We start from the raw sequence: 288,358 nt of genomic DNA on the forward strand, positions 1-288,358 counted from the left end.
TGGTGACCTATGAGGATTCGACCATATGACTCATAAAAAGGGAAAATCATGTGTATTTGTTATGGCTTTTCAGCATCAGTACTGTTCAGAAAGCTACATGAATGAAGGGTACACACTTTGATTCAGCTACAGACACACATTCCAGGACCTGTGGCATCTGGAAAGCATCCTGATCAGATGCCTGGAGGATCTTTACTCTTTTCAAAGTAAAGCAACAGCTGGCGGGTTTTGAACTCTGAACTCATTTTGCGTTTGCTTGTAGCTCCAACTTCATTCTCTTTAACAGTAACCTAATGGAAGCGGCAATTGTGTGAAGACAAAAAGTGAAACCAAAGGTAACAACAAATATAAAATATCACACCCAATGTGTTTCCTTTCCCCTCTTATACAGCCCTTCACTCGGCTCCTTTCACTGCTACAAAATGGACTCCCATCAAATCAAAGAGTTACATTTGAAATTGCAGACATTACTTCAAAGCTACAAATCAGTCTGTCTCCTGTCCTGTCTTTCAGTCTCCCCTCTACTCTCTCATTTCAGCCCATTTCTCTCTCTTTGTGCTCTGATTGGAGCGCATGTGTGTGTTTCTGTGATGTACCTAATGGGGGTAGGAGGTGATTTGAAGCGTGTGTGTTAAGGCGTGATTTCACACCGGGCAGTCTTATGATGCTCTCATCAGCCACCACATTGGCCAAAGGGCTGCGGGTGAGTTGAGGAGTCTAGTGTGTGTGTCAGCGTGCAGTACAGCACTCACGTTAGTGCTTGTGAGGCGCTTGCTTGAATGCATGTATATGTGAGTATTTCTGCGTATCTGTGTGCGTTGTTCCTTGCGCCCTCATTTGCATGTTCAAACAGGATTAAGTGTATTGTGATAATCAGCAATAAACAGTTCTTTGACAGGAGACAAATAATGGCAGATTAGCATTGCAGATCAGATAACGCCAAGAAGGGAGGCTCACCCTCCTCCTGTTAATGTCTTTGTTGTGTGTGGTCGTTTGTGTGTGTGTGTGTGCCTGTGTGCGTGACTGACCAAAGTAAAGCCATGCCTCTAATGATGTTAGCTGAAGTTTTGACCTACATGCCCACATCAGAAATGTAGCTGTGATTTGGATCTCTGTCTAAAAGATCTCTCAGGTAGTGTATTATGAGTTTTATAGAAGCAAATTTTTTTTGTGACACTTTGATAGAGACTGAACCAAACAGAAGAAGTTATGAGCCTGAAAGCTAAACAATGAGCTGAGTCAAGTAAGTAAGTCATAACTCTACTAGCAGCGATCCCTTACTTATTGTATTGCTGTTTTCACGCTGGCATTTGTTATGTTGTATGCTCAGATGTGTCAGACTAAACCTAAATCCATGTGTAATACCAGTCAAATATATAGAAAGTAATGTGTGTGGAGTTCTGCGGATAGACAATCCTGTGCAAACTAAGATTTCTAATTAGTCAGAGCTGTGCATTGGGCATCTGGCAAATGAAATGTGACAGGTAGTGAAACTGTGTGTACTGTATCCTCCAACACATAACTGCAGAGTTTGAGTACTTACAGTTGTTTACCAGTTTGTATCGCTGTGACCACACCTTTTATTGTCTCCTCTTTTATATACTCAGCTCCACAATCTCCAAGAAATACACTTCAGCACTGAATAATGATGATATACTTTACTGACCCTCATGAGGATTTTGTTGTTGGGCAGCTGCTACACAGGGTTTCAGTATGTTTTCCAAGGACACCTCGACATGTAATATATCTTACTAAATATTTATTATACAACAAACATTCTACGTTCTAGGACTTTCTGGATAAGTAAGTCATCACAAGTACCAGGCAGGGCAAACAGAAACGATTTTAGCAGGTAGTGCACAGCTCATGTTTCACAGGTTATGGAGCATATCATAAGGTTGTACAGGAGAAAATCCAGCTTTAAACTCATGAATCACTGCCTCACTGCACCCTCTTCTTCACCTCAGCCAAAACTGCCGTCTTCATTGCCCTGAGCCATCATTTTACCCTCAGTCGCCCTCTTCTCCCTCCTCCACCTCGCCACTGTACTCTGTCATCCACCCCACTCCCCCATCATCATGGTAATGCAACTAGCCACCACAGAGTCCAATAAGAATCTCAAGTTGACGCCACAGGAGTGTGTGGCTGCAGGGGAGTGGGTGCGACGATCCATAGGTTCCAGACCACTGCACGCAGTGAGGGAACCCTGGGTGGAGCCACATGCTCAATAGGCCCCCCTTACTAAGCAAAACCACACACACTCATACATGCATGAATACACTGCATGGCGTGGTAAATATAGCACCATATGGCTAGCACTCGATCTGAGGAGGTATCTCGGTGACCCTAAAGAAACCTAAGTGGGAGGTTGTATTGGACCTACAGCAGTGTCACTAGATAAAAAAAAGTGTAAGCATCACCCATAGCTTAAAAATGTGGTTATATTTATAATTATGTCACTTGAGCCCCTGAAAATAGAGGAACTTGGCAGCATTTTTAAATGGTAAATGCCATGTGTTGGTGAAAGCTCTTAAAAAAAAGCTGAAAGGCTACGATTCGATTACATCTTCATAGTTGGTGTAAGGCAAAATCATGAAAACTCTGCCCACATATTGGACCTGTTTGAGCACTATCTTACTCTATGTCGTTGTGCTTCCCTTTAGACAACACTAATACACAGGCTACATGATCTCAGAGAAGGTACAGTACATCTGTGTGGTGCCTCATTTGTCGTTCCCAGGATAAAACGTCACAAACTGCAGGGCCCATGTTTATCAAGGTTGCAATGTGGGATGTGGGTTGTCAACAGCTGTCTCAACCATTTTTGCCTTCAAATTGGCATCTGAGATACAGATGGCAAGTATGCATCTTATAGAGATCACCTGTGCTGTATAGTAGGCATGTTCTGTCCATTAACAACTGGAGATATCACAACATCTGTGTCATAGATGGTAAATGGGTCTTTGGAGGTTTAATATACTGTCAATTTGGACCAGAAATACTGCGCCGTGGTTGCAACTACACAACGGGCTTGTGAAGGTGTCACGGATGTAACACTACAACCTGATGTAGAGGAGTTTGTCATTCTGAACCCAGTCACTCAGGTGTTAATCTGTCATAATGCTTAAGGGAAATGTCACGATCAAATTGTTTATGTGGGAAAGAAAGAGCTAAAATAGGAAAAACTGAAGAAAACACTTAAAAAGGAAGATTTCCTGTTTATCTGAAGTAATCAGAGAGCTAAAGAGGAAAACATTGATTACAGCAAGCTGTGCTGAGATGCTAGAGACCTTCTAACAATGGAGTGTCCTAAGAGACACTCACCAGAATGGAGGAAGAGAAAAAGGCTCGAGTGTCAGAGAAACTGAATTCATTTAATTTTACATGGCGAATCCAATGCCTAGACCTTGCTTGGCAAATCACTAAAGCATCTTTTCATGGTCCATTCTCGTGTGGAGGACAGAAAACCATAGGTAAAATAAATCTCGTGTGTTTTTTGATGGTTGAAACCGCCATTTGCAAGCATGAAGAATATGTTGCTGGATAATTACTCCGAGGGAGCGGCGGTTGGGTCTCTTTTGCTGGAGGTAGAAAAAATATATAACAAGCTGATAACCAAAAGCTCACAGCCACGCTGGTACTGGGCTTTTCTGCAGTGCTCGCCATTATTAGGCTACTACACATTAACCTTAACAAAGAAAACTAAATAGAAACCGCACATAACCAAAAGGTTACACTTGAGCACAGGAGCTCAGCGCCTCACTCAGCCAGCTAAAAAAAAAAACAACACGAAATGCAGTCTGATGGTGCAGCTGGACTCGCATCTATAATAAAGGTACATTTCACTGTTTAGTACACATATAGTACACACAGATATACCAAAAGATGCATATTTTTGTGTGTGTGTTTTTTTTTTATTAGTATCCTCTTAAACTCAAGATGACACACAAAAGACAGTCATCCCTAAGTGTATTATAAGTGTGTGTATATTCTCTGGTTGGATCCATCCATCCAACCAGAGAAGGCTGATCATTTGCAACCACAAAGCACTGGCCTGCGATGTTTGACAAATAATTTCAGTCCACACAATGACTGGAATGGGTTTCTAGGTTAGATATCAGCTAACAGCAAAAAAAAAAAAAAAAAAAGCCAATAAATGCTAGAGCTCTGTTGAGACACACACACAGCAGTCATCATTGGGTAATTCCCACTTCCCAGTTTAAGTGGAACGCATCGTTAAATCGCCAAACAACAAAGTACATTGGATCAGACTTGCCATTAGCAAGTAATCAATCTTAAAGTGTACTGCTTGGAACCAGGCCAAAACATGGGTCATTTCTTCTTCTTCTTCTTCTTCTTATACTACAGAATTATGGTACATCCAGGATTTTGTTGACCCACTGACCCCGGTTCCAACAGCAACCCAAACGGATGGACGACATGGCAAAAACAGGTAGAGGTGGGCTGCCTCATTGTATGACAGCACTCCTAATGTGCTGCAGGTTCATTAAGGACCTATAACATGAAAAGTGCTCAGCGTCAGCTTGACTCGCTTAATGCAATTATAGGATTGGTTCATTAAACACATGCACAGATGTGCGCACATGCATGGACCTGCAAGTATTGACTTAGGAACACATCATTATACACTATATGTGCAACTGGGTGTTTTACATTTATACGCACACATTATATGCAATGTATTTGTACTGCCAGTGATAAGAACACGTGTGTGTTTGTACTGTGGTGTACTATGTAATAGTGCACATTTTCATCCTGGCACACTTAATTAGCCTTTTCCCAGTTAACATTCAAAGCTAGTTGTTGACCTGCTAAAAGGCTAGACCTGTCAGGACACACCTACCTGGATTCAAGTCCAAAAAATCAAGTGTGTTTATGTCAAGATTAATAAATGACTGAAATAAAAAGTGAGTGATTGTATTGACATTGCTTCTGTTCCATGGCACCATCTATTAGATAAAAATAATTTGAGTTTGGGAATCCATTTAGAGGTTATGAGCTGTGCTGCATTGATTTTTTTCATCTTTTATTAATTTCTTTGCTAGCCCACACAAACAATACTTTCACTGAGAGATTAGCTGAATATGAATCCCTGACACACACATACACATTCATTGCTAGAACATAATCACACGCTTCCAGTTTTTGACTGTGTTTTATTACTCTTCATCCCGTGATTCTCTTCTTTCTAATCCCTCTGCATTATAAAGTGTGTAGGTGTCGGACAAATACGCGCGTGGATCCTTGCTGAGATGTGGAAATTTGCGGTGTGTAAAAGTTTGTGTGCTTGTGCGTGTTTGTCTGTATTTGGCATTTATTAAGGAGACGTTTGTTTGTGTCTATCAGTGTGCGTAAGTGTGTTTTCCTGTGCTGCGTTTCTATATATTAGAATGAAATGAAGTGTGAAATAAGCTCCTCTGTCTGAGTGTAGCTGTGGGAAATCCCCCCCCTGAACACATTACACATGCCATCGATGACGACATCTACACACCCTCCCACCTTGCCCATTAGGCCTTCCACTAAGGCTGACATTTGATAGTGACAAGGTGGGCATACCATGATGAATATACTGGTCAATGAGGAGAACGTGGGGGTATTAGACATTACACATCCCTCTTGGTTTTAGTAATAATGTAATTGTAAGATAAAAGTAGATACTGAGGCGCCAACGTATATACAGTAGGTAAGGTGCATGTTTACTAGGAGCTTAATGATTCTTCAAATTCATGGTTAAATTCCTATCTCGGTTTTTGTTTTGTTTTTATGTGGTTGGGGGGGTTGCGAAACATGGATAACCTGAAGTGTCACTCAAAACTGTATCAGACCCGTCCCTGAATGCAGCACATGCAGAACGTGGACGTTTGTGTAACTGTTTCAGTGTCGGCCCCATAACTGTTAAACCTCTAATGTGAACCCAAAAGAAAGAAAAAAGTGTGAATGAGAACTACTACTACTACTGGAAAACAACTGACCACTGGTTACAGTTTGAGTCACAACTGCATGGAAGAAGGCAACAGAAGTAATGATACGGATTCTAATAAGACTTGTACAAGCCTTGTAAAGCGTGTGCTAAGTCTGATCCCCACCAAATAACACAGTTAGCAGTTATGTGCTGAACGTTTGGTGCATTTAGAATTTAGCATCTAAAGAGCCAGGTATTTGTTTGAGAATATTAAAGAAGTCCAATTTGCAAAAAGGTCTGCCATCAACAAGTAAAAAATATCTGAATATAGCAGAAAAAGTAGAGTGTACTTGCACCCCACATAGCAATTTACAATGGTGTGCAGTGGATTACATTTTTAATCCCCAACTGAGCTCCTAAGGGCTGGTCCTCCAACCCAACAGTGGATCTCCATTAGTTGAAACCTCCAGAGGAACAACGTGGCCTCTCCTTGCCCCAAGGCTCTGCTCCAGTTTTCATTTATCGGCAGAGGACAAAGACACTTGTCAGCATCCACATTCACCCAAGCACTCACACACACACACACACACACACACACACATTCAAAACATGGTCCCATTCAACACACACACACACATACATACATAGCCTCAAAAGTGGTTGGGTGGGAGTGCTGTGTGTTTTTTAAAAATCCTGAAACAAAAAAAGCGCTGCCTCTCTCTTCATAATCTCTGTTTTTTTCAAAAATAATAATAATATCATTGATGCTTCAGGGAAAATGTTACCTGCCAACAAACCCACGCCTGGCACATTTTTGCTCAAGCAACTGGAACACACTCCTGATCAGAATAGGGATGCACGCTAATGAACACAGTGTGCAGATGGGAGGTGACAGGAAAATTATTAATTTCCACTCTGATGCACAATATCTAAAGTCAGTCTGCTGATAAATTTATCAGCATCAGACACAACAAATTTAAGATCCCAGTGACTCACACTCTTCTCCCATGTCTTTGTTTCCTCTCTTCCTTTGGATTCTGCCCCTCTCGCCTCTCCTCCTCCTCCCCAGCTGTTAAACCAATTAAATGCTCACAGAGGGTAGACTGCCCACTCTCCTGCTGAGAAAAATACATGCAATAAAAGCCTTCTCTGCGCAGAGCCATTGTGCGATGGCAAGGCCGCCATCTTTAATTATGGCCTACGCCCCCAGCCTTCTTCTTGGTGAATAGAAGTGGGCTGTAGGTACCGACAGCCACTGGCGCTGGATCAGGTTGTTGCATTTGTGTTGAGCGAGCAGTTAAAAGGAGGTGAGGTGGCATTTGGTGCCGATTCTGGACCAGCTCAGGTGGTCATGTTGCATCACTGAGTGATTTGAATAACTGATCTCAGGTTGAAAACTTAGGAAAGAGAAAACGTTGAAACAGGGTCAAAGAGAAGAGGAGAAGAAAGTATAATTATGTAGGCATAATACATAGGTATAGGTTTGATACGTATACACTCCTATCATACCAATTCAACCGATTAAACTGAGAAGAAAAGAAGATTTCAGGAAAAGAGGATAGATGGGGTGTGTGTGGGAGTGAAAGACAGAGAATGGATATAAGAGATTGAGAGAGGAGAGACAACGTTCCTGTCAGTTTTTATGGCCGGGCTGAAAAAGAAAGAAAGAAAGCGACAGAAAGGGTATCAGTAAAAGATTAGAAGCCTTCCAAAAAAAAAAAAGGACAATGTGTTGTTGGTGGTGGTGTAGGGGGCGTCAAAAAGTGATAATATCAGAAAGAGAAAGGGAAATGGGGCGTAGAGAAGCCAGTGCCCCTCCCAGTGCCCTGTGCCTTCAGGGGGGACTCAGGGCAGGTCTGGGGAATGCGAGGCATGATGGCCGGAACAAAGCCGACTACTGTCCCCCAGAGAGAGGCCTTGTTCTGGGCCAGGGGGGTACGAGAAGTTAGCTGTTCCGTGTATGAATGAATGGATGGATGGCTGTCCGGCTGTCTGGATGAATGCTAGTTCCCTGGCAGGCTGGCCGAACTGCTTGCCCACAGAGCAGGCATGTAAGGGAACTGGGGCAGGTCTGGGGAATGCGAGGCATGATATGGGAACAAAGCTGACCACTGTGTCCCAGCGAGAGGCCTTGTCCAGGGCTATAGGGCACAAGCAATCAGCCTCTCTGGATGTATGGACAGAAGGATAAATAGATGATTGACTGGCTTGCTGGCTGGCAGGAAAGTTCACTCTCAGAGCATTCGTGAGAATAATTAACTTATTATTATTATCTCAGCAACATGTACCTATTGTTTCAGGTGGAGCAGTTGTCTACGAACTCCAAGGTCAGTGGTTCTACTCTCTGTTCCTCCTGGCCACATGTGGAAGTGTCCTCAGACAAGACATAGAATCTCTGTAATAAGATGGTGTCTTCTTGGTTTCCTACTTATCAACCATTTCCACTACTTATCTGCATTTCAGTCAACATTCCTTCCACTTTCCCTGTTGCATAACATCCTAATAATTAGAATCAATCAAAATAAATCATATGCCTTTTACAGTCATTAAGCACAGCAGTATGGTACAGAACACTGTGTTGGCAGTAGGGGTAGAAGTGTTTCCAGAATAAAGGGGTGTACTGTCAAGATGGTTGCACAACTGTGCTATTCAGTCCCACATCCATTTCTTCATAATTCAACTTTACATTGAGATGTTCAGTACATTCACTCAGGCTGCATTCACCCAGTCGTGCAGCATAGTCATTAATCTATGCACTCTCAGTCCTGCATTCAGTCTGTCAGAGAGATGAGAAGTTGCAGCAGTAAACGTTGCTGGAACTCGAACACAGAGAATAAACTGTCTATGTCAATGCTGTTGTATTTGTGGACTCAACACTCAACAACACCACTTGTGCTCCTGAGTAGTTTGATGAGAGCATAATAACACCAGCACCTGCTGTGCTGACCATTGTTTATCTCTCATATATATTATATAATTTAATAAATTGATCCAAACTTAGTGTTCACATAATTTGCCTGTAATGGTCAAAAGAAAAGAAAAACAGTTGTTGCAGGTTAAGGCTTTTGGGATTCCTATCTGCCCTGCACAGTTTATACCAATACAAGCTTCAAAGTAACAGCTTACAGTCCTGAGACCCAAGGTCAGGAACAGCATTACTACAACATCCACAAACGTCACATGATGCACCATGACCATAAGGGCATTTTTTCCATTGGGAGTCATTACAAAATGAGCAGTTATAAAACAGTTGTTTTGTTTTACCTTCATTCATGTGTGCAGGGAGCCAGTAGATGTGACTGGGTGCTTGGGTGTGTGTTCTAGAAACATGGTCTGAAAACATAGTCCACATTCATATAGGTCATTTTTATAGCTGGAATCTGGAGGAATGAACTTTTCTGTTTTTTTTACATTACTTGCCACTTTATAAAACTTGGAATAATCGAATCTACATATGTATCATCTATCATGACTAAAGAATCATGAAGAAATTAACAGTGAAATGTCTTAATGCTGCAGTTTGAATAAAGTTTACTTTGACGTAACCAAACTGAACCATTGGCAAAGTTTGCAGATGGGAAAGTTGGAAAACTAAATGATTAATCCTGATTCCTGATAGAAGAATCCCAATTTGCAATGAAAGCATAGTGAGGGAGAAGCAGACTGTATCGACAGACTGGAAATGCACACAGTTAATACTATATTGAGCTCCCTCCCTCCATGTAGATGGACCAACCACCTTTCACTTCAAGCAAATTGCCAGTGTTACCATGGTTATTACAGGTAATTCCAGGTTATTAATGCCTAACGTGTCAGTCACATTGTGGTACGTCACCCCTTCATTATCCTGCCCAGGGTATTTTCGCCCTCTTGCTGTTTCCAGTTTTTATTATTACCTCAATCCCTCACTCATCCCAACTGAATCATTTCCCTTTTCGTCTATCTATCTCTTTTTTCATTGCATTCTCTAAAGTACAGCGATTTGAGCTGCCATGATTGAAATCGGAGCTGGAGAAAGATTTCGATGATAGCAAATGGAAAATTGGGTTTTTCTCCTCCTTGATGAAATAAAAAAGAAAAATACGAACATTTCTGGGGGTGGGTGATTTCATATAGTCAGTTTAAGTCAACTAGTCACGAAGGTAACTTCTACTAACAGAGAATGTGATCAAACATGTTGCAGATCAGTGTCATATAATTGGCAAAATGAACAGAAACTGTGAACACAGGTTGCATGTCGTGGCATGGTAAAAGTCGTCATAGCTCACTTTTACAGGAACATTATGTAAGCCATAACTGCAAACATTGAGTCAGATTAATCAGTATCATCTCTCTTTTGTTTGATTTGAGATTTTCACACAAGTATGTGACCCCCTTTTTGCAGCCATTCCAAAACTTTAAGTTCTTCCCCTTTAATCATTCTTTTGGCATGATCTACTTTTGAATTTCAGTTCACAAATAGATATCTTAACATTTACCTATAGAATTTGCTTGTACTTCTTAGAATTGTTAACTCAGCAGGCAGCAAAGAAGACCCAAATCATGATACCATCACGTTACAGTGTTTGGTTGTCTCCACACTTCATTGGAGACATTCGTCATTGCAGCCAAAAGGTTAAACCTTGATTTTTGTTTACAGAAGATTCTTCCAATAGTGTTCTGGTTCATCCACATGACCTTGCAATTGTCTTTTTGCAGAGTAGCTGCTTCCACCTTTCAGTTCTGCCATGCACACCTTAACTGTTCATTGTTTGCACCCGATGGTGGCCATGTCTCACAGAAATCTGTAAGGTTGGATCCATTTCCACAATAAATAAATAGATATGTATGCTTTTGCCTTATTTTATTAAATTATCTTAGGTTCCCTTCTCTAGTTTAGAGGCTTGCATGAAAATCCTAGGGTTAAGAAGACTTGGAGAAAAGTCTATAGGGTTCACAAAATGTCAAGCACCCCTATATGATTGATTCCTTTACACTTGCATTTTATTTTGTGGGCTCTTTCGCTGTATGTGGCTAGTTGATCATTTTGTAATTATCACAGGCTTCACAATGGATTTATTAAAATGTGAGCTGGGTCTACCAACGCATGTACAAAACCCAGATTTAAATGCTCTACACCACTGCATGTGAGACAGGCAGTGGTCATTTGTTAAAACCACTCAAAAAGAGATGTGATGTTTTACAGGAAGTTGAGGTGACTGGCTGTACTCACAGCTCTAACCATGACCTTTCACTAACAGAATATTTGTAGTTGCCTAAAGTCAACTGTACAATACTTTAACCACATCAACTGCAGAACAGGAAGTGCTTACATAGGCAATTTTTTGCAATGCTGTCACTTGCAAACAGCATTGACTTAGACTAGTTTAATGGTCGTGTTAGTTTCCCATCTCTTTGTACTTGCACAACTGCTCCAGTACTCATTGCATTTCTCTAAAGTACTGTAGAAAGTACATAAGGTCATCCATTATATACTACCTGAAGTATTTTCAGGAGAATACAAATTCATGTTGTGGTTTGGATCCAAGTGTGCTTGAAGGTTGAAATCACAAAAAGAGAGAGAGAGACACAACATGGAGATGTTAACAAGCCATTTTCTCTCCACTTCTGGTTTCCCTGACAGAGACCAATCAGAAAGAGGCAGAATGGCCAATCAGAAATAGTAGCCTTGGAAATAGCCAATTAGGCTTGTTTGTCTGCAAGGACAAAGGAAGTGATATTGCAGAGTGATTGCACCAGCGCTGAGCTACACAAACACGCTCAAATGACACCTTGCTTGTTGCCTTCCAACCTAATTTTCCAGGAGTGTGAGATCTTGATTGCATCGGCGCAGCGAAGAGGACGTCTCATTATTACACCAAAACAATCGCCACCTCAGAGGCAAAAAACAGAGATTTTGTTTTCATTAGGGAGACATTGAGTCACTGGCTCTCAAGTCAAGGCCGGCACACATGCACATGTGCTGAGGCTGTAGTCTGGCAATTGTATTCAAGAGATTTGTACCTTACTCCAGTCCACTTAATGAAGCTGTAAATTTAGAGGCATGAGAGCCCTTACAGGGCTCCTCTGAGAGCTGCTACAATAATCCTGGGACTGAGCTGGTTAATTAACTGATTGTTTGCTTGGCTGGAAGCCACAAAGAAATAGTGGAGATTTGGAGATAGACAAGAAGAAGAGCAAAAGAGAGGAGATGAGGGAAGAGGACAGGAGAGGATGGGAGTAGAAGCAAAAAAGGGAGAATAGAAGAGGAAGGGGGGAGAGAAAATCCAAGAAAATACAACAACAATAAAGGGGAGAGAATAATAGGAAAGGAGAATATGGAAGTATAGAAAAGAAAAAGAGAACATGAGTGAGAATAGACAAGGGAAACACATCCTTGCCACTAAGACGTACTGGACATGTATCAGCTAAAATGCTGATGTGCTTTCAAGAAATTTCTTTTTGTGGGAAACAAGGGTCCAAAAGTTAATTAACTTTATAGCTAACTTCAGATCTTTTGACTTGCATTGAATAAACAAGTTGCGTGAATTGAGTTCACGCAATCCTAAACTGATGTGGTTAAAGCACTGATATGATCATTTAAAACAGCTTCACCAACAGTATCTTTACCGCTGTTTAAAACAATATCAGACATACCCACCGTGCACCACACACAGTGTGCGCTCCGGTGCACGGAATCTCTGAGTGCAAGTGTTCGTGTAACAATCAAGCAGAGTTTACATTCATTTAACGTGTGATGATGTGCTTTATCTGTGGGGCAGACATAGGCACAAGCTTTTGAAGGAGAAGCTGCATGCACAACATTTGTGTTTAGCATTTTAAAAGACCTGGTCCTTCACAGAAATTAAAGCTACACTCCCCTCCAAAAGAATTGGAACAGTGAATCCTTCATTTTTGCTTGGCTGACTGAAACATTTGGGTTTGACATCATAAGATGAATATGAGACAAAGGATCAACACTTTTATTTCCAAATGTTTACATCAGGATCTGATACACAACTTAGAAACACTTTTCCGTGGTTACTCCCTTCAGTCCCCTCTTTATCAAGTTAAATACATTCTCTATAGGCTTTAACACTAAGACTGACTTGGTCAGTCTAAAACCTTCCACTTCTTGCCCCTGATTAACTCCTTTCTGGGTTTGGCAGTGTGTGTTTTGGGCTTGGTAAAGAATCTCCCAGTCAGTTTGGTTGCATCTTTCTTTAAATGGAAAGATGTTTAAGTTCATATGGCTGCTGCTATCATGTGTTACATCATCAATAAAGATAACTGAACTTGTCTCAGAAGAAGCCATGCAGCCCAAGCCATGACATTCCCTCCACTGTGTTTCACTGATTGTCCGTTTCAGGTCATGATCAGATCCTTTCTTTCTTTTTCCATCACTTTGGACAAAGATTAATCTTTGTCCTATCAGTCTATAACACATGTCCACATTTTTTTAGCCTAATTTCTGTACTTTTTGGTAAATTCCAGGCTGGCCTCACTATCCTTCTCGCTAAAGAGTGGTTTGCATATTCTGGTGTAGCCTCTGTGTTGTGATACCTTCACTCTTGCCCACTACAGGTTGTTGCTGATGCCACTAATAGTTTTTTAGGGTCTTTCTTTGCAGCTCTCACAATATTTCTGTCATCAACTGCCTTTTCAGGACTTTCCAAATGGTTGAACTGGCAACAATGACTCTAATTGATTTTGATCTCAGTTTCACATTGGATCCAGATGTAAACACCTGGAAATATAAGCTGAAATGTTGATTTTCATCTTTTGATTTTAAAGCAAAATGTTTTTACTCTACAGCAAAAATAAAGGAACTGTCCAATATTTGAGTGTACATGATAGGAGTGGAGAAGTTTGGGGGCGTTTAACTTAGCTTAGCATAAAGACTGGAAACAGGACCAGTGTTAGATTACAACACATTTAAATCTGAACAATTATTTATTGTTTCTCTACCTTTTAACCTTACACGAGCAAAACAGGAACATTTTGGGGGGAGTAAATTTGATGAAGCTAGGATAAGCCAGTAGCCTTCTACCTGATGATCTGATGATCACAAAGGTGTTGGTAGTAGTCTTACAGTATGTATTGTTGTCGCCACTCCCTGCAAGGCTGGAAACAAACACTCCCTTTAATTTGTGACACTGGTCAAATGCCTTTTTATAATGCTTGCATGCACCCTGATTCTTTTCTCTTACATTTTATGTATTTCTTAATTTCTAAACATCACACCATAAAAATGTGGTAATCCAATAAGGTAAACATAGACACACACTGTAGCACATACAGACACAAACACAGGATCACGGTAATTTCAAAATCTTAGTTTATTGAATGCAGTTGCTGTAGTTCTGGGTTACAGAGAGAAGTTAGAGCTTCTTGCTGGTCCTCTTCAGGACGACAGAACCAGCTTTGGAGATCTATAGAGAGACAGAAAAAGAATGACATTATTGAAGTAAGAACTATGCTATTCCATTACCTTGTTGTGCTTCAATATGAATCATCAAAAGAGATTATTGTGCTCCTAGCTCATATCTTTCTTCCCTCATTTCCCCGGAATTTATATGAATTTCCAAAAAGTAGAAATTGGACGAAAACACTGCAAATAACCAAGGTTTAGTGACATTTATAAAATTATGTCTCATCAATTCAGATTTTAAAGGCTCAGTTGTTTGTCAAGATGCACTCTCATGCACTACTTCAGGCTTGCGACAGTTTTTCTCAGACTGCAGAAATATAATATTAATGAGTCTTATGATCCCTGTGGGGTGCTGGATATAATAACTGCTGTCATCAAGCTGGGTCCTCAGCACTAAAAGCCTAAGTGAATGTGTTTACCTCGATGAGCTTGCCTCCGCTGATCTCAGAGGTGTGGTGGTAGTTGGGGAAGGTCACGCTCAGCTTTCCTCCCTCCATGGACACTGTGGCCTGAAAACACAAGTTTTAATCAGTCAGCGAACATTCATCCTCCCCTCCCTTTTTTCTGCTTGTCCTGAACAAACCAGGTCTGGATTATTTCCTCGCACCTTGAATTTCTTTCCACCGATTGTCTCCATATCGCACTCCTTGCCAATGGTGAACTTGTTGGTGACCTTGGCATTTGTGGGGTAGACCTGGGTCCAAGAGAAGTCATTGCCATTCTGGGTAACTTCTGTGATCAGCTTGTAGTCGCGGCCCTTCTCAATAATGTCGTCAGGGATACCTTAAAAATGGTGTCATTATAATAAGTTCAGACAGAGAGAAAGAGGACAGATATGCAAGTAAAATGAATGTGATTCTTTCTCTCACCGAGCAGCTTGCAGAACTCATCGTATCCTTCCTGGGACTCAGTTTCCCATTTTCCAGCAAAGGCCATTTTAGTGGAGTTAGTGGGTGGAGGTGTAAAAGCAGAGATGTTGAGAGAAGTTGAAGGAGGCGCAAGGTACTGAGACCAAGACTGGTCGCTATTTATCTACTGTAAACCTCTTGTCCCCTCCTTCCCCGATGACACTACAATTACGACTGAAGATGATGATGACTACAATAGGCTACGCATGTTTATGGAGCCCAGGCAGTGAGTAAAATGCTGACAGGTAATCAGGGTGAGCTGGTAGCTCACCTCCAGGTCACTGAACTCTCTTCCAATTACTTTATGGCCCCAACCTATGTTTTTACTGCTGCGGATTCTAAAACCAAATAAAGAGCTTTGTATGAAATTTGAATTTAAGACGGTTTGTTATCTTCACATTGTCAATTGTGTGATATGTGTAAAGATCACCATGCACCCATCCAAGGTCTTTATTCATAAACTGACATTAAAAAAGCTCCATGATACAAGCCATTTAACAAGTACTTTATAACTTAAACGTTGTGTATAACAAATGAATAATTACTTTGTTAGCATGGTCATGTCGCTGTGCCCAGGCTGTTCCTACAGAATATATAATTCCTTAAAATGAGAGCACAAATGTACTTTACAACTGTACACTGTAGTCTTTGGTAGACATTATTAATAAAACAGTAATTGTGTATTTTTTCACTGAGGATTTGATGCAGTCACTCAGGTTCATACAAGGTGCAATAACCCTGTTTGTGGAATCGAGTCAAAATAAGCTAGATTGATGTTCATCATAGTGAATTACATATCAGACAGAGCCAAAGCGTTGACATGTACAATAGCGCACGTTACATACTGCACTATGGGTCAGGTCATTATAAGTTTTAGCCTTTTTGTGTGATTTGTGAAGTATGAACTAACAGACAAAGACGCTGGGGCCAGGTGATATTGTTGCATCATACAGTAGGTGCACTGGTTGGTTTCTGAGTCGTAATGAATGTGCTATCTATAGTCCATGCTCTGGGAACATGGAGTTGTTACACACTGTACACAATGCACAGTGGGAAGGAGAGTATGTGTATGTGTTCAATGAGAGGTTATTACATCAAGAAACTGAAGCGAATGGAAATTTGAGGTTAGATCTGGACACTGCGCTGGTGGTGGTTTTACTTTATAATACCTGCACAGAACACCTGCATGAAAATGATTCAACTGTACTAGTCAGCGTGTGGCCAAGCAGCTGTTGAAGTGGCCTCAAATTTTGAGGCATGATTGAAGCAGCTCATGCCAATTAAATTCAGTACTAATGTTGTGTTCAGTTTTTGTAAGTGTTTTCAGGTTGATGGAGATTTTTAAATATTTGCGTATTAAGTGAATAAAGTGTATATGTATGTTTTTTTTATTAATTAATAAACACTAATAATACAAACTTTTATTACGATTCACAATTACAGTTTTTTCCAAGTTAGTTTGCACTTACACTGAATCTGTCTGGAGGTGAATAATTAGTTCTACAAAAGAAAAATGATTCTGTACAGATCATTGAAAGATCTCTGGCAGTAAATGTGTGACAGGAAATCTAATGAAAAAAGAGACGTGGCGACAAAAACAAGCCCTCCTTTAATATCCCTTAAAGAAAAACACAGTGCAAGTTAACAGAATTACAGTTTAATGTTGCTTGTACACACCGGTGGCTGAAAATTGTCCATTAGGGTGACTACATGACTAAAGCACCTTGGGCTTTCAATTCTGACAAACTGTGAGTAGGTAAAAGCTTTCGATGCTGCACTTAATTTCGATCTCACACAATACAGCCATTTTCACAGAGCACTGATAGTGTTTCTAAACCATGAAAAGTCAACTTGGCCTTGGAGCTCTTTATAGACACATAAAACATCATATTGGCCAATATCCTATAAAAGACACCTACGAGCTCTCTCGTTTTGTATCGTCTCTCTCTGTCCTCCTCGCTCTTACACACACACACACACACTCGCACAAGAAGTCAGTGTGCTGAAGTGCACAAATTCAATTTTAAAAACCCACTTCTCATCAGATTTCACACGTGCAGTGTCTTCTTTTTCACCAGCTGTGTGGGTAGTGCTGTACAGCGTGATGTGACCTTTAACTGTCAACTTGCATTTGACCTTCCCGGCATACCGGATGATGCAGCATTTTCTGCATTATGTTCAAGCTGCTCTATGACTGTTATATATTCATGTGGTCTCCAAAGGTTTTGCTCTATTTCAGGGTGCTGCATCTGTCTTGTGTTTTTCTCCTATGTGGTATATTTTGTTCTAAATTCAAGAAGAAGCATTTTAATCACATTTCTGCCTCTGAAGTTGGTCCAGCTCTGGCCTTAAATAGAATCACTCATCTTACATAGTCTCCCTCTAAACAGCAGCGTCTGATGTTGAGTTTAATAAAAGTAATAAAAGTAAATGTTTGTTGTGTAGTGACTGCTCATTCTATTCACATGTACCTACTACTTAAATAAGCAAAAGTCCCTTTGTGCTGTAAAGCAGTCAATTTAAACATTATCCCAAATCAGCTTTATTGGAACTGCACCAAAAAATTATACTTTTTACATTTGACAAGTAAAATAATTTGCACATATAAATATTATTTACAAAATATAAAGGCTCTTGCTTAAAGTTCATTTCACAGCTACAGCATCAAAAGACTGCATTCATGATTCAGAGGAATTTATTAGCGGATGTACTGTTGATAAATATGATGTCATTAGTGTGGCATCACCTGAAAATGCCAACTGTTCATTAGCTCAGATTGAACGGAACAACAGCTCGATTTTTTGATCTAGGGAGCAGCTTTCAAAGTGGCTGCCTTGTTGCACCACCATGTTTCTACAGTAGCCAAGAACGGACAAACCAAACTTTTTGCCTGAAATTGGTGACACTGTCACCAATGCATAAAGTGTGCATAAAAGTCTAACCATGCTATTGTATTCTGTTCCTTAGGAAGTGGTAAACAACCTGGATTGACTTGTAATTTTGTTTTAGGGCAATTAAGAGTGTGCTGTGTACTTTCTGGGAGTCCCCTGTGACGTGATTGGATATGTCAGTATTTGTAAAGGTAGATTACATTATGTGTTGTTTTGTGGATCTACAAATGGACATTATGTGCTCATAAAGTTTGGTTGTGTGTACATAGCTCTGTTGTGCATTTCCATTTTTATATTTTATTTTCTTAAAGCAGCATCTATACTATTTAATTCTGAAAGGGGCTTCTCAGCAAACGGAGTACTTAACAGAGAACTGGGGCAGCCTGAATTTGACTTTATGCACAGTGATTTTGAGAATTAAAAAAAAAAATAGCATAGCATTCTCGGTTAGTTTTTCTAGATGTCAAGGTCAAACCAGGTCTAGCCATTCATAGGAGCAAAGAATGAACAAAGGTCAGCTCCGAGTTTACTGTTGCTGTTGTAAACTTAGTAGTTACACCTTGATTGCAGGTTGTAATTTCAACTTTCGCTGAAACATTTAGTTTTTTTCTGATCTCTTAATTCCCTAAGTGCAAATCCTTCTGGATAATACGTACCTAGAATGACTGGCCATTACATAATGTCCAATCACATGCTGATGAAGTCATGCTTTACTTCTGTCTCCCCTCTTGTTTTACGATAAGCATCTTTCCATATACATAACGAAGCAGAGAAACCCGATGATGACCAAGACCTGACGGTGAATACGAAAAACAAGAAAAGAATAACAAGAACTTGAACAAATGAACAAGGAGAAGAACAAGAGAGGAGATGGGGGGAAGGAAGAATAGATTCTAAAGAAAGATACATATAGATAGATTCCTTTTATCTACAGTTATAAAGAGGGGATTTGCGATGGAGGAATTAAAGGAGGGGAAGCCTTGATATGCAAATGAAGCTGCTGCTAATCAAAGCAATCAGATTAGCCTTCCAAATTGAGATGAAGAAAGGCTCCATTATCTGGGCCGAGTGTCATGTTTAATAACGCGGAACGGCATCGTAATTCACTAGTGATGCAACTGTAGCCCGTGTGGGTGTGGAGATGTGTTTGTGTGTGTGTGTGTGTGTGTGAGAGAAAACGTGCGTCTCCCTTTGTGTGTGCGAAAAACGAAGGGAGAAAAAGCATCTATAGACAGAATTAAACATGTGAAAGGCAAACTGTGACCTTGTTTGTATGTGTGCATGGATGTCAACCAATGCACATGTGTGTGTCTGGGTGTGGGAGAGTGAGAGAGAATGAAAGAGCTGGTCCCCACGAGAAATAAGTGTTGTGTGTGTGTGTGTGTGTGTGTGCTTTGATGCACAAGTTTCATCCTGTGTTGTATATAGAGAAGACCACATGGGTAATGGTATGGAAAATGCAGCTTTGGACAAACACTAGTGAAGGCTCACACAGCTAACACTGCCTCACCTGGTTTGATTAGGCACATTGCAGTTCAAATTAATCAGTAAAAGACTGAGACAGAGGTGGACAGGTGTAACCAAATCAGCTGAAGAAGACGACACCAAGAGCACTGACACACATAAATACATTTTACCACCAAACAGGTCTTTGCTCAAGTCAAAGCAATAGCTTATTTTCTGCTTCTTGAGTAAAATCTCTTTCTCTCTGCTGATACCCTCAGCAAGAGGGCAACACTCAGCAAGGAAAATGTATTCTCTGTGCCAAAGATGGAAAAGACCACCTAGGCTATTAGCGAAAGGTCTAAAAGCCAGCATCTGTAATGGAGCCCACATCGTGAGACTTGTATATGTGGGAAGGTCATTGTTGTGGAGGCGCATATTGAGATTTCAAGGCTCCATCTTTTCCCAGGAAGCCAGTGGATATTTCAGCCACTTCTCTTAGGATTCAGTGGAGTCAAAAACATACTAAAAATGAGAGTAGGTAATAAACTGCTTAAGCGTCAAAAATAAAAGTACTCCATATCCATAATAAACATCTTATCTTATCTTGTGCAGAATGGTGTGTAAGAGTGACGCCTTATTATTTACACCAGAAGTGAAACTACTTCATGTACTAATAGTTTTCTGGTGGTTTGAACTATAACAATAAATCACATTTCATAAACTGACTGTAGAAAGAAAGAGAGCTTTATTCTCATCTCTCATCTAGAGCATCATAAAATGTATCACAAAAGCAGATGCTCATAAAGTAGAAGTAAATCTTAACATCAAAACACACCTTCAAATATTTTTTTCCTTCTTAGATCAAAAGAGAAAACAGACGGTGCAACGGGAGAAGAGGGAGTAAGACATAAGACTAGCAATACCCCTGTTGTGCTGGAGAGGCTACCAGTTGTTTATGGTAATTATGCCAGTCTATCACAACTAATTTGACCATGACTATTGATGGTTGGAAATGCTGCACCTAGCACCTTTAATTCTGAAAAGCCTGTCAGTGAGAGAGCTGCCTCAGTAACTCGGGCAATGAGCCAATCTCACCATTAAACACCGAGACAGAAATAGGCCACGGTAGCCGCCAACAGTAAGCATTCTGTTGTTGTTATCTTTACTGTTTCTCAATCCATCCTGACAGCCTTACCATCCTTTGGGGAAGGAAACGGCAGTCACTGGTGATTATAAAGCCCCCACCACCCCCACCTCCGCCCCTCATCCAGGGATCTCAATTATGCCTGCATTAATATTTCATATTACACAAGACTTGCAGCGAAACCACATGTGTACTCAGCCCTTTGTCTTCATGTCAAATGAAATGTGCTCAGCAATCATCAGAGGGTGAACCAAGGTGGTGAGAGGAGGGGCGATGGCAGGAGGGGAGGATAAGAAAGGCAGCGGTGGAGGGAGATATGGAGAAAGGATGGCAGGAAGGAGATAAGGGAGGAAGAGGAGGCCAGGAAGTGTGAAGCCATGCAAGTAGTGGGGAAAGAAAAGGAGAGACCAGGTGGGATGAACACAAGGACGCAGAAGAAAGAAAAAACGGATGATGGGAGAGATGCTGTAAAAGGAGGAGAGGAGTAAGGAGATATAAAAGATGAGGAGAGTCGAATCAGGAGAATAGATGAAAGCCAAGTAGAGCAAAGAAAAGGTGAAGGAAAAGAAGTGAAGGGAGAAGAAGTATGGGGGAGTAGAGAAATGCCTTTAAATAATGGAAATAAATGAAGGCGTGCGCAGGGCTGAGCAAAGGACAAAGAGCTTTGTAATACTTTTACATGTTTAAAAGAGAAGGAGGTGAATGGAAGTTGTCAGTTTTTTTGGTTAGCTTTTAATTACCTGCTGCTCTTGGTGTTCCATTTTCAAGAGACGGGGCGATTGCGGTAAAGTAGAAACATATAGTTCAAAACGGTATACGTGCCTTTGACATCGTTTTGCTTAATATTTCCTGTGTGAACATCAATATTGGTGCAAAAAGAGGCCAAGGGTGTGTCTGAATCCGTTTATTACTGACTGGAAGTAGCACCTGGGTTCTGTTCAGAGTCACAAAGTGTCCAAGCATCAACACCGAACAACAAGGACAGCACTTAGAGTTTCTGCTTTCAGTCTCACAAAAAAACCCACCCACAAAATCGGAAAGAAAGAGCGAAGGAAACCCTGTCGTAGCTTCAGAAATAAAAAATTAAAGCAATTGCTAATGAGAATACCCACAAGTTAATTGAACAGAGGCTGCCTAGCAGGAATGACTCTGATGTGTTACCCAACTCTGTGTATCGGACAATGTCCTATTTCGCATACATCTTAATAGGTGTTAATACATCAAGCATGTATTAATACAGCAAAGTATTTATCAGAGATGATGATGAATCAGTGAGTTGTTATTAATAATTCACCAGATCATCATCTGCTAATGCAGCAGTAAGTAGCATATCAAGTTTTTACAGTATACTGTATCTGACTACTGCTACTTTATGGCCCAGACAAGGGCAGTATGAGGCAGTCAGTCTAATGGACGCCAAGTTCTTAAATGTAGGCTTGGTGTGTCACGGCCATAAAATATAGTCTTTCTCTTTTTCTGTTAAACACTCTGTCTTTCTCCTTCTTCTTGCATGTCATTTTAGGGAACCAGGATTGTTCCAGGAAACCTCTATGACTTGGATCTCAGTGTGACTCACCAACTTATAACACTGGATATATACTTAATTTTTGGCTTTACTGGTAAAATAGACCACTTAGTTTTCCTGTATTTGACCCTGGTTAATCTTTCTGTAGCCTTAAATAACTGTTTAAAATGTGGAGGATGAAATAGGACAGTCATCACGAACTTCTTAATTGTTTATATGAATAGAAATTGATAAGACAGGCACGGGTACAGTGATTTGTTTGGTGATTGGTTGAAAGCTTTCAGGCTTCTTGTAATATTGGGTTTATAGTGCCAAAGATAGCAGTTTTCATTTTGAAGTCAGTCATTTGACCTGCTATTTGCTGGAACTACACAGACACAGATAATGCTGGTAATACTACAAGAAACGTGGTTTTATATTTAGCCTACTGGCATCTTTGCAAAAAGTTTTGTTCTGGAACAGTGAAATCTCATTTCAGTGGTACATAAAGTAATCACAGTGCTGATGGGCAATTTGTTAGACTTTTAATGTAACAAGTTACCACAATGAGCCATGCATCATCAATGACAAGTTCTGGTTTCATTCAACATGCCTAACACTGGTATTAGGGTAGTCACTCAAAAGCAGGTTCCTTATTGGAATTCATTTGAACAGAACCCACATAACTTACCTCAACTACTTTGTGTGAATGACAGTGACAGTTCTGTTCATTTGCTTTGCTTCCAAAGACTCCCTTGATTGACAAGCTAGCATTATTGTAAGGCATTTAACAAAGTCAGCAAATAGCCCATTACCATTATCCATGATTATGGAGTGGAATCCAAAATGCTTCCTCACATAACTTCACAGTCACCTCATAACCATCTATTCAGCACGGCTCGCTAGCTTTCTCCATTTTGTGTTAACAATGAGAACAATAGCCTTTGACAGACAGAGGAAGACATACAATGGGTCAGAGGGACAGTGCATTTGCTGGAGCTCAAGGTACAGCCTGTTACCTTCTGGCCCAACACATCATTATACAGAATGTAACTGATCTTTTCTCATGTTCAAAGCTGAGAAAGCAGTTTGAATTTCAAATAAGAGGTGACAGCGCTACCAGAAATCAATTTGGTGCTAACGGGGCAATTTTACACAATCAGGTTCATGCAAATATGAATCAAATCATAGAATATCCCCTGGGCCCAAGCCCTGCTGAAACAAATCTCTGTACATGTGAGATTGTCTGACCCACAGCAAACAATAAAAGCCATAAATCAAGTTATCTGCCTGTCAAGATAAGTGGCACGTCCCTCATATAACTTTGATAACATAGATACAGGTGGCGTTGGGTTCATCCCATTGTCCATAAATGGGGACGGTGTCACCAACAGATGGGGTTTCTCTTGTCGAAAACAAAGACGCATACACGCGCAGAGACAAGTGATGACAAAGTGACTGATAGATGCCTTTTAATAGATGTGATTTATCCTTGAGGATCAAAAGGTGGCTTAGTGGGGAAAAAAAACCTTCTCCTTTTTTCTTGTCTTCACTAAGAGTCTGTATTAGTGATTACTTAGAGCTTTGTGCGTGTTAATTACTCACAAACCCACTTGACAGGGAGCTACTAGCTGGTTGGTTAGCTGATTAACAACTAGAGTGTCTGCGGCTGAGTGTGCTCCCATCATCCTAAGATAGCCGCAGCCTCTTGTTAACCCTAATTGTGTAAAGCAGCCCAGTGGCTCACCTTCAGACACTTATCAGCCTCCTATTCCCAAACCTCGATCACTATCAGCTATTATAAATGTGCGTGTGTCTGTGCCCTTGTGTGCGAGTGTATATCTGTGTCCCTCTCACTAGCTCCGACGTTAGCAGCAGCAGCTTTGAGAGCACTTCAATATCCTCTCCCTCTAACCTGATTATTAATTACAGTCTGCCTCCAGCTGACCGCAGCCCAAACACTGTCTGACACGGTTACCAAGGAGACCGACACAAAGTCATTCACAAAGATGGTTCAGGGAACACAGATGTTCACTACACAGCAGTTGCTCCGTTTTTTTTTTTTTTTTTTTTTTTTTTACTATATTTCAGTCTATATGAAGTGTTCTGTGAAGTGGCAGTAAATGTACCACTAAGTTTTATTCAATCATCTCATTTATGAACATGTTCATGCTTAGTTGACACCTGTAACTAGCTTGGCATCATCTCAGAAGCCCTGTTAACTCGTGGAATCCATCGTTAGGTTGAAACATAGCAAGTTGATTAGAGCGATTGTGTGCCAGAAAGTCAGTCACGTCTGAGGTGTACGGCACTCAGCAGCAATCAACCTCGAGCTGTGCCTGCAGTGAAGCTGAGGGGCATCAGTCGAATGGTTGTGTGTGTGCGTGTGTGTCTGTGTGCTCAAAACACACTTGTGTTGCGATGGAGAGCAGATTTAATACTTGCCAGCAGCAAAATACGGCTTATGATGCTTTACAAGTATGCCCAGTGTTGTTTTAGTTTTGGTCAGACACACACACACACACAGTCAGCTAAAATGCCAACTTTCTGATGTCACGAGGACATCAGAGCTGAGATCCTTCCTGGTATGAAAGCACAAAATCTAGATAAATATATTCAGTCATAATAAAAGTTATATCAGCTGTTTTTTTTACCAGTAACAAAATAAAAGGCACAGTTGGAAGTCAAAGTCAAAGGTCAACTTACAATAAGAGGATAGACAATATCCATGTCAGCTAGCATCCTTAGTTGACGGTGAAGGTATATGAAATAAAAATCCAGTGAGATGCCACCTTACTGTGTGTGTATTTGTGTTCAACATTTGTGTTTATCCTAAATGTCTTAAAACTAGTTTGAATATTTTAAAACCTGCACTATTTAAATCCATGTTTCCAAGCTTGTAGTCCTTTCTATTTTTGCCCACTGTTGAATGGTGTGAATCAGTCCGCAGGAATGACTTGCATGTGTAGCCTCAAACTTCTTAACATAAAGAAGACTTCTTCTTCTTTATGTTTCTCACTGACATGTTGAAAAAGACCAGTGTTTCAAGGTGAAAGGGGGTGCATTGCTGCTACCTGTGAGATGGTAAATTATGATCCAGAAAGTCCAACTTTTCAGACTTAGGCTTATCAGATGCCCAAACCCTGCACAGCACTTTATAATACTATGAGTCAGAATTTTATAACTTTATACTCTGTCACAGTGACAAATGTCATGGTCATTTTACCTGTTATCTTGCAATTACAAGGAAAAATACACTAGGCATACAGCTTTCATGTTCTAAATTCACCAGTAATACATGCATTCATTTAAGTGATGTGATTTTTATAATGGGGACTGTGTCTTGTTGCACATTGTAGTTGTCCAGCTGACTATGATCCTTCTAGTCTTGCTGTATTGATATGTGTCTCCAGTTTCTTGAAGAATCAAGAGGTTGGCTATCCTCTAGTGCTTTACGAAGTGATCCCATTTGCATTTTAAAATGCCCTTTCTTCCAAACACTGCTTTTCTTTTTAAGTTGTTTCATGTTGCTTTAAAAACTCACATGTGAAGGGGTGATTCTCTCAACTTTGTCAAGTTGCCACATTGTGCTGATTGGTATTAAAATGACTTGCCTGAGAAGCTGCCTTTGGGACTTTGATTTAGTCACTTCAAAGTACTTATTCATGTGGTGTTCTGTTATTTTGTCCACCCCCTGCTGAGTTTGGAACAGACGATGGTCAAAACCAATATGCTGCTGGAGATAAAAGTCCAGAAATAGATAGTGAACAGAATGGGAATAAGTGACAATGGCAAGGGAAATATAATCGAAGGGCAAAAGATACAACTACTTTAGAAACACACACTCAACAGTTCTTTCATTTCTGTCCACCAGGGGGAGTGAGGGGGACTCGGGCAATTATAGTTGTACATCACAACAGATGGGGAAGGGGGGTCGTATGGCAGACTGAGGTCTCCCTGTTGGTAGAGGGATTAATTGCCAGAAACTGAGGAGAGGGGGCCCGATCTAAAAATAGGGGGCTGTAATAGATAGAGGGAGGGATACAGAGCTAATGGCAGCCATCATCTGATTGGCTGGGACTGTCAAAAAGGAATAAATTGACTCTAATGGTGATTAGAAAGGCTCATCTATTAGCAGATGGGGAGAGGGAGTAATGGAAGAAGGGTTAATGTGTGTAGAGTGCAATTGTGGACTTCTACTGGATGAAAGGAGGGAATGAATGAGTGTAGTAAGTGGAAGTGCCCTCATATAATATACTGTACTTACTGTATGTGGTAAACTTGTGCACGTGTGTGTGTGCATAAGGGTGTTCAAGGCAGAAATAAGTCAGTCATGCACATAATATAACATAACAAAAGAATAAATATGTCCAACCCCTGTTTGTGTAGATCCATACAGTGTGTGATATGTTTGTATAGCTTTTTACACACCTATTGTATACACTCCTGATTTCTTCCTCCATCTCATTATGTTGCCTTAGCATTCTTCTTGGCGACGTAGCTGTGGTAGTAGAACCTGCTGAAGAGAGCGATAACATTGACGGAGTAGACCAGTATAACCACGTCCACGGAGTCGGGGATGTCACCACCAGCACACAGGTTGTAGGTGGTGTGAAGGGTTACTGTGAAAAACTGGAGCTGGAAGGGCAAGAGACAGCCAGAAGGAATAAATGACAGTTGACATCATGACAAACTTGACAAAACCAATGAAAGCAGGATTTTCTATTTATGTCGAAGCTAAACCAACAACATGTACGACAACATAACCCTCACCTCGCAGTTCTTAGGGGTTCCTGAGAGTCCCTCAAAGCAAAGGGACATTTAATGCATCAACTTTTGTGCTAAAGCAACACATTTCCTAGGATCACAGTAAACACTATATAATACATTACTACACTCAATAACAAGCTAGTAAAACGTCTGTACATAGCATAACAACAGTGTATTTATTCATGAAAAGGAGCAGAGCCTTTAGCTTGAACACTAATCAACACGGCTAAACAGACACAGACAAAAGCACCTGTTGTATGGTCGCCATCGTTATATCGCCTGATCGATGTCCATATGTCTCCTGGAGTCGCTACAGTTTTCAGGCCCCAGGCATGAACTGTGTGTTTGAATGAACATAATGGACGCTGGAAAACGAACGATCCCCATCCCACACACCTAACAGCTACCTCTCAGCAACACTAAAGAACACGGGCAGTCGCCGATTAACTCAACCATCCCAGCTTCGGTTCACCAAGTTGTAAAGTCAAATGTAATGAAAGCTCGGGGGTCACCTCTAATTAGAGTAACACAATGACCTCTATATGCTGCAACCCAAAACGATATGCTACAGGGTGCACAGACAGTGCCATGACTAGAAAACAGATGGTCCAGTAGTTAACAGAGCATCAGCGCTGCTAATCCACCCAGTTTAATGAATACGTTATTTAGCTATAACAACAGCGAGCCTGAACAATAAAAAACACCTCCACGTATAGAGGCCCATGGAGAGTTTCAACTGCGTCATTGTGGAAACTGCGCAGTAGGTTCGCTAAAAAAGCCTGCTAAGCTAATGTTAGCCGTTCAGTTGTGTAGCTACATTTTCACAGCTGTGCATTGTAACATTTACAGTTCAGTGATTTATAACACATGGCAGTAGAAATATTCCTTAAATTTAATATGTATTGCTTAAAAATGACATTTTGTTTTGTTAACTCGATTTCAGTGAGATGCTAGAAACACTAGCAGCTAAGCTAATGGCTTCTAGGCATCATCCTGAAGTCAGTGTGAGCACGTGGCAGTTAAATATCGGCCTTGAACTTTAACTGAAATAAGTGACTTATAGTGAGGTATTGTTCTGATAAAGACAGTCGGGTCTGTGTTTTTTATTTTCAGAGGGATTAGCAGCCAGAGCTAATTTCCTGCCCGCTGCTCTGACGGGGTCAGGCATGCCTCATACTTCTTTTGAAACCCTTACCAGTAAGGTCATTTACAGACCACACTAAAGAAAACAAAAGCTAACCGATCAACAGAGAGGCTGCTTATAGTGGACTTTGGTTCATGACACCACATCCTGTCCCATTTCCAGTGGATGTATTTTAGTCAGTGTGGCTTCAAACTGAAAACTAAAGTTGGCTTTCTTTATGTTATGTGGTGAGACCGCATTATGCCGAATGAGAGCTGACCCCCTAAAGAAAACTAAAAAGTAGTTTGGCTTACGGACAATACAATCAGAATGTGGTCACTGAAAACATGCGAAAGTTGGAGAGGAAGCTAAATAAAAGAAAGGCCAACAAAGAGATTTTAACTATTTATCTCAGACACACACACACACACACTTACACTTACATACTGACCAGCTGTAGAGAAGTGAGATGGCGTCTCACTCACTCTCACGTCATGCTCGGTCCCAGAGCTGCCAGGCCACAGTACAGATACATCCCCACATGGACCAAAGAGTTGATCAGCCCAGTCAGAAAAGCTGTGGATGCACAGGACGAATATGAATTATTGTGGCCTTGAGCACATGTGTTGGTGTGTGTGTGTGTTATCCTCTAAATAAACACACAACTAGTTCTAATTTCGCAGCATTTTGTGAAACTGGACTCGAGCAGTGGTGTGTACTTACACTGGCCTCCAGCCACGTATTTAACGCCAGCCCACCCGGTGAAGATCATAGTGGCATGGTGGTCGGTATGAATGAAGGTCAGCTGGCTGTTTTTCTTTTTCAGGATGAAGAAGATCTGAACAACATAAAAATGCACAAATCTTACATTTATATATGGGATCAGCTCATGGATAGAAATACATCCACAGATAAGAATGTCTCAATCCCATGTCTGTGATTATGCCCCAGATCCTTTGAAGTGTCAATAATGAATAAAAATGTTTACTTTTTATTCACAGTGTCTATGAGATCTATAACTTTCGAGAAGTAGAACCACCAGCATACACACGCCATCTGACCAACAGGGTGAAAAAGATGTTCATAGTTAGTCTGCTTGTAGTATTAATAGGACATATTATAAGCTTGTTTCTAAACTTAAGTTTTTACTGCACATAATTTGTTTCATATTGGATCAGGAAGAATAAGCTCTACTTAAACTGTAACCCGAGGATACATATTTTATGACTTAAAGGTTGCATCAGATATTTTGGCCGTCCACGCCTCATCCACTAAAAGCGGTGTGAATGAACTCATAAAATAAAATCCAGAGTGAAGTGTTATCAAGGAAATGTTTCATAAAGTACAGTGTTGTAAAAAAAAAAAAACAAAAAAAAAAGTACCCTCATGGCCAGTGGGCTGACGCTGTAGTCGACTGGCTGGCACAGCAGACTATATCTGGCCAACCAGAAAGAGGCTGTGAACTGGAAAGACAAAAGCTCCTTTCATGTCTGCTTTGGTTTCTCTCAATCAGCACAAGGACCTTTCATCTCATTTTGTCACACAGAAATTGACTGTGAATGAGTGAAATTGCTTCCTGTTGAACTGACAACTCCCACAATGGACAGCACACAAAAACTGTGGGATCCCCTGAGATCTGTCTGACCTCACAGGAGGATTTTTGTCCTGTAAAAACTAGAAAAATTGATTTTTCTTTTTTTTTTTTTTTTTGGCCACTGTGGGCGTTAGAGACAAGCTGTACACACGTAGCCTGACACCTATTAGGTTGCTGGTGATCTTGTTGTAACAGCTGCCTATTTACACATCCAGCTTTAATTTTCATTGCAAATTAATTCTGTTTAGCTACCTCTTTAGCTGATGGGGTCTAGGCTATGTTCACTAGGTAGCTGCAGTGTGTTTTTAGAGCAGCTTGCTCAAAAAAAAAAAAAAAAAAATCAAAACAATTACCTGAGAGACTCACAGAGCTGATGGGACCTACACAGTCAAAAATAAAATATCAGAATTTTAATACTGGAGATCATTGTTCCCATATGTTACAGCTTGTCATACTTAAAGACCAGCTTACGTGTATTAGGTTTTCATGATCCAGTTTTTCCTTTTATTCTTGATGTTTGCATCTTATTCTTCTATATATTGTATTAGTAATACCTCATAGAACATGTAGGCTGAGAGACAGACCATGGCAAAGTTGTAAGGTATCAGGATGGGCTTCAGGTTGACCGGCTGCCTGTTTGCCATTATCTTTGGCCCTGCCCACATAATGATCAGGTAGCACATGAAGATACAGGTGATTGGCACAGGAGAGTAAACCAGCAGCCAGTGCTCTGTCCTCCTGTCTAGACAGAGAAACAGCAAGACAAAAGCAGAAATCAAGGCAAAGATTGTCCTTGTCTCTGATACAAATGTTTAACAATGTTTCAGGATTATGTGCGTGAATACCTTTCCAAAGTGAAGAACTTGCCTCCATTTTCCCGAATCCCTTGGTAGAATAATTGTAATTTCTGCCACATGGCGAGAGTTTGGAAACTCTGAGATAGATACACAAGAGCAATGAAAATACAGTATTTTATTATGTAGTAAGGGCAAAACAGAAGCACACACTGTGCTAAATGAAAGATAAATCTGGATGTTAAAGGCTTGTAGGATATGTAGGTATGAAGTAAATATTTATAATTTGAACTCTCCTTAAACAAATGAAGGTCTTCCATAAAGAAACACACCCCGCAGTTTTGATTAAGCCACCCAGAGATGATCGGGGTTATAATTCAAGGATTACGTCCACTAATCCAGGCGTATCTCTTGATAATGGATGATAACTAATAATCCTCTTGATGAATGACTGGCTAATGTGGATGACAGGGTGATGAATTTCCAACAGTCGTTCGTGTGTGGCGGTGCTGCCACCTAAAGTTCACAGAGAGAAGCTCAGCACACAACAAGTCACTTCTGCTCTCCTTTATCTTCCTTTAGATTTTCTGTTGCACGTATTTTGGTGCCTTTTCAAGATTCAAAGATTCAAGATTCAAAAAACTTTATTAATCCCAGAGGGAAATTGTGTTGCCTCATTACCATTGTTCTCAAAACAGACAGAAAGAAAAGGAACCACAACCAGGAAAGATCCAACACCAACATAAATACACAAACATAAATACACAATAACATCAATACCGAAAAACTCAATATATATACAGAATATGTTTGGCAATCACAGAGGTCAGCCATTTCTTGTAGTTGGCCACAAGGTTTGCACACATCTCTGGGGGGATTTTGTCCCACTCCTCTTTGCAGATCCTCTCCAATGTTTGGCAACTCGAACCTTCAGCTCCCTCCACAGATTTTCTATGGGATTAAGGTCTGGAGACTGACTAGGCCACTCCATGACCTTAATATGCTTCTTCTTGAGCCAGTGATTTGTTGCCTTAGCCGTGTGTTTTGGATCATTGTCATGCTGGAGTACCCAACCACGACCCTTTTCAATGCCCTGACTGAGGGAAGGAGGTTCTCACCCAACATTTGACGGTACATGGCCCCATCCATCCTCCCTTTGATGCGGTGCAATTGTCCTGTCCCCTTGGCAGAAAAACACCCCCAAAGCATAATGTTTCCACCTCCATATTTGACAGTGGGGATGGTGTTTTTGGAGTCATAGGCAGCCTTCCTCCTCCTCCAAACACAGCGAGTTGAGTTGATGCCAAAGAGCTCGATTTTGGTCTTATCTGACCACAACACTTTCACCCAGTCTTCCTCTGAATCAGTCAGATGTTCAGTGGCAAACTTCAAACGGGCCTGTAGATGGGCTTTCTTGAGCAGGGGGACCTTGCGGGCACAGCAGGATTTCAGTCCTTCACGCCGTAGTGTGTTACCAACTGTTTTTTTGGTGACTATGGTCCCAGCTGCCTTGAGATCATTGACAAGTTCCTCCCGAGTGGTTCTTGGCTGATTCCTCACCGTTCTCATTATCATTGAAACTCCACGAGGTGAGATCTTGCATGGAGCTCCAGACCAAGGGAGATTGGCAGTTAATTTATGTTTCTTCCATTTGCGAATAATTGCACCAACTGTTGTCACCTTCTCACCCAGCTGCTTGGCAATGGTCTTGTAGCCCATTCCAGCCTTGTGTAGGTCCACAATCTTGTCCCTGACATCCTTGGAAAGCTCTTTGGTCTTGGCCATGGTGACGAGTTTGGAATCTGGATTGATTGATTGCTTCTGTGGACAGGTCTCTTTTATACAGGTAACGAGCTGAGAGGGCTGCCAATGTCAGCTCGTTACCTGTATAAGATCCACCTGGGAGCTAGAGATCTTGCTGACGGATAGGGGATCAAATACTTATTTCCTTCATGGAAATGCGAATTAATTTATAACTCTTTTTGAAACGCATTTTTCTGGATTTTTTTTGTCATTGTTGTGTCTCACTGTTCAAATAAACCTACCATTGAAATTATAGCCTGATCATTTCTTTGTTAGTGGGCAAACTTACAAAATCAGCTGGGGTTCAAATAATTTTTTCCCTCACTGTATATACAGAATATGTAAAATAGATAAATGAAATTGGGTCAATATATTCACAGCAAGTATATGACCGTTTCACCTCCCCCACCCCTTACAGAGGGGGGAGGAATTGTACAGATTGATGGACACAGGTAGAAAGGATCTCCTGTGGCGCTCTGTGGAGCATTTAATGTTAATAAGTCTTCGACTGAATGTGCTCCTCTGTCCAGCCAACACACTGTGCAGTGGGTGGGAGGGATTGTCCAAGATTGAGAGGAGTTTGGACAGCATCCTCCTCTCAGCTACAACATGTAGAGGGTCCAGCTCCACCCCCAGAACAGAGCCAGCCCTCCTAATCAGCTTGTTTAGTCTGTTAGTGTCTGCCACCTTCATGTTGCTGCCCCAGCAGACCACAGCATAGAAGATGACACTGGCCACCACAGACTCATCAAACATTGAAGGACCTGAGTCTCCTCAGGAAGTACATCCGGCTCTGAGCCTTTCTGTACAATGCTGATGAGTTTTTGGTCCAGTCCAGTTTTTTGTCCAAGTACACTCCCAGGTATTTGTACTCGGACACAACCTCCACCTCCTCCCCCTGTATAGAGATAGGGCATCACCAGCTCCTTTGTTTTGTTGATGTTGAGTTGCAGATGGTTGAGTCCACACCAGTCAACAAAACTGTCCACCACTCTACGGTACTCTGTAATCAGAGAACTTCTGAAGATGACAGGACTCCGAGTTGTACCTGAAGTCTGAGGTGTACAGTGTGAAGAGGAATGGAGACAGAACTGTCCCCTGTGGAGCACCTGTGCTACTGACCACAGTGTCAGACACACAGTTCTGCAGGAGGACATACTGTGGGCAGTTAGTGAGGTAGTCCATGATCCAGGAAAACAGGGGAGTGTTTTTTCCAGGACTTGAGCTCCACCTTGTGGTTTTGCTTGATCAACCAACTTCCAGACTTTGATCTATACTTAGCAGCTAAAGGGTGATATTTCTCCACCAGAACTGATTGCTGGCAGCACGGAGAAAGATTTAAAACTGCATTCTGTAAAATACTGAACACATAATAAATAACAAGCTCATAAAATAGGCACTACCTCACTACCCAGTATAGTGTATAGCTAAAAGCTCCAGCTCCACCAACTACAACAGTAGAATTCAGTAATATGAAGGAGGAATATGACTGGCCTACTTTTACAGTTGATATTTTAAGTACACTGTACAATTTCAATGCACAGCTTACACCTGATATACCTTATACACAGCATTTGAGTGTTTACTGCAGCCTAAAGGATCTAAAAACTTCCTCCAGCACTCCTCCACACACTCTCCTCACAGTGTCACGGCATAATGTTGTTACCTAAGTTAGTTCCTTCTGGAGATAAGTCCGGTGCCAGCACCTTAATGCGTAACTGTAACCACCTCACTAAAACAAGTTTATCCTACAGCTCGTAGCCTCGATCGTTACTCTCATTCCGTGTTTCGTGCTTTAAAATGACACATGCATATCTATTCAAGCATTGTGTTTAATATTACCTCAGCAGTTTTAAGTGAGAGCACTAATGATCGTATAAGAAGAAGCAACTTCTGTGTGGACAGAACTGCTCTAAGTAGTTTAGTTCTGCTCTGTAGCTTCTTCACACAGATTTACAGAGGTAAATCCCCGACAGAGCCAGTACAACCTGCTGAGGTTTAACATGTAGCACATTACTGAATGGAAATGTAAAAGAAAATATTTTCCCAACTGGGAACATAAGAATATTTTAAAAGGTTACACCAACCTACTGTAAAGCTTTTTGGTTAAAACTACTTTTATACTTATAAAACCTGTATATAGATGATGTTGTACTGTTTAATTTAATTTAATTATCATCTGGTTATTAGATGCCCCCCTATGTAACCATCTGTGTAACATTTCATCTCTTACCTCTGTACCCTATGCAATATGTTGATTCAGTCAGAGAAAGAAAAAAAGATGCAGCTGCATATTTCATGTGAAATTCAACTATTAAGTTCATTTCATTATAACAGGTTTTGGACATGGCTGCTGCAGCGTTGAGGAAGTGACCTTACCTTCTTTCTCATGGTTGTGGTTTTTCTCCTCAGCTCACTCACCCACTGCTCAGCTCGTGCTGCATCTTAAGATGCACCGAGGTAATCCACCTGCTGTGTGTGTGTGTGTGTGTGTGTGTGTGTGCTTGGCTTGACACAGCTAAATCCTCTTTCACCTTCTAGTGTTAGAAATTTGAATTTTGTTGTACAATTCACTTGAATTATTACTTTTTAGCCCAAACAGTGGATGATTCATAATTTGAGGTGACTATTCAACTATTTCAGCAATTCTAAAATCAATGAACATGTTTACATATTAATATTATATCCCAAATTAATTATCATCAGACAAAATCATTTCTATCGATTTTATTCATTTCTAGACTTCTGGATTTAAAACACAACAACCTTATTGTTCATTACACACTCATGCAGTTCATGAGAATAAAAGAAAGTCCCATAAAAAAACACTGTGTGGATGTGTATCTTGTGCTGTTTCATAACTTATGACACTCAAGTTAACTTCACTTTCTTTGTTGGTCTATACACAATGAAAAACAAGTGAACATGGCATATCATGTGATATTTTACATTAAATGCTGAAATCTTTGAGTAATAAACATTATTGAATATTTAGACTAAATTAGTGTATTCGACTTTCCATCACTTTCCAGATTCCTTAAACGTATCTTCTAAAAAAGGATTAATGGAAGTAAAGTGAACTAGGAGAATCCACAATTGACAGTAACCTGACGGAGGTTTGCTCAGGAGTAGTTCACACCATCACCTGGCTCTGTGTGAATGACAGTAACAGTCTGTCCACCCCATCTCCTCACACACATCCATCTACAGGCTCCTGCAGGCAGGTTTTACACTGTTGACTTCATTAATGGGAGAAGATAGTGCAGGGCTGTTTGCTTTATCCACACAGAGGAGTGAGGCGTGGAAATACTAGCAGAGCAACCACAATCTGATTACTCAACTGCTCGTTACCTGCATACTCTAAATACAAAAATAAAAACATTAGTGGTGGTGATGCTGAGGATAGGTGTGGTGTTCATGATGACTGGCAGGAGGAGATTTCCGAGTTGTATCCGGATGAGGCTCAGACTCTTCCCTGTGACTGGTATCATGGTGATGGTGACGATGTTGATGAAGATTATGGATGTGGGAATGAGTTCCCGGTGCTATCTCTACCTCTTTAGTGTCCGGTTGAATCGTGGATGACGTAGTTGTTTGGTTAACGCTCTGCAGTGCTGTGCTGTTCTTGTCATATGATGAAGTCGAATTTGCCTGGGAAAGATGTGACGGCAGTTAGGACAAGTTGCTCTTGATTTAAAGCAGCAGTGATTGCGTTCATCTGGCCACTTGGGGGCAGCAAAATGAGCTTTTCCAAGACACAGCCGCCTCACCACAGTTTTTCCAGAAACTGCTTTGCCCAGTTCTCTGTTGATAAGCCTCTTTTGGTGTATGTTAAACACCTTTATCTGATCCCTTACTAATATAAACAGCTGTAATTGGAAGGGTTATGCCATTTTATTTAATCAATTGAAAATCATTTCTAAAGATGTATGTTACTATCCACAGAAACTTGTCCATGTGTGCAAGCATTTGCATTTGCGTGTGTGTGTGTGTGTGTGTGTGTGTTTATGTGCTACATGTGTGACTACTTACAGAGCAATTGCAGATGTTTTTCTGATAAGTAGCTCGGATTGCAGCTTCTACATAGGGCTGACTCAGATAGCTGTATGGTAGCACGATGTGGAAGGTCAGAAGACCACACCTAGACAAATAGAAATAAAAAAAGTTATGCTTTTTTAAATTTTTATAATACATTCATTTGCTTAAACTGGCCGTGGACATTGAAGATAAGTATTATTAATTTGGAGCAATTTCAAAAACCGTGACAATTGAGCCTAAAAAAACTGGGAACTCTATTTTATGCATTTCAACTGCTTAAAACGTTGCAGGGGTTATTTCTGGGATTCTTTTTTAGTGTTAAAAGTATCCAAATTTGATCTTACCTATCATAGACCAGGAAGTCATCTTTGTCACCATCCAGAACCTCCCACACATCCTTTTGAAAGATGGCCTGCTGGTACACAGGAACATCCGAGGGGGCCCTTTTCTTCAGCTCCCAGTACATTGCTCTGGAATGAGCCTCTCGCTCATTTACTATCATGAAAGCCACCTCTGTCATGTTACTGCGGTCCAGTCTGTCACGCAGGTCTTTCATGCTGCAGAGGGACAGACGCAGACAGAGAGAAACGAATCATTTTACCTCACTGCGGATGCACACAACTTGACAAGTCTCTGAAAAACAGCTCTTAAATGAAACTAGTGGACATGTAGTTCTTCAAAATAACGTTATCCACTCCACCAATTAACTTATGCATTGTGCAGTGTCAATCAGTTTGCCCAATGAAATGCTAAATGCCCAACAAGCTGCCATGTTGCAATCAATTTGTCGGTCTTAACAGTGGGTGCTACTAGAAGTTTTCACCAGAAAGTTCCTGGTACATTTTCTGTTATAGTTACTGTATATGTGCACAGGCCTTTAAAGTTCCTGAGCTGCCAAGATGTAATACTCCCTGATCAGGGACTTTTTAAGGAGGTAGAACTACAGCCCAGGAACTAGATTTAGACTCTGGCTCCTCTGGTGGAAATGGATCAGGAAAACTGCAGTGGAAACGACCCTAGCCTAAAACACAATATAGAAATATAAAACAATATGACGGATGGGTAAGAGAGAAAATGGATCTTTGATTTTCCTATCCAGATGTGCCAAAATGTCTTGTTTAAATGAGTGCTGTGACCAAATCTTTATAATGCCTCAGGATATTGTGTGATGTGTGTGCATCTAACTACTATATAGATACATGAAATCTTTTTACCTGGCAGCCTGCATGAGACAGAAATGTCAGCTGGCCTTCAGTAGGGCCACCACGACCACATTTCCCAGCACCTCGTTCATGGGTGCCCTTCCTCTGATCTCCCAGTGTGGGGCAGGTTTGCAGATCCTGGAGGCATCGTTGTCGCCCTCCACCAGCAGAGTTGTATGTGCGGCCCACAGCACACCTGGCAGGGCCGCACACAGATACAGCAACGAGAGAGAGCGCATTGTCCCTCCCTGGCTGCCTGGGGATACAGACGGGAGATGATGCTTGTTATGATCTGCAGCTTTTTGTAACCTTATTAAACAAAAAACACATATTAAGACCAACGCTATCCTTACTAAAGCCTCTCAATTGATTTCAATGCAGTCTGAAGGCTAAGGTGCACGTGCAGGCAGATCTAAAAGGACAGTGGGTTTTTGGCAGGTTTCTCCATCCCTGAACTAAATGGCCACTCAGTGTGATCCCAGAAAACAATTCAAAAAGTAAACAGCCTTTGTCTGGCTCATCACATGTGGAGATAATCGGCAAAGCAAGATCATTAGGAGGTAAACAGCGAACAGACAGAGACAGACAGGCTGGCAGGGAGACAGACAGGCTGAAAGACAAAGAGAGGCAGGGAAAGAAATATTAATAGCCACAAACAGTGCGGTCTTTGCGAACGCGGTCCACATCAGATTTAGTCTCTTAATTGTGTGCCTTTTATCAGCTCATTACAATTACTCAAAGTGTATTTGTTAAATTACAAGTTAGAATACATTTATTCTTAAACATCCAGCATACATGACAGAAACAGCATTCATGTATCTACTAACTAAGGATATCTACTAAATTCAGAAGTTCCTGAAAACAAACAAAGACAAAACTGATTGCGTTTTTAGAAACTAAGTTTCAGACAAACGCCACTGCTTATGTGTTGCCTAGCCGAATCATTCAGACAGAAAAATGATAAAATACAACAGTATATGATACAATTTACCCTTCAAAATAAAACACTGACAAATAATAAAAGTAAAACCAAATAGGAGCCCAGAGGAAAGACGAACCTCTTACCTGCCTCCTCTCTCTGTCCTGTGACCCACATAAAGAAGACACTAAACCCCTGTTGTTTTTAAAGCCTTTGGGGCTGACGGAGCACTTCCCCCAAATCAAACAGAGAGAGAGAGATAGAGAGGGAGGGCGCGAGGGGGACCCAGTCTCTCTCTTCTGTATTTGATGTTTGTACTGTACAGTCTGTACTGTACAGTCACTCATTTTAAATCTAGGTGAATTTAAAGTTGCTCAAATGAATGATGGCTGCATTCCATTTAGGTTTCCGATGACAGTGATGACTCACTTTTATTGCTTCCTTGAGTACAAGACTGTGATAACCCTCAAGGCTCTATAACGTTTGGCTTCAGTTCCTAACCTAGTGCTAATTTGCACATTTGTCCACGTTAACACACCCGACTAGGACGTCGAGCACGTTATCCCTGCTAAACATCAGCTTGTTTGCATGTTTGCTAAACACTGCTGTCCCTACAGCGGCACCGGCGTGACCCTGTGCTCCGTTTACTATCAAAAGGACTCTTGTATGTGACATTGATCTTGCCATCGAGCAATATTTGCGTTATTACTCGTGAGTCAGGCTTTGGACTGTGTGGAGGTGAATGCCACCAGGACAAACAAACCTATGGTTCCACTTTTTTACCCCAAAAGAAACCGGAATCAATGACTATCAGGCCAAAAAGGTCAAAGCGACAGGATTACGGCATAGAAATGGATGCACACTGTATACATGAACATGTACATGTACCAAACTTAAATACTCCACAAAGCTGGATCCAGCACTCCTGTATGCACAGCATTTATCTTTTAAACGTCATGCTGTCTTTAAATTCCAGTTCAACTGCAAAACAAATAGCTAATCTTTCACGTGAATGATTTGCTCAAAGTCCAAACTGGGCCAAGGTAAAATTCATCCTTTATTCAGGTTAAAGATAACTTTGACAGAAGTTACACACATCACCAGTGATTACGATGGTATTTGGAGAGACATGGGCTCAAGTTTTTTAAGACTAATGGAGCTGGAGGTTGTCAACTGTAATCCAACCAGTGAGCATGTCAATCTGACCGGTGCACTGACGGCAACAATGCTCTTTATCTGCTCCTGATACGCCCTGCACACAGCACTGCCACTGTAGCACAATGTCAGGTGAGCACTGCAGCCTGTCTTTCAGCACAGGCCACAGCTTGTGCTACAAGTTAGAGGAGGCTTTTTCAAGCGGAGCTGTTTGATTGATTGTGTTTGAATGCAAACATAATCCCACACACTTTACACACACACACACACCATCATTTGGCGCAATTTACTAAAAGTTAAAGCTTGCATAAAGTACAGGGAATCGTTGATATTATAACATGTTTACAACCCAGAGTAGTCCTCATAATAAGAGAATAATCAAACAAAAAATATGAGTTTATTTCTCTTATACATTTGAGTATACCAAATATAATCAGGGTTTTATTGAAGACGAAGAAGAAAACCTTTATTAGTCCCACAGTGGGGAAATTGTGCATGTAAACAGTGAAACACACAAAAGCAGCAAATTCAACAGGCTTTGTGCAACTTTTGTCTATACTTCACACACAGTCTCTTTACTCACAGACTCTCAGGGGTGGACTGCCTTGCCACAGACTACATTGTACATCTCATTCCATGTTCAACTCATACTGTAGCTCGACAATTCCCTAGCAACACACACCATAAGCACTAACCTACGCTAGCTGCATCTCACAAAGCAAAGCTGTGTCTTAGTGGTGCAGATCACGAGCACAACCACGACATTTCAAATCTGTGAACTTATGAACTCGGTCAAGAGAAGCTTATTTTGTACTGACACTTAAGTCTTTGAGAAAAGAGATAAGAAGCATAACGTGCCCATCTTTTCTGCATTAAAGATGTTTAATGCTGCAAATTCTGCACAGTCTTCCTTTAGTTGGAGTCAGTGGATGCAAACAGCCAGGATCATGACAAAACACCAATAAGTTCCTCCTCATCATTGTCCCCATCAACTTCTGTAGGACTGGCGCAGGTGGTCATGAGCCCCAGGCCCAGCTCCGCCAGCTCCTCACAACTCATATCAGTCGTCACCATGATCTTAGTCTCCACGCGATTACACAGAGTCCTGTAGGAGGGCAATGGGTATCCCAGTTCTCTCAAGTACTCATAACCTTTGGTGCCGACCGCACAGCGGATCTTGCGGGCCTTCAGGATGGTCTCTGGAGACCAGACGGCACGTCTGGAGCGCTTTGTGAGGGACAGGGCTCGGATCTGGTCCTCGTAAAGAAAGTTCTGGAGGCCCTTTTCAATTCGATCCAAGCGATACAGACGTTTCTTCATCTCCTCTGCCTGATGGAGACAAAAAGAAGACAGTTCAATAAGCCTATAACAGTTAAACATTATGGCTCATTTCAATTTATGACATGATTTATGATATTCATTCTTTGGTAATTTCCCAAAATTACACTTTTTCTACATCTGTGCCACCAAAGCTAACACAGTATTATATCCAATAATTAATTAAACCAGAAAATGAAAGATGTGCAGCCACTTTAAAGGAAAAAAAGTGAGAAAAACAAACAGCCATTTGTTAAAAAAAACAGCACCAGCATCTTGCCCACCTCCTTCTGTAGCCTTGCAGTATGCTGCATCTCCTGTTCCAGCTGTTTCTTGAGGAGCTGACACTGTGTGCAGGGCTGCTGGCTCTCAGCTGTCCTGTCTGCATCCTCCTCCTCCATGCCAGGCAGAGGCGTGCGCCTGGCATAGCCGTGGTCCCCAAAATTGAGTTCCTTCTCCACTACGGACGCAGAGCAAAGTCTAACTAGTACTGTATTACTGCTGCATTTTAAACTGATTCTGTTGTGTTAAATAAAAATTGGTTTAAAACATCCAGGATAATATTGCATGAATGAGGATGCACAATGCTAAAAGTAAGGTAAAAGAAAATATTCAGTTTTCAGTTACCTGGTTCGTGTTTCAGGGGCAGCAGGATGTACGAGGTGGTGACTGCAGGGTAAGGGGGGTCTCCAACATTGAACAGGGTTGGGATGGCATTGGGCTTCAGCTTCTTTCCCCCAGCTGGAGACCTGGCAATCTCCTCAAACTGGCTCTGCTCAAAGTGATCCTTGGGGAAAAGAAAAACAGGAAAGTCCACACTGACACCTTCAGCCCAAACACAAGAGCCCTCCTCATGCACAGAGCGAGTACAACACAAAGTAATAACTCAACCAAAAAGATAACGCACTGATCAACAGAAACACTACTCTTCACTGTATTAAAGGTGATCTCCAGGTGACCAGTGCTGCCTCTGTGGGACTAACCTGACACAGTCTGGAGTGGGGAGTTGGTTCAAAGTCCCGTCGGCAGTTCATCACCCATTTCTTCTTGCGAACTGGGTCTTTGGGGAATCGAAAGAGCTGTTTGCCTATGCTGGTTGAATTGGAGCAGTTCGGAGCGGAGCAGCCTCCCATTGCAGCAGTTAAACCAGACAGCAAGGTTAAATTTAGCAGATGTTAACTTAGCTTGGCAGCCAATGACTGGGGGGATTTAAATCATCACTCTCAGCTAACTACTTACGCAGCGTCAAAACAAGAAATTGTAATATTTGCATTAAATGTTAACTCGTGGAAACCAGAGTGCTGTCCCGCAGCCTATTACAAGGTATTTTATGGGTACAAGTTAAAATACTTTATCAGAGATTAAATGTTTCTGACTTTGTTTGAGCCAAAATGGCGGACTTCTCCTCGGTGGTTCAGATTGGTGACGTATTGTTTATGTGTGCCTATCGCAATCGCCTGTTTAAAAATCGTCCTTTAAAGGCAACCAATCAACCAGAGAATTTTCTTTTAACGCCTGGTACATAATGTCTGGTTAAATTTAGCATCATTCAAATGCAATTACAATGTTAACATTGAGAGAAAAAAATGTATTTGCGCTCTGGCAATAGTTAAACTACTACGACTTTTAGTGACAGGACCCGAAGAAGCCATGGAAGCACGTTGAAATGTTTACGGTTGAGAAGCTGGAAGCTGCCAGCGCTTAAAATGCAAATTATTAACATCTGCTAAAGTAAATACATAATTTATGAAGCCGATATAAGAGTTAGGCAACAAGCGCAAGGTATTCACATAGAATAGCTGATAATGGACAATTGTGCTAGGTCGTTATTTCTAAATATATCCAGTTAAGTTAGCAGTTGGTAGTTAGTTAACTGTCCAGCGAACCCATGAAAATAAGCAGTTACCTTTTTGTAGAGTAATTACGCTGAGACAAATATGGCATCTTCGTTTGTAGTCCCAATTATTGATGTCCAGAATGATAACTTCAAAGAGCTTTGGCCTGCTATGGTTGTCGCCATTAAAACGTCTTCTTTCGTTGCACTGGACACGGTAAGTTCTTGTGTCTCCTCTACCAGCGTACACCTGCCTTCAACTCACCTTTACATGTACGTGGAATTAACCCGAGTGTTTAACCTCATGTTTGTTAACACTTGTGACCACTGTTTGGGCAAAGTGACAGTCGGCCCACATGTATGAAGTTACAATAAAGGTTAATGAGAGACTCTAATGGTCCCTGTGTTGATTCAGGAGCTGAGTGGTCTTGGAAACAGGAAGTCCTTGTTGGCAGAGTGAGTACAAACTGTTATCATCCTGTTTTTGGTACCAGCTTCTCTCACCTACCAGAAATAGTATTGATAAGCTATAAATGATGCTATAAACAGGTTTCTGAGTTCGTGCCGTGCATTCTCCTTTATAGTGACTGACTGCATGTTTCTGTCCTGACTCTCACTGTGCTGTTTTGTTCAGATCTATAGAGGATAGATATAAAGCCATATGTCATGCGGCTCGCTCTCGCTCCATCCTCTCCCTGGGAATTGCCTGCTACAAGAAACAGGACTCCAAGGTACAACAAGATCCTGTGGCTGTTAGGCTGTCATACCAAACTGATAATTAGATATTTCAAATGGACGTATGCTTGTAGATCAATGCTGGTTTGGTAGCTCAGGCAGGTGATTTGTGTATTTTAGGGATGTCAAATAAGAGAATTTCCTGTTGCTCACATGTTGTGTCCTTCATCTTTTCTTTTTGACCCAGGCTGCAGACACATACCTGGTGCAGGTCTATAACCTGACGCTGCTGTGTTCAGAGGAGTACATCATCGAGCCCCAGTCAGTCCAGTTTCTGGTGCAACATGGATTCGACTTTAACCAGCAGTATGCCCGTGGAATCCCGTACTGCAAGGGCAATAATAAGGTGCTGATGCTTCACATGGTGCTGTTTGTTGTATTGTGTCTTCTGAGCCTTTCCCTGTTATGAAGATAACATAGAACAGGACTGAGGAAAGACTATTAGACTTCCTTCTGGGCTGCTGTTGGTTTTCAAGCTGTCCTTCTCTCTTGTTCTTCTGTGTAAGGGAGGAATAGATGGCCGGGGTGTCCACATCCGGGCGTTATTCACTGAACTGCTGCGCGCGAGGAAGCCTGTCGTGCTCCACAACGGTCTCATCGACATGGCTTTTCTTTACCAGGTACTAAATAGTGTCTATAGTTTTATTTAATTTAGTTAAACAATAAATAATGATTGAGGAAGTTTTACGTACAATTTGTTTGTATCCAACAATCAGCTTTCAAGCCTCATGTGGCTTAGAACGCACATGACTTATCTTCTTTCTTTGCAACCAGAGTTTCTATGCTCATCTGCCCGAGCGCCTGACCACCTTCACCGCCGACCTGTCTGAAATGTTTCCTGCTGGCATCTATGACACCAAGTATATCACTGAATTTGAGCTCCGGCTCACTGCCTCCTATCTGGAGTATGCCTATAAGAAATGGTGAGCATAGGTTCATGCTACAGTCTAGGCATTAATATACACTGTAGAAACACATCGTTGAATAGTTTCTCGCGTCTTGCTCATTCATTCATTCCCTCATATAATCTCCTCCGCTGTCCAGTAAGCTGGATAACAGTCGCAGTGTGACCTCCGGAGGGACTGGACCTCATGTGCATGTGGAGTTCTGTCAGTATGCCGGGCACATGTCCAGCTATGTGGACTTCAGAGTGTGTCCAGCTGTAGCCTCTGCTGACAGACAGAGTGATATCTGCCAGCGCTTCTCTGTGAGTTTCAACCTTTTATTCTTTTTACATTATTAGTGAGTTAGTGAGTGAATTGACAAATGTAGAAATAAATGTTTAGTGTCTAAACTGAGAACATATACAGTCTCTTCCCTTCTGTATCTGTGTAACTTTCTGTATTAACTGTGTGTGTTTTTGTGTGACAGGCATTTGGCTGGTGTCCGAATGGAGCTCAGTGTGCATTATCCCACGACACGGACCTTATCATCCTACAGGATGAGAAAGGTAAAGAAGACAAAAGAAAAAAGAGGAAGAGGCAAAGGGAGAAGAAGAAGAGTGGAGGAGAGGTAGCAGAAGGCTCCCATTTATTTGACGGTGCTCCTGAAAACAAAATGCCGCACATGGAGGTGGATCCTGAAGAAACACCAGGTGAGCAGCACACGGCCGAGCCGTGTCCTGACAGCGCCCAGCAGAACGAAGGAGGGAGCGTGCGAACAGGCAACGAGGGGAACGGTGTATGTGAAGACAACACAGACTCCACGGCAGCTGACGACACAAACATCAATAGAAACGATGGTGCAGAAAGTAGAACAGGAGGAAGCAGCGAAAACAGCAACCGTGCAACAAACACAGGCAGTCAGAAGAAAACAACTGACACTGGTACACACAGAGCGGGGTTTGATGCCTTTATGACTGGATTCATCTTTGCCTGCTCATACAGCATCGGACAGAAGGAAAAAGCTGGAGCAGCCACAGAGGAGAAGGAGCCAGAGGAGGACGAGCAGTTGTGGCTCCCCAGCTGCCTCAATAAGGTCTACCTCAGTGGCAAGGCAGCTCCTCTCAACGTGGTGAAAAGCACCTTCTCCAAGTCGTCCAAGGCCCACGTCCAGAAGATGGAGATGGTGTGGGGAGGAAGGGTGTAGTCTGATGACAGATGTAGCATTCATGGACCCCAGAGGATGAATCCTGCAGACTGTTGTGAGCCAATGATTCTTCCTTTAGCACCACAGTGACTGTTTTTGGTTTTCATTAAAATAAGAACTGGTAGAGACGTCACCAGGTCAAACTCCTGTTTCATTTGACCAAATTGCTTTGAAAGCTGATTATCTTAATTATCTTTAAAGTTAGTATGCTAACATGCTAAAATAAGATGGTGCTACATGCTAACCATATATTTTTTTTTAATAAAGATGCACATGAATTTACTACTTTCCATCTTAATTTGGTTTGGATGTTTTTCAGTTTTTGACTGTTGGACAGGAAAATATTAAAACAATTTAATGCGAAGTCAGTTGAAGCAGCTTGGTTTTTATTCAACAATTTTCAATTTTGTGTTTTTTTGCCTAAATCTATCATTAAAATGTGATCGGATCTTCAACTAAGTCACAAATATCAGCAAACACAATATTTCTAAACTAATAAAACACACTCGTGATCTTTATTATGTCTTTATTGAACAGATCCATTAAGAATACAGCATGATGGTGCAAAAAGTAAGTGAACCTTATGTCCAGGAGCAACGCTGAACCATTCTTCCTCACAAAATTGCATCAGCTCAAACATATTCTTCATTCCACAGCATCTCATTTGGATTGAGGTCTGAGCCCCGACTGGACTCTAGAGTTAGATTTATTGTGATGAGTGATGTCTGTCATTCTGTAGTAGATTTATCTTTTTGTTTAGGTTTGTTGTTCTGCTGCTTCACCCTGCCTCTACTGAGTGGTTATTAAAACACCTTTTCACCATTACTCTGTATGTTTAATGTGTGTGTTCAATAAAGACATGAACGATCATGACATCACAGTTATAAAACAGTCTTTAGTCATGTTGGCTGCTCCTTAAGCACTAATAATCCCTGAAGTATAGAAGAGTCTGCTGAGGTTTCTCACTGGACAAGGACAGGGAGTTGAGAAATCCTCTAATTCCACATAAACAGAAACATGGTGAACTCAGCTAACATTTCCTCTACTTTGGCGCCACCTTCAGACCAAACATCTGATTTTGTTTTGTTTTTTTTACAACCTGTTCTTCCGATGAGCAAAGTTTTGTCCATCTTATCCCTCTCTTTATCTATCCAACATGTTTGTGGTGTGTTACTGTTAGAGAAGAAAGAGTAACTGCATATTTCTTGATAGCCTGGTTATACTTTATAAGTTGGTCATCATTATGAGCCAGACGTTATGTTCGGTCTTACAAACCCAAAGTGATGCTTAAAAGTTTAATCCCAGCATTGAACCTTGGTTAAATATTGTCAATCTCTGTTTTCTGATCTGTGCGTATGTCAAATGCACTTCTTCAAATGAAAGCTTTGTATTAACCCAACATGACTAAAGAAAGAATCTCGCACAACAGATTATTTAAGAGGTAGACGCTTGTTTTTATTCCATTCAATGTCAAAGCTACTGCTTTACCAAATGCTGACAGTGGTTCAGTTGGCTTCTTCTCATGAACTGCAGGAAGAGTTCTGCACTGTGAGATCAGAAACATGTCGTGAACACCATCTCAGTGTTTTTATGTTATGTTAACTGTATTAATTGTGTTTTTATGATATGTTAATTGCTGAGCAGACAAAAAACAGAACAAATACTATAAATTAGTCTGATGAAACGGACACAACCACTGTTCTCCATCTTGTGGTCATCTCATCTTGTAAGGAATCAGGATATCATCTGCATGTACGCTGAAACGATATGTCTCTTTAAAAAGGTCAATTCAAATCAAAAAGAATGCAAAGACAAAGCTTCTTTGAATTAAGATAGGATAAAATAAGATAAACTTTAATAATCCCTAAAAGGAAACAGGTAGTCTTGTATATAAAAAGAAGTTAGTGATCATCTTCCATTAGCATTAGGGTGTTGTAGAACCTGATGGCTGTGGGGAAGAAGGAGCTCCTCTATCTTTCAGTTTTCAGTCTGCAGCTACTTCTCTGGTCCATCAGGATGTTGTGTAGGGGATGGTCCAGAGATTATTAGATTAGATATCTATTATAGATTAAGATATATCTAATATCTAAAGATTAGATATTAGATCTTACCTTTTCCAACATGATGTGAACAGCAGTAGCTCAGGTGGTCTTCTTATTTTGTCTCCAAATAAGAAGCTTGTACTGACCTTTTAGTTCACAGTGAACAGCAGCAGCTCAGGTGAAGAAACACAAGAACAGAGAACAACAAATCATTTAGTTAGTAAGTCAAATTATTTCTGTATTTGTTGAATCAGTTTGTAACTAGTTCACACAACAGCATACATTGATGTCTAATATAATCACACAAGCTCACACTTACCTTTTTCATCCTCAGTGAACAGCAGCAGCTCGGTTGTGCAGTAAGAGCAGGAACAGAGAAAGGGTTGAACAGGGTTAGGACTGGAGACAGCCATGTCACACAGCGTAGCCATCTCCCCTTTCCATCTGTCATCAATGAGCTTCACTGAGAGAATGTGACTTATGGGAGATTCGTGCCAGCCACCCCCCGGTTCCACTCCGACTGTACAGACTTCACAGACCAATCAGTAGGAGTCACTAGAGCTGTAGAGGAAGACGGTGTTAACAAGCACGTACGTGCTACAGTCACAGGGGTGTCGACAGGGTGTCGACAGCCTGCCAGACGCAAAAAAGTTTGTTATTGTGTACCGTCCTCCTGTCCCTTACTCTGAGTTTTTAACTGAATTCTCAGAGTTTCTATCTGATTTAGTTCTTAGTGCAGATAAAGTCATTATAGTGGGTGACTTTAATATCCATGTAGATGTTGATGATAACTGCCTCAACACTGCATTTAATTCACTATTAGACTCCATTGGTTTTACCCAAAATGTAAATAAACCCACTCACTGTTTTAATCACACCCTTGATCTTATTCTGACATACGGTGTGGAAGTTAATCAGTTAATAGTTTTTCCCCAAAACCCTCTTTTATCTGACCATTTCTTAATTACATTTGAATTTACAGTACCAGACTTTACTAAACCTACAGATAAGATTCAATACAGTAGATGTTTATGTGAAAATGCTGTTGACAAATTTAAGGAACTGATTCCATCTTTTATTTCAGAGCCATGTACCAACACAGAGGAAGGCAGTTATTTCAATGTTACTCCAGCACAATTGGACTATCTTGTTAATAGTACTGGTGCTTCACTTGGAACAATACTTGATACTGTTGCTCCTCTGAAAAAGAAACTAGTGAGTCAGAGGAAGTTAGTTCCTTGGTACAATTCACAAATCCGTAGCTTAAAGCAGAAATCACGTAAGCTGGAAAGGAGGTGGCGTTCCACCAATTTAGATGAATATTGCCTAGCCTGGAAAGATAGTTTAATAATATATAAAAAAGCCCTGCGTAAAGCTAGAACTTCATATTACTCCTCATTAATAGAGGCAAATAAGAACAACCCTAGGTTTCTTTTCAGCACTGTAGCCAGGCTGACAAAGAGTCATAGCTCGGTTGACCCTAGTATTCCCTCAACTCTCAGCAGCAATGACTTCATGAATTTCTTTACAAATAAAATCATAACTATTAGAGAAAAAATTGATCAGATCATCCCTGCATATAGCATGGATTGTACAACAACTCTAGATCCACGCTCGTACTTAGACTGCTTCCTCCCTGTAGATCATTCTGAATTAATTTCAGTAATTAATTCCTCTAAACCATCAACATGTGTCTTAGATCCCATCCCAACTAGACTCCTCAAGGATGTCTTACCTTTGATCAGCACGTCCATATTAGATCAGATCAATCTGTCTTTACAAATAGGCTACGTACCACAGGCTTTTAAGGTTGCTGTAGTCAAGCCCCTACTCAAAAAGCCTACTCTGGACTCAGGGGTCTTAGCGAATTATAGACCAATATCCAATCTGCCCTTTATCTCTAAAATCCTTGAAAAGATAGTTTCTAAGCAATTGTACGACCACCTACGTAGCAATAACTTGTATGAAGATTTCCAGTCAGGATTTAGAGTACATCATAGTACAGAAACAGCACTGGTAAAGGTCACTAATGATCTTCTATTAGCATCAGACAATGGACTACTCTCTATACTCGTCTTGTTAGATCGTAGTGCTGCATTCGACACTATAGATCACAACATTTTATTACACAGACTGGAACATGTCATTGGAATCAAAGGAACAGCACTAGAGTGGTTTAAATCGTATCTATCGGATAGATTTCAGTTTGTACACGTTAATGATGAGTCTTCCATGCACAGCAAAGTCAGCTATGGAGTTCCACAGGGATCTGTGCTTGGACCGATTCTTTTCACGTTATATATGTCCCCTTTAGGCAATATTATTAGGAAACACTCTATAAATTTCCATTGTTATGCAGATGATACCCAGCTATATTTATCTATGAAACCAGGAGAAACTAATCAATTAGTCAAACTTCAGGAATGCTTAAAAGACATAAAGGCCTGGATGACCTCCAATTTCCTTCTCTTAAATCCGGACAAGACAGAGGTTATACTGTTTGGGCCTAAAAATCTCAGCGACACTATGTCTAAACACATTCTCACCATTGATGACTTAGTTCTGGCCTCAAGTAATACTGTAAGAAACCTCGGAGTTATCTTTGATCAGGATATCTCCTTCACTTCATACATAAAAGAAATCTCTAGAACTGCCTTTTTTCACCTAAGAAACATTGCTAAAATTAGGAGCATCCTGTCCCAAAGTGATGCTGAAAAACTAGTCCATGCATTTGTTACTTCCAGACTGGACTATTGTAATTCATTATTAATAGGATGTCCCAATAACTCATTAAAGAGCCTCCAGTTAATCCAAAATGCTGCAGCCAGAGTTCTGACTGGAATTAGCAACAGAGATCATATTTCTCCAACGTTAGCTTCTCTCCATTGGCTCCCTGTTAAATCCAGAATTGAATTTAAAATTCTTCTCCTAACTTATAAATCCCTTAATAATCAGGCTCCATCTTATCTTAAAGACCTCATAGTTCCTTATCTTCCAAGCAGAACTCTCCGTTCTCAGACTGCAGGTTTACTTGTGGTTCCCAGAGTTTCCAAATGTAGAATGGGAGGCAGAGCCTTTAGCTACCAAGCCCCTCTCCTGTGGAACCAGCTCCCAGTTCAGGTTCGGGAGGCAGACACCGTCTCTACATTTAAGACTAGACTTAAAACTTTCATTTTTTATAAAGCTTATAGTTAGAGATGGATCAGGTGACTCTGAACCATCTCTTAGTTATGCTGATATAGGTTATTCTGCTGGGGGACCTCTACTGATAAACTGAGCTCCTCTTCTCTCTCCTTTCTCCTGTATCAATGCAAATGCCACAATTGCATGTCATTAACTTTGTGTCTTCTCTCTCTTTTAGTTGTGTTTCCTCCTCTCTGTCTCCCTCTCTCTGTACTTTTCTGCAGGTATCCTCGGCCTGGAGCTGTACATCTCCAGAATCCAGTTCATCTGCCCAATGTTCTTGATGCTTGTTGTTGTCTTTATTGCTTGTTGTTGTCTTTATTGCCTGCTGTTCTTTTCTCTCTTCTCTTTCCACTCACCCCAACCGGTCGAGGCAGATGGCCGCCCACTATGAGCCTGGTTCTGCTGGAGGTTTCTTCCTCTAAAGGGAGTTTTTCCTCTCCACTGTTGCCTAAAGCTTGCTCAAATGGGATTGTTGGGTTTTCTCTAATATTTTGTATAAATATTTTCTGTAAGGTCTTAAACCTTACACTGTAAAGTGCCTTGAGATAACTTCTGTTGTAAATTGGCGCTATACAAATAAAATTGAATTGAATTGAATTGAAAAACCAGGCTTCGGGATGAAAGAAACATCGATGCAGCCACCAGTGATGAAATATGAAAATAAAACAAACAAGTCCCAGTGCCAGACGCTACCTGGGATGTTGGTTACTATGTGAAGTACTGGTCCTGCCAGACGGAGAGGACAGTCAACAGAGACCATTATAAGGAATTTCTGCAATCATCCTGTGGGATCACTCCGAACTGCTCTCATCAGACCACCGTGGCCTCTTAGGAGCAGCCTCCTCATCGTCACTCTCCTCCCTGCTTCTTCTTCTGGACGAGCTGAGGACACAAGACGAGGGAAGTACCTGGTCTTCTTCCTGAGAGCTATCATCCAGACTAACAACATCAACTCGGGATCATCGTCAAGTTCTTCCTCAATTTCCTCTTCTCTCCTGCTGGTGGGACTGTCAAACCTGTAGTAACCGTCAGCATCTCCACCACCTCTCTCCACCACCACTTCATCCTCCAGTCCAAAGATGTCTAGCTCTTCATCCTCTTCCTGGTCGTCAGGAGGAAGTGGAGGATTGAGGACGATGTCTTCGGGCCTTGCAGCATCATCAGGGTCCTCAAAAGGGCGAAAGAAGCCAGCTAAAGGAAAATATAACAGAAAAAAAAGTCACATTCTGCACTTAAACCAACAGGAGGCAGGTAACCATGTAAACCGCTTTTATAAAAATCCTCTATTACAGGTATTAGGCCTGTTTTTGAAATGCTACTTTAATACAACTATAAAAACATAATTTAAAAAAGTATACAATTTAGCAGAGTAGTCTGACTTGACATTAGATACTATAGTAATATTACTTTGCATTGTATAAATTAACATGTGAAAAGTCTTTTATTGTTTGTTTTTATTTCAGAAACTTTACCTAATTTAATCTGCATTAATTTATCAGATTGTATATTCTGCATATAAATCATTATTATATAGCATCTCTACACTGTACTTGAATACAGTAATTACTTATTACCTAATTTAAGACTAATGTCCACTTCATGAGAAACACTAAAGCTTCAATTCAGTGTTGATCGACTAACAACAGAGCTTTTCCATCAGAACCACACAAACGTCTATGTCTTATCTGCACTAAACTGCTCGTTTAATGCTGGTTACTGAACTTCAACTAACTCCACTACCTCCACCGATCAACAAGTTTAGATTTTAGTTTTAGATTTTTCAAAAAAAGGCCCAGTCGCCATCTTTTTTTTTAACCAAATCGGCGACGATAAATTTGGAAAATTTGATGCTCTCAAACCAAAATAACACTGTTTTCAAATCACTCCACCATTGTTGACACACTCCACACCTGTCCCGGCAAAATCCCTCTATTCTTTTTTATTTTTATTTATTTTATACCGAGAAAACGTCAAGTATGTGTGTTTTTAAAGGTTTTGTTTAAACTCAACTATTCTCACCAATTTACTTTTTCTGTACTTAAAACATTTTAACACACGTCTGATTAATTAATGAGGTGGTGGAGGTTACATTAAAATGCAGGTGCTGCGCTGCTATAGGCTGTCCCCTCGGTGACGTCAGTGAATGACAGCTCGAAGATGCGGCGCAGTCCCGCTGCACATGTGTCTGTTTCTCACCTTTACACACTAAGACTAATGCAGCAGCAGCAGCTGGAAGCGTGCATGGAAAACATCAAGACACGTGTGCAGCTAAACTAACTGATTCGTTTCCATCTGCTCTGGACAAACAGTCGTAGCCTCAACGCTGTCAACTGCATCAGGTAGAAAGTGTGTCAAGTCCTAGTAAATACGTGTAGTGTCAGTAGGAACATGATGGATGTAGCTGCTGCAGCCTCCAGCTATTTTCATATGAGCTGTTTCACACAAATACCACATTTGTACTGTGAAATGATTTCGATTGAAGAAGATCTCCAATACTGCTTTACTGTCTGTCACAATAAACTGGTTGCTGAATGTTTTTTCTGGCTCACTACATGTTAGTATTTTTATTTTTTCAAATCTTATGTCCTTCACAGCCAGATGACATGTTTTATTCTGCCTTGCAAAAACTCTTACACATCTCTGTTGCTAAGGTAAAACCCCACCCGTCAGTGGTAAGATATGTAAAGTGTATAATTTCAAATAATGAATTCAAGGTCACAAACTGATGGACATTCTCCTGCAGGATTTTCTGGTAGAGCCGCAGAATTTATGGTTCTATCAACTGTATCAGTCATGGTCTAGGTCCTGAATCTGCAAAGCAGCCCCAGACCATCACACTACCAGCAAGTTTGACTGCTGCTATGACATCGTCTTCATAAAATGCTGCGTTATTTTCTCCAGGTGTAACAGGCCGCACACCCGACCCCCACAACTTCTGTCTCATCAGTCCACATAATATTTTCCCCATTGTCTTGAGGATAATCAAAATGTGTATTGGCAAACTTCAGACAAGCCTTTGTGGTTTTTTTAACCAGCAGTAGCTTTCACCTTGGATGATAATGGTAAAATCATGAACACTGACCTTAACTGAGGAAAGTGATGCCTGCGGTTCTTCAGATTTAGTTCTGGGTTATTTCATGACCTCCAGGATGAATCGTTGTTGGGCTCTTGGAGTAATTTTGGTAGGCTGACCACTCCTCGGAAGGTTCAAACTAGTCTGTTCACCTTGTTTCCATTGGTGAATAATGGCTCTTACTGTGGTTCACTGGCGCCACGAAGCCTTAGAAATGGCTTTGTAACCCTCTCCAGACTGATACATGTCAAGTGTAATTTGTTCTTGAAATTCTGTAGATTGTGTTAATAAAGGAAATCCTCGTAGATGATGGGTGAAGTCTGCTTTCTCATAAATGTATTTTCACTAACTTTAATATGAACAGTGTGAAAAATAATTATTTGATCCTCACTGATTTTGTAAGTTTGCCCACCTAAAAGCAAATTAAGGGTTTTCACAGGTTTATTCTGATAGATAGCAAATATCAACCAAAAATCCAGAAAAAGCGTGATACAAATGTTATTAATTTAGTTGCATTTTAGTGAGTAAAAGAAGGCAACTGTCCCAGAATCTTCCAGTCAAAACTCACCACCATGGGCAAGACCAAAGAGCTGTCAAAGGACATCCGGGACAAGATTGTAGACCTGCAAAAGGATGGAATGGGCTAAATGGAAGAAATATAAATTTCATCATCAATCGCACTCACTCTGGAGCTCCGTGCAAGATTGTGCATCATGGGGTGAAGATGATCATGAGAAAAGTGAGAGATCAGCCCAGAACCACACTAGAGGAGCTTGTGAATGATCTCAAGGCTGTGGGGACCACAGTCACCAAACAAACCACTGGTAACACAATACGCTGCCATGGATTGAAATCCTGCAGCGTCCACTAGGTCCCTCTCCGCAGAAAGCCACATCTACAGGTCATCTGAAGTTTGCCAATGAACATCTAAAGGATTCAGAGAAGGACTAGGAGAAAGTGCTGTGGTCAGAGAAGGTGGAAACATTATGCTGGGCTGTTTCCCTGCTAAAGGTACTGGCCGACTTTGCTGGGTTGAGGGGCTAATGGACGGGCCCATGTATTGTAAAATCTTGAGAATCTTGATGAGAACCTCCTTCTCTCAGCCAGAACACTGAAGATGGGTTGTGGATTGCTCTTTCAGCATGACAGTGACCCACAACATGCAGCTAAGGCAACAAAGGCGTGGCACAAGAAGAAGAATATTTAACTCACTGAAATGCAACTCAATTTATATAATTTGTATCGTAAAAAAATTCAAGACACTAAATTTCTTTGTAAGTGGCAAACCTACAAAATCCGTAGGGGATCAAAAAGATTTTTCCCCACTCCCCTTAACTCTAACCACTATTTTTATGCTGCATAACATCACACCAACCTTACTCCACCCCTAACCAGTTATGAAGGCCTACTCCCAAGCCTTGACCATTTCTGCTGTGGTCTAGTCTTAAAAGATCTGCTACATGCACTGCTGCGTGTGTACCTGTGAGTGTAGGTGTCGGTGTGGATATCTACAGAGCTTGACTCATTTGAAAAGACTATAAATAAGGCCTGATGCAAAGTTGACTATATATACAGGAAACAAATAGCCACTTTTCTGTAAATTGGAAAAAAATGTATTCATGGGTGGTCTCGATGAGGGGGAACCAGAGTTCAACTCAACAGGCCTGTGGGAGCACATCAGACAGGAAAGGTTGGAAACCACTGCCTTAAAGCATACATTAAAAGCAACAGGCTTCTCATTAGGCTTGGCATATTTCTAAAACATCAGTTACTGTGCAGAACTGCAATAATGGAAGAATGAAATTGATTAGCTCTGAACTGTTTCCTTGGCACACATGCGTTGGCAGAAATGAGGGGAACTGAAAAACAAGAAAGCCAAAAAGAGGGGAGGAGGGGGAGGTGTTACTGAGATTTACATTTACATCATTTAATTAATGTCAAATGTAGTTTACAAACAGGAAAGACATACCATTTCCAAGAATATACATGACACAAATTAGTTCTGACACAATCCTTTTGTGCAGTTTGCCTTCTTTGGGCCAGGTTCCAATCAACGCAAGCTCGGAGGAATCACAATGTGAACGCCACAGTGTAGCATTGCATCCTTTTTTTTCCCCTTCCCCTACCCAGTATTTACTTAAGCAGGATGTGCAACTACATGAAGACTGAAAACAAACAAACAAAAAAAAAGACAGGGTCATCAATACAGAAGTCTTCTATCGTTTCGGAACAAATCGCGCGCCCCGAGGATTATTTGTCTTGTTATAAATAAGGATCCCAGATCCGATTTCTTTCTCTGAAAACAAACTGTTGTGTGACTTGTTTCACAGTGGATGGAGATGATCCACTTCAGATGCAAAGACATCCCTCTGACAGCACAAACACTTGTCACGCTGAGATGACACACAAAGTCTACTGCAAAAAAAAAAAAAAAAAAAAAAAAAAAGTAGAGTGTGTCTTTTGCATCGAGGCCCTCTTCGTGAAGAAAGGAACCGTTTTCTAATTTCAGGCTGTGCGACCAGGACCACTCGTGGTATTTGAGAAGTTTTATTTTTTCTTTTTTTTTTGTTTTTTTTGTTTCAGCATTTCTTACAACAATACAGACGTCACAGAATACATAGTTTTACAAACACAAAGCACACCACCACCTTGGCTGCTGCTGCTGCTGCTGCTGTAGAGGGAAAAGGGGAAGTACTGAGGTTGCCATTTAAGCCTTGATCATCCTTCTTTGCCATTTTGGGACCTTTTTGCAGCATAGCAGTATGAGAATGGAAAAGAAAAAGCTTTCTTTTGACACATGTAGGGGCAAAACAAAGAGCGTCTAGACTATGATGTGAGCATGTTGTTACTCCAACTGAGAGGAAGCAGAAATGGGAGGTTAAAGGAAGAGGCTCAGTTGGACATTGTTGCAGCTAAAGAGCAGTTCCATCGTTCTGCTTGTTTGCAGGAAATCTTGGGCAATAGGAATCTCTCCAGTACTCTTCAGAAAAATGACACCACCTACATCCTGACCATCTAAGTCTTGAGTATTTATTATTACTTAAATTTTTTTTTATTCCTGTACAGTGAAATAAAACTCCAACAGCTCTTGAAAGGATCTTATTTTTTAAAAATACATTAGGCTTTTTTTTTTTTTTTATTCCAGCCATTTTTTTCCCCAAATGTCATTCCCACACCCTTCCAACTAAAAACAGGACTTTGATATTATATATTTCTGTACGTGTGTGTCTGCTAATGGTAAATGTGTGTGTGTTTGCTTCTGTGTTTGTGTATGTGTGCGTGTGAACTCTATGTCATTTACACCCAACACTGTAAACATACATAGACCTATATTACATGTGCTTGCACTGCATTTTGGAGGGTGGGGGGGGATTTGGTTTACTTCACTAGAACACCACAAAAGAGGGAGGAGGGGGAGGGCTTACAGGAGGGAGAAGAAGAGGTGGTGGAGGAGGAGGAGCAGTGTGAGGTTATTCTCAGTTTGGCTGAAAGCTCAGTTTTAGTGGCCCTTTTTAAAATTCTCTTAAGCAACAGTGCGTGTAGATAGTTTTCTCTCAGGGATAGTGAACAAAAAATAAAAACTAAACAAAAAAATAAACCCCAAAAAAACAAAGAACAAGAAGGAGCTTTCTGCCAAGTGTTCAGGGTAGAGCCTGTTGTCCAGAAGTGGGGGGAAAACAAGTATTTCTACTGTGTATTAAGAAGTTCCTTCAGATCAAACAAGGCCCCAGCAGTGTGAGGCTACCAGGTCTCAGCAGGGGGTGCCATACCGCACATTACATGTAGAAGGAGTCTGTGAGGCAGAGCAACCAAGCCTGTCGAGCAGTGGGACTGCAGGTCTCTGTGTTTTAAAGTTTCTGTTTTCTTTTTCTTGGTGGCCAGGCAGCCTCGCCTGAGAGTCAGTCAGTGCTCGTCCTCTTCCAAGAGTCTCACAGACAGCCGTCTAGTCTCTGTACGCTCGTAGGAAGGTTCGGCGCCTTGATCCGGGCCACGACAGACAGAGAGGGAGAGGGAGAACAAATGGCCATCCACGGGAATGGCGATGAAATCCAGGGGGGAAGGAGGAATGGACTGGGAGGATGAAGAGGCAGGGAGGAGGAGGAGGAGGGATGTGCTCTTTACAAGTAGACGCGCCTCAGGTCTCCGGGTGAGGTGATGGTGTTGCACTGGGGGCACAGTTTCTTGTTCCCCTGTGATGGATACAGAGAGTTTGGTTACGGTCAGATTAAGTAAACATGTACAGTAAGCCGCTCACAAATGTATTCATTCATCTACTCAGGATTACAGGGTTTAAATAATACATTTTGTAATTCACTTTTATTAACATTCCAGACATTTATAAGGCCAAACAGACTGCTTTCATCTCTACTGCCTGTTTGCGCCGAGTACCATCTCAGTCCAGCCCTGTTCCTCTCCCTCTGCACTGCTTTGATAGCCTGCCATCTGCAGTAAAGCAGCAGGTGATAATATGCAACACGGCACCGACAGCGTAACAACACTTCTCTCTGACTCTTTCCCACTGTCTGTACTAGTCATCTGGTTCCTTACGTTTTCGTGTGTTTAGGCTCCAGATAATATCAGAAAACTCTGGTATGTCAAGACCTCTCTTCACTCCACTGTGAACTATGTAAAAGGTGCGTCAAATGTCAAGTGTGAGTAAAAGCTGCGAGTGTGATATGTGACACAGGTGCAGCAGAATGCAGAGATGTCATCACTGGACGGCCTGCACCTCTCAAACCTTTGCTGGCCAGTACAAACGCACAGGCTCGTCTGACCCCTGAAGATTTATAGCCTTCTTTTCCTGTAAGCTGCTGAATTAACTCTTTGGGGCGGGAGGTGGGGGGGTGCACAGGCTAAAGTCATCTGAGGACTGAGGTGCTCAAAGAGTCTGAGCCATCTCACACGCTCCTGCTAAGAGGATTTGTGGCTCCAGAGTACTCAAAACAGTCTTTTCATGTCTCCTGAGAGAATGAAGAAGTAAGACGGGAAAGGGTGGAGGTGAAGAGAGGGAGGCAGATGGAGAAAAGGGGAGCATGTACCATGTCTACCACATGTGACTATGTGACGGATGTGAATATATGAATTCTAGTCGAAGAGACCTTTTCCACCTGCTCATCCCTAAAAGTCTCCAGACAGTTTATGAAGCCTGTGGACTGACACAGAGTGGTCCCTGTCATCTGTGGCAGTGGTTTTAACCCATGTACTGCGTGAAGGAGCGCTCCTCTCGTTTGTTTGCCTGCTTGTGAAGCTATGCGCTCCTATTTAGCGCGGGCGTATGTCTATGTGCGTCTTGTTTCAGCTGCCTCGCTCATTAAAGCGGTGAGGGGCTGGGCTGGCGTTAACTAGATTCTCAGGCATTTTCTTTGATCAGCCTCCTGTTTTTATAGCTGGTTCTAGGCCATGGGTTTAATGCCCCATACATTAGACCAGTCATGGCAGCACGCAAGCGTGAGCGAACACCCACTGCACACTGGTAAACTGGCAAATGGAAATAATAGATCCAATACAAGAAGGTGTTCTTATTGTCTCTGTTGAAAAACTGAAAACCTTACAAGAAAAATTACAAAACATGCACAGACTGCTGTCAGATCTTTGTGAATCAGGACTGACATTGCATTGGATCCATGATACATGAATCATTAGCTCATTAATCATTGTCTGAGCAACACTCAAGTATAAGAAGCAATCTTTAGGACCATGTTTTCTTAGTCCTGTTCTGTAACAGCACATGGGAATTCAAAAGATACTTTTCATTTGCTGGAGCGTATGTCAGTCAAATCAGATCAGAAGCCATCAGGCTCCTACAAAGTACTGAATCAAGGATACATTTTTTCATTTTGTCACTATGAACTTTCCACTTTATAAACAAATTATATGATTTCAATAAAATGTGTGAGGTCTGAATCCTTGTGACTAAGTGGGAATGACGTGAATGAGGCCTGCTGGTCACAGGCATTCATTCCAGTCATTTCAACCCTTGTCTTTGTGTTTGTTGCTGTAATTATGCTGAATGTATTGCATCAAATGTAGTTAATGGTGGAGAACTGCTGGTTGATAATTGTGTGTCAAAACTGTAGTTGGGAAGAATGGTAAGTAAGAAAAGTTCAATGAGGCAGGACAAGAAAACTGACAATATCGAAGCACGTTTGAGGGGGGTGGGGGGGGCAACAACAGCGAACACATTAGAGAAAGCCGATGAGGAGTCTGTTTATCCTCCCAGCAGCAGGAGCACCGTTTCCCTCTGCGCTCCATTTAGCACATTAGCACCAGCTAATTACACACTACTGAATATATTAGACTAACTAATAACCACCACCACTGTGGTGTGTGTATGTGTGTTGGCTTGAGGCACTGTGCAGAACTCATTGGAGTTAAGAGTTGACCGCTGTATTCCAACATTTTAACAAGCCTTTTGGGGAACATTTCTTCTAAGCTTTGGCCCCACTGAGAACCAGTGTGTTTGCTTTGCCTGGACTGTGTGAGTGTGTGAGTGTAGTGAGGGAACAGGTCATTTGGGGAATATATCATTTTAGTTCCTCCCTACGGGGCACAGATACAGAGAGAAACTCACTGACTATGAAATGAGGTTGCAATAACTGTGTGTCATGAAGAGCTGCCCTGCTTGGAGTAGTGTTTCTGTGTGTGTGTGTGTGTGAGTTTGTGCCTACCAGAGTCCTGAGCCAGCATTCTTCACAATGGACGTGCCAGCACTGGATGGAGGTGAGCGGCATCGTGTAGGAGTCCTAGCACAAAGAGAGAGACAAAGAAAACTTGACACCACGTCCTCATGACAAGCCAGTGAACAACAACTAGACCAACAAGTGTACATTCCCTGACCAACAACAGCGTCAAATCACTGCAGCCACAGAACGACACAGCCAGCAGCCACAGAACCACTGAGCAAGGCAGCACGTAGGGAAGTAGCGGGGCAATGAACCGGCAACCTGCAGGTCATACACACACAGACACGACACATCTAGACACGATATCGGGCAGGCAACGAGCAGAGATGGAGGGAAGTGGGCAGAGGGAGGAGAGGATGAGGGAGACAGTCGTGGGTGAATCCAAATCAATGGGCGCTCGTTTCCTTTCCTCTCGAAAAGAAAAGAGCGAAGAGGGAGGAGAGATGTGGGGGGGGGGGGAGAGGAGCAGAGGAGGGAGGGAGGGAGGGAGGGAGGGAGGGAGTGCCTTACCCTCCGTAGGGGCTGTGGGAGGAGCCTCTTTATGCCGCTGCCGTAGCCACCAATCACAAGGCCCCTGTACAGGCAGTACAGGCCGAGGGGGAGGGACTTAGCCTGCCTCTCTCCGACCTCATTGGCTAGTGGCCGGGGCCCTGGCCACGCCCCTAGACTCTTGATCTCCACACCTGACTGGAGAGCAGGCTTCCTCTGCGGAAGGAGTGGGGTGAAGGTGTGAGAGGAGAGGGAGGTGGGGCGAAAGGTGGCACTAATCACAGTGCTGGGCTTTTACTGAGAACGCGCTCGCACACAAACACGGCACAGTGCAACATGAACGTGAGAGCCACACACTGACCTACACACACTGTTGTAATGACGGCGAGAGAGCAAACTGACAGTGAATCTTGAGGAAGTCTGTCCGGCTCAGCTGCTCGTCAGGAGGAGACTTTAATCAGAGCTTTACGATAGGTTGAAGGGATGTCACCCCGTGTTGCATGTTGGGGGACGGGGGTGCCATATAGGGAGGTACGCAATCCGTTTCTGTCTGTGGCTGCTACTGTGGTTACCATGGGTTACCTGCATACTTTTTGTGAGTTTAAATCATTCAAATCTGCTGAGGGAGGGAAACGATGACGAAAGCGGAGGAAATAAACCCTGCTTACTTCAATCACGTAATGGTATTTAGATTCATATGAGCCTTATCTGAACTGAAGTACAAATCCTGCTGCTACTTCCAGCTGATTCCATCTTGTTTTGGAGCTGAGTGTATACACTTTACATGCTCATCAACAGTATCACAGTGGCTTTGATGTAGAACATTATTTTGTTCCAGCCACAAATCTGTCTGGCAAATGTTAACTTGTTCTATTACTAATTTTACCTTTCAAAATGATAGTGCTAAACTTGACTTGACTTTAATCTCACTTCTTTAAATGACCAGCAGGTGGGAGTAGAATTCCACTGATAGGACCAAAATGCACCATGAGATCCAGAGTCCAGAAAAGGTTAAAGAACAACTTGGCTGCAGGAGCAGAACACTTATTTTCCACTCACATATAGTACACCTACCTGAGCATGGAGAGGTAATGGGCCATAAACAAACGGACTTGACAACATTAAAGTTTCTCAATGTAATCTTGACACTAAGTCACACAGTAGAAATCTGAGTCCCTCTCAAATGCTTGCCAACTCCTAATTTGATGAGTTTTAGATCAGATGCAGGGGCAGGTTAAAGACAGACAGAGATAGATTAGATGTAAGGCTGCTCTGTGTGTACATATATTTGTGTTTCTCTGTATGCCTTTATGCCTGTGTGTGTGTGTGTGTGTGTGTGTGAGAGAGATGAGGGACAGTGACAGATGAGCAGAGAAGAGCTGTGTGTCCATGGGGCAGTGAGTGATTGATCGCTGTGCCTTGCACTCCGTGTCACCTCAGGCACCCAGCGACCTTTAGGAAGCGCAGGCGTCAGTAATTACCCGCTTTTCTCACACACACACACACACACACACACACACACACACACACACACACACACACACACACACACACACAAGCACAGGATGCCGATGCTGCACTGTCTACAAGCTTGAAGGATGACAAGATGGGTACTTGACACATAGTGGGGAGCACAAGCACTGATGGGGGGGGGGGGGCACAGGTAGAGTCACATCTCAAGCATCTGATGAATACGGTGTGGTACAGGAACCACATGTGGCATACGTTATTGATCTGCGAGCCCAATCAATAATCTATACAAGCTGGGAGCAGGAGCATCTTTTCACTTAACAAAGCATTAATTCTACTGCTTGGTGAGCCTCCAGTTTTGTGCAGATTGCTTCAAGTCCTGTCTTCCCGAAGCATTTGTGTTTAAACGGGAGGTAAAGCAAGACGATATTAACGCCACGGCAAAACAGACTGGCAGAGCCATGCAAAGCAGAAGCACAGCAGCAACACACCAGCAGCAGCAGCAGCAGCAGCAGCACTCAAACAGTGTCAGGGCTACTTTGGCATCCGGTTACTGAGGGGTTCAGGGACTTCACGAGAATCTAGCGACTTGACAGTAACTTTCCAAGTGGGATGTTCCAGTCCACACCACCATAGAACACCTTGCTCGTGACAGGTTTGAACTTGTTAGTTATGTCATTGTCGCTTCTCCTACAGCTCCTAACCCCTTACTTGTTTGTGGTGCGCCTCCTGACGGTGGCACAATATCTGCATTAAGGGCTGGCGTGCAGATAAACAGAACACTCATATCACTGTTATACTCACCATACAGATGAGACACTTGTATCGGTCTCCCCTCAGTATCTGCTTCTCCAGCTCCCTGATTCGAGCCTTCAGAGCCTCCATCGTGGTGGCTGTGGACTCCTCCTCCGTTACCCTGACAGAGGCAGAGAAACAGAAAATGAAAAGGGAGGTGTTAATGTTTGACATAATGCAAGGTGTTGGTGAGAGGGTCTAAATCTGGACAGACTTCCACTTCGTTGACCTTAATTCTGTCATATGTGGCACCTGATTATGGCCCTCTCTGTTGTGCAGACCCGCTCTGTCATTCAACACTTTTTCTGTCTCTGGGCAGCTCAATACACAGTCAAGTATCCTATCCTTTCTTTCTCTCTCTCTACATAGTGTGACATCTTTCTATTTAACCCAGCTCTGTTTTCAAATGCTTTGAAACTTTTACACCCTCACCCCCTTGCAATCCATTTCCTTCTTCTCATGTCCTCCTTTCATCTCTTTCTCCTCCAACTCCCTCCATCAACTCATCCACCATCCTCCCCTTCTTTCCTGCCTTCCAGCAGCCTCTGATTAATGTGTAGCATGATAACAGAAAATGTGCATTTAAAACTCTTCCACAGCATATGAAGCAGCCATAACTAAATCAATACAGTCGACGCACAGACCACAGCGCAGCTGCTGATGTGGCTTTGGCGCGGGGAGATGAGGCTGCACAAGCCAGGGCTTATTATGGACATCTACTCATTCTCTGCAAACTGCAATGCGTGTTAAAAGTAGTGTGTATGTTTATGATGATGTGGTCATTTTGCAGCCTGATAGCTTGCTGATCTATGGTATTGATCTGGATGGGGAAGGACAAGAGCACGGAGGGAAAGGAGAGTGAGAGCAAAAGACAACATTGTCTGTGTGCGTGTGTGTGTGTCGTAGCACATGGCTTCATTTGCTGCATCCCCAAACAGCAGAGGGGAAAAACGCAAGAACTGACTTTCCCAAGTTGCTCATGACCTGAGATGCGTTTCTCTAACTTAATCTTTTGCTCAGATTTGCATCATATTCCCTTGATTCTTCTCTTCGCACAAGCTCATTAAAATAAATTGAACATTTAAACTAAATTGAAGATTAAATTAAAATTAAACATTTCAGGTTTGCAGGGCTATCACCAGACTTCAGACCTCAAACAATGCAGTATTAAGCCTTGCTGTGCACATTTGTTTTGGCAGAACTTGTCCTTTATAGTGCTGCATATCTATGTTCTTCATTCTTCTCCAACTTTTAAATCCTCAACCACAAAATGTTCCCAGATCTGACAACAGCCACTGAGGAATCTCACTTTAGACTGGCTGGTGTCCGTTTATTTACCATATAAGACACCTTGGACTAGGCGGATTATGCAGGTTGACTTTGTTTCTCGTTGTGTGTGTATTAGTCAAATTTCTAAAACAATTTAAGCTTTGATTTAGGTGATTCTTTTCTGCTTCATTGATTACAACAGTGACATTTTGTTGAATAGTTTCCCTTGAACCATGAATTAAAGAGACACTGTAAAGATTATTTTAGAGAGACATGTTGATCCTCAGGCAAATCAGATGTCAGGATCAGCTACAAAGCAGCATCACTGGGGCTGGTTAGGACCAATCAGCAGGTCGACTGATTGTCACCATACAGTCTTCACGTCCTCTGGCTGAAGGACACTCTCTCTAACCAATGTGAGACTGAAGCTGGAGGTATTGCTTCCTCCTTGAGGTCTCAGTGTAGCTCGTCCTTGCGACCCCACCACCATTGCATGTCTATAAAGACCTACTTGGGACTCCCAGCCTGACTCGCCATTCCATGGCCTATAAACTGCTTTACCCTCTTCCTCTTATTAGTCCTGAGCTTGTAAAAAGCCATTTAGCCTTGATTAGCCTGCTAGCTTATAAAGAAGCAGTAGGCTCTGTGCAGGACGGGACTGAACGGGGTTGTCCCTCAAACAAGGCTCTCTTTCTTTTAAGAGTTCTAGTAAATTTGTCCACAAAACTCTGCCAAGGGGTTCTCCTTCCCTGTCCAAGAATGGAGATTAAGAATGGGATTTACTCTTTAAAAGATTCCCCTTTTCTATTGTCGCCTCTCATACACATCATCTTTTTGAATATTCATTCACCGTATTCATTATGCCTTTTCCCATTGCTATAAAAACATAGCTGTGGCCTTCTAAACAGGGGGACAAGGAGGTGAAGGGGAAAGAAAGAGGGAAGGGATGTGGTGCAGAAATTTAATGCGAGTTAAAATGGAGAACAGGATTATTTCACAGGGCTAAGGAACAGAAAGACAACTCTCAGGGGCTAAATGTGACACATACAGAGATAAACGGCCTCTCAAACAGCAACAGGCACAAGTAAAAATCCTTGAGTTTAAGGTCTTTACGTTTTTTTCGGTGAGAGTTGCTGATTTAAGGTGTCCCAGGGGTTTTCAACCTTTTCAGTTTTGAAGCTGAAAGAGGAGAAATTTATCTTACCCCGAGAAAGTGCTTAGTAAATACGTCATGCAGACTTTTAGAAACAAGCTTCCACTTGAATGTGGGTTACAACATGAAAATGTAAAGTATTCCTGTGTCAGTGACTTTCTGAGACTGTGGCTCAGGAGTCTAGCATCATCTAGGGTGCTTTAAAGCATATGTATGACACAGCGCTTCCATTGTGGCTCATCAAATTTAATCCTTTTGATTCTCACACAAGATAACAAAACCACTGTAGCCTAATTACTTATGTGTTTTTATCACATATTTGCTCCAAATACAGTTTGTCTTGGTTCACATCTATTAAACGTACATGTATCAAGTTAAAGGTGTTGATGCAGAAATTGACTAAGTTCTGATTCACTACAGATAACTCCCCACTATGGTGGTCTTACTAAACTGACAACCCAAGATAGAGTGTAGCTTCTTTTTTTAACAATCAACCACCGAGTACAGACACTGGCCAAAAGTAGTGAACCTGAGAAATCAAACCTGCTTTTTATATATATATATATATATATATATATATATGACGTTGTCGAGTGTTAGTGTTTGCAAGCACAGTGGGACACTGAGACTCTGCATGTGGTAATGGAAGCTGTGGCCATAATTCACAGGCCTGGCATCATAAAACTTGAGCTACCAATGCTGAAATTCAACTTCCATTCACACAAAACGCAACAACTCCACTGACTATCTTGTAGAGTATTTGGGTGGTGTGTCTCTGAGTGACTGAAAGTGAAATTACAGTGAATTCCATTGCTCGTCATCCCTATGGCAATAAAAGAAGTTAGAAAGCCAGACAGAGACAAATAGATGGCTCTGCCTCCCTTCTATTTAGCGCTCTGTCCCCAACGTGTGTGAGGCTATTTCTCATTTCATTAGTGTGTGTGTATGTGTGTGTTGTTGCTTGTAGCTGAGGACCTCTACCATCCATCTCAATCAGCCCTGTATCTTAATCTACTGTCTGTCTATATTTTGGCCTCACTTAGCTTCTCTCTCAACACAAGCAGCAACAAATGATAATTTTGCAAAACTATTAATTTTTAAAACTTTCAGCACCACATGCGGGCAAACACTTTATCCGGGAGGTAGGGAAATAAATCTCTCACATGTATGTGCTTTGTAAAATGGAGCGGTGAATCCCTTTAGAGAATCATTCTGTGCTGCACCCTGTTAACCAAGGCCTTAACTACACTGACACACCATGATAAAACATTTAAGTCGCTATTGATTTCCCCTGCCTCAGCCCTTTATGTGTGTGTGTGCATCTTCGTGTGTGTAAGCTAAAGGGGAGGGGGGCATCTTGTAAGTGCCAGCAAAAAAATTGAGACAGAAGATGGGAAGCAAAGGAAAAGAAAGAAGGAAAGAGAGAGAGAAATGCAGCATAGGGACTGAACAATAAAAAGAACAAGAGAGGGGGAGACAGAGGCTGGGCAGCGCATGCCTGTGTGGAGGTGGGTGGGTTCGGGAGGGTAGAAATCTAGCTTCATCACTTCCAAATTGAGGACAGATTCAATTATTTGCAGAAACCACATGGAAATCTTTCTGCATTGTTCCAGCTGGAGCACCAAATTTGGCAGCAATCGCATTGGCGGCATTGGAAGGGCCATTTATCTTGAGGGGAAAGAGCGTCTCAGGCATTGTGCGTGTATATGTATGTACGTCCGCGTGTGTGTGAGCTCATTTATCTTGCAGGGGAATGAGCAGGGGAACGAGGATGCCCCGGGAGGCGACCAGATCATTACCCATCTGGGATCAGAGCGAGAGAGAGAAAGAGGGAGATTTCACTAACGCTGCCCTGTGCAAAGACGCGCACACTCTAACGCGCACGCACGCACACACACAATGTATCAATCTAACGAAAGGAGACAAATCTCATTTTCATTTGGGGACAGAGGGGCATAGAAGCCTCACAAATACGTGCATTTATAGCAAGCGCGCAGGAGTGAGGCAGGGAATTGTTCCAGCCGGCAGGTGACTGCTTGTTCCAGTGCAATCATTCAGCATCTACTTGGCTCCCTTTAAATGGAAACTTAGATTAAGGCATGTTCTGCTTCAGGTGGCCACTAAGACCTGAGCTACAACACCACGTTGCCAAGCAAATACTTACATTTAGGCTATAACAAAGTCATAATACCTTGTCTGTGTTCTGTACAAAAATTCATAAAAGGTGTAGTTATTGAGAATCTTCAGGTGACATTTTGCAAAAAGATGTGCAAAAGATGCAACTTCCATATATTTTTGAAATGCATCTTATTCCATTTACCATTAATAGTCTGAACTGTAATGTGTATGGTCCATGACAGGGAAAAACACCAGAAAGTACCACAAACAATCTACTATTTAACACAGGGATTTAGGATTAAACATGTGCTTAATAGGCTGTATCAGTGTGGCTACTGAACAAGTGGACTGGATTGCTACATCCCTTTATAATTTATTTTGATCTATCCACTGGCCTTGAATCTTTGCTTCGAAAGCCTGATCCAGGATGCACGCAACTTGACAGCTATTTCTAATCAATACACTTGAAGCTGCTCTGTTTATTCGCCAGTTATCTGCTTTGCTGATATTTAATATGGGGAACATGCACACGATTGATTCATTTTAATTAAGCATTTATCACATGCAGCGGTCACTGAGGTGAAAGGGGATGTGTTATGTAAAGCTATAAACATGCAAGTTATGAGAACTGCGTACTGTATATACATTTTAAACCTCCCTTAAACAAAATATGTCATTAGTTTACTGCTCGGCAGACAATGTGGCCTTCAGCACAGGTGTTCAATGACAAAGGAAACACAGCTATGAAATGAACAAACATTTTTACTTTTCACAGGGACAGATGGATGAAGTGGGAAAGGTTAAACACATGCGATGAGAGGGGTATTCTGAAATGTACTCTGGGTAGACAAAGAAAATCACTTTAAGAAATAAGAGTTGGGGGGGTGCAAGGTCTCAAGCAGACAGCAGAATAGTGACCCCGGCTCTGTGTGTTTATGTGTGCGTGTCTAAGTAATCGCACGGGGCAAAGGACAGGAGAATATGGTTGACGTGCAGAAGCAACCAATCAACCAAATCCCTCTTTCTCTTTGCTCACTTGCCCGCTGACGTTTCTCTTACACAATCACAATGAGATGACCTCTATTACCAATGCTGGGGACAAGGTATGAGTGTGTGTGTGTGTGTGTGTGTGTGTGTGTGTGTGTGTGTTGAGCAGGCACCTGTGTAAGTATAAGATTGTTTACTTGTGACGGAATATGTATGAGGATATGGAAATGAGGGGTTTACTGAGCACTGGCCTTTCACACACAGGCTGTTCTAAAAGATAGGGCTGTGTAGCTATGTGTGTGTGTGTATGAAACACACCTAGATGCAGTCATATACGGGCCAGTATGACCTGGAATATGTATGTAAACAGTTCTTTGTATGCTCTTTGCTAGTGCTCATTAATGAGCAGATATGTGACGACACAACAGGGTCACAGGTTTAAACTTGTGCTTGATTCCATCTCTTGAAACTAGAATGTGGGTAAAGATTTAAACTGTAATGATGCGTTAGAATTGAAGAAATCACAGTTTATGATCATAATAGGTCAATAAGGAGTTTGTTCCAGTATCTGTAAAGTTTTGTGTTTTTTGACTGGACTCATATCATCATCATCAATACAAGATCTTGGTGGAAAATTAATGCAATTCTGGACGGGAAGAAATGTTGTGACATTGCAGAAGCTCATTGAAACGATGCCACAACTTAACGTATCCGACCTTAAGGCACCATTTAAGTTGAGGCAGCATGGGCACTGAGAACTATGATAGTTGAGGCCATCCAACGTCAACACCAGCTTTTCAGGATAGTTATGCTATAGATTTTACCATTACTTAATTCAAACATCTCTTTCAAGTGTCTTCTGCTATTAACTGAGACAAAACTAAGCTACAACTGTCAATATGGTTTACGATTCTGTGCAGTTTTGGACACGGTGACAGTAAGAATCTACTGGTAAAATTCAAACTGTAATCAAGTAGATAAAAAAAAATGCTTAGCACTATGTCTACTAGTCTACTAGTTGAAAACTATAATAAAACAGCTTATTATCATACACTATATATCAGTGTGTGAAGGCATATGTGTGAATACACCAGTGTAAACATAGATCTGAATCTGTCTTCACAGTGTTGTCTCGACACTACTGCAAGTGCCTAGTATCTGTTTGTGTCTGTGTCCCCATTAATGATTCTAAGGCAGCTCTGGGCTGTGAGAGAACACAACTGCAGAGAAAAAAATCAATACCTAGAGAGACCCTCCCTGTCACACACACGCGCACACACACACACTCTCCCACCAAAAACAGAATCCACTCAAAATGCATCATTTATGACCCTCCACACCAGTCGACTCAGTCGAAGTAGGAAAACTCATCAGAAAGTCATAGAATCACCATGAGTGTGTGATCTATCTGATGCTGCGATGGGACATATGTCCAGACTCATTTTCTGTCTCACCTTTTACAACTAGATCATGACACGTGTGCGTGTGTGTGCATATTTCTGTGTAACCTACTTTTCGATCTCGCTGTTTTTACAGGTGCGCGGGGCACAGGAGGAAGAGGAGGATGAAGGAGTGCTGGGATCTGTCTTGCTGCTCTCTCCATTGCTTGTTGAAGGCATTTCTGTAGACACACAAACCCAGGCAACATGGTTAGTGCTGGATGGTGACCTTTGCAACTATTTGTGTAAGAAGTGTAAGAAGCATTTGCACTCTTCAGTTACTAATCATTCAGAATTATTGTTCATGCTCTGGCAAAGTTAATCTTACAGATAAAACTCTAAAGGTTTTTAAAACTTTAGACCTTAATAACTCAGATGAGTCTTACCGTCACTGGCCCATTTGGAGAACTCAGGCGTTATTCTGTTAGAAGGCATTCCTCCGCTGCAACACAGACACCAATACTGATTTGAACAGGATCTTAGAGTTGTATCTGTACAGCGTAACAACACTATGGTTTAGTATAATGCTACATGGGCAGTTTTGCTTCATACTTGAGCACAGCTCCTCGTAGCGCCTCTCTTTCCCTGGCCTCTCCTTGGTCCTCTCCGGCTCCAGAGCAGGGGATGATGTCAGCCTCTGTGTACTGGGCTTTGCCATACTCCAAGGTGTCGTCTCCGTCCACATCAAGGTCAGCGTCGCTGTCTGCCGCACTTTCCTTGATACTGCACGTGGCAAAACCTGTTGCTGTGAAAACAATGAAGATAATTCTCAGCATTACAAAAAAACAGGACACTGAAGTTCGATTCATTCTAATGTGTTAAGTTTATAGAAAGTCTACACTACAGTCTGTGCTAGTGGCCTATGCCATTGTGAACATTTATCCTTGTGTGTCTGGTAGTCAGTGGTGCGATTTCTGGAGTTTTCTTCAATTCTTCTTCAAACTAAACCTGCAAATAGGAACCTTTAGAACAAAGTGATTTGATTGTTTTACCACATTTTTCTTCAATTTAGCTCTTTTAAAATGTTTCCCCAGCCCCAATTAAATGGTTTTTAGACAAGGTTTGGTCAGAGAAAGGAGGTGAGGAGAGAGACAGTGAAGCTGTGTCAGTCACATAAGGTGACTGACATATTACCCATCAGTCTTTGCATGAGATGGAGAGAGAGAGACAGAGAGGGCGAGTGGAAGTGCGTGGGTGAGTGGCACTTCTATAAACCCAGTGATGAGCGCTCAGACAAACCCTTACCACTGCCTTACTGCTCCCTTCAGTTCCACTTAGCCACAGAGCCAGCTGCGTGTGTGCGCGCACGTGTGTGTCCGTCACTTAGAGGCGAATCTTCGGTGTTTGCTTCAGACTGTCTGTCCCTCTGTCACTTAGGCCCCATCTCTCCAACCCCTTGAAGGTGGATGTGTGTGTGAGTCTGTCTACCTGTCACTTAGACCATGTCTATCTAGGTAGGTAGGTGTGTGTGCATGCAGGAGTGTGTGTGTGTGTGTGTGTGTGTGTGTGTGTGTGTTTTTTACTTAAGATGTGACTCAGAACCTGTCTGTGTATCTACTAGTGACAGGCCTGACAACCATCTTATTTACACCTATTCCAATTTCTACAAGCTCTCAGCTGGACTAGCAAGCACTGAGTGTGTGCATGTGTGAAGGGGACCAGGTACAAGCTAGACAGAGTTGACAGCCACCTTATTTAACCCTTTGTCCCTGTGTGTGTGTGAGTCTTAATACTAAACTTCCTATACCAGTTGGTCTCTGCAGTGTTTCACTGCACTGTGCTGTTTTGTCTGGGAAATGGGCCGCTAGGGCTCATCTCAGAGGTTCTTCTGGGATTCAAACATCTGCTGCTGCTTCTCGTCCTACCTAACATAGCAATTCACTGCAGTCCTACTGCAGAATAAACAGAAAAATGAGCAGGGAGGAGTGAGTGTGGAAGGACTGAAACTGCTGTGATAAAACGCGTCACCAATGCTAAGTCATTTTACAACAAGCCCATGGTTTTTAGTGATCAAATAAAAAGGAGCTTTTAACTTTTATTTGGTCTTGGCAGCAGAGGGGAACATATGGGAACAATGGAAGCATACGTGTAAATCTAGCAGGCTGCTGGCTCTGCTCAGCTACTGAGGCGACAGGTTTTCAGGGCATGTGATACAGGGCTTTACTTGAACACATCTATTTACCTTCACAGACTTCATTTACTGTATGTTTCTAGGCACATTTTTTGTTTCAGTCAAATGAGTTGGGGAAATGAAGAAAGGCAGGACTTCCTGCCTTGTCTTCCTATGAATGTAGGTATCCACAGTGTCTCAGGGTCAGCTAAGCTAGAGAAGGTAGATACTGAGCTCTCAATGTCACCAGTCTCCTCATCCATCAGCTTTGAATCAATGACCAAATGGATGAGAGGAAAACGGATAGCTTCAACTCTAAACCACTAATTCACTCACGTGTGAGCTTGTTTTAGAGTGTGGTGTTGTGGTGGTGGCAGCAGTGGCGGGCGCATAATCTAATCAACCCATCAAACTGTCAGTAGTTATGGACCACAACTATTGGCTACAAGAAATGGAACATAGACACGTGCGCTCAGAGGACTAGGTGGAGTCCTCTGAGGTGGAGATTTTCACATGCACAGTCTCAGACAGGCAACATGATGAGAAAGCTGAGATAGGCTCAACTTCATGCTAATGTGGTTCAGCTAAAGTCGGGAAGAACAGCTCAAGAATACGTATACACCCCACTTACTGTATACCAGCACATACCAAAGAGTTAGTCTGCTATCCAACATGAAGGAACTCTAAACTGAACAGAAGTAAAGCTCTTAAGCAGGGTTCTGAAAGAAATATCCTGGCAACCATTTTGTATGCATGTGTCTAAACTTGGTATTACCCTTTAGAGATGGATGATGCTCTGATGTGTTTTCTTTAATGAACTGGTACAAAAATACGGCCTTTTTCACAACTAGATTTCACAGGGTCCGATTTGCGCGTACAATCCACTGTACATGTCAATGGTGTGTTCACCATGAATCTATGTATGGCTGGCTTGAGTGAGTGTGTGTTCGCAGTGCTTCTATCTGTCCCTCTAAGCAGTCTTGGCAGGCCAATCTAATCTGGCCAGGGAAAGGTCAGCCCCACTCTAACTGCCTTTCACTCACATTATGCACCGATGCCCCCCTCCTCCCGTTTTTTCTCACCTCTCTTATTATCATTCCTTCTTTCCTATCCTTTTTGTATCATCACTTTTATTCTTCCACATTTCTCCCACCTATCCTCTTTCCACTCTTTTGACTATCACTCGCTTCTCTTGACAGTTTGTTCTTTACTCATCCTATCGCTCTATTTTTCTCTTGGTCTCCCTCTCCTGTGCAAGTCCCACTCAATGAACTGTTTCACCTCTTTTCCGCTAGATAGGACAAGATCAATACCCCCACATACCTCCTCTTACATGGCCCTCCTGGTCTGTCTCATTATCATAACCATCTCCTGAATAACGCTGACACTTAACACGCTAACTACACATTTTACTCTCTGAGCTACATGCTTCATGACAGCAACACTGGAGACACCCGATTTACATACATGTCACCACAACAACACTACAAGTACAGATCTAAGGAGGCAGGCAAGATCAAAGGGCTCATCAGACTAACTGACAGACCGGATCAACCAATCGACCGACCTCAGCAACATCCCGTTACCATAGCAATTATCGTGAACCCCTAAGAAGCAGGGAGGAGGGGAGTCAAAGGTCATCGTACTATCTTTCTGCCATTTACAGGTCAGAGAGAGGGGGAGAGATGGGGAGAGGGACACAAACACAAAGACGTTTGACGGCCATCTTTGAAGTCCATTTACAAAGCAGAGATTTCTCCTTGGCTCAATCCCTCTGGGCCATCTCAACCCGTAATAATCCCCCTCTTCTCCTCCTGGTTCTCTCAGGACTGCCTCATATCAAACCTCAGGATCTGTTTGTCTGGCTCTCTCTCTCTCTCTCTGGCTTTTCATTTGTCTATCTGTGGCTTCACTGACAGATTTCCTTTTAAACTTCAATTACAGATTGTCTTCTCATGTTTGGTGATGTTACTTTAAAACAAGTTAAAACCTAACTAAAGAAATACTTGAGCAAGAGGAACAGGAAGACAATACTCTAGGTCAAACTATCCCACGGATTTCTTTCCTGGATGCGTGTTAGTAAAGGTTTTTTACTTTTACTTTTTACTTTCCTAATACCTAATGAACTTTGAACAGCAGTTGTTTCATACAAAGGAATTTCAATTGTTGAGAGATTTGCTGGTTTCACCACTACCAGAAGCTGTGTGCTGCTTCCAGCATCAAAACCAAGTCAAAAGTCAAGCCTTTGTTAGACACAGTCTTTATCTGTGGATAAAGGAAGACTAGGAAGACGACCAGCAGAACTAAATCGTCTCGATTTAGACACTGTCTAATGGTGGACTAATAAATACCCCGATATTTTCAACATTAATCTGTAACCTTTTCTAGTTCTACACAAAAGCAATTCTTGATCTGAGTCTTCTGTCATCTTTTTTGTGAGGCACAATTCAATACTTTTAATACTTTTCCCAATGTAAACTATCAGTCAAGTTTGTGCACACCGAATTTGGAAGAATTGTTTGAAAGAAAAGCTGATTTTTTAACATCAAATTGATGAGAAATACAGTGTAGAAGTTGATGTTATAAATGACTATTTAAGGGTCCACCTCCCCAACGCATCTAAATATTTTTAACTACTGTTTTAGTTCCAATGCTAATAAGATTGGTCAAAATTGTTTTTTCTGTTACATTCTATTGAATGTATCCCACAAAGTTATGAAGTAAAATCTAGTAACTTTTTAGCTGATAAAACAGAGGCTTAGACAGACAGTCCACTAGACAGATAAAAAAAAGCTCTATGTCTGTGCTGTGTGGGTCCTTTCAACCAGCTAAGCCGGTGCGAGACACAGGGAAGTCTTCACTCACACCGAGTTGAATCATAAACTGATCTTGTTCGATTTTTTTCTCCCTTCCTCCCCCTTCCTTGAAAGGGCCCCATTCCCTCTGCCTTTCTTCCCTGTGGTCTCAAAGGAATGGAAGGATGGTGGCACTTCACAGAGGGATGGGCCCTCTCTTCATCTTGCCAGCTGAGGAGACCCCCCGCAACATCTCTATATCCGTCTGGCCGACCATTGGCTCTCAAGAGCTTGCAGGATTCACCAGCATGTGTCAGAACCACTGAGGAGCTTTCAAGACGAAATCCATCTTCTGAGTCTTCTGCCGAGTATGTGTGTGTTTCAAGTTGCTCTCCCCAGGCCAACCTAGTTATCTGTGTCACATCACAAGCTGCCCTATTACAGCGCTGCAGAAGGGTCCTGTGTCTGCTGGCTTAACGACGTGAAGGAGCGATGGACGGATGGAAGGAGCCACCTCCCACCCCCACAGGCATCGCTTTGGCTGCCTCTGGCTTGCAGAGAGAGCAAGTGAGAGGGGAACGTGGGAGGCAGGTGAGGCTCAGCATGTGTGTGTTCAACAATGGATCGAACCAGGAGAGAGGGAAGCAAGCTCAAAGGGGGGCAACATGAAAGCAGAGGCCGAGCCAAGAGAGTTTGAAACAGCCTCTTAAGGATGAACAACAACTCTTTACCTCCATCTGTGCACTTCTTTGTGGTTTATCAGATTGTTTATCAGATTGTTTCTTTCCTTCCATGTTTTACACACAACACAACTGAGGGAGTGTTGTTTTATTAAAAAACATGTTTTTGAGTTTAGGCGTATAAAGGTTTTGGTTCTTCTTTACTTTTTTCTGATTTCAAAAGCAGTGTTCTCTCTTTCCTTCTATTAATTTTCAACTACAACACACGAATTAGCTGATGGATTTTTTATAATTGACGAATTTAACTCGACATTATACTACTACTACATAATACTTTGGAGAGTGTGATGAAAGTTTGAAGAATGCGTGAGAAAAAAACAAAAAGGGATGGTGAAAGAAAGCTAAATGGGTGCATTGTAGGTGTTGAGGCACAGAGCAGCTGCTGTGCTCCCCAGTGGCCAGCTCTCCCATCCAGTTCTATAATTGCTTTTCTGGGCACACACATAACAGTGACCAGTGGGTCAATTGCCCAGCTAAATGTGTTTTCCTTACCCTTGCTAAAAGGGCTGTGTAGGGCCAAGCCAAGCTGAGCTTGGGTGACCCACAACCAACCCACGCTGCCACCAGACCACTGGCACCATTACAGCTCCGTTGTCACATTCAACAATCGTCTTAGAGAGCTGACACTGCTCACACTGAACAGGGACAGAGGGAATGATGGTTGTGAGCAGAGAAACAAAGACAGATGGAGGGAGAGAAAGGAAGGAGAGGAGAAACAGGGATCTGGGCTGACCCTGTCTACACACTGCCAACTAGTGTGACAGGTCAGTTGATCATCTAACAAGCAAATGACTAGAAACCATCACCATCGCACAGCAGTGACAACACTGCTGATCCAGAGAAGGACAGGACAGACAGTGAAGTCAACCTACATCAGAACAGGAACTTTCAAAATTGAACCATCATGTTGTGGTATGAAATGAGGTATGCGTGTGTGTGTTTGTACCTCTAAAACCTCCTTCCAGCAAAGCAGTGGCTCTGATTCTCTTCTGCCCAGCCCATTCGTACTCCTCAAAGCCCCGCCCATTTTCTCCATCCATGTCTGCGGAGTCGTCATCGCCCAAGGCACCCTCGCGCTGACACACAAACACACAGGTCCACATGTCAATAACATGTAATAATTGAATCAGTCATTTTTGAGGCTGAGGTGTTTCTGTTATAAGTTGATTTCACCAACTTACAGTGCACGATTTCACTGTTCTACACAGTGGTGCAGTCACATCACAGCACACATTACCTCTGCTGTACCAAACCATGTGAACCAGTGATCAGGATCAGTATTGCTGATGTATACATATAGTAAAACAACAATCTATCACGTTTGAAATTTGGGGTGTGCTAACACTGTCCTAAACACCTCAGTATCTTTAAAACCAAATCTGAGATGTAAAACCACCATCACAACTCACATGTGAGTAATTTAGATATTTTTATTTGTCCTGTTAGTTATTTTTCCTTAACTGTCTTAAGCTTAATTTCATTTTCTCAAAACATACACAGAGATTGGATTCACTCTTAAGCCTGTACAACTTCTGAAATGAAAAATGGATTTAGATGCTTATTGATAGCAACTGCAATCGTTCATAATGATTGCAATATGACTTTGTTGTTGTTCAGCCCTACAAAGGAAAAGTCGGAAACTCCATTACAAATGACACTGACCCTACCTTACAAAACAGAATCTTAAAATCTGTGTAGTAAAACAAAAGCACAGCTCACATGGCATGGTACAGCGCTGGAACAATAGCCAAGTGTTGCTAATAGAAAACAGATATCATTGTCTCTATAACTATTATAATGAACAGCAATCAGTGAAGTGAGGTACAGGAGGAGTGGTGTTGTGGTATTAGTGTTGATGCCATGTGGTAGCCGGTATCTACTCAACATCTACAAGAAAACGAACATCGATACAAAGAGAAGTGGTGGCAAACTCCAATAGGAAAGGCTGTCACTGACTGACAATTTAAAAAAAAATAGAAAGAAAGAGAGTGACTTCAGACTACATCTACTTTGAGAAAGGTCAAACAGACCCTAAACTACGGATATGATAGTTGGGCTCATATAGGAGCCAATGGATATGATGCAGTCATCTCATATGGGATAAACCACAGATGTTACCTGTGATGTGATTTGTGTATGTTAATGTTATCTACAGAGTGGTAAGCTGTACAAATTTAGTGTATGTAAGTGCAGCAAATTGAAACAGCTGTGACAACAAAGTAGACAACTGGTTATTTTCCTTGGACTCAATTTCATGTAGAGCTTTAGAACATCTAGTTTGCTGTCAAGCATGAACTCAACCCATTTGTGTGTCTTTAGTAGAAAATGAAAATCTTTTAGCAATATAACCTCAGGTATTTGTTTTATTTACAAATCATTCAAACAGTTACTCCCATATGATGTGAAAGTAGGACTGCTATCACAAAAACAGTGAGAAGTTGATATCTAGAGAAACTACAGTTGCTATTAGTTAAATATCTAGACTACAGCACAATGTGATTGGACAGCAACTACAGGAAGTAAAGAGGTGACTGGAAGTAAAGGGTTGATAGGCTGTCCGACTGGCGGTAGGCAGGATTCGGGGCCTTGATTGTACTACCTGGATCAGGCATTGTTCCACATGTCTACTCATCTCCTCCTCGCTCCCAGCCAATGGGGCACTGCACAGCGGACATACCTGCCCCCCCTCCTCCGGCTTCCTCCTCTTCATCTTGCCTATACGGGCTGGAAACAGGGGAGACATTCAAAAAGACAGACACATTTTTAATGTCAAACTAGTTGTGAATGATCATAGTCATTGATGTTTTCCCTAGACGACTGTCTAACTGAGAGAAAGAACTTCAAAAAGCCCTAAGTGATATTTATGTTAAATGAATGTTCACTGACTAAAGGTAATATGGTCTCTTCAGTCTCCTTATGAAATGTGGCAAGAAACAAATGACAAGAGCCAGATGTAATGATCTCAGTCTCCTTTTTCCATTTTCTACAGCCATGCCACACCTCTCCTTGTTTCTTCTTCCCCTCCTCCCATGCTTCTGTCACCGCCCCCCTTCCCTGCCCTACCCTACCCTACCCCACCCCACCACACCACACACACACACACACACACACACACACACACACACACACACACACACTTAATTAGAAATTTAACAGAGCAGAACAGCCGTCATTGCGCCCCCAAGTCTCTGTCGTTTTTTCTTAACTGCAAATGGCGCGCGGGGACATTAATTTTTAGCTGGCTGGGAAAGCAGCAGAGGCCAAGAGGGACCACTGTGCTGAGAGATGGAAGGAGAGGAAGAGGAGCAAGAGGAGCAAGAGGAGATAAGGTGATAGACCATAATTGCAAGGGAAGGAAGATGGAGGGAGTGAGAATCGGAGGTTTCAAACGACAAACAGCTCCTCGCCAGTTCTCCCCTGGCACTAATCGAGGGGAGCACTGTTTAATTGAGAAGGGAAAAAGCTACTAATTACGTCCGGCAGGGATCTCTGCCCCCTCCCTCTGCTGCTAAACCCCACATGAGAAAGATTCCTAGTTCAACATAAATGGCAAAGAGAAACTAAGTCTTTATTGGCTCTTGTCATAGGCTCACAATAAGAAACATTATTATTATTAACAATAGCCCTGTTTTATTAAAATGTTCCAGTAAGGTGTGACAGTAAGCCAGCATGTGCAGCATCAGTGCCCTGAAACCGAAGCAGCTAAATGGAGTTCAGCTGCCATTAAGTGTATCATTTACAGCTGCTCTTCTCCTAACGTGTCGTGTCATGTCAAAACTGAATGATGCATATGAACGTTTTAGGGGAGCAAGTTACTAAATACTATATTTTAAAACTTAAGGAAAAAAATGTATGCGTATACTGCAGCTTCAGGGAGACGGGAGAGTTTGCTGTCAATCGGAAACTGAGCATTGAATTTTGAAATTTTTGACAAAACCACTCTAAATGTATTTCCAGAATCCTTAAAGAGTGGATCTAGATTTTGAAAACTCTACTATTTTCAGCCTGTTTCCCACATTATGCCATTTCTCCCTAATGTAAACAACTGCAGGTGTAAATGATAAATAAATTGCCTATTTACAGTGAAAATAACACATTTATGTATAATGTATAATGTGCTTGTATTCTACAGAGGGACATAAGTACTTTCCACATACTGAGTGTGTACTTTTGTGCCATTCTATTGGCTGATCGTCACAAAAACCACAGGTGTCATACGACATCATCAATCCTGAATGAGAGGTCAACATAACTTGACCCCCAAACACACTGCAGTCATATTCTCTGACAAACACATTTTAACCCTTCACCATAAAACTGGTGACATCATATTGTAATCTATGATGATGAGGATTTATTTTGATAATTTATTACTGTATTTATGCCTAAATGCTGGAAATGTACTCCAACCTAAATTACAACTAACTTAACTTTATTACAACATATTTTTCAGTTCACTCTTTCTTCTCTGTACAGTGTTTTACCAGAAATCATCAAAAACTACAGAGATCAGCAACATTAACTACCGCATATAGGGCATTTAAATATAATCAGTTCCTGATGCATGTTAATAAGCAATATTAAATATCACTCAGGAGATGAGACGTTTTTTGTACATACCATTCAATCTTGTTTGCCTGTTTGCCCGAACTCGTAAAAATGTCTGCAGGCAGAGGGGAAAAAACAGGGAGGAAATGTACATTAGACACTAAAGAAACATTATTGAACAGTTACACGTACAAATATGACTTTTCACAATGAGATTGCTTTGGATGCTCAAAGCTTGTCTACTGTTCAGAAGGGGCACTGGGATCAACAAGACGTACTTCTCTCTTGTTTTCCACCTCCTCCATGACTGTCAGGTTTCTGCCACAGCTCCTTCTACGGCAGCTAAAACTAACTGCTGCAAACTGTCCGAGTATCTTTCCAGACACTGTTCATCACAGCAAACTAAAGCTTGGACCTAGAATTTATCAGTGATGGAAAAGGATTGAAAGTGGCGCTCGTATGAGCGAACACTACTTCTGCCCGACGCCATGTTGGCTTGTTGTGATCACGTGACGCGCTAGAGACGGAAATACGGAAACGTCACCTGTTGTTCCGGACAGGGGCCACTAGGGGGGAGCAGCGGGTCTCATTTTTATGAATGGTGTTTCCCATAGTGCCTACCAGATGTACAGGGGTTGTACAGCTCATGTAACTATTAGTTATTGTATTAGCAGGTCCATATACTAATACAAAAATGAGGAAATATGAAACTTATCTTTATAAACTAATGATAAGGATTTTAATAAGCTTGATAGACATTCTCTACTTTTATTTCTAAAGTGTTGTTTATGGTTTTCTAATGGTTTCTTCACATATTTATGAAAGGCTACATGTACATGCACTTTTTCCTGTGTGCAACAGATTATTTGCAGTTTTTAAGAAATTAAAAAAAACAAAACAAAAAAACCCAAATTTTTTATACAACCATATTCAGGCCTTCAGTACTTACTTAAAGAGCACTATAACAAAACATGTCACTGATAACTGGGTGTAAAACACTCACGAATGCTGATGTAGAATATTGCTACTGCAAATGGTTGAGGTGGACCTACTTTTAACTACATCATCAATGTTGCGCTTTTGATATACTTGTCTTACATCTGTCTTAAGTCCAGTGCTTGAGCCTCTTTGCGACTCTCACGACATTTGTGAAAATGTTGTATTTTGTTATATTTTGGACCTTCCTTTATTTCATGATCATAACTTCTGCCTTACCTAGATTTTACCTTCTTACAAGCTCACCATATGTTTTTAAGTAAGTACCTTTCAAAGTCCTAACACTTAAAGTAAAACGTTAAAGTTTTCTTCTACAAAGTAGTGTTGTTGAAGTCTAAAATAATAAAAAATGTAGAAAATGTAATACTACCACTGCACTGTACTTCTGCACAGTAAATGTGCAATAAATCTATTCATTTCAATATTTTTTACCACTGGCAACTGTGGATTGTGTGAATTTGGTAATTCAGCATGTCTTTGCTAAATTCACTGTATCATTAAAGTAATGGTCTTAAAATTCAAAGTATACTATTATCAAATAAATTAAGTGAGGTCATCTCCACTCAGAATGTACGCCTCAGGTCTACTGGGATTCAGTGTGCTGACTAAAGCATCCCCAGTTGCAGTTATAAATGCCCTGTCTTTGACACGGCAACAGTGAGTAGGCAGCGGTTCAGTCCTCTCACCATCCGCTCATCGTCCATCAGTGAGCACCAGCCCTCCTCCTTCTGTTCTACACTTCCAATCATCTTCTCACTCACCTTTCTCCTCCCTAGCAGCACTTGAGCTCTGATACACTCACTGAATGGCTGCAGGTAGGTCAGGTTTTTAAAAGCAGGGAAGAGGCAACGAGGAGAAGAGCACTGAGACTGACTGACAGGCAGAGAGGAGGTGGCAAAGTCTGTCATTATGCTACACTTCCCGGGTGGTAAAAAGAGTCACCATTGACTTAATCATTTGTATAATATAAGGTGATTTCAGCAGTTTCACTTAATGAGAAAATCTACTTTATTGCTATAAGGTCTTTATGAGCTGTGTCATCCGTAACGTATGGATGTAACGTCTGTATGGACTTAATAGTTCTTATTTTATGGTGTGAGGGGGTAAACCCACTTAACCCAGAGATACATCACGACCAGAAGAATTACCCGAACAAACTTTGATGAATATAAGACATAAAAGCAGTCAGGGAGGCTTTAAATACACCGGAGATTTAAGGAGATTGGTCTGTTGGGCAACTTAACTGCTGACATGATATAAAAACCTAAATCTAGCATCATACTCTGCTGTACTGCTTTCCATATGTCATAATTAAGGACATTCACAATTTGTCATATGCTGCGTTGTTAATACAGTTGTTATTACCTGCGTCAATATTGTTGCCAAAAGAGCAGTGCTGAGAATGTGCTTGCATTCATATTTATATTTATTTTGACATCTAACTTAATGGAAGTAGAATTTTAGGAGGAGAAGTTTGAAGTCTGCTTTACTATTTTTTGAGTAAGTTTTTTGGACTGTGACTTAGTCCTTGTGAATTGAATACCTGCAAAAAAATACCTCAATTTAAAGACTGAAAACATTCATTTGACTAGGGAATATGCAATGTCTATGTTTTTTATTTACCATTATACCATGGCCACTGAGAATTCTCACGTATGATTGACTGCACATAATGATACCTTACAAAGCGTGCATTTCATGATTATAATGATTGCAGTTCTTTTGGTCATCCCTCACATCACTGAATGGATACCGTGCTAAAGGCTATCATGCATAATATTCAGCCTTTGATATTATGTGACAGGATACATTTAATTAATTGTGAAATGACTAAGCAAAAAGATGGAGAATTAACAACAAGCTTTCTGTTTGTGTGTGTGTGTGTGTGTGTGTGTGTGTGTGTGTGTGTGTGTGTGTGCCCCTGTGTATGTGACCTGGTATCTGTCGGAGTGGTGGGCGTCTTCAGAGGACATGGGCGAGACCACAGGAGACTCTCCCTCACGCTTGATGTGCACCGACAATAGCATCGACTGGAAAGAGAGAGGGAGAGATAAATGAAATGTTGCCTCTATGCAGATGATAATGTTGTATTATCACCAAAGATTACACCTGCACCAGTCATTGTGTGACAGCTACATGAGAATAATCAATAAACAGGAAACAGGCAAGAGTAATGATGGTTAAAAAAACATTTTTGAAAGGAAACTCAGCAGTTTTCTCACTGCCGTTACGCCCCCAAAACTACCAAAACCCACAAATGTAGATGTTGATGATAACTGTCTCTATACTGCATTCAATTCACTGAGAACAATAGACTGAATTGGCTTTACTCAAAATGTGAAAAAAATAAGCGGCTGGTTAGTGTAGTGGTAACATCACCATCTCCCATGTGGGAGACCAGGGTTCAATCCCAGCACTGGCCTATCTCCAGTAGGGGTCCTTAGGCAAGACCTCCTCACGCTCACCCTGTCTACCATTGTACTGATATATGTAAGTTGCTTTAGATAAAAGCGTCTGCTAAATGACTGAAATGAAAATAAGATTTGAATTTACTGTACTAAACTTTACTTCACCTAAGAAAAAAGTTCCACTACAGTAGATGTTTTTCTGAAAACACTGTTGACAAACTTAAGGAACTGTTTCCATCTTTTGTTTCCTGTCTGGTTCTGCTGGAGGTTTCTACCTTTAAAGGGAGTTTTTCTCTCCAGTGCTATACAAAATAAAATTTAATTGAATAAAAAAAGAATTGAATGGAAAATTGCTGAATGCATGGTATGCCTTCACTTGGCTTGACAATAGTCACAATTATCATAGCCTCTTCTTTGGTTTTTAGGTTTTGCAAAAGTTCATTCATATACCAGCTAGAAAAACAATATTTTATTCAGATATATTTATTTCTGAAGAATGATTAATTTGTAGCTGAGGCTGAGACGGTTAATTGTGCATCAAGACAAGTGTAATAATATGAAGGTGTTTTTTTTTTGTTGTAGCTGTTGTTGTTCAAAGGTGAAGAAGATCTGAGACCTGCAGATGTTTGACATGAGCAATTGAAAGCAATTGTGACAGATAAAGAGAAAGACAAAGCAGAGGCTGGATTGTCATTGTCATTGTCTCAAAGAGAAGGAGATGAAAGCAGTAAAAGAGCAAAGGAAAAAACATGCATGATTAGACTGTAAAATGTTGGAAAACTGCAGCCACATGAAGTAATATAACTTTTTTTACACCTTGTTTTATATATATCAAATGAACAACTATCAAAAAGAGAAGCTTTCTAATATTTAAATTAAAACTTACAGCAGATCGTATTACAGCAGACCTTCTGTACAGAAAAAACAAAACCAAGGATGCGGAAATGTTACCCTTGGAGAGTAACAGCGTTTTTGCCACAGATGCTGAGAGCAACATGTCATTGATGATGACTGTAAAATGCCTGACTTTGTCTATAAAATCCCTTCCACTGATTAGAGTTAATGTTTATGAGATGTTAAGAGGAGTTAGGTAAGAACGAGAGAATGGAGAACAGAGAGGAAGGAGGAAGATGAGGAATAAAGCAGAGGAACAGTAAACATCTGAAAAGGAGGTAGAGTAACTGACATTATGGGACACTGCCTGTCCATAAATCTGTCTCACAACAATTTGCACACATGCTTTGCCTTTCTTAGACACACACACGCACATACAGTGGCAAGAAAAAGTGTGTGAACCTACGGTTTTCTGCATAAAAGTCAAGAGTATTAATTAGTATCAAACATAATGTGCCTAAAGTAATAACACAAAAAAATTCTGATCTTTCATGTCTTTATTGAGAACAACCACAAAAACCTCACAATAGAAAAAGTATGTGAACCTTTTGAATAAAGACCTCAAAAAAGCAAATGGGAGTCAGGTGTTAGCATAAGTTAAGAAAACAATTTTAAGGGTGTGGACTAGAGCTACTTTGACTGACAAAAAACACTCGAAATCTTTTAGCTTGCTCTGCACAAGTAGAATACATTTAGTGAGCCATGCCTCACCAAAAGAGGCTTTCGGAGGATCTACGATCAAGAATTGATGGTTTACATAAAGCTGGAAAGGGTTACAAACTGATTGTCAAAAAAGAATATTTATTAGTCACCAGTTAGGCAAACAATATACAAAGTGAGACACTGTGGGACTGTGACTACTCTACCAAGTGGGTGACCAACTCAACTCAAAATGACCCTAAGTAGTACAACGAACACTCATCAATGAGGTAAAGAAACACCCCAGAGTGACCGCCAAAGATTTAAAAGCATCATTGGAACTGGCTGTGTTCATGAGTCTACAGTTGGTAAAACATTGAACTAGCATGGTATCTAGGGCAGGACACCATGAAGGAAGCCACTGCTTACTAAAAAGAACATTGCTGCCAACCTGAAGTTTGCCAAAGGGCACATTGACACTCCACAGCAGTATTGTCAAAAGGTTTTGTAGACTGATGAAACACACAGCACTACACCTGTTGTAAAAAGGTCACTGCATATCATCATGAAAACATCATCCCAACTGTAAGGTATGGTGGAGGAAACATCATGATTTGGACCTGCATTGCAGTGATACGGGAAAGATGTGTTTTCCCAAGTGTTTCAAAAAAATCATTCAGGATAATGTGACAATGTCTGTACGTTAGCTGAAACTCTGTAGAAGTTGGGTGTTGCAACAGGACAATGACCCAAAACTTCGCCTTTTGGAGTGGCCAAATCAGAGCTCAGATCTCAACCCAAAAAAGAAATGCAATGGAACGACTTTAAGAGAGCCACACACATGAGACATCCAAAGAATATGGAGTTCTGCCAGAAGGAATGGGCTAAAATTCCTCCTGTGCAAGTCGCTCCACAACTACATGAACCGCCTGGTTGAGGTTATTGCTGCTAAGTGGGGTTACCAATAACTAATTCCAAGGGTTCACATACTTTTCCCACTAGCACTATGAAGTTTTTATAGTTGTTCTCAATAAAGACCTAAAAGATAAAAATTGTTTTGGTTTAATTACTTTACGCATATTATATTTGTCAATACTCTTGACTTAGATAAACATCAGACCACAGAAAACCATGAAATTCCAAAAGGTTCACATACTTTTTCTTGTGTATGTATAAAACAATATCATCTCCTAACCCACTCTGTGACAAAGACAGTCTAGGGAATTCTTCAATTGAACAAGAAGCAAGTAGAGAAAGATGTGAAATAGAAAGAAAGAGGAGTAATGAAAAGGCAATATCATTTTTTTCCAGGGTTTAGTCCTGATAGAGATCTAGCAGTCTGCGTGTGTGTGCTTATGTTTTTATGTGTGCATGTGCTGCTGCTCTTTTTTTACAAGGCAGCTATGAAATATTTGTATTTACAGTCGTCTCCTATTAATCAAGTGGAAAGGGGCAGAGCAGAGGCTTAAGTGCTCGACAGCAGTAATGTAATAATAATATGTGAGAAATGAGCAACCTCCAGTGCTGCCACAGTAAATTGGACATTATGCATGGTGCTTTTATGTGTGTGTGTGTGTGTGTGTGTGTGTGTGGTCTTTTTTTCCCCTCTTATATCCAGGTTTAAAAAGGTCAGGAATCATTTACCTGGGGCGTTCTGGGAATATGCTTAAGTTAAATCATTGGAATATGACATTTAACTGTATTCTACGCAGAGATTATAAATGAAGATCTTCTATTGAAATTTTGGTCTTTTAAACCAACCAGTTAAAGTTGGGCGAATCTTGAGATTGAAACATGATTGCAGAGAAATTTTAACTCTTAATTTGATGTCGAAGATGCTAAAATGTGTTTTGTATATCTGAATGTTGAACATGTTCAAATGTTTTTTTCCATACTTGCAAATCAATGGGAAGTACATGCAGAGAGGCGAAGAGGAAAAACGTGTTTGTCAAAGCCTTTTCACATGCGTGTGAAGTGGTGTGATATCCAACATGGATGTGTGTGTGTGTGTGTGTGTTTCCAAAAGTGTGTGGATCTGCAGATATCACGTTTTTCACCTTTCTCCAACTTATCCTCGCAAGTGGGCTGAACTCGTAAGAAGGTGCGTTGGGTTAATCTCTGTTCTACCAGGGGTGGGGGGTGCATACCGGATAGGAGACGACAACAACAGGCCCATGTGCTTCAAACTGGCCTTCTCCATTCTCCATGGCCTGCCGCTGAATACTAAACAACAGCGACGTGATGCGCAGTCACGGCCGCAGGGGAAGGCCTGTGTTCACCCCTCAACCCTGCTCTGCCTGCCTTTCTCAAGTACAAGCCCACCCACGGTGCTGTGAGTGCAGCTCTAAGCCCAGGTCGGCACCTATAGGTGTGCAGGAATGATCACCAGGATTATTCTGGTGCTCCATGTGCATATCAGATATATTTTTTTCTATGGAGGAGCATCTGAGTTTCACATGATCTTTAGTTAGAAAAACAACAAACATGGAAATGATGAAGCACCTGATTGCTTTAGGGTCCTTTCAGGAAACACCAATACAGAGCCGAGGTAGGTGCTAGTCAATTACATGTTTTTTCAGCCATGTTTAATAAAGTCACTTTATTAATATTGGTTAATACTGTAAATTACACAATCTAAAATCTTCATTAGCTCTTGACTGGGGAAGAATTCCAATGGTACTTCCCATTATAAAGAGTTTATAGCATGTGATAATGCAGAGGCAGCAAAGCTTAATCTTACTGTTTGTAAGATTATGCTTTTACAGTATCTAGGCTAGGTAGATTTAATTCATATTACTCACATGGCCAAAACCACAAATATGCATCAGAATCTACAAAAAAACCCATTAACAGGGAACCATGCAAGAAAATCAGTAGGAAATGGGGAAAAAAGCTGCAGAGAAAAGGAAGCCATCATGTTTTTGAGCAATGCAGGTCAGAGATTGATCATTAAAAAAAAAAACAAGGAAAACAATCACAAGATTTTAGATTATTTGAATTTCAGAAAATAAGAAATAACAAAGTCCTGTGGTTTGGAAGTAACCTGTGAAGTAGTTTTCTTTTAAACAAGTCGATTGTCATCACAAAACCATCACTGCCTCTGTGTCTTTCTTGATTTTATCAAGTCCATCTGCAGCCTCAACAGCGTATTCAAAGCCCTCTGAAATGAGACATGGACTTTTCTATTAAAGCTGCTATCTAGAGAACATGTTCAGGATGTGAAAAGGTCTCTTTCTCTTTTACTGTAAAAAAAATAAATCTCATTCTGGCAGCTGGGGATGGGTTCAGATGAGTTAGTGGAGGCAGATGCTGTAAGGGAGTGCTACTTGATGGAATGTTGAATCTGTCTTCCTACGTTTTGACTTTATCTGTCTTTTCTCTTGTCTTTTCTCTCCGTCTCCCTAATTGGAACAATCACAGTACAGTGCTTCTTGGCCCTGCTGCCTGTTGGGCGGCGAGAGACTGGTACTTCTGTGTGTGCATGTGTGTGTGCTTGTGTGTGTGTGTGTGTGTGTGTGCATGATGACAGAGACCTATAGTGTAGGGATTTCTTCTTAGTGCAGCAGAGAGGAACAGATACATCAGAATAGCAGCTCTGATATCAAGACAAGAAAAAATTCCACTTCAGAATGTCCTTTCTTTTTGTTTCGGCATTACTTTGCAGTGCTTCTTGATTAGCAGAATTTGATATTTCTGTGATTAAAGGTGCAATATGTCATTTTTTTTTATAGCAGTAATGGAATATGGTATTCGAATTATAGCGTTTTCAGTAGCTTGGACTGAGCCTTTTATAGCTGCCCAAGGAGCAGATCCACCATGTCTCTATGGTAGCCCAGAATGGACAAACCAAACACTGGCTGTATAGAGAAAATTTTGCATAACTTTCTGTGTTGTCTGTCCTGGTTTTAGACCTGCATCAGATCAAACAACTAGAGTAAAAGCCCTTTGCTATATTATCCATATTAGCTTGTATTAGCATGAAAAACAGCTAAAAAAGCTGGAATCTGCAAGATAACACTAAATCCTATGCAATGCACCTTCAGCAAAGAGCAAAAATTGAACATGAGTTGGAGACGAGGACAGAGGAAAAGAGCAAAAAGAAATAAAAAGAATTAGAAACTGAGGTTCTTCTCACCTTGGGGGTTCCTGGAGTGGCTGCTACATCCTTAGGTGAAGGGTTCTTACTGCAGGGAAATACAACAAAAGAGGGATTTAGTGTTACATGTCTGCTTTGAGTTCTCTGATATGATTATTTGAGAACTTTACACTAACATGTCATTCACCAGCCTTCCATTCTCTTTTAGCCTTTATCCACACCTTTTCTTCTTCTTCATTTAATGAAAACTGAGCAGTTAGGAGGTATTTCTTTTATTGAGGCAATCATTCTCCAGCTTTTTGTATCTCTCTCTCTCACACACACACACACACACACACACATACACAAGGATTTGCTGATTTTGCATTGATTTGATTTGTCAGTGCAGTCTGCCCTGCGGTCACTTTGACTCTGAAATATGTGGAGGACAATCAGCTGCCTTGTAAACATTATAGGGAAGAAGGGGTGGGGTGGGGTGGGGGGAACGGCGGGCACAGGCAGAAAGGAGGAGTGAGCGGTAAAATTTTAGAGAGATTCAAAGGCATCTTCCAGCACTCGCATGAATGCATTTGTGTAATATTTTACATTGGAGATGGAAATTAAAACTATGTTAAATACAAATGCCTTGTCCGACTGTTCTGCCAATACATAAAACACACTCAATTCACACTCTCAGATAATCTGTTGTTCCTCCATTTGTTGTTGCCCTCTTTTCCTTTTTCCCTCCTTCCTTTCTCTCCTCTTTCTCTCAGCCTCTCTCTGACTTTCACCCGAAACAGAGATACATTTCTCCAAGCCATTCAAAGTGTTGAGACAAGACTTGACGTTGACAATGCGAGACAGGGTTGTCATGTTGCTTTGAGACCCTGTTAGCACTCCAGACCCTGTTGGACACAGAGGCACGCGTGCACACACAAAAACACACACATTATACACACACACACACACACACACTGACAGACAGACAGAGGCAAACCAAGGAAAGACAGGTGCCTGAAACTGAATTGAGCGCAACCTCTAATCTGACAGCATGCCGTGGTAGACAAGGGATTTCCTTTTTCAATGGATGAATGGGTAGATAATAAAAATAAGAAACCTAATTTATAGGACACTTATCTGAGGAAGGACAAAGTGCTGCACAAGAAGGCACAAGAAGAGCAAATTAGGCAAAATACATGACCAGTGACATATGATGCCCAGCTGCAAAGAGATGGAGAGGGTTAGTGATGATAATCTATCTATCTATCTATCTATCTATCTATCTATCTATCTATCTATCTATCTATCTATCTATCTATCTATCTATCTATCTAATACTTTTTGAAAGTAGTCATTACTGCGTCTGTGCTCTGTGTGTATCTGTCGCTGTGCATAAGTATCTGTAGATTGTCTTGCTGCTGCTGTGTGTGTCTGCATGTGTGTGAGTGAGTGTGCTTGTTTAGTGTGAAACACGAACAGCAGGCCTCACCTCCACCAACAAAGAGAATAAACATGGGTGACACAGTCAAGCTGCCGTGTAATGCAGGGGAATCTGCCAACACCCCCCCCCCCCCCAACCCCATCCCCGGCTCCACACCTCTCTTACCCCTTTTCTATCTCTGTCTCTGTCATCTCTCTCGCCTCCTGCCTCTATCTCTCTTTTATTCATTACCTGGAACCTCTGCAGCGGCATCAACAACAACAGCCACCTCTACCTGCTTGTTGACAGTGTCAAACAGCGACAAGAGAAGGAGGGAGAGGGAGAGAATGAGAGGAAGAGAGAGCGGGAGAGGACAGCAGTCGCATGCCTGCCTCGATGGGAGAAAATTGCTACAATGACAGAATGGGTGATAGAGAGCTGAAAGGAGAGAGAGAAGGGGAGGGAGGGAGAAAAAAAGGTAGAAGATGAAATGTGAGGTGAGATGTGGAGAGGAAGGAAGAGAAGACAACATAAAGAGAGAGATCGGGCGAGGGAAAGATGAAAGAGGACAGAAAATGGGAGAAAGAAAGAAAGAGAGAGTTGGTGGGCCGCTGTCTCTTCTCACAGCTCAACGCGTCTGTTTGCCTGGTTCTATGAATTTTTGATGGCGTGGGTTATGGGGCTGGAAATTCCAGCGGCCTGCCATGTCAAAGCAAGGAGAAGAGTGTGGAAATGAGCAGCACAGCAAAGTGAAACAAACACGGAGGCAGACACGGGGGAAAAAAAAGGAAGGAAGGGAGGAATGAAAGCTATTTAAAATGTGTTGTGGTAATGAGGCATGTGTGTGAACACGGGGAGACAGTTGAGGGCATGTCGCTGCTTCAAACGGGTCTTCCACCACACTGTCCCACCGCATCACACACTATTCTCGTTGAATAGCTTAACCTAACGGACAGGCAAGAACCTGTGAGATCAGAAACTCAGAGTAGTCGTACAGGGGATCGGATGATAGGTCAAATGTGCCATTTTTGTTGGTGACCTCTATGCCACCTAACTCCACACCAAACACGCTTTGGCATTGGGATGGTGCAAACCTGAGGGTACTGATTGTTTTTTGCTTTTCTGTGTAGTCTGCTTCAAATGTAGGTCTTTCTCTAGAGGAGGCAAATTGAATATAGAGGAAGATGAGGGGGAGAAGGCGGGGGGCTATGGAGAGGAGGGGCGATGGGGTATGTAGATTACTTTGCACCCTTGAGCCACCTGATGTGTTCGGGCCATGATATATTTCCATTTGCTCAACTGTTTGTGTGTATGTGTGTCCATGTCCATATGACAAGCTGTGGCCTGTGAACAAGCAACAGGGCTCACAGTCATAAGAGAGGGCAGTTGACACACACACACACACACACACACACACACTAACACATACCCAGGTGTAGGGAGAACATGAGAAAGGAAAGGAGTCGAAGTAGAAAACAAAGTGAAACACAGGCAGAGAGATATTTATAGAGGAGACCAGGCAGATGTGGCGCACACACACTTCTCAGACACATACACTCGCACACACACACACACCTTCGTTTCCATACCCACAGCTCTTTCATTCAGCTGGCGCTGGTCATCATTAAAGGCAGATTTACTACAAATTGGACCAAATTCCCACTGTCACTTTCAATGATGGCTGCTTCCATGCAGAGACAGAGAGGAGATATAGTGTGTGTGTGTGTGAGTGTGTGTTTGTGTTATATCACAAAACCCAACACATTCTATTTCACACACACACACACACAGCGCTTCCTCTTATCTTCTGCACACATTCTGTCGACAACGCACAAACACACAAAGTCACATTGTGATGTTCTGTGTGCTGTGTGCATATAAAGGAACAGTTCTCTCAAAATTTCTTAAAAATGTATCACTGAGTCCACTGATTCTCTCTCTCCTTGCTCGACCTCCATTTATGATTTTTTTTTCTCGTGTGCATGTCGATGGTTTAATGGTGAGTAGCTAAATCAGCCAGCCGTGACGTTAGCCATCATCCCATCTCACCCGGGGATGACGTTATTTTTTTGAATAACCGTGTGTGTGTGTGTGTGGGGGGGCTTTTGCAGTCTCTCAGACCCTCAGAGGGAAGGGCAGACTACTTTATTATTGTATTACTATTACTATTATTATTGAAACGTACCATCTCACCATATCACTCAGTGATGTACGGCTGACAGTCACTGCTCTTTCTATTCTGTTCTATTCTATTCTATTCTATTCTATTCTATTCTATTCTATTCTATTCTATTTCATTAAGCTTTATGGATTATTATTAAAATTTTACTAAACAATGTAAAGAAAAAGTCATCAGTTCAATTCCCAGACTGACGTGATTACATTTGGGTAGACACGTAACTTCTCCTTTGGCTTTTTTGCCTTTATTTCTTTTTTCTTCCTTGAAGTTTTCCCCATTGTCAAAGATTCTTTCCAATAATTTTGAAGGTAAGTAAATCTATACAAATCTGTCTCTATGTTTCGACTGAACTTTCTCTGCAAACCTGCTTGCTGTTTCCATATACATCCCTTCCTCCTCACAAAGCCAGGAAGAATTACACATGTTGACTTACTGGCTGAGGACAATGGGTTTATCACAGGTCACTGCTTTAGCCTAAGGGATAAAGCTGATTTAAAAATCTTAGGTTAAAGCCTCTAGAACCAGAAAATTGGGTTTTGATGAAGCAGTAACAAAATCAGATTAGAAGAAAGAGTGAAAACAAAGTTTTGGGGAAAATGTAAAGCCGTAATGAGGAAAGAGAGTAGACAAAGAGACAGAGGGAGACTAGGAGGAAAAGGTAGGATGCAGAGATGAAGAAGAAGAACAGGAAAACAGTAAGATGACAGCACAAAGAAGGAGAGGATGACTGAGGAGGACTGGTGCATGGACACAGACATACAGCAGAAAGGCTATAGGAGGTGTAAACTGGGGTAAATGAAGTGTGATTTCCACGTGGGGTGACGCTATCTGCTGCCCTGTCCCTCCAGGTTAATGGGGACTATCATAAAGCTGGGCCGCTTAGGTGGACACCGGGTCAAACACAGACGCACCCACACACATACGTACACAAACACACACACACACAAAACACACACGTACACACGGCCAGGTGAAATATGGATCCTAATGGCTGTGTCCCATCGTTAAAAGGGCTCGGAGTTGATTTATCCACCGTAAAACAGCTCGTGCAACTGCCAGGAGGAGAAGAAGGGGCCGACAGTGAACTTGGGGTCACAGGTGTGTATCCTAATCCCCGTAGGAAACACTTAGCGTTATGTCGACAGCGTGCCTCTGCCTTCTATGCTTTTATGGCACCAAAATATCTGCTATGAAATAATATGGGTCAGTTAGCCTGACATAAAAAGTGAGTTAAAGCTCAGCCCTCACACTACTGACTCGTAAAAGTCTTGTTTACCTTTTGGGCTACATTAGCATTCAGACGACATTAAATTAATTTGTCTTTTATCTTTTTCAACATTCAGCTTTGAATGTCAATGTACATTTCTGGGAAATGCGCTTATTTGTTGTCATACATTTAGGCTTGGGAAATACACCACTGAGTTAAACTGAGTGTAAAATCTACTTAATGAAAATGACCTATTTTCCCAGTTTGGGAACAGTTTGGGATTTTTGAAGGATTTGGTCTTAATAGAATATATATATATAATATAATAAACAATCCTGAACCCCCTAAGTGTCCTCTTGCTCTCTGCTCTCACATACCTACAGCATCACTGGATACAGTTTAACCTTTGTTTGTGTGTCTGTGTGTGTGTGTGTGTGGAAGAGAGACAGTGAGAGAAACAGGCGTGACAAAAGTTTACCTGAGGCATATGGTAGCTAGCCTCTCAATCTCTGTCTCCATGTGTTCTTGTAGCTCTCCAGGCCTGAGCAGTACCTGGCAGATGGGACAGACTGGAGCCTGGCTGTCATACAGGGACATCTTCTTTTTACCTGGAGACAAAAAGAAAAAAAAAAACATCAGCGTGTGTGTGTGTGTTTGTGTGTGTGACTGTGACACCCACATACACAGGATGCAGCATCAAGCTGCAGCAGGACTTCTTGTCCAAGAAACTTTTTGTGTATTCTTGCAACCACTGTGGATTAAGCTGTAATTGTACTCAATCAAATTACACCCACAACCGCCTGAGTGTTATACGTCAGCTTTGCACAGACGCACACACACTAAAAGTAATATAGTGCTGTACAGTCTCCATTGTGCAGCATTCATCTGAGGTCAAAGCAGATTTAAAGAAGTGTCAGCCCTGGATGAGATAATGCTGTATAGAGTCTGCCAACACTAACTCACTTCATTGTCCTTGATCAGCAGGGCACAAGGTGGGGCCCACCTGTGTGCGAGTGTGTGTGTGTGTCTGTGTTTGTGCATGTGTATGTGTGTGTCATTTGGGTGCTATGCGTTGTGCAAAGTGTGCATTCTGTGAAGCAGCGTGCGTGTTTGTATGTATAGTACTACACATCCTACTTCTTCAAGTTTACCTTTGAGTCTGAGTGAGCTAAAAATATCATCTATTGAAAGTGTCTCAGTGCTTAATGCTGGAGGACACTTCCTGAATTTCCTGTATTTAGCCAATCAAATGGGCTTTTTTTTTTTTTTTTTAGCCCGGGAACAATCAGCCAGGATATCCCGTTTAGACTGCTTGTCACCACAGCAACAAGACGGCCGAGCGGACCGAGACCGAGAGGACTCCCTGTCTGTCTTGTTTTTGCTGTTTCTCCCCTTTACACACACACACGTATGAATACACGTGCACTCAAAGCCCTCCGAGGACACGTATCCTTGCTCACGTACTGGTCTGTCAGAACAGTTTCCTGCAAGAGGACTCATCAAGAGACAACCAGCGACACACACACACACACACACACACACACACACACACACACACACATACCTTATCTCTTCCCTCCCTCTCCCCCTGTCTCAGAGCGTGTGTGTGCATACCGGCCTCGCATTCTCCTGCACCGCTACTTAACAGAGCCCACAGCACTGGACACGTTAAGTGACTTTGAAAAATGGGTAATCGATTACTCTCTCTCCCTCTGTGTTCTCTCGCTCTCTGCCTCTCTCTCTCCCCCTTTCTTTTACCACACCATCCCTTTCACGCTCATTCTCTCCAGCCTCATCCATTTCTAATTTTCTGCTCCCTACCAACCATTTATTTGTTTCATTTCGTTCTCCTTCTCTTTCATCTATCTCCCATCTCCTCTTTCATTATTTCTTTCTTCATCTCTCTTTTTCCTTTCTTACACTTCCTACGCACCTTTATTTCTTCTCTTTTCCATTCTCCCTCCTTCTCCTCATCTCTGTTTAGCTATGTTTCTCTCACCCCTGTCTTTCCTTTTTCTTCTTCTTTTTCTTTACTGCCTTATTGTCTCCTCCACCTCCTCTCTCCCTTCTGTCATCCTCACCTTGTTTCACCATCTCAACCCCCCCCCCCCCCCCCCCCCCCACACACCCTTCTACCCTTTATTGCTTTGACAAGATAATTTGAGTCTCGCTGAAGCCGTCACCATCCGCCACAGCAAACAAAGAAAGATCCAATCCCTGTCAGCAGCTGATGCCGCTCTCTATTCTACAGGTAAACACACACTTGGGGGCGGAGACGTACGCACACACACATATAGACATTCACACAAACAAATATCTACTCTTGATTATTATTTTCAGGCTTTTGTTAGGCCAGAGTATGGGGAGTTTTTCTTGTTTGTTTTTTTACACTCCCTGTTTTCTTTTCTGCATTTGATTTTCTTTTGAATGTTTTTATTTTGGGGGATTTTCTGTGTATGAATGTGAATTTTTACTTGTCTTTGTAATATTAAAATTAATGTAAATACATGCAAACTGAAAACCAAATCTTCAAATCTCTCTTCTTTTTACCAACTGGTTTGCTGCTACTGCGTCTCATCCCTTCTTCAAATTCCCACCCTCTTTTAATTCTCTTTTCTTTTTCCCTTCTGCTTTTCTTTTGCTCTCTTTGTCAAACACTCCCGGAGGGAGGTGAGTGATGGGGAGAGGTGAGCGAACAGATAAATCCAGGGGAGAAGAAGAAGAAGACGAGAGGAGAGGAGGGGGAGAAGGGCGTAAGGAGGGGTTGTTGATGTGATGTCGCACACCAGGCTTGTCAGCGCCTTAAAGATGATTAATGTTGGGGTAACACACACACATCCATACACGCTCCCCACATGTCCTGCTTTGGACCCCGCAGACTGCCTGCAGCGCAAGATGGGCGCATTTAATCCCAGGGAGCAGAGGGAAGCCACCCAAGTCAGAGCAGGTGGGGGCAGAGGAGGGAGTGAAGAGAGGGGAGGGCCGGACAATAACAAGGAAATAGGCCTGACAGGACTTTTTAGTGTTGAGATTCTTCAGTGAAATACCTTCCGGCAGGGCGAACGAGGGGTGGATGGATGCATGGATGGAAGAGAGGAGAGACGTGGTGTACATCTCTCTGACAGCCATGATGGAGTGTAGGCCTGATCCCTTCTAATGTGCCAAGATGGATAGTCTCATCTCTCTTTCTCCGACTTCCTTTCCCTTCTCTCTCTGTCCCTCCCTCCCTTATTCTGTCTTACTACCTCACCCTATTCCTCACCCCCTGCATCTCCCCTAATCTTGATTTCACCCCTTTGTTCCTCTCACCTGATCCCTATCTCATTCCCTTTTTTCCACCTGATCCCTCCCTCCATCACTCTCTCCTCTTTCGCCAACCTTCCTCCTTTGCTTCTCTGTCACCAGATCCACTTAATGGTGCTCACTGGCTTTTGTTCACGTCACAAAGCACTATGTCTCCCAGCTGGCAGGGAGCATATCCAGTGACATTTTGTATCTGCTGTCTGATTTATTTACTGGCTGCTAGAGCACTGACACGTATAGTACTGTATAGTTTGGCTGGTCTATCTTCATCTGGAGCATCACTAAGTTCTCATTTAACTGTATGAATTTGTCAAATCATAAATTTTCCTATCATTCCTTTGACAGGTCGAGACCATAAGGGAAATAAAAAGTTAACTTCCTCATTATAATATTATTTTAGAGTATGTAAAGTATTTGACATCTGTAACACTGAATAAACACATATTATTATATATAAACACATTAATTACTATATATGAAAAGGTGTTTAAATCGTGAAAACACCACCATTTTCTAAATGTGTCTTTTACTTTATGCCACAGTCTGGCCTCCCTATAAAAAATGCTATGCATTTACAGTTCATCTTTGATCTCCGTAGTACTATAATTAAGGTTAAATGTGACATAATCTGGACCAAATACAGCTTAAAATATGCTTGAAATTGATCAAAAACAAAAAGCAAACAAAAGCACAAATAATTCACATTTCACATCTAATATGTCCTTGATTAGGCTTTAATACTCCTATATATTTTAATAATGACACACACACACACACACACACACAACTAGACAGGCAATTATAGACACCAGATGGTCAGGAGGAGAGAGCTAGATCATATGGAAGAGTAGAGAGCAAAGACGAGGACGCTTCTTTTTGCTTTCCATCATTTCTTTGCCTGATATTACTCTGTTTCACTTTCATCCTTTGTTCCATCCTATATTCTTATATTCTTCCTTTCCTTCTATCTATCTATCTATCTATCTATCTATCTATCTATCTATCTATCTATCTATCTATCTATCTATATTTGTGTGTGTGTGTGTGTGTGTGTGTGTGTGTGTATATTCAGGAGCTCCTCTTTCGGCAGTGGCTGATGGAATCCATCAAACACCATTCATCATGAACCAAATCCCTTTTAACACTTAAAGCACCATTCTTTTTAAACATTCTTCCTCCTCTGCTGCACACACACACACACACACACACACACACACACCTTCTGTCTCTCTGTCTCTCAGCGTCTCTCGCCCATCTCCCTCTGTTGCTTTGGTCCAGATGAAGTGGGAATCAATAGATGCTAGATAGCGCAGGCTCCCAGTCAGCGACTACAATGAGCTAAGGTAAAAGGCCACCTCCAGAGAGGACAGGGATTGTCAGCTCAGTACTCGCTCTCAATGGGACCAGAGATAAAAAACCATTTGGGGTGTCCTCATGGCTCAATGGGCTAAGAGGCAAAGCATGTACTCACAACACTGTGGGTCCAAATCCCATTTAATGACCTGTAGTGTGTGTCATCCCTCCGCTTTTATCATCTTTCCTCTCAGAACGCAGGAGATTGGTGTATGTTGAACTATAGTTGAAACCATTACAAAAATCCCTCCCTGCTGTAAAATAAGTGTTTACTGTGTTTTAGAAATCAGCAAATTTATCCAACTTTTTGCTTTGAATTTGTCCTCATGCAGTTCAACTGAAAGAAATGTTCGACTGGCTGCAAACTTTTTGTATTTTCTATCTTTTAAAATCTGCTGCGAGGGATTAAATGAACTTGTAAATTATACACACAATCAGCTAATGAGCGCTGAGCATGTAAACTGGATATAAGCACAACAGTAAGAGTCAGAAAAGAGGAGGGCTAGATTTATGAGCTGGCACGCGCACAATATGTTTGCTGCTGCCACCCACACACACACACATCTACTGCAACGTGCACACACTTGCAAAAAACACAAGCACATTTCCCAAATGGAATTACAAAGTGTCTACATGTAGAGGCTGTTTTTCTGTCCTTGAACAACTGTCTTCTCCTTGTGTGAGCATACACACACACACACACACACACACACACACACACACACACACACACACACACACACACACACACACACACACACATCCATTTCCTCTACCTTGTTGTTCCCCTAAATGAGTTTTCTGACATGCATCAAGTGTTTATGCCCGCTACCCCTCTTTTCCCATCTTCCCCTCCTACGCTTCCTCACTTTTTTACTCCCTCCCCTTTTGCCTCACGCCCGGCCAGTTAGCTATAACACCCGCCAACATTGGTAAACAAGGAAATCTCTCAGCCGCGGCTCGGCGTGTAGCCGCATTACCGCGCCCGATAACCTCTTCAAATAATGTGCGATAAGGGGAATTTGATTTGATTCACAGAAAGGGAAAGGGCCATTCCTGGCCCCCACCTCCACCTACCCTTTCCTTTTTATTTCTCTTTTCCTTTCCCTTTCCCTTTTCCCTTCACCCCATCATCCTCTCCACTTCTTCTTTTCACTTAGCCTGAGGGTCCGGGCCTCCTCCTCCTGTCTCATGCCCCCCTTATTCCCCCCCTCTCCAGAAAGACACCACCTCGCATCTACAATCAAATAAATCCCGCCGAGGTGTCAGCCTTCATTTCGACTCTCCCCTCTCTTCTCTCCGACCAGCGCAAGGTGAGGTGAGAGGCCCCCGTAAAGCCATCATCTCCATAATGGCAGATATGAGCCCTAAAGCCCAAAACTAGGGGCAGCATTAACACAAATGGGACTTGTGTGTGCATCTCCCAGTGAGGTGATATGGGTTTTTCTTAAGTGAGCTGTGATTTAAGCAGGCTAGACACTAGGCTGATCACTAGCTCTCTCTCTATGTGTGTGTGTGTGTAAAATAGATGAGGCTGTGTGGCTCATTCAGATTACATTTGATGAAATGGAACGGGGGTCAACTTCAGTTTGCCACCCAGGCTGTGTTGAGCTACTCTGTGCATGTGTGCATTTCCTGTGTCTGTTTTACCGCGTATATGTGTGTGCGCGTCTGTGCGTTCTCACTCCCTGACAGTGATGCATGGCGCTTTTAAATAGCACTCCTCCACGCCCTGCTCAAAACTCATCACCAGGCTCTTTCACTATCCCTCCCTCCCTCCCCTCACTCCCTGGGGTTGTCACTTTTAGAAAAGCAAATGAAATGTCGGCGCGGTGGAGAGGAGGGAAGAAGAGATGGCCGGATAGAGGAGTGGAGAGGGGAAAGGTGTGAGCGTGTGTGTAGATGCGTTTGCTGCCTGTTTAAGTCAAGTGACTCAAAATATTTGTGTGAGAATGAATCTATGTTGCACTGCGGGGAAGAAAGGCATGTAAATTGAAAGATGCATTTATTTTACATAAGCAGGACACTTCAGTCACACAAAAGCACTGTGACTGTTCCTACATGCACTAAATATTCTTCCATACTGTGACTGGGAAAAGATTGGAGCCTCTAAATTAAAAAGAAATGTGAATGGAATTTTTGAAGAATTTGTGAAAGTGAAAACAATCTACAAATAATAAATCACCAACTGCCTGGTTTTGAACATACACTGATAAATGGTCATCCGATGATCCCTCTATGTGTGTGTGACTGTGTGTCATCATGTGTAATGCGGCTTTTACTCTTGGGACCCAACCGCACGCGCATGTCTGTCTGAAAGACAGCAGTGTGATGCTAGTGAGGTTATCTCCAACTACTGACAGCTGTTTATTCAATCAATCACCCTGTCAGTGTGTGTGTGTGTGTGTGTGTGTGTGAGAGAGAGAAAGAAGTAAATAAATGGAGCATTAACCAAGCACTGATCCACAGAGTGGAGGCACAAGCAGCCACTTTATAGGACAAGTCACAATTCAAGACCCCTATCATGCACAAAAATGCACACACTTCAAGCTTCAGTCCCCGTTCTGCAGGAAAAAGTCAAAATGTATTCAAGCAAGTGGAAGTCTGTGATAGCCACCCATCACCTATGATAGAGTACAACTTTTCTATGTGTTAAAGGATGAGGAAGAGAATTCAAACATGAAATACAAAGTCAAACACCTCAAACATTAAGAACATGTAAGCATTCCTTGTTCCCCAATTATTTCTTAACTGAGTTCTTAACATAATCAACACTTTAAAGGGCAACTTCACTGATTTTCTACCTATCGGAGAGAAAGAAATAAACCTTTATGCTTTGCCATGCTTTTCTTGTCTTCCTGCTGACTGACTATTCAATTCCAAGGGGGAGGAAGAATACCTATCGCAGAGATGTAGGCGTGAGGCCTGTCGGCACTCATTCCCATCCATCCCAAAGGGCCTCACTGCAGCGGGAGCGTGCCGTGTCAGTGGGCAAACAGGGGCATCAGCAGGTCTGAAACAGACACCCTGACTCAGCCCTAATTACCACACAGACACGTTTGTGTGTGGTAAATACTGGTCATCTTCATACATGACACTACATGCTAACATTGATCAAATGTGGGATTAGTTTTGCTCGTTTCTCATCTACTCATCTCCCTTTTTTCTCTCATTCTTCCTTCTGTTATCTCTCTTTTCCCTTTTCCGTCCTCCTCTGATCCCATTTTCTCTCTGTCTGTCGCTCCCTCCCTCTCATTATCCCTCTTCCTGCTGCTTTCATATGGTCTAGCGGCTGAATTAATTACCAAAGCCAATTAATGCTAGATTGGCTGATGTTTTAACTAATTAGCTTTAATGAGGGTGCTGTGGCTGCCTGCACTGTGTTAATTGAATCCTAACAGTGGAGGAGGGATGAGAATGAGAGGGATAGATGGATAGATAGATGGATGGATGCGCACTTACATACACACACCAGTTATTGATCATTTTTAGAGCGCATCGCAGCAACACCCACCCTGTTGTTGCTACTAGTTTATTATTCGCATGGTTGGGCCTTCTTTGAACGCAAGCTATGTCTCACACACACTTACACACATATATAGGAAAAAGTTGGGGAAAAGTGATATGATTATGTCACTGTGTGCATTTCCTTCCTTCTATTTGCTGGGTAAAACTTTTTTTCTTATCAAATTAGGGTTTTGTTAACTGAACTCATATCCTTAGCATGTATCTCCTGGTTATACCTAGCCTAGCTGTATTTGTTATTGCAAAACGTGCCTTGCAAAGAGGAGCAGCAGATTAAAATCTTAGATCAATGTCACATTGTCCTCTCAGTGCTGGATTACCTGCGGCGTACCTGAACTTCATTTCCACTCGCATTATGAGAGCAGGATTGCCAAAGATTGCATGTGAAATGTATGCATAGATCTGAAAAGACCTGTGGATAAACCGAAATTCTACAATATGTCGTTTAGGAGCTGTGACATTTTTCATCCAGCACCATGACTAAAGTGTGTCTTTGATTTTGATGTTTGTTCATCACATTGCCGTGCTAGATGCAGCGTTTTTACATTTTCTATAAACCGGACATATGGGCAGACGTGTTTCAGAACATACAAGAACTGTAATACCTGCACTTCATTTAGGCTTTGCATTGCTAACTATGCAAACCTGACACTTGATGTTACCAGATTAGATTTTCTGTTAACAAAATAAGGATATGTTGATATTATTATTCAGGGCTTTAAGGGTTTTGTTTTTACTTTAAGTGTTGTAAACTGAACTCCAGACAAAGTCGTAATGTTGCCTCTGCCCTTCCTCTCTGTGTCTTCTCCCATCTTCCTGATCTCAAGACACGAACAAGCCTCAGACTGTCTGAGGTGGCTATAAAAATCTGCATGGCCGTGTAAAAGGCTTAATGATTTTAAAGTTACTAGAGAAAAGAGCCTGCAGTTTGTCTCATCCATCAAGTCTAGCACCAGCTCCTCCGCCAAATGGCCCTGCCACCTAACCCGGCGCTGAGCAATGCGGGGCCAAATAGGCTACACACTCTCTCCTCTCTGTCTCTGTTACACATCTTATCTTCGTCCCACTTAGGCGAGATTATTTTTTCCCCTTACTCTTTGAATCTCTTTCACCTTCTGTGTGTCACCTTCTATTTTTCATCAGTTTTCCTCTCTGCGTCTTTTTCTTTCGAAGCGTCCAATAGAGAAAACATTTTCTTTCCCACTTGAAACCTTAATGTGTAAACTTTACCTTGACACTAGTATCTCTTATCAGGCACATATTTCTATCTTATATCAGGTAATTCAGGAAATTAACCTGAGCAGTTTACAGCCTTTGCAAAACTGTGAGAGACTGTGTTATATCATCTTAAAACCCCCTGTAGAGCGCTGTAACTACTTCCCACTGCAGCACCCCCACACCTTGTAATAAGGTTCCTCTTCCACGTTAACCCTTTGGCCTTTTGTTGCTGTAATCAATAGTAACACTTAGAGCTCCTTCTGTTTTTCTTACACAATCAGAAATCGGTTTACAGAGAGGCATACACACCAAGGAAACAACAAACAGACAAAAGGATAGCAAAAATGTGGATTTATAGCTCTTGATAGCTAACAGAATGCTTCAATTTCTGATTTCTATTAGTGCGATTGACGTCACTCAAACACAAAAACAGTGACATCTGTATGTATAAACACACACAGATATACGTGGTGACAATAATGGCCAAATGTAAATCAGATAAATAGATGAAATTGAACAGACATTCAAACAGCCCCATTCATCTCTGAAACCTCGTGAGCCTTTTGTACAGCAGATGGTTTTGTAGGTGAGAGTGATTCTGTGTGTGTGTGTGTGTGTGTGTGTGTGTGTGTGTGTGTGTGTGTGTGTTGGCTTGTCAGCAAGTGAGAAGAACCTATTTCCTCTTGCTGAATCCCCAGCTCTAAATGATGGATTGATATCTCTCTCACTGTGGATTATATGTGAATATGTGTGTGTGTGTTTGTGTGTGTGTGTGTCAGTGGCCCTCTCAGCCTCTTCTCTCAGGCCCTTATCAGCTCTTGTCACAAACAGAGGATAGGGGATAATCCTTCATACAAGGGGAAGCAGTCTGGCCTTCCATCTATCTAGCTGTCTGTGTAGCTGTCTGCTATATTACCCCTCTCACCACCAGAGTGTCACTGGAATAGAAATCAAATGGACACAAAGCAAACTTCCTGCATTTTGATCATCTCCGTTAGCATAATTTAAATGGAAAGTTTGATGAGTGCAAAACTCGCTGTTTTTTTCTACTGAGTTTGGTTTATACAAACTTTGCTGCAAATACGATGTCATTATTTGCACTGAGGATAAATATAAATGCTAAAACTTTATTTATGGGAATTTTATGTTTTCCTTGGGTGTCATTTGTCCTCACTGGAATAAAGACAAACCACAGGCCCCTTTGGAAAAATGACTGCAACCCAGATAATGAAAACTTTCCTAAGTTCCTGGTCTGGCCTACGCCTTGGGGTGCTGTGTTGTGGTTTTGGTTGCTTGCCATGTCCTCATGACAGTGGGAGCTGTGTGTCACCCTGAGTTCCAAGAATCTGAGCGGTCCCTGGCATCAAACTGGATCAGACTACAAGGGTTAGCTTGTGAAAACACGACTTTCACAACATTTCAAACTGTCACAGAGGATCATTTCTATAGCACTCACATTATATCATTTATATGAGGCCTTTTGTTCTAAAATGAGATTTTAGAGAGCAATAAAAATAAAACAACATGAAAACATTAGAACAAATTGTTACCCACACTGACTTGTACCACTTGAGAAAAGACCCACTGCAGATGGAAAAATCATGTTGGCTTTTGACTTTGGTTTAGCCTAAAATACATGAATACTCTTATACCCACATTCTCTCTGTCTGTCGTTCTGTCTCTTCCACAGAAATGGGGAAAATATTTCTGAAAAAAATATGTATATATTACTATATATACATATATATATATATATATATATATATATATAGGGCTGGTAACACTTGACAGGAGCAGACCAAAGATGTCTATCTGCTGGAGTGGGCTATTGCACATGTCACACCTGAGGCTATTTTGTGTACATGTATGAGTGTGTGTGTGTGTGTGTGTCTGACAATCAGACAGAGTGTGATTGTATCACACAGCTGCAATTGGACATCATTGTGATCTTTATCAGTGTGTTATCTCTCTGCTCTACAGGACTGTACCGATCATCTCTTCCTCCACCCCTTCCTTCTCATTTCCTGTCCTGTCCTTTACTTCCTCTCCCCTCATTTTTTCCTTTTCACTTTCTGTCCTCTGCCTGGTGATATCAAAATGCCCAATAGAGGGTGATGTTTCACAACACTTTGAGACTGATCTGAGGCCTTCGGTATTTCTCTCAAAGGAAATGCTACTCTATAAAATGTCTGCTTTTACATATGTGCATCTATAAAAGTTGGATGTATGATAGAATTCATTAACAAAAGCATTCGGACCTGTTTCAGAATTGTAGAGGAAACATTGTGCAGGAAATATTAAATGTGTGCAATGTGTGCTTTAGGAACAAAAAGAGTAAATTAAATTGGACAAAAACTTAATGCAGTTTGTTATTGGTAACATTTAGAAACTTGTAGTGAGAACACAATTAGTTATTCCCTCAAAGGACAAATATATTTTTACGATGTGTATGTTCAGTATAGTAACAGCTTAGTGGCAAATCACACATACACAGAGAGCTGAGGGGACGGGTTTGCAGCTCAGATCAATTGAAAATTAAAGAGACTGAAATGGTTTCTGCTCACACGTTAACCTTCTCTCGTTCTTCTCCTTCGCCTTTCTTCTTCTCCTCTCTTTTCCATCCTCCCCATCCTCCATCCCCTTTCTCTCTTCCTCCCTTTCGCTTCGTGTCTCTCGCCCACCCCTAATAGCCAGTGCCACTGACGACAACAGAGTTTCAAACAACTTGAGTATAGGTTTTAGTGACAGGGAGAGAAGAGATGTGTTGTTTTGAGCCTGAGTTTTAAAAAAATGGTGAGAGAAGAGAGGTTGAGATGGTCAGATGAAGGGTAGGGTGGAAGGATGGGGGGCAGTAATAGCATAGAGACGACAGGGGCTTTGGATCCTCTTTCTCTGGACACACACGTATACAAGCACACACACACACACATACACCGTCTGGGGACTCAAATCTCAGAGCAATTTTCAGGCCGGCTGAGTGGCAGCTTGATGCGTATTCTTCCCTTACAACACCGGGCTGATAACTCCAGCTATCCCATTCCACGCCGCCATCCCTCCCTCTCTCTTCCATTCTCTCTTTCTCCAACTCTCACCGTCTTTTTTTTTTTCTTTTGGGTTGCCGTGACTCTCTCAACACCTCCATGCCCTGACACCCCCCACCCCCCGCTCCGCTCTCATCCCTCTTTCCATCCTTCTTTCCCCCCTTCTTTCTGTCTCTCTCTCTGGCCCTGTTGTGGGGCTATTACAATGACAGAGGCGATAAGGGACATTTATCACATGTGCGATGGGGTGAGCGAGAGAAAGCCCTCAACAGGTCTAGGGGGAGGAAAACACACACGTGCACATTCACACACATTTAGCATTCAGACATGCAGAAAAGCACACACACTGTATGCACGCACATGGGTGCATAGACACAGACAAACAGTAAACTATCAATGGTTGCACATATGTAAGCAACGGCATAAACTCACAGACCCATGCACATGCACGCACACACATACACACACACACACGCAGCAAAACAGTGAATCATCCTCCTTTTCCCCATTTTGTATTTTGCAGTTGACTGAGGCCAATTCCCCATAATTCAATACAGTTGAAAAATGAAACCCCGGTAAATCGCTACAGCGATTTTACAGATCCCAGCTTATCCTCATAATTCATTATTTCCAAACTGTAACAACATTACATTTCATTTGTAATGCTCCGCCTGCCTCAGCCATTTGCCAATTGTTATATCTTATTGTTTTCCCTCTCCAAGGGGCAGAAAAGTGAGTTATTGGGGTTGAAACGGCGGCTGGCTGGTTAGGGGGTCTTCCTCCTTAGCTGCCTATCTACCTGTCTGTCTCTGGGGCTGTGTATTTTTTGTCCCGGCTGTCTCCGGATCAGTTTGTTTTTCTCTCCATCTGTCTGTCCGACAGAATGCCTCACTAGCTGGCTGTGGTGAAAACGCACAGGAGGACGAGAACAGTATAAGTTGTTGTCTTCATTGTGGTCCACTAATAATAAAGCTATTGTTTACTGCCTTATGGACACAGAAGCATTCGTGCACACTGAGCGGACTATTGTTTTTCAGCACCGTGGTACAGTGAGAGCCACAGCTGGATTGGTGCAGGGCAGAGACTGGGACAAAGATAGGGTGGAGAGGAGAGGAGGTGGACAAGGAAAGAAATTAGGAGAGGAAGAGTGGAAGGATGAAGGAAAAAAGGGTGATAGGAAGTGAAGGCTTTATGAGAGGAATGGTGGAAGGAGAGATGGGAGCGACTGTAGGACTTTTATACCAAAAATACAAAGCAACTCTAATTACTACTTAGCTATGTACTTAGTTACTAGTGGTTAATTTCCACTTTGTGACATTTTCAGCAAAAATCATTTGTACATCAACACATAAAACCATGTCGATGCTGCTGAGAAATATTGTTTCACACCAGGTACTGCATTTGCAATATTTACAGGCTCAAAAAGAGATTCTTCAAATAGGAAAAGATAAAATCACTTGGATCAAATACTGCAATTACACCATCACCATTAATCTGGGAGCTAAAAACATGCTTTGATGTCTCTTTCTCTTTCCCACACACACTGAGCTGAAACATCGTCCTTCCTGCAATCAGCCATTTATCACAGCTGTAGCCTCTCTCCAGCCCTGCCCATGTTACTGTACCCTGTCACACTGCTGGCTAAACAAACTGCTCCTTGATGTATGAGAGCCTACACCGGCCATAAACTTATTCACTTTTAACTAGCATGCTACTGGCTTGGCACGACCGGACATCAGCTTTACTGTGCTTGTGTGTGTGTGTGTGTGTGTGTGGAGCGTATGAAAACTGCTTGTGAGAAATTAACCCCCTGGGTACTGCCTCATAACTCACTCCCCTCCTTCTCTCCTCTCTCCTTCTTCTCTCTCCCCTCCCTCTATATCCATCTTTATTCCTTAGCCCAGGCATTAGGCCTGTATCTATTACCCATTACAGTGTGTGTCTTTGACAATAGAGGAAATGGCTCTGAAGAAGAAGAAAAAGAAGAATTGCAGGGCTTATATGTCTTGCAGGACGACAAGTGGTTTCCTGTTAGTGAATGAATGGTGAGAGAAAGTGTGGACATTGCTCTTAACGATGTCTCTTCTCTTCTCTTCTCTTCTCTTCTCTTCTCTTCTCTTCTCTTCTCTTCTCTTCTCTTCTCTTCTCTTCTCTTCTCTCCTAATTGAGTACGCCCAGATAAGATAAGAGAGAGTAAAGCCGTATAACCAACATCAGGTTTATGGCTAAGCTTGTTATGTTGGCACTCTGGCACACGTGTCACACTCCGAAAACCCGTCACCTATCTCGCTGTTCTCCCATGGTGCTTTGCTGATTTATTGACTATATGTATTTATTGTCTCCAGTCAGTCTGGAGTCTATCGGATGACGTGCTAATCTGGCAGAACACGATTAAAAATTAATTGATAGCTGCAGCGTCATCAATAGCATTGCCCCCCTCCCCTTCCTTCATGAATGCACAACATGTCTACACATACACACACACAACACTGAAGGTAGACATGCACAGAGGGGTGCAAACATCCAAACAAGGACACATAAAAGCGCACACTGACACACATGTACCATATCAAGCAGCACCACCATCTATGCACACAGCTAGTAAAGGTTAATTACACAGTTTTTTCCCTAGGATTTTATGACTGCAGTAAGTTGTAGCTGCATGGGCCCCATTCTTATCAAGCAATAAATTCATTAGTGGGTAACACACCTCACTGGGGCAGCTCATTTAGTCCTGACAAACAAGATTAGAGGACAGAGCGGGCAACAGGGTGGATATGGACAGAGAACTCTTAGAACACAGGACATTGAGGCAAACACACAGGAACACTCAGCTCTTTTAGCGTTCCCTTAATAAAATGTGCTCCATAGCATAACATCTGCACCTGATAATGATATGCATCATTTTGCATTACAGTAGTTTGGACTGTTATTATGACAGTTTGCAGTTAAAGGATTTATACATTTTTAAACGTCAAGAGTGTCTCTTTCTCTAACCTAAAATCTTATGAGCTACAGTCAGTTGTTGCTGGCTATTGTCATAAATATGTTTTGCAAGTGCAATACGCCCTGTATTAATGTGTTACATTAGTTTGGACCAAATGTTTCTATCTGAGTGAGTAATATACAGCATGAGTTCACTTAGGTGAGGTTAAAAGGTGGAAAATTATCAAAGGAAAAAAGAATAGTAGAAAAGCCTAATCGTTCAAGAGGAATAACCTTTACGTGTGATTTTCTTTTAACAAACACTGTTTTACTCGTCTCTCCTTATTGAGTTAAATTGGCAAATATCACCTGCTGTGTACAGAGGCAGACAGCCTTCTCCACAAGACACACATACACACACACACACACACACACACACACACACACACACACACCCTTAAAACACCATTTTTTTTCATCTCAGATGAAAAGGATGCCAGCATGAGAGACGTCAGCAGACAAATCAAATATTCAATCAGTCACAGGATGTGACAGGCCTGTGTCTCTGTAGGTGCCTGCTGCTGCTGGCAAGATCACTCTCTCTCACACACATGCATAAATGAACACACAAACGCACACAGTTTAATGCACACCATTACCGCATACACAAAAAAAGAGATGTAAATATCAATTTATTACACATACCCACCCACATGTACGCACGCACACACATACACAGGCACCTCAGGCACAACACGCTGCACTGCAACTTTCAACTGCATCTCATTTCCACTACAGAGCGTGAGCACGCAGACAGAGATGCTAACAAGTTGAACGGTTGATTATGCTTTTATCTAACAATACACAAATAACAGCATATTGGAGAGATCACTAGATATGACAATGTACCCTAAAGCACAGAGCAACTCTCATTCAATAAGTGTAATCTCAACATGTGGCGTTATCAGCCACACAGGACCTGGATACAAACAATATTTTACTCCCACTCACTTGAGTGTGTAACTGGTGTCTTTTCTGAAGTTAAATTGTAGATGAGTAACTAATAGCAATGAATACAAATTGGAAAAACTACACTGACTTCAAGTTTTATTCAGAACTCCATTGAGAAAATAACACATTTTAAACAAAATGGGTTTTTTTTTGTGTGTTCTCACTGAAACATTTACAGGAAAAATATGAAATCTTCTACACTTTCTTATCCTAATAGGTGCATGATAAGTGGAATTCATGTTTTATTGTTTTACCAATAGCTGACATGTGTATGTACTTAAACAGTAATTTAATGGGGGCTATTATCCCTACTAATAAGGACGTATGGTAGTTATATTATGGCCAACATGGTGATCCAGAGCAAACAAACTAAAATGATTATGGGTCATATTAAGGATGCTTGTTATCCACAGCTGCTCAGTGAACCAATACACCTAAAAGGTACCTGTTAAGTCATACACAATATTTGAGAAAGTAATAATGATGCTTGTTACTCACAGACGCCTATTTAGGGGGAACTGTTAAGGGTATTTGTCATCTATTTGTGGAGCTAGGGAGCCTTGGTGATCCAGGATAAACACACAGATAAACACACAACAGCAGGCTTGTTTGCAGACTGAAATGAGAGCAGGATTCTTTAGGTTCAAGAGCTTTTAGAGTCTGGAGGAGGAACATCCACGGCATAAGCTGCCTTTAAGCTGACAAACACATGAGGGCAGGCGGCGAATTATTTAGAATTTAGAAGTGTTTTTATGTTAAAACACTTTACTTTATTACTGAAACATTCTGACACCAATTTTCATACAAATTAAGAAAAAAATATATTTACATTATAGTGACTTATTTTGTGAAATAAATAAATATATATCAGCTCCAGTTTTGTAATAGAAGGAAGAGGTTAACCTAACGCTGGCCGACAATTTATGCTGCAGTGTGGCTCCAGCCTGTCCGTTAGCTCTCCTGAAACCACACACGCACCACACAGCCCTCTTCCTCTACTGCAACGGCTGGGCAGGTGCCGATCCCTCTAACAGCATGTAGTTACAGGAAGTGAGTTTTACTCCGAGTACAACTGAGAGACAGATGAGGGGATTAGCTAACATTGTGGTAGAAGGAGGGAGGGAAAAGGAGACTGGGTGTTAGAATAGAGAGAAAAGTGTTGGGAGGTGTGAGAGTGTCTGTTTGTGTATGTGTGTGTGTGTATGTGTGTGTGCGTGTGTGCTTGCGGTGTATATTTCCAGTAAGAAAAGGGTAACGCGATTCTTTGGGCCTGCGGTTCATGTTATGTTAGTCTGATTTACAGTTTTTCTCTCTCTCACATACACAAACACATAGAGACTAACATACTATTAATATTAATATATATATATATATATATATATATTAATACATTTTTTATAAGTAAACAAAAATAAGTAAATAAATCATATATATATATATATATCAGCCCTATTATTCTTATGTCAGTAAACGTAGGCTGGTAAAAAGCCAAGCCTTTTAGCCATCTTCCATTCACTATAATATGGCCATCACCATTAGAATGGGCACACACACACACACACACACACACACACAAGACTTCTTCTCTATAATAAGGCCATCACCATTAAAGCTGTCAGGGACGGATTGTTGAGTATTACTGCTGAGAAATTACACCTCACTCACCCTCCATGACACCGGGTGACCTGCAAACACACACAAGCTCTCCATCTGTCTCCTCACACTCATGACTCTACATGCATGTACAGATGACTGCATCATTTTTAACTAGGACTCCACAAGCCAATTGTCTTTCAGTTTTGGATACAGTTGAGTTGATTAAACTCCACTTCAGTCAACCTCAAATGAATAGTTTGTATATATTGTACGATCCTGAGATAAATCTTATTTGTATCTTAATATTATATGTGCAAGTCCACTGTGACTAAAGTTATTTTATGTGTAGTTAAACCATTAGAGAGAAGTGAATTGTGTATTCCACTACATACAAATGTAGGCTGCTGTAAATTATGAAATCATTTGCGCAGTTTCTGTAAAATGATTTGTCTTGACAACAGTAATGTTCCCTCTTTTTTTATTGTAGCACCTTCTTTGTGTTTAGTTATTTCCCTGTTTGTGCTGTGGAAACAATCAAGCGCACAAGTTTTCCCTTTCAAATTTGGCCTGTTGGCACCAAATGTCTTCTCAGTGAGGTTCAATTACTCTGTTGTGTCATAACAAAGGTAGTTACCTTTTTGTTGATGTCAAATCCAACCTTTGACAAGGGAAACATTTCATAAGAGGATGCACAGCGTGACTCTAAATGGTTTAAATTTCTCAGTTGTACATTTTGATTACAGCCACATTTTTCCTTCTGATTAACAATGACATCCACAAACTGGCGTCCTTTTGAGGAGAAATATGACAGCATGCTGCCTAAGTGTCAGTTTGGCAGAAGAGGCTGGCTCTGAGCACATTTCTAAAACCATCAAACAAAAACAGACACACACAATGTGCCTGGAGTGAGTGCTGACGTATTTATCACATTAGTATTAGCCCTTCTCTCTGTCACCACAATCCTCACAGCTGGTGTTGACATGCGGTCCCCGGACCCCCGCAGCACCCCTGAGGCCTTGTCTGTGTATGCGTGCGTTTCTGTATGTTTGTGTGTGAAATCTTGTTTCCTGGTCCCTGCGATGATAATTTTTTTCCATGTTAACAACAAAGCTTCTTCTCCTCTGCACACAACATGTGACATGACAGGAAAAGAGAGAAAAAAAGGAGAGTAAGGGGAAAAAAGAAGAGAAAGCAGAAAGAGGATGAGAAAGAGGATAGGAGGGGCAGCTAGCGACAACAGAGAGACAAAGATCGGTGATGCCAGTTTCCATATGACAAGTGGCGACGTTATGAAGATGGACGGGCGGCCAAGATGGAGAGCCTGACCTTTCCCAAAATGCCACATGTCACTGTGCTTTTATGTCACTCCCTGCAAAACAATATGTCAGGGGCATAAAAAATCATTACGCCCTCTCTGAATTATGCTGTTATGGCATACCGCAAAAAAATAATCATTAAGATGACATTATTCCACACTTAACTAGGAGGACGAGGATGGAGGGCTCGCGACGCAGGCTCTTTGAATTTATGATTTGTCGTGATTTCATTTCACGAGTTGCGCAAAGGCGGCGAACCACTGTCTTTTTAGATGTATCGTTATGACTTTTATGCTTTGACTCGGGACTTTGGGGAGAAGCTAAAAGAGCAGAAGTGATTGCACGGAGATCTCGAGTGGAGGGAGTCGACTTCTCACAATGGAGCTGTACAGCAGTCATCACATGGATATTATGGTCTATTTAAATTGAATAGCTGAAGCTGAGAGAAGCTTCCAAGGGACACTGACTCAACTGAAATCCTAAAGGATGAGATGGAACCACTAATAAAGGCCTCCTATCTGAGAATTGAGCCATGTAATTGTCATCGTACGAGATGTAGTATTGAAAATAAAAGTTCAGCACCCATTTGAGATTATTAAAATAGATGGAGCATGTCACTGAGGGGTGTGGCTTTTATAATTTGCAGGATCAGTGCTGCTTTATGTGTAGTCTAGGCATGAAAAATGTGAAAACAAAAATCAAAAAGGCCTAGGTAAAGACCTATGGTAATACTTTTGTCATTTATTTTTGATAACTGTGTTTGACTTTGATATAAGTATTTACAACTTAGCAGAAAATATAGCAGGCCTAAAAAAAACATTAGTATGTTGATGATGATTTCTAGAGAAAATGGTGTTAGTCATTATCAAATTACAATAGATAAGAAGTTACAACACTTACTAATCAAGCTTAAATCATTGAAATTCTCTGATTGGTTCTACGTCTGATTTCACAGGAGGCATCGCCAGCACCCCTCTGGATTAAGATGCATTTTTTTTTAAAAGATACAAAGTATATCTTTAACATTCACATACCATTATTTGAATGTTAAAGTTATTTTTCTGGGCCGAAAGCAGATAAAAGGTTAGGTATTGAAATCAAAATTCCTCATTTTTACAGTGACACTATGATATTGTTTCAAAGCAGTTTAGACAGAGGTGGGCGCATGATGTAGCATGTTAAGCCCAATGAATAGTATGATGCCTTTATGTCCAGTTGAACTATTGATCTGAGGAATTGCACAATGGCAGACGTTGACATTTTGCCTGGTATTTTAGCTGCAAGATGTTCCAGCTTCAGACATTTGACCTATATAACCCCCAACATGTCTGCACACGCCAACACACAGGCGCGTACAAACACATACTGTACCCACAAATGCCTACAAACATACACACACGCTGTCCTGTCCTATCCACATGTGCATGTCGTAGGTTGTAATAGCTACTGACATCAGCAGAATTGAGTTTGGAGTCAATGTGGATGTCCTCTGTAAGCCAATCATCCAATCAGAGCTTTCCTGGCTACGTGAGTCAAAGGGCACGATGATGTCATACTTTCTGACAACATGACAAAAAGCCTAAGAGAGAGATACGGAGCAAGAGGATTTCTCATAGGTTTAGGGTGCTGTCATGATGCAGTGGTGGACTGAACTTACACACACTTACTTATACCCACACACTAAGGACCCTCTTTGTTTCTAAAATCTGGCAGCCAACAATAAAGCACTCAGTGAAACATTTATGACTTTCATAAACAAGAGCCAGTGATTAATGTTAGCCCTCTTCTTTGGGATTTCTAATAAAGTATGACACATTTACACCCCCGGTCAACGCAGCCAAAGCCCTATTAAACATGTCTGTGAGGATAGATGGCCAAGGCGCACACACACACACACACACACACACACATATGCTCACTCGTACATAGAAGAAAAAGGAAATTAACCAAACAATGCTTTGCTCTTGTGTTTTTTTTTCCATTCAAGTCATAACAAGCAAAGCACCCTCGTGTCCAATTTGCTGTGACATTTAAGGTCTCCTCTGGCTGGAGTGTAGGCCTGGCAGCCACTCTCCTGGCTTTGCTGTTTAACTGTGATTGTTCTGAAATCGCCTCCCGCTTCCCCTTGTCTCTTAATCTCGTTTAACAGCTGGATTGAGCTACGAGGCTTGTAAAACTAAACCCATGATATACTGTATTATCATGAATATTGACAACAAAAACAACAAAACTCTCGTGGGTGAAGAGCCCTAAGTCTTTATTTGCCTATTTCCTGCTGAGAAAATGACTGCTCTCCTTCTTTTCAGTGAGAAACAGTTGTCCCATTTTTTCCAGACATTGCACCTTCGTGATATTAAAATGACGTGTTGCATTAGAGTAACAAAAGAAAACTGAAGTTACATAGCACTATAGTGTTCAACCTTTAACTTCAAACACGTCTGAATAAAAGTTTGAACATGGATATAAAACACAGAAAAGGTGTTTGAAAAGGAAAAAAGCGTGTAACACTTTATGCTCTTTCTTCTTTGACGGCTGCTTTGATTGTACAGATCTCAGTTCTAGTAAAATGTGAATGTAAGTGTTAATATGTTGCTAAAAGAACGGTATAACAGCTGAGAAAGAAAGAGAAACAAAACAAATGGAAGATGATAAGTGCAGTGTGAAAGAAACAGAAATGACAAAGGATGGAGCGAGGTGAGGCACGTGGAAAAGTAAGAAAAATGAGAGACAGAAATGATTTTCTCTGTGTCCAAGGAAATGCATCTGATATATCTATTACCTCTGTTCAATTAAACAGAAGCTACATATTTAACTCTGCTGCAAACAGTATTTGAATCATGTTCAGATTTAAGAGGTCAAAACATACCACACGGTCTGAGCATGAAAAACTCAAATTTAATCTTCTTATTTGGACTATAGTCCTGTTGCTAAGGATTCATACGTCCTTGGGGCTATTTGGAAGTTAGTGAGCGAATGTGTGTGTGTGTGTGTGTGTGTGTGTGTGTGGTAATAAACCATGCAATGACTCCATCTCTCCATTATACTGTAATCATCTAAAAGTAGAGAGACACATTAAAGTGGGAATGAGCACATTTTGAGAAGGGGAAAAAACACGAGTGCCAATACCACAGTTAGAGTGCCACACAAACTCGATTTCACCTTTAGCCTCTATCCCAGTTACACCAGACACACTGAGTGCTGGAGATGCAATAAGTTCAACAGGAATTCAGTCTTTTCAGTAACACACAGCAAGTATTACCAGCAGTGATGTCATGGTAAACAATTTTTCACATTATAACACAAATTCTAATAAACAAAAATCAAATATAGCTATACCATGTTACTTTCAAATATACCTATATATATATATATATATATATATATATATATATATATATATATATATATATATATATATATATATATATATATATATATATGTGTATAGGCCTATATATTGTTTCTAAAAATATGCTCCAAAATGTTTCTTTATGTCTCCTGTGACCCAGACTCATAGAACGGCACAGGTATCAGCTCACTGTACTAACCAATCAGACATTGTTTCCTACATTAGTGTTCCCAAGGGGGTGTACATTTTTGGCTGTGACTGATGATAACACTGCTGGTAGTATGACTGGGCTAATAAGTAGATGTTAATAAAAATCACTAAATGTAAGTCAGTGTATACAACTCATTTTAGACAGTTTTCCGGTCAACAGCATTCCTGATTACTTCTTGCTTACACTGACTTTCCCAGCATGTGTAGCCCTCTTCACCCGAGTCCCACCCGCAGTAACCATAGCAGCATTTTGTCTAAGACTTCACCAAGAATCCCATTGCCCTCCATTCCTAAAGTACACCCCAGAGACAACTATTGTTTTACTGCTCACTGTTGTTCTCTGAAAGACTGGAATTCACCACTTCATGGGGTAAAATCAAACCAGAAATGCGAGGCTGGCGGGGCCTGTGGAGAAAGATTTGCACTACTTCATGTTCTTTGGTTTTGGAACAGTTTTACTCTATTACACATATGATAGTTATGGATCATATGCCTGTATGTGTTTTTAAACCATGAAATTTGTCATCTTGTTTTGCTCAAATGCATAAAGGGTGGTTTGTTAGAGGTTTTATTCATTGAAAATTTGTTCCTGATACATGCCTGTAAAGTTATTAACCAGAACTGAACAAGCAAGATTGCAGGAGGGAAAAGGGGGATCGAGGAAGGGGGCATAGGAGGGTGTGTATGTGTGTCTGTGTGCTTGAAGGGAGGTGAGGGTTTAGTGATGCAGGCTTGCCAGGCTCCCTGCTGGGCCTCCATTCATTGAAGCTGCTCTTTTACTAGGGACCCTGCCTGGCAGAGAGTGGCAAACCTGCCATTGTAAAAAGAAAGGGGTGGGCAACTCTACTCATGGATGCAACTGTTGCTATGTGGGAAGAAAATACAGTAGTGTGCTTTGGGCCTTCTTACTTCAGTTTGGTCAAGAAATTGCTGTCTGAGTGAGGTACAAGTGAATACTGGCAGGACTGCAAAATATAACTGAATTAAAACCATAAAAATAAATAATCAGTATGTAGCAATAAACCTGTGTTCCTGTTATTACTTTATCTTCAGGCTATATGCATGTTGCTGACTATTGTGATGGTGTGATCTAAGCGGGAAGTAAGGATGGAGTATGTGGAGGTGGTGAATGGGGGGACTCTTATTGTGAAATCCCGGTGAAGGGTAATTGGAATTCAATAGGAGTTAGATCATGGCTGCTGCCTTAGTTCCTTTGAGGGAAAAGCTATTGGGGATTAGCAGTCGTTAGCCCATAGTGATGTGAAGTGGAAAGGAACAGCTGGCTCTCAGCTAGCCACATGGTGTGTGCGTGTGTGTGCATGTCTGTGTGTGTCTATGATTTTTGTTTGTTTGGAAAAAATACAGAGCAAGAAAGGGTATTTTTCAATCACTCCCCTTCTCTCTTCATCTGTGTGTGTGTTACAGTGTGTTATGCATGTGTTAGTGAGGGGTGATTGACACGGAAATCCCTGTACCAGAGGTGTAGGCACTTAAATGAGTTGCCTCACCACGATGGCTTGAGGTCACATTTAGTAGTTCTACCCTAATGGTGTGTGTCTTAGGATAGCTCTGTGCCTATTCTATTCTGGCGTATTCCGTTTTCTACTTTATATTCTTCAGATCTTTGTTGCTACCTCCACAATAGACGTTGCTAGACTGTGGGGAGTCTGCTAAACTGTCAGTCCTGCAGTTTTTACAAGCTCTGAACATTTTGTTGTTTTATATAAAGGCAGGCTTGCAGGTTTCTGAATACTTTTGCCATTTTATGTGGGAGGCCGAAGGAAGAATAGAGGGAGGGAGGCAGGAGAGGAAAGGTGGAGTAAACAGACCTATTAGACGGCCAGCCCGAGCATTGGGCACGTGGCTCTATACTGCAGCAAGAGGCAACCAACATAATAATATTAATGCAACACAATGCTGGAGCATGGCCCACCGTACCTTCGAGGCTTTTATGTGTATACGAGTTATATTATACTCATAATCCTCTTGATTATGTTAACAGTGAAATTTACGGAGACACTGTGATCTATGTCCAGCAGAAATATCACATTATGGATCACAACTAATTTTATGTGCTGTTATATTTCTAATACTGTTCTTACTGATATAGGTCCATATTCGGTCCAAGCAGCTGACAGCTTAGCCTCTGTACACCTATGTGCAGTTAATGTACAAATCAGCTTCAGTTACTTTCTTTCCACTTACTTCAGTATTACTGTTATATTTACATTTTTCCATGTATAGGATTTAGTATCCAAGTGAGCCCTTAGAGAGTTCCCCAAGCTCTTGCAAAATCTTCACACTACAAGCAACTGCAATCCTCAAGTTGCCATAAGTCTGTTTATTTCCCTGTAGAATGACAAGCAAAACTAAGCCAGACAGTCGTGCGCAGTGAGTGCAAGGTATGCTTTAAAATCAACCCTTGCAGTGATTCCCCAACAGCGCTGCTACAGAAAGCTTTTCAGATGATAGGCACGGCCTCATGAGAGACCTCAATTCAAACGCTGTATGGGATATATCAGACCTTTGTCTCACCCCCTCTGGGGTCAAAATGACAAGACCTACTCCTCTCATCAATGTCATGTTCTCTCTCTTTCTCTCTTTCCCTCACTCTCTTTTCATCTCTCTATCCTGCTTGGTCAGGCTATTAAATTGTAGAATACATTATAGAGAAGGAAGGCAGGCTAATAGATTGGAATATTATAACCATACAATAATTTCATGAAAAAGTCAAGGAGGGATCATCGCTCTTATTAACTCCAAGAGAAATTGAGGCTGAAAAATGTTCAAATAGAAAATGTTAATGCCAGGCTATACTACATGTAATTGTGCCTGCGCCATTCCCAAGGCTGGCCCCATTCATGCCACTTTATTAGTGGTAATTGAGGATATGAATTATAAATGGGGGGTGATTTCTCCCCTCCCTCTCATTGAAAATGAAGCATAATGACCACTGCCATTGTTTAACCTTCATAATCATGTATTCTCATTTCTTTGTTTTCTCCTTTCCTTTCCTTTTTAAAACTTCTTAACTCCTTGTGTCTTTTCTTTTTTTGTTTTTCATGGTCCTTCACCGTCACTCCCTAATCTCACCATTCACATCTCCTACACTTTGCATTACTTATGCTTTCATTTTATTTTCCCTTTACCTCTTTTTTTATTTAAACTTTATGAATATATCCACGTTTATTTAACCTGTAAGTATGTACAGAGTTTGAAGGAGTTTTAAGGAGTTTCCATTTCTATCACTCCACATTTTTCTACTGCTCATTATTCTTTCATGCCATTTCTTTTCAGGCTTCTCTTCCGCCAGACCTGAAGCAGCAGACCACTGTTATTTGGTTTAATGAAAACTATAATGGTCTAAAGGCATGTAAGACATATGCACGTATACAAACAGATGTAATCATACACCCACACACTCAGATGAAGGGGTAGAAGTGCTTTTTTACCTTGCTGTAATTGCATAATCAGCCCCACCGGTGATGTGAATACCCCAGGTGAGGGATCCAGCAAAGAGGGCAGTGAGGTTTTCTTGGCATCGTTTCTGAGGAGTTTGCTTTTTTATTTCGGGCTTTTTAAACCTCAGCAGCTCCACACCTACCTTCCTACAAAGTCCATTAGCCCCAGCCTCTCACCCACGACCAGTCTGCTTTTTATTTACAACATCAAACGTTTCACTTCATTAAATTACCTTTTTTTCCCCTCCCTCACTTCATACTCTCTCTTTCTCTCACAGCTCTCTTCAGTGCATTTAGTTGAAACATGTTTTCCGAAACAAAAGGACGTGGGGTGATGGGGGGATAAAACAGCCCTCCAATGTAGTCTGCAGTGGTTTTATAGGGGGAAATAATGGGTAATTGGGAGAAGGTATTTAATAGGAAACCGACATTGCGCTGTAATGCAACTATTGTTAAAGGGAGACTCTCTGAAACGTGGAGAGCTGCAGCTTGCTATTTTCCTTTTGAAGTCATCAACTGCCTGTTAAGTGGTGATGACTACACGAGACTGTTCTGGAGACACTTGAGTGTGTGTGTGTTCTGAGCTCTGATGTCAGCTTATGGGATAATGGGACTGCCATAAGTATAACAGCTGTCTTGCAGGGTCTAAACAAACTGCACTGTTGGTTGTACGTTATAGGTTAAAAACATTATTATTCAAGTGCAGTGTTTTTTAATTAACAGATCTATGTGAAAATGTTCTTAAGTGTCTGAAACCAACATTTTACACAGCTTACTTGATTTACCTTAAATGTACCAAAAGATAATGCAAGATGTTGAATAAAACCTCTCTGAAAACCAAATCTTTTCCTCAGATTTTTTTTTTTTCGTCCGCATTGATTGAGAGTTTGACTTGATCTAGGTCCCTCATGTACTGCCACATCTGCAGCTTGTACTGCTACGTGAAGCGGGCGTCAGCTGTGTGAGCATATAAATGAAACCAGAGAAGAGTGAAAGCTAAACATTCTCCGAGATCAATATTCCAATATCTAACATCAGGGAACTCCAATAAGTACAACGCCAGGGACACTTCAATGGCAACATCAAGGCAGTGGGGTTTATGCGCACACACACACACATACACACAAATACAGCAACACACACATACACACACACACACACACAAACGATTAGTGGGTTTCAGATAGTGATCAAGCAAGCACCATAAAATCCATCCTACTTAGGAGAAAGGAATAATCCATTTGGGGACAGGTTTCAATACGGTCCATACTAACCATGTCACAGCAAAGCGCTCACCAAAAGCAATGGGGATAATTTAGGGCTGAGATACATTGGCAAATTTTTTGAAGCAATGATGTGAGGTCATATTGCTGGAAGCAGAAATAAGAATTAGTAATCAATGTTCATCAAGGTGGTTAACATAATGGCCTTAAGGCCAACAAATGTGACCAAATAGTGTTACAATCATTTCCAACCTATTGCTTGCTTCTGGTGAAGTTAGGAATGACTTTGAACAGTTGCTTTCTGCCCAGTGATTGCAATTTTTACTTTATATTGCATATGTAATTATTTTTAATGTGGACTGAAACATTCCAACATCGTTTAAAAATGTGACCTATGGTGGCTAATTGAATAAAAACGAGGCACCAGGCAGAAAATGGATACAAAACATCCATCTGTAATACCTTCTTGTTGCTCATCTTTCACCCAAATTATTAAGTAGCTTCCATTAGTCTTGGACATCTTTGTTTGGACAATAAGCAATGAGGCTGAACTAATGACCCTCATCCTAATCACATCAGAGTAGAGTAAGAGGTGTGTGCTTCTACACACAGCCGACTCTGCCTATATGTGTGTGTGTATTTGTGCAATGCAGTGACCCCAACCACCAGTGGTCATCGAAGCACTGACCACCACTGGACAATTACCACCCCCTACTCCCCCCGTCTACCCTTTCTCGATCCTTCCTCCACCATCCTTTCCTCATCCTCCTCCCCACAAAGCCCATTCACAGCCCCAATCAATGTCAAATTATGGGTTATTTATTGAATAATCAAAAAGGTATTATGGGCCCGGCTGCCTGACTAGCCTGCAGAGGCTGACAATAGGGAAATACAAGGTGGTAGTGGGGATGGGACTATTTATCAGCCTAGCTGCCATGCATGCGTTTGAAATTAGGGTAATCAGCTGGCATGTAAACAGTAGGCCTAGCAGCTGGCTGCCAGACAGCTAGGCTATTACTCACTCGCCACTTATCAACGCTGACATCTGAGTGCATGTGTGTGTGAGCAGGTGCTTGCGCACTTGCATATATTGGTTAGAGGGGACATTGTATGCATTCAGAGATTAAATGTTCAAGGTCCACTTACAGTACTTGCTTTTTCTGGACGTTTGAACTATATCTTATGGTCTTTATGGATGCTCAGTTGTCAGGGTAAAGCCGTGTCCAAGCTAAGACACATCCATGACAATTGAGCAAATTTCATGTGTTGATAAAGACCATGAAATGTAACTGAAAATGTAATCAAAGTATAAGATTCAGGACCTTAACAACACCAACAACTCCACATTTGCTTTAGGTTTATTTGGTATTCCTAACTTGGACTGCTTAAATAATGTCACACATAGTTATGTGTAAAGACTGATATTACATCACTCACAAGCTACCCTGTTAATGGTGGCATGGCCACAGAGAAAAAACACAGGCACTCATAATCAATGCAGAAAATCGTATGGGTTAAGATTTGAAACCCAGAGTCCCTAGGCCACTTGTAAACTAATCTGCCAGGGCAGCCTTTGTGTTAGAGGTCAACAGACATCATTACAGTGGGTGTGCATGGGGCAGAGGAGGGGGCAAGGCTGCATATGTGTGTGCGGGTGTGTGTGTTTGTGTGAAGGGCAGATGAGAGGGCAGGGTTGGCCGCTGTGGGCAGATCATCTTTCTCTCAGGAGCTTTTGCCTGTGTGGATTGGATGCATGCTGCTGTATTGAGAGTGGAGGGTGACACTTGGCAGACATGACCAGATTTGTGTTTTAAGCGGCAAAACAAGGAAATATTGGAGACAGCACTGGAAAATTATCTGTGAAAGTGCATCAGTAGTAAATAGATTGCTGGGTAAAGTTGATAGATATGGTGGCCCAATCAGATTTCTTAAAGAGGTGGACTCTTTGTAAAAAGGTTTGGCCATTGACCTTGCCTACCTTATGTCAAATGGCACATTGTGCATTATGTGAGTATTATGTCTGATATGTGTGTTACTTTGTGATTTATATCATCTTAATTAAATAGGTAGTTTACCCAATTAAATAACACACTTTCTCACATTTAAATAGTTTTTTTTCATTTAATAATAATGGGAAAGTACGTACAGTACACGTGCGTGTACGTTTGTGTTCATGCTGGCTAAAGCTAAAGCTATGTCTTCGAAAGTCTATCTCTATGTATTAAATAAAGTGGCAGCTTAGTGTGCTCTCCCTAAACAGCCCTATCAATCTAACCCACTTATGGCCTCCATAAATTACAAACCAATCACAATGCTTCAGTAATGCTCTTGCTAGTGCCACAGTACATGGGAGGGAAGGAAACAAGGAGGTAGAAAGGAAATAGGAAGAAGAACAGGAAGGTAGTTCAGAAGGAGGTAATAGAAGTGAAACACAAGACGCAAAAAAGGAGGAACAAAGAGACAGACTTTTTTTTTATCCATCCACCCTTTTATGTATCTGTCCATCTATTTATCTCCCCCTCTTGCTTTTAAGACCTCTGTACTGTTGACACTTATTGCATGTTGCCATATTTTCATCCCTCAAAAAGCATTAGAAAAGCCAGTGTTGGGGTGGGGTAAGTGAATTAGGATTGGTTTTTGCCTCCCCTGGCCACAGAGGGAGGTAGGGTTTCCCACAATAAGATCAGAATGAGACCAATTTTGTTTCCGTTGCCATTCAAAACAAACAATGGGCACCTAATAGCCCTGCAGCATCTGTGGCCTCGCTCAGGCCAAAACACACATGATGGCCCTGGTCGATAGACGCCGACAGCTAGATGGACGAGTGGAGTCGCGCACGACAACGTGCACACACATGTAGGCAGACGGGCTCGCGTGATGCTCCCTGATAGCTGTGAGCTGCCTGGAACACTAGTTAGCGGTTGCTGTAAAAGTGGCCTGAGTGCTCCTGAAGACACCGATCATATCAGCAAAAAGAGAAGAATAGAGGCTTATCGACTCAGAGAGGTTGACAGACGGGCAGAGAAAGAGGGAGGGAAAGAGAGAGTCAGGAATTGTGGTCACGTCTAGCCAACACATACTGTAGGTGATCTAATCTTGAGGCATTACACTGACAGGGTAATCAGTGGTTACTATTTGAGGATTGGGAATGGATATGCTGAAGATGATTGCTCTTCTCTTCTCTACTCACTACAAAAGAGGATCTGAAAATAATATTTGTTGGCCAACTATTGGGTTCAACTTCACCTCTATCCTACTCTTTTAGTTTTTTAAATTAATACAAAATTTGAACGGTTTATCCAATAAAACAAACAATATAAAGATGTCAGCTGTGGCTAACTGAGGAAACTGAGATGATGACCATAAAATTTCATGCAGCCCTAATTCCTCCAATTCTTTTCCTTTCTGCCACACCCCAAAGTGATCCATTTTTCTCTGAAATTCCCTCATGCACTTTACCCAGGGAGATTGGGAAACGCTAAATTGGTGATGTACCTTAAAATCTATGTTTAACTCAAGGCAATGCAGGTAATAATTTGTGATAACAAGGAAAATGTCCTACCAGGTCGTCCGCTCCTCTAATATGCCCTCAGGGTTCTACTGTAAGTAAGGACGCTCTATGTACAACAGCCTGACCTCACACTGCCCTCGTCTAATGACATTAGGACAGACACGTTGGTGTTGTAACAGGGTCACTCATGGTGCACCTATACACACACACACATGCAGGCATGCACACACACTAAATGACCTATGAACATGCATACACACAGACACACACAGACACACACACTCCCGAATCCCATGGGCAAGCCGTTAAAGAAGCCCCCCTCTCTGGTCACCTCTCATTACAGCCTATTTTTCAGGTGCATTTGAGAGAGTGTGTGGGGTCACCCTTCACTGGCTAACAAGTGGGGTAACAGAGTTTGCAAGTGAGAGTCTGAGGGAGGAGGGGTGTCATGCTTACATCTGCCCACACACACACACACCCTGGGGGTATCGATTGCAACCGCTGTTTCACCTTTGCCTCTGTGACCTCCCCAACGATGTGTTTATTTACTCCATCACCACTGACAAACACACCATGACTGTCTCACACACACGCGCATAGAGTATAACCAACAGGGATGTTAGAAAGTCATATAAGAAGGCCCCAATTACATTAGTTTAAATAATCTTCAAAACGCTTTTGGACTTCCTTCCTTCATACAGCTTCACCTCAGGCTGAGGAGACAGTGCACTATGACAACCGAAGAGAATTACAGTCAAAATTCAGTAAACTCTTTTTGAGCACGTATGGTACCATGTCACACATTAAAAACTAATTTTACATTTCTGGTTACACACAAGCTTGGCACTAACAATCACAGATCCTGTGTATAGGAGACATCCTGGTACAAGGTTTGGGACTGGCGACCTTCACTGAAGGATTTACATACCTAAAGAGGGAAGCTGACATTCTACACACCTTATCCTATCATATCCTTCTCCCTCTTCACTTTTTGCTCATAATGTTTCCTGTACTTCCTCATCCAACCCCTCCTTCCATTTTTATTTTGACACTTCAGCTGATAAAATTACAACACAACATAGAATGGTCTTAAGATACGCAACATAGATTTTTATGAGTCTGCCAACCCCTTGATGAACTTTACCTAGATCGACCGTGCAGGAAAGGCAATGCATAATGCTGTTGCGAAGGGGAGATATACAATAGCAGAGTTTGAACCCTGATGCAGTAATTTCAGTTTTTTTTTCACTGTGCATATCTACTGATTACCTAATTCCTTTACTGTCCTCGCAATATGCTCTTGTTACTAAAAGTATACTGTCCACCGCTGATTGTGGTAATAAATCTGTAATGTTTGAATAAATCGTTAATATTCATTACCACCAATAACCTTAATTAACTGAGTCTTGCCATTTTAATTACTGACACAAACAGAACAGCAAAGTCCATTTCAGGAGGGACACTACTGAACTTTGCTACAAATGGTTCACGCCTTGAAATCACAATTATCCCTTGAAAATAACCTTGTTAGTCAAGCTTGCTAGATTACAGTACTGAAGGGACAAGCCCATATATTGTACTTGTAATTACTGTAGCTCCCATGTGCTAGTTCTATTCTAATCTTAGCATTCCTTCTGTAATGGCTGCCTTTACTCTTGTCTAATACAAAGATTTTATTTATAGTATTTCACTTTTTAACATCTATATATTAAGGTTGTGCAGCACAAGTCTAATGATTATTACCCATGTGTCTTTTTTCACCACGTGTGACTTTGAACATGTCAACTGTAAAAATATTAAGCAGTGCAGCTCAAAGAACTCTCCATCAAACTGAGGAACAGGATAAGGAGCTTTTAGAAGTTTAAAGTACTTTACCTACTGAACTGAACAGTAGTCAGCTGATAGCTGAAAATGGGAGAGTGTATGTGCATGTGTATGTGTGCGTCCCTGTTATTGTGCACATATCCACATACATATCCCATGAGAGTGGGTGTTTGCTTGAATTACCAGTCAGCTAGTAGCCAGGCAGACCATCCATAGTGATTAGTAGTAAAATTTTAATAGGGGATCCATACATATGTCTAGCTGTCAGCTTTACGACGGCGTTTATACAGGCAAGTCTCACCATGCCAGCCTGGACTACAGAAAGCCAGGACACAGACGCTGTTCTACACACACACACACACACACACACACACACACACACACACACACACACACACACACACACACACATTGCTTTCTGTCACAGTCTCTTTTAGCAGTGCCACAGGGACCAGTACTGTCACAGTGCTGTCAGTGCTGGGTGCTTGGGGCCTTAAATGAAGGCATCAAGCGTTCTCATCCCCCGCTGTAATAAAACCCAGTCAACAAGCCCCCGCCTTGGGCAACACATAATGGGCTTTTTATTTCCGTTTGGTCGCCCCAGCCTACAGAATTAAAGCTCAGTTTGGTGGAGGACAAGGTGGCCTCAAGGTCAGTAGGAGAGCTAAAGGGTGAGGAGGACACCTTTAAAACCATGAACAACAATGTTTTTGACATTTCTGAACATTTCTGAGTGTCTTCAAATTACAAAATGATAAAAGTGCCATTAGGAATGCAGTTCTCATATCAGGTTTATACCTAAAATAAATTGAATAAAGTGTCAATTTTGACTACCAGACTTTTTTTCTATAGATTTATGCAAAGTGTCCCCAAACTAGCCAAATGTGTGGGGTTGTAACAAATTTTCTTTTTTTTTTTTTAAAGCATCAAGCATGTTTCAGTCCAAAGTAACACACTTACTAGTCACCCTGCGGAAAGTCTACAGCCTATTGGAGTTTCTCAGTCTTTGCAGTGTTGTCAAATGCACATTTTTATAGCTAGTTTGTTTAAGATGTTCAATTTGTTCAATCTTAAAATCTTAAAAATTATTTTCAGATAAAAAACAAGTACAATAGTATAGTAACTATTTTAAACAGAAAAGATCAAATGTATCATTAACTATTTCTAGTAAGGGGCCAAAATAAAGCTACAAGTGAACAATTACACTAATTAGCAGTGTAGTATGGCAGCAACCCAACAATCCACTGTGACCCCAGTGGTCTCATTTACCCTACCTGCTCCATTCTGACAGGAACAGGAGGCATGCTGACCTTTGCTAAAAAGGTCAAAAGTCAGTCCATGTTGCTGTGTCAGAGCAGAATAACTGGTGGCATGTGTCAGAGGCACCTTGTGTGTGAGAGAACAGGATACTCCATGTGGAGGTATTCAGTAATGAGAGGAAAAAACAGAGGAACAGACAGTAAACAGCGACAGGTGTCTTATTCGGTTAGAATTACCAGGACATATACAAACACACACGCATGCACACACACACTTAAACATCTGCAAGTCACCATCTGTTAATGCTCTGGAGAAACATTTGAGTGTTTTGTCTTTTGTAACTGACAGGATTGACCAACATGGTTGAATTCAAAATAATATACACCTCTTACCGATCACAGACCATATAGCCACATTGTTTAACCATCTAATTAAGATATAGTTATTGTTGGTTTTATTACACAGGCAACAAACTAGAATAAGTCATGTTACTACTTTAAAAATCTATTAAAGGAGGCTTGACTCTGTGCTCTTCCTCGTTTTTCTGTCTTTTCATTTTGTGCATTTCAGGTCCATCCGTCACATTTGGGATGAATTAGAAATGTGACTGCAACCCAGGCTTTAGCTCCTAACATCAGTGCTTGACATGTCTAACAATAGAGTGGAGGCTGTTTTGGAAGGAAATGTAACAACACATGTCAAAAACTGTATGAGAGTTATGTGTGTGTATTCACATGCTTTTGGAAACACATAGTATACTTTTGGTGGAGAAGGGAGGCACAATGTCAGTTGTCAATTAAAGCGAGCAATGACAAAAGTGGCCATGGCAGGTTTTCTCTGACAAATAGACTTGGAAGAGATATGCCATTATGGAAGTGGCTAACCATCACTGAAGTACTTAGTGAATGTCTCCTGATAACGGCAGCTAGACTCCCTTTTAGGTGATACTTTACTTAATTGAGTGTGAAACCTTTATCACTATCAAGACAGAGAGGGGGAGAGGGATGGACGAGTGGAAGAAGACAGGAGAGAAAGGCGTCGTGGTAGAGGATGAAGGAGAGGACAAGAGATAGACTTAAAAAAGCAGAAGAGCAAAGAAAAGGTGGAGAAAAGGGGAAGGCGACAGAGGAGGTGAATGAGTGTCTCTCACCAGATGGAGTGGTCATATAGCCAGGTACCCTCCAAATGAACCTCCACCCCTCCCCTCGTATTAACCCCCATCCCCTCCACCCCCAGTATACTGAACCCCACCACTCCGTCATGCTATTACCTCCCTGTCTCTTTCATTATCTGCCGTGAACTCTGGGTAACCTCGTTGCGGCCATTCTTTATGTCATGGCCCACAACGCGAGTCGTGATTTAGGCCCATCCAGTCCACCTAATTTGATTTCATCATCACGGGGCGCAGCGAGAAATAGGGGGGAGGAGTGTTATGTTGTGGGAGAGGACAGGGGGAGAGAGAAGGGAGAAGGGGAAAAAGGTAGAGGTGATGATGGTGGAGGGTATAGAGGGAATAAGGTAAGGGGATCTCAGGAGGGGGTCACATCGGTAAGCGTTAGCCAAATGACTTGAAGAGGCTAATAAAGTAATCAAGGCCTTCGTTACATGGCCATAATATTCGCCCTAAAACACTGATAACTATTGCTGGGCCCAATCATTAGCCAACATTAATGGCTTTATTCTCCTCTCCTCTTCTCTCCTCTCCTCTTAACCTCTATGTCCCTGTCTCTTTTTTGCTGCCCTCACTTACACTGTGAATTCTGCTTGTTGAATTCCATTTGTTTTCACGGCTCTATTCCTCAACTTATGGGCCACATGGGCACCTTCTAAGTTGAAAAAATAGGAATTACTATCCAAAATAGAAGCACACAAGATGCTAGATGCTGATATACCTGTACATGGACCATAGAATAATTCATGGCTACCCCGAAAAAACAAACAAACAAAGAATAGCATCACTTATTTCAGCAAGTGGCCTCACGTGACAAATGTTTCAGTCCCAGTTCCTCTAGTGGACACATTAATGAGCAAAGGAGGAAGTCAGGTTGGTTATATACTGTATAGTGGTAATATAATGAAGGTTTAGGTAGATGAATAGGTCAACAAAATGTTGTTGTTAATTCTTGGTTTTAAACTAAACGTGACCATGATTCATGATCATGATCTTAAACCAGGTGGTTATTATTACAACTTTTAGGACTGAGGTTTCCTAACCTTAACCAAGTACTGATTTGAACACAAGTTTCCTGTTACTATCCAGACTCAATATATTGTTAATCTGTCTGGTTACATAATTCATGAAACTCTCTAGACAGTCAGCTCATGTGACAATTAGCCAACACTGAGGAGAAATTAAAGCCTGACAATTTACAGCAGCTGAGGGCATATTGCTACCAAAGATATGTACTCCACTCACGCAGCGTAATACACACACACAGAAACACCCGGGCAGATAATTGCAGACACATATTCAGTCAGACACACACACACAGTTTGACACACAGACACAGACACTGTCATTGTCGGGTAATCATCGGCCATTAGGGTACATAGAGAAAGACAACAAAGCAAAGTGTCTTCATAGCCAAACCGGCTATTATCTTTCACTCAATACACCATAAAGGAAAAGGAGGGAATTTAGAGAGACTGCACCGTTTAGGCCATATATGTAGTTAACTTGGAGTTGTGCTTCAGATGAAATTATGTTATGTCTTTGTTAGGCTGTTCTGGTGAAGAGGAGAGGGTGGAGACAGACTTTCAAAGAGAAAGTCTAGACAGAGACACTGAAATGATACTCTTCTTCCTGTCTGTGTTTTCTGCAGAGTGATTTCGGTTGCCAGCAAGCGAGTCACAAACTCAAACCACCAGCTTGTGCTTGAATAGGAGCATGAGTGAAACGAGGCATCTAATTCAACTTGATAGAATATTCTATGTACAAACCAACTTTAGGTGGGCATGGTTAAAAAAAAAGACATAGATTGAATAAACCATGCTGATTGAATACAAATCTATAGGTAATGACATCAGTATTTGATGTTGAAAACGGGAACCATCTATCAAAGTCAGAGCTGAGGAGAACGCCTCTTCACTCTTCAATATAACTCTTTGACGGGAGCTACATGGTAATGCATAACGATCGCTTCAATGTGATTATCTTCCAGAGAAGGAAAAATGGCCATCTATTTTCAGAGCGTTTGAGAGTGTTTGAGTGTGTGTAACAAAGTCAACCCAGACACTTGTACAAACCTCTCCTGTTCCAGAAAGGGTATTTTATGTTGCACATAAGTGCTGCACACACGCAAACACACACACACACACACACACACACACACACACACACACACAGTAGTTGATAGCTATAGAGGTTATTTGCCATTCAGTCAATCAACTGGCAAATACAGTTTTTCTGTGTAGGATACTGTATCTGTTTGGGTGCATTTATATGTTTCTGTGTACATTGCAATAAACCCTTTTCCCAAAATCTCATCTTCCTTTGAAGAAATATAGCAATACAACTATAACTATTGGGAAATTTGGTGCCACTATCAACTATCAACAGTGACAGATAAGAATCCATCTCATAACCAAGAAAATGTGTCCCAACGTGCAATAACCCATAGAATCCTGTACGTCTACAACAGCTTACCTGCATTCAGTTTTTCCTAAATAATTCCTCTTTGGTGACTGCTGCAGTGATTGAGCAAACATCCAGAATGTGACACTTCAGTGACAACTAAATATTTAATCAGTGTCAGTTATTTTCTGCCAGGTCAGGCCTCCATCTGGGTAGCAGCATGTGTATGTGTTTCTGCAGCCTCCAAGTAAAGGATTAAAAGAAAGGATTGTCCGCATTCCTCTATACTGTATACTTCACTCTCTTTCTCTCTCTCTCACACACACACACACACACACACACACACACTCAGATCTTACACTTATATTTACACTGTGACGCTGCTGTATGCAAAGACCATATGTTCAATTTGGTGGATGCCAAGTTATCATTGATAATGATTACAGCAATGATGATGTGTGTGTGAGAGGGGAAAAACATAGGGTGGGGTGCTTTTCATGAATCATGGTGTAGCCTATATAAAGTACATAGGAAAAAATTAGCTGCTGTCTGCAATGTCCATGTATTCCATCTATTTAAAGGGGATTATATGAGGAGTATGTAGTCATTTACAGTGTGTTACAGTCAATGCTTCTTTTTGAGTATGTGCGTGTCACAAAACAAGACTTAAAGTATTCCCATCTACAGCCGGAACATAAAGGTTTGTAAATTTTTAGAACAAATAAAAGACAAAAGATGGGACTTACCTGAGGTGGGGAAGCCGAAAGGATGGAGAACAAGGAGCATGGAAAACAGAAGGAAAACATTAGGAAGAGACAACATTAGGAACATTACTGAGAAACATATGGCCTGTATTTTAACATTAAGCCTCTCTGTAACTGTGTAATGATCTTTATATGAAAAAGGACTTATTTCACAGCACCACAAGATGACCGTAAATCTAAAGTCACATTATTCTCCACCACAGTAATTATGTGAATAGCATGCATGTCAACAGTTCTATGTGTGGCCAAGATTGTGTGTGTCTGTGAGCGTGTGTATGCAGTTTTTAATGCCACCCAGCAACACAGAAAAACCTTGTTAAATGCAAGTCGGGAATAGACGTACTCTCCATGCGACCGCAACCTCCCTCCTCCCTCTGTGTCTCCCTCCCTCCCCTCCTCCCCCCTCTCTCCTTACTGTGGTGTAAACACAGATTGTTAGGTTAGGGGTTAAAAGTGTTGTGCTTAGATTCTCTCAGCACTAATCTGATTTCTCCTCTCTTTGCGCGTCTATATTTATTTGGTTTTGTCAACACTCTCGTCTCCCTCGCTCTCTCTCTCTCTCTCTCTCCCTCTCTCTCTCTCCTCTGCCAGTGTATTGATCGTTGCTAATGGATTGGCTCTGATTCCGGAGACGTCTAACATGCTTTCCTATCCTCTTATTTTCACCCGGGGAAATCAATGAGGAAAGGCCTGCAAATTTAGACAGGATCAGGTTTTAAGGAATCTACAGTGAGGCACAGCCCACCGGAGTGTGAGGAGAGAGAGTGTGTGTGTGTCGGGGTGGGGGTGTGTAGGTAAGTGGTACTTGGTGCTGAGAAACAGTATGTGGCTTTATGGTAAAGACACACGTGTTTCCAGTGGTTTTGCGGCAAACTATAGCTTGTCGAAGACAGCAAGACAAACTACCATCATCATGAGTGAGAATGAATTGTATTAACAGATTTACTGTACCTCAGTCCCTTCATATTTACTCCCCCCCTTTTAATTCCTCCTATAAAGATTCAAGAAGAGGTTCAGGAAGTATATAACTAATAAACTGTGACCTGTTACATTTGATCATTTAAGCACATACTGTATGCTCATAATACTGTAAGTGAGAGATCTGAGTACTATTTCTGTTACATACATCATCATCCACGTGCTCTGAAACTATGAATAGCTGTTTGACATAAATCCATGAATAGATCCTCACGCTGATCTCATGTTCTCGTGTCTATTTTCCCTAGTTTCCTAATTTCTTGGGGCACATTTGACAATAAAATGGCTAAAAGTGGGATTTGATTTAGGTCTACTTCTTTGACCTTCATTCACTGTACAGCTAAATTTGCTGATGTGACTGAACCAATAAATATGCACACACACGCAAACACACACACACACACAAAGACACGTAGGGAAGGATGAACATGGACAGAGACACAGGTCCCCACTGCTGCTCAAACAACGGATGGAGCTGTGTTAAATCTGAGAAGGCAATCAATGACCAATGAGTATGACTGTGTGTGTGTGTGTGTGTGTGACATGCAGGTGGCAGAAGGGCCCAGCAGGCCTGAAACTCTATCCCGGGGCCAGATCATTTATAAATGGGAGGATATTGATGACTTCAGTGTGTGCGTGCACACGTGTATGTGTGTATGCATGTGCAGGAGAGAGATTGCGCCTGTGTGTGCGAGTAGGTGGGAAGATATCAATGTGCTCCCTGCCTCTTCACACAGCAGAGCAAATTGGAGAAGTTGTCAGGAGTCACAACACGAGGGGCCAGCCAGGGGACGATGACGGCTGCAGGCGAGATGGCGCTAAGCTGATGGCTGAGTGTGAGGAAAGCCTAAGGCATGATGGGATGTGGAAGAAATTTACACTTAGAGTTAAGTGTAGCAGTCGATGTATGTGTACTGTATATATGTGTGTTTGCTTAAGATAAATGAAAAGAACATTGGAAAGAAGTGGATCTGCCTGATTTTGTGATTAGACTGTTTGATTATCAAACATGAATACTTTTCTGTTTCTTTTGCTGGTTGCTTGAGATGCACAGCAGAAGAGCTGCAGCAGTAAGTGCAGGTTCATAGAGGAGGATGTACCAGACTGCTGCTAACTTTTTACTTTGAAGACATTTTATTTACTTTGACATCAAAACTGAAGTGAAAATATTCAATCCTGAATAGATAGCACAAAAAGAGTATAATTTCTGAAAAAATTCTAGGCTAGTTATAATAGAATTACCCAATAATTCAAAAATATAGGCAGTGCTGAGTGTAATGGACTGCTTATGTCTGCAACTTTCAGTGTCAGTGGATAACTTGAACACTAAATACCTGTAATGCAGTGCATGGAAATCCAGCAGACTATTTAAGAAGAAATCATACAGCTAGATATGATTGACAGGTGTCCATTTGAAGCCACATGCATTCATAGCACACAGACTCCCACTCTTGCTCTGGGGAGAGTGATGGTAGTGGATGTAGAGGGTGAAGGATGGAAGGGGGTGTTTCTCTGCCCAAATGCCTCCCTCCACCAGGGGCTCCTTTCACCCTCCTCCTGCCCCCACACAACCACCCCCTTTACCCCCAACACTTTCTCTCTCCCACACACAGCAACAGAGTGGCTGCTGCTTTGTCCTCTTACACAAACATTCCCACAGAAAAGGGGCAGAAAACCATTTACCCCCTTTTACTTATCCAACCTCCCACTCCCTCCCCTGCTGCCCCCTCAGGGGTTGCGCTGGGGCAAAAAACGGTATCCCGCCTCACTTTTCCCCTATTTGCCTCCTCCCTGTTTTTCCTCCCCCCAATTTCACACAACCATAGCACACACATATACACACACGCAGATACGAACATACGCGCACATACAAACTGAACCCACCCGGTCAACAGCTGTACATAAGGTGACAAATTGGGGCCTTTGTCTGCTTAAAGGGGGGTGGGGGAACCCCTAGTTTGTCCACACACACACACACACACACACACACATTGAGCCATCCAACTCTATTGTAGGCAAGTTCCATAGCACACCAGACAATGCACACTGCCCCCGATGTTTAAGAGGAGAAATATGGTGCTGCCTTTGTGGGAGGTAGAGAGCTTCAGTTCATTGAGGGAGGGATATAGAGACAGACAGATTAACAAGATGGAAAAAAAACGATAGCGTGTAAGACAGAGAAATGAGAGAGTGAGAGGAAGAGGGCAGTGAGAGATGGATCAGCTGTTTGCGTGGAATGGATGGATAGATGCTAAAGAACAAAAAGAAAAAACAGACACAACATAGATCATAAAGTGGTCCTTAAGGATTGTGGCAATGCTAAAAAAAAAAAAGGAGGTTTAAAATCCTGAACTGTGATAAATACATTTAATAAAGCATCCTCTGAACGTTCATTCAGTACATTAAACTGCTGGCATCCAGGCCTCTAATAAGGGAATTAGGGGGAGATGTGGGAAAGGGGTTAAAATGTTGTAGAGACAAAAGTTTTATTCAGTTTCTGTGGCAGCTTTGGTTACAAATGAGTCTCGACAAACCTTGTAAAGACGCCCAGAATAGACCTAGCGTCTCACCGCACTGATTATTACACTACTGGATTCTCAAACACACACCCACACACACACACACACAAACATAAGAGCACTACGACTAATGCCACTAATATTATTGCCACTTTCACAGCTTTTGCTAAATTTATTGCTAATGCTACTATTATGAGTACTAATAAGCATTTGTTTATACGATCTTTGAAGCCATGATGCTTTGAAAGAATACAAAGTCGACTGTACCGGCATTAGCCTCGGCTTCAAAAGTACAAATCTTTGTGTTTCCATTTTGCTAAGAGTTAAATGGGAATAGCCAGGGACGCCGTTAGCCTAGCTTAGCACAAAAAGACTAGAAACTAGGCTGTGCATCAACATATTTACAGCACATTACGTTTTTATTTTTTACAATTTAGTTTTAAGAGAAATAAAGTAGGTTTGACATGTTTGCATGATTTTGTTTTGCTAAACTAAGCTGAGCTAAGCTAATTGAGGGCTAGCTATAGCTTAATATTTAGTGTAAAGACGGGAGATTTTGGTTTCTTTTCACACGTTGCCATACTTTCACTGAACGGTACCAAGTCTCTCTTTACTGAACAATTAAAAGACGGTTTAACAACAAGGATTCATTTTTTCAGTTATCTTTGATTTTAACTAATGATTTGTCAATCTAAATTCTCACTGCTGAAGATATTGAAATGATCCGAAACAGGGCTGGTGATGGAGTCCCAACACACACACACACACACACACCCACACATACATGCATATACGTACCCAGTGATGGAGGCCTGACCCTCGGGGTGAAACAGCTACGCATTTGACAGACTCCACCTCTTAACTTGTTAACTTGCTAATTAGACCTCACAGTCACTTCATGGGACTGGACAATAGACTACTGGCTGAGCAATGAGCAGGCTGTGACGCACACACACACACACACACACTAACCCTAAAAGCTAACAACCCCCCATACACACTCTACTGATGTGACCACCTGCCCCCTCTTGCTCTCCAAAGGACAGTGAGTGTGTGTGTGTGTGTGTATGCATGTGTGTGTATGTACGTGGTGGGAGGGTTAATGGTTTGAGGTCTGGTTGTCGTGGGTGGGGCCCGGTTGCCACAGGAACGGGGGGACTAATATGTGGGGTGAAGGATGTTCTCCCTCTCTTTACTCCTATATGTCTTGCTCTCTCCTTTATATACACACAACTAAAGCCATCAGAAAAGAAATAGGGGAAGGGATAATGCGTGCGTGCGTGTGTGTGTGTGTGTGTGTGTGTGTGTGTGTGTGTGTGTGTGTGGTGTTTGCCCACTGGTCTCCAGATCGGGGCTAAACGGGGTTAAACATCTATCCATGTTAGAGTCCCGTTCTCTGAGTTCTGTCATTAGCCCACAGCTTAGAGAGCTATTACTGACACAGCTGCTGCTGCTCGCTGGGTAAACACGCACAGTCACACTCACACGCACACACACACGCACTCAGTGGTATAGCAAGCTGCCCACAGGGACTGTGTGTACTGTCTGTTTGTGGAACAAGGTTGCCAAATATCACAAGGCTAAAACCTGTGAACGTCCAACTGGCATGCATTTGTTTTTGTTCATGTGTGCATGGGTATGTGTGTGTGTGTGTGTGTGTGTGTGTGTGTGTGTGTGTGAATGAGTGCATATGCAGAATGGAAAATGCAAATCAATCTTCAGCTAAGTTGAGCTATACTGAACAGATTTAACTGATCAGCTGATCAGCTGAGAATGAGAAGCAGCAATTCATCAGCCATAAATGCTGCTTTTTCTCTGGTTACAGCCAAGACCGACTGATCCTACAAGTACAAAAGTACTACAGGCTACACTTTTAACAATTTGATCAAAGAAAAACATTTGCTTGACAATTTAGAAACAATAATGATCAGTTTCAGCACAAATTATTTGATTTCCATTTATATGAAGTGAGAAGGAATAAAAAGAAAGTCAAAATACATCCTTATAATTAGATAAAGAATAATATAGATTCTCCAAAACCCATCCATGCAAACATTTAATGACACTATGTCAAACACCAGTGTTTTTCAAATGCTCACTTATACAGTGTCTTTACTTGGCAACTAATCCTCAGTCACATCAAAGTAAGAACTTTACATACATTTTCCAACTGCCCCTGTCCCACCCATTGCTGATTACCCGGATCAGGTGTTTTCAGACAATCAGAAGCTGAGTTAAAACAGCTTTTGTCAGCTTCTGATTGTCTTAAAACACCTGATTAGGGACCCTGGATCAAGGGTCTATTCTGAATTCAAACATAGAAACACAAAAATAGTGATGGTTAAAATCGCTTAACAGCTCAGATTGTCATACCAACGGTGGATTAATGCACCTTCTGTCTGGAGCAACCTGCAGACATTTACTGGAAATAACTGAATAAAAAACACATGAGAGAAAAAAAAAAAAATGTAAAAAGCAACAGGCTGCCCTGTAGTGACGACCTCACATGAGGTGGTTGTAGCTCCCCTTACCCTTATGGCATCTGGGAGCGCTGTGGGAAGTCTGTGTGTTAAATAAATGACTGGGGAGTTTAGCCCATGTGCTAACCATGTTAGAATAACATGAGCAGCACTGGCCCCACCGGGCAGCGCTCAAGCCTAACGCAGGGCTCTTCCGCTGGGTCGCCTCCCGTGGGTGAAGCCCAGGCTCCACCTAGGGCCTTGTATATTTTTCCCTGGCCGCCTCTTTATTTTCCCTCGGCTGAAACCGGCCAGATCAAAGAATGCCTCAACCTTACGTTCCTCCAAGCCATTATTCAGACCTACCCTGCCTGCTTTGTTTAGAGCCACCAAGGTCGAGAGAAGAAGAATGGATGCCGAAGACGGTGTAAAGTGTTAGTGTGCTCATCTGTAACAACCAGCTGTACCTCTGAAGGCTTTGAATTGAATGACCAAAAGGAAGAGGAGGAAAACGAAGGAGAGGAGAATGGAGGGAGAGAGAAAACAGGTCAGACTTGCCATCATTTCCAGAATCTCAGTATGTGATACCATGGGAACAAAGACCAATAATCATCCAAAGGCAACATTTTTTGTGGAACTTAAGTATTTGCTAACAGGCTTGGTTCCATTTCATGTTACTGAAAATTTTAACTCTACTTGTCAAAGACAATTTTCACAGAAATGCCCTATCTGTGCAGGAAAAGGGTGTCTTAAATGATACAATATGTGTGTGTGTGTGTGTGTGTGTGTGTACATGGGAGTATGCATGCGAGACTGGGAATGCGTTGGTGTGTGTGTCCTCATTTGTCCTCCCACCGTGCTCTCGTAGCAGACAGTAGCCATTTGCAGCTCATAGGGCCCTTCATCAAAGCTGCAAACCCACCCATGGTCTTACCCGCTTCTTACACACTCTCTTTAGCATGTGTGTGTGTGTGTGTGTGTGTGCCTGTGTGTGTGGCTGCCAAGCTAACGAGGCACTAGGTATTGTTACAGGGACTCACTCCAACCGCACCATGAGCAAGCCATTACACCAATAAGCCTGCATCATTTCCAAAGAATCCAATTAAATTTCGGTCTTACAGCACTGCACTCCAAAAACACAGATTTTCTCCATTGAGCGCAAACACACACACTATGTGCACACACACACACACACACACACGCACACACGTACAGTTATATTTCCTTTTTTTTCCCCCTCTCTTCGCTTTTTTGTGTTTTGTATCTCAACAAGGTCATAATAAACCATCCATCCAGCTGTCTATACATGATATCTCTGTATTTGTGGTGAAGAACCAGCACGACTCTCACTTTCTGCATCTGTTGGTGTGTGTCGATCATCCTTTCTTTGTCTCTTCAGAAGTACTAGATAGCTTCTTTTTTCTTTTTCACCTTCTTCCTTTCCACCGGCTTGTCTCTGTCTCCCCTCTTCTTTCCCTCCCTCGTTTCCTCTCCACTGATTTTGCCTGGCATCTGTTAAGCCGCTAAAGAGAAAGCAAGTATGCATGCATGTGTGTGTGTGTGTGTGTGTGTGTGTGTGTGTGTGTGTGTATGGATGTGTTGGTCTTGCTGGGTTGGATTTGAACAAGCCTGTGCCTGTTCTGCCCCGGTGGCCTATGAAATGAGAAAGGCAGCCACTGTGCTGCAGACCTCCACTGATAAATCTACCAGGGTTACCCCTCAGCGTGTGCATCTGTACGGTGTGTGTGTGCATGTGTGTGTCAAATGCATGTGTTTGCATACGCGTAAGCGTGCATGCATGTAATGTGCGCGTGTGTATGTGCGAGTGGTGATCATCTGTGTTTGCGTCTTCAGCTCTGTGACACCAGAATAGAGATTTGGAGAGATTTGATTTCACACACCCCAAAGCCAAATGTGTGTATGAGTGTGTCTGTGTGTGGCTCTGTGTGTCTGTGTGTGCGTGCACCATGTGTTGTAATCTCCCATCACCTCCTTAAATGCATGACATTAAAACACCACTGAGTCGATTCTTCCTCAGACATTTTCTTCTTCTTCTTCTCCTTGATATTTGACTCATTTTTATCCATGTACACATATTCGTCTCCGGAGATTCAGAGGTCATGTTACCAATCTATGGAGCACTCAAAGACAGGGTAGAGAGAGGCAGACTGAGAGAGAGGCAGACAGGGAGAGAGAGGGGTAGACCGAGAGCACTCAAAGCCTGGGGTTACCTTGCTTATGACAGCGAGGTCACATATTGAAGAGGCAAAGTCAATACAACACACCATTTAGCAGTCATATTTATCTGGAGACGGTTTCTGCTGAAAGGGTGGATGGAAGGAAGGAAGGAAGAAAGAAATGATGGAGCAAAACAGCTTTACATTACATTTTCCCTCTCTGAGCGGTTCATGTCCAGTTAAAATTATAGTACCCTTTCTTTAAAGAGAAAAAAGAGACAGAGAGAGCAGTATTTAAAGGTGAATTGTCTGAATAACGGTGCATGCAAGCTGTTCACATCTTTACATGGCATGTTTACCCGCACTAGATAAAACAGGTGTTGCACAGGTCTTAAAGTGTACCCCTGTTGCTGTGTTTTACCAGCATTGGCGCGGCTCTACTGCTGCACGAGGAATACTACAACCACGCGGACTTTCGCCAAGGGGCTCGTTCAACAAAGCAAATATTGTCACACACACAAACACATCTACAAAAGCACACGTCTACCCGAACGCACACTACAATAATTCATGCGCAGAGGCATAGCCCTCTCGCATCCTCCGTGAATGTGCACGCACGCACACACGAACGCACAAGGGTGATGGAGGTCGTTGAGGCATATTTTATGAGTGAGGGCCTGTTTCTTGTCTACCATATTTCACGTATTTAGTGTGTGTGTGTGTGTGTGTGTGTGCATGAAAGTGCAACAAAAAAAAAAAAAAAGAAAAAGATACAGCCCAGGACATTATCTTCAATCCATGACAGCTGTAATTGTGGAGCACATTAAAATGGGTGCAGGGTGACACCTCTAACCACCTTCTATTAAGAAACACACACTCTCACACAGCAACTCTCCCCTCCCGATCTCCCGCTCAATCTCCACACACACTCACACAGACGCATACAAATGTTGGTGTCATTGTGGTCAAACAAGGAAATGAGCATCTCCAAGCCCATCAAAGCTGAGTGCTTTGAGCAGAGTCGGTCTGGCTAATGTACATGTACATGTTGATGTCTTGATTATATGTGTCAAATATGCGTCCATATCCCTCAATAGACAGATCTGTCTGGAAAGAAAAGAAGCATCAGAAAAACGTAGAAATGTGAAGAGAAACATTGCTACTGCCAGACGCACGCATGCTGGGTTCTTCTGTGGGACATGCCGGTTGAAAATAAGAAAAAAGAGCAATGTGATCCTGCTGCCATGTGTGCCATAGAAACACACAGGCTTTATGATTTAGAGAAGAAAGAGTTAAGAAAGATCACGTTAAGGAAGAGGTAAATAAAGAAAGATCGGGTTAGGAAGCGACAAACAGTCAGGTTATGAACATTGCATATAATAGATAGATGAGGAGAGAGGCTAAAAACTAGTGTTAAGACAGAATTAGGTTAAGAAGCATTGGGATTCAGTTAGTTTAAAAAAGATTCAAGCAGGAAGGATCGGGTTAAAAAAGAGTTGAGCTAAGAAGGGCCTAGAAGCATCAGGTTAAGAAAGAGATCCGAATGACTGAGTTAAAAGTGTTGAGTTAAGAACGATGGGGCTAAGCAAAAGTCAGTTTCAGAAAGATGGGAATGAGAGAGAGTCAATGTAAAAAGGATCGGGTTAAGAACGTTGTGTTAAAAAGGAGCAGGTCTGGAAAGAAGTTGATTTAGAAAGAAATGTGTTGGGAAGAGGGCTAAAAAAACTCGGCGGAGAATCGGGTTGAGTAAGATTCGGACAGGAAGAAAAATATGCATTAAAAAAGAATCGGGTTGAGTGTCGGTTCACGCCAGGTCAGGTTGACATTTGTAGCCAGAATCAACAGAAGCCGTCCACGGGCACGACGTACCTCTCTCACTTTCCTTCTTCTCCTTATCATCTATATATAAATACCCATACACACAAACACAGGAGGTGTAATCGAGCGCCAGTAATCTGTGCAGCCAATAAGCCGGGCTCAGGCTTTGGTTCTGAACAAAGACGAGGGCAGCGTGGCCGTTATAGATCCTCCTCCTCCTCTGTTCTCACTAAATCACTTTACCTTTCAGGATCACACACACACACACATATACACGCATGTCGGAATCAAAGCACACAAACACACACGTACGCTGACTGGGAGATTTAACATGGACGAGCGGGCACTTGGTAGAAGAATTCAATTGGCCTCTCGCTTTTCTCCCTCTCTTCCCCTTTCTCTCTCTGGCTCTCTCTGCCTCTTAGGGTGTCGCAGGACATGCCGGGCCCTTAATGTCTTCCAATCTTCTCTCCAACACACACTGTCGCCTTTCATTTAAAGGCCTGCTGACAGGGATGACCAGCATCTCCACTCCTCCATCCCTCCTTCCTCTCCCCGGCTGTCTCTCCCTTTCTCACTTCTCATTATTGCTCTTTCTGTCTGTTACTTAAAGCATCTGCCTTACTCCGTCCATCACCCAAATGCTGCCTTTGGATGTTCAGGGTTCTCCTTATTAACCTCAGCTTACTTTGTCTTTCCCTTCCTCTCTATCTCCCTTCCTTATTTTTCCGTCTTTCTATCATCCCCTTCTTTTTCCCTGCTCGTTTTTACTCCTCTCTGTTACTGAAATCAAATCTAATGCTCCCCTTCAGTGTAGTCTGTGTCTGGCTCATCCTCCCTCCATCCCTCCCACTGTGTCCTCTCCTCTCTAACAGCTTTCTATCTATTTGTCTCGGTGTCAGTGTTCAGCACCTCACATCGCCACTTTAGCTCCTCTCCCCATTGTGCTTTCCCAGCCTGCCACGCTGAGTTTTCAATTGGCCAACAAGAGTAAACACCGGTTGCCGAGCATCAATCACATCACACAAACCGGCGGAGAGGGTGAGAGAGAGTCTCCAATTTCGCAGTTGCTGTTTTTTTCCACCATCTTTACACAGAATATGGTCCGAACAATCTAAGACGAGACAATACCCCGGGTGACAGTTTGTGTTTGTGTCTGTATGTGATTACAAACTGACAGAGTGCTTCAGGAAGAGACATTACACTGTATTTGATATTAATTCATACAAACACAATATAAACAAATACAATTTTAGCCACTTTCTAGTTCAGTAACTTGAAAAAAGTGTAATGTTCCTTTACAAAAAACTTGCTCAGTGTGAGCTTGACAGAGAGAGAGAGAGAGAGAAAAACAAGTGGGTACAATTGTCTGCAGAAATCAAAGCACAGCACAGAAGTGTTTCTTTCACTTGTACACACACACACACACACACACACACACACACACACACACACACTGGACTGAAGTGCAGCTTAGAGGAGCCTTGTTAAAGCACCTAACTGAGCAGCATAACATGATGATTTGCTGTTGGTGAGTTTTCTGTTATCTACTCCCACCTACTCTTTCTCTCACTCGACAAAAAACACACACAAACACACAAATATTCATGCGTACTTGGACACATTCGAGTCGTGTAAAAGTGAACGATTCCTTCGTTTCTCGCGTTCTTCACGTGCTCATGCATTCTGATCTTCACACCTGCATTAGTGTGTATTTGTGATGCATGTGTGTTGGTGCCCCGAGCAGTAAATCATCGCTGTGTTAATTGGCAGGAGCAACAGCAACACTTTGGCAGTATATAATGTTTTATGTTTGTTTCTTTATCACCACTTTTAATGTTTATTGCCGTATGTGTGTAGGTGTGTTGGCCCGTTTCTGTGTGCACGTGTGCTCCTTGTGCGCGTATATGTACTGCATTATCATCCTAATGAGACGCCGTTGATGAGAGGGGACTGGAAATGCGCAGAGGAACAAGAGCATGATAAGCTTCTTAACGATGATCACTCAGTGTGTGCGAGTGTGACAGCGCGTGCGTGCGTGCGTGCGTGCACGCGCCTGTCTCTCTCTCTCGAGCCTCTCCACTCACAGGCGGAACACAATCAACGCAGCTCTCATTTGCAATCAGTAATTAGAATGCTAATTAGCCCCTGGGAGCTAACGCGAACTAGTGTATTACAAGAGCTTGATTAGGACTACTCTATTCCTAAGGGAGGGATTTACACCTGCATGCTATTGGCTCAGACACCTGTCAGTCATGACCTCTCCACCAGTTGGGTATGATTATGGCTGAATTTGAATTAATTAGACACTAGGAGAACCCTTAGTAAGCAGCAGCTGACTGCTCATACTAGTGAGAAACCCCATTTCTAAAAATACTGAATCATGAATGAGATGCAACTCAAATATTGTCTAGCTCAAGCAAACAACTCTTTGTTTGGAAAAATTTGTTCCAGACATTTCCACCGCCTTCATTTACCGGTGTCCCTCTACCTCTATCTTTACCCTCCACTCTTTGCCTCTCCATCCTCTAAACAGGAGAATCAATCACGCTGTTGTCTGTGCTGCTTAGATGCTGCGGCTGTTGGACTAACCGCTGAATGCTCAAGTCCATTCGCCTGTCTCATTTACCATTAGACTGAGTTGATAACAGCTACCAGGTCATTATACCAACTCTGGACTGTTTCTCTAGCTACTCCCAATTGTCTAATCTAAGTAGAGAAAGAGAAATGGCGATGGACTAGACCAAAGCGTTGGCAACTTCTTCATCCCGGGACCGACAACGAGTAAATCTAGAGTCAACCTGGGACTCAGACTCATTAAAGCACAATACTGCTGTAAAGGGTAAACTTGGAAGGTATAAGCCAAAGACTTTATTTGAAGAACATGTAATCACAAATGGTTTAAAACTATTTTCTAATATTAGCACCGTGTTAAAAACTGCATAACAAGCTGTGCTTTCTCATATTCCCCAACTGCGCTCGTTCACTCTTTAAGTCCAATAAGTGCACAAACAGACATTCATTTTTTTGGTTTGGTTCCACTTTAGTGTCTTTTAGCACTAGTTTTTGTCACAGGCTATAAATACAGATGTTCCTACAGAGTCAAACCTGCTCCTATAGGCAACGAATTACACATTTGCCCCAGTAAGGTGAGGGGCTGAATTAGAAACTTGTAGCGGCGAACATCACAACTATCTCAAGTGCTTTTTTATATCTGGGTTTTGCATTCGGCATTTTATCAAGCCTTGTTGATATTCTGCCGTCTTTGTCTACTGCTGGCTCCGGTGACCGTCATCACACGCTGACACACAGATGCACACACACACATTGGCAGTGTGAAGCGTGACTATCATATCACTCTAATTTTCTCCTCCATTCAGCCAGTAACCTTAGACACGGGTAGGACACAGGCGCACACACTCATGCAGCTTACATAGTCACATTTGCACACATACTTTGCTCACATCCATGAAGACAAACACATTCTTACACACACACACACACACACACACACACACACACACACATCACAAAGGCGTCACTCCCATTCTCTTGCTGTAAGACAGATGTAAGTGGGGTGTCACTGTGGGGTGAACAGACAGAGTGCTGAGTGATGAAGAGCTGTGTTACAAGCCTCTATGTGTGTGTGTGTGTGTGTGTGTGTGTGTGGTTTCATATCGATGCACTTGAGGTTGGTACTTCTTTGCACCTCCAGGCTGTACTAACTGCATCGTGAACACACACTTTGTACGCCATACATTACATGATAATAAAACACACACACACACACACCTACACACCCATGTACTGCTAAGCACCTGCACAACCTCCAAACACACACTCTCTCTCACATACACACACACACACACACACACACACACACACACACACTTATCTAGCTACAATGCCAGCCTATTCATTATTTGCATCGGGACTCTTCAATATTTCAGCAGACCCTTCTAATCCCATTACTGTGATTCTCAACAATGTGTGTGTGCGGGTGTGTGTGTGTGTGCACATTAGCAACCTACACTGACTGTATTAGAGAGCGTAAGAGAGGGCTGCTTGAGATAGAGAAGAAGGAAATCAATCTTGGCAGAGGTAAAGAGAAAATGAGAGAATAAAGACAAAGGTGCTGGAGGCAAGTATAGACGAAAGAGAGAGAAAGGAAGATGGAGAGAGAAGGAAAGAAAGAGAAAGAGAGAGATAGATTGGGGTCTTTAAAATGGCCATCTTTTACGGATAAGAGAGGGTGGGAACCTCTATTGAATGGTACAAACTGCCTAGTATTGGTGCATGTTGTGTGTGTCCTGCATGGCCACAGGGGCCATGGGGAATAGCTGTGAGGTCATCCTAGCAACCAAACAACAGTTCTTTAAGGTTTGCATATATGCTGGTAAAACCACTGTGAATAAACATTCACATCCATCTCAAGCCAGCTCAAAATATCTCCTAAATCAGCAAAATGTTAAAATGTTGTTGTTGAAGTGATACTACCATATATTAGAGGTAAATTTGAAGAATTTCTGCCTTTGATGTTGAGAGAAAGTGCAAAGAAAGTCAGTCATAATGTGGAATTTGTTGAAAGAAAGAAAGGAAGAAAGAAAGCACACTTGAAAGGTGAGTGTTTGCCTCTGACTGTGTGTGACAAGCCACCTCTGTCCACCATTTCCAACCTGCTGTTACATATTTAATACCCTGCCAACCCTGCATATAGACCCCTCATTAACTAAAGGTGCACACACACACACACACACACACACACACAAAAACAGACACACTATGTTTCACTTTTAGGATCATAAGAGGAAATGTCACCTTGGTCCTGCTAGACGACAAGCAATCAGTAAAAACCTCTGACATGACTACCTCCACCCTGTGTGGCTGTGTGTGTGTGTTAAAGAGACAGAGGTATAGAGGGGGATGAGTAAGGAAAACTAAACCAGTTAGTTAGAAAGTTAGAGGGAGGTGAAATGCGTGTAGAAACTCAGATAAGATGCCGGCAATAGTGTGTGTATGTGATTTTAGTGGTCACAGTAATGTACTGGGTCAGTAAGACTCTTCATTTCTGTTTCCTCTGATGTTTTTGATCTACTAATTAGAGCGACTGAGACGCTCATGTTAAGTCACTGGATAACAACATGAGCTTAGTGTGTGAATGAAATGTTGTGTGTGTCTGTGTGTGTGAGTGTGTCTATTTAAAGCTATTTTCATTAGGAGTGAGTGTGAGCCGAGCTTATTTCCCATTCAGCAGTGGCTGACTGATACTCTGTAACCCGTCTCTGCTGAATGACCACTTTAACAGCCAGCCACACAAGTCGAGGCCATTTCTCATAGTGACTTCATAAATGTCTGAGCCCCAACTCAGCCTTCAGTTTACCCCTACCCCTTTACCTACCCCCAACCTCCCCACCATTCCTTCACTCCACCACTGCAGTTTCTCAGTAGTGTGAACTGTTTGAGTGTGTGTGAGGAAAATTTGACTTACCTGAGATGAAGAGATGAAGGAAGCGAAGGCAGTACGTCACAAGAGAAAAAGAGGGAAGGAGAAAAATTAGAAACTGACGACAAAATGCATCAAACTCTATGAGCCAATCTATGACAAACCAAAATTTTCCTTTATAATCACTGATCACTTTTCAAGGTTAATTTAGTCTTTTATCACTGTCACTGTTATTAGTGTTACTGTCCTGTGAACAACCTGAATGATGTTCATACCATAGTCGAGAATATACTATGTGTCAGAGTCAAAGCAGTTGTGTCTCTGTGTGTGTGAATGGCCAGCTTTACTTTCTATTATGCAGTAATCTTGCTCCGTTGTGTGGCTAATTGACTGTCTAATGTGGGAAGAGGGATCAGACCACCACAGAGTGAACAGCCTTTTGTCATGACAGAAACACTCACTCTGATGTGAGTCAAGTAGAGGGTTTATGTGTGTGTGTGTGTGTGTGTGTGTGTGTGAGAGAGAGACTTCTTTCACACATCTAGATACAGAAACTGAATTTAAAAACAACTTTTTTGTCCCATTCAGGTGCACTTTGTGCAACAATTTGGAAAAAAAGAAACGCAGCGGCAGCATTTCACTAAACTATAAAACAAGACAAATGCACAGCAGGAAGGACACACTACATAAATGATATAACTATGTACTGAGTGAGCTGAGCTGTGAAAAACCGCTACGACACATGTGCTGGTTAAAAAGTGGAGCCCACCACTGGCTAACTGCTCCTTGTAGACCAATAAAAAACAAATGCTAGATGGAGCAATATAAAATAAGAAAAAAAAAAAAAAACAGTCCTCAGGAACATGATCGAGTGAGGCGGGATGCATGAGGGAAAGCAGGAAGCAAACAGGGATGCTCATTAGAAGATAATGGGAGGTGTGAGTGTACCACTGTGTGTAATGTGTGCTGATGGAAATAGCCCAGTATGCCCACTATGCTGCTTCTGTTCCATGTGGAGGGTGAAGTCTTGTTGTGGTTTGAGCGGCGGAGGCCACCTCCAGCTAACAGCTCCTGGTAGACCTATAAATTTACCTTCATAAACAGGAGAGGCCGGGGAAAAGAAGGAGGAGAGGAAGAAAAAGGAGGTAGACGGGTGTAGAGACGGGAGAAGAGGGGGAGGAAAGGCTGAAAAGAGGTGAGGACTAAGAAAAGGAAGGGAGGAAGGAGGCATGTGGGAATGTAGGATACACACAAGCAAGGAAAGAAACAAAGAGTAGGTTGATGGATGACAGTGAAAAGAATAAAATGAATAAATGAATGAAAGACCTATGTCCTGCTACTTTATTTCCTTTAGCAATTCATCCTTATTTACTTTTATTTTTTCTCCTATCCTGTCATCTCCCTGTCTTCTTCTCTCTCTGTCCTCTCTTTCCTCCATTTGTCCTCCCTCCTGTTTATTTGCACTCTTCTCCTCTGTTCTTCTTCCTTTCTTCATTTCTGTCTTTGATTTTATTTCTTATCCTGTTGTCTTCTCTCCTTTCTTATAGTCCCTTCTTCCTTGTTTTCTCTCCTTCTTCTCGTGTCCTTATAGCCTTTTATCTCCATAGTAAGCAGTCTTTTATGTCAATATTTAACTGGTTTACTGGATCTATACTTTTCACTATTTGTGTCTTAATCTCCATCTAGTGCAAATAAAGTAGAAACGTTTTACAAAATTAAAAATTACTTTCAATAATTGAAGAAAATCAATTCTATTGATCAAATATCCGAAAAGATTCCATTGATAGAAACACATGGAGGTGAAAATGTTCGTGACTAGGCTGTTTTGACCATTAGCAGCGGCTCTACGACTCATTGGAGTGACAGGCCTCAGAGGGGTAACCTACGGCAACCCCACTCAACCCTACCCGAGAGGGTTCTTCTTCTCATCCAACCACTTCCCCAGATGGTGCTGGGTCATCCAGGAAGTAGGAAGTAGAGGTCGACCAATGAAAAAGCAGGCCTGGCCTCTCCCGTTGACCCGTAACACCTTCATCCCACAAAAACAGACCCAGTCTGGTTTGTTCTGACTCTGAGTGTGTGTGTGTGTGTGTGTTAGTGTGGAGGGGGAAGGATTAAGTGCAGACTGGGGTCCAGCTGTCCATCCTGCTGCCAGACAAAGACTAAAACCTTGACCATCATTGTTTAGTGCTGGGACACACGCATAAACACACACTCATTAAAAGGTCTGTCTGCGTGTTTTAGAGGCCAAATGTCCAAACGTTTACAGCTTCAACTTTCTGACCGAGACAAACAACACATACACACATCATACATACATCAGACACAGTCACTGACGGCGTCTTTTCAAAATAATCTGCAGGTAAAGAAATGATAAATTAAATAAAAGGAAACTGGCTCAATGTGCATATTATTACTATACAAACTGAGCCAAACTAAGGTGTAAATTTCTCAGATTTATTTTGTGTCTCTATGTCTACGTCTACCATCAAACTCCAGAGATCTCTTTAAACTGGGATGAGTCACTCTACAAAAAAAAATAGAATATATTTCACCTTGTCCCACCACATGAAACTGTCGTTTTCCTGCTATACTTTTTTTTTTTTAAATTCCGATCTCTATGGGTTTTTGTTTGACTTTCCAAAAGGTGTGTGTGTGTGTGTGTCAGTAATCTGTGTGTGTGTGTCAGGTTTTCTGTGTGTGCTGTGTGTGTCTTTTGAAAGCAGCTGGAAACTTCACAGAGAAGTAAGGCAGCGGTCCACTATTAGTTTTACTGTTAAGACCATCAGACTCTTCCTTTTTCTTTATGTCTTTCTCCCTCCCTCCCTCACACACAAACACACACACACACGCACACACACACACACACACACACACACACACACACACACACACACACACACACACACACACACACACACACACACACACACAGTTGGGGGACAACACTGGTTCCAGCGATGATCTTATTTAGCCAATGACCACAATCTGGCTTTATTTCACAATCGCGAGACGATAAATCAGTTATATTCCATCAAACCCAGATTTTCTTCTATCATCACCTAATCCTAATCCACTTTATATTAGAGGAAAGACATGGCCAGTTTATGCAATCTCAATTTGTTTAAAAAGTGGGTTTTGAAACTACATATCCATCTGTGCTTGTCAGACCAACAGCTAGCTGCTGCTCGCCTTGACTTTTATTTATTCTTTTTGTATTATCCCTCATACCTTCTTTAACCTTCTTCCCTCTATCGCTCCCCTGGACCCAGAATGTTTGAGCCTCTTCCCTGTTGCCTTTGAAGCAAGATCAGAGAGAACATCTTGGCTCACACACACACACATACACACAGTGCCTTCGGTCAGGTGTATGAGATTGTCTGCAGTTTTGATTGAGTCTCTCTCTGTAATTCTCTATCTAGGTACATCCCTCTTTCACTTTTGAGATTTTGTGTGCACACACACAAATTTAATGCTGGACCTCATGAATATAATGAAACAAAACATAAGTAAATACTTTAGGTGACGGAGAGTTGGGTGGCTGAGTAGTTGGAGGTTTAATTTTCATTTTGAAGAAGTCACAATAAAAGACAGTTCTTTTTGAAAAAGGTAACACAGTGCCATTGGTGTGTGTGTGTGTGTGTGTGTGAGTGTGTGTGCATGAATGGTGCATGTGTTCAGGCACCATTAAAAAGAGCAAAACAGAAAACAGGTAGGAGGGGAGCCAGCTTAACTGCTACCTTTTACACCTGTCAGGAGGCAACTCAACTGTGTTTATACAATATTTATATGTGACACGCATACACACACAAACACACACACATCCAGCACGTACAGACGAACACAAAGAACAAGAAAGAATCAGGTGGTGGTTGCAAACAAGCGGGCTTCAAAAACCTTGCTGCAATTTTGTGTAAATTTCTCCTTAAAGAAACACACACACACACACACTCAGTCAGGACTGTGTACATTGTGCAGCTATCATATAGTTGCTGTCAAAGCCACCGCCAATTATGACCATTAGGAGTCCCATCATGTCACTAGCTGTCCCTGCGCTGCCACCCCCCTGCGCCTCCCTCTCAAAGACCAGACCCTATAATCTAACCTCACTTTGCTCCTATCACCAAAACACACACACACACACACACACACACACACACATGCAAACACACAGCAGTGCAAACAGATTGTTATATGCGCTGTTGTATTTTTCCTCCTTTCTCCCCATGTAATTTTTTTTTTTTTAGACAGAGGCAAATGGATGTTTGAGGTATGGAAAGAGAGAGGGGAACTTTCTTCCTGTCTGAATAAAGAGCCAGAAACAGTAAGAAAGCGATAGAGAAATAAAATTCCTCACTTCTTACTCTGCCTGTCCTTTTGTGGTTTTTTTTTTTATTTTACATCAAATCATTACTGATAGAGACAGAGGGAATTCCATTATTTTTCCCTTTCCAGTTTAAGTTTTACCCCTTTTTCTCGTTTCCTCCTGTGACAGCAGCGCAGGCACATGAGTGATGTTTGCACTGTGTGAACTGAATTGAAAATGAGACGCTATTGCACTATGAAGAGCAGCAGAAAAAAGAAGTTAACTGGGTTTCACACAGTCCGGAGGAAGCAGGGGCTATACGTTGGGAACCAACTGTCGCCGACGGAGATATGGACGTTTCCTGTTGGTCAGGGTGTGTGTTTAGACAGAGGCAGTGTGTCTGTGAGTGTGTATGTACAGGAAGCTATTAGCCCCAGTAGCCAAGGGCTAGACAGTAGTTAGGCCACCTGTTTCAGTTAACAGGTACCTCTTAGTTTATGAGTCTGAGTTGTGTGTCAAGTTCTGTTCAAGACTTCCTTCTATTGTGTGTCTGTGTGTCAGTCTGTTTTCTACAGTTGCTTAGTGGCCATGAGGGTAATTTCTATGTAACTGTCTGTGTTAAAGCAGTTTTAAAAATCATGTTTCTTATTTATTTTTATTTTATCTAAAAAAAAAAAATGTGTGATTTGACTCTCAAAAAACCCATTTCAGGCAGAATGACAACACTGGCACTACCTCTCCCCTGGGGTGATGTCACCCTCACACATACATACACACACACACACACCCTTTGTCTGTTTTGCTGCAGCTTAACTGTGCAAGGCAGCATCGCTGGAGCTGGCAGAGTCACCAACATGTTGCTGCTGCGGACGGTGCCAGGAGCCGACACTTCCCGGCTCTCTCAAGCGTTTCAGCAGTCAGAGCGGGACCCGAACTGGGGTCACTGCGAGATTTAATTGGGTGCCTGAACTATTTTTGCGGTGCTGAAGTGTCTAGTAAAACAGCTCCTTTTAGCTGTGTTACAGAACGTGTTATATAAAGCAGTCGCTTGCCTTTTTGTTAAACTATTCTGAACAAGTGACTTTAATATTAAAAATTCAGCCCTCGTATGGTTTTTGTAATGCAAAGAGAAAGAGTTTCCTCCAAAGAAGAAACAAAAAGGAGAAAACAAAAGAGGAGAGGAAAGAAAAAGTATCATGTTCAAGAGTCACAGCAAGTGGTAATAGCTCCAACACACACAAGAACACACACATGCAGGTGCAGCACCCTGTAGTGTCCCAATGTGTGTCATTAGGCCTATCAGGGCCACTCTAGAAGGATTAGAGGACTGTTACAAGAACATGACTTCACACACACACACACACACACACACATGACAGCTCTCCACTGGGTTGTCTACACGCTGCTGGACACCAGAATCCTGCTCATATGTGTGTGTGTGTGTGTTAGAGCACGTGCCAGTATCTGGTGTATCATGCTGTGAGCACTGAGCAAAGATATCAGTGCACCACTGAGCCCCTTACAGCGCTAATCCATCACACACACACACACACAAACACACACACAGACGCAGACATGCAGTACAAAAGCAGATACTATAGCGTGGATTCCTGCTACACAAGTCATCTTCCATTTGGAAATAGGTTATTTCTTCTTTACGTTTGTATTCTTTCTCGTGATAATGCCAACTTCTAGCATATTTCTTGGAAGAATACTGCATTATGGAGTACCAGCTTTGGGAAATTGAATTTCAATATTTAACCAATGAATGGTGCAAAAAGAGAAATAAAAATGCAGCAAGAAATGAAATAACAAGGAGAAAAGAGAAAAGAAGAGGAAACCAACGTAGCCCCTTTTTAACTTCCTGTATGTGCTGCTTGTTTGAATACAAACTACTACAGATGGTCCTTTAAATACAGAGGAGTGGACTCACCCACTCAACATATGCACTGACAGTCTGTCTGTCTTTATCCCCCCCCCCCCCTTCTTTTTGATTCCACCTCTGCTTAGTGATGCTTCCCAACCACTTTGGCAGTGGAGGAGACACAGAGGAGGAAGAAAAGGAGAGAGCGTCAGAACACAAGGAAGAAAGTGGGGTATTGGAGAGATGGTGTGGAGGTGTCAGAGGAGGGTGTAAATGCAGCAGCAGCAGCAGCAGCGAGTCAGTCAGTCAAATGGTTTGGAGAAGAAGCCAACACAAAAGGAGTTGATGTGTGTGGCTCTTTTCAGGGCTGGTGTTTTTGTGTGTGTTCGTTGGTAATGTGCATGTGTGTGTTAGTGGGGGGAAACTACCCCTTTCAGGGGCAGTTTGGGGTCTGGGGGGTTGACAATGGGTTGGAGGGTTGGGTGCATTAAGCTCCCCTATAGTGAGCTGGAGGCAGTCACCGAGCCAAGGGGCTGGTCATTTCGCTGTTTTCACTGAGGGGGAAAAAAGCAGGCGAAGGAGGAGGACGTGGTGCCCTCCCTGTGGTGACAATTTCCACCTCTTCTTTTCTCCGGCCATTCTTCTGCTTCTCCAGAGGCTTTTCTTCAGGGTTAATACAGCCTGCAGCGGAGGGTGGGATGGGGTAGAGCTTGGTGGAGGGGAGCGCTTTAAGGATCAGCTAAACCCCTCCAACCCCGAAGGCTTTTATTACGATCAAGAACTGTTGGAGCACTTCAATTCCAACTGAGGAAGTTGGACTGAGAGAGACACACGAAGAGCAGGAGGGCATGATATATTCTGTTTTGTTTTTTTTCCCCCAACCCTTAATATGCAAAAGGCGATCATAGCGTGTAGTCCAAAGCAAAAGAGAAGAGAGAAACTGGCACATGACACATCAACATTTCACTGCTGATCCAGTTTTTATTCTTGAGGTATACAAAGTATATGATTTGATCAAACTGACGGCTTATAATCTATAAAAGGTAGCGTGATTGAATTCATTTATGGGAAACAAATGTTGCTTGTAATTTCCACGAGCAGCCTGAGCAGCTTAATTTTTGTAAATGTACATGGGAATGTACATGCTCCTGTGGAGCAATGATGGAAGACAAGCGTAACAAAAGACGGGGAGAAGCAGCTACAGCCGGGTAAGGAGAGAAAGAGGGAGAGGAAAGGATGAAAGCTGTCTCCACTTTAAAGTGGATTAGGGGCACACAGCGCTGAAACAATGGGAGGTGAAAAATCAAATTAGGCCTCCCGAAACATCAAATGAGGGAGGCCAGGAATATCTAAGCCTCCTCTGTTGTTAATCTGTTGACTCAATGTGAACGATACACGCCGCTATTCACCCCTGAAGACAAGCTGTTCTGCTTCTCTTCGCCTTGGTGTGCTGTGTTTCACTTCTTTTCTCATCTGTTGCCTCCTTTTTCTGCTTTTTTTTTTTTTTTTTTATGCTTCTATCTGCCTTTGAGTTTCTGGCTTCAAAGGCCTTGCTGCTAAGGTACAGCCGAAGTCAAGCTGGCAATTGTTGATTCGCGAAAAACGATGCTGTGTGGTTACTGTGGAAAACTAGCTGAAAACCTCATCGAAGTATCCGGCCTGTCTTTTTTTTTTTTTATTTGTCTGCTTGCCTTTTTCCACTCTCCTCGTCAGTTCAGTTTTTGTTCTTTGCTCCCCTGGTGTCACTTGTTATTTTACGCTTTCCCCACTGTACATATTCCATATTTATATTCTCTCCCCTGTCTTCTCGTTTCCTCTCATCTCCTCATGTCAGTTGTTCTTTTTTTTTTTCCCCCTGTGATCTGACTTCAGAAGGAGGAAACTTACATCCAAACATCCATATAAAGGCCACAAAAAAAAAAAAAAAAAGGGATCTTTGGGCCACGACTTGTCTTGGGCTTAACAAAAGAGGTGATCACCGATAGCAGGCAACATAAGATGGGCAACATAAAAACCTGAAAAAGATAGGAAAATAATGATGTCCAGACTTTGAACACAAGAAATATGCCGTGCACCCCTTGTTCTGGCCTCTTTTAAAAAAAACCCCTCTGCTTATAGCTGCTTATACGTTGCTTCTTTGCTGTATTTATGTTCTTGCCTAACTTTTATATCATTGTGTATACTTCTAATTTGGTTCACTTGAAATAGGTCTATCCTGCCTTGTTATTACTCGGTGTACATCCAGTATCAAGGCCCTTCACTTCACACCCACCGTCTACATCTGAATGCCTACGGCACTAGAGTTTCCTTGCAAAATGACTTTCTCTCTCTCTCTCTCTATCCCTCCCACAGTTCCCAGTAAAGAGGGAGAATGCCCCAGCAGCGATGCATGTTCCATTGTTCACGCTCTGCCTCCAATTTGCTCTCCACATTCTGTGGCCTCGGCCGAGACGTTACGCCGGCTTAAGGGACAAATCGCACACACAAAAAGGGAGAGAAAGAGAGAAAGACAGTTGTGGGGGCAGTGGTGGTGGTGGGGGGGGGAGATATGGAGAGAGGAGAGGGGTGTGTGGGGGGGGGGGGGCCGGGTTGGGAGACTAACCCTCTTCACAGCAATGCAATTATGGTCTGCATTTGAAGCCAGTGGGGTTTTGTGGCAGCCTCTCTCGCTCTTTCTCTCTCCGTCACTCTCTGTACTTTAGCGGCGAAGCTAATAGCCATAGCCGTGGCAATTTCTACGGTACATGACATTAACATGGTAGCGTGTCGCCGACAAAGGGAGGCATTCAAAGGGACTTAGAAAAGAGCAGCGGTTTCGCCTGGTTAAGTAGGCCTCAACCTGCCAAGACGGCAAGACAGACAGACAGCTAGTGTGTTTATTACCCATGCCACCTAGGGAGAGGAGAGGAGAGGAGAGAAGGAGAACATAAATTGGTAAACGGCGTCTGTGCTCTTCGCTTTAGCTCTATGGCAAATGACCCTTTTAAATATGCACCGCTGTCAAGTGGGAAGCAGCCACATGGGTAAATGTAACCTTACCCCTGATGTCCGAAAAAGAATGCAGACGCTTAAAATGACGCCATAAAAACCAAGGTGTACAGGGAATAGCACACCAAGTAGGATTGAGTTTCATTTTACATATCAGTAAAATTCAACACGTACAGTAACCGGGACCACACAACTAGGACAGCTGCTCGATCTGGTAGCACTAACAGTATTCTTATGAGCAGAAAGATAATACATGTTGTGGAAATGAGGAACAGAGTGAACGTCTATGCGTGAGGGTGTTTGAGAAACAGGTGGCCAGTTTTATAATTTACCATACGGTAGCAATGATTTCTTCTCCCTCTTTATCTGAGTGTTACCCTGACTAATTTGAGTGGATATGTGTCTGCCTTAATTCCAGATTCTTCACGGGCCTTGAGATGAAAATACAATGAGGAGATTGTGCCACTGTACGATAATCCCTCACACACATACAGAGGCGCACATACATGCGGACATATTGTATGTATTAGAGAACATTTCAACAAGTATACACATAATCCAAACGTTATGTCTTGCAAACATTATTTCTAGCCTCGTAACGAAAGATTAACAGCTGCAGAAGCAGTTGTTCTTGTAGTGTTGGTGAAAAGTTGTGTTTGTCTGCAACATTTCTAATAAAATGTTGGACTTTACATTTAAAATATCATTATGTCATTTCTGTTAGTGGTCTGCTGGTAGTGGTTACAAGTGTGTTAGAACTATAGTAGGTCAAACTTAACACGCACACACACACGCATGTGCTTGGTGCAGGATGTGTGAGGTGAAAATGGGGGCAGATGAGCAGAAGGCAGAATTAGTCAGTGGTCGGGAGTTTGACACAAAAGATGCGTCCAAAAGTGAAAGTTGGGAAGCACAAAGAAAGAAAGAAACGAAGGAGCAAAACGGCTGCCTGGACACAGAGGAGGAGGAAGAGGGGGAAGAAGAGGGGGAGCGAGCTAAAAGCGAGGGTAAACTCCCACATTCATACACACAGAAACACAACAAGTGAACCCCCGCTCCATTCAAAAGACCATCTGTGGCTTGAAACGGGTGAGTGTTGTGTGTGTGTGTGTGTGTGTGTGTGTGTGTGTGTGTGTGTGTGTGTGTGTGTTCGAAAACATTTCTGTTTTAATTCTTGTGCCCCCGGAGCGGGCGGAGCATAGAGGGGAGGAGGGGAGGGAGGCAGGCGTGAAAGGTTCTGCTTCTGCGTCCTATCAGTCTCTTTAAAAAAGAACGACCGTAAACAAATAAATGAGCAATACAGAGGGTGTGTGCAAGTGTGTGTGTGTGTGTGTGTGTGCGGGCCCCTATAACATGGGGCCAACTACACAAACCAAATTACACGGGGCGCGCTGGGCAGACACAGCTATTTTGGAAACAAAACCACTCTGAAATCTGGCATTAGAGACACGCAGAGTGAATAACTGGGAAAGACGTTTAGGGCCAGTTTAGGAAATCCACCATGTCCCACTTATTAGAAAAATACATGGCCAATTTGTTTAATGCCAAATTAGCCTAAAATCAATCTGTTTTTTTTACAATATTAACCTCTATTACACTATTAATCCAAAAGAAGTGTTATGTAAACTAATGGTTATTAATCTATTAAGATTTATTAGTATATTATATATAGTATGTGGTATTTATGTGGTGATTTGTTGAATGTGTGTTGTGTTTTGTAAATGTCAATAAATAAAACTATTGATATGTACACATTCTCTCCTTATTATATATTGTTTTTTTTATTTGTCCTTAATAGTTGAAGTAATTTTATTATAGTGTTTTTACAGCAATATGCTGTTGTTTCCTTCTGAAAATTAAAATTTGAATATTCCACTGGTAACTGTAGTGATAAAGTATTCACCTTATTTTGTTTTGAAATAAAATCACGTAAAAGGTTCAACCCAGCTTGTTTTTGCCTCTTGCTGCGTCTCCCTCCACCTCCCCTCCCTCTGTTGTTGTCTCCCTCTCTCCAGATTGAGTGGCTCCAATTCATTTGCGCCCCCCTCCATGTCAATTAATTAAGTGCACGCTTTTCTTTGGCCGTGCATGCCAATTAGCATGAGATAAATATGCATTAGTCGAAGTATCTTGTCTTGTCATTTACCACCCCTTGCACCCTTGTTCTGATGTTAACGCTAATTTGCATCATGAGTATTTTTAAATGCGCGTTAATTAGACCCAGGTATTAGGTTCTACCTTTATACAGGACCTGAGGAACGTGTTGAAGTGCATTTGCAGCCAATGGGAACCTGACATGTTTTAATTAAAGAATATAAATTAGTTGGAGTATAGGTGTTTGCATAATTGTATAAGGATATTTTCTTATTTGAAAAAAAAAAATTCAAATCATTCATTTTATTCATTAGTACACTGTGTGTGTGCGTTTCTACTTCTATAAGACATTCCAAGGATTTTTTGGACCTTTTTCATTTTAAAACTACACCAGAGAAGCAGTATAATACTATTAGTCCTCTTGTAAAACTGAAAAATGTGATCCTTTCCCATAACATGATGCCAATGGCCTTCTCCAAACTTCCTGCAAGATAATCAAATAATGGGCCCAGAAGTCGATTTTCTCTAATAGGCGTAGGGGCAATTCAAACGATAGACTTCATAGCATTACATCACTCACAGAGCACTCTGACAAGCCATTTACTGACAATGAATTACCTCACTGCCCATAAAAACTAAACTAATGTGAAATATCACATATTTTAATCAACTTGGAGGAGGGGGAAAAAAGTATTGCTCTTCTCAAATATTTAGACCAAGACTGGACATTTTGGTGGCAAGCCTTAATTAAATTAACGTGGGACCATATTTGATTTGTGCCCATTAAAAACTCCAGACTTTATGGCATAAGTCCTAAAAAGTATCACCAGAGGTTAACGACTTGTAGAACAGGCACTGTGCAGGTTTTTTAATTACGTTTGCACAGTGTTTTATTGTCCAAAACGAAATCCGGGGAAGTGATTTTTCAACAGGTTCTCCTGGTGGGGCTCGGCCTTAAATCAGAAGAGGAACTGCGTCTAAAGGACACGGGGTTAGTGTGTCTGTGAAACCAAAGTGAGGGGAGGAAGAGGACAATGGAATGGATATATTCTCTCTCTTATACATATCCCTTTAGCACAGGGGACAGGCTCAATGGGAACTTACTCAATTACCTCTAGAAGAAACTATTAACATTTTAGAAATATAACTTACAGATATACCGCTATGGAAGTGAACTTAAAATGAAGGCCACAGACACACAATTGAGCCCTATCAGTTGCTACAGGACTACAAAATATTATATACACTCACTTACTAGTTTAGGTACATTAACCGGCTGAAACTAAAGAAGTCTAACAATAAATCCTCTAATGGTTCCCAGTAATGTTCATTTTATTTGTTCATGGCACTGAATTAATCTATATCCCAATATTTCTGACCAAAAAAAATATAATTCACTATAAAATAAGTTATAGTGCACATTGTATTGAAGCCTAATGTGAACCAGTGCAACAATGCATTAAACAATAATTTCTCGTTCACTTTCAATTAGTCTAATTTGATCTTGTATGAACAATTCCAAAGAAACTACAGCCATGAAAGCAATAAATCATTCTGCTGCGTTCTTGACTGACTCCGGTCTTTCCGTTGGTTTCTTTACTACTTCTTTGAGAGAAAAAGATGTAGAGAGAGAGAACTTCATGAAGTCAAATCACAAGCACAGGATTTCTCAGTGACGGAGCTGCTTTGCTGAGCACTAAATTCTCTCACATAACAAAGCCTTGAATGGCTGAGAAAAGAAACTGCAAAGTATCGTCTGTGTGTGTGTGTGTGTGTGTATGTGTGTGTGTGTGTGTGCGCGTGTGTGTCTATGAGACCTATTGCTTCTTGACCTCTGGAGCCCTCAGTCCAAGCTGACCTACTCAGACACAAGCTGACAGGACCCCCCACCCTCTCTCTCGCTGTCTGTCTTTCTCTGCCTCTCTCTATCAATTATCATTTGTCCAGATTGAGCATGCATCATCTGCTTCAACTTTAGGGGACGCACTCACTCAAAATGCTAATTCTCAGTCCACCATTTTTCTTGATGAGCTACTTGTCAACTTGGTTTGTGTGCAGGAGTGTGTGTGTGTGTGTGTGTGTGTTGGGAAAGCAGTGGGTTTGTTCTGACCATTCAGTGAAAGAAAAGCAGCTTGTCAGCATTATCAGCTTTCCCTCTTCAAACCAGAGGCCGTTTAGGGACTTCCACATTACGATGCAGAGTTAATTCCTTCCTTAATTGACCAAACTTAGCTGTACTTTAGCTTAAAAATTGTTAATTTGACGTAATCTGCTTTTATTTACAAAGATGAAGTCACAAAGGTCCTATGAATCACAGAAAAAGGGAGTTTGTGCTAATTAGGAGGTTGCTTATTTTGTCAGTCACACACATCATACTTTCATAACAATTAATATAATTACAAAAATTCAATCTAGTGTCTGACGTCTTATCTTGAAAGTATGATTTTCAGATGTGGAAGCAGAGTCATAGATAGAGAAAGCAAACTGGGAGGTGTTGGGTGGATGAGCAGAGGGGATGGGTCAGTGTGTGTGAAAGGCTGAAAGAGGGGTCCCCGACGGAAGCTGAATGCCACCACCCAGTAGGCCGTGAAATCAGAAACCCTTGCCAACAAGACAGCCACCCGCACACCAGCCGTCGCTCTGTGTGTGTGTGTGTGTGTGTGTGGTAGGGCTCCTCTAGGGAAAGCGCAGTCATGCAAGGTATCAACCAGCTCCTCCTCCTGCTATCTCCCGTCGCTCCCTGTCCTCCTCTCTCCTCCCGCTTTCCGCGGCACTCCATGTTTATCTTGCGAGCGTATGTGTCTTTGTTACAGCTCTGTTATTTCTCAGTGTTGCATGAGGGTTTCGCAAGAAATAATCTAAAAACTTGTAGCATGCTTCCATAATTTGAACACACACAGCGTGTAAACTGTTAAAGTAACAGTCGAATTACACAAAAAGAAAAGGACTTGTTTAAAGCAACATTTTCTATACTCCTTCTCTGGTTTTACTAAAAGAAAAGTGTTCCCCCCGCTCCCTCCTGCTCTCCTTTATCTATCTTTTCTTTTCTCCATTAACAAACTCTCCTCTTTTCCTGGTGTCTTGGTTAGCGGGCCTGATTACCATGCTGCTGCTGACTTTTCCCCCTCTTGTCTCACTCTCATTCTTTCTAAAGGGTACTTAATAAAATTCTGAGTTCTGTGTGTGTGTGTGTGTGTGTGTGTGTGTGTGTGTGTGTGAATGAGTGAGAAAGAGAATGTGAGGTAGAGAAAGACTTTTCCCTTGTTTTGTTTCTCTCTGGTTCTCTAAAAGGTACTTAATAAAATCGGAGCCCCGAGAGGCTGTGTCACAAAACCAGGGCATCTCTGTCTCTCACACACACACACACACACACACACACACACACACACACACACACACACACACACACACACACGCGCACACACACACACATTGGCCTTGGTTTCACAGAGCTTTTACAAACACTTTATTCTCACTAGTGTATAGTTTGGCCAATCAGCGAGACAGAAATAGAGACCTGACAAACTGAAGAAATGTGAGTATTTAGCATCTTAATGTAGTAAGTTAAAATTTAGATATAGATAAGATAAAGTGAAAATACATGCATAAAAATTGAGACGAGGACATATAAATGTCCAGTTCAGTGAAAACAGTCGAAACACTCAGCACATACATTATTCTGATTTTAAATTTGACATAAATTATACAATAAAAGGTCAGATGTGTGTCCTTCAGCTCCTACAGGCATTTAAGGGCCAAGGCACATTTGTGCCAAATAAATAGTTGCCTACGGGATCATGTTTCCACGCAAGGACACAACAATTTGAAACATTAACAGGTGGTCATGTACTGGCACTTGTCAGACATTTTCTAAACTGGGCAGAAACAAGAAAAATGTTTATTCTGCACCTCTCCAATCATTGAGGGAGTTAGAAATTCATCTGTAACAAGCAAACACAGGCTTTCTTCCTGCTGGAAGACTAATGACTTTAGTATTAATGAAACTCTTTCTTTTGCAGGATGAGAAATTAATCAAAGATAGAGAGGGAGAAGGAAGATATTAAAAGTTTAACTGGGGCTAAGTAATTAATTACCCTCTCAGAAAGCATTTGACAAAGATAAACTCCTCCAAATTAAGATTTTGTTTCTGCTTATACACTGTCCGGGCGAGTACATCACAGAAGGCAGGAAGTGTGAGAAAACGACTGGAGAAGAATGGCGACAAAGTGAGGAAGGGTGGGAGAGAATGGGGGGGTGGGGGGTGGGAATAAAGAGAGAAAGAGAGGAAGAAAATATAATAAAAAATAAACTATAAAAGCAAGAAATAAGGAATATGGTAGAAAGAATATGACAAAATGGGGAAGTAGCAACAACAAATAAAGGAAGGAAATGAAAACACTAAAAAAGGAAGAAAGGAGATGAGGGAGGAAAGAAAGAAGAAGGGTGGAGATGGTGGAGAGATGGAGGAAACTGTACTGTCTCACCTTTCTCTCCCTCCTGACACCCCCCCCACCGCCGCTCATTCTCCCTCGCTGTTAAATTATTCAGGGCCACTTCTGCAGCATGCTTGATTAAGTTTTCATTTCTGCAAATTACCATCCAGAAACGCGCTGCGCTACTGAATCACATCACCGCTACAAGCTACAACACTGTTTACCTGCTGTTATACAGAGAGAGAGAGAGAGAGAGGGAGGTATGCGAAGAGAAAAAGAAAGGCAACATAAACGACTGCACCATACCTTCATCATTTCTTGGTATTGTTTGGATCATTATGTATTGTAAACCACTTTGTCAACACTGTTAATTCTTTGACAGTCACGCCACTGAGGCATCGCTCAACGGATTAGCACATCACAAACTGAAAAAGAGACGAGAGGAGAGAAACCTAAATGCAAAAGGAGGCGAAGAAGAGATAAGCAGATGTAAAGAGGGAGTGAAGGAGTGGCAGAGGCTGCTGTTCTAGTCTCTAATCTACTGTACATACGTGGTGATGTACTCTGATTGCGCAAACAGTCAATAGGTTCCATTAGGAAGAGCAACGAGAGGGAGACCAAACATTTTGCACCCAATTAAACCTTTATTGTGTGAATGCAGTAATAGTCACATTCTAACTGTTTAACTGTCCAGTGCCAGAATTTCCTTACCCTAACTAATTTAAATTCACCCTGTTTGCAGAAGTGGAATTGTAATTGTAGAATGGTACAATTATCTGTGCACATGAAGTGAATAATACAAACTTAAAGCTAAACTGATCAAAATGTTTCCATTAGTGATGAGAAATTGTGGTGTGTGTGCTTCTTTCAGCTCATTGTTTCAGTTTTACGTGTTAAAACTTTCCAGTTTCAGTCTCCTCGATGTTTCCAGGTCTAAAACACTGTCTCTCTATACAAAATGACCTCTCTATACAACTAAACTGCGAATGTGGTTACATTTATACAGCATACATTATCATGTTATGATAATATTTTAAAGGAATGAAGCGTGACGTTTGTAGACAAACAGAAAGTGAGACATGAAGATGTGGTTGGGGTGAATGGTGGACTAAGGCGCAGGACTAACAAACCGCAGACCCCCCGTTTTACTTCAGAGTCCCACATGTGTGTGGTTGGGTTTAGACATGAAAAGCCTTTGGTTACAGTTTTGGTTAAAGTTTAATAAACACATTGTGAGACCACAATCTTTCTTTCACCATAACCAAGTGTCTAAACCTGACCATAAAAACCTTAGTAACACTCTAGTCTATCAAATTTGATGTTATCAAGTGGTAATTTTGACCGAGCCTCTGCGGAAATATTTACTTTTTTTCATGGTCTTTCAGTCATTGGCACTGAGCACAGGCATATTGTATTTTTTCCCTCAAAGAAGACCAAAAGGTAGTTTAATACAGTCTGTGATCTGAGCAATTGTCCCCTTGGACCACTGTTTCTATGGTATCCTGTGGGGTGTCCTGCATGCCTAACAGCCTATCATCACTATAATCAGCATCTAGAGTGGATCCTCTGGGGCAACGTAAGCGGCAGTTAGGGAAATGATGGTGGTTAAGACGAAGAACATGCATGTTTAGGCCTGGGAGAGGCAGTGGGAGGTGGGTGCATAATACGTGTGTTTGTGTCTGCAGGTGTACAGGACAGCAGGGACTCTCTGTTCATTGTTTTTTTTTTTCCGGTGTATGGTATTATTAAGGAAGGGCAAGATCCTAGTAGGGGTGAGAAGAATGACTGTGTGTAAGGCATAGAGTCATGTGTGTGTTGTCAGTATGCAACAGTGTGTTGTGTAACACAGCAGCCTCAGAAGCCCTGTGAGGCAGCAGGTTTCAGAAAACTTGCACTAGAAATGAAAAATAATAGAAATTATACTGCAATTATTAGCACACACATGCATGTACCTACTTTTCTTATGCTTCATTAGTGCTAATATTGGTTCACATAGGCAGATTTACTGTTGGTCATGTAGCAACAGACCACAAAGGGCCCCTCTGTGGCTAAAAGATAAAGATACCCATCAGACCATACACACATACACACCTGTAGCAAGCAGATAAGCGCCGGCCTCTGCTGATAGAAACAACAGGTTCTGATTTACTACTTTGGATAACTGCAGCAAAATGCCTACTGATTATGCTTCAGTCACTGTGTGTGTATGTGTGTGTGTGTTAGGCTGTTGATTTGTGTGGCCTCTCTGATCAAAGCAATCCGTCACTGGGTGGCTACGCTTGTGTCAGCCTGTATCATGTACGGCTGCGTCTGGGCGCATTGTGCAAAGGTTGCGTTGCAGATTTACAGCCGTCTCCCATGGCGAAACATCCAACACGGTTCCTCCTGTAGTGGCTGACAATGGATGGTGGATTAACAGTCCGCCTTCAGCCTTCCTCTTGTCTCTTCCTCGCCCTCCCTCTGTCTTTCTTCGCCTCTCTGGTTCTCTCTGCTTGTAAAAATCCAGCTCCTAATTAGAGCTTGTGGAGCCTGGTGATATACTATCTGCTATCTTTCTTACACATGCTGAAGAAAAGAAGGCTTTTATTTTAGTGGTCTTTTGGTCTTTCTCTTTTCTTGTCTGTGTCGCCTGGACAGTGTCTGATTCCTTATCTGCTCTGCTCCCTTTGTTCTTCATTTAGCCTTATTGCGTTTTTCTTTCTGCTTGTCTGTTGCTATTTCAAATTAGTTTATGTTCAGACCAGCATCAGTGCTGTGTTACACAAATGCACCTTCCTCAGTCATTTGTTTCTTACTCTTTTAACTGTACCTGTGTAGATAGGTGAAGCCGTTCAATCAATACATTTCATCCTCCACTTAGCTTGGGTTGTGCACACTATCAAACACTTTACGTTGCTTCTCCTTCACTGAATCAACTATAATGCTTTCCAGCACAAACAAATTCATGGCACAAAGCAAATTCTTTTTGCGGAATCTAAGGTTTGGAAAACAGCAGAAGATGTGCAAGTGTACTGTAAAACCTTGCGCCAGGAGAAGATCTTGGATGATTCGATTAGATGGATTTAAAATATCTTAATTAATGATCACTATTTCAACAAAATAAAATAAAAAACTTCTACACAGTCACTGTGAGCTCAGTTGAGTTGTGCTACCATAGGTGCTGGATACCCCCTACTCAGTGACACAGAAAGGATCCCGGTCTGCTAACATGGACAACCGGTCCCTGAAGTACCCACAGTTTCATGAGGATTCCGCAAGAAGCTTGGAAATTAGCAAATAACTTTGGTTGGGATCAAATTGCTATCAAAGTTTTGGCCCAGCAGAGCTCATGTGAAGGACTGACAGTGATCTTCAGCGTTAGTCTGTAGTGGTCACACTAGTTGACACGTATTTACTGAGTTGTAACCACTGTTTTCTTCTTTTCTTTTAGCTGTGTATTTCTCTACCCTGTCCCTGCTCCTCTTCTCTCTCTCTTTTCTCCTTCTGTCTCTCTCTCTGTGCTGAGGCCATAGATCTCTCTAACAGGCACTATCTGTAGCCCTAAGCCCTAATGAGGCATCATAAGGCGAACAGTTTGCAGCAGCGCCGCGCTCCTCTTTTATTTGCCAAACCATATCTCTTCCTCTCCCCCCCTCCCAACTGCCCTCTCCTCGTGTCTCAATTGCTCTATCAGTCTGCCCTGCTCACCATATCTCTCCCTCTCTTGTCTCTTTCCTCCCCTCACTCTCTATATCTCCTCCCTTTTTCTCACCCTCCTTCGCTCTCTCGCGCTTTCTGCCATTGTGTTTTATCTCTCTTCTCATTCACCCGTTGAGCACCCGCTCCCCTTCTCCCCGGTCCCCATCGCGGTGGTTTGAATCATATCTGGCCGTCTACATATGCTAAAGCCTGTGTAATTACAGCAGCTCTTAAATAAAGACATGCTCCTAAAGCTGTCGACTGGAATCACAGCCAAACAAGGCAGGAGGGGCCTCCCAGCAGCAACAAAGCTGTCATAGATAGCTATGGATTTATCACCAGCCAGGATGGAGGAAGAGGGAGGGCACTGAGAAAAAATATTCCACATATTGCCAGAGACATAGTGGAGGGTAAATCCTCCTGATCTAAAGTTTAATCATGTTTTCATTCGGGGAAATGTGAAAAGATGAAATGAGATGGGTGGACAGAGAAAAAAAAAATAGGCAGTAAGGAAGGCATGGAATCAGGATATATGCAGTATCTATATGTTATATATAAAAGATGAAATTGTTAAAGGGCTAAACTGAATTTAAACCCAGTTTTACAAAAGGTTAGCATGGTCACAACGATCAGCAGCACAAATCTGCAGGTCAAGCTCATCAGAGCTGAACTCAAGTTAAACTGATGTGACCAGGTCTTCATACATACTCATCCTCATTCTGACAATCCAGTATTTCTTAAGGTTGTAATGCTTTGCAAGTTTTATAGAACATAATCAGCCTTGAATAAAATATAAAACTGTATTAAGTAAAAATGTGAATTTCTTCAATGTAGTTCTGTATTACTATATTAGTAAATCTGAGAGAACTGTGAGTGATAACTTAGCATTAGAACAGTATGATCGTGATAAAATACAGCCTACTTGACCCCGGTTCTTGGCAAACGCTGGGTACAAAACACAGCTTGCATTATCAGTCTCGAACCCCGATGCCGTTATAGTGTCAGAAAGTCTCCTTTCTGTAAAACTATTTCCTCCCTGCCAAACAAAGACGTCCATTCAAGCAACATGTCTCCCCGGCCATAAACTCGTCCTGTCTGTCAAAATGTAACAGCTAAAGTCAATATTATCCATGTGTCCCTGCTTTTAGGGATGAATTTCAAGAGCGTCTTGGCTTCTTTATATCATCTGTCTGTCTGTGCTTGAACCCGGACTGACTGAAGCTAAATGAGAGATCCATGTGATGGGCCTCTTCTCTGGTTTTGCTGTTTTTCTCCACCATATTCCAACTCATTGATTTGGCAAACAGCCCTTGTTCCAAGTTTCATACCATTTGCTTTGCCACTTTCTTCCAGGACATCCATGACGTTTTCTTCATCAATACCTTCATCAATACCTTCATTACATCATCTCTATTCTGATCGCCAACATACGTCCCTCCACATATTTGTCCTCAACTCTTCCGCCTAGCCCTCCTCCCCTTACACATTTTTGTCTGCTCTCATCTTCTCCCTCATCATCCCGCTTCCCTCCCTCCTCTTTTTTTTCTTCCTACCTCCTTCCAATTCTCCCTGTTTCTTCCTGTCTTGACTTCTGTAATTCATCAGTGCAAGCAGCAGTACAGATTGATCAGCCTCTAAAGGCCGTGCTGTATGTGTCTGCTGATGTAGCAGTAACCTCAGCTGAATAGTGAGCAGTGTATATGTATGTGTGTGTGTGTGTGTGTGTGTGTGTGTGTGTGTGTGTGTGTGTGTGTGTGTGTGTGTGTATTTGTGACCGGCACTGGGGGAAAGTGGAGGGGACATTTTTTAAAATGTATTAATCGTCGTGGTAACAGAGGATGAGAGTGGTTGAGACAGGCCCATCTTTTGAGAGAGAGACCATATGTGACACATGCACACACACACACATACACACACACACACACACACAGCCGCATTCTAATATCCCGAGGGTGCAGCCCAAGTGCTTTACACCCTTGTACCAGCCAACACACATGCACACAGATACCTAAGCTGCATTCCTCACCACACAAACACACACCACCTATGGGGAAATACAAGGCAATTTATCACTAATCACTAGACTCCCTAACTTTGTATTCATCTGGATTTCCTATGATTAATATCTTTCCGCAGCAAACTTTATCTCTCTGAAAACTGCATTTGAGTGTATGTGTGTGTGTGTGTTTGGAAGTAAGAGCTCTACAGTATAAGCAGACATAAACCAGTCTTTAATTGTTTGGGGAGAAAATGTTGGATTAGCCACAAGATTACTCCTTCTATTGCATCGTTCTCTGTCTTTTCTACGCTCTACCTCTTTTACTTCTTTTCCCTTTTGTATTGTGCACTCCATCCGGCAGGATATGGGATGCAGGGGGGTGCAAAGGAAAGAAAGGAAGGAGATACTGAAAGTCTTTAGTGTGTTGCAATACCTTTCTTTTCTGTTCTATCCATTTATCCCTGTTTCCTTTGCTTGGTAAGTCTGATAAATGAGTTAGAAATTCAAGGAAAGTACCATAAAATTGTTCCAATCACCCTGTCATAGATAAACAAATCATGGAAAACATGGAAATATTAAAAATTTCAATGAAGGAAGCTGGAAACATGAGATCTTGAGAGATATCTTATATTATTAACTCATACCATGTGTGACAGTAGATTGTGTGTGGTCGAGCCTTAAGCAAGACTGGAGAGAAGGAGATGGAAGAGGAGGAGGTGGAGGTGGAGCAGACGGAAGAGAAGATGAGAGTAAAGGAGGAGGAAGAAGGGACGAAGGCGAGCCGAGGAGTTGGCCAGTGCAGGAGGAGAGGTGACAAGGCTTTGGGGACAGAGGCATGAATAATTTATCAACACTTCTGATGGACAGATTAGGGGAGAAAAATGAAGAGAGACTGGAAGAGAGAGAGAGATCCAAAGAGGAGGGGGAGGGAGAAAGGAAGCAAGATTGAAAGCAGAGGAAGGGGAGGAATAAAATGACAAACAGAAAGAGAAAGAGAAGAAGAAAGCAAGTGAAGGGTGGAGGGGGCCACACACTGGAGCTCTTTGATCCTAACAAACCCCTCTCACCCTGACACCACCATGCCATCTGTGGCCCGCACTGCATGTGTGTGTGTGTGTGTGTGTGTGTGTGTGTGGGTGTTTAGCCAGAGGAGACAGTGACAAAGGAACAAGGAAACAGAGGGAAACAGACACAGACAAGGTGGGTTTATACTGTGTCTATATGATGTGAATCAAGTTCAGGCACAAATTCAATTTAGTGCTTCTTAATTCATGTTGTAACACATGTCTGTCACGTGTCCGGATATTCTCATTCTGTCTGCTGGAATCGTAAAGTGGTCACATTTAGTGAAACCTGCAAAAGAACGAGTGTTAGGTGTAACGTGCACAGACGTACTAATTCTAAACCATTAAACCGAGGCCTTCAGCTATCATGATGCTCACTTTAGGTAGCTAAATTAAATAGCTCAGTATGGGTGTCAAGATTTTGAATATATATAAAAAAAGTCTTGGTTAATTTATAAACACTCTGCTCAAATGCCACAATTAGCATTCTGACCTCTTATTGATGTGTGTGTGTGTGTGTGTTATATCTGTCTCTTGCCATTTCCATCGCTCTTCTTCACCTGCTTTGACTTTCACATGCTCTTTTTGTCTTTTCTCATTCTCCCTTCCTCTTACTGTGACGTCGTACAGGTGCACCTGCCTCTCATTATAGCAGCCGGCACTTTTCAGCTTATACCGCTACCCGTGCATTTGTGTGTGTGTGTGTGTGTGTCAGCAGGAGTGGGGTCAGCGTGCGGCCTGTCAAGACAACAACCCCACCATGTAGTGGAGTCTTTACCTCCCACCTCCCCCCTGACGCACACAAACTGCCGTGACCGGTTGCCCCCAGTGACCAGCTATAAACAGAGACCTTGCACTGTGCTGCCGTGCCAAGTCACAAGACATCTGATGACCTAACAGTGGCCACACACACACACACATACGTGCAATAAGCTTTTCTGACATTGATGCAAAGTCAGTGTTGTTTTTCCTGTTGTGCCTGTTGTTAGTGACATGATGTTTGGATTGTTTAAAGCTGCACATGTGTAAGAAGAAAACTATCACATGTAGTGATGACGGTGTTCTCTATATCTCATGATCCAAAGTAACTTCACAGCCACAAGTTTTAATTGATAGCATCTTCTCTACGATCTGGGAGGCTGTTTTTAATCTCCCCAACACTGGCCTTTAGGTTCTGAACCAAGTCTTTGCACGACACTGTTGTGACAATTGCGTGCGAGGATGCACAGGGTGCCTAACCGTTTGCGGAGCTCCCGCTTGGTGACGTCCCACAGGTCATTAAGCTTCTTTCTGGGAAAACAAGGCTGAGCTAACAAGTGCACAGCGAGCTTTAATAGGGTGTTAGTGTTAAGATAAGAGAAAAGCTTGTCTCTGTGGTTTGCTCGGTTTGTATTCTTTTGCCCGCTGATGCTGTTGTTCTTCCAGAACCAAAACTGATATGTAACAGACAGGAAACAGAGCAAGACAGACAAAAACCCTAAAGAACTGCAAACTAGGTCAGGATGTGTTTAAAGATCTGTGGTTTCACTTGGTGAAATAATGTCGAGCTTCCACTCCAGTGTCGATGTGGAGTCTGAAAACAGAAATATTAAAAATGTTTGGGAGAAATGTGTGGGATTTAATCAAATATATGTTATCTTATTTAACAGTAGTTCACAAATAAGACTGTCTGCCTATAAAAAAAAAGTCAAGGAGGAAAGATCAGGCTGTGTACTCGACTTGTGTACCCGTTCACACAGACACACACCCTTGGACGCACACACACACGCCCTCCCCTGTTGGGTGTAGAGGAGAATCAATATGTCTTTGAATGAGGGTCAGAAGGGTTGTCTGCCCAGGGAGAGCTGACAGATTTGCTCTCTTTTGCTCTGCTAAGCTCCTGCCTGCTTCTAACACCCCTTGACACACACACACACACACACACACACACACACAGATGGACACACGCAGACACACACAAGATGGAGAAACACACACATATACAAACAGATGGAAGGAGACGCACACACACACACACACACACACACACACACACACACACACACACACAAAGATGTGATGCTTCACCAGGAGGGCAGAATTCCGAACATTTTGCCGCAGGGATGTGATATTAGACGTTCCACATCGAAATGAACCCTGCTACGTACCCCCGCTGAGTGTGTGTGTTTGAGTGTGTGCGAGCGTAATAAGTCAAAATATGACGCGCACACACATCCAAGCAAACTGCGGAGAAAAAGAGCAATGCGTGAGGATAGAATCAGACACATACAACTGAATCTAAACTGACATAGAGTAGACATTCAAACACACCACATTAACCCCCTGCATTAGACCTTTACCTCTCATCATGGCAAACTACTGCAAATACCTCCGCCCCCCCGACAACTCCCCAACTCCAAATTGGCCCAGCTTGCAACAATGCATACATGAACATACAAGAAACACATCAAACAGAGATGTAAGCAGCCAATTAGGAAATTTGCCCTCACATGGGGTAGTGCTAGGCGGTTTAAATCAAAGGAGGGGTGAGGTGGCAGTGCATGTGAACTTGTGTATCCTCTGGAACAACACACTGGACGAAGAAGAACGTGAAGAATGAATGTGATAGTGAAGTAGCTGCATGTTATTGCTAAAAATGTCTTTCAGTTCACCATTTGCATTATTTTATTTTTAATATTTAACATAAGCCAAATAAAGGCAGACTTGAATGTGAATCATCGCTGTAGCTGCTTTTGTTGGTGAACAGGTGTAAACTCGGTTGGGTAGTTTGGCAGCACAAAAACACCACAGGGTTAACCAGATAATAGTTTCAATCAGGGGATAGTCGCACACATGATTCCCTAAATGACACCTAATGGATGTGACTCAAAGCTGAACAAAGTAGCAGAGGCCATTTGAAATGGATCCAATGATATATTAAAGATTTATTTCTTATTTGTATGTGTAAATAAATGATTTGAGTTTTGCCTCTGCGTATTATTTGTCCCTCCGCGTCTTCCTATCACCTCGCTCATAAACAAAACAGAATTATGTATGTGTGTCTTTAATTCATGTGCCTCCGCGTGTCCATGTGTGTCTGCGCCTTGTGTGGTTAACATACTGAAGCGGCAATTAGTAATCACTCATGGAGCTAATGACATCAATCAATGAGCTTTTAAAACCAGCCATTTGATAATTACAACCATCAATGTTCACCCATAGATTCATTATGGCGCTGAGCTCGCTCGCTCTGCAGTGCGTGTGTGTATCGCTTTACTATGTCTGTATATATATTAACATGTCTTCTTTAACATCACAGTATTATGACTGTTTGATGACTTTGCTCAGAAAGCAAAGTTATGATTTTTTGATGGTCCAGTGCCAGAAATTGAAGGCGGAGTAGAGTAGTTACTTAGAAGAGCAGTCCAACACAGAGGAATGGTATGGAAAGAGAGATAATTCAATAAAATGCCACAACTCGTCTTACTCTCAGCATGTGAGACAATAACAGGTTTGAAAGCAGTAACTCTGAACTGAAACCACAAAGGAGGGATGGATGTGCTTTTCTTAGTTTTACCCACTTCCCACTTCACTGTCAGATTTTAGATTTTGCTCAGAATCGATGCAGCCGCCGTCTCCTCAATAACAACAGCTGAGGTGACTTTTCTTCCAGTGCAGAAATACTGTACATTTAATTTCATTAATCTTTGTTAATCTTGGTTTGAGAGCTTACTTATTCCACAATATCTGTCTCTTTAATAATTTCTCCTAACTAAAGAAGACAAGCAAAGTTTTCTAAACTATGAACAGCAAAATAAAAATGGCACCCACAACTGTGTGGAGCTGTTATGTCCAATATCACATTGGCTTTTGTGACCTTGACCCTAAAATCAGTTCCACTCAGGGAAAATGAAGTGTCCGGGTGGCCAACTGCACGAACTGAATATGAGCTAACATGCACATCTTATAGGTGCACAAGTGTGTGGGTGCATATGTCTAGTAATGTGTGTGTGTGTTTGTGTGTGTGTGCGTGTTTGTGTATGCACATTTGAGGACGTGCATGTGGCGTGGATGCGCAATTACCAGGCAGGCGCGAATCGATAGGTGCCTGCTGACAGATGGATTAGCACGGTAAACAGATGATACACACACCGCTAAATTATTCATCTGCTGAACAGTGGGCTGGGTTTCCACACACACCCGGTGAGGGGTGTGTGTGTGGGGGGGTGGTGGGGGTTAGAGAGAAGAAGGGGCAGTAGGACGTGAATAAAGAACACTAGATGAGTTTTTTAAGTCCAACTAAAAATGTTTTTCTCATCATTTGAACATTTGCTGTGAGGGTGCAACCTGCAACAAAAGTCATTAACCTGCGATTTTATGAGTGCAGTGTGTGTGTGTGTGTGTCTCAGCTCGGCTTAGAGACTCAGCAACGAGGTAAAAAAAAAACAACAACACATGGACAGACTGACTCCATGTCCCCCTAATGCCTTTTAGATATGCAGAGGCACCACGGGGTCAACGTGAAGTGTCTTGCGAGGCGTCTGAGATACGGAACACACACGTGCGCAAACATCGACACACTCATCTTTCTTTATCCGCGCCTTTTTTTCTCAAGTGCGCCTAAATCCGTGATCATCAACTGTTTATGCCTTTAACGGTGCCTGCTGCGTGAAGGTAGTTTCGCAGAAGAACACACACTAGAAGTAGAAGAAAACGCATGTGGATAAACCCGATCATGCCGTAGAAGAGACATGCACTATTAGGTTTTGAGTTGGAGCACCTTTACGTCAAAGAAGCACGGAACATTTTGTCAAAGAAGCCTCCTTTTCTTAAATCGATGTCTCACGTCAGCGTGGTCTCACGGGAATGAGCATTGATGTGGGACATTTTAGTATCAGATTTCACTATAATTACCTATGAAAAGTGGATAAAACCAGGCCACATGGTAAAGAAATGATGGTAATAAAACATGCTTCGACAGGACCTTTAAGTCTCTGCAGCCACCAAAGTGCACTCCCAATATTGAATAGTATAGATTCTGGTGCATGCAAATCATATGAGTATGCACACACACACATTCACGCACACTCTGGCATGCATTTAAAACAGCCATTATTGATTTGTTTCACCTTTCTAAGGGACTTTCGCAGCAGATGCTAAGCTTTGGCCCTCGGGGATTGCTGCAACTTTTAAAACCAAAGAGGAAGATGGGGAAATGTAATGGCATATGGGTTACCTTATCACTAACCACAACTTTCGATTTCAAGAAAAGGAAAGAAATAGTTCATGGTCAAATAATAACATACAAAAAAAAAAAAAACTAAAAATAAGAAAAATCTTACTTCCTTTTTTGAAGCTGTCTCTCACTTCCTAAACAGCTACAGGTGCAAGTGATTTAGTTGCTCTTGTCACATGTGTGCGCCAAGTAACGGGCCAGTTCAGCTTTGTGAAGCGGCAGGGCATTGAGCACAGCTAACGATCTCGAACCCGCGGCACCTCCTCCTCGCACACGCACACACAAGCGGTTTGTTCGCATCATGGCCGCCATCAGCAGGAACCAATCAGTTTTGATGAATAATTCAATATTTAAGAGGCTGTGACCAAAGACAGGGAGGGCGGTGGGCGCCCCTGCCAAGCAAGTGGGCTTTTTTTGGAAGCGGGCCTGCTGTTTGTGTGTGTGTGTGTGTGTGTGTAGGTGAGAGAAATGAGGGGGGTGTTGGGGGGGGGGGCACTGTCACAGTAGACTGCATCCACAAACTGGCTGCAGATTAGATTACTGAGGAGAAGAGAGGAGAAGAGAAGGGGGGGAGGAGGAGGAGAGGCAGGAAAGAAGGATGGAGAAAAAGGGAAGAATAGGAAAGAGAAAAAGGAAGATGAGGAGACAAACACATCCGCAACAGGAGGTGAAAATAAGCACATCTCTGCTTCTTAAAGACAGCTGGAGCAGTTGCAGTCTGGCAGCGTTCACCACTACAAACTCTGGCACAGGCCGACAGCGCCTGTGCCTGCTCTGTCGGTGAGCTTTTTTTTTTGTGCTGCTGCAGCAACATGTGGCACAAGTGTAACAAAATGTAAACTGCAGAGAGGAGGAGAGGTAAGTTCAGGGCTGTGGCATGCCGTGACCTTACGTGAGCCTGTGTGTGTGTGTGTGTGTGTGCGTACACACGTAAAAAAAGCTAAGTGTGTGTTGTGTTGCCAGGTGTGCTGCAGTTGTATGAGGCTCAGTGGAGTTTTAACGCAGGATTTTATTGGACAGAGCTGACATCACCAAGGGAACAAAGTGGAATTCCGGAAACCCGGGGAACGTTACTGACCTGTCTGTGTGTGTGTGTGTGTGTGTGTGTGTGTGTGTGTGTTTGTGGGAGATACAGAGACTCTGCCTGTGTCTGCTACAGAAATACTGTCATTTTCCACTTCAAAGCCACTTGCTTGGACCAAAGCAGCATCCTGTCCTCTACATGATTCAACATGATTTTGACATGCTTCCACTCTGAGGAAAATTCCTGACCTGAGTAAAAACAGCAGTGGGAACGTGGGAAGTGGGAAGTCCCAGAACTAGCAGGTGTATTAAAAAGAAATACAAATAAATTATTTTTGAGGCTGGAGAAGTGGGAGAAGGAATCCGCTCTCATCTTCTCTCCTTCATTTGAATCTACCCCAACACCACACACACACACACACACACACACACACACACAAACTGAGCTGTGTCCAAATGGAGTGGCTGGGCTGACAAAAGGCTTGACAGGAAGCGACTAATTCTTGATCTGTGCAGCGTTGCAACAATGACTGCAAGACTCACACCAAGTGACATACACACGCAACAGCGCACACACACGGTCTCGCATACACTTAAACAATTGCTGTTTGCATCCAGTTACCACCCAGTGAGAAAGACTAGAAGAGCACGAAAGAAAACAGCACCAAATTCCTAGAACTATTTAAAAATATATATTAAAATACTTTTAATAGCAAAAGAGAAAACATCATAAAACATAGTAGCACAATAAAAAGGCACCGCAAGTTATCATTAGCTATGTGTGGCCAATGTGGATGCATATTAACAGGGGAACACACACTCCTCACCCTGGGAAAGGGGCACACACTTGGGGGGGTAAACAAACCCACTGCAAGTGGGACATTCCCTGATGTGTGTGGATGAGAGAGTGTGTGTGTGGCACACAGTGGAGACTGACATGGAGGCAACATGAGAGGGACAAGCCTTTTAACATCTGGCTAAGCAATGACAGGAAGACACACACGCACGCACACACACACAGAGGCAGGCAGGCGAGTCCCAGTCCTAATTATTAGAACACTCTTACTTAACTTAACCCTGCCACTAGACCGTGACAGGCAGAGATGGAGGAGGGGGAGAAGCAGGGGAGGGAGAGGTGGAGGAGTGCAGATTTCTGGGAGGACAAGGAGAAGGATGAGCGTTCCCGTCTCCTTGACCATTGTTCTTTTTCAGAATGAAGAGAAACAAACATCAGGGATCTATCAGTTATAAAAAAAAAATATATAATAATAATAATAAACATGGATTAAAAAAAATCGCCATGCACAATATCTCAAAAGCTCAGAGCCACGCCCTCACAGTTTGATTGACAGGTGATCCGTGGGAAGTGCTGTGCGGAAATCCCACATTAGTACTAAAAATGGAGACAATAAAAAAAGAAGTCAAAACTAAATCTGTTTGTCATCCATCAACATCAGCATCACTATCATCCATCTTCCCTTTGTGAGAACTCTATTCTTTCTCAGTTTATTTTTTCTGCTGTGACTTTTTTTTTATTTTTTTATCTAGGGTTTGTGCTACTCGGCCCCAGAAAGAAACAACACACACGACATTTGGTCTGTGTAAAAAAAAAAAAGATCAGGATAAACACTAAATGGAGGCAACACCAAAAAAGAACAGAGGAAAGGCAGCGAGGAGAAGGATGAAGGAGAGGCCTCTCGCTGTGTGTTTTAACAGCTGTGTGCGGTGCACTCGGCTAAACGCTCAAACTTTCATACGCTAATGGGAGGGTGGGAGCAAATGTCTTTTTTTTTTTTTAATAGGAAGTGGTCTCCAGGAAAGTTTGAAGCTCTGATTATTTGATTCATTATTTTTTTGGTTAAGTTTTAGCCAAAAGATGCACATCATGTGTGCATCGTCCTACCTACCTGTCTGTGGCGCGCTGCCTTAAGAATTCCTTCTCAGTCAAGCAGATGGAATCTGCGTTACAGCTCAACATCTCACTATCCTCCCTGTTCCCTTCCCTCCTTCCTTTTCCAAACATTTTTTCCCTTATTGCTTTTATGCTGTCTTTTATCTGAACCTCCTTCTTCTTCCTTCCTCCTCTTCCTCATAGGGTTCCTGTGTTAAAAGAATATGTGTTTTCTCTCTTTTCCTGGCAGGGAATTAATTTCTCTAAGTCTTTTTTGTGTAAATTGTCCTTATAAAATTGAAGAAAGAGAGAAAGAAAGAAAGGGAGAGGAAGCTGGGTTAGGCATTCAGGGTCAGGTTCAGTGTAAATCTCTCAGCCTTGTAAATGTGGAGCGCACAGAGAGTAAACAAACAGACTACAGCTGTCACACACTCGCATGGGGAGATGCGCAGACACACACACACATACATACACGCGGAGAGGGAGGGAGGGAGAACGTGAAAGAAGGATGGTAGGGGAGAACAAAAGTAAGAGGCAGAAGAAAACAAAGATGAAGGAATGTGCTGGATACTGACACACACACACACACACACACACACACGCTCACATACAATCTTCACAATGATGCGACGTGCAAAAGCATCAAATCCCCGGCGCAAACAAACAAGAGAACAGCGAGGGCGGATTGTTTCATTTGTCAACATTCCCATTAATTCCAATCACACATTCCATAATTCCGTTTTCTCTTTTTAGTTCATGCACAAAACCCCCTTCTCTGCTTTGTATCCCTTCATTCTTCTACTAAAACCTCACAATGTTGAATACAGTACAACGGTAATGTCTTTTACAATGATACGACATGCATAGTCCTCTTAAAGCATGATAGGGCCTTTATGTGCAGGTTTAGTGGCTGACAGGTTAGGAGGTTTAGTAAAGAGCCAACGTGCCTGCCAGAGCGGTGAAGGGATTTGAGAGGGCTTAGCATAGAGTAGGCCGCTGTTGCTTGGAGTGGCATGTGGCAGGGCTGATAGATCTGCAGGCAAGGGCGTCAGAAGTGTAGGGTTTTTCAAGTTGTTTAAGGAAATACAGCATGTTGATGACCTCCAACCTTCACATCTACATTAGTACTGCACTTTGGCCCATCACAGCTGCAGCCTAGTGGATTTTAATAAAATATAAAACTACAAAATTGCCATAACTGCAACATACAGGATCAACCACCACAGCAAAACCACAGGTGGCTGATTGATGCATCTTCCGTCTCATAGCCATGTGATGCTTAACCCCCAACAGTAACACAGTTTGTATGGTTGGGATGTTCAACACTGAAAAAGAAGCGATATGATGCGTTTCCTGTCAGGTTTAATCATTATAAATCATTCACATCTAATTAACTTACTAGAAAGATATCAGCATTTTAACGACTGATAACGCTGAATTATATCCATGTAAATAATGTCAACCCAGCGCAGATAAGATACAGATTTAATGACTCAAATGGTTTCAAAGTTCATAAGCCGGGTTTAAATCTTCAGTGTCATGCCTCCACTAAATACAGCTTTGTGAAAAAAATTAATGTATACTATACAATTTTTCGGAAACTCAACCGAGTAGTTTAAAGCATTTGTTAATTTTTAAATAAATCCTTATTTTTGTTCTCTATTTAAGTTTTTGTCCCTGAAATCTGTGATAAGACTCAATGATCCTGAGCATTATGAACCTGCTGTCAGCGCGAGGATGTCAAGAGGCTGCTAATGTGTGTGTGTGAGGCAGAGAGAACGCTGTCCTCATTGTTATTGTACCACAGTGTTGTTTGTTCTTTACACATCCACTGGATAGCCAAACCCAGTGAAGGAGAACTCATAATTCTTTGCTGGAAGTAGTGCCTCTGCACATCCAATTGCATTAGACGTCTGTGGTAGAGGTGGAGGCTACTTGTGCCAAGATTTAACCTGATTAGATCCAGACTCAGCTGTTCCAAAAGACAGCACAGGAGCCCTGCACCCGTCTCCTTTTCTATTTCTAGCATCAATCTTAGTACTTGTGAATCTGTAGCGATAAGGTGGCACATATGCCGCTGACTGCTAGTCAATACTCCACAGTTGTCTTGAGCAAGACACTTTGCCAGTTGCTGCGTCCTGTTCAGTAATGAGGTTGAAAGTCTTTCTTTCGCTCGAGTCTTTATTCGTCTCCATTTTGCTCTCTCACTCTGTGCTCTTTGATATCTTTTTTTTCTTCTTAAACCAAGCCACTCGGTGTTATTGTCCCAATTTCCTTCTCTTCATTTCTTGCTTCCTTCCTTCAACCATCTCTTTCTCACCCCTCTCTGTCTCTCCTGCGGTGGTCTTTTTATCGGATCAGTCTCAGGTCGTCGCCTCTGTCTCTCATGTGTTCCATCAAGGATGTATCCCTCAAGCACACACACTCACACACACACACACACACACACACACACACACACACACACACACAACACACACAAAGATGCAAGGAGGAAGAGGGGGGAAAAGGAGAGGTGTGATCGAGATAAAGAGAGAATTCCTTTTTGTTAAATTACACAAAATAAGTTGCAATGTTGGTCAGTCTTGCACTTGGAACTCTTACAACTCTTCTCCCACCCCTCTTCTGTTACACACACACACACACACACCCGGCCTGCCAAGGTTCTGGGTGTGTGGGTAAATCTTTTGGCAATGAGGCTGCCAGCGTGGCGCTATGATGAATGCTGATGGCAAAGAGCATGGCCGGTCTCTGAACCAATCACTCACACACTCTCATTCACACAACACACACACACACAAACACTAATCAGATTCCTAGTGTGTGAGAGCCAAATGGCATCCTTCCACTGGTGAATGCTAATGTGACCAGTGGAGCTTGTGGGCTTGTGAAACAAGGATGGCGAGAGCCAGGAGAGATGATGACAACAGAACATAGATGGGATTGTTTATTGGCGTGTGTGATGCTAGTGTGTAAAAATGTGCACTCTTTCACAAATTGCAGCAACTTTGATTTGAATTTAAGAGCCAGAATTTGACTATTTGTGCATGTTTGCTTTGTTACATATGTTTGTGCATGTGTCTAGTTTGCAGGGTTTACTTCCCACAGTTATTGGTAAAAATAGGTCTAGCACATGGTGGCTTTCTTGTTTTAACAGTTTTGCTAAAACATAGGATGAAAAAACTCAATAAGTTCTCAGAGGTATTTATAAATTCTAAGGTTATTTTATACTTTTTATATTTTATTTAGTTTTTTTTTTTTTGGTAATTTGTCGCATCATCTCTATGCACAGTTCAATGTGGTTCTAGTTTTCATAAGTGCAATTATAAACTGCTACTTACAGCGCTCAATGCGGTCTTCTGGGCTGGAAGAAGTCTCTCGATCAGAAAGGAGGCCTGACACAGCGAAGATCTTTTTCCCACTGTCCTCCACTGCCTTCAAGGCACTGCTGGGCGAGCCTCCCGGTGGGATTTGGGCACCACCAAAATCATACTCTTTCCCCTCAGCATCAGAGTACCTCAGGTGGGGTGAAGCCTCGGCATCCAGGCAGCCTTTGAGGCGCTTGGCTGGGGTGAAAGCAGACTGATACCCACCTGGGGCTCCATCTCGATCTTCTGGAGGTGAGGCAAAAGGCCTGAAGGCGCCAACACCACTGTGATTCAGCATGCTGATTGGCGAGCAGTCCAGGTTAGGTGGGGCAAACTGATGATGGAGGTGAAGGAGAGACGGAGGAAAGTCCCTGTTGGGGAATCCTGGCGGGACTGCACCTTGGCGGTGGTACATGGATGCAAAAGTGTAAGAACCATTATTAAATGGCAAATGGACGTCTTTCTCAACAGATACTGGGACGCCAAATGGACGTGGCTGCTGGCAGGGAATGGAGGCATCACGAGAAGCTTCTGCAGTGGATGCGAGGACCATCAGGGCTGGAGAGGCCAGGGGATTGGGCAGATAGGAGGAACTCTCCATTTTGAAGGCTGCCCTGTGGAGGTCCATGTTTGGACGGAAGAAAGCGGTCGTAAGAACTTTAGAAGGAAGAGGAGGAAAAGATTCCTCCTCTGTGAGACTGGAGACAGTGTCCAAGACACCTGGGAAGGGTCTGAGGAAGATAGAGAATCTGGTTTATAGAGTCAGATAAGTGAGTTGGCTTTTTTAAGTAAGACACTCTGAAAAATACCTTTGTAGAAAAGGTGTTCTTGAAGAAATTGCAAAGTGTCAACAAGCGTCAGTCCAGGTTAGCTTGAATTCAGTTCATTGCTCTCCAGCCGAACGAGAATGAGTTAATCCGTCACCAGTAAAATAGCTTTGAGCTCTGTTCAGGTTAAATCATTCCATACCAGGTATGTGCTGTTGGCTTTTTTCAGTTAGGATCCAAGGTTAAGTTTTTCCTCTTGGGTAAAAAGCAATAGAAGCCTTCTCCTTTTTTTTTTTAGAGTTTGCCGGGCAAATAGTAGAAGCCAAAGGGTCCTGAGAGGTTGGACATCCGTAGATCATCAAAGCTGGTTCCTCATCTTCATGTGGTCACCAAACTGAGGGGATATAAAACACAAGCATTAGTTTTCAATCCAGTTTCATAGCTCTAGAGTTTCTGTTTATAATTCTGGGGTCATTCCTTATCACCAGTGTCAGGATTAAGAAAAACAACTTGAAACCAGTGTGTTCTTGTACTATACTTGTTCTCATACAAGCTGCAAGACCAGAAAGTGCATTGTTACCCCCTGTCAAGCCCATTTAGATTTGTGCCTTTTTCATTTTGGTCAGCCCTGAAAAAAAAATCCTGTTTTGCCTACATAAGTGCTTGAAATCTGCCCTTTAATATCTGTAATACTATAACACCCTTTCAAATTTATCTTAGAACTCCTCATCTTTTCCTAATGTTAGGTACTTTGAAAGACAAGAGGCAATCTGATTTTTCAGCAAACACAGATCGATGTCTTGTCTTCAATCCGTATGTAGTGGAAAGGAGGGGAGCTGAGTGGAAAATTTTAATAAAGGAGCCGCTGGAAGCCAAGGCTTGAAGTCAAATCCTTTGGGGACAGAGTGTTCTTAGACGGACACTGTTGCTGAAGCCACAAATTCAGAACCTCTTGGGAAAATGTGTCCTCAAGTTGACACCGCTGATCAAATCCTATAAATCCCTATTCTTTGTCAAGAAGCCAAGAACTATTTCAAACCCTCAAACTTCTCCCCACTCCCCAAAACCCCCGTTTCTTCTACTCTCAAAAAAAAAAAAGCTCCAAACTGTTTCCACATCACATCTTTCCGTCCCAATCCAGCCCTCAACGTCTCATCTCTTTCCAAATGTCCCCTCCTTGTCCTCCATCCTCTTAATCTGTCCATCTCTTCCTCCTCCTCTACCTCGTTCCTCTATCGTCATCTCATCGTCTCATCTGCCTTGCACTATCTCTCCACCCTCCCTCCTTTCCTCCTCCATCTCAAATCTTGGTCTAAGCCGCTTATTCCTACCATCTCCCAGGATCTTATTGGACCAGAACCACTTGTCTTAAGATAAGGACACACACATCCACACTTCACCCACACCCACACATCTGATAAGAGGCTATGTGGCTCAGTGTTTAGCTTCACACCCAACTCGGTGGGGCGAACACACTCTTGCAGGCTATGCTAACCTCTCCGCTATCTCTCTATCTAACCACTTTTAATTCCCCAGTTTTTACTATCTGTCCCCCTCTTCTTTTTTACATCTCTTCCTGCCAGTATCTTCTCCTCTCGTCCCTCCATCTCCCTCCTTTCCCCATTTCTGCATCCCTCTTCTCCCTTGGGTGATTCAGATGGGTGATATCATATCAGACCTCTCCATCTGCCATCCACGAGCCAGAGGAAATCTGACTGAGTGAATAAATTAGCCGTACTTGACCTCGCGACCCCCCAGCATCCGTGGCAACAGACTACAATCTTCTCTCATGGGGATTAGATAGGAGTACGTGATTGGTCGGTCTGAGGAACACAGTGAGGCTACCGATGAAATGACAAAATAACATTTTAGAGATTTTTATCCCCAAAGGGCAATTTGAAGGTGGCTGGTTTGTTAAGCAGCCAATATGTTAAGATTCAGGGTAGGTAAAGACACACTTGTAGTACATGAGTGATTGTGGGATTTTGTGCATCACTCAGGATAAATAAATCTGATAGCTTACTGAATGCAAATAGGTTCTCATTAGCAATTTTACCATATTTGATTGAATCCGATAAAATATATAAGGTATCTTTTACTACAGAAAACCATATTCCTGGTTTTACCATCATAAAAGTCACCGTTGCCATCAAAAATCAACAACGATGCAACTTAAAAAGGTCAAACACTAAGTCATGCGCACACATACATAAACACACAACAAATACAAAAGTCGCACAGTATCAAGTAGCAGCTCGGCCTGCTCTAGACAAGCTTCAAAGCTGCGTAGACTTGCAGCCAACATCAAAGGAGAAACTCCCTGGGAAATGAAAGGAGAAAATCTTTTATAGCTATCAGCTGTCCACAACACTCATTCAAATCAATTTCCAAACCTGATCTCAGCTTTGGCACACTCCTCCACCTCGTCCACAAAAATACACACACACACACACACACACACACCGAGAACTGCCATGAGAAAGGAGAGAGGAGAGGGCCCAGAGACACAGAGAGATGGGGAGATGTGAGATGTTTTACATTACCGCAAATGTACAGTAGACTGGGGTGGATTGTTGAGAATGACTCACGCTAACGCGCCTCTGGTCTGGACAGATGCCACAGAGTCACATTACACGCCTCTCCTCCTCCTCCTCTGCCACCTCCACCTCCTCTTGTCACCCTCTCTTCCCACCTATCGCAATCCATCCTGGAAATAGCACCTTGAAAAAGTAGCCATAACAAAACTCCGGTCTTTCCATCTTCCTCCCCTCCCTTTGTCTATCAGTTTACTCCGTCTCTTTCTCTCCCTCTCTGTGTCTTTCTCACTTTCTCCCGGCTGGCGTCCTCTCTTCGCTCGCGCTGTATATCAGATCACACTTTCTCCTGTATAACCTCTAAAGTAGGAGTGTGTCTGAGGTGTTGATAGGGAGGTAATACACTGATAAGTACCGGGATATTTCAATTTTATTATCATTACCCAGCAGACCAACGGGCGGTGAGCGAAGGGCCACCAACTTCAAGCAGCCAATCCAATAAGAAGACGCTTGATATTCCCTTACTGGCTGCGAGAGGAGAGGAGAGGAGAGGAAAAAACAGGCCAACGGGCCAATGTCTCTCTCCTTCTCTCGAAACAAGGAGGGAACGGGAGAGGGTGTGATATCAGAGCAAAAGGTTCTCATCTCAACTCCCTGGGTGACTGACACAAGCTGGTTGCCTTCTGGCCTGGTGATCTCAAGTGCACATATGCGAACACACACACACACACACACACACACACACACACACGCACACACTAACACACGCCAGCGTGACGAGACCTCTAGCAGAAAGCCTTGGTAGAGGCCTTTCGCCTGTCTGCCCTCGCTTCTGTATCCATGCTTGATCACATTAAAAATATTATTCTTCAGTGTGTAATTTGCAATCTGTCCTGACTATCCCGGTGATATTGCACTAATAGATGTGTCACAAAGCTGCTAAAAGTCAGTGATGGTTTTCACCTTATCTCTAAAACAACAGTCATAATTCCAGATGACATACACCTTTGCACATCATCAATCTACAAGCGCAATTACAGCTCACACATGCGCACACTGTCAGTCAGTGCCACTTACAATCCCATTTGCCACTGAGGGATCCCACCCACACATTGTCTGACACCGGCTATATGCATTTTATAATAGAAAATGTCACAGGGGAACATTTACCACGCTGTCATAATTTGATTACACTGTGCAAGAATGATACAGCTGTCGGTGTGATATTAAATACAAACAGCGAGGAAGGCTTTTCACGTCAAATCTGCACTTTAAGTGACAATGTTGTACCAGTCGGTGAAATTGTGGTGTCAACAGCAATGTGCTTTAACATCATTCTGAAGGGAAATTGCACTCAGGGAATATGAGCTACTGAGAGGAAGGTAGAAGACTCATAAATTCAGTGTAAAATAATTTGTAACAGTGGTCATGAAGATTATTATTGTTATGTAAATGTAAGAGTGGGAAGCTATTTGCTTGCAGGGCCACACAAAAAAACTAAATTTCAGGGGTTAGAGACATTTTTGATGGTGGCATTATTGATGCAAGACATCACCTTAAATCTTCACTGATATGATTCATGATGGTTTTTCAAAATAAGGTTATTAGAATAGAAGATGTTTTCATTCTGCTGTCTTTGTCACTTGGATGCTACAACGTGTTTTTAGCCAGAACTGAAGGAAAGAAACAGAAGCAGCTCTGGGTGACACTATCAGAAAACAAAAACTAAAAATGGGATCCAAATAACTACACCGCCGACAAAGGGAACTGGTCTTATTGAAGCTCCGCATTTTATTGACTGGTAGGAATACTTTTTTTTTTTTTTTGCACGGCTGCTTTGAACGTGCAGCGTTTTTGCTGTTCCGTCACGATGCCCGAAACTTGTCAGATCCGAGTTCTGCAGTGAGTCTGCTGAGTTTTGGAGAGGAACGACAGAGAATCCAATTGTTGTTATAAAAATGTCTCGTCAACTGTGACTGGTTTGTGTGTGTGTGTGTGTGTGTCGGGAGGCTGTCGGGGAGCAAAGCAGCTGTTTTTTTTTGTTTTGTTTTTTTTGTGTCTAATGGAGACAGAGAGCCATTGGCCTGTCTCAATGTGTGTACATGTGTGGTCTTTGTCCACAGGTATATTTAAAGATTGTTGACAGGCGTGAAAGTGCCACTCTTACATTTTAGTACAAGACAGTCCAAGCTATGTCATTCAAGCCATCTCTCAAGTCCTTACACACACATACTACATCACATATGTGCAGACAAGGTATTATTTTACAGTGCAACACATCCAGTAGAGTTCACATTTTAACATCATGCACCTTGACACAAACCTGCTGAGCATGTAAAACGACCAAGAGCTAAGCTTTCATAACTAAATCTGCAGTAATCTAAAAGTATGTAGCAGGGAAGAGAAATTCAAACCCTCCTCGGATCAAAATGTAGCAACTATAGGTGCCACAAAGAAGACACTGAGAAAGCAAACTGTCTGTCTTTCTGTACAGTTTGTGTGTGTGTGTGTGTGTGTGTGTGTGTGTGTGTGTGTGTGTGTGTGTGTGTGTGTGTGTGTGTGTGTGTGTGTGTGCTGACCTGCAGACAAGTCCACTCTGTATTCCAGACAGACTGCTGTGTTTGTGCTTGTGTGAGAGTAGGTGTGCGTCTGCGAGTGTTTGCTGATGTCCGAAGCAACAGTCGATACTATTGAAATCTACTCATTCATGTCTGGCCATGAGGCAAAGCTCAAATGTCCTTGTGAATAAGAATCACGCCCATTTATCTCCTCTCCTTCTTGTTCTCGCTCATATTATTTGTCCTTGTCTTTTCTTTAAGCTGTAAAACTCTCATTTTGTTTCCAAAGGTCTTTCAAATATTCACCCCCATGTTTCTTTCCTATTTTCAATTGTCCTATTTCATATATGAAATCTGTAACCAGGTTACTCACTGCAACCAGCTGCTGCAGTTAACGGGAGACATATGCATCAGCGGTGGTGGGGACAAATATTACAGTGAGATTTAATAACAGACAGACACACACATCATCCTGACAGTGGGAAATATTCAACATCAAAATCAATAAGGATTTGGATGAACTTTGTGCCGCAGTTCACTAATACATGTTATTATATATGTTAAGATTTTAAGTCATTTGTGTGATTTTCCAAATGTTTGAGTGCACAAAAGCAAGAAGAGGGACAATATTTTTAATCGTCTCCCTTTTCTTAAACCCTCTCATGAAATACTCCAAGAGGATTTACTTCTCAAATAAGCCTTTGTGATTTCGGCGGCAGAGTCATGGCCGGCGGACAAAAATCATTCTGGAAGTCGGCCCTGACCTGTGGCAGGGATTTCTATTCATGGCAGCACCGGTTCAGCGGGGCCAGCTAATTCCTGGTACCAGACAAGGCTAAATGGGAAAAGCATACCATTCCATTACTCATAGATTAGTAACCCCAAAGTGTATTTCTGGACAATTGGTACATCTGTGCATGACTGTTTTCTTTCTTGCTTCCCTGAACTGATGCTCTGAACTTGGATACACATCCTTTTATAGGTCTCCTGCTCTCAGGTGCAGTAACAGTCCAGACCAGACTAGACTAGTACAGCTTTGTAAAGCAAAAGCATTTTGAAAGGTGAACGTGATAACAAAAAGTAATGATTCATGTTTCCAAAAGCAGGAGAAATTCAATTGGAAATTAGTCTTAAGTTGCTTAATATCTAACAGTAAACACTATTAAGAAAAAATTCCCCCCCTTTAATGTTTTTCTGAGCTTGATTTACGTTGCAGCTGATACTGCGGCTGTGCCTGGCGCTGCGACAGTGAGCTTAACGGAAGCCAGAAAAGACTTTCATCCAAAAGCTGACAATCTGCTCTCATGCCTCATATTTATCCTTTTCTGTAAAAGTCATAATGGTTTTTTATCTTCTGGTTTCTTTTTTCAGGGACGTGACAGATGACTCCGGCGTCTCCTTGCTGACCGACAGGTGACAAAATCTCGCCTTCTGTCCTGCAGGGACTGTGACTGAGTGTGTGTGTGTGTGGCACCAGTCGCCCTGCTATGACTCTTTATTGCTGTGCTGTGCCGATGTGTACAACAGCAGCAACTAATCTAGCTGGCTGGCAGGCAGACAGGCGGCTGGTTGGCCGGTTTGTACTACAGGCTGCAGGCAAGTGGCAAGCCAATTAGTTCAAGTTTAACAAGGAAAAACTGTTGCCAGGTACACTGCTCTCACTCACAGATGTTGCTGCAGTATTGCGGAGTTAATAATGACGATGTGAACAAAAGGGAATTCTTGTGTTGAACAATCTGCATGGAGGTCAAAGGTCAGAGTCAGATAGAGAGCAGCAGAGCTAGGGCTGCTGGGATAACAGAGGACGGTTTCAGGCACGTACGCTTCAAGCAGCAAAACCAAATCTTTGACTTATCACCAGCTGCCAAGCGTGTAATGTGAATATCAACCTGCTTATGTGTGGACATGCAGATGCATAAACGTGTGTGTGTGCTCCTGCAGGTGTGTGTGTGTGTATGTATGCACTGGTTGTTCAGATCAGCCTCCCTGTATCACTCTCCTCTGCCTTGATGCCCGGCTGGCTGCACAGGGAAAAATGATAAGTAGGCTACACAAATACTGCCCGTTTACAATCGATGGACGCAAATGCACCAACAGTGTCTTCTAGGGAGGTGTGTGAAGGGGCTAGGGAGCCGGTTCACGGTGTAATTGACGAATGAGGAGGTGGGGGGGGGAGAAACCTGAGAGAGATATGATGTGGCTGGTGAAGGAGGGAGGCCAAAGGAGGAGGTGGAGGGATATAGACATGCAGAGAAAGAGACACGGAGCAATATGGAGAATAGAAAGTATCTGACATCCGACACAACCGCCCAACCCCCCCAGCCACCCCCCCATTAGGCTAATTCTTTGACTTTCTCTTGTTGCCGATAGCATCTCCAAGTGATATTTCCCCATGTAACGGCATTACTGGTGGCTGCCTTCTCCAATGCAATCAAACCATTAAACACAGCGCTGCTTCCCCTCCATGGAGTGATTTCCTTCCAATAGAAAACGACTGGACACAAACTACTCCCCTTTCCTGCCATCAATAAAGGGAATAATTGGCTCTGAATTTCATATTTGCAGGAGGAGGATAAACTTCAGGGTTCTAAGTCAGTTTGTTACTAATAATAATGTCATTAACAAGCATTTCTGTATAATTGCATGAAGGTGACAACAGGGTAGTGTGCTTAATATGAGTTCAAACTGCTTCTATAGCCTTCACTCAAATTTCAATGACCATCATTTAGCAAACAATTAAAAGAAAACAGCTCAAATGGTCTATTTGCCCCAAAACACACAACCAGTAATGAGCAAAATGCACTCATAATTATAGGCATGCTGCATGAAAGGCTGCAGAATAAAAACTTTTCATTGCAGTTCAAACTGTATATTAGACAAATCCATCAATTTAGCTCCACTACACAATCTGCGTTGCGGACAGGCTGCAATTTCCAGTGAGGGGGAAAAAAAAGAAAACATTTGTTTGCTCTGATAAGAGAGACAGGCCTCCGATATCCAGCCATTAAATGATTGAATCCGGCTCCTCGCACTTAATTATGGTGATTATAACAGCGATAACAAGACAACAATGACACGAAGTTTTTAAGATGCAAGCCGCGCCGGGCGCGTTTTCTCTCCGAGGGAGCTGCGCTCTCGCGTCTGCGTGTTCAAACACTTGTTATTTACCGGCGACGCGTTTATTTCAATTACCGCCTGCATGTCAAATTAGCTCTCATATGTAGCGTTTATTAGCACAACAAAATCATAAAACACGCTCCCAGAGAGGAGGATGAGGACGGGGGGGGGGAGGGATGAAGGGAGTGTGTGTGTGTGTGTGTGTGCGTACTGGAGGGGGGGAGTGAAGAAGTGGAGAAGGAGTTAGTTCTGCTTTTAATAAAGAATGAGGAATTAGTGCATATTGATAGGACTTAATAGACCGAGGGGGGTCATCAAACTAGTCGCGACTGAGCGATCCACGGTTAATTTACTATCAGTGTCATGGTATGGGGGGGAGACAGAGGAGAGAGTGGGGGGCGAAAGAGGGGGCGACGACGAGATGTGAACACGCGCGTCATTACGCGATAATATTCCCAAATATGACACGGAAGCTTTTTGAGCGAGGACCAGGTTCAATATATGTTTTTATTCCAGTGTTTCTACCCAAACAGAGAATTAAAAAAAAAAGGTTGAACTAGTGCAACAAAGTGAAGTCGCTTCTTCTCTTTTTTTTAAATGTAGGACATGTTCATATTCAGCCGGAGAGAAGAGGCGTTGATTAAAAGTTGGAGAGCAGCATAAATCCATCACTGCATTCAGAGAAGTCACTAATAAAAGCAGCGTCATGTGATGGATCATGATGCTAAAGCTGCTTAATGATCATCGACGACGCATTCCAAATGAAAATGAACTGGTTTCCTGATAATTAGGCAGGTGGGAGGATTTTTCTTTTTCTTTTTATTCATTTAATTTGTTATTTTTATTTTATTTTATTTTATTTTTTTAACGTGGCGCATCTTCGGAACCAAATGAAAATCAACCTCTCGCCCCCCGCGGCCATCGATCCCGGACAGAGGTTTGAAATGGACATTAATTTTAGTTCACTTGTCGCTGCGTAAAGGCGCAGAGCAAGAGAGATCAATGGCGGGCAATAACATCTGACTGCTGATGGGGGGTGGGGGGGGGGGGGGGGGTGAAAACGCTGACAAATAAATCATCTTTTGCTACTTTTCCTCCAAGCTCGACACTTGCCCACTCATTTACGCCTACTGACTGCTGATCCTCTGGGAAGGGTGGAAAGAGAGAGACAGGGAGGACGAGGCCTACTGAAATAAATAACACCAATAATTAGACGGTGGATAATTAGAGATTTTCTGTTTCAAATCGAGGATGTTAGTTCGACTTTGCCGAGGCCAAAATATGTAGAATCCCTCCGACTGCAGTTTAAAGATCTGTGCTTGATTCATAAAAATAATTTCTTGTGTCTTATAAATAGGAAACATCATGTGTGATTTATTTCTCATCTGTCATCTCAAAGCTCCGGGCGCATTCTCTTGATTTAAGCCAACCTGCATTAACGCCATATTTAATATATATAAAACCAACCAAATAAAGTTGCAAACAACAACAACGCGTACATAAAACTATCAGTCGTTATGCAGAGTTTATCTTTATCAACGTGGCCTGAACATCAGGAGAAACAGAAACTGAAGCGGAAAATAAAATGATGCAGAAACTGACACAATGATACCAAAAATGTAAAAAATATTTAAAAGAAAAAAAAGTCATAAATGCAGCTTTAATTAAATCCTGCATCAAAAAATCCTTTTAGATCAATCGGGATCATTTAAACACACACTGTCAACCTTGAATATAAAACAATGGAACTGAAATCAATGTGGTGAACCAGATATATCACTGAAGTATTTCATTTAATTAAACAGATAGGGGCTGTATGTAAATAATGCAAATATAAAAAGTTATAAAAAAAAAAAGAGAATGGGCCGAAAAAATACTGAGAATTAAAAGAATAAAACAGCTCAAACGCCTTGTTGTTTTCCTTTTTTTCTTTTTTTGTTTTTAATTAATTTGTTTGTTAGGAAATGCACTTTTTATCCACACCGGAAACAGACTCGGCTGCAAAGCATCCAGCATCTCTGCGATGTCTCGTTTGTTTGTGTGCTGAAAATAATATTTGTTCCTGTAAAACCTCTCTTCTGTCTTAATTTCCCTCGTTCCCAAGATAATTATTGCGCGCTAATATGTTTGCTTGGAAAATGAACAGGCTCGGCTGGTCGTTAGAAGTCAGGGCTGCTTGATCTGACAATCAATAAAATCTATTTGAAGGGATTCATCACGGTGAGGTCTCTGGACCTGGAGTTTCTTCTGCTTCTTTTCTTTTTTTTTTTTTTGAGGAACTATAATTCAATCTTCACAGCGCGGCGAGTTCAATGACCCGCCTCGGGCGCACCTTGGCTCCAAAAGTGCGTTTTTACGCGCTATTTATTGCTGCCACTGAGAGAGGGCTTGGAAATGGCTCTGCTGGATTTTTCCCACACTGCTAATTGTTGGTGAATTATTCCTTCCAAAGTGGAAACTCTTAAGTTGTGAGTAAAAAACGAAAAAATCTAAATAAAAACAAAGTCAGCCACTCATCTCTTTATAATCTAAACAAACTTTAAGTTGTTAAACAAAAAGAAATAAAAGCAAAGTGTTTCTTCCCATGTCTACAATATACAGAACACGAAGAGTGACAACACGAATAATGAGAATAAAATAGCTGAAACTGATATAAAAGCGCCGAGCTGTTTGTTAAAATGCTCAAAAATAAACCTGACTTTTGTTAAACCCACTATTCCGTATTCCTTATTCCCAATAATGAATTTAAACTGACAGCTGGATCCGGTAGAACCGACAAAGCAGCAACGGGACCTGGCGCTCGGCGGTAACCGACTTTGGCTCACTGTGGTCGGCCACGAAGCTGGAAGGCCCCCGGGACTTCCTCTGTCTGGGCGCTGCTTATTTAGGGGGAGGATGTAAATTACAGTGGCTCCATAGTTAACAGGTGTTTCCCAACTGTGTGTGTGTGTGTGTGTGTGTGTGTGTGTGTGTGGGCAGGAGTGGGTATTTGAGTGCGTGCCTGTGTGCGCGCGCGCGCGCACGCTCCGCAGCAAGTCGTCTTTTTCACATCCAAACCTTCTGCTTCTCTTTAAAAGAAGCTGAGAATAATTGGATGTACATATTTGAGAGGACACCCTCGCTGACAGGGGCTCAGAGTTTCCTTTAAATTAAAAAAAAAAAATACTTGATACTAGATTTTCTTGCTCATGATTTAGTTTCACTGGTGCAGTTGAATTAAATCGTCGCTGAGGTTGAATTAAATTCAAAATCAGACTAAAACTCAAGTTCGTTTGTTCAGATATTTTTTTGCATTATTAGAATATTGTTCTGTGTATTTACAATATAGTGCAGGAGTCTTTCAAACGTTTCCATGTGTGTTATATGATGCATTAAAATCATCCTCATCAGAGGCTTTATTGGAGCCAAACTAACGGGGTCTACATGCGGCACTTTACGCCGCACGCCCTCGTCGTTATGTGCGCTTTAGTGCTCCAGAGCAACTGTAACTTTCACTTGATGCCACCGGCACACTCGTTCAGTGAGCTGTGATTCCCGCTGTCTTCAGGTGAAGTGCCCCACATTATACTTAAAAATAAATCTATTGACAAGCAGGCCTGAGGACCCACGTTCACCGCGGAGCGTAATCGTGGGAAAATGTCTCCAGAGCGCTGCAAGAATAATAATGATCACATTTACTCTGACTGATTCTGTGAATGTATTCTAATTGTTTCAGCGGGAAGCTTGAGAGTAATTCAAAAAGATCTAATTACCAGCTGTGGGAAGGACACAACCAGCCCTCCTCAGAGGCAGCGGTGAAATCAACATTCGGAGTTCGGAAAAGTTGAAACGGCTCAGTGGTTGTGCTGGAGCACACTCACTGTAATGTGTGCATAATGTCACCGACACACGCAACTGCTAAAACAACTCGAAGTGTTTTCCCAAGAAAGCCCCCTTTTCTCTTGTTTGGGCACATCTCACGCTCGTTACGCGCGCACGCGTAAATGTCCGTGTCCAAAAAACTGAGACAGAGCAGATCCGAGCCGCGACTTTTAAAATTAAATAAACATATGTTTATTTTTTAGTTTTTCTCACGCGTGGGAAACACCAGCGCGCAGCTTCACGGTGTTCCAGAAAGTTTCACTGAAGCGACTCGAAATCCGCTTTTCCAAAGCAGAGAGGACGCGAGAAAAGCGGCTTCAAACCCAACAACAACAATAAAAAAAAGACAGTCGGCGTAACTCACCTCGCCGTGGCAGAATCCGCTTCCTCTGTAGATGACTCCTCGGATCCCGGCTTCTGTTTTTTTTTTTTTTTTTATCCTCACAACAAACCGAAAACTTTTCTGCAGAGTGGGGATATCAGTAGCAGCGGCCCTTCTGGCTCTTGCGCAGCAGCACCGGAGATACCGGGAGGCGCTTTGGGGAAGCAAAAAGTAGTTAACACCTCCCTGTTAGGTTGCCAGAGCGCAGCCAGGGAGGAGGACAGAGAGAGAGCGAGCGAGAGAGAGAGAGAGAGAGAGAGAGAGAGGGAGAGAGAGAGGGAGAGAGGCTGACTTTCCACAGACACAGTGTAAAATGGGTATCAGGAGCGCAAATCGCGCGTGAAGCCCCTCCGCTGAAACACCGAGAGGGATGATCAGTGAGAGCAGAGAGGACTGAAGCCGGTGGAGGCAGCGCAGGATCGCAGAGACGGTGGCAGGCAGTGGTGGCGGCGTGAGGGGAAGGGTGGTGGCGGCGGTGTGTGTGTGTGTGTGTGGGGCGCGGGAGGCGGCGGCGGGGAGGGGGGGGGGGGTGTTGTGTAGGGGCTCTCACACTGTTCAATAGCGACGTGTGTGAGGCTGGAGCTGAGGGCTGCGCGAGGCTGAGCGGTGAGTGGAGGGGGTGGAGGAGGAGGAGGAAAAGGAGAGGGGTGGTGGTGGGGGGGGGGGGGAGTCCAGGGTCCAGAGCGCTCCGAGGTGCAGTGCTGCCGCGCAGCGCTCGGCTCGCTCCACGACTGTGGAGTGACACACAGCTCTCCGGCTGCTTCTGTTTTTTTTGTTTTTGTTTTTTTTTTGTTGTTTTTTTAAACACAAAAAACGCGTTTATTCAGTGATCAGCAGCTCTCAGTTTCATTCGGGAGCTGTTTTTGTTCTCTGAGGCCGTCAGAGTGGTCAGAGCGCCGCTCTCACACAGGGGACCGGTGCCATGAAAACCATCCGGACCAGTGACTCTCCTCACTTGTCAGACATCAGGGAGCAGGACCCTGTTTGTACGTGTCCTTCGTCTCTTCTTCTTCTTCTTCTTCTTCTTCTTCTGCCACGACAAACCCAACTTTACCAAGAAAGAAACAAACAAATACAAATAACAACAAAAAGCTCCTTCTTATGAGAATAAGGATAATTCACACAGAACCAGGAGGGTGATCTAACTCAAATGTCGTCTTTGGGTTACTTGGAGTGCATTGGTCCGTGCGGACACTGTTTCTAAACACACCCCCCCCCCCCCCCCCCCCCCCCCCCCACACACACACACACACACACACTTTTTTCTGCCTCTGTCTGCCGTTTCGTTCCCCTGGGTGATTTCCACTGCGCTTTGTGCGCAAAGTGAATGAATTACCCCCCCTCCTCTCTCTCTCTCTCTCTCTCTCTCTCTCTCTCTCTTTCACCCGTTGGAGAGACTGCTGCTTTCCATAAAGCCAATGAAGTCCACCTCTTAACAAAAAGAGGTGGACTGCTAGACACTCTTATAAAGTGCGCACTAGAGACTGAAGTTAGTGAGACGGAGTGAAGTTCACTAAACCCGCGCGGCCGCGCTGCAAAGCCGAGTAACCACAACCTCCAGAGCACTGACAAATACACGATGTGCGTCAGATACACAGCAGCTCAGGAAACACTGGCTTCACCAGGACCAGGATCACTTTTTACAGGAGTGACTCCCCAAACAGTTAAATGAATAAACGTTAAAATGTTTATTTGTGCGCCTTGATTCTCTCCGTTGCGACTTTTGCAGTGATAGAGCACTGACAGTTCACTGAATCAGAGTCAGAGTGAAATCATGACAGAAATAACGCTGCGCAGCTGATTTAAGGAGCAACATCCTCAGAGTGCTTGTGACTCCTGACAACAGCAGACCTGTGGCTGAAAAAAAAAGGCGACATCATCTGAGCATCACAAAAAAACAAAACTAAAACAAACAAACCAAAAAAAAAAAAAAAAGTGTGAGGGGGGGGGAGAAGGTGCCTCGCGCTCCCCGGCTCCCTCTCCACTACACCCCCCCTGCTGGTCACATGAGGAACAGCTCGAAGAGCTTCACACCAACTTTTCTGTCTCTCTTTAAGTCAGTAAGTGTATAAAACGAGTTATGCTGCTGCAGTTGAACAATCCACGTTGATAGTGATATAATATCCTCTTATGCACACACACACTGTGTCTATGTTAGATTCAAGTCAGAACAGTCAAGTCTATCCACACACACACACACACACACACACAACCTTCCTTTTTCTTTTTCCTTTTACTTACAGTACACGCACATTTAGTCCTAACAGGGTGTGAAGGTTTTCCAATTGGAACTCGCACTTTGATCTGGTTTCACGCTTTAATATACCAATGTTTAGGTAACAATAGCGTGGGAAAAGTGAAGAGGCTCGTGTGTGTGTGTGTGTGTGTGTGTGTGTGTGTGTGCACTGGGTGGTCTCCATACACATAAGGGGCAGCGGCAGCAGTAGCAGTGCCATTAGTGGTTTGTTGTCTTGCTAATAGGCTCAGTTTGGAGTCAATGGGCTGACTGAGGAAGAGGACCATCCATGTATTAGATCCCTCTCCATTCAAAGTCTAATACCACCCTTTAGTCCAACCCCCCTGATGTTTTTAAATGCTGCCTCTGTGTGTATTGACCAAGAAGCACTTTGATAGCACCTGTTTCACTGCTGAGGCATCCGCGGTGCTTCTTGCCCCCTCTCTAGAGCAAAGCCATTTCCCTTGCAGATATTGTACCACAGGCGGAAAGGACACTTAAAACCTCTTTAAAGGTGTGTGACACATACAGACTTGCTAAAGGACGGATTCTCCCACACAGCAGTTTTTTTTTGTTTGTCTATGATGGTATGCAGACAGATTTGGTTTTACTAGCCTGTGTTTTTAGGTAAATGGCACTTAAACATATTTAAATCATGACCAACTGTTTCCAGTCTCTGGATAATTTACAGATCTCAGTGTTACCAGCTGTGGCAACGTTTGATAGCATGTTCTGTGGATTATGCAAAGTAATGTTTTTCACAGTGGACTAAGTGTGGTGAAGAACACAGCCCTCTTAGACTATACCCACCGTGTTTCTGCATGTACCACCATCCAACACAGATACTGTAGGTGGGGACAACAGGTAATTAGACATGGCAGGTATCTTCAGCCAAATAATCTACATAGTACCTTCAGACTCCGGTACACCTGAAGCTCCAACTTAGGCGAAGATAACCCCTGTTTAGGTCTGGATAGACAGTCAAAACAGAGAGAGGAAGGTGGAGTTACAGATCTACTTGGCTTAAAGTAGACATGGTCTGAATGTAGACATCATTCTCGCAACAACGTGGGGATGTCGGGACACGACAGCATCGGGACCAACCAGCAGAAAAGAGTTTCCAGACTGCAACATTACATGATCCAGCAAGCGGCCGTGTCTCAGTTTTATAAAGAGCTGAGCAGTGTCATGAATCTAGTGATGATTTCCTACAGATACCTGAAACAACAGTCCCCAAATTAAGATGCTTTACTGCACCAACATGCACCTGTGTCCTCCACAATCAAAGTCAAACATTTGAACATGTCACACTGAGTCACCAACGTGTCCCTTGTCCACAAAAGATGGAGAAATTCCTTCATGGACATTGGACGTATGTTCTTTAACGTATACATAAAACAATACTATCAAGTCCAATCCTAGAAGTCCAGATCAATAAAGATATAAATAGTTAAACAAACCTATAGGTCTGAACATACATCTAAATCAAAGGTGATGTACACCAGGTTATCTTGTAAGGGAAGATCTCTGAGTCACCAGTCCTGCTGAGTCCCATTCTACAAATGAGGATTTTTTTTTTAAAGAAAGACAATGATTAGAATACACAGCATCTTTATGTATGCTACCAGTTTTAAAAAGAATTTTCACTCTCAGCCAGAACACGCCTCTCTGACGACGTGACGTGGCGTGGCGTCACCGCCGCGTGTGAGCAGACGCAGGTTTACATCAAGCTCCTTCTGTTTCCAGCAGATTTCTGGGCATCCACCTGAACTGAGTCACATCCTGCTGTTATGAAACCTCTGACATCTCTTCTGAAGCGACAGCGTGATAATGAAAAGTCGAGCTGACAGCAGAGGGCCGGGGCTGCCCTGGTTGCAGCCTGCTTTCACCTCTTCTTGGCCGCATTTATCCTGAAACCGTGTTACACGTCTTCCTCCGAACTCTAAAATAAGAAGGTTGGATTGAGGCTGTGTGAAGCTGCGGGTTCCTGTTTTGTTTATGCTGCCCGTTGGGCTGGCTGTTGGGCATCCTTGGTGGAAAATGGCGGGGAAAAAAAGGTGCTGCAGTGAAGACATTTTCAGCCAAACCTTTTGTCTATTTTATGGTTTGAACTTGTAATCCTTTGATATTTTAAGGCAGCTCATACTTGACCTCCTCTGCCACCCAGTGACTTAAGCAATACCGTGTAAGGTCCTTTACACCACATGGGACTTAATTCCTTAAACAAACCATGTTTGAGTGTGATTTACAGCTAATCTGGACAGGCGGCGGTCATTTCTATCTTTCCTTTAATAATTTACGATTGGTGTAATTTATAGCACCGGCTCCCCAGCCGTGCATGCCGCCGAATCCATATGTCTGTAATATAATGAGATTTTAGCGCAGCAAGATTATAAATTATGGTGTGATTTGTTCTCTTGCTGTTTTGTCAGGGCATAGCCTTTGAGGGTGTGTGTGTGTGTGTGTGTAGCTTGGGGACATGGCTGGCATTTGGCTGCCACGACGCTCTAATTGCTGACGTACACACAGATAGATGGGACCTGATGGTTGGTGTCGCCACTGGAGGGAGGAGAAGAAAAGAGAAGAGAGAAGGAGGACAGGAAACAAGGCATGGAGGTGCAAAGAGGAGGAGGAGGAGAGCGGATGGCGAGGAGGAGAAAGGGGGAGAGCAATAGCTGGCTGGAGGAGAGGATGGGGAGGAGGAAAGAGAAGCTGGGCAGGAATGGATGGTTAGATAAATGGGGAGACAAGTGAGGAGGAGAGATATTGTCTTGTGGCGGGAGACGCAGCTGCCAGCAGCTACACAGCCAAGCGGTTAACCACACTGAGGGAGACACATTTAGAGAAAAGAAAGCAGAGAGACAGAGAGAGAGAAGGGACAGAGACTGAGCCGCATTCATCTCGTGCTCAAATCCATTGCTCCAGGGAGCTGTTGGAAAATGAAGAATTACATGGCCCTGATCAGATTACATTACAGAACAAGTGATTGCATGCATTTGACTCTCGTACAAAAGAAGAACAAAAAAAAAAAATGCAGGAAGGGAAACATACATGATCTGATTAATTATGCAATTATGTGGTATTTGTTCTGGCTGTGATACATGGGCGACATTCTGAGGGAAGGAAGATGGGTAATTTCATCAATGTTTCACTGCTTGCCATCTAAATGCGCTTTAATATAAATGTTGACTTTGTCCTGGGCATCACTTACAGACTTACTACAGGCTACTTTACACTTAAAACAATTGCAGTTACAATATCCGGTTTGCATGAAGAAAGTGGGAAAACCATAAGATTTGATGGATGAATTAGATGATGTGAAGTTACCAGACGACAAAAGCAAATGTTTGCATTTTAGAATATATAAATATATAATATATATAAATATAATGTTTTAAATTCTTGCTTTTTTTTGTTTCTAATTGTTAACATCAGGGAAAAATGTGGCAAATAAATCATGGTTGAGAAAAAAATCAGTTGGGTTGATTCATGGTTTACACTTGCCCTCTAACGGATGTGTGTGCACACTACTGACATGGGCATTTATCTATTTAAACGACAACAAGCAACAGCAAGAGGTCGAGCCACTTTGCTGTATTTGGCTGAACAACATGAATAAGTGAATAACATCACATAGAATGTTTAACTGCTTCAAAAGAACAATATCAAGAAAGTTGAAATATGCATTAGGGGGCATGAAACAAGTGTCTAGTGCACTTGTCTGGTGCATGAGCACATGGTGCGCTCTCTGTGCAAGGGTGGCCCCCATGATCTGAGTCTAAGTCAGTCAAGTGGTATGTGCCTGGCTTATGATTAGAAATAATTGTACAACGTTCAGCACAAGGAGAACTGACCAAATCTCAGGCTGAAATAATACATAATTATTCATAATATCATTATGAATAATAAAAAACAAGTATTGAATTAAGATGTAACTTTAAGGTGTGTGCTTGGTTTTTCTTACGCTAAGCAAACAATTATATACAAACACAATAACGGACCATGTTATATCGTATGGTTATGGTTTTAAATATAAGTTTACAGACCAGGCTCTGTAGTGTGGGTATGGATCAATTGGAGGGAAAGTGGCTGCTATGAATTGGCCTTAACACCATCTAACTAACGTTCCAAAAGGAGCTTCCCTTTTTGAGTGTGTGTCCCAGTATGATTACCTGATTGAAAATTAATCTAGACCTGTGCCCGCCATTGCAGGTGTACTTACAGTCTATGCTAACCCTTTTGGAATTTTAGGCCATATATACAAATTTTGAGGTGTGAAACATCTGTACTGGACATAATAATACTGTAAAAATCCACGAGTTTAGCTATTGTTACATTACAGATGATACAGTATACATGAAACACACACACACACACACACACACACACACACACACACACACACAAGGAAAAGCTGAAAATGCTGATGCAAAAATATGTGTTGAAATATTGTGTTGGCTTCAAGATCGAGAGCGATCAGCGTGCGCTTCTTCGTTTGTCGCCCCAGTCGCTCCGTCATCTTCAAACATCCACAGGGAGTGACTTGTTATTTGCTCTGAGCTGTCTGCGCGGTTTGGCTTTTTGATTAGAGGGAGACAGAAAGAAAGGGAGAGCGAGACATGAGGAGAGAGCAGAGATAGTGAAAAGAAAGACTGCCTTGAGGCACATGTCAAGCAATGTCACAGATAATCACACATTGTCTTAAAATAGCTTTGAAAATGACAGTGTCTGGGTGGGCTGGGGAGGGCGATGTTGTGGTTTAGGAGGGGGCGTGAGAGAAGCATCAGAGCACATGTACCGTAATTAAAGACCAGATAAGGTTAATTTCTGACAAGTCTCCAGGGGAACATTTATCAAGGGCAACATATAAAAAATGTCTTATCTGTGAAAAAGAAGAGTGGAGCTGGGGGTTACATGAGTATCTAACATACATCTGCTTTGTTTCCTGAAACGGATAAATAAATATAACGGGAGTTACCACGGTGACAGAAAGCGAATGAGTCATTTCTTCAGTCTGTCAAGTAAAGACAGCGAATGAGGCCTCCTTGTATCATCATCTACCAAGTAAAACCATCATAGTCCAAGTGCTCTCCACGTTACTTCACCAAAACTGTACTCGCTTCTGCTGTCTGGGACATTACATGATCATTTTACTCTGCTCTGTCTATGTTGCTGACGTTGTTGTTAGGTATGATAAAGTAATTATTGCTGGAGACTTTAACTTTCATACAGATTACAAATACTACTCTAACTGGATCTTTAAACCTTGTTCAACTAGTCAAAAGCCCCTCTCATAGCCAGGGCCATACCCTTGATTTGCTATTCACTCTAGGGTTGACTTTAACCTCCACTGAGTTAAAGGACTCCATCTCAGATCATAAATGTGTTTTATTTGATACTGATACTGATCCAACCACTGTACTTCAAAATATCACCCTTAACCGCCGTCTATTTAACAGCCAGTCAGCAGCAAAGTTCACTTAGCACCTTTTCTATGTTGAAGCAAGGTACAGTATGTATATGCGGAGATGGAAGAAAACTGGACTTCAAGTGCATTATGAAGCTATGACTCACTACTCCACTACAATATGACAGTAAAGAATGCCAGAGTTAAATAATTCTCAGACCTGATAACTGCTCATCTCCACAATCCTAAGTTTCTATTTCAGACTGTTGACAAGTTAATAAACCCAACCCCTCCCAGCATTCCGGCTAAAAGTGATGCAGATTGTGAGAAGTTCTTAACATATTTTAGTGATGAAATAGAATCAATCAGAGCTTCTATTATCCCTAAGACCTCATCCATCAAAGTTTCTCATCCTTCTAGAGACAGAGTTTTTGCAGTTAGACACCCCAACCAGTCGAGGCAGATGGCCAACTGACTTAAGCCTGGTTCTGCTGGAGGTTTCATCCTCTAAAGGAAGTTTTTCCTCAAGCCTAGTGCTTGCTCAGGTTGGATTTGATGGGCTACCTGTGTTTTTTAGTTTATTATGTGAAACACATGTTTAGAAAAGTGCTCTATGAATAAATGTATTATTACTATTGTTACTATTAAGATTTAAGTTTGGGTTTATTTGTCAGAGCTAGAAAATCTAAATTTAGCCTAGATCTGTTCTGTTGATCTGTTATTAAACAGTGTATAAAAATGATATTTTAAGTAAAAAAGTGATGTAGATGACTCCTGGCCATCAGTTACAACAGTCAGTCACAATAAACCGTGAATGATTATTTATGTGGACACGCTGCAGTGTATGAGAGTGTTGTTATCAGCTCACTCTGGCTATCCCTCTATCCATCCATCCTCTTTCACCTATCACTTTTGGCAGCAGTCTAAGTGGAGATGCCTAGACTTTTCTCTCTCTAGACACCTCATCCAGCTCTTCGGGAGTAATAACGAGGCCTTCCCAAGCCAGCTGAGAGACAAATTCCTTCCAATGGGAGGGTGGGACATGTCCAGATCGCATACCTTGGGAAGTGTCCCAGAGGCATCCGAAACAGATGCTCAAACCACCTAAGCTGGCTCTGGAGAGGGCAAGCCACCTTTTTCTAGTTAAGAGCCATGGCCTTGCACTTGGAGGTGCAGATTTTTATCCCAGCCACTTCACACTCGGCTGCAAACCGCCCCAGTAATGCTGAAGGTCCAACAGGACAACATCATCCGCAAAAAGCAGGTATAAAACGGGATTGTGTTGTTTCTTTTAATATTTAGTTCTTTCAAACGTCTCTTGGTTTCATACATGCCTTTTACTAAATAACAACATGACAGCTGAAACATTTCCCACAACTGTCTATTAAAGCAGAAAAAAACATTTAAATACAAACATTATGGAATAAACAAACTGCCCAGACATTTGTATGTTTAAGGACCACTTTTATTTTTTTATTGGAATGATTTGCCCGTCTAGTCTATAGACGGCAGAAGCTGGTAGTTAAGCTAAAAATAATGTTTATTCCTGCAGACGTTTAATGGTCCGTCAAATGGGATAACAAGGACGGCTGATTTGTGGGCCTTTCTCTGCAATTACCCAGCCTTCCCACTTCCTCCCTGTTTAAATTAAACAAGCCATTGATTTTATGCCGAATATTATTGTGCAATATTACTCAAGAGTGCTTTTGATAGAGATATGGAGTGATTGGACTCACAAAGAGAGACAGTTATAGAAAGACTGAGGCAAAGCCAGTGACAGAAAAGCTGATTGGGGACCAGGTTTGCGTTTTTCATTCGTTTTTTAAAGGTAAATGAAATTTTACATTTTGTAAGTGGATTTACAAAACTTCCTTTTTTTGACTCTCCTACCATTAGAGAGGAAATTTAAATGTAAAGAACACAAAACACATGCACTGATGTGATGAGACAAACACAGCGATTCAGTAGCAAAAGGATTATAAGACGTATTCCCTTCCTGAGCCTGCTCCTGTGGGATCAAGGTGAATGACATTAAGAATGTACTTAAGCTAGTCAGTGATCCCCAGTGATGATTGTTTTACAATCTGAGAGAAGTGAAGCGCATGCATGTTAATTAAAACAAAGAAATAAAAGTGTTTTTAACAGGTCGTGTGTTTCTATGATACACATCCATGTGCCTGGATAGCAGAAAACAGAGAGCCCATTGTCTTCGGGTGGATCTGCAAAGTGACTCTTAAATGACCACAGACACAAACAGTTGGTGCTCTTGACATGACAGATGACAAAATGTACCTTCCATGGACTTCTGCTGCTTTACACACATATGTAAAGTAATTTTAGTAAGATTTTAATCAGTGATTGGTCTGTTAGTTCACAGCTTTTCCACAGCTTTTCCATATATATTGCAATGACAACAACATTCTAACAAACGTTTGCTAGTGATTGTGAACTACAGTATATCGACTCCCGACAACCCCAAATTAGTACATGTGACTATACTAAGTTCAACCAGCCCTAATAGGTTGTTCACAGGCGTGGATGGTGCCCTGCACAGTGCACATAGTCATACTTTGGTTTACACACGGACGCCCATCAAAAGTATCACCCTGACCCTCATGGATTTGTAAGGGGATGAAAATAACACATGTGGAAATCATGAATTGGCATTCAGCTGATCAAGCCTCCCCGTAGATGATCAAGAATTTCAACTCATATGCAAGATTTTATTACAGTCCTGTTCTCAACTCCCTAATGTAGTTAAGGTAACAACATGCACTTTGTCATTTTAACTAAATATAACACTATTCTACAGCCCACAGATATTCTGTATATTGTAGGTGTGAGCAGATAGCAACACAGACACACACACACACACACACACACACACAAACACAGACGCAGTCGCACTCTGTACTGTCAGTAAATTTTGATTTCTCTTCCACTGTGTTAGTCACGCCTGTGCAGGCGATTACGTTTCATTGTTGTGTTTGAAGGAAAAATGAGATCACCTTTGACAGGTTCATCATGGAGGCCCCGCAGAGGCATTTTGCCTGACTTGGTGGCCTGACAGTCAGTGACTCTATTAGCCGTTGTGTTTTCATCCACAACACAGGACTGTGTTATCCAGGTTTCTAAGCACATGCACACAAGCAGAAAGCGGAGTCACTAAGGAGTGAAGATTATACAGAGAAGTCAAGTGACAAATTCAAGTGGCCAGAAGAAATAACAATTCATTTAGGACCAGTGAGCAGCAAGCCCGCTGTCAGAGAGCGAGAGAGAGGGAGAGAGAGATCAAAAAGGCTTACTCCTGATATGACAGATGCATTAGACACAAGAGCAAGACAGTTAATTTGTGTGTCTGAGTGTAGGTGCATGTGTGTGTGTTTATTTTGCAGCGTCTGTCTTTGTGGAAGACACTGAGAAGTCAACCAGTGAGGTTGTTCTTTTATTCTACGATAATAAAGAAAAACAAATGGGAACATGGTGAGAGTGATGTTAACAGTATCTCCTTAAGTAAGTAAGTCTGCCCAGACCTTACAGTCACAGTTCATTCTGGGTTTGTGTTTATATGAATTATTGTAATGCCAAAGTAAACCCAATCAAGATACAACTGATATGTCCTTGAGGATGGAGATCCAGTTTGCCAATAATGTGGACACAAAGTGGCTGCCAAAGCAAACACATCAAACATGTTCCGTCATCTTCAAAAATATAATTCCTCTATTTGGATCAAAGCAAGTTCATCAATATAACTTTAATTCCATTTAGAGCTTTAATCCCAAACAATAAGACCTGTGGATGTTTAAACATTAATTATACATATGCACCAATGCTCTATTCTCAGAATGTCACAAATAATGGATACAACATGTGATTAAAATGTGGCTTAACTCCTACTGACATCACTCAGCTCACGCACCTTGAAGAAATTCCAATTACAGGACTAGACAACTGAGGCTTACCTGTTGAGAATTCAGAGTGCATCCAACTAGGAGGAGACCACAGAGAGATAAGCCGTAATCTGGAGAGGTTGTGAATTCGGAAACATCTGGAGGACATGGCTCGGGAGAAGGATGCCTGGCTGTCACTGTTACTCAGAGCTGGAAAGCTGAAGGAAAAGGTTGGAGTTAATGGATGTATGAAAAGTTGTTTGATGCTTGATTCATGCCATGTAATAAGTTAAATTATAAATAGTGTCACATTGGTTGCAGAATCTTTTCTTCCAGTCCTGCTCCTCCACTGATGTGCATTGCATGCTGGCTAATCTATAGTTTATCGATCTTCACTGATGTTTATGGCATTTATCTTAAACAAAAATCACACCCATAGTCTAATCCATGTTTTATAGTTAACATATTGTCATTGTAGTAAACACGTTTGTTCATAATGGCCTCCCAAATGAAATAATAGTAAAATCAGCGACCGTAATGAGAATGGCGCTGCTTATGGCTAAATCAATATTCATGTATATATTAGGGCAATATTTTGCGAGAGGCAATTACTGCTGTGTTGAAACGGTGTCATTGTGTGTGAAACAAAATGACTCGGAAGTGTAGAACATTTTGATTAGAGCTTTTCAAGGTGATCTCAGGACATTTTTATGTGTCACTTCTTCTCTCCTCTCTCTCTCTCTCTCTCTCTCACAGGCGTGTTTCTTTGATGAAAGAACAGAAGTGTACAGATGTTGAAGTGTGCTGACATGTCCTTGTGGAGGGATTTCAACCATGATGCTAATAACAATAATTAGCTCCTAAGTGTTTATGGAGGGGGAGGTAGAGACATGAATATTCTTTCATTGTGCGTGTGTGTGTGTGTGTGTGCGTGTTTCAGGACAAATGGCTTCCCCATGTCTTTTTAAAAGGACAAATTAGCCATAATTGCTTGTTTCAGGGGTCTGGGGATGAAGGCAGCTTTTTGCTACTTCATTATGCCTGTTTTAACTCTCCAAGATCACACATACACACACACACACAGAGAGTCAGACCATTGAAGCTATTTACAACATAATATTGTGACTATTTATGAGCAACACAGCAATTAAACCGAATCAGAGTACATTTACTCCATAATGAAAATTGCTGACTTGCCAAGGACCAGAACTGAATACAACTGTTTATGAGTAAAAGTCCTATTAAAATAATTTAGAAGAGGTTAAACTGTTGAGCTGCCACAAGCAAAGAAACCTTCTGCGTTTAATTGAAATACATTGAGATTATAACAGTTCATTTTTTAACTTGGAGTGAATACATACAGGGACTAAATCCATACACCACTTAAAGCAATCAAGGGGTGGGATTTTCTGACGTGCAAAGACAGACTTTCCTATCAGCTTTGATTAACATTACAGTCCGTCTTTCCCGGTCGCTAGATATTTGAGAAATTATTATTAATAACAAAATAATTTCCACAGATTAACCCCATTCTAGCTTTACTCCTGATCTCATGGCCTTTAGGAAATTGATCCTGGGAAAGATTGATGGCTCTCCTGCAGTTTTAAAACATTTGTCCTTGCTGATGTGTTTTTTTCCATTCGTCTTCTATTGTACTAAACTTATGCATCTCGACGTGTGTTTAATGATGCAGTTGTATCTGTGAATGTGACATTGAAACAAACCAAAAGTACATTTGAGTTTTTTTTCCACTGAATTTGCCTATTTCATGCAGTTTGCCTAAAGAATTTTTAGTATTAAGGGAGTTAAGGTAGGAGGTAATAGTCGCGCTAACCATGAAAAGAACATTTTAGACTGTTAGTTCATGTGATGGACAGTTTGCTGTCTTTTTTCACCCACACAGGTGTACAAAATTTTGTGGCTGAATGTAAATCAAATGCCACATATTTGATCAGAACACAAAACAATATGTATTCTAGTTCCTGTGTGGCGGTCATGCCCTGAGCTTTGACCTCCAAGTTGATGAAGGGCAAGAAGATGACAGGATGAAGAGAGATTTAGAACAACCTCAGTTCTGCAGCATGGACTGAAAAGCCACTGTAAAATACAAATTCCCGCTGTACAGCCTCGATTACCTGAAGGCCGTAACACGGAAATGACTGAATCTCAATTGTTGCGTTGCCTCCATCACCTTCAACTAGGACAAAAAGTGGCACCGCTCAGTTTTGAGTGTCTAAATAGTCCAATTCAACATGCAGAATCAGCTGAAAAGCAGCTAGTGGGGGGTTTGGTGCGAACATACCTGCTGCAAGACAGCAACAGCCGGACAGCTAATCATTAACTTAGTGTGTCCCGGCCTATAGACACCGTCTGAACTAAAAATGAGTTTAAACTCCACAAAGGTGCAGTAATATAAACTGTGGGGACTGCATGGGGGGGTAGGAGAGTGTAACAATCCACATTTGTGCCTTATCAAGTGAAGGCTGAGTGATCTCTCTGTCTTTCTTTTTCTGTCTGTCTCTTTTTTTTTTTAACATTTTGAGTTTTTAGCACCACCAAAATTATTTTACCCATAAAAAATGATTACCCCAGAAGAAAGATATCTACCCCATAAATGTCTTCACCTAATTTCTCCCCAAAGTCCATTAAACAAGACACTGTCGAACTTGTAACATGGTATTTTATTGTAAAACTTATATGTAGAGTCTTTTTTTTTTGTACTGGCATCATTGCATGTCTCCCACCGCGGTTTTCCTTCAGCCTATAATTTTAGCTTTGCAGGTCAGTGCTGAGTGTCTCTGGCTGCACAGCCAAAGAGAAAGGTGATTTGGGGTGTTCTGCCATCACAACAAGTGTATTGAGCTAAAGGATGACAAGAACATTGGACAGCAGCAATAGCTGCCCTCATTATCCACAAGAGATAAAAAAAAGTGATGTTTAAAAGTGAGAAAGGATGTCACAGCAAAGTGGTAGGGTCGACAGAAAAGGAAAAAGATGCATGGAGTGAAGTATTTTAGGCTTTTTCCAAACACACATACGAATTGTGAGAGTCTGAGCCATCCCAGTGACATCAACAAGGCAAATATAATTGCACAAAACACACATGGGAATTGTTTGTGTCCTTTGACATCTGCAATATAAATCTAAATAATCGATTAAGCTGATGCCAAAACCCAACCCTGTGAAGCAACAAGAAGCTGCACCATTCATCACACAAGTGTGAAACCTTCACATAGAGACTCACACTCTAGGAGGCCTTTAGGTCTTTAAAGAGCCTCATCTCCAAGGTCTTCGGGGTCAACCAGACCTTTAAAAAACATCAGGCCCAATGCCCTGTGGGATATGGAGTTCCTGATAGGTTCCTACATTTTAAACAAAGACTTGTAAATGTTGACCAAGAGGATATCAGTCCATCGCCTAAGTGACTACAGTACACTACAGAGGATTTCCATTTCCTTTAAGAGCCTGAATGAGCTCTGCACAAACATGAGAAGATGGATGCATGGATGGATGGACAAATGGAGAAAGAGACAGAGAGAGAGAGAGAGAGAGAGAGAGAGAGAGAGAGAGAGGATGACAGAAAGAGAGAGAGAGGGCATCCTTATTTATTGTTCATGCATTTTTAAACACCAGACCAGTGGGGGTCAAATGAGTCAACAGGACTTAACCTGAGGGCAGGAAGAAAAGAGGACAAGAGTGCAGCAGAGACAAATTAGAGTGTCGGCGTGGTTTGACACAGAGAACTCAAAAGCTGTTGCTGTTTGTGGGGAAAGAAAATAATAGTGACAAAACTTCAACTGATGAATTAATCACTTTACTGTGTCTGTTTGAAAAATGAGTTTCTTATTTTCCTCTCTTTGTTGAACCTTTACTGCATTAGAGATTCTAGTGTGACACCTGTGTATTTAGGAGGTGGCAGGGTCAAACTGAGCCCTGCAGGTGCCTTGACCTCTGACCCTTGACTTTTACACAAACACACACATGCACGTATATAAATATACACATCCACAAACAGCCTGTGGCATATGACTCTGACTGATGTGGCTGAGATTAGCTATACATCTCTACAGAGAGAAGACCATTTTGACCCTTGGTCTTCTTTGTGTGTGTGTGTGTGTGTGGGCATACACCGTGTGTGTAGATATTTTTTTTCTGTGTGTTACTACTATGTATGTAATATTTACTAGGGGCCAGACACAAAGCACTTTCCAAGAACGGCTTACACAACTGCTAATAATGGCCGCGCAATACTTTGCATTCATGAAACCTTCTTCCTATATTATTTCCATCCTGACCTGCTCGTCCAGGATGATGATACCCCCATCAACTGGATGCCAGGGGTCACTGAATGGTTTCTTGGGGAAATTATGTGAATCATACGATGTGGCCTTGACATCTATGGATTTTGGACCAGTAAGTTAGACAACATTCTTTACAACCATCCTCAAAGCTACTAAAGAGGTGATGCATTTTGGAAGAATGTCTTATACTCTATGGATGCTTCCATCCTGGAAGAGACCAATCCATCAGGGCAGATATGTTTCACCATAAAACAATTGTCTGAACTCTGAAGTATTTCCCTTTTCAACAGTCTTTCATCTTGTTGCCTTCAGTGTCTTCTGAAACACAGTCTCCTTCCTGTAACAAAAAGCAGCACATTGAGAAACAAGAACAGCGTTTCATCAGTGTCCTCTGTTGTTTCTGTGCATGTCGGCAGTTTGCAGCAGTTTTCTGCCGTGTCAATGTGACAACTAGCTACACTGAGTGGAAACCATCGTTGCAGTGGAAAAGAAAATGCTGGTAACAAAAAATAAGTATAGTATTGGAGTAGTATGGTTTGGAAAAAGGCCCGTAACATAAAGGTAATTTATGTGGACGTGTAGCTAATTTACTGTATGTAACTTTTAGCCGTTGACATTTGTCTTTGCCCAAATGACCAGAAACCTGCACAACAGAGAGATCAGACCAACACAGCAAGAAGGTGTGAGTCCATGTGGCCACCTTCGCTCCTCACCCTCATTCTTGTTGCCATGGCAGTGAAGTGTGATTAGAACTCTGGATAACCAACATGGCTGACAATATTGACTTCCTGTCTGGTTCATGCAAACAGGATGTGACAGATTTAATTTGTTTGTCAGCACACCTTAATTTTAATAGAAGGCCTGGAGTGGGAGAGAGGAAAAGACTGAATAAGGGAGACTGACACACAGACACATTCACTTTGTGATTGACTTAATTGCAGTTAAAATGAGTAGTGTGTGTGCAGGTGTAGCTGAATCCCAGGTGTTTTCATTGTGTTGTATAGTAGGGTGCTTTCCACAAAATCGCCCTATATTACCATCAACACACTAAATGAGCAGTGGCTTATTGTCTCAAAGTGCATGCACAATTCTAAAAAGGTAAAATTATGAGGAAAAGCAATGGGCAGAGAGATAAGTGGAAACGAATAAGACAAAGAAGAAGTAGTGTGTTAATGATGAGAGGACCATAAGAAAAGGAAAGAAAAGTAGGAAAACCGCGAGGAGAGGGGCGAATGAAGAAAAACCACACTAGATTAAGCAGGATTGACTTGAAGTCTGGGAGAGAGAGAAACACAAAGAGTCGGGGGTGGGGGTGAGGGTGGGGGGGTGGGGGTGGAATCCACTTTAGAGACAGCTTGAAGACAGAGCATGAATCAGATGGACAGTCTGTCTGAAAGAAAATCCTGATTGTGACAGAGAATCAGAGTGTGACAGTGAATGCGGAGGGCTGCATTATTGTTTAACTCATTGATCGTGTCTCTTCTTTTTCTCTGTACTTCCTGTTTTCAATCTTTTGCTCTCAGCCACGAAGAAATCCTCTTTCTTGTTATGTTTGCTGTTTTGTTCTTAAATGGCATGTACTATACAATATTCCCATTTACTAATAACGTTTTTACTGCTAATAATTCCTGAAAGTTGCCAGTTAAATGAAACTGTGTAAATTCAAATTTTAATGGATTTGTGTTTGGATGAAAATGGGCCGGTATGACAAGGTATACTATGGTTTAAAAAAAGGCACTGTTTCGAAACCACTATCCCCACTTTCCATCATACTGTTCCTGCAGTGTGTTTTTTATGACTTGTCAAAGACAGAAAGTGCTAGAATTCCTCAGGTCCCAGAGCAGCACGTCCTCTCTCACCCTGATTGGTGGTAGTCTGTTGTGTATGAAGGCTGAAGGAGGCGAACTCCTAAACTCACAGAGGAGGAAGGTTATCCAACATGCTTGCAAAGAGTGGCTGCCAGAGGAAGCAATTTACTATGTGAGTTCAGTTTTAGTAACTTTAGTTAATGCATTAATTGCTTTAAAAATCATTGCACTTTTAATCTGGTCATTGGTTTCGCCCAACAATACATTTCTCAACAACTAATTTCATAAGAACCCACTCCAGTCTTCAGAATATTGGTGAATATTAACAGTTCCTCAGGTTAGCACTAAACATTGAGAAGCAGCGTTTAGTTTAGTTTTTAATTAGCTGCCTAAAAATGTGAAATGGTCCTTATGTTTATAAATTAACCGTGCAATGTGCTGAGTATTTGTTCATGCATAGATAAATAAATAAATAGATAGAAATCTTTGATCAGTGCTCACTTGGTGAACAGCTGTTAAAACTTCAAGAATCTTCCATACACTGAACTTTAATCATGCCAGAAAACATCCCTGTTATTTTAACAATTTCCATAATTTTACACTTATTTTATTAATCCATTTTAGTTTATTTGTCTCAGAAAATCCTGCTAGCTCTGAGATGAAATGTTCTGGCAATGATTTACAGCAATAAGAGGGAGAAAGCGAAAAGAAAAAGCTCCCAAACATACAGCGGCGGTGAAAGTGAAAGCAATGTCACCGAAACACAAAGGTTAACCTGACAGTCGGAGTCTATCCATCCTTTTAAAGTAAATCTTTTCTGGTCATTCAAAGTAAAAACTGTCACACTGCTCAGATTCCCTTCTCATGCAAACCTCAGCACGTCTGTTGCCAGTTGTACAACATATTCCCCAAACATTATTTTGGTATCCAGTTGGAAAGTCACCATCGACCATGCCAACACACTGCCACAAGGCTGTAGTTCTGGTTTGTTACCACGGAGACGAGCACGCAAAGCTGCGGTTGCCGTGTGGCAGTGATGCTTGTCTTGGCAGGGAAATGGCCAACGTTGAGGTCGAGTGACAGCCAGACGCACACACACACACACACACTTTCTCTCTCTTTCTCTCCTCAAGGCTCAGCAGGCAGAGAGACTGTGGGGCGATGTGTGTGTGTATGTGTGTGTGTGTGTGTGTGTGTGTGTGTGTGTGACAGTGTTAAGCAGGCGAGGATGACAGTGACGTGACACTGGTGAAATAATTATGAGTCCAAAACAGGGCTGACAGGGAGCAGCCCGTGCCCTTCAACTATCTGTCAACTGTCATTAACACAGAGCCCTGATACACAGCCTGAGGAGAGAGCAGGAGGAGGAGAGGGAAGAGGGGACAAGACTGTTAAACTACAGAGAGAGGACACAGCCAAAATGATCCATCTTGGAAAGTCATTTAATCTAGAATTGAGTCTTATAAATCCTTGTTTCAAGACAAGTTAACAGGGATCAGATCATCAGCATGATCAGATTGCTGTTGTATAAATGCTTTGGAGTGACTTGGAAATTTTTTCAATCAGGGGAAATACATGCATTTTTTTTGACGTGTGGTCTCAAGCCTTGAGAAAAAGACCCTGAAAATCCATTGTGTTCTCTGAATATTGAAAACCAAAGGACAAGAGCGCTGTATCACTGTTTTATTAAATGTAACATCTGACATAAATGGAAGGACAGTAATAATCAGGTGATGAAGGATCGCGCCTAGAGTAACAAAAGAGTGAAAAGGTATCAGTTCAATCAGCAGATATTAGTTTACCAACTTTATAATAACACTCACTTCAATCCTGCTTCATTAGATGACACTAATCAGCAGTAAAGCAGTCTTATAGTTCTGTTTGAAATGAGACATCAGAAGAGGTTTGGTTTTACAGTGCAGCCACAACCAGAGAGCATTGAAAGACACAGCTAACATAATCTTCTGATCTAGAAATGTTTCATCACAGGATAAAGGTGATCACTCTGAACAACTTTGTATTGAACTGCAGTGGCCCCTCCCTTCAAAGACAGAGGTTGGTAACCTTTGTTCTCTGAAGACCCTTTATTTGAAAAGATATTTTTATAAAAAAGGTACTATATATATTATATATATATACTGTATACTATATATAGCACTGGTGGACCTAAGCCTTTTTTTAATTGTCAAAAATGTGTCAATTTGTATTTAAAGTCATATATTTTTTTATAAATATTTTGACGGGATGGGAACTGACTAGTAAGAGCTGTTGAATATGCTGCACTTAAATCCAGGAACATGCAACACAAGCACAACTGATTGAAATCCAAAAGGCATGGTATCTAAAAAAGTTTGTTCAGTGTGAATGTCCCATTTCACAATCTAAACGTAACAACAAAACCACACAAGTTCATGGCTGCAGGGGTCACAGTTAAACGCTTTACCCCATGAGATCGCTTTCTTCTCCTGTAAATGTGCGGAAAGTGTTTTCATAGCAGGCTCTGGATTGATTTCTGGATTAGGCAAAAGCTCAGGTGAAATATGTCCGAGAACACCCTGTTACCAAGAGTCAGGGTGTAAAACGCCTCAGTGTGCATAACTCTTCTTAACGGGGAGTAAATCCCTCCTCAAAACAAGAAGACACACAGTATATTCCGCAACAGTATATTTGGAAATAAATCTCACATGATGCGCCATGAAACACTCACAAAGATGACAAGAGAGGCAGAGTTAAGGAGCAAAAACACAGAGAGATGAGAGGAGGATTTATGGACAGGGGGGATATCCCAGTGCCTAAGACGAACAGAGTGGCCAACAGCAGTCTGACGGACTGAAAACACAAATAAAGAGCTGCTTTTATGATGTGAATGGATGGGTTCTCAGGAAGACACTTGGCTGGATTTTATTTGGTCATGGCTTTAGCCCGAGCCACTACATATTTCTGTTTTATGAAGAGACTCAACAGCCTAAGACAGTGGCTACCAGCAGTGAGTGGTGCGAACCCTCTCACCTCGGTTGGGCTGCTAGACAAAAGAAGGGCAACATGAGGGAAAAGCAGGTAAAAAGCAATGAGGTCCCACAATTCAGAAGGGGTGTTTCTGGGCAATGGTGGACGACTATGAATGAGAGGACTAAATTATACTGAATATATATATATTTTGTAAATTCCATTATCTGAAAGGTGAACGACATTCTGAATTATTTCTGCATAAAGTTGCTGCTGAAGAAAACATTGTAGCCTGATCCGTACCAATCTTTGCTTTCGCCGCTGCATGAAATGGTTTGGACAGAGGGATGAGTCACAGCATTGTAAAACAACTTCTGTAGCCGGTGAAAGAGTCATCACTGCAAAACTAATTGCACCCCTCGCCTGGATCTTTGACAGTGAGCATGTGACAGTTGTTGCTTTCAGCGCAAAAAAAAGAAAAACCCTCCAGTGAAAGCACAGACGGCTCAATCTCGTCCTCCGCCTTTCATACAATATCTCTTTCAATCTCTCGCACACATGCTAATCATTCCTTCTCATTTGCATCCTAATGATTTCACTCTTCCTTTTTTTACCACTTGTCCGATCTTTGTATGAAGATATCTGCTGCCCGCGCTCCCTCTGTGTCTCTGTGTAGCTCTCTGTTGACTTCTGTCTCTGTGTCTCTTTTGTGGGCTTTACATGGGGGTTATTTGGCACCAGAGTGTGAGATTTCAATGGTTCATAGTTTGATGTGTTAGAGGGGAGCTTCATGTGTTACTCATGAAACTACATTAAAATATAGCATGGTGGTTCAGACAGATAAATCTGGTCTCTGTGACATTAGCACTATATGAAGACAGTAGAAGGAGCTCTTAAGGATCAAATGCAGAGTGGCAGGCTAAAGTCAAATATGAAAAACAGAGTTTTTGGATTATTATTTTTTGTTTTTACTCTTAATTCATTACACATTTCTATCAATTATCATGAAAAGTAGTAGTAAAAAGAAGTAGCAAATCCCAATTAAACATGACATCACAATAAACACTAAGCAATGTGAAATAATTCAAATTCTCTAAATTTAGACCAACTGGTTTAAAAACTTTTAGAGGGAAATATCTCTGCACTTTATTTTAGATGACTTGGTAACAGGGGTAAAGTGACAGTGTTCATCAGTTGGAAGACATTTTGACAGTTTGACTACTTTCCATTAATTCGTTTTAACATTTGTGTTGATGGGATACATAAATACACTATGTCCTGTTTTATGCAGCCTATAAAATGTATAATATGAGTGGTGGAGCTGCTTATGTGTTGTCTTTGTGTATTTGTATGTATTTCTTTTCGTGGACCTTCTTTCATCCCCGTTCCCTGCTAGAGTGAGTTACATTGAACTTAAACTATGCATAGAATTAGGTTTGTATAATGTGTGTATGTGTGTTCTGCCTCTCACAGGTAAACTAGGAAGCAACAAAGATACAAAAGCTGCAAATGAATGGTGTGGATAATTAACCAGGACTGTGGCTTGATGTGCATGGTAGAGCATCAGTCATTATGGAAGTTACAACTGTACTGTGTGTGTTTATGCATGTGCTGTCTAAGCAGCGTGTGTAGTATATGATTTTGAAAATTAATAGTCCATCAGGCAGAAATTGACAACACATTTCCCATGTTCAGATCATTAGGAGGCTACTTTAAATTCGAGCAGGTGTCACAGAGACAAGGTGCATCACCGCCACAGGAGGCAACTTAAAGCCACTCAGTCTAACGTATGCTTTTTAAATCTTGTATTAAACTCCAGATTATATTTTTTGCATACGTCAGTGAGATGCTATTAGATTAGATTGATTATGCAAACTCCTGGAACTACTGGCTGAGGTGGAATGTTTGAAATAAGGAGGAATTAGTTATACATTTCCTTTCAGCTTGTGCCCTGAAGACACAGGCCAGGGGGCAATATCTGTTTAAATCATTACTGATAAATGAAGTTGGAGTATTGGTAACACTGTAGTCTAGGAAGTTACAGTCCATTTTCCAAAGCTGAACAAAGTTCCATTCAAGGGGTGCTTCATACTACATAATTTTAATCATGTTCAGGGAGCAAGGAGAACAAATCAAAATGAGTCAGACCTGTATGTGTGTGTTGTAGCTCCTCCCTGAACAAAACCATACACACTGATGCCAGATCTCACAAAAGAAACAAGCAACCAGATCTGTGGGAACAGAAGAAGCAACTTGGCTTTAAAAGACGAGCCTAAAACAGGCGACCTTACCTACCACAAAGGAAAGATGCTAGATTCAGTTATAGATATACAGTATTAAGGAATTGGTTTTACTTCTATTTTCATAAGAAACAGAAGTTGAACAAAACCAACCAGCCAATCAAAACATACATGATGATAATTTGTTGGCCTTTTAGCCAGTCATTTAAAAGGCCTCATCAGTTACAATGTTAGATTGAAATTATTAGCAAGCTAACTAAAGAAATTCCATCGTTGATCTACTGCACAAAATAGGCAATAAGCATACACAAGCCCCCAAAACTCCCCTCTACTAGTGCAACTACCAACACCAGAAAGCCACTTATACACCATCAAATCTGCCCATCTTACAGAATAAAAGATAAAGTCGTCTATATAAAAATGTAACAGGGCCACTTGGACTTCTGACACAGCAGCAGTCCTAAATATTCACATTTAAGAGCATCAGCATAAGAAGCCCAAAGAAAGAAATACAGGAGTGCAGCAGTACACAAGAGAACAAATGTAATGTGCATACATTACAATGGCCTGGTGGCAGATCTGAAAAGCACTGGGCAGGCTTCAAGAAATCGCCCATCACACCAGTTCGCTGAGATGGATTCATTGCCCGCTCAAAGTGTCCAGCAACGATTGAAAAGGTCACTCATGTCTCCGCTGCACTTCTCAATGTCCCATACACCTTAGCCTCTAATCTGAATAGTGTGTGCGCGCTGTGTGTAATCTGAATAGCAATAAGGTTGGCTGATAGATTGATGCATAACAGTATGGAGCATGCAGAGCAGAGCAGGCTATTCTGGTGTCAACTCCCTTTCTTTTCCAGCTGGGCCTGTTTCGTTCAGCCACTTCAGATGGTGTCATTCTGACACAGAGCTTTGAGGCTGGGAAATGACTTTAATCAATGTTGTGTTCTGTCTTTTCAAAGCGCCTGGCGATCAGGTTTGACATCTGATTTTGTACACTGCATGTTCCAAGGAACACACAGTTTGTTTTTTTATCTTAAATCCCGGGTTTTCAGGGAATCCATCTACATTGTGGGTACTCTAAAACCCTGTCTGAAACCTAAAACGTTATGATACAATGCAACTAAACTGCAAACACAATCGTGTTTTTGTAGAGGAGTAAATCACCGGATTATGTTCAGATGCATGAATCATCTCTACATTACTTGAAATAAATTCTGAAGGTGGTGATTGGAGTGGATGGTGGCTGTAGATTGGAAAACACAATCCTGTTGCAATTAAAATTAACACAAAAACATATTTGGATTTGCAGTTTTATGTGTAAAGAAAAATATTTTTTAAAACATAGTCATTGTGTTGAGAGGGCTGAAAAAAAGCTTGCAGACATTTGATTCAGTGTAGTGTGTTGTCAAAAGTTCCAGGCTGAACTTTCTTTTGCTGCTAAATGACCCCATCAGAGTCCCACTGAAATCAATAGTAGGTATTAGTTAACATTGCATTTTAGGAGCCATTTTCCACCATCTTTGCTTCTTTTCCTTTCCCCCTCGTGGTCAGCTCCTCTGTAGCCCACATGCTTTGCAGCATTTCATGCAATTACCAGCACTGTGAGAGTGAGCAGTGAAGACTGGACTGTCCCCTAACAATTACCAGCCGCTGTGAATATTAAAATAATATTAAACAGTCTGCCTCCATCTGCGGTCCTGTCCTGATTGCTATCTTAACCTCTGACTGGAGGGAGAAGGGGGGGGGGGCACAGCAGTCCAGTCTCCGCAGAAACACCAACAAGACTGAGAGGAGCTGCAGTTTAATTCTTGTGCCTGTGATGTCTGGATAATAGGGAGGATGGATAATGTATGCATGGCAGATATTACTGTCTGGGCTGTAATGTGCAGCCACAAAATTCTACACGCATGCACGCACACACAGACCAGTAGAAAAGCGCATACACATATTAATCTGTGCAGCTGAACAGCGAGAGTGAAGGCAGCAACACAGCTATTATATTTAAATAATCAAAGATCTCACTCTCTCTCTCACACACACACACACACACACAGCTCCAATCTGCTCTGATAGAAATACCGATGTGTCAAAGCCATGAGGGCAACTCTTAAATCAAGTTGGGGAGAGAGGGAAGGTGGCAAGGGTGGAGATGAGAGGGAGAGAGGACAGATGCGGTGGAGAGACAGGGTCAAGTAAGTTAGTGTTAAATTCAAAAGGGGAAAAATTAATTCGCACAATCTCTCCTCTCCTGTCACCACGTAGTTTTACCTCCGACTTCGAACCAACAGTGCAGCTACACAAACACACACCTCCCAGCAACTCTCCACTGACAGCTGGGATAATCTGAGCAGGTGATAAAGACGTTATAACTAGTTCCTATCCATGTCCGTCACCGAACATGAGAGCAGCACAACACTGATAACGGCTAATATAGAGGTGGAGCACAGGTCCAGACACACTCACAGATACACACACACACACACACACACACCCATCTGCTTAACTGTAGAAATGTAATATCACACATATCTCATAGAGAGAAGAAAAAAGCTGTAATTTGTGGCTGTGCTAATAAATCACACAGATATTACCAGAGCGGGGATTGAGACAGAGGAGAGGAGAGACACTTTTTAATTATGACTTAAACATCAAACTCAAAACATGTCTCTGGGGAATCTGCATAATGATTTCACCTCCCTCTTCTTGTCTGAGAGATGTTGATTTATTTTTCTATTATTATTATTTGCACTATTAAATGAATCAAAAAAGAAACTGAGGAGATAAGCAGCACGAGAAATGCTCAGTTAGACCTGATTTATAAAAGAGCATGTTGTCATTTTCTTTTTCTTTTATTCTTCGTGAGCAGAAGTTAACTATTTTTTTTATGGGGAAAATGTTTTCACATTGATCTCTGCGGTCAGCTACAATAGTTTTTTACTTTAGTAAAAGTAGTAGTACCTCAATAGAAAATTACTCAAAGTAGTATATTTAATTCAGTATTGTCAGATTATTAATGGCGATGCGCTAACATCAGCTGTTACCAAGGTGGTTTTAACTGTTTTACACTGCTGGACATTAATACAGCATCAAACTGAACAGACTCCTCATTAAATGAGTGTAAAATCTTACACTGCATGGTAACTGGTTTGCCACACTGCAGATGTGGCTGTAACATGTGAACAGTAGTACAGGTATGCCTTAGAAATGGGGATTAAGTGGACTGCAGCAATGTTCAAGATCACAACAGATTATTGTCTTCAATAATGTATTTTTAACCTGTAATAATACATCACAGTTTATATTGTTATGTTTATTATAAAAATAATAATAAAGTAAGGGCCCATTACCAGCAAACAGTAGTATTTTAATGGCATGTAGTGCTTATCATTCAAAAGGATAAATGATCATTACTAAATACTGTAGCACAGCCGCCTGTGTGTTGTAAAGGAACAAAAGGACGCTTCTCACTGACCCCAAACTTTTGAACAGTAGTGTTTACTATATAAGGGAGATGCATGTAAGGAAGTAAAATACAAAGAGAGGTTGAGTGAGTTCCATAGGTGCTCCTTACACATGTAGGTCTGGCACAGGCTTGACCCAACCCTCCCCAGATTGCTGGGCCCTCAGAGTCCACTGTCTTCTGCAGCTTCAGCCTGAGCAGGGAGTCAGGTCTTGAACCGCCAACCCAGTGCGAAAAGGTGCAAAGTAACTACTTACACCCTATTGCTGAGAAAGTTTTTTATTTCATAAGCAGATAGGGGTCTATATTTTCAGTCTGCAAATAAGTGTAGTGGAATAGACATTATTTGAAATTTAGTGGAGTACAAGTAGTAAATTTAGCAATTGATATTTTCAGCCAAACAGAACTGTTATAACGTCCTCTCTCTACTGCAGTGTTTCATTATCATATCATTTTATAAGGTAAATAACACCCTATTTACTCACTTGTGTTGCAGGTTGAACACAAGCTAAAACTCACAGTGACATCCTCGTTATTCATTTTGAACAAACCACACACTAAACAAATTGCTTTGTATCCCGTCTTCACATTTTGTTCAAAAACAACATCATCCATCACGCCTTTTCTCTCCGCACTCTTCTGTACTTACGTTATTTGAATGGCCACGTTTAATTACACTAGTTGGTGTTTTTACTTGTTTAATTTTCAACCTGCCACACCACGGGCTCACTGACTGGCAAATCGTGGCTGTCGGGAAACTTGCGAAACCGGTTCCCTCAGATTTTATTGTTATTTGTTGTATTGACTTGTTGGCAGTGATGTCCCTGGGATGCTGGCATCTGGAAAGTGGAAACACTGAACTTTTGCTGCCGAGTGTAATTTAATGTCAATCGGCTCCTCGTGTTAAATGATAAAAACACAAAGCAAATGTGCACGTGTGTCACCGCGTCAGATTTCCCCTCTTTTTCTTTCTTTCCACTGTAATTCTCTCACACTTCACCCCTCTGTTCTCCCTCCCTCCTCTCCCACCATCCCTTTTGTTCTGCACGCTCCTATTTATCACGGTGTGAAGGTTGAAAGAGATATTATTATGGGGTGTCGGGCTGGAGAGAGGAGACAGGGGTAGCCACACGGATCGCGTGGGGAGAATGCGGGGCTAATGACGGGAGGACAGGCTTGGTCAGTGGCCTGTGGCACCTGCTGGATGTGATAGATGGAGAGCGGAGAGGGGGGAGGCGGAGGGGAGGAGGAGGAGAGAAGAGCGCTGGGAGTCCTTTCTCTGCCTGAACACGTATTTTCTTTTATTGTTTCTAGGAAATTACTTCACTTACTGTGACATTTCAAACATGTAAGTATGGTGGAAGAGAAGACTGTAGTGTGTAACAAGTTTATTTATCTATTGTTCACACACATGCATTCACAAATGTTCATTCCTTTATGATTTGTGTAAATAATATATGTTAGGAGAACTATAAGCACGCATATATTAGTAATTGTTTGACGTATGACGTATGTTGTCAAGCAGCTTTGAAAAACACTATTTTATGTTCCTCACTCAGAAATAGAGATTTTTAATTCTTTACTGATTGTGTATTTGTTAAAAAGTGAATAGCCACACTCACACAATACTACATTAACTATACTACTTTGAGTCATTTACTAATGAAGTCTCCAGCAGCGCAGTTTGTCTGCATCTTAACCTTCTGTCTTAGCTCACCAGGGTCCACCTTCCTCAAAATGTTTGATAAAAAATGTAAATCTCCAATTACAGAATCAAAACTAAGTGCTTGTGACATCAGTATTGTCCTTCAGATCCCTCCCTCCACATCTTTCCAATACAGCTGTTTTTAGTCATTTCCCCATGCATGCAGTGAGAAGTAGAGGTCTGAGAGTACACAAGCTGGGATGACCTGTGTTATGTCCATACTTGGTCCATCAGAAGAGGTAGAGGAACTTTTGCCTTCACACATAGGCTAACAACTAATGTTTCAACTCAATTCTCAATACTGTGTTTCAATGTTTCATGTTGAGAGCAACATTTCCTCTGTCTTTTGGGAAGTCTGACTGGATTTGCTTGCTCAGGTGCCCTGGGAAAGGATTGTGTGATCTGTTGTTCTGTCTAAACCCAAGAGTTGTGGATCATTCCACAACCTTAACCACATTTGTTAGTTAGCACAGTGATTGTCATTAGCACATCACATCCACACAGCATAAAATCCAATGGCAGAATCTCAGTATATGGTTATTAAGTTTAGAGGACTTGTTGGACAAATGGATTAAATACACTGTGAATAAAAAAAAAAGTCTGTGGGAGCCTCTGGAAAAGAGAAAGAGACACGATTTTGAGAGATTTCAGCTGACATTTTAAAACTTTGGAGTTGTTTAATGTGGACAATCTTTGAAACAGTTCAGATTGTCTACACAAGATGCCATGTTAAGCACAACTAACCTTAACCCTTATGATATCAGTGTATATTATACTTTTAGATAGCATATACCTTATAGATTCATTTTAAATTAGTGGAAATGGATTAATTTAATTTTAAACCTTCAGAGATCCCTTGATATCAGGCCTCATTACAGTCTACATCAGGTTGGTAACTAAGCCTCAAACAGAAGAGTTGAAACTGAAATAAAAAAAAAAAAGACTAAAAAAAAGACCAAATTCCCTTAAACTTCCAGCCCTGCTGCCAAGAAATAGCCATACTTTATAGCTATTATATTGTTTTTATTTCCTCTATTTACTTTAAATAAACATTTAAATTGGAACTTCCATTTTGTGTAGAGCTCTGCATGTACAAAATGTTTCCAGTGGTAATATTTAAGCATTCGGTTCGTGCTATAATGACCCAAAAGTAATCAAATCAGCTTTTTTGCTATTTGTTTTGTACGGCCATTCGTTTGGTGCAATTACATGCTTTCTGCATAATATCGCATTTACATAATGCCTCTAATGACAATATTACGCCACTTTTACTTGTGCTTTTGCTTTTGTTATTAGCACCAAAAGAGCTGGAAAAGACAAATAAATTGCAATTATCATCCATGATGAGTAATAATCATAAATATTTGATCAAAATAAAATCATGCGCTTCTCCTCAGGAGTGACAGTGGATGGTTTCACTGTTTACGAAAGCAGCATTTATACTTTGCTTGCGTTATGAAAAATTAAACGAGCAAAATTCATTAACTTTGCCATTCGTTTAATCTCACCTTCTACACTTGTAAATAAAAAATACATTACCTTTCCCTCTACTCACACACGCGAGTGAAGCCTTGTCTAGAAACAATCTAACAAAGAAGGCAGATGAATATAAAGGCTGGATATCAGACTATTCATCACTAGATGATTACCGGCTGACAGCAGTAATTGAAAAACACTTATTGGAGTGGTTGGGGAGGAGGGCGGGTTCAGTCCCATCAGACAAAATAACCCTCCGAGGGTAAGAGCAGTCTAAAGGTGGTGATAAATGGACATATTTTCAAAAGGCAAGCTTCAGGTTGGTCTGTTGTTTTAAGTACATTCTAAAAAAAAGTGTCCAGTTTTTAGTCTGGTGGCGTCCTGTGCATTAGTTTCTCATTTTTAAAGTGACTGTGATAAAAATTCAGCATGTTCTCAGACGCTTGACTTCATTTCACTTGATTCCAGCGTTCTACTGTAATTTCAAGAAGTCAGGATCGAGCATTTCACGTACTTTATGAACTTTTCAGCACAGATAAAACTTATTATTCATTTGCTTTTCTCTTAGCTGCTGAGAAGTATGTGACGCATTCACAAGACATTCACATTTGTTGGGTAAAATAAGATTTAATCAGAAAATTTGTGATTTGTATGCACAGCAAGACCAGAATATTATTTATTTCTCTCAGAGACACTGGTACCCTCCTTGTCTCGCCCCTTTTTTCCTTTTCCTCCTCCCGTTAATATTTCACACCCTCCTCTCCTTACAGTAAACATCATGCTTGGCTCCTGTGCCAACATATCTATCAGGATGCTGTTACTTAAGAAGCCATCTGTCTCTCTGAACCGGCTCTCCCTGATATCCAACACGGCCAATTCTTAACACTGCTTTTTAACCAACTAAGACATCATCATTACTTTGAGGGATAGGGCCTCTCTGAGTGGAGTTGTCCTACTATTTCACCCCTCCTTTCTTCATTCTTTCGTCCTCTCCTCAACTCTCTCATCCCCTGTCCCTTCCTCTGTCATTTTCATCTCTTTTATTTCTCTTGAGAGGGTTTGATCACTTCACGTCTGTCCTCTGCAGTGTCTTGTCCTGTGTAATGAGGGTCTTGTACCATTAAGTGTGCTGTCCTGTCCATTTCTGCGTCATGTTCCATGTAATGTGTGCCCTTCATCATTAGCAGCTATTGTCTTGTCATGCAACATCATGTATAGCTATGCACTTACTCATGGTACACACTTGGTAGACGTGAATACCAATCAGCATTTATATGTAATGTGATTCAAAAAAACATCAGATGGTAGAATTTATCTTGATCTCAAGAAAGGTTTCTGTTTCAGCATGATAAAAGGGACTAAACAAGAAATATGAAAACGTTAATATGTGGCTCACTGAGAGAAATAGTGGGTGTAAAGCACAGAACAAGACGTTTACACTTCTCATTGTGGGAAAAATATGATATGATAATATTACCAGTTCCACAGGTGTGTATGTTAGCCATGTCAGTGTGTCAGTGAGCCAGCATCCCCATTTAAATCTGGACCCTGAACATGAAGAAGCTAAATGGAGTTTAGCCAGACAAATGTCTGTGTTAAAAAAAAAATTCCATCACCATCAGTAGTAAGTGTAATAAAACTACAGCTTTGCCTTCGACGTGTCTTTGCACCTTCTTATGCCCACTATTTCTTTTACTTGTCTTTGTTCGTGGCTTCTATCAAATGTTTTTTTTTTTTTTTTTTAATGCTCGCACTTTTTTCTTTGCATTTTAATGCTTTATTTACATTCCTCTGTCCCTGTCTGTTAGTACATCCATTCCTCATTGACTCTTTCTTTCTTTGTGATATATGCGTTGTGGATCATCTCGTCTCACCTCCCACTTTCTCTAAGGGAAGCTGACAGACCACAGATGGCTGTCCTTGATCTGCCATAACGAGCATCTCCATGTCAAATTACAAGGGAACAGACAGGAGAAGAAGAAGAAGACACTGAAACACAAAAAGATTAAATAAATAAAGAACCCAACAGACTTGGCTTGGGAACGTGTGGCCCTGTGATCATTGCAAATAAGACCCTCATCATTTGATCATTTTTTCAAAAGAGATGTCAATGCTATGTTTGGAGATGAAGAAGAAACAAATAAAATGTAAAAAGCAAATCATTGATGAAATGCTAGGCAATCCATTTCAATTCCTCTGTTGTAATTATACCTCAAGAAAACATCTAAGGGAAAAGAAACTAAATAGATTGAGAGGAAATTACATCCAAACAGGCACTTTTGGGGATTTGGTAAGTAAACCTCATTTGGTTGGATCACTAAAAAAGATCCAAAACAATCTTAAGTAGATACTCTAATCATGAATGACAGTGAAAAGTCAGCAAGTCTGACAAACTAAGTCAAATCATGGCATCAGGGTTGTCTCTGCTTTAGTTTAAAGATAAAGTGTGTGAGGGGAAGTCATTTGTCAGATGTCTTAATAAAGTCATACTGTATTTATAAGGTGCAATGAGGGCATTGTAGGATCCATTGTCTCTTTAAACCATAAAAAAGTAGTATGCTTTTCCTCATGTATTAATATAATAAATGTTATACAGGTTTCCACTGCACATTTATGTTGTCATCTCTCCATGAACTTTTTTTTTCCTCCTCAGCCAAAATTACAAATGTCTTTGAATGTTTGGTATTGTAAGAAGATTGTTTTTATCCATCCATGAAAAAAGATCCGTATTTATCTATCTACTCTTCTTCTTCTTCTTTGAGATATAACCCAGTACCTGCATTCCATTTACCACATTTATGGCTTTACTGACACTTTGTGCTATTTTGGCTCAATAAAACACCTAAATTGAGAATATATATATATATGTGTGTGTGTGTGTGTGTGTGTGTGTGTGTGTGTGTGTGTGTATATGTGTGTGTGTGTGTGTGTGTGTGTGTGTGTATATATATATAGCAAACGAGCACTACATTCTCTTTTACTTTCTGTTTGAATAGTGATGCTCCAACTCTGGTCACTGTCATCCTGTTATGGAGCCATTTGAGCACATGGTCAATATGGCTCTCTTTTTCCCTCTCTCTTTTCCCTCCCTCTGTGTGTCTCTCTCTCCCTCTGTCAGGATCTTGGCAGCTCGTGGGAGGTGCTAATGGAAAAGCTCCTGCTCCTGTTCCCCTTGTTCACCACACTAATGTGAAAGGCACCATCCATGTTACAGCTGTGTGTTGCCATGACCAGCCACCCTGTCATAGTCCACTGGTCGCCCAGCTAATGGGCCGACCACAGTGGAGAAAGGCAGGTTGTAACAGATGGAGGAGAAGGAAAGGCTGAATTGATTGTGTTGGGAAGGACAGAAAGCAAGTAACATGAAGCATTCTTTCAAAATTAATATGCAGTTTTTTAACCATAGCTTTACATAAATTACATATTATATTATAATATTATATAATGTAAGATTTTTAACAATCACAGAAATGAGTGGCCGGTTCTATTGCAACATGTTCTTCTGATCTCTCTAAACTCTACAGGTTTTATCTGTTTACATGTAAATGATAAATGTGTCCATACCTCATCAGTTTTATAAATATATATACAGTGTATTTATATATATGCTGCTCTAATACTGCGTAGCCTTAAATTTAAAGCACAAGCAAGCATAATGTCATGAAATTATGAACAGTTTATTTGTACAGTAAATTAACAGTGCAATGTTGTGCCTGTGTAGAGGCGGGGAAGAAACGAAGAGGCAGCTGAAAGACAGGTCAGCGTTACACAAATGGCTGGAGGATCCAGGGATGCCACGGGGTCCAATATTGGTAGTAGGACACAGCAGACATAGATGAGGTAGGCTGCAGTGGATATTAGCATGTAGAGAAACAGAGGTAACAGGATCAGCTAACAGCTTAACATGGAAATAAAGCAAGAGATAATGCTTAAGATTCCACTATGTATTCTGATTTTTCTGCACTATTGAGATTATTTGTGATCCTGTGCTCCCTGGGAACAACCGCTAGTCATAGGAACCCACCAAGAGTTCTTATTGCAGAAGTGTTGGGCAGGTACAGGTCTGATTTGTCTGAGGGCGTGTTTCTCTAAGAGCGGGGCAGAGCTGTAGTTCCTCCAGAGTGGCACGCTCAGCAGGGTCTCTGGTCAGACACATGTTCAGCAAAATCTTGCAGTCTTAAAAGAAAGAGGACAACAAAGGTGGAGAGTTAAGTGGAGCTACAAAAAAGCACTTGTTTCCAGAAGATGTAGAAGTGTGCTAGTGTATGTCTTACCTGTGGATAATGTACTGCTGATATGGATGTGGTTACTGATAAAGTCAGTAGTTTTAAAATGCTCATGTGCACTCAGCAATGAGTAGAAGAGCACACCCAGCTGCCAAACAGTGGTAGGACGGGCCCAGTATGTCCTATAGTCAAACCATTCTGGAGGGAAGTATGCAGGGGTGCCTAGTGGACACAGCAACAGAGAGGATACAGAAATAGATTTTGAGATTAAAGAAAGAAAAAGGATGAGAAGATGATATAAAAGCTATAAATTCCGAAGCAGAAGTCAAGTATCACACCACACAAAGTGAAATAAGACTCCTCTGTTGAGAAGTTTCCACAGCCGAAGTCAATGACTCGCACTCTTGGTTCTTCATAGTTAAACTGAACCAGGATGTTTTGCAACTTAATGTCCCGGTGAAAGACGCCCTTGGAGTGCATGTCAATGGCTGCATCTACCAGCTGCCTCAGGATTATCTATGAGAAAGAGACAAGGTTGTGTTACAGAGACTTAGTCTCATGTGTTGCACACAGTTATATAACAGAGTTCTCTGCTCTGAAAAGCTGAGTGAATGCTACATGTCCTGTGAACATCCAAGGTACCAAGTTGGTCGAGTGCTATTGCAATCATAAGACACTTATGACTGCTACTATTCTCCAGCTACTGAAGTTCCTCAGCTAACAATGGAAGTAATCACCAAACTGTGACTTTTTAAATGTCTTTTGAACAAAATAAGGTAACAAGGTAAACACAAATACACAGAAATTATCCTCCACCTCATTGTACCTTTGCTTCACGTTCATCCAGGGGTCCTCTGTGGGCCTTAAGATAGCTGTGGAGGTCCTTGCAGAAGGCTGGTCTTTCCATCACCAGTATTAACTCATCCTCCAAAATAAACCAGTCAAAAAGGGAAACTGCAGCAGATTGTCCAACGGATTCTGTCAGACCTGTAGCTTTAAGCATCAAGGCCACCTCGAGAATGACGTTGTACACTTTCCCATTGCAAACCTGTTTAAAATTAAATGTAAACAGTATGTGGTAAATAACCTAACATCACTTCTGACAACTTTAGGGCTGACAGGTGAGTTTACTACTGCAGAACACTGCATGTATGTAGGAAAAAAAGTTAAGGAATGTAAATGTTTCCTTAATGTTAGCTTTAATTTTAATGGTTTGTGTTTGACTCATCGAATTACTCACCACTTGTTCAAACCCAATGTCTTTTCTGGGAACGTGCTTAATGGCCACCTGCAGGGGATATGTAAATTATTTGTCTGGACTAGACACTATACCAGTGAATGGTACAGTGTGTGTGTGAATACAGTGATATGCGTTTGTAAGACTTACTGGTAAAAGGTCTGCTACACGGTATCCAGAATACACTGAACCGAAGCCTCCGGTGCCGATCGGAGCAAGCTGAATATATTTCCGCGCAAAGTCCACTAAGCACAGATGTTTGTTTTGTTTTTATTTATGTCAGCCTACCTCACACAGGAATCACAGTAAACAAACTTATCTATCATGTCATGCTATGAGCTTACATCTGCTAGTGTTCCCTGAAGAGGACATCTCATAGATTTTCTCATCCTCTGGTGAGACGCCATTGAAGATCAGGCTGATGTCGCTAACATCTCTATTGTCATCAGACCTCACAGACTGATGAGGGCTGGAAGAGCTGGATTCAGTAGTTCTAGACCCAGTGCTACTGCTGCTGCTGGCTCTTGTCCTCTTTTTAGGGGCCCCGCCATCATGACTGGCCTTTCTCTTCTTGATCTGCTCTGAAGATTCCTCCTCTGAGATCATTCGAGATTCATTCGACCTGGTCTTGATGGCACACCTCACTTTCTTTTTGGATCTCTCAGCATCATCGCTGGCCTTTCTCTTTCCCCTTTTGGATCCTGACATCCTCCATTGAAACATCATTGTGTTGGCTTGGGTTGGAGAGGTTACCACACCTCATACTTTTGCTCATCTGTCCATCATCCCTAGCCTTCCTTTTGCTCACACTGATGTTCTTCTTTATGTTGCAGTGATCAGTTAAGACGCTAACTATGCTACGCTTTGTCTTTTTCTTGGATGTTTCTGCAAAATCAAGACCCTTTCTCTTTCTCTTGAAATTCATATGCAGGTTGTTCTCTGCAGAACAGTTAGGGATTGGATTAAAATTATTTGATTTGTTAGACCTTTACAAGAACCTGACAATTACATTTCTCATTTAAACACAGGTCAGTTTAAATTCCAAAATCTGCTTTATGAAACCAGCAGTTTGACAGGCGTAATGTCTGTTAGGAACTAAATTCAATTAACTGTCTATTGGATGTAGACAAACATGTATACACAAGTGTACACATTTTCAAGATTCTGATAAAAAGCACACTGGCTACACAACATAAACATAAATTACCATCACATGGTCATTTTATGTAAATTTTTTATTCACATTCTGACCGAAATGTACATGAAAAAGTGTGTGGACTTTTTTGTTAACAACTTAATGTAATTAAAACATTTTTTTTAATAAACTCTGAGGTACAGAACAGGATTATATGACAGGTACGTTTTCAGCATTTAAAAAGCACACGACTCTGTGTGACTTTACACTTACCATGAACTTCTTTAGAGAACACAATCATCAACTTGCCCGAGGACTGAGTTGACATGGTGCTGCCGATAAATAGTGAAACTTTCAAAGATTATTTGGAGTTACAACTGTTTTCAGTGATCTGAAGACTTTGTACTAACACAGAATAAGTCTGAGTTCTGAGGGGAAAGATACCACTTGTTTCAGAAGGACTCTGACATCACAATGGTAAAGTTCTATAGAAGCGGGAGTATGCAAATGAGCAGTCACACATTCCATCATTCAATCTGTTATTTTTACTTGCTTTACTTTGGTTATGTATTTTATATTGGATGTTTGTTGACTCATTTTATCCCATGTGGAGTGAGTGATCTTTCTCACACACCTCCATAAAGTCCCCTGAGGAGACATTTTAGCATTTAAGCATTTCAAAGTGTAACTCAGCGTCTTTGTGCTTGAAGAAGCACTTGTATTCTCTAGATTGTTTCTCATTGTTCATTGTTCATTTTGGTGATAAAGCTGGGGAATTGAAGCCCTGTATTTCAGTACAAAAATTAACCACCTTAAATCCACCTGGTGGTTTTACTAGTTGTGGCTGACTGGTGTATAGCACAGTGGTAAGCAGGCCTGGTCCTAGAGAGTCTAGACAGTTGAAAGAACAAGCAGGGCTGTGGCTCTAATATAACAACAATAGCAACAACAACAACAACAACAACAACAACAACAACAACAACAATAATAATAATAATAATAATAATAATGTTTTCATTAATCTTTACGTGGAAAGTGTTAGAATTATTATGTATGTAAACTTGACTTATTTTAACAAAACAGCAGGAGGATGCTTGGTGTGTGTGTGTGAGCAACTATGACTGTGTGTGTGAGTTTGTGCAGGCGTGTGAGTGTGTACTCTATGTACAAGATGCTGCCAGAGCCTGACAGCATTTCTTGTTGCTTTTGCATATTCCTTAGTAACCATGAAACTGGGAAGCTCCTGTCTGCCGTCACCATTGTGGTCCCCCAACACACACATACACAAACTGTACAAAAACACCTGCAGGAGTAATTCTCAACAAGACAAGTCTGTCCAGTCTTTCTCCTGCACTTTCCAACTGGACTACAGCTTCAAACAACCCTCCTCAGAGCTTCTTGCATACTATGCCACAACCAGATTTAGGCCCAATGCTGCACTCCATACGCTTTGCGTGTTTGTGTATGTTACTGTTGTATGTGTCCTCACACGCTGCATCACAAGCTCCGGAGACAGTGGACTCTCTCCCACTCTCACCTGCAGTGCTACTGAACAAACAAGTCTCAGTTTGTCAGAGCCAAACCAGACTGTAGTCGAGTGTTGGGCAGCACAATACTGAATCACACCTACTGAAGCAAACATGTGGTGTAATTCTCCACCCCACAAGTTTAGTGTAATTCTATTATTAAGTAGAAGCTGTGGTGAAAAGAAAAAACACTGTTATAACCCTGTTATATGCGACTCGATCATAAATTAAAATCTTATTTAATATTTTTTTAAACGTACAATCAAAAGACCAACAGATCTAGAAAAACAAGCAGGGAAATGAAAAGACAGACAACTTTGTGTTGGAGCCCTTCTCATGACAACAATCATGTTTTTGTGGTTGAGTGAATACATTGTTTTAACACACAAATGTCTCTCTCCTGTGGACTAACAGACAGTTTAGGTTATAATTTTATTCTATGCCTTAAGTCTCTCTTCTAAATATGATTCGTTGTTTAAACTTCTATGATGAATTCCTTTAGTGATCTTACCATATTCCCTTGCATACTGTACTAGGCGACTATCTTTGTGAGGTCAAATTTATTACTCTATTATTACTGACCTTAACCGTAGTCCAACTTAATCTTTATGTTGAATTTACGTTTTGTTTCAAGAACAATATGATGTCCTACTAATTACAGACTATTGTTCATGTGAAACAGTTGTAAGAAGCGACCAAATTCAACAGACCACAAACAACACACAGTTTATTAAGAGAAAACTTTATCATTCATTTATCATTTATCATTAAAGCGTGGCTTAGTTGAGTGCACAAAAGGGACATGAGATATATTTGTCAGATATAAGTCAGTATACAGAAATAAAACATATTCAGCGCATGTGAGCCATCTGCAGTGCTGTTTCTGAGCCACAACCGTTTTTGAAAGACAATTTTTCTCTCCAGTTTGCAAACTGAAAGACAGTCAGAGAATCATGTGTGGAGGTCTTTTGTGTTTAAGGCAGATCATCAGGCTGCAGACAACAAAAATCAACTGTTCTGTCACCATGTTGGTTTAAATGTATATTTTGCCAATCTATTAAAATCAGTATCAAGAATCATGGATGTTCAATGGTACTGGCGCTAACACTGCCTGAGCAGGCAGTGCTAAATCCCAGTCTGGCTTGTGACCTCTATGGTTTACTGTCTATTTTTTTTTTTATTGTGTTCTATGTAATGCAGCGCTGCCCTATAATAATCTTGCAAAAATGAGCAGGTCATGGTGTTGGCCCTTTTTGGCCTTAAGCTGAAAAACTTCAATGGCAAGCAATCAGATTTAAGTCAGCAGATTCATGTGTTGAGTGGTTTTAAAAGGGTTGCATTAGCCTGCCATAACACAAACCCCAGACAGACAGACAGGCAGAATATCAGGTGCAAAAGCTCTTTCTGTCTATCATACACACTCCATTGTTGCCAGTTTCACTGTCTCCTCTCCCCTCCACCACCACTCTCTTCTAACTGGTTCTACTCTCTCATTCTGTCACACTCCCTCTGTCTCTCTGACAATTGCGTTATTTGGCCTTATCGAGGAATATGAAACGCCGTGGCACATCTCCGTGCCGAGTCCAACAGATATGCCAATTCATTTCGCAGCCGGCGATTTGACAAGCTAGACTGCTCCTCTTGAAAGACATCAGTCAAGCGCACAGCCACTGCCACCGATCCCCGGCTCCCTTCCCCTCCCTCTCTCTCTCTCTCTCTCTCCCCCCACCTTCTCGTTTCCCGTCCTTCCTTTATCCTGCTTTCTCCTTTCCATCTCTGCCTCCTTGTTGCAATCTGTAGAGCTTCGCCTCTCCAAAATGAAAAGGGCTCTCGGCCTTCGACAGAAGCCTGAAAAGAACAGGGGGATAAAAAAAAAAACTGCTTCACAGGAAAAAAGGAGGTTGAAGTATTGAAAATATAAAATGATTGGGTGGTGGAAGGAGGCAAGGAGGTGATAACATTGTGGATATTAGGGGTGGAATTGCAGAAGATGAGGAAAGAGAGTGAGAGCAGGGTAAGGCATAGACAGAAAAGAAATCAGAGGCAAAAGAAGAGGAGGAGGAGGAGGAGAGGAGATTGGTGCTCTAAGCTGCCGGTGTTTGAGGGAATGACACAGCCACTAATACAAGTGTTTAAATATTTGATGCAGGGAGGGATAAAGCAGGATCGTCTCGCCACGGAATTGAGTGTCAAGACGAGAATCTATTACAGGGAATCTTTGTGTGTGTGTGTGTGTGTTTGTGTGTGAATACAAGGCACATTTGTGTGGCGGAGCAGAGCAAAGCCTTGTGTGCGTTGTCGCCGCAATCTCCTCACCTAACCCACCCCAACCTCCGCCCCACCTTCTCTTCTTAAATGTTTTTCCGCTGTACTTCAGTAGATGCCGATTATCGCGTCTTTCGGAATGGAGGTTTCTGGGTAAGGGAGTGAGACAGAAAGGGGGGGAGACAGAAAGGCGGGTGGCGGGGGCAGAATAAGAAAATACTGTGGGGGCCCTGTAAGTGAGTGAGGGTGGACTCCTACAGTCGTGTCCTTGGACACTGTGTCTCAAATCACATCCTGTTTGTTAATGCATTGCATTTATCCTTTACCCACTTTCTGAAACAACAGCTGGTAGTTTTAACGGGAGCACAGAAAACATGTGATTGACATGTTTCTTCATTTATTCATTCATTCATTTTTTTATATTTATTTACAGGTTGAATTTAATGCTTGTCTGTAAGCAAATTGTGCAGTATTGCATTTTCAGCTGACTTGCTGTGCGGTAACTAAAAAGACAGTAGCTTAGCATTCGATTGGAAAATCTTCTCACTGAGCACAGTCTCTGTTTTACTTTCATTTACTCCCAGAAAGCTCTCGGAAAAATTCTCCTGCAGGTAAAGCATTGCATTTAATAGACGTGAAGGGCACAGCAATTACCTGTTTATTCATCCAAGGATGAAATGTTGTTTACTGGGAACTACAGAGCAAATTATTAAGTCTATAATATTATATGGGGAGAGATGATTGAGTGAATGAGGAAGTGGTTTGAGACAAAGAAAAGAAAAAGATGTCTGATCAACGAACAAGAATATGAAATATAAAGCCAAATCCTCAGTAGTTGCTACAGGAAACAGCCACAATGTGAGCTGTAACAAAAATTGAATCACGTTAAGCCTTTATTTTTTCTTCTTACTGCTGGTCAGTTGTGGTGTTTAGATTGTAGTAAAGTCAATTAAGAAACAGCACACACACACACACACACACACACACACCTTTTGCCAACACATCATCCCAGTCTCTCCCTCTCACTATTATAAGACCGAAGGCTTGTGGCCCGGTCAACTCTGAAGCCGGTGCACCTGGTCCACTCTCACCTGTGTGTTGTTTTGTGTGCGTTCGTGCTCACTCTTTAGTTCTCCAGACAGGTCCGAATGCCACTTTAACCTGCGTGTAATGAGGGCACGCTGGAACATTGTTAGGGAATAAAGCTTGTTACTTTTAGTCCGAACACACTCGCCAACACACACAATTGCACACACACCCACAATAGCATTACCCAGACACACACATTTCATCCAAACAAGCCTTAGCTAATACTGGGTTAGGGTTGACCAAGACCATTGCCTCCAATTTCATGTGGCCCTGTAGCTCGAACATGGACTTTGTTGTGTTCTCTTCTTTGTAAAACTAGAAACGAATAGTTATAAAGTCAAGTTAAACAATATGACTTGAAAGAAAAAACAAAAGGTAAAGCCAATACATATATGTTTCAAATGTTCCCACCAAACCGCTCTAAAAATAAGATGCATTAATTAATCACTTATCAAGCAGCTTTCATCAACATCTTTCACATTAAACACCACCCACAGAATGACCCATACCATCAAGACCAATAATAATTACGATAGAATTCAATTTCTACCAAAAATTTCTACCAAAATATCCAGGTTAAAGTGTGATTATGTTTTTGATGAAAAATAACTATGAAGGCCTTTCAGGCTACTTCAACAATAATCTGATATAAGTCATAAAGAAATATGAAAATATTTGTACAATGCTAGATTTTTATGTATAATATTATTGAAGTCATGCTACCAAGGTGGACACCGGTCATTTTCTCCCTATTCTGTTTTTTTTATTTTTCTGCAAATTTGGGTGTTCGGTTTAGTAACCTGGTGATGCTGACATAAAAGATGTTACATTATTTATACTAATATATTCATACTAACATATTTAGATTCATTCATTCATTTAGATGTGACTATTTCTAAAATAACATTAATACAGAAAAAAAGAATGAAATTTGTTATTATTTATTTCCAGACCAAAATATAGCAACCTTTAGACTTAAAGTTGTTACATTTTAATTAATAAAATAGGTGAAGGGTGTGTGTGACCCCTATGGAATCAAATGGATAAAAATCACATTTAAAAAACTCTCAGAGGATTTGCTAAACCCTGCTAAATCACAAGAGATCATCAATATGTATATATATAGATATATATATATATATATATATATATATATATATATATGTATATGTTCAAAAAGCACAGGCATGCTACAGGATTTATTGTTAACATGTACTATTTAATTTTAGCATTAATACACCTAAACATGTAAAAATGTAGAATTAAAACAAAGAATAACACTAAGGGCCTTTTTTCTGGGCCAGTATTATGAACCAGTTGAGGCGATCACACACATATTCAGATACACACTCACACACTGAACCCGACTCAATAATGCAGCCAGTGAGTGTGGTACGCAATGTGTGTGTAGCATCCTGATCAGACGCTCTGTGACACTCCCCCAGCCCCCATACACACACACACACACACACACACACATTCATACAGGCAAACACTTACATATGCACACATGGCAACCATCAACCCCCCTCTCCACCCCCTCCATATTCACACACACACACACACACACACACCATGCACCCACTAGACAGTGATTCTATGTTCCATGTCGCCACCCTGTCTTGTCACATTTCCTTCTTGTCTGCCACACTGTCTCTCTCTCCCCATCTTCCTCCTTTGTACTCCCTCGGTCTTCCTATCCTCTCTCTTCTCCCATCCCTCCATCCAATCAATAACTACTGGCACTTCCTTCCACAGCTCAGGAAAAAACAATTAAAAGCCATCGATCCCAGCACACACTCACACACGGACGCGCGTGAGCACCCACCCACCCACACACACACACACACACACACAAATGCACTCATCCATGAATATGCAAGTGGGTCTCCTTGACCTTCAAAGACAGGGGAAAGCCAGGTGACTTCATTCTTCATGGGACTGCTACTGGATATGTCTGTTGCCAGCCTCAAACACACACGCACACATCTATTGACAGGAAGAGACATATGCTTGAGACGTACATGCAAACTTAAGTGTGCCAGCACAGACACACATCCAAAGCGATGCAGTTGATGTTATTCAGATTTGAAGAGGCTGCCAACAGCATCTGAATATGTGAATTGATTGGTAGAGTCGGTAACACGCCTTCAATCACAAGTGTGTTCATTACCAATGGGCAGTGTAGATTTAGTAATCATTGGCAGTACTGTGTACTATCCTGTATGACATAAATCTTAATTTAAAGACACAACATTTATATTTTATCTGACCTCCTATTTGGACCGTCCCCGCTTTAATAGTTAAAAAGTTTACATTAATTAAAAATTAACTGTTTGTAAAGAGTCTTTTTTAACACATAAGGGTTTCAAAAGTAATTGAACACATAGCTAGTACATGATTGACATTTCAACATTACATTAAGCACGAAGCAGCTCACTCAGAGTTGAGAGTTTAGGTTGTACAGACTGTCACGCAAATTAAAGCATAATGTTGTTGTAGAGAACTGCTGTCCTTTTGTCCTCCGAAGTCAGACTCTCAGAACATCCTTACAGTAGTGTAGAAATATTCTCTCTTTTAACCAATCATCAATTTCTGCTTGATCAGTAAGTTTGGCAGCTTGTTATTTAATGTAATTTCATAATTAATACTTGGAGATCTGTGCAGAGTGTGACAGAATGTAGGATATGTAGGATGATATTAGGAAAAGCATAGAAGAGCAGAGACTGTCTCATGTCTCATGTTAGCACTGAGTTCTACAACGTAGTTTAAAAAAAATAAAGAAAAGAAAATCAAGGCATACAGTACTTTTTTTCTTGAAGATGAAACAAATATGAACCCATTTACATCAGATCTGTTCAGCTTGGTCCAGTCCATTTATTTTACTTTTGACGCAGGAGGATAAAAGGCAAGAAGGAAGGAAGGGGAAAGGAAAAGGAAACCCGAAAGAAAGAAAAACACAGGGAGAGAGTAATAGAGAGGGACAGCAGTCACACTCTGGCTGTTGCTCAATGAGGGAGTGGCCTGTAACGCCACCTCTAATCTGTGTCTAGTCAGCCCTGACACACACACAGGCACACACACGCAGCGCTGCCACAGTTTGGGCTACATGAAAAATATTCACTTTGCTGCTGATTGACACTGGGGTTAGAAATGAAATTCTTTTGTTGCTGGGATGCTTTTTCATTCTGCGTGTGTGTGTATATGTGAGTGTGTGTGTGTGTGAGATTGCTACCGTCCCTGAAGGCCAGGTGTTCCTCAGGGTCTGCTGGTTTTCCTTTTGGTTTGGAGAGTTTGATAAATGAAGAGAGAGAGAGAGAGAGCAAGAAAGACGGAGAGGGGAAGAGAAAACAAGAGGAGGGAGAGAGCTTGATAAATGATCAAAGAGTGATGAATTGACTGCAATCTGAAGCATCTGCTGTTGTTGTATTGGCTGCTGAATTTGCCGGTGGACATGGTTGTGTGTCATTTGCAAACGTCTGGTCGCTGCTACTATAGAAAGTTCAGAATTGCAGCCCAACATGAGAACATTTCAGTTGTTTTTCCTTATTTTTAGTTGATGAAGCTTCACTATCCATAACTAATGTGGTTGCAACCATAGCACAACTTAAACCTGTAAGAAATAACTTCATTCCAGTAAATAGTGTCCATCAGTACACTAGCTTAATGTTCTACCATGTTGTGTTGTATTTCACTTAAAGAAAATGGGCAAAATCAAAACCTGATGTTCTGACTTTTAGTCTGACTGGAGTCAAACTCTAAATCAGACATAAAGATACAGTATGTAACTTTTTAAAAATGTTTTCAAAGAAATGCTCCTGAATGTATCTTAATGTAGTGAGTAACTGTCGAAGCCTTGTGTGACGCAGACTCACTGAACAGCAGAGCAGCAGTGCAGACACATTCACTGTGACTCAGCCAATCACAGTATTTCAGTCAAGTTTTGGAGTTCTCCTATCTATGTGAATCTCATAATGCCTCATCCCCTCACAGCACTAAATCAATGCATACATAAAAACATGAAAAAGCACCAATCCGGAGCAGATCATGGCGTTCGATTAACAACATTTATTTGATGATTACAGTCATGAGCTGCAGCCCGACTCTGGGCCCGGCAGATCAATCGACACTTGCGCTGTTTGGTTAATCGCTGCTCCTCGTCTGCTTTATAGCCTACGAGATCATTTACCGCTGCTGTCAATCATACTCGCTGATGTGCGTGCCCGGTCAATTGATTCCCAGTCATCTGAACATAATCCCTCTGCAATTAACCAATTAGGCATTTAACCAATTTAGCAAACATCTAACGAGCCAGACAAGTCGGGCCTGCTCTGAGTGCACGGGTGTTTATTGCTGCTTGTGCGTTTGATTGAAGGCCAGTATTGAGGAACTTGTTTGTTTGTGTGAACGTGTGTGTGTACACACTTGAGGGTACTGATGGTATGCTTGAGTTGAGATATTAGTAACAGGTGGCTAACTGGATCCCTGGGGCTCCAAGCACTCCACGTGGAGATCTGTGTTAATTTAGAGAGATACATAATTAGTATTCCAAGTTTATGCATGTGTGTGTGTGTGTGTGTGCTTGGGTGTGTGAGTACATAGTGTTTAATTGCAGTACTGTTAATTAAGCTGGTTAACACTGCAACTGGCTTTACGATATTAACCACAGAGTGCACGTGCATCGTGTCCATATGCGCATCCGCTGTTCCGCGTCTCATTCTGTTTGCTCTGCGAGTCCGCATGTGCACAGCAGCGATATTAGCACATCACCTGCCCTGTCTATGTGCTGACAGCCATAAACCAGCAGACGAGCATGTCTCTTTCAGCAGAGTCAATTTTACAGCTCTGAGTCGCAGCTCTGAACTGACAAATCAATAAAATCAGAGGGAGTTAAATAATTGAGAGCTGGCTCTAATTAGTCTTCTAGACCTGCAGTATGGATTCCACTACAATATTGATGACAGAGTGCCTGTTTATGGAACAGATTGGAGCACTGAGCTCTCCTTTTCTCAGCCTTGCTATCAGAGACTACAGAATCAACATCATAGTACAGCAGCAAGAGTTTTAGTTTGTTGCGGATAAGGCAGAAGGGAAACACTTGCAGTTGACAGTGGACTGCACTATTAGTGTTTTATAAATATATTCGCATTTCTCTTTGAGCTAAAACACTCTACTGTACAATCCAATACACAGTTAGTTTTTGAAAATAACGTCAGGTTTCTATGTTAACACCATTATAAATAAAGCAAACAGAAGAAAAACATTATGAAAACCTGTATTCTTTATTTTTATTTATTTATTTATTTATTGTCTGTTTGTTTGTTTGTTTGTCTTACTTACCTGCTAAGGATATGTGCATACTTTGGGTTTGTTTTAAGTTTTATGGTATCTAAGGGACTGCAAATATTTGCACAGAGAGCACAAAAGAAGAAAAATCATTTTGAGTATAGGGTAAATTTGACGACCTAATACACTGAAAATGACATTTTTCCTTAAAAATCACAGCAAGAATCTTTAGGAACAATATTTTCTGTCAATACCCTGATATAGTGGCTAAATAAGGTGCCTTGGTTCCACTTCCTTATGCCGTTTTTTGTTCTGTGCTTCCATGAATGTGTATTGTCTTGTGCCTGTATAGTCAGTGCAGTGTCAGGGCTTGCATGTTTGCTTGTGCCTCTGTGTGTGTGTCAGTTGTTATCAGTCACAGGGGGGAAACTATCGATCATCTCTTTTAATTACCCCGAGCATAGCGAGAGGCCTAAATTAACTCCTCTCCTCTCCTCTGGCTGCTGAAAAAGCCATGCATATTTCACGACCGAGAGACCAATTGTATGTCACTCAGCCCTTCTCCTCTCCGCTGACAAGACAAGACTTATCACTGTTATTTATCTCTCCCTCCATCCCTCTGTCTCTCTCTGTCTCTCTCTCTCTCTCTCTCTCACCTCCTCCTCCTCTCTTCAGCAAGCATGTTGCCTATGTGCAAAACAAAAGCGTGAATAATAAATATCCACATTGTGTGTGTGCGTTTGTACTGTAGCATGTTGCCCCGGTAAAAAACAAAAACGTGAATCTCAAGTGTCCCCCCCCCCCGGTTGACTTGTTTGTGTGCGTTTATATGCATGTGTGTGCAGTCATGTGTCATGTGCGCGTCCTCACTGTTATATGAGAAGCAGTAAAAACCCATAGAGGTGCATTAGAGGTGTTTTACCATGCTGCTGTCATTGTGGCTTGTCTGCTGGTGCTCATACTAAGCACTGGAAGGCCCTGCACTTGTGCTCTTTCTTTTCCTCTTTCCCCTTAGCACTGCACCAAACATTGCCTTCTAAAAGAAATCCTATTTGGTTCTGCTTAATTTTGTAATGATAGCATTTTCTACTTTTTCCCACTCCTCTGGCTTACATGTGATTTCTCACTGATAGAAAAAGTGCACCTGTGCTTCCCAACAAATAACCATAAAAAGAAGTCTAAAAAAAGTCTACAGAAGCACATTCAACAACAGCAAACTGCGACAAAACAACTACAGTCTTACCATATATTTGCTTTTATATGTTTGAGCATGAAAGCACAGTTTGAAAAAGCTTAAAATACACATACAATGCTGATTAGTGATAGTGTAGTTATAGTATTCTATAGTAACCCCAGTTCTATGAGTACACATAGTAGTAACAGTTGCACTGAAAGCTAGATTATTTGTTTGAGATGTGTATACATGATATATTTCTCTCTTTTCTGTAGGTAGTCAGCAAACTAGAAATATAGACAGAGTGCACTAATATCGTGGTAAACACTAATAAAATGTAACTATTTCAGCCTGTTATGCATACATGAACGAGCCAAGTCTCATTCATAGGAGCTATGAGTATTTCAGTTATATTCCTTTTACTCTTTTGACCAAGTGTCTGTTTTATCCCTGCTTCCTTTTACATAATGATGGTACATCAATTCACACTGCCAACAAACATCCCCTAACAAGCTTAAAATGTTTCAACTTGAGTTTATTCAACTTTGGGTTGAGTAAACTCCAACGGCGCTTTTGTGAAACTAGCATGACTGTAATTTTTGTCATCATGTCAGCACGCATGATGACAGTTTGCTAAATCTCTGCATCGGACAGAGCAGCAAGTTGGTTTATTTCTTAGAAAGACAGCATCAATCAACAACGGATGATCTCTTCCTGTGTCTCTCTATTACTGGTAACTCTGAAAACACCTTAAAGAAACACTCTCCATAGTGGATCAACTGAAAACACATGAACTTTTGTGGACATGCAATAGCCTGTAAAAATCTTGCTTCACATTGATCCAATTTTGTCTCACTCTCGTGCTCCATAATTCAGAGATGCTCTTAACAAACATGACTTTGTAACAATGCAGAAAGCTGCTTTCCTGAAAAGCTGCAGGCTTAGACGCCCTGTCTGAGCTCAATAGCGCAGATTTATCAGGGTTCCTTTTCTTTTTTTTCTTGTTTCGCTGTCGTTTTTTGCAGCGCATATGGTGAACTTTTTAAAAACAATCTGATAAGACTAGCGTGGGTGAAAACCTTCGACAGGTAAATGCTGTTTACAGATGTATCTGCCTCATCCATTCCTTCCTACCTTCACTGTCAATCTCTTTATCAAGCTGCAAAAGTTGATTGAACAGCCAATGAAAGCCAATTTTGTTTTTCTAGCATTTTATTTTCTTCCTCCTCATCTCTTTCTGTCTTTATATTATATATTGTATATATATATATTTTTGCCTCCACGTTTGTGTGTATGTGAATGCGAGAAAGTGGGATTTGTGTTATATTGGTGAGCTGACATGGTAAACAAGCCTTGCCTATGTGTCTGTCTGTTTTTCAACAATGAGTCAGTGAGTCAGTCAGCTTCACAATCAGTCACCCTGCAACTCAGTGAATTATCCTACAGCTACTAATGGTCCTTCCTCAATCTCTCTCTCATTCCCCCTACATACACATACACACACACACACACACACACACACACACACACACAGCAGCCATCCTCTGTGTAATTTAAATGACTGTCAGGTCAGTGGCGAGAGCAGCACCTTGCCACGTTAAAAATGCCAGGCGGCTGCCATCGTCACCGCCAACAAGCTGCCCAAACTGTCACACACTCACACACGCGTGGTCACGCACACACACACACGGAGCTGTCAGCCACCGGTCACAATGCATTTACTTAGTGACAGAATTCTAATTAGTGGTCTGGCTGGTGTCACCTGACTTGGAAGGAGAGAGAGAGAGAGAGCGAGAGAGAGAGAAGCAGGGAGACTTGCATGGTTGAAGAGATGTGTTGTGGGAGATTGGAAAAAGTGGACGAGGGAGATGGAAGGGTAAGGAGAGATGAAGGGGAAGAGAGAAAGATAGAGGGAAGTGGTGGGTGGAGAAAGTAGCTTGTCGACATTGCAGCGACAAAGAAAGACTGATGGTGGTGGAGAGCAGGGAGACAAACTCAAACTGCAGAAGGCAGGAGGACACAACGGGAAAGTTAGCCCATCATCTTTTTTTTTTTTTTTTTTTGCATAAAATTCACATAATTTCTGCTCACAAATAATAAACGGCGGCAAATCCCAATAGCTCCTAAAAGCACGCTTGCATTGAATGAGAGCACTAGAGTTTAACCCTGCAAAGCTCCTGATGTGACTGCATCCTTCGCTGTGACATGCCGTCAAAGGAAAACACTGCACGGAAGTCAAGCAAGTCCATCTGACTGTAGTGACCATTCAGCCACAAGTTGATTAGTGAGGGCAAGCGTTCTCGTTTCGTGGCAAGGCTCGGAGTCAATGCTGAAGTTTATTCCAAATGGAATCACAGCGTTAGCTAAAATGTACAGACCCCAAAAGCTCTCTGAAGGTAACCTCTGGTATCTGGCATAATGATGTCAGCAGCAGGTCATTTAAGTCCTGTAAGTTGCGAGGTGCGATTCCTGCTTCATCCTCATCCTCATCTCTTAACTCAGTTAACTCAGTTAACAAGATTCACAGGATGTAAAGGAGAACACGATTCATCAAACCAACCAACCTTTTTCCACTGCTCCACAGTCTAGTTCTGATCCTACTGTGCTCAGTGTAGGAGTTTTCAGCAGTGGACAGAGATGAGCATGTGCACTCTGACCAATCTGCAGCTGCGTAGCTCCAAATGCAGCAAGCCGTGATATACTGTGTGTTCTGACAGCTGTCAATCAAGGCCAGCATTCATTTGTTCTGAAATGTTCCTTACAAGAAGAACTGCCAGTTCCCTTGCTGTCTGATATATTCTATAATATGGTTGTGTGAATTCAGTGATTAATAGTATGGTCCAGCATGTAGAGTTCCATTTAAGATAAAACTTTCTCACAGTAAACGTATCACTGCATGTTATTCACCGATTTGCTTTGTTGTAATCACTGGTTTGTCTATGTCCAAATTCTGCTTCACAATTGAGTTTGTGAAGTTCCGTCGTTGATTGAAGTCTTGTTTCATGTAAAATATTTTATGATTAAAAGTCAGCAACATGATGTTCTCTTGCTGAGAGTAGGAATTCAGCATCCTGCGCTCTCTCATCTTGTCTCTCCTCTGATCTACCCTCCTCTGCCCTGTGCCGATCTCTGCATCTCTTCTCCTCCACCCACGACTCCAGTTCACCACTCCATCTCTCCACTCAGCTGCCACTCTGTCTCTTCACGTCCTCCATGCTGCAGCTCTTCCCTCTACTTCACAGTGGTTTTGTTTTGTCGCAGTCTCACATTTAATTTGTATTGGCTACTGATGAAATATTCCATGACTAACTGCAGATCTAAGGTGGAAATATTCTTCACAAGGACCGATCATAAACACATAGCTGTTGTGTTGGCATTACCGTAAAACCGTAGTCTTAAAACTGGAATCAGAACAGTTGTGGCAGGCAGTGAAAATTCAACTAGTTAAAAACCCAGAGCCCAGAGGACAGAAGAGGCTTTTAATCCCCTTGAAGAGTTCATCCAGGCCCTATTACCAAGCCAGCAGAGTAGGGTTGTGGGGTTAGCTGTGACCCTGTGGGGCTGCAGGGCTGGAGGTCTAGGACAGAGAGGGCGCTTTGGGACTCAGTGAGCCCTGGATTGAGAGCACTTCATGGGGTCAGGCAGCAAAGAGGTTCCCCTCCATCCTGCTCCCCGCTCTGCTACTATTAACTGGCAGTGTGAAGAGGCACTTTATTTCCCTGCTCTGCATTTGTCTCTCTCTGTCTGCTGCCTGCCTTCCTGGCTGTCGACATGCTAGTCTAGTCTAGTCTATCATGGATGGTTGGAAAGAAGGGCCCTTAGAACTCATCATATCCAGAATAAAGAGCTCTTTAAGGGGCAAGCAGGCAATGGAGTGCTTCCCTCTGTCTTAATCAACTTCCAGATCCTTTATACCTTACAATTTTGGAAGAACCTGTTTGATTACACAATATGTAATCCTGTGTTTTAACGTGTGTATTGTGTTATATTATGGTTTCTGCCCACTCTCCTTGATATCTATCATCAAAATAATCTCATCTGATTGGAGAGGTGATGTCTGTCTCCACTCTGAGCACTTCTTTTCCCCTAACTTCAGAAACATCCTGGAAAGGTCCAGTGGTGTTAAAATGCACTACGATCTCCAAGGTGTAAAAACATTAAGGTGTCATTCAAGCAGATCTAAATCCACATTATAATAGCTGTTTTGAGTGAGCAAAGAGCAAAATGCCTGTTGTTGGCAAAAGAGGAGAGATGTGATGAAATGTGAATAATTGCGATAACAACACATAATTTTGCATGGTAACCCTCAGGTGTATGAGTAAAACGTACATTTATACATATGTATCTTAACATAACTTATGTCTCCATAATTAGTACTTTAACTGCAGCATTAGATCATTGTTTGTTGATAAAGGTTTGTAGTGTGTTGGGCAAACATATTGGATCCTTCCAAAATCGATAATTGAATGACACAATAAAATCATCAAGGTGATTTGACATCAACACAGTATTTATATTGTAAAGACTTCTAATATTAAATCAATTCATATTTACTTCATTGTATCATAGTTTACCTTATTCAATCTTGTTTAATCTCTTTCATGTCGTCTGTCTTTATGTTGAGTGCACAGCTTCTGCTATGTCATGTTATCTTGCACATCCTTACTGTACAAATATTAAAATGTATGAGCTTACACTTGGTGTGTCATATAATTGTACACTATGTCATCTATTCATCACTTACAACTAGACGTGAAATAGCACTGCCTGGATTGTGAGTTTATTAACACAAACACACAAAGACATCTGCATCAGCAAGAGGCACAGGGGAACGATTTATGCTAATTTGTTAACATTTCTATCAAGGCCTCGTCAATGACGTGATCAGAGATAAGCTGCCACTTGGCTTTAATGTACCTCAGTGGGCTTGAATTTAAAAAGGACATGCAGCTCAACAGACATGTCTTCTCATGCATTTATCCTGTGTGTGTGTGCTTTTCAGACTGTGTCTGGCGTAGCATAAGTAGAGTGTACGTCATCCATGTTGTGAGGTGTTCATGGACAGTACAGAGTGTCAGTCATCCAAAGCCCACAATCCTGGAATCAAAAAACAAAAACTGAGTTGTGGTCTAAACTGTGCCTAAATATCGATCTACTATGTAGTGACACAGCAGTGTGACGCCAGTTAGAAACATGTGTGCATATGTGAGTGAGACATGTAATTCCAGACAAGTCAATGTGCTATAACCCAGGCCTCTCTTAAGTCACAATATACTGATGCCATTACACGCCCAACCCACCCCACTCACACACCTCGTCCATTTATGCTGCAACTGACCCCTTCAGAAGCAGAGGGAACCGCTGGCAGTGCTTGCTCTAAGATGTTTGCCAAGTTGATGGATGTTGTGTGCGTATGAGCATACATGGTGTGTGACACACGGGGACAGAGGAAGAATGACTGAGGCCTGCAAGGGCGTGCTGCTTCATTCTCCTCTATTTTGTCCATAGCAAATACGTTTGCAGTACATTTAGTATTTTAACATAATAAATTGTGGCATTATTATCACAGCAGCTTAGAAGATTTTCTTTTTTCTTTCCTTTCATGTCCTCCTTCACTATTCCATCTTCCAGTCCTCCTAGTCCTTCTTCTATCTCTCCTAACTATTTAATCGTCCAACTCTTTTTTCTTCTTTCCTTTCATGAACATGCACCTGTCTCTAACCCTGCACCACTTTCTTTCCCTTAACTACATCAGCACCGTCTATTTCCGTCTTTTCCTTCCATCTCTGGGATAATAGCAGTCACGGTGATTTAGGGAAAACACTCAGGTAGGCAAAGCAAATGTCAGAGCAAGTTGCTCCCGTGGGAAGGAGAGAAGAGGAATGCTTTTTCTTTTTTACCTCCCTCTTTTTCATTTTATTATTTACAATTCTACTATATTCCACAGCCATACACTCTGTCAGAAATAGTACCAAACAAAACTGTAGTGCAAAAGAGAGCATTGATAAAGTATGTGCTTTGCACTGTTGCACTTTTTCTTTCTGCTGTTCAACTGTTGGAGTTGCCTTAGTTAAGAAAGACCCAAAGACACAGTAATTGAAAGAGAAAGAAAAGTTGCCTGTAACAGTAATTGAGCTTAAAGAAATGGTTATAACAGTAATTACAAATACAGTATGTGGGTTTATTTGTTTATTTTATTTAACGGAATAAAATAAAAAACGTCCATCCCTCCTTCTCCAGCTCTTCCCAGGCCAGCCAACGTGTCCTGGGTCTTACCCAGGGGCCTCCTCCTCTCAGCTGACTTTTCTTGATTTGGAAGAGCAGATCAAGTTTCTCCCAGGTGATCCAAATCCTCCTCCTCCTATCTCTACAGGGTGCACCCAGCCACCCTGCTGATGAAAACTCATTTTGGCCATACATTAACAGCTGCATCAGCAATGAAGGCGAAGAACACGGTCCATAAAGACTTGCTTAACATTCCTTGAGATCTTGTTGAAGCTCTCCCAGATCTGGTTGAAGACCCCTCTGGCACATGGGTTACGCCAGGCGTTCTCCTCCACCGGCAGATCACAGTTCAGATCACAGCTCAGCCCCTTTCTTCACATGTGGTCAGAGGTCAGATGACACAATCACAAAGTTGATCATTGACCTCCAACCTAGGTTGTCCTGGTGCCATGTGCACTGATTGACACCCTGATGCTTGAACATGGTGTTTGTTATGGAAAACTGCGACTAGAACAGAATTCCAATAACAAAACCCCACTCGGGTTCAGATCAGGGCGGCCGTTCCTCCCAATCACACCCCTCCAAGTGTCACTCTTGTTGCCCAGCGTTGAAATGCCCCAGCAGAACGACGGAGTCCCTATTCAGAGTACCTTCATGTGCCCTTTCCAAAGACCCCAAGAAAGCCAGGTTTTGACTCACATACAATGATACCAATACATGTGTAATGAGCTAGTACCAACTCTTCTATCAACTTTTACGTGTCGGTTTTACTTACAATGATCATTGTAGTGGCCCACAGCTTCTACAGCTACTATTAATGCTTAGGTGCAACACTCTCGGCCACATTATGTGACACTAGGGCTGGACAATTAATCGAAATTCAGCACTGACTGCATTTTAGCAGCAAGAAGTTGATCATCTATTGGATAGAAAGGCACACTGCATCAACTAGACTACAAGGTAGTTGAGGTGGTTTACAATTAAAGGAATGTTGTGTTCCTTTAAGTTGGAGTATGAGCTGGATACTATTGAGATTTGGCCCCTGAAGCTGAAGCTTGACTTAAGTTAAATTAAATTAAATTAAGTCATATTGCAATATCTGTCAATCTCAATATCATCACAATTAGATATTTTCCCAAAATCACACAGCCCTGGCACCAGAATTAGAAATATCAAACATGTAGCAAAATGCAGTTACAATATCTGGAATTTGCAGATTCACCAAACTGGGATGACAGGTGGCAAGATGTGCGTGAGTATCATGCTCTTTAGGTCTGTTTTGATAAGGGGTTGGCACAGTAAATGATAAAATACTAGAACGTCAAGTTAAGATAATATTTGATATAATATTGCTCTAGGTTCTCTCTCTCTTTCTTTGATTGCTCCCAGAAGGGTCTGTTGTTGCTGAAACAGCTGGACTCACCCATAAGGCAACATCATTAATGGTGTATGCAAAACCAACAGCCATGGTGATATTATGATTCATATCTAAAGAAACAAAAAAAAAGTAAGAGACTGAGAGAGAGAACTGAAGAGGGATATAACGGCAGTAACCTCAGTGAATTACACTTACATCTCTCTAATCTCCCCAGCTCTATTCATCTGGGGGTGATCTTGCACGGTGTGCTTCCTATGAATTATAGAAACAAGCCCATAATAAAGTGATAAATATATTTCTCAGGGAGCGCCACAGAGGCATTAGCTGAGACATTAGCATAGGATGCTCTCTATCTAACACGGTGATTAACTAACAGCGCGTGCGTTTGTGTACCATACGGACTGAAACAGGGCAGGGTGACAGTGTGTATAAGTGTGACTGTGTGTGTGTGTACTCATGTGTGAAAATTAACAGGGGTGAAAGGGTGAGTGAGATTGAATATAAGCATTTACATGTGTGTACATGTGTACATTTGTGAGTTTGTACTTGCATATGTCCCCACATATACTGTACATATTTGTGCTTTATACAATATGCATTTTTCACATATGTTTTTGTAAACATGCCTGCATCTGAGTGCAAAATGTGTTTCCAAACAAGTGTGTGTATTCTTTTGCTTTTCTGTGCACACTTTGACAGAAACCAAGTACCGCCAAGATATGTTACTAGTGAATTAAGTCAACTTGTCCCTTCAATGTGAAGAGAAAACATATTTATCCCTGTTAACAATGCAAACAACATATTTATTGCTCGTTAACAATATAAACCACTGGGACAATCATATGAGTTTTTCTCCATGTTGAGTAAATAAAATTGCCTCATTAGCATACAGCATGTAAAATTTACGGAATTAATAAAACTGAACTCTGGTGTGAAGTGCTATCATTTACAGCAACCCTCCCAATGACATATATACATAATATATACTGTATATACATAAACAGGACACTTGTGGGGAGCAAACTCAAAAAGGGTGTGTGTTTTTTGTCGTTCAAAGTAGCTCTAGTTCACACTAGTCCAAGAATTACAATTAACAATTTTGTGTTGTGCATTTTAGACACATCGTATTTGTTAATACTCTTAGATAGGATCAGATAACGTTTTATGTGAAAATAAATGCAGAAAACCACAGAATTTCAAAAGGGTTCATTTTTAGCCAATGCATGTTGTTAAAAAAGCTGTAATAGCCCACTATACAATACCTTCTCAGCACCAAATAGCATAGAAACTAAGGCACAGGCTGGGTAGTTAAGCATTCAGTTGCAGAGTTTAGCAGACACCAAAACAAAGTTTCCAGGAACATAATCCTAAAACTCCTAAAAATCAGTCATAAGAACAGGGTGAAAAGGTCAATGTTTACACCTTGTTTTGCCGCCCTCAAGTGGCCATTCAAGTCTAAATAGTGCAGCTTTAAAGACATTTTTATCTGACACATGAATTTGTTATAGATCTTATAGATGTTTTTGTTGCTTTCAGTTTTCTTTATTTTATATTTAGAGAGCTTGCCATCAACCAGCTTGCATCGAAGGTGCACCTTAAAGTTAGGCAAAGTTTAACTTTATACAAAAGCTTTGTACGATTTTACTTCCTCTAAATTTGGTACAAAATTTTAGTCATGGTTGTAAAAAATATCTTTTTTGAGGTAGAAACTTTTTGATGATAAGCTGACTTTTAAAGCAATGATGTGGATGTATCTATTCACAAGGCCCTAATGATGCCATTTTCTAGTGTATACATACAGTATAGAGACCTTTCTTTCTTCCTAGGGGGTTAATTAAAGAAGTCCCAGTCTTTTCAGTGCCACCATCATTCTAAGCTCCAGTAAAGAGAAATGGAAGTCTCTCCATCATTTCCTTCTTCCCTCTCCTTGTCTTTCTTCTCTATTTACAAGACTGCCTTATTAGCCCTGCAGCTTCTCGTCCTCACTAGAAGAAGTCATTTTTGTTTATCTGTGTGTGTGTGCAGTGGCAGCCACGTCGCCTCCCCATCAACTGAACCTCTCTCCCTCGTTTGCGTCTAATGAGCGATGAGCGCAGCACAGCCACTAATGACGCATCTTTGTGTGAGCATGTGTGTCTGTTACTGTATACATCCAGTGTGAATGTGTTTTAAGCAACCAAGGCGCTAGTTAGCAGTGTGGGTGTGTCTCATAGTAGCTGGTTTTGATTCAGTGCGTCACTGATGTACGGCACGAGAGGTCGCGGGGTCAGGCCAATTACTTCCTTGTTGAGAGATGTCTGCTCTTTGATTTGCCGATTCCAAAGGTTGCCAAGCTTCTGAGGATTCTGCTCAGGGGTGTGGGGGGGTATGCTCAGCACCGATTAAGGAGGTGTTAATTGGAGCATGTTGTTTGTGCCAGGCAGGGGTGTGTGTGTGTGTGCATGTGCCTGCGGGTTGGTGTGTGTCCAGTATGTGATTACATATGTACTAATTTGTCATGCATTATTATCTGAATTTGTTTGTGGACATGAAAAAATAACCTGAATTGTTTCCGTGGAGAAATGTCAGACAGTGAAGGGCAGCATATATTTGTTTGTTTTACCTGTGGCTTGCGCCCTATTTTATGTGAATTACAGACCTTTTAATTGCAAAGTATAAATAGACTTTGCTTTCCCTCTCCCCTAGTCACGAAGGACTTGGTAATGGTAGTCTCTCGTAACCAACATAAAAACCACTATCCAGGGCAACAAAATCCCCTGACTGATTTCCCCACTGGCCATGCTGGGTGAGCCTACATGCAGGTCATTTATTTTTAAATGTTTTTGTAGTGTTTCTTCTCAGTATGGATAAGGACCAGATATCCTGTGCCATATTTTACATAATGTGATACATACAACCAGATACTTTAACCTTGGAGGTCAACTGCCATGTATAACACAGAATATAAATACATACAGCCAGTATACAATACTGTACGTGATATACCATGGTATGAAAGGTGATGATTATCATACCATTTACATCCACTTATTACCAGTATTGAAAAAAAAAAATGCATCCAAGTGAACAATCTAACCTGCGTGTGCCTGTCAGACTGGGCACTGGGTGCCACATGCACATGTGCAGCAGCAGAAGAAATGGCAGAGAAACGAGGGTGATCCCATCAGTGCGATGGCATTTTTCTTTTTATGTTCAGAATTTCGCAAACCAGTCGATCAGTTTATGAGAAAATAATCAGATTATTCTGTACTCACAATAATTAATAATGTTAAATATTATTAATAAACAACTCTTTCAGTGCATTATTGTGGTAATACTTACATATTGTCACCCCTTTAAGGTGATAACAATATTGAAAACTCTCATACGGTTGCACCCCTAGGAGCTTAATTTTAGCACTTAATTTTAAAGAGTAAAGAATCAGCCCTTGCACCAGCGCAGAACTAGCCCCACTTTGTGTTAGGAACAAAAAAGACATTACCAGGCTACTTAATATTTCAGCTGCTGTTATTTACTCTTCACAAGAATTACCTTGACAAAATGATGACAAAACATTATAAAGCAGTTTTGTTTGTAATACTGGAGCTGTGGTATGTAAATTAAAAATCTTTTGGCACTGTAAACCACAAAGGTAGCATGGTGCTACCCACAGCACAGAGACTGAGAAACAGCAGCAGCTTGGCCTGGATATGTTGTCTCATTCAGAACAGCACTGAAATAGGCAGATGAAAGCATGTGATAATACAGAAGGTTTTTGAAGAATTAATGATTAATGATCCATGTTTGTTTGTGCTTTGTTAAGTTGTTGCTGTTGTTGTGTATCTGTACTGTGCATGTACTGTTCCTGTTACAGTGTGACTGTCATCAGGAATGAACAATTTGCGACGAAATGAGTTTTGGTGCTCACACACACACATCAGTTTTGCGTGTGCGTGTTTCTCGTCAACACAGCACAATTTGGTGTGTGTGTGTGTGATGAGGTATTGAACTGGGCAGCTTCTCACTGGGCTCGTTTCACTTGTCATAAAACATACTGCCTTTATTGGCCCAGATAACCCGGCACAAACACACATCAAGCACTTAGCGCCATGTCCCCCCCTTAATCCACTTCTAACAGAAAAATCTCCCGGGCTTTGACTTGAACACCTCAGTGTGCGTGCGGGTGCATGTAGATTTGTGGTTATGGAGACAAATTTTAGTTTGATGTCCTATTTCAGAACGTGTTGACTGGTCTTTGCTTTCTTAGAGTTAGGATTGAGTTAGGGTTAGTGTTTGCTGTGTCCACATGTGGTAGTTAAAGTTAGGGTAACTACCACAATTCATTATGTGAATAAGGGTCCTCTGCTATGGAAAGACAAGCATGCGTGTCCATGTGGTCACTAAGCAGGATCAATGTTGTGTTACTGTCATCAGGAAAGTGTATATTTAAACTGGAGGGCTGTATGGGGAGTTAGAACATGGACACAGGAAAGAAGGAGGTGGCTATTCTGATTATAACTCTTGACTTTTCATTTCAAAACATGGATGGAATGGGTTATATCGAGGAAAAGTTATTTTGCAATAGATATCGCTGTTGTTTTTTGCCCAGCCCCATATCAGCTAAAATAAACAACTGAACTCTACAGAGTGAAATTTTAAAGTAAAGTAAGTACAATCTCATTTCACTTTTTAGTTTGTTTAGTTGTAATATTGGAGTACTGTACTGCATGTGGGTTTTTCCATAACAGCCTTAATGCACTACAAATCAAGCTTTGAATTCAAATTGTAATGTTATTGTGAAGCATTTAAATAATAAAATAACATTAGAGCGCAAGTGTGGGTTTCAGCAGTGAATGCTTGTTCAAGGTCAAGATGGGAGGATGTGGGTATACACACATAACAGAAGGCCAGGAGAAAGCTCAGACACAACCGACACACCAACCTCACATACGCACAGACAAACATAAATATGGAAAAACACATAGGTACACATGTCAACACTGGGAACACACACATCTAAATCTACAATACACATATTGTGCCAATATGGAACACATACCATCTGCCCATACAGATGTGTGCTTACGACACATTTTTAACAAACACATATATCCCAGACATTCTTCTCCAAGGTAGTCCTATCCCCCGGTACATCTCCTCACCACTGAGACGTAGCCATTCATCCATCCTTTCTCCCTCCCTCAGTGCCGATTTATTTATTTATTCACTGGCTCATGGCCGGTTTGTTTTTTAAGCAAGACAAATTGAAAGGAATAAAAGTCCAGGCTTGTACAGTCTGCTGCTCCTATTGCCTTTGTGTCAAAAGGCAGCACATTGGGTTATGAATCATGGCCCATCCAAGTGTATATGTGTGTGAGCGTGTGTGTGTGCAGTGTGCGTATGAAGGTAGTTAGTTCCATATGCTATCTAAACCTCACAGCCAGTTGCTTTTTCTAAGTGGTTGGTTAGTCTCTAACTGCTACACAACAAGCTAAGCAAAGGAGCACTAACTATTTGCATATGTCCACATTTGCATAAGTTCACAGTAGAGGCTCTATTCACTGACTTCACCCCTCTGAGAGCCATATACAGTAAATCTAGCATTAGGCATTTGTTTAAAAGACTCCTGATTTTTATATTCAGTAGCAAAGCAGAAAGAAGTGACTACTGTTAGTGAAAAGTTAGTAAAAAGGTAAAAAGGATGAGTGTTAGGCCAGAGATAGGAAAACAAGCAAGACAGTTTCCATCATTACATCCATGCCGCTAAGGTAAATTGGGAAACCAATACCAATACACATGAACTTGTACAACACAAAGTTAGGGCTAAGTAGTTGGACCAAAGGCAAGATTGGGATTTAGCCATAATATGAAAGTTATTGTCCCAATAAAATGAGCTCACCTCCAAAACTGCACTCCTACAGAGATACACATCAACTTAACCATGATCTTTATATATCCATCTAAGTGACAACTGCAATGACAACACAGCCTGAAACAAGCTATTTTCTTCAAGAGGTCAACTGGGGAAAACAAAAACCCAAAAGTGAGCAACACTCAACAGTGTGTAAGTGTGTGTGCAGGTGCGTGTGTGTGGCTGCTGAGAGTGCCGTTAGATGCACTGTCACATACTACTTTCACATCTCTGTGTGTATCTGCGTGACTGGTGAACTGGAAACAGAATCAGAGTGTGCGTGTGTGTGTGTGTGTTTGCATGTGTGCATGGAGGTGTAGGTGTGTTTAGGTGAGTGAGTGACAGAGTGGAAACAGAATCAGAGGCCTGGCTGCGGAAGACAAGCCAAGGAAAGACAAGGATCCATCAATCACGGTTGAAACCCGCCATTCTCCAGCACGCGCAGTGTACATAACACACACAAAACCATAAAAATGAACAAAGGGTGGGAAATTACTCTAGTGCATAATCTGATTCTGTTCTATTCACAGATGTGCAGGTGAGCTGAAAGTATCTCTGCACTTTTTACATCACAAAAAATAATAGTTTTCACTGTTAAAAAAGAAGAAACACAAACAACAGGTTTCATGTAACTGAATTTTGTGAGGTTTATTTCTTCACTATGCAAAGTAAGTTTAATATTATGCTACATGTGCTACATAAATACCTTCAACATAACTCCACCAACCCTGAATCGTATTTCTGGATACAGTAAAACATCAGAAACCTCAGAACAGACAGTTCATGTTGTCATCCATCATAGTTTGCGGATGAGAGCGCTATCTACCTCTTGGCCCGACCAGTGCATTGTTCTGGTAGGCCGCTCCTCCTCGTTGTACGCGCTCCGAGCCACGATGTGCAGAGGGGGGGACCAGCAACGACTTCAGAGGTTGCGGCGAGCGCATGTAGACAAAAAGAGCAAGAGAGGAGGAACATGCAGAAGAGCACACACACACACACACACACACACAGAGGGAGGAGAAGAAAGAGAGAACGCCCTGGAGTGTAACTCAATATAGGCGAAAGTGTCACGTTGACAAATGTAGCACAGTGTGATCTGTTAGTCATACCACAGACTATGTTAAACAGCTGCCCTGTGTTCTGCTGTCGGTTCACACAGACACACATTTACAACAGAGGCCAGATCCATCCTTGGCTGCCTATGGAGAGTGAACAACAGTTAGACATCTTGCCTCTGACAGAAAATGAGGGGAAACTCATTTAGTTTGGTGGGCTCTCTCTCTCTCTCTCCTTTTCCCTCTATCTGCCTCTTGCTCTCCGTCACTGACCCTCCCTCCCTCACTCCCTCCGCGGTGGAACAAACAAATATTTGTCCTCATTACTAATTAAACAGCAGCAAGAGAAAGCGCGCAGAGGGAAATTGACGATGTTGTGCACCAACGTTCTTGGGTGCACACGAGGATCTGCATCTCCAGGCTGTGTATCCTCAAAAAAAAAGGCAAAACGTGTGTGTGTGTGTAAGTGTTGTGATTTACGAGCAGTGTTTCTCAGTTGCTGTTGTAGCATCCACCTGTAAGCCATTCATAAAGCAAGCGGCTGAATAATGAATGGCTGGTGTCTGGGGCCGGGCTAGGCTACGCTGTGCCCTGGTGGCTGTTTTAAATGAATAGGAATTAGTGGGCTGGAATGGAGAGTGTGTATATATATGTATGTGTGTGTGTGTGAGAGAGAGGTTGTTGTTTATAGGCACAAGGGACGGCCATTTATCAGGTAACCGCCATGTTGGCAGGAGCAGGGGTTGTGGGTTTGGATTAGGGGCCATTTAAAGGGAAATCTCAGTTTTGTACAACTTGCGTATTGCTTTCATAGCTCTGGCTGTTATTCTGTAATAACATATTCACCAAGGTTTTTTTTTTTTTTGCTGAGATCTTGATAGTTAACAACATCAGAGGGGACAAAAAATAGGATCTTTAAAAGTCAAAACTCCATCAACATTTAAAGTATATTAAGCAACACACTTATACCATTGTTTTGGCTTGTGGCCGAAATTCAACATCAAATTGGACTCAAATTAAAAGACCCGAATCAGATTTAAAATCCCTATATAACGCATACCAATAAATAGGCATCATTTTTTAGATTGAAAGTGAGCCAAAAGAATATATATATTTTCCAAAGACTGTGACGCTGAGTTTATGGTCATGTGGTTTTAAGCCAGTCATATTCTGAAATATTTAAAGAAAGAAAGAATTAGTAAAGATGTGCCAGAAAGTCCTGCAATGCAATCAAATGGTTAAAAATGTAAACAAACCAAATTTGCAGCTTACTATGCAACATAACGTCACAGCAACACTCGCTTGGAAGTTTAGTTTAGTGCACTTTGGTATTTGATAGAGAAAATAAGAGAGAAATATTGATTCAAATTATTAAATTATTGGTGAGTTTATGTAAATAACTCTCATTTCAACTCCCACTAATTGTAAGGTCATATCTATCCAATACTTATCATGATTTTTATTATTTTTATTATTATAATTAGAACATTTACATTACAACCGACAGCGATCATCAACACCAACATAACACACCGTACATCAAAGCCACAGCAGCTACACAATCAGGAATAGTGAGACAAGTTATTTTCTCACCTCTTGGCTTTTCATGTATCAAGAAAAGCAAAATGCCGAAAGAATATTTCAGCACACATCTTCCTGTGCAGTGAATTTTGGTGAAAATGTCACAAAATAAGAGTCGAGTTGGAAAAAATTGTATTTTCCCTTTTCCGCAGTAGACGGAAATGACAATCGGGTGTCTGCTGTCAGGATTTTTTTTTTTTTTACTTTCCAAGTGACTATCATGTTCTAAATTGGTTTTTCACTGCAAACTGAGTTAGATTTAAGTCCAGTTTTTTTGTAGTGAGAATGTAAGTAGCACAATCAATCAGTGCTGCATCTAATGACTCTACCTCTCCAGTGAGTGACAGCTAATGAGTAATTCATTACTTATTTATGCTCATCTTCACGTGTGGGATCACCGTTTCCGAGGATTTCGCAGAATTATGGACATTGCGTGTTGTACATTTACTGTCTAACTTACTTACAGCTCCAAATACATACGCACACAAATTATGCAGATAGACAGTGTATTGGTCCGCAGGGATACACTCCAAACCACTAATGTCACATTCGCTCTCTGCCACTGTGTGTTGTTCAATGGTTTAACTATGGGGAAGTGTTATTTCAGGCCATTTGTGTCTCCAAATTGGCTTGTTTGTTGCCTTGGCAGCTCCTCTCTGCCATTCTGCTCCCATGGCGCTTTGGTTGAAATGGACACTGCACTTGAGCGAAGCAAGAGGGAACAAAGTTGAGAAGCTGAAATAATAACAACACTGTGAAAGAGCTGAATGCTTTATATTAGAAGTCTCACGGAAGCATTTATAGCACGATGGAATTTAAGGCAAAAAAAATGACATTTGAAATTTTGGATGTTGTATGGAGTGTCATCGCTGACATCGCTACTACAATAGGCAGGATATTTTTATTGGGAGCCTCATGAACCCCTGAGCAATCGTGTGTGCATCCACACCAGCAGGTGTGAGCGTGTACATATGATCCCGGTCAGCCACCATCTGCTGCAATCAGTGTTCTTCTGTGCGCAAGTGTCTGTGTAACATCGACCCCATGTAGCAGTCAAATAGCTAGCAGACACTGACCTTTTGTCTGTCTGGAGGCACACACACACACACAAACACGCACACACACACACCAGAAACTGTATGCATTGACACATACAGAAACACAGAAGACCCAGAGCGCGTACGGTCTGTTGCTTCTCTAGGCTTTGTGACAGCTGTCAGTCAGCAGCCATGCGGCAAACTCACACACACATACACAGAGAGAGTGAGGGGCAGTGTTGAGGTTTAGTGGTCCGTGTGATCAGATTGGTGGACAGACAACGTACGGCCCATGTTAGGACAATAACAACCCTTCAGGACACGATCTGTGAATACCAGTTTGTGTGTGTCTACGTGTGCGACTCCTCTGGCTCTGGTGCTTTGAATACCAGTGTGACGATGGTTTGATTGACATATGTGGGCATAAACAGGACAGGCCACACACACACACACACTTACACAACATACATATGTATTCGAATATTCACTCTGGACAGGATGCCAGCTATCTGAAACTGTTTTAATGCAGAATCTTTGGCATGATCTAGCTGTCATATCTCTACTAACTGATGATGACACGAGTCGAGCACGGCTGCTTCTTCTTTGACTTATATTCGCTAACAAAGCGGACATGGACGTGGTGGCCACTTTGGCTATTTTTGTATTTCAAAAGTAACAACACAGTTACCAGATGCATGTCAGCTTATGGTTTGGTGTTCACATAGAGCGGCAGCTGGCGCGTTGACACCAAAGGCATCACAAGCTGTGCTGCGCACCTGCAGCCAGCTGTCCTCAAAACAGCACAGCACAGCACAGCATCTACCTGGCCAACTGGATACATTAGAGTGATGTAGAGTAATAATTATTATATCATAATATAAAGTGGCAAAAAAAAGCAGGTGAACTATCTCTTGGTTCGGCTCATAGCAGGGAACATGGAAACTTATTTTTATCATTGTACAACCCTTTATTATTGTACAACCCTGTTATCCTCTCCATCCAGAAGCCACGGCACAGCAAGTCAAGCTTACAATTTTTTGTGTCTAATATTTGAGTATTTGGAAACTAAGTGGTGAGTTAGCTGCTAACTGAGTTTGTTAATGGTCTGTTGGTGAACCGGAAGAATGCACCTCTTATTGTTGAAAATGACAGGCTGGTGATAAGAGAGGGGAGACTGAATCAAGACAGTAATGTTGCCGGACATAAAACCTAACTACTGAGCCTAAAATGCACCGAAGCTTAAACACAAGCTGGATTATACATTAGTTATCTGTGAGTTCTTTGCCACAAGGCACTAATTCCATGTGTCAAAAGGTAATTTGAGCCACTCTATATAATACACTGATTGGTCACATTTTACAAACTCAGAGAAAGTTTCTGGAGCTGAAATGGTTTGTTGATAATCTATTAACAGAAAGCGTTCCAGTCAAAATATAAAAAACATTTAATTTATTCATAAATGTTTCCATGTTTCATATAAAAGTTCTTTATAATAATGTTGTAATGTAATGAAAATAATAATTAGTTGCAGTTCGGTGTGTTTTTCCTCACTCAGTGTAAGTCTGATCTGGAAAAATCAGTCACTGACTAGTGAGAGAAATAAGTCCGGTATGGAGAGAGACCACAAATATTGACAAAAAGCAAAAGAGACTAAACAGACAGGAGAGAGTCAGGAAGAAGGAGACAGAGACTGAAACAGTGACAAAGATAGCAACACACACACACACACACTCACACACACCCAGCCCTCACCCTCTAGCCCTGAGGTTAGGGGCTGTAGATGGCAGACATGGAGATTGGTTTTTAGTTAAATGTCAGTGGAGGTGAAAGTGCTGCCCAAAGGCACCAGCGAGTGTGTGTGTGTGTACGTGTAAGTAAGCACAGTAAATTGCAAGCATGGAGTTTGGGGGATGGAGTACACATATGTATGTGTATGTTTGCACATTCAAAGTGTGTGTGCGGTGTGTGTGTGTAAGCAAAGGAATGCCCAGTGTCCCCTGGGTGAGGTCAAGGTCTCTGTCCCCACTCACCTTCTCCATCTACACACAAACACACACACAGACACCCCCTACTCTAATAATCATGCCATTGAATCAAATATATAATCAGAGAGGCAATGTCCCCTCGTCACCACCATGCCATAATCCAGCAGGAATTGGAATTGGAAAACTTATACAAGGGTTCGCTGTTGCAGTCAGATGGTGCCCCAGGGCCTCGGCAGAGCAAGAGGGAGGGAGAGGTGAGATATCACGGATGAAGAGATGACACAAATGAGTGAGAGATACAGAGATGGAGATAGAGGGAGCTGAATAAAAGTGGAAAAAGGGAAAGGGAGGATGGGATTATTATGCAAACGAGACGTAGAATGGAGGAAGAGGAGGAGAAGGAAGGAAGACAAATTAGATGTATATGCATGTACCTCTTTGTGTTTGACATACTGCTTAGGGAGTTACAACCCCACTCCAACCCACACCTTCTCTTTTAGACCCCTGCAATCTCCAGCATTAGGAGATGGTCTCTGAGCTCAGGTTAACCGCTAGCCTCAGGGCCTGCATTAATACCTAACTACCCTTCCACCCAGCTACCAGCACCAGTACACCCGGCTTCTCACGGTTCAGTCAACGGTACAGTGAAATTAGGTGCGTGACTAAATGTATGGTATAGTATGAAGATACATGTTACTTTAATGACAATGGCACATAAAGGTATTATACATGAACATTGACAAAGGAAGGAGATATAGAAGAAGCAATGACTGACTTTATTTCTTCCCTGCAAACATTTTGCACCAGGCCAAATGATAACGCCCCACTGAATACCTCAACACAGCATCTGAACCCAAACTGACAGGCAGAGTTGTTTCCTGTGTGAACCCGACCAAACCCTGATGCAGTTGAGTTTGTACTTTATGTTTTTTTTTTTCTGGAAGTTACACAGAAGAAATTAGATTAAAGAAGAAGCATGAATAATTAAACATTTGGGCTACAAGGGCAATTACACCTGTTCAGCCTAAAGTGTGACCTACATGACCAAACCCCCCAACACCCTAACACAATTTCAAAATTTCTGTCTCAACACGACCTGAACCATCATGTACCTCAGATCTTGTAGGGTTTTGTTTGGGACCCTATATCAAATGTCAATTTAGGTCCTCAGTTTTTGGAAGATGCAAAATAAATGTTTTCTTCTAAGAATAATCACAACATAATTCAGTTCAGTCAATCTCGGCCCCATTTCAAGGTTGAGACAAATCAACGAGCTACTACTTGATCACATCAGTCACTTTACACTCAAGACGCCCTTGCTGCCTTTACTGTCACTCGTTTTTTCCCCCTTTCTCTCCTTATCACAGGACATTTCGGTGACATTGATTTTTTTTTCCCTCTTTCTCCCTTCGCTAATTTCTTTTTCATCCAGTCTTTCCCCTTCTCATTTCCTCTCATCTGTCTCTGTCATTACCTCAGTTTGTTTCCTCCATCTCCCTGTGTTGTCTTTACCTCTACCTCATTCTCCTTCCCCATCTCTCCTTTCTTTTCTGTAGTCCTAGGGAGGCCACCGCTGTCAGGGAAGTTTTCCCAACCTCCTCATCCTCTCATTTTTCATCAGTGCCCCTCTAAGCCCCCCTGCTACCCCCCCCCCCCCCCCCCTTTTTCCCCCTTCTCTCTCCCTGCCCATCCGTGGCGTAAATGCATTTGTTCAATACCTCCAGCAAACAGATTAGCGGGCTGTTATCAGCGACAGGAAGACAGTGATAATGGTTTTCACCACATCTTCTCTCTGCCACAGATTAAAATGGGCTAGGTCACCCGCCATACACACATAAACCCACACACACATTCACGTTCACTTACAAACATTCGCACACGCAAGTAAACAATACCAATAAACCAAAAAGTCAGATTTTTATAATCAATACACACATCCTCAGAAATGCTCACTAACTACATACGATACCTCAACACAATACACACACAACACTGCACACCTTCTACAACAGCAGCATGTTAGCAATCTATTCCCTTCTTCTGGTCCTCCACCCCCTCACCTCCTCTCCATGTCTCTCAGCTTGCCATTGGATTTCCTGTCCAATCTATTGTCACAAGCCGGGGCCAAAAGATACAAGGTGAAGTCAGTTTCAATCTGATGGGGCCATTGTTTTGGCTTTTCACAAACACACACACACACACACACACACAAACACACACACACATTCTGGTTGACTACTTGTGTGGTCATCGATCACGGCTTTGCCACTGCTGCTGGTCACCTTGATGTATTTGAGTTTGTGTGTGTGTGTGCTGTAAAACTTTACTTAGTTAACCTGATATCGTTTCTAGTTCTAAGTTTAGTTTTAATAATAATTTTTCGCAGAGCTCAGAATGCTCAGGTTAGCCCAGGATTGAGTATAAACCATTGCAGACTCTGGTGAAAGAATTGAAATAAAATTCATGCTAATAAAATCATACTTCCACTTCTGGGCCAAGCTCCTATCATGTCATTCACTTTCAGTTGAACTTACACATTTTCAGGCTGCTTAGAATGAATAGATTGAATATTCTGCCATAGAAGAATATCTGTCTGGTCATTTGAGCTGCAGTTCATTCTTCAGGTCACAGAGTAGTAGAACATAGAAGAGTGTTTGAATGACCCTCACGCCCTTACAAAGACAGTAACAGTTAAATCAACCAAAGACACCATGTGTTTTGTTCATACATTTCACTTTATCTGAGTACCACCCAGTGTCCAGTGGTGATTAACTACGCTCGTGGTCAGTGAAATGTTTTCTCCCCTTGTAAACCCCTCCAGCGGCGCCCGAGCCCGGTCAATAATTAATGCCAGGAATGCTCAGTGTTTTACAGGAGGCCACAGGCGCGTTTTATCACTGTAGCACATCATTCTCATTAGGCCAGAAACGGCCCACTGTACACAATGACGTAGAAGATGGAAGACAGGAGAGAGAGGTGAGGTGAGTACAGGGAAGGTGAGCAAAGCATCTAGGTATGCATGTATTGTTTCTTCCTTAATGTCACTGACAAGAGAATGAATACACTGTCCCTTAAAAATACACTCTGCTCCACTCTTCATGTCTCTTCCCCCATCCTTCTTTTTCTCACTTATCTTCACCCATTAGTAAGCCAGTCTCCTCTCTCTACAACCCTGTCCCTGTCGCCTGCTGGAATTTACTGCATGCAAATAGGCTCCAGTGTGTGTGAGTGTATGAGTGAGAGAAAGAAAGAGAGAGAGAGAGAGAGAGAGAGAGAGAGAGAGAGAGAGAGAGAGAGAGAGAAAGAAAGCATTTGTGAGAAGGTTGTGTGATAAGATATACATATTTAATGAAATGGAATGAGATGTGAGGGCAAGGTCAGGTGTGACACCCACCCGCACACACACACACGCACAGAGCATTTCAAACATGTATGCAAATCCTCTCAAAGACGTTCATATATACATACTAAGACACACACACACACACACACACACAGACCCTCGAAGGAGAGTGTGTGAAGTATGGTCTCATTAGGCAGCCTGTATGGGATTAACAACAGCGGTGACATTTGGTGGCTTGTAAGCGACCAGTCTATAAAAACAGGACAACATGGAAAGGTGTGTCCCTGCCTGTGTGTGTGTGTGTGTGTGTGTGTTAGATATAAACGTTCCTACGTTTCCTATTTTTTTCTCCGCGTCATAAACACACGTACACATACACACTGGTACCCTCACACCTGGCAACAGACGGGCCCAACATGTTTGATAGGAGAACCTTATTATTTGTCCCCTGGGTATTTTAGCTAGTCTAGTTTTTCGCTGTAGTCAAACTGATTATGTGATCCGACTTTTATTACGCAGCTTTGTCCTAATACAAAGCTCCCCCGAAGGGTTCTGAGTCAATGTGTGTGTATGTGTGTGTGTGTGTGTATGTGTGCCTATCATACCACTGTCATTTCCTTACTTTTCCCTGGCTTGTTGCTTTCTACCTACCACACACCCAAACACATGCAAACCCATGCAAGCTCACCTACACACTGCAGCGTATTCGAACGCTCAAACGCACACGCACCATCTACAATTTACTGTCCTGAGGATGGTGGATGGTCGACTGGCCAAAGACGCTCAGCGTGCAGGGGCTGCCGTCTAACCAATGCAGAGGAGACATTCTGGTTAACGAGCTGCAGAGATACAGTTGTCACACAGTGTCAACAGGTCTATGTGTGTATGTTAGAGAGAGAATAGAAAGAAGAACACAAAAAAAATAACATTGTAATGCAAAAAGGTTCAAATACTGCTCTTTTGTCTTTACTTTAGCTTCTGTGTCTTCGCGCTCAAGAGACAAGAAACAGTCGGCTCCTGCGTGTCTGGATTTCAGACTTGAATAAAGAGTTATTATTATTTTTAAAATACAGCGAACTACAGTGTGCTACTATACAGTAATGGCATAAAGGGTTTTCAAAACATAAATTACCCATTTTTAGTGATGAACCCACATTTACAATATTAGAATGTTAGAACACAGCAAGAGCTTTTGGTGATGATGGGGCTCTGTGTGTGTATGTAGATACTGCATTTAAAAAGAAAAAGCCTTTACAATACTCCGCACACGTCATTCATGACAATGTGTTTCGGATTTGATGTAAGAAAATCTGGAAATTTAGTGACCTAAAACTTTCAACTGGGAGTGAAACATGCTGGTTAAGGTTTAGGAAAAGACTGTAACAGGATTCAAACTGAATCTTCACACTCCACACACCCGTTCACTGCCTCAACTCTACAGCCAGACTTTTTCACTTGCTTCACATAAGACGCACGGTTCCATCCATTTTGCTGGTGTGCCAACAGCTTCAAGACACTTTAATAACTATTTTACAATAGTTGTTCCTCAACCATATTTGTTCATGATGCCTACTATATCCATCCAAGTCTTAGAACTATGTCTGTGTACCGTAATCAGAGTAAAACAAGCCCTCTCAGTCAGGTAATGTTGCCACAGTGCCTCAGCAGTGCGGTGGCGTGTAGTGCATTCATTACAGAGTTAATACTAAAAAACAGAGCAGATAAAGAAATACCACCACCTATTCTCTCCTGATTAAGTTTCAATCCCGCTACTTCTCTCTGCCATTGCTCCTTCACACTATCTTCTTCCATTTACCCTTTTCCTACCCACAATTCCTTCATTTCTTCTCCTCTCCAGACCATTTCACATCATCTTTTCTTCCATGTTACTCTCTCCTCATTTCGCCACGTCTCCTTATTTCCCCTTCTCCTCTCTCCACATCTCTCCCTCTGTCACGGCAGCGATGATTATGACTAGTGAGCATAATGCATAGCCATGAATAGGACTGTCCGGCTGATTGTGATGTATAGTTTTTCATTACCTCTCCCCAGCCCCCATCATTAGGCACAGGGTGGATGGGTGGAGTTGGGTAGTAAAAGAGGGGTGTATGGTGACAGTGGTGGTGGGGAATCTATTTATCCACTAATTTGTAAGAAAAAAAGCCACCCCCCTCCCTGTATGGTGGCAATCACGGGACAAGGTAATCGTCTGCACACGCAAGAGGCCCCAACAGCCAGCACCTGATGAAGAGCTATGTGTTGTCAGGCTATTGTATGAAATAGAAAAACAAAAAAGGAGCATGAGAGTAGGAGAGTGTGTGTACAGACTGCACACTTGAAAAAAAAAAGTATCCACCTTGTTTGATATAAGTGAGAAAATGTGCCTAGGTGATAGGATCCACTAGTTTCCAGAGCAAATCAGCTGCTTATTTTCTAAAATCAGGAGTGATTTTCTTGATAAGGTACCTTATTCCACCTCAACTGTAGTGATACCTTACAGTGAAACAGTGAAACCTCGATGCTTTGTGAGCAGAAGTCCCAGCAAAGTGTGTATAATACACTTTGCTTTAATAAACTTTGTAATGATTCCTCAAATCCACGGTTCAGTTCATGGCTCAGTTTTTGTTTTGTTTTTTTATTTGTGATTAGGGGGTTTCAAAATATGGATGACCCACAGTCAGTAATGTCCCTAAATCTAGAGCACTGAACAAGCGGCAGACATAAAGCCCGGGCACAAAGTGATGGGACGAGAGAGCTGGGATGCATCAAACAAGCTGGCAGCAGCTTGAGGTGGGAGGGGGTAGCTGTTCGGAGGTTCTTAATTTCTTAACAGAGGTTCTCGTCTTCCCAGCCAGACCTTCAATAAAACACTGACGGAGTTATCAGTTGCACCATCAAACCCCTCCAGATGATACAAAATGCAGCAGCATGTCTCATTTTTGATCAGGAAAAAAGGACACATGTTACATAACTTTTCAGATCTCTGCACTGGCTTCCTGTAGCTGCTGCATCAAGTTCAAAGCCATGACTCTTTCCCTCAAAGTGGTCAACTCAACAGCACTGGCCTTCCTGAACGCCCTCATCCTGGTCCACAGTCCCTCTCGCTCAATGCACACAGCAAGCAAACAATGTCTTGTGGTCCCCTCACCCCACCTCAAAAGATCCCAGGCAAAACAATTCAGTAGTTCCTAGATGGTTGAACGAACAACCCACCTCTGGTCCTTCAGCTGCCTCACTCTCCACTTTCAAAAACTTGCTGAAAACAGAACTCTCCGTCTCTGGACTTAAAAATAAATCAATAAATCAAAGAATCTTGCACTTATACCCCATGAAACTGAAACAGGCCAACTTACTTTAAAGTTCTTCTCCTTTGCTTATATATTTGCTTGCTTTGTACCTCACTTGTGAGTCACTTCGGATTAAAGCATCTGCCATATAACTAAATGTAAACGTTACTGTGTAAATGGCAAATGGCAGAAACAGAGGGAACAGAACGGGCCTCTATTCTTAGGCTCTAATATGTAGACACACACCTTTAACAAACACACTTTACTCGCTGTCAGGCTCTTGAACGAGGCCCGGGCGCTGCTGGAGGGAAAAAGACCAGCATGTGGCATCTCATCAAAGGTGGAGACATGGACAGGCTAGGTGAAGAATGATTTACCGAGAGCGAGGTGACTCATGTTTTATATTGGTGCACATGCTTCTGCATATGCAGACTAACATGGGAAAATCACTATAAGAAGCTTTGATCCATGGTGACTTCAGATGTAAATAAACATGATTACGGACCGTGTTACTGAACAAAGGCACTGCTAAAACCACTTGATGTTACTAACTGTGTACATGGTGCAATACAAAGCCCAACCTTTGTCATTGTTCTGTCTGGAAAGTTGCTTGTGTCATCGTCATTCCTCCACACAGCTGTGTCCTGGTAGGTCTGTGTCAGTAATCATCAGCTGAGTCTAAAACATCCACCACTCTGTTATTTTGTGTGTAAGGGAAGTCTGGCAGCGTGATACAGGCAGAGATGGTCACAGCTGTGTGTGATCTGGACAAAAACACCGCAGGAGGCACGACAAAGGAAGTACATGTTTCACACACACACATACACGCACACAGAAACAAGCAGGATGTCAACATGTTGTCATTAGCTGGCGGCTCACCAGACACCATGCAAACAACATTAAATATACAGTGTTAGAAGTTCTTGCTTTTATCGACAGAGTCTCACTCCTGATCCCGACTTATATAAACATGCAGACTTTACATGTCGCAGCTCCATCATTACGAGTCGGTGTTTCTCTTTGCTATGCAGATATGGGAAATAGTTCTGTCACTACAGCGCACAGTTATCTTTGTCCTTTGAGGGACTGCTGATTAAGATCATGGCAAGTGTACTCCATGCGGGTTTCTAGGCAGGACAGGAAGAATCAAACTAACAACTGGCAGGGTTGCTGCCATTCTGTCAACTCCAACAATGAGACCCAAGTGAGCCCATGCTTAAATGCTGCCAAGTGGCTCTTCCAGCATTTCACATCATGCATGCTGACAGATTTAATGTGACTTTTTTTCTGTGTTTCTCTTGACGCTGACGTCAGTCAGCAGCTGATGCGTCGGTGTCTTTGCTAATTGCTTTACAAGCGGCATCTGCTAAAGCTAAATGAATGGGAGTAAATGGCTTGCATGTTAGATTGTAAGCACTGACCTATTATTAGGATACAATGTGTAATAATACATCAGCTTTGCTCTGAAAACGTTGCCTTACACTGTTGGAATGGACAGGTCGGCGCTCAGGAATCTATTAGCCTCTGTGTAAATGGCTTGTTGCTTTTACACACCCTGGGTCTGGAGCGCTGCCACTCGCTTTGTAATTAGTGCTGCATTTCTGCCAAGGAACCGCAGGCTCACCCTGTGCATGCACTCTCTCTCGTACAAACACCCACACTCAACAATTAGTGTGTTTTACCTGATAATAAAATTATGTAAATGGCAGAAGAGTCCAAGAGACGCTTGCTTATTCAATTCAAACAGGTCCAAGTCCCATTACCATATTTTGAAACATCTGACTTAATTAGAAGGACGAGGAGGGTCTGGGACCCGGGGAGAGGGATGAGAAAGATGAGAGAGACAAAGACTTTTAACGGCATCCATTCGCCTCATAAAGAGGTTATTAAGAGTCAGGGCTGAAGATGGCCACTAATGATGTGCTGGGGAAATTAGGCCGATCAAACATTAAAAGCCGAGGCCCCCTCCTGTGGGCAGAGAAGCAGCCAAATGGGTCAATTAGAGAGGTATTATTTCTCTCTTTCTCTCGCCCTCGCTCCCTCTCTTAAGACAGAGAAAACAAGTAGAAGCTGATCTGCATAAAGTGTTTATCAAGACAGACACATCCACTTAGGGGAGATCACGCCGAAATACTTCATCCAGCTACATGCAAACGAGGGGGAGGACACAAAGTTTGGGTGTGTGTGTGTGCCTCTCATCGTGAGAGTGTGCTATCTTAATTAACAGGATAATTGTGGGGTTTTTTTTTTTTTTTTGGAGCGTGTTCCTGCGTGTGTTTGTGTGCTTTTTGGCTCTAAGCGTGCGCTGATTTGGCATTTGCCTTTTATTTTTTTTGCATGTCAGACTAAGCATGTTTATAGGTGAGTTTTCGCGCTGCAAGAGTTGAAGGTAAGGGCAGAAAAATAAAAAGGGTGGGCGGACGAGGGGACTTTTAGCGGTCCTCATCAAGGAATAATTCAGTATACTGCGTACCACCCTGGTCGTAATTTAGAATAACCGAATTAACATGCAAAGTAGTTGAAATTGCCTAAAATAAAGTATAGGCATACATCACGGGAGGATGAGGAGAGTAATGTTGCTGGCAGAGAATCTTCTTACTATAAATTATACATTTTATCCCTTTTCTAGCGTGTTTTTACTTCGCCTTAGAGTGGCATATTCCCAATTAATAGCTGCACTGTAAATGGAGTTCAATTTTGACCTCAATGAGGGCATAAATTCTACAACCACATGTTTTGTTGTGGGTTAAATACACTTTAGTCTCACACATAACTTCCATCTCTCTGTATATCTTAGAGCCACCGCTCACCCACTATACGTACGAACACTTTCCTCTCTCATGTTGGAGAGCGAATGCGATGGGGAGAAGTGCGAGAGGGGGAAAGAAGATGCAGCCGAGGAAGGGACTGTAATTCTTGCAAAGGGTTTGAAATAAATTAGCTCTTAGCCATTCGGGGTTAGGCTAACATATTAGAATTTTCCATCTGCTTGCTCTAAATCATCTGTGAGTCTGCACAGCGCAAAGGGCAGCCTGCTCATCTCTCAACTCGTAGGACAGATTGCATTACTGAGCAATATACCTTTATTTCCCCCATTTAATCCTCAGCACAGGGCAGACCAGTGCACAGCTAGAGGTAATAAGACACATGTCATGTATGTGCACAATTAAACACGGAGAAATACACACACACACACACGCATGCATGCAGATGTGATTTGAATACATGCCTCACAGAAAGATGAATGAAAAAACTCTAATGTACACGGCACCACACACCCACACAGCCACCGGGCATCATTTCTAATCAGCTGTTAAAGTCTTTGTGTTTATATTCGCTGCTTTGTGTTACAGAAAGAGGTGTCAAAACAGGGTCGGCGTATCTGAAACACTTAGCAAAAAACCACCCAGACACCACACACACAGACGTCACTCTTTCCCTTCAAGTAGCTGGTCTCTTGCCTGTCTCTCCCCGTGCATCAGTAATCAACCTTGATGCTCGCTGCTGTTGTGGCCATTGATTTTTCTGTTCCACATGTGGGTGAAAATTGCACTTTAAGTTACCCTGAGTGTTAAATTAATAATGAAACCGCAAGAGTGCCCTCTCTTGACTTTCAATTAACACCATCAGGATTAGGGGGGATGGATGGAGGGATGGCAGAGGGACAGAGAGAAAGAAGAATGGAGAGAGAGAGAGAAGGACTATCCATGACACCCACTCTCAAGGTCTGGGTTTCGATCGTTTCGGTGTCCTCTCCTCAGGTGGGAGGTAAGAACAGCGGCAGCTCATCTGAGGTTTATTACAAAAATTCCAACTTTATTTGGGGAAACCCTGTTTTGGACGATTAGACCTGCTGCCAAGAGTGGATGACAAAGCAAACAACATATGCAAGCAGGAAAACTTCCCTGTCCTTCCAAGTTCGTGCTAAAGAAAATGCTTTTGAAGAAGCTAAATCACAATAGTAGTGGGGAACTTATTAAGTTATATAATAATAATTTTGCTTGTTTACCAAACAAGCCAAACAACAGCTTTTTACCTCTGGCACCTGTGTTTAGGTTTCAGAAACCATAAAAATGGTGTTGTGAAGATTATCTCGCTGAATTTCTGCAATAATCTAAAGGACAAAGGAAAAATCCCATTCGGATTTTGTCAATGTTAAAGGGTGATGCCGCAGGTTTGTCTACAAGAAAAACAAAATAATAACAGACCTAATTGGGACTTCAGCTATTTGTGTTACCCACTACAGCCAGCTTTCATCCTAGGCAAAGCTGATATTTTTTTAAGCCACAAAACCAGGAATCCCCCTGGTTTTAACTGGTCAGGTCATCCAGTCAAACAGGCACGTGTCCACAGGAAGCTGGAGCCAGCTAAAATGCAGATAAACAACAAGCCAAAGGACACAGGTGCCTGCAGATGCCAGTTCATTCTGACCCTCTGTTCATTCCCGTCTCTCAGGCAAGGGAAACACCTGCCTGATAGAGCTCTATTTAAGGAAACGAGAACATCCAGGAGCCCATTAAGCGAGCTTGTCAGTGTGTGTGCATTATTTCAGTGTCTGGCTTTATTGGAGAAAATTAACAAACTGACGGAAGAAATCAACAGTCACTCAATCAAAGCACGTCCAACAAAAAAAGACAAAAAGTGTGACGTTTGCTTTGCGCTCGGAACAGTGCAGCCTGAACTCCATCCATATTGAGGTCACTACTTTATTTCTAAGGCAGTGACCTCAGCCTAGGAGATTGTGTATTGTTTAGGGTCACAAAATACAACCAGACATGGTGCACCGAGGAGGTCAGGAAACTGGACATCACCTTGTCCACAACCCTTTGTCATTTTCTATGTTCTACAATTGGGAATGGGGATTGTCCAATACACACTTTTAATCATGCAACTAATAGTGCTGTTTAAATATGCTGTGAATTTCTTTTACATCCTCTTTGTCCTGCTGGACTGCACAGAACAGTTTTTGAGTTGCTTGTATTTCTACCATCTCAGTAATGGCAGGAAAATGCACCTACATAAATACACTTTCAACACACTCCCATTTTGCCATTTGTTCAGGTGCTTCCTTTGGTGTCTTTATTTTGGACGTTTACCTGAGCGTCGAGATGTTTCCAGGAAGTGTTGTGTTATATTTTAGCTGTCTGAACTTCACATCTTTCATTCACACGCACACACACACACACACACACACACACACACAGGTGTTGTTGCTGTCATTTTTTTTTTTGCTTCAGGACAGCACAATCTGGTATTGGACCTCTGTCTATAATGCCTTCCTCTTCCTCATTTGCACATACACGCACAGTGCCAGGTGCAGTTTGTGTATGTTGTTGTTCCCTTGATGTACTCCCCATCCCAGTGTGTTCAGATCATCCTGGCTAATAACTTCCTATTTCCTGTTTCTGACTTTGCTACTTCCTGTCCGCTGGGCCACGTGGATTCAGGCTCAGAAAACACAACCAATGTCTCGCAAACTAACAAATAAGCGCGCATTCCCACAATACATGTGCGACCTTTCCCTCTTTATAAGAACGCACATCCTTTTGTTGTTGCAAATGAATTATAGACAAAGATCTTGAAAGTCCATTAAACTGAGGATGTCCTGTATATTGGAACACCTTGTCATGTATATTCACTTAAGGGAACCCTGTCAAGTTTTTGATATCTGTGTTTTTATGTATTTTGTGCTGTGCTGTACATAAAGCTTCAGCATACACAGCACTGACAATGATTTCATACTACCGAACTGATTAAGTTGGTCAAAATGCTTCAGGAAAGAGAGTATTGCATCAGCAAAGACAGGGAACAAGTCTTCAAGAAAACTGCTTATCAAATTTTATTAGACATGAAGACACACAATGTTCATATAATTTTGGTGAGTAACACCGTACACATAACTTTCATCAACCGGTCTTCTTTAAGCCAGGAACAAAAGTGAGTAATGACTATTTCCACAGTATATTGTACTATCACTTTTAGATTGGAGTATCACTGCTAGGTAAGCTCTGAAATCCCAAAAGAACACAACTTCATGCACATTGCTGCACTAATCGGAATGAAGTAAATTGAATGAGACACTGAGGAATGAAGGAAAACCATTGCACAAGATTAAAATAGCAGATTAACAGAGTAAGTACTGGAAACTAGCTGAGTGTTGTGAACTTCAGGGTGAGCTGTGACTCTGCACTGATGCTTCATTAAGTGCAAGTGCTTTTTTCACCATGCTCGCACAACTGCGCCAAACGTCTTGTGAAGCATCCCAAATGTATTCTTACAATTACAATTGCAGAACATTTATGATTTTTTATATCCACTCTAACCTAAAACCTTATACTGGGAATCATTAAAGTTTTAGAGTGACAGAGACACAGAGCGTCCCTGTAACCGTAGTTGCTCACTCTCTCCTGCTTGCGTGTATATGGTGTGAGCGGAGAGGAACAGATGCTGTTTGATCTAGTTCTGTCTCGTCTCTGCTGCTGTCAGTGTCTCCTCTCTCATGCCAAGGCGTTTTTACAGTGTGAGAAAATGGACATGTGATGTTGGCAGCCCTGTTTTGCATACAGCGAGAAAAGTAAAGTTTATCCTCCCCAATCCTATTTTTAACAGCCCCGGATGATGGAACATCCTTAAGCTTGAGCTCAGAACAAAAGAATTCTCACTCTACCCTACTTCAGTACTTTATGCCTACTACTGTAGATTTGTTATTTTCAGGTAAAAAAACAAAACTTTTCTTAATCTTTCAGTCAAGGGAATATCAAGCAGCAAATGATGAAAATCCTCTAACAGCACACATTCATCCTGCTACATTTTAAACACAAGTAGGCCCAGACTGAAACAAACTTGGTTCAGAGTCTTGATCAGCCCTTAACTGAACACACTCCAGCCTATTTACCAGACAGCATCATCCCAGTCAGTCAATCAATGGACTTTGCTTGTTGTTGCTTTGTAGTCCAGTCACTTGATGCTGACAAAGACAAACACAGGCCGAGAACTCCACAGGATGTTTACAACCGCCACGTCCCCCCTTCTTCACCTCACCCATTACCCACTCTCTCCGCTCACCTCCCTGTCACCACCTCCTCTTCATCCCCCTCCCATTCTCCCTCTCCTCTGTTTTACTGCCTTTCTCTTGTCCCTTGACCAACCTCTCCCTAACTTCCTCCCATTCCCCACCCACTGCTCGCCGTTGTTTTCCCTCCAGCTCTGTTCAGCCTCGCTATTCAGCTTGTTAACAGCTCACTACACTCATAGGAAATATCATGGCGGTGAGCTAACTTCAGCTTCCTGTTTGACACATTCGTACAGTGTTTTGATGCTGGTCAAGGTGAAACTCGTAAACACAGGCAGACGGAGCAGAAGACGGACATCGGGGGTTAACTAGAGGTTGTCCTGTGACTCATGGGGGCTAAACAGCACATCCCATGTGTCAATTCCAGACAATGACACTGGTTCAGTTGACGACATAGACCGTCTGTCATTTCCTCCCACTGTCAGTCGTTTTCCTTTCTTTCTCTATGGCCAGTAAAACAGAAAAATGATTAAGTAGTTTTCTCATAAAGGGGTTTGTTTAGCACATTTTATAGAGGACAACAAAGGGAAGGACTTTACAATGGCCTTATTATTAAGAGTTTGGTAATTGTAGAATGTATAGTATAATGCAAAACAAAAGTGTAATAGAGGTTAAGTATTGTTAATACCATCAGTGAGGTTGGAAGGCAATGTGTTCGCCACATGCTCCGACTCTTCTGTCAGTGGCTGCTGCTTGTCACTGACTGCTCTCACACATCATTCACTAATGAGTGAGTGACATCTGCTGGGGGTCTGTGTGACAGAGCACTGTCACCCTGCCTGACGCTGAGAAAAAACATGTCGATTCATCCATCCATCCATCATCCATCCATCCTGCCTCTGTCCTACTGCTAAAAGTCTTTAAAGAATCTTAACCAGAGTGAAAATAAGTAAATGCAGTAGTTATTATAAATACAATAATTGCTAAAGCATAGGTTATAATTTGCTGGACAACAGGAATCTCCCATAGCTTGTTATGCATATTACTGACACCTGGTTTGAGACATCTGCCTTTCCCATCTCCCTCATAAAGTCACAGACCTTCTGCTTGCATCAGCACTCAACCTCATAACAATTTGTGAGCGGTGGATTATGAGCTTCTTCTGCACAGTAAGACTCCTGCTGGTGTTCTGACACCTGATATCTCCACTTTCCCCTCCTTTCACACCAACTGATGGGTGACACCGTCTTCCAGTGCAAATTAGATCATTTCTTGTAAAATGGTACAAATGCTCATGTGTTTCTTGGAGATAAATACTTTCTGAGGGCCACATTCGTCTCTTCCAGAAAGAGTTCTCTAAGCTCCATCCTTACACTTTACTATAGTATAGTAACAGACTTAAAATGAGATGTGAACATTTTTAGTATAACTAAACACTAGACTGACATCTCACAGTACCAAAAAATCTCAGAATTTTCTAAGGGAACTCTTATTTGTTTAAGTTTCTGACCCACTGGAGTGTCTTTAAACAAGACACTAAGTCCACAACAGCTCCACAACTGGCCTCTGACCTTCCTGTGTAGAGGAGAATATCACTGCATACTAACAAAGAACATTGCTGAATGCCTGACGTTTGCCAAACAGCACATTGACACTCCACAGCAGTCTTAGCAAAATGTTTTTTAGACTGATAAAACTATATTGAACTATTTAGAAAGAACACAAAGCACTATTTTGCCGTGGAAAGGGCACTGCATATCATTACGAAAACATTATCCCAATTATAAAGCATGGAGCATTATAAAGCATGGCCCAGCTATATGTGTCTATGATACCAGAACAAACAAATAAAATAATCAAACTTCAAGCATGCTTAAAAGACATAAAAGCCTAGATGTCCTTTAATTTTCTACTCCTACATTCAGACTAGATAACTAGAGGTTATTTTGCTTGGTCATAAATACCTTAGAGACATAATGTCTAATCACATTGTTACCGTTGATTATATAGGACTGATCTTAACTAATACTGTGAGTTATCTTTGACCAGGATATCTTCTTTACATCATACATAAAAGAAATCTCTGGAACTGTCCTCTTCCACCTAAGGAATATTACTAAAATTAGGCTCATCCTGTCTCGAAGTGATGCTGAAAAACTAGTCCATGCATTTGTTACTTCTAGACTGGACTACTGTAATTCACTGTTAATAGAATGTCCCAATAACTCCTTAAAAAGCCTTTAGTTAATCCAAAATGCTGCAGCCAGGGTCAGGAATTAGCAAAAGAGATTATGTTTCTTCTACATTAGCTTCTCTCCATTGGTTCCCTGTTTTAGCCAAGCAAAGAGGTAAGAGCATCCTATTGGATAATTACAGCATGGATGATTATTTTTCAGCTGTTATTTAACCCTAACTTATAGTAAACTGATAGAGTGAGTAGCTTCTAATTTCTTAACTATATTGGAAGACACATCCTGTGCTTATGGAAGGGTCAAGTTACTGGCATTCATCAAGCAAAGAAAACATCTAAGGAGATTGATGAAACTACTAAAATTCAGTCAAGAACTGTTCAGGGTAAGAAGAGTGGTGGGTGAAGTAATGTAGGGAGCATGACACACCATTTTCACACATGGATTGGCCGACACAGAATCCAGACCTTAACCCACTTTAAGAATCTTCTGTAATGTGCTGAAGAAGACTTTGCGAAGCAGTCTGACTCTCCCATCATCAATACAAGATCATGGTGAAAACTTAATGCAACTCTGGACAGGAATAAATGTTGCAGAGGCTCATCCAAATCATGCCACAGAGAATACATGCCGTAATCAAAGCTAGTGTGTGACTTTTTTATTTTTTTTTGGACGGGCAGTAACTAAAGCACTTAATAATCAAGGTTCATCACATCTTAAGGTCCTCATAGTTCCATATTTTCCCAGCAGAGTGCAGGTTCACTTGTGGTTCCATAGATATATCTACAATGTAGAAAGGAAGGGAGAGCCTTTAGCTGTCATGTCCTTTCCTGTGGTACCAGCTCCCAGATCAGGTTCAGGTTGTTTTTGTTCAGTTCTTTTCTCTCTCCTTTTTCCACTTACCCCAACTGATCATGGAAGATGGCCGCCCACCCCTGAGCCTGGTTCTGCTAGAGGTTTCTCCTGTTAAAGGGAGATTTTGTGTTAAATGTCCTTCAGTAAATGAAGGTCTGGACCAGTCATCCCACCCTCTTAGGTGTAGGAAGTAGAGAGGGGAAAACCAGTAATGATGCTTCAGCAGGTTCACCTACAGAGGAGTAAGCAAGTTGTAAAGGAGGAAAGAGTCAAGTAAATGAAGGATAGGTAAGTGTAGGATGAAGACCTGGAGAGATGAGATATCAAGTATTTGTGAACTGCCATCTTCAGGTCTCTGAACAGATGCTCTAAGGGGCTTACGCCTGAGCTTTAGATGGGCCACTCATCGACAGTCAGAGACTTATCCTGAAGCCACCCCAGTCTTGTTTTGTTGTTTGGTCCAGATCATTGTTATACTGAGAGATGAACACCCTGTCCAGTGTCAGGTCACCATTGACTATACTTGGATTCAGTCACCCCTTCTTTTATTCTAACCAGTCTCCCGCTTCCTACCACTAAGATGCACCCTCATGATATGACCCCCTTCACCAAAGTCATGCTATTAGCAGGTGATGAGTGTCCAGTGTTCTCTGCATACAGTTCTTGTAGTTTTGCCCAGAGAGCACAGTTTTTGTTTCACCAGGCCTGAGAATCATTTTCCTTATGCTCTCAGTGTCCTTTTAAAGTCATGTGGCAAACACCAAGGGTCTGTTTTTCACTCAAAGTTGGTCTAGCAACTCTACTATAAATTGATTGATGAAGTTTCTGAAGAGGCCTTCTGAGAGCAGATCAGAAGTCCACTGGATACCTGGTCACCTTCCTTACCAAAGATCCTTTGTATCATATATCTATTTAGCCATGGGCAGGGTCTAAGAAGTCAGTGTTCTACCATCTGACAATGATAGAAGTGTGCTCCTGATAACAACACAAAGCCTTAAACATGATGTCCTAATGTTTCCTGTCCTAATGCCTCACAACAATGTTATCCCACAGGTCTATAGAGTCCACTGGTCTATGGCTCTGGTTTTTGACATGCAGTGTAAACTTTGGGGTCCTTATCCACACATATACATCTTGAACATATCTATCACTTACTCAGTGCCTGCACGGATGGATGAAATCAATCAAATCATCTATTATGCTTTTCATTAATGAATTAGTTGAATTAATAAATTAAAGTGCTAAAACAGTAGTAGTAGTTTTAAAGTTTGAATGCTCATTGGTGAATGAAAATCAACTTAGTATGTGAGCAACCATGTAATCTTGTTACTCTAGTTAAAAAAAAACAATTGCTGTTTAGGTGCAACAGCTCAAATGAGTGAGCAAAGAATTACAAGAACATATTCCTAAAATGCAAAACAAGCAAGAGACTGACAAAGAAAATGAGGATGCTGGAGGTGAGGTGATTGGAGAGGGCTTGTTTTGCTTCTCCAGTCCTCCCTCCTGACATACATGCTGAACACAAATATCATTCATTAACAGTAATGTGCCATCTTAACGCTGATGGATGGGGCACAGGCCCACAGCCACACACACACACACACAGACGCACACACATTGCTATAAAACACACAGAGACAATTTAAAGGCGAACCTGCTGGGGAGCTGGCTGACGATCAGTCTCGCACACACACGCACGCACAGAGACGCACACCAAAACACACACGCATGCATATACATGCATGCAAGCAGGCACAGACAGTCATGCACACAAAGCCGGGAGCTCAGGTGTCAGACCAGCACTCTGCAAATGAAGACATTTCCTACAGCTGGCAACCTTTGATGGCTCTATGATCCCTCTGCCGCTCACTAGCACTCCTCAGAGGAAACGAGATGAGAGGGAGAGACAGGAAAGACTGACCAACAAAAATAGAGAGGCACACAGACACAGCAAGGCAAAGGAAGACAGTTTTCAAGCCTCCACTAAGGTATATCCAGAGATGTCTTTGGTTGTAAAGATGCAGTAAGTACAGTCTTTATATCAACTCATCATTGCTGCATTAATCTGAGGACAATATGTCAGGTGCCATAAACAAACCAGACCACTGCTGAGAAGACTAGTTGCCTTTACCGGAATCTATGTTTTGTTTTACAGACAAACCAACAATATATAAAAATATAATTTGGTGAAATGCAGGTGGTCTACACAGGGATTATATTTTTATTTCTCAACGAAACATAACAAGGCCAAAAAATGGGTAAAGCTTGACAGAGCTAGCTGCAGTTGTAGGAAGGTCAGACATGGGTACATAAATAAAAAGACAGGCGGGGACACAAAGCAGTCCCTAAGTAGAGAACTGTTCTGCCAGTAGGCGATATCGGGGACACAGTTCCAAGTTGATAAAATATCTAGATTCATGAGGCAAAAAACATTTGTATAAAAATGATAACTGAGAAACACTTTTGTGACATTGCAATCCAAGTCAATGAAACCACCCAGCGAGGAACAAATTGAGCAAGGACAGGGTCGATGAACGTCACAGAGAAGCAATACAGTAAAATATATGATGAAATGTCCACAATATTTAAGTTCAGAAGAATGTCCATCACTTAGGTTTGACTGTTAATTGCCACACTGTGAATGTTAGCGCCTTGATACTGCACCGAGTGAAATAAAAACGCTACATATGCTTTACCAAACAAACTTCTCAAAAAGGCTCCAGATGAGTTTTGAATTCAATAAAACAGATTTGGAGATTCAGATTAAATAAAACACATTGCGACCCCGGACAGTGATTCCGGAAAATCTAACCCATAGCGAATATGAATACTATGTAGTGTGTAGTACAGTATTTATAGTATTTATATCCTGAGACTGATGTAGGCTACATTTAATACAGGTAATTGTACAGAGGCAGTTCAGTAGCATTTATTCATTGGGGTTTAAGAAGGAACAGCAGTTGTCCACCAATGGTGGAGTTGGCGTTCCCATAAGCAGCTCCTCGTCATATGTCGAAGTGTCCTTGAGCAAGACACTGAACCACGAGTTGCTTAAAGGCTTATATACTAAATGAAGCTAAAAGGATAACACTATTGATAACACTTTGAAAGTGAAGCAAAAATCTTTGCTTTCTGTCCATAACCCAAACCAACGAAAGGCAGAAGCGTGAACTAAATTTGTTCAGCATAAATGATGCGTTTTGTATGTTTACCTTCTGTTTCAAAGCCTGCTCAATGTTACCAGAAAAAAACACGAGAATTTAAACAGTGTAAAAGCACTTGAATGTATGGACTGTAGGCTTTTAACTGCACAATGAAAGTCCACTTCAAATCAATGACTTGACGTCAGTGTCAATGGAGGTATACAGTTTGTTTGTCTTCATGTTGAGACAATAAGCATTGTCAAACCTTATTAAAGTCAGTGTCCACTTCTGAAAGGAATGCATATGGATGTTTTTTTATGTTTTTGGAAAGGCTGATAAAGGAATTACGGATGTTGTGCCATTAGGAGTAATGCTGCATTCATGTTATATTATAATGTATTTACCACTTTAGCAGATCTGACAACATCTGATTAAATGCAAATTTATTGCAAATGTGCATTTACTCTACATGTATGTTTGTAGGATGTGAACACAGGAATCCTTTCCAGCTTTACTGTAAACGTTCCATTAGTCTCTGATTTTAGTTATGGAAAACGAGCAATAATAACAGTAAGGCGCTGGTTTAAAACACAGCCTACAAACCTGGGACAAAAGTCTCAGTTGTTTTGTCCCAATTCGTTCAAATTGGTAATTAGCAGCTTGACAGTGACATAGTGGTTTTGCAAATATATACTTTAAGTAGCTAATTGCTAGATAGACTCTAAATTGAACTATGAAGTCTTATCAATCTTATTTAAGTGCAAAATAAATATTACGACGAATAAATAAATTACCATTTGCCTGCCTTTGCTGCGGTCAGTTATTCCACTTTTCCTAATACATTTCCTCAATTTGATCCCCGATCCAACATCCCATCACCTGCTGGCTATTCAGATGATAATATTAGGAGATGAGAGAAAGAGAGAGAGAGAGAGAGATTCAAATGATTGTATTAGAGGAGAGAGATGGTTAGAGAGATGGCTGCTGTCACTGTTATGTGTCTATGACACCTCAATGTGCAATAGTCATTTGTGCGTGTGTGTGTGTGGTAATATGAGAATTGATGCTGAGGGCTGACCTCCTCTGCCCCTCTCATTTCCATTCAGCCATTTTAGCTCCTTTCAGAGTCGACGGAGCCATTGTGGCTCAACCGGGGAGCAGTTTGTCCTCATTAGAACTGTTCTGAATGAAAGCAGAGAGCAAAGCATGGCAGGTATACATTTTAATATAACAGCGGAGGAGAGAAGAAGAAAGAAGAGAAGAGAAAAGAAAAGAAGAGAAGAGTTGTCATTTATCAATGCGTGGTTAATTAGTGTTTACGTTTGTAGTACACAGCCCATATGCACAAATTAAAATTTAACGAGGCTGTGATTTATGGGGGGAAGATGAGGATACAAATAAAGAAATGATCTGACTTTTCCCATGCGCTTCTTACTTTGTAAAGAGCTTCGATGTGACGCCAGCATCTGTTTATATGTACGGGATCAGTAGAGTCGGTGATATGCGAGACACAGAGAGCATTATCATACGGAGCAAATGTCTTGATATATAAGACCACGCTGGTATTATGGTTATGGATTAGGCGCGTTCCATAAGTGCGGGATTGTGCTGTGAGCGAGGCAAAGATGTATTGGCCATATAAAAACTGCATCTGTGATGTAGGTAATAATTTATTCAGCTAGCTTCATCATTCCTTTAACACTCCCCACCTATAGCATGCAGGCCCATCTTTTTTTCAGGCAAAATAATTCAAAAGCCACTTCCTCTTCAGCGTCTCTGTGCGTCATCTCCCTTGTTCTCGGCCTCTTTTTCCACCCTTTTCAGTTTCGCGGCTTTGTTATCGGATTTGATTTTTTCTACCTGGTCTCCACTGCAGAGCCTTCCCTCCTCTTTTTTTGTCGTCAACCTCTTTTGTCTCGCCATCTTTTCCGAGCTGTTTCACGTACAGACAGGTAACAATCAGGCTTTTACTGGAGGCGGTCGTGTAGAATGGGGCCCGTATCCTCAATACACCTGTCAAAGGTTATTTTACAGTGAAGTTTGAGAAAACTGGTGCACACATTCAAAAGCACAGTAGCTGTGAGGAACGGCCGGTGACAAATGGTGACAGATTGATCCAGCGAGAGTCCAGTCAGTGTCACCTGAAACCACGTGTGACACAGATTCTCTTTTTCTGTGTGTATATGGGTGTGTGTGTACATTTGAAAAACTCTTTCTTTCATTGTTTTATCTCCACCAAATAAAAGCAAAGGTCTACCAATATGACAAAATGACATAACAGGTGAAAATATATTATAAAACAACTCAAACAATGTTACTATGGGATTGCAAAAGAAAAAAGTGGAACACAACATATTTGGGCTTTTTGACGTCTGACTAAAATATTTTATCATGACGCTTTTATTTTGAAAAAAAAAAAACAATCTTTAATAAACAAACTTCAAGTGTTTAAGCATCAGTTACATATTAGCATTGAAACCTCAATCTGAATATTCATTATATCTTTAGGAGGTTATATTATTAAAAATAAGTATTTTGTAACTGGTTTGTAGTTGTTGACCTTCTGCTTGTGTTGAACACTGTGCATGAATTTAAGTTTTGACTATTAAAGCAGTGCATACTTTAAAACAGATGCTAAATTCTAGAGATGACAGGCTAAACTAGGATTATTCTCTCTACTCCTGTCTTAGCTATAGTGATGTTATGTCGATGATCCACATCATTTTATCTTTGTTCCACAAACAAACTGCAGGTATGAGATTCCCAAAAGGTAAATGTCCATTGAAAAGAGGGGAAACTGTGTGTAGTGGTTGTTGTGTCTCATTGTCCACTACATTATAGTCCTCCTGCTTTGTTCTGGCTTCACCTCCCTCCAGGCTAAACATTCACACACTCCCATCCCTGCATTGGAAAATAAATATATAAAAGAACCTTATTAAATCAACTCAAAGTAGGATGATCCCATGATTATACTGAAGTGGAGAGAGGAGGAGGTGAGGTAAGAAGACGCGAAAGGGGTAGAGGGTGGAAAAAAAAAATCAATGCCACGCAGTAATTGCATATTACAGCATTATTTTGTGCATTGATATTGATAATACGTATGTTTACATTTGCCGTGATTAAAATCAATGCTGTAAAGTGAGTTATGACAGCGCGGCCTGATGGGACGGCTTTATGGCTGAGAGGGACTAATGAGGTGGTTGATGGGAAGGAAGGATTACCTCCATCCATCTCTCCACTGAATGCTTCCAGCGAGAGACTGTGGGGACCGATCCACCGACTGTCACCCGCAACACGTCATTCAGCACTCGTCCAGCATTTTTCTCAAAGTGCTTTAAAGATTCCGACATTTCTTAAAAGTTGACGCTAACTGTCTGACAACTCTTTTGGTCCACCGCCGCTGATCTCTGATAAAAGATTGCAGATAAAGTTAGTAAAAAACATAAAGAGTCGGATATTTTCCCCCAACCTGCTAAAAACTAGAAACAGAGCTAAAAGAGAGTGACTGTTTTGCGTTTGCCAAGTGTACAGAAACCATTCACCCACTTTTATCCGGTGAAGAGTGGAGTGTTGGAGCCGATCCCAGCTGCCACTGGGAGAAGAGAGGGGGACATCATGGACAAGTCAGGTCACAGTCTATCACAGGGGATGACACACATAGACAGACAACTATTGACACCAGTTATGTAGCTGTTATACGACAGCGTCAACCACTCCATGTGTGCAAATTAGTGTTTTGGCCCCCACATACACATGAAATGAGAATGAACTATTAAAGTTATTACACACATGATTTCTTTTTAATAACAAAGTAGCGCTGAAATTAAAAAAAGAAATAAATAAATAAAGTTTCAACTCACCCTTTAATTTCTAAAATGCACTTCCCTAATGTCACTGCACACTGAGAGCTGTTGAGCACAGTTCCTCATGCTAACTCTGTTACACGGCTTTTTAGATTATGTATTTTGACTTCGGCTGCTGATGCTGGCTCAGGGTTTTGGCATCAGGTGCCTCTGTTAAGTGTGTGCTCTGTGGCGTAAATGTGTTAGAGGGCGTTTTTTTTTTTTTTTTGAAACAGGACCCACTACAGAGACGCATGGGGAGTGGAGTGGGGGGGCCAGACATCTAAATGTGCTGGCTAATGTGCTCACGCCGTATGTTTGCATGAATGTACACGCGCCAACGGACACAAATGCAAGTGTAACCGCAACTTATTTGGAAACCACAAAAAGCCATCTGTGATGATAGAGCGCCCTGTAAGTGCTATCAGATATACACACTTACTGCTGGAAGTACATGTTTGCACTGGCTGTGTTTTCAACGTCCTCTTCAAACTGCTTTGCTTTTGGTTTTAACAGAGACTCAAGCCGCCTGTCACTTCTAACTAATTTGCTTTATTTGAGCATTTGTGGCTGACATCTAATATTTTTTTTAATATTCTTGAAATTCGACTTTAGAGGACCAGTGAAAACAAGGCATGTAGGTAATTTCTGATGGAGGTGTTAGGTAACACAGTGGAAGTGTAATGTTTTCAGACAGGTCAAATAGTTGTTTAATGACTCTGGGAAATCACTCCCGGACGACAGTAATACACACGTGGAGAGGCTTGCACGTTAACTCGCCACAAATATGGTTTGGTTTCCACAAACAAGTCAAAAGTGCCAGAGTGTGTGTGTGCGGTGTGTGTAAATGACTATAGGACACATTTGTCCGTAGACTGATGTTTCTATGGACTGCTGCCCTGACACATCACTCAAGTGTTTCCACCACAGATCGAGAGACAAGAGGGAGGGGAGGGTCAAAGAGAAGGAGAGAACTTATGAGATGAGATGAAAAGGCGAAGAGAAAAGTAAACCCCCCCACCTGCACCTCCACTTCGTCTTCCAGTCAGGCCCTGTGTGGCCAAGTCTCTAACTTTCATTAAAAAGTTTCTGGAGTAGAGGTGACCCGTCTGTGTCGAGGTGGAGGGAAAGGCAGAGTGGAAACACTGAGTGATTAAAGGAGAAAAGAAAGGAAGCAAGACTGTCTCTATGTAGTGTGTGTGTGTGTGTGTGTGTGTGTGTGTGTGTGTGTGTGTTAATTAATCCGCTACAGAGTAATAAACCATTATTCATTTGAATGACTGATGCCTTTTGAGCTTGCATGGATTTCCAGATAAACCCTTATTTAGCTCCAATCAAGAGAGAAGTTGGTAGAAGGTTGTGTCAGATCCTTCCTTGCTTATGACCAGTTCATATTTGCTTTTGCTACTAAAACATTAACATTTCTAGGTTTTAAGAAGACATACCCAGAGGACTTTTATTGTGAAATACCTATGGAAAATTCCCACTAATAGCAGATAGAGGCAGGCCAGTCTTTGAAGGAGGCTTCTCAAAATATGTTTAATTCTATTTGGCTAACACAGTCCCATGTCTCATTGACATTTATTTGAACGGCGTCTTTTATTTGCAAATGTACAGCAAGCGAACACGTTAAAAACGAACTCAAAAATCCTTTTTAGAATTTGAGAATTGAACGTTTGTTCTGCTGAAGCCACAAAGCATTTTTCACGTTTCGGTTTCCGGCGCCGACGCGGCACATGTGTTGGTTTTTACAGATGAACTAAACATGTGTATATCTGCTTTCTTCCCCCCCCCCCACCCCATCAGCACTTTGTGTGTGTGTGTGTGTGTGTGTGTGTGTGACTGTGCAGCAGGCCAGCAGATCGTTGCGGTGCTCAGGCCACGGGGACAGTGAAATATAGCCACAATTAGCCCTGGACACAGTTCAATGATGATAGAGAGGCTCGGCACCCCTTAGACCATGATTAAAAGGGCTGCCCAGCCCACCGCTGATAGAGACAACTGATCTCACATTATTAGTAGTACAATCACCACCGACCAGCAGCAGCAGCAGCCTTATTCTAATGTGAATTGTGGTGGCTTTTTGTTCATTTATCATTCACTAGAAAAATATTTTTCATCTTATTTGTTATATTTATTGTGATCTTGTTGTACATGTATATGCAGACGAGTGGCAGGTTGGACTGTCAAACATGGGGTCTGTGTTCTGTGAATGTGATCTCTAAAATGTGACAGATTTTTTATCACATTGAGAATCTGGCAAATAAGGAAACATCTGAATTTCACAAACACATCATTTTACTTAAGTAAAAGGAATAATATCTCACTTAAGTTTTAGAATAAGCATCAAATATCTAAGTTGTCACTGTGCAAACTGGCCCATTTCACTGTTGAACTTTCTCTATAATGATATGTAATAATAATATAATGTATTTATTGAGTTAATTTGTATAATTTGTAATTGTCTGCAAAACAACTAAGCTTCCCAATAAATGTGGTGGTGTGAAAAGTATCATTTGTAAAAGGTTTCACTGACTGGAAATTGCAATTTGCAAATGAAGAGTTACTTTTCACCAATGTTATTTTAATTTTCATACATTTTTTGCATATATTAAGTATGAATCTGTCCAGGACAATCACAGTTGTGGTCGCTGGAGTAATAGGGATTGAGTGTCTTATTTAGTGAAAACATAAGATGATGGTATATACTATTACCACTGCTCTCACAGAAACTGGTTGTTGTATTCTGGAAACAGGATGCATGCATCACAGTTGGAGCTCTGCTCATCTGAATAATTGTGTTTCAATAGTTTT

The 288,358-nt window shown here is 41.7% G+C and overlaps 7 protein-coding genes across 10 annotated transcripts; 1 reads left to right on the top strand and 6 right to left on the bottom strand.

Moving 5' to 3' along the window:
• Positions 1-14,264: 14,264 nt before the first annotated feature.
• On the bottom strand, positions 14,265-17,388 carry LOC113171986 (gastrotropin-like). The gene is given in 6 exon segments (XM_026374739.1): positions 14,265-14,334; positions 14,753-14,842; positions 14,941-15,116; positions 15,203-15,403; positions 15,485-15,579; positions 17,378-17,388. Coding segments are annotated over 6 exon segments (624 nt in total). The 3' UTR covers positions 14,265-14,283.
• A 9,305-nt stretch (positions 17,389-26,693) lies between these two features.
• elovl8a (ELOVL fatty acid elongase 8a) lies at positions 26,694-30,629 on the bottom strand. Its single transcript, XM_026374738.1, is given in 7 exon segments — positions 26,694-26,864; positions 28,571-28,695; positions 28,843-28,957; positions 29,119-29,175; positions 29,502-29,582; positions 30,268-30,455; positions 30,581-30,629. Coding segments are annotated over 7 exon segments (786 nt in total).
• Positions 30,630-35,034: 4,405 nt separating this feature from the next.
• On the bottom strand, positions 35,035-38,692 carry selenop2 (selenoprotein P2). 2 transcript variants are annotated; one of them, XM_026373765.1, is made up of 5 exons: positions 38,616-38,692; positions 37,563-37,806; positions 36,693-36,905; positions 36,343-36,451; positions 35,035-35,961 (listed from the first exon to the last, which is right to left on the bottom strand). In XM_026373765.1, the coding sequence occupies exons 1-5, from the start codon at positions 38,644-38,646 to the stop codon at positions 35,692-35,694; spliced, it is 867 nt and encodes a 288-aa protein (XP_026229550.1). In that variant the 5' UTR covers positions 38,647-38,692; the 3' UTR covers positions 35,035-35,691. The 2 variants fall into 2 exon arrangements, with proteins under 2 accessions (XP_026229550.1, XP_026229551.1); XM_026373766.2 differs by having other exon boundaries at positions 38,609-38,667.
• An 865-nt stretch (positions 38,693-39,557) lies between these two features.
• On the bottom strand, positions 39,558-42,350 carry si:ch73-382f3.1 (THAP and Tnp_P_element domain-containing protein). Its single transcript, XM_026375286.2, has 4 exons — positions 41,925-42,350; positions 41,569-41,728; positions 41,226-41,401; positions 39,558-40,953 (listed from the first exon to the last, which is right to left on the bottom strand). Exons 1-4 carry the CDS (start codon positions 42,072-42,074, stop codon positions 40,570-40,572), a joined length of 870 nt encoding a protein of 289 aa, XP_026231071.1. The 5' UTR covers positions 42,075-42,350; the 3' UTR covers positions 39,558-40,569.
• A 223-nt stretch (positions 42,351-42,573) lies between these two features.
• On the top strand, positions 42,574-45,962 carry toe1 (target of EGR1, exonuclease). The gene is made up of 9 exons (XM_026375285.2): positions 42,574-42,992; positions 43,191-43,231; positions 43,410-43,506; positions 43,698-43,856; positions 44,017-44,130; positions 44,285-44,433; positions 44,555-44,717; positions 44,882-45,656; positions 45,698-45,962. Exons 1-8 carry the CDS (start codon positions 42,879-42,881, stop codon positions 45,596-45,598), a joined length of 1,554 nt encoding a protein of 517 aa, XP_026231070.1. The 5' UTR covers positions 42,574-42,878; the 3' UTR covers positions 45,599-45,656; positions 45,698-45,962.
• Positions 45,963-56,012: 10,050 nt separating this feature from the next.
• On the bottom strand, positions 56,013-195,504 carry rnf220a (ring finger protein 220a). 3 transcript variants are annotated; one of them, XM_026374346.2, is made up of 15 exons: positions 195,296-195,504; positions 182,068-183,255; positions 94,792-94,921; positions 89,568-89,616; positions 83,426-83,521; positions 80,568-80,610; positions 78,547-78,671; positions 76,894-77,023; positions 70,855-71,047; positions 70,689-70,744; positions 70,376-70,484; positions 63,346-63,457; positions 61,093-61,287; positions 60,568-60,642; positions 56,013-58,089 (listed from the first exon to the last, which is right to left on the bottom strand). In XM_026374346.2, exons 2-15 carry the CDS (start codon positions 182,720-182,722, stop codon positions 58,018-58,020), a joined length of 2,040 nt encoding a protein of 679 aa, XP_026230131.1. In that variant the 5' UTR covers positions 182,723-183,255; positions 195,296-195,504; the 3' UTR covers positions 56,013-58,017. The 3 variants fall into 3 exon arrangements, with proteins under 3 accessions (XP_026230131.1, XP_026230132.1, XP_026230133.1); XM_026374347.2 differs by lacking the exon at positions 61,093-61,287 and having other exon boundaries at positions 195,296-195,498; XM_026374348.1 differs by lacking the exons at positions 61,093-61,287; positions 83,426-83,521; positions 89,568-89,616; ... (1 more) ...; positions 182,068-183,255; positions 195,296-195,504 and adding an exon at positions 80,774-80,998.
• Positions 195,505-228,817: 33,313 nt separating this feature from the next.
• Positions 228,818-230,642, bottom strand: LOC113171983 (serine/threonine-protein kinase pim-2-like). Its single transcript, XM_026374737.1, has 7 exons — positions 230,592-230,642; positions 230,398-230,492; positions 230,251-230,298; positions 229,837-230,058; positions 229,349-229,526; positions 229,059-229,232; positions 228,818-228,960 (listed from the first exon to the last, which is right to left on the bottom strand). Exons 1-7 carry the CDS (start codon positions 230,617-230,619, stop codon positions 228,818-228,820), a joined length of 888 nt encoding a protein of 295 aa, XP_026230522.1. The 5' UTR covers positions 230,620-230,642.
• Positions 230,643-288,358: the final 57,716 nt, after the last annotated feature.

This window comes from Anabas testudineus, chromosome 17 (assembly GCF_900324465.2).
Source record: "Anabas testudineus chromosome 17, fAnaTes1.2, whole genome shotgun sequence".
Taxonomy (NCBI): domain Eukaryota; kingdom Metazoa; phylum Chordata; class Actinopteri; order Anabantiformes; family Anabantidae; genus Anabas; species Anabas testudineus.

Coding starts and splice junctions, on each gene's coding strand:
- si:ch73-382f3.1 (XM_026375286.2), bottom strand. CDS start 42,074: ATGGGAGGCTGCTCCGCTCCGAACTGCTCCAATTCAACCAGCATAGGC. Junction 41,729..41,924: donor CCCACTCCAGACTGTGTCAG/GTTAGTCCCACA, acceptor CTTTTCCCCAAG/GATCACTTTGAGCAGAGCCA. Junction 41,402..41,568: donor GCCCCTGAAACACGAACCAG/GTAACTGAAAAC, acceptor CTGCGTCCGTAG/TGGAGAAGGAACTCAATTTT.
- toe1 (XM_026375285.2), top strand. CDS start 42,879: ATGGCATCTTCGTTTGTAGTCCCAATTATTGATGTCCAGAATGATAAC. Junction 42,993..43,190: donor CTTTCGTTGCACTGGACACG/GTAAGTTCTTGT, acceptor GTGTTGATTCAG/GAGCTGAGTGGTCTTGGAAA. Junction 44,434..44,554: donor GAGTATGCCTATAAGAAATG/GTGAGCATAGGT, acceptor TCCGCTGTCCAG/TAAGCTGGATAACAGTCGCA.
- rnf220a (XM_026374346.2), bottom strand. CDS start 182,722: ATGGACCTCCACAGGGCAGCCTTCAAAATGGAGAGTTCCTCCTATCTG. Junction 77,024..78,546: donor TGGAACAATGCCTGATCCAG/GTAGTACAATCA, acceptor TTTGTGTGTCAG/CGCGAGGGTGCCTTGGGCGA. Junction 70,745..70,854: donor CTACGAGGAGCTGTGCTCAA/GTATGAAGCAAA, acceptor TCTGTGTTGCAG/CGGAGGAATGCCTTCTAACA.
- LOC113171983 (XM_026374737.1), bottom strand. CDS start 230,619: ATGTCCTCTTCAGGGAACACTAGCAGAT. Junction 230,059..230,250: donor ACATTGGGTTTGAACAAGTG/GTGAGTAATTCG, acceptor AATTTTAAACAG/GTTTGCAATGGGAAAGTGTA. Junction 228,961..229,058: donor CAGCAGTACATTATCCACAG/GTAAGACATACA, acceptor CTTTCTTTTAAG/ACTGCAAGATTTTGCTGAAC.